The sequence below is a fragment of the Gopherus flavomarginatus genome, chromosome 6 (assembly GCF_025201925.1).
Source record: "Gopherus flavomarginatus isolate rGopFla2 chromosome 6, rGopFla2.mat.asm, whole genome shotgun sequence".
NCBI classification, from domain to species: Eukaryota; Metazoa; Chordata; order Testudines; family Testudinidae; genus Gopherus; species Gopherus flavomarginatus.
This window is the reverse complement of record NC_066622.1, coordinates 31,732,409-31,984,476: the sequence shown is the minus strand read 5'-3', so window position 1 is coordinate 31,984,476 and position 252,068 is coordinate 31,732,409. Positions and strand designations below refer to the sequence as shown.

Below are 252,068 nucleotides of genomic sequence, written 5' to 3'. Positions count from 1 at the left end.
TTCCTTTAGAAAAACACAACCTGGCACTGTTTTTAGGTTTAACTCTTTGATATCCAACAGTCACGAGGCCAAGAATTCCCCTAGGCCTTGTCAACACACAAACTCTGTACTGATATAACTAAATCTGGTAGGGGTGTGAGTTCTTACCCATATAATGATTGTACCTATAACACTGCGCTTCTGGGTGGGTCACTGTCAGAGGGAATCGAATCTCCACACTCTGGTTCTTAAAAGCATGAGCATCCACTGCCTAAGCTGACAGACCCATGTCTGTTAGCTCTGGCTGCAGCACACTCATTGACTGCTATCTGTGGTGCCCCACTGAGCAGACCTCCACTGTGGGTACAATGATACAGGTATAAAGGTGCCTACTTCTCAAAGCAGGGCAGCATCATTATCTCCTTTTTACAGATGGGGAAACTGAGGCACAGAGCGTGGCACATGACTTGCCTAACTAAATTCACCTAGCAGGCCAGTGCCATAGGCAGGAACTGAATCCAGGTCTCCTGAGTTCAAGTCTAGTGTGTTGTCCACACACATGCCTACTGTAGATGTATATTTATCTTGCTATAACTGTGTCTGTACTGGGCGGTTTTATACAGAGTTAGCTATACAGGTATAGTGAAAGTGGTACAGCATTAGTGTGCAGACAAAGCTGTAGGCTGTTCCCAATAGTGACACTTATTGGGAACTCACAGCTGCTGTAAAGCAGTATAGCTCTCCTGAAAACAGTGCTGATTTACACCAGCTGAGTATCTGGCCCCCTTATCTCAGGGAACGTGGGTCAGTATCACTGGCCCAAATTTTGCGGGGGAGGTAAACTGAGGCACAATGAGACAAAGGCCAGAACTGGATTCCTTTAGGCACCAGATTGGTTGCTTAGCTCTTGGGAAAACCCATCTGCAAGTCACACAATAGGAGTTGAAAATCTGGGCCCTTGTTTTAGAAAACCTACACCCAGGTAATTTGCCCAAGATCAGTAGCAGAGTCAGGTCTCTGACTGCGTAGCTACTGCCTGAATCACACTGCCTCCCAAATGAAGAGGAGCCTCTTTGCACAAGCAGATTACCTCCCCCCGGAGTGCTGCTCAGGTCTTGCTTGCAACCAGTGCACTGGGCTTCATATCCCAGTTAGTCGCAGTGAGTTTGGCTGGACATCACAGCCAGCTTTAAGAGGGGTTTAAAGTGCCCGAAAGGGGACAGGGCCCCCTGTTCTTGACATGTTTGCCTAATACAAAGGAGTCCTGACAGTTCCATGGCAGAGACTTAATCGAACTAATTAGCCAAGCCTTTACTTGCTGGGAAGGTCAACACTTTTCCACAGGATTTGCTGTGGATCTTTAAAATCAGCCTCTTTAGTATCACCTGCTGCTAATAGCCAGTGATTTCTGCCCCCCTTGTGCACTGACACTGAGGCACCATGGTCCCAATCCTCAAAGGTATTTAGATTTCTAACTCATTGATTTCAATGGGAGTTAGGCACCTAAATTGCTTGGAGGATCTTGGCTGTAGAGATGACAGTCAGGATGTTGTTGTTAATACCATGACAGGGCTCTGAGATCATGGCTTTGTGGGCCATGGTGCTGGGCACTGCCCAGATATATGGTCCCTGGGGGTTTCACACCACAAAGGGTTTATAATCTCAGTAGAGGAACTTTCATTACCTAATAATACCCCCTTCTTATCATCAGTGGATCTCTAAAGCACTTTACACAGGAGGACACTATTGGTATCATCCCCATTTTACAGATGGGGAAACTTTGTAGGCCCAAGGTCACCTAGTACGCCAATGGAAGAACAAGGAATAGAACCCAGGTTTTCTCAGTCCCAGTTCAGTGCTCTGTATCCTAGATCACAATGCCTCATTCCGTCCACTACCACTTTACAAGCAGGGAAACTAAGGCAGAGAGCGATCAAGTGACTTGCCTAGTGTCACATATGGAGTCTCTGGCAGAACCAGGAATTGAATGTGTCTCTTGAGACATAGTCTAGTGCCTTAGTCACAAGACCATTCTCCCCCCATGGGGAAATGAGCTGCCTCTTTTTTTTTTTAATGATTTCTCCTCTTCTCCCTAGTCCCCCCACCAAATGTTATACATAACTGACTGGAGTCTTTTGGTCAGATTCTGATCTTATTTACACTGCTGTAAATCTAGAGAGAAGTTCAATTCAACTCAATGAAGTTAGTCCAAGTTTTACTGAGATGTAAGTGATGTTGGCTACCTGCTGCTTACATTAAGATTGCGTTCCAGTCCTGTTAGTAGCGAACAGATGGACATATGCTGGATGGAACTGAGAGAAAAAGCAATAGACAAATGTTGAAACAGAGCAGTGTGGCCTTGTGCATACATCACTACAGTAGGTCTTAAGGGACCTAGATTCAGTTCCTGGCTCTATCACTGGTCTGACTTTGGGCAATTCGCTTCCCTCCCTTTGCCTCAGTTTCCCCATTTGTAAAATGGAGAAAATGCTACTGCCTTCCTTTGGAAAGTGCTCTAAGACCTGAAGATGAAAAGAGCTAGGTGGTGGTGTTAAATCATTGGAGCGACTGACTTACAGAAAAGGTTCAGAAAACTAAACATGTCTACCTGGGTTGTGAGCTCATTAAGGGTGCAAAGGGATCAGAGGAAGGATGGCCTGGGGGTTAGTGTTGGTTGCCAGAGATGTGGGTTTGATTCCTTACTCTGATAGTAATGATTCTGGACAAGTTACGAGACCCAGAATATCACAAGTAGTAGATTTAAATTTTTGAGTTAGGTGCCTAAATGCCTTTGAGCATCTGGGCCTTAGCCTTTCTGTGCCTCAGTTTCCCCATATATCAAATGGGGCTAATATTACTTCATAGAAGTGCTGTGAGTCTAAATACATTGAAGATTATAAGGCACTCAGATATTATGCAGTTGTGCCTTGTCTAGGAAGCTGCTAAGTTAAGACAGGGTGGACACTTGAGAGAACTGGGTTCTAATCCTGCCTCTGCTATTGATGTACTGCGTGAATCACTTCTCCTCTGACCAGTTAGGTTGCTTGCTCGGAATGGTGGTTTCTTACAACTGTTTGCCCAGTGGAGACTGGGATAATGATAGTGGCTCTGAGGGTGAGAAAATGAAGGGGAGAGCTATTTAGTGTGGTGTGAGACCCTCGGACATTTAGCATTTGCCTTCAGCACCTGCACCCCAGTTCAAAAATTTCTTGTCACCTGCGTACCCCAAAACACATGAGTAATCCCAGCCTTGTTCAGCAAAGTACTTACATCCCATTGAACTCTCTGGGACTTCACTGCTTTGCTCAATAGAAAGAAGGTTAAACAAGTGTTGTGCCTAATTGGGGCCCAGTTTAAATTTTGCTGGCCTCACCCTCACACAGCAAACCTAGCCTGGGGGTTGCTGTGGCAGGTGGCCTTTGGCTTCTCTGAGCACCCCAATTTTTCAGAGTGGGGAGAAAACCCCATTTTATCCCCTCTGCCCAGTGGGCAAATTGTCCTAGTCCCTGAGCAGGGGATGATTTAGCCCTGTATTAGTACGTGCTGGGGATAATGAAAGCCAATAGAAACGAATGGAGGATTCTAAGGTCAGTAATAGGAAAGAGTCTCACTGCCACATCTACCTGTCTGTCCATCCCCATACGTGCCCATCTGTCTCTCCATCCACATACACACTCATTTATCTTTGTCTGTCTCCATACACATCCCGCTACCCATCTTTCTGTCCCCATAGGCCCTCCCTTATCTGTCTATCAGCCCCCCTATCCATCCTCTGTCTATCAATTGTGCTCTTAGATAGGTGCCCTCAAGCTGCAAATCCTCTCTTTGTTTTTTCTTTTCCCATCTCCCAATGCTGCGAATATGATCCTTTCATAAACTGTTATGAAAAGTGGCAGCTTCTCTCCTATCCTTCCCGTTCCCCCCCGGCCTCAGCCATCGTATCCTGCTATTTCACAGCACTGGATTATACACAGCTGTTTTCAGACCGTTTTCCATTAGTAATATTCGTAACACTGTATTTGGCTGGCTAAGTGCCTTAAAAGATTATTCTGCAAGAGCTGGCAATTTTAGGGCTTTCAAAACAAACATTTCCATAAGTGAAAAAGATTTGCAAGCAACAGGTTAATACATCAAAAGGGACAACTTTACAGCACTTTAATATAGCCCAATCTCTTGGGATTTAACTGCTTGTCCTTTGCAGGCAAATTATTTTCTATATTCTTTCTTGACCTACAAGTATTAGGAGTAGGGCTTTGAGTAGAGAGTATTGTTTTTTAAATATAATGTATTATTATTTATATTGAAGACCCGCCTCACCGAAAGCGGGGGGAGGCCCAATGTGTTGAGCACCGCACAAGCACAGTAAAAGATGGTGTCATACATGAAGAGTGAATTCTGAAGAGAGAAGACAGACAGAGGGAGGATAATGTCCATAATAGCAGACGTTCACCGTAGAGCATCATAGATTTGACCTGACTGAACTTTAGAATAAAGCCTTTAAATATGCTTAGCATTGAAAAAGCATTAACGTACTTGGTTCTCTCACGCTGTGTCTCATTGGGGTTAATTTATTAGCTCTTGTAAGATCTATTAGAATCATCTGCTGTTTTTTCTTCCGTATGATTTAGATTCATTAGATGCTACAATTATTTTACCTCTCTCTGCCTCTGTGGCTGGTCTGCTGTTGCTTTTTTCTTGTGCTAAGTAACTAAGCACCGGCTCTATTTTTCAGAAGTTGTTTCTGATAGAATGTCAAAGAGCGAGAGCCAAATTTCCTTACCCCAGCTAACTCCAAGGGCTTCAGTAATGTTGTCTTAGGTGTTGAGCAAAATGTTGCCAGACCAGCCAAGAAATGGAGGCAGTGTACCTAGTGGATAGGGCGCTGGACTGGACATCAGAGGAGCTGGGTTTTAATCCTAGCTCTGTTGCTAAGCTGCTGCGTGATCTTGGGCAAGCCCCTTCTGTTCTCCTTGCCTCAGTTTCCCCGTCCACGCTCTCTGCCTCAGTTTCCCCTTCCATCCTTTGACTTTCTTTATGAGATGATAAGATCTTTAGGGCAGAGATGGACTCTTACTGTATGTTATCTCCTGTGTATGGCACAGGGGGCCCCGATATCACTCAGGGTCTGTGTAGTGCCTAGCACAATTGGGGACCCTGATTTCAGTCAGGATCTGGGCAGCACCTGGCACAATTAGAGTGCTGATCTTGGTTGGAGTCCCTGCAGGATTTCACGCAATGGGGAATCTCAGCTGAGGGCTCTATAAATTACAGTAATTATAAATAACAACATTCTATGAAACACAAGTTACATGCTCATATATTTAAAAAAAAGCAGAAGGAAAGAGAAAAATGAGTGTGGGTGAATCTGATGACAGGTGGTTAATGTTACTGCCTGAGAGATATGGGGAAAACAGACTCTCACAATTAGCTGTAAAGTTTGCTTTTTAAACTCTGCTCTGGCACTGGGTTCTATGTATTTTTCATCTGCAAACATTGGAAGAAAAATGTAAGCCATGTGCCATGAATTCATCTAGATCTACTCCTAGGTGAAGAGCTTTGAAACAGACTAAAGATTTTGGTTTATTTCTTTGACTGTAAAACTTTTAACAAGCTTTATAAAGCCTTGTTACAGTACATTAATATAATACATATGTAATTGGGAGGAGAACACAGAAGTCCTGAGCCCCTACTCTAATCTAGATGCCCCTCCCCTCCCAGAACTGGGAGAAGAACCCAGATATCCTGACTCCCAGTCTGTTGCTGTGACCACTAGAATATATTTCCTCACACCATCCAGACTTGAAACCAGAAGTCCTGATCCCTCATTCTCATCACCTGGCCCATGCTCCCTTCCAAACCTAGGATAGAATTAAGGAGGCCTGACTCTTAGCTCGCCCCACCACCTGCTCTGACCACTACCCACCCACAGTTGGGAATCAAATCCAGGAGTTTTCACTCCCAGCCCCCTCCTCTAACCATTAGCTCTGACTCAACTCCCGGAAGCAGGAGCTCTAACACCTATCTGTGCATTCAGATGATGCTTCTCTGCACAGCAATAATAATTAATGGTTATCATGTACAAATCCAGGAGCTAGTAAATTGCATTTTGTCTCACACGTGCCATTCCCTGTTCATTTACTGCTATGTGTTAGAAAGAGGCTTAGACTTTAAATGCAAGATGTTGCACCAGTTTCTCATCCAGTCTTAAGCACATTTTTGCCTTCCGATCACACCACTGCCTGATGGATTGCGTTCCTACTCACCACATCTTTCACTGAAGAAAGCAAGGGCTAGGTCCTCAGCTCTGGTACTAATCAGCTTAACTCCATCAAAATTAATGGAGCGATGCTGATTTCTACCATCAGAGGATCTGCCATTAAAGTCAGAATGTAACCACAGCACTGACAGTGCAAGAATCAGCTGCTGAACCATCCCATGGCAGGCTGCTTTTCTCCAGGTATTGCTTGCCCTGGAAAGTTATCCACAAAAATAAAATTGCCCCATCTTTTCTGCCTCCGACACCTCCCATATGAGCTAAATTTTCTCCCGCACATAAGCATCAGCACACCCTGGTCCTCCGTCTCTCTGCAGTGGCTTCAACTCACTTGCAAGATTGCCTTTTACAGCCCTTTCCTCCTGCACTCAGTAGGTCAAAAGAGGAATGAAAATGTAGCATCTTCCCAACGATTTAAATGAAATAGAGGCTCACTTACGTGGGTTGTGTCCTAGCTCGATTCAACTCTTCTGAGCAGCACCAGAACTGGGAGCTTAGATCTACTTCTGTGTTTCTGGGCTCTTGTTCTGAGCACTTGCTTTGAACTGGCAAATCTCTCCCAGTGCTTGGTGATTATGGCATAGTTTGTGAGGGTTAAATTCACAAACTCTTAATAAAGGCATCTCCACCACTCCCTCTGCTGGATATGATGCTCAGAGTGCTGGCTGTCTTAGAATGTGCCTGCTGTTTAGAGTTGACAGTTGGTTTATGTATGCAGTTGCCAATACGAGTGTGATTATTCATACAGCATAGACTACATTAGCCTCGCTAGTATCTTTGCAAGTGATTGTGGCTGAAAGGCTCATGTGATGAGTGCTTATTTATTTATGCAGCAGCGTAGGCTGGAGAGTAGAGTACAAATCAGGAGGACCTGGGTTCTGTTCCTGCATCTGCTGACTGACACTGATCTGCTGTGTGGCCTTGGGCAAGTCATTTGCCTCTGGTTCACCTTTTGTCTTCTCTATTCAGACTTTAAACAGATTGGGGCAGGGAATGGCTGCACAGCACCCAGTACAGTGGTCTAGTGTGGGGCCTCTAGATACTACTGTAGTACTACTACTAATTCACACACCATAATGCAGCCCTGCTCTAGTGTATGGCCCCCTAGATACTACCACAGTACTACTAATAATGCACACACTATAATGGGCCATGATCTCAATTAGGGCTTTTGGATACTACCATAATGCTAATGGACTGGGCTGTCTAGGTACTACAGTAATACTACTAATAATGCACACACCATAATGAGACCCCAATCTTGACTGAGGCCTATAGATGCTACTGTAATGCTAATAATAATGCACACTCACCATAATAGCCCCCGGATCTCAATTAGGGCTTCTGGGCACTGCTGTAGGGTTAATAATGCGCACATCATGAGGCTCTGATCTAGGCGCTACTGTAACACAAATAATCTGTAGACCAGATCTCATAGCACTTTAGTTGTGGCCCAGGTAAATTATATGTTTATTTTTTCAATACCTGGTTCAGATACTTACAAGGGGTCTGTTCTAGAGATTAAAAAATAGCATTAGCATAACAATTTGTAGCACTTGTGTAGTAATCTCTTTTATATAAGGATTTCAAAGCTCTATTTATAGGGGGAGAATTTGAGGCCCAGAGACAGCAAGTGAAACACCCCAGATTTCCAGCTCCCACTTTGAAGGACATTACTAGACCACATTGGCCTCTGGCAGTAGAACCCAGGAATCTGATTCCTGGTTGCAGTCCCTTGCTTGATTATTAGACCACATTCTGTCCCAGAGCAGGGAACAGAACCCAGGAGTCTTGACTCCCAGTCCCAGGCTTTCCTGCCATAAACACTAAGACCACATGCTCCCTCCTGAAGCAGAACCCCAAAATCCAGACTTTCAGCCCCCTGTTCCAACTGCTAGATCCTACTCCCTTTCCAAAGTTGGAAATAGACACCAGAAATCCTGAATCCCAGCTCTGCCTACTCTAACCATTAGGTGACAGTCCCTGCCTGAATAACTCTGCAGTCCAAATAGAAAGGCCTTTGGGATGTTTATTTGAAGCACTGACATTTGAAATAATATTCCAATGAAAATACTTCATGAAATAACAGGGGATAGTTGAGTTTGGCCAGGTTAGGAATCCTCCTTCCTCTCAGTGTTGTTTTAATATGGAACTGCCTGGTGCTTAAAATGGAATGATCTCAGCTCATTTCATTCCACAGCACAGGGCACCCTCTATACACAGAATGATATAGGATAAGACATGTTCATCCAGCCCAGAGAATGGAGTGGATGAACTGTTCCCTGAGTGCTTTATAATTTATTGAACTTGGGTCCCAAATGCATCCTCTCTATTTGCATTAAACCAAGAGCTATGGATCCAGGTCTGATACAATGCAGAACAACAGAGTTATTTTGCCAGGCCAGGCTCAGTATCATACACTGATACTGTCCCAAGGAGTGGAGGAAATGCCCGTTGTTCTACCCACTTAGACTACACAGAGGCCAGAGATAGAATCAGGAATAGACCCAGAAGTCCTGACTCCTAGCCCTATCTGCTCTAACCACTAGACCAGGGGTTGGCAGCCTTTGAGAAGTGGTGTGCCAAGTGTTCATTTATTTACTGTAATTGAAGGCTTTGCATGCCAGTAATACATTTTACATTTACAGGGGTTGGCGGATGGAACCCCAGACTGGCAGCGAGCTGAGCAGGGCCAGTGGCCGGGACCTAGGCTGGCAGGGACCGGCGGATGCAACCCCAGACCAGCAGCGGGCTGATGTTCCATCCACCGGCCCCGCTCAGGCTGCTGCTGGCCCAGGATTCTGTCCATCCAGGCCGGCAGCGGGATGAGTGGGGCAGGCGGCCAGGACCCTGGCTGGCAGCAGAGTGCCACTAAAAATCAGCTCACATGCCGCAGGTTGCAGAACCCTGCACTAGACCCCTGTGTCCCAGAGCTGGCAGTAGAATCCAGAAATCCTGACTCCTAGCACCCCCCTTTCTAATCTACTAGATCCCACTCCCTTCCCATAACCAGAAATAGTACCCAAGAGTCTTGATTCCCAGTCTCAACTGTGCTGTAACCTGTTTGCTTCCCAGAGCTGGGAGGGGACTATGTTCCAGAAGTCCTGACTTCCCTTCCCCCACTGCGCTAATCATTCAACCTCTCTGAGTCAGGACTAGACCTGTAGCTCAACTGGAGGCAATCGGGCCAGATCCCCAGCTGATGTAAATCAGCCATAGCTCCACTGGAATTAATGGAGCAGATCCTCAGTTGGTGTCACTCCATTGGCAACAGTACAGCCAGATCCCCAGCTGGTGTAAATTGGGCAAAGTTTCTTTGGCGTAAAGGGGCCAGATGCCCAGCCTAGTGTAAAGGGGCATCACTCCACTGAAGTCAGTGGAGCTCTGCCCATTTACACCAGCCACGAATATGGTCCAAACTTTCTGTCCCATCTGGGATGAAGATAATTTTAGGGCTAAAAGATTGAACCCTTCAGCAGATACAGAGCCATAATGGGAGTCCTCCATTGGAGAGGTGGTGATACCATGGGCAGGAGATGAATGGGTCATCCCAGACTACCGCCTTAACAGGAGTCGGCATTTATTAGGCAGCATGAGTGTTCTGTTTACGCCCCATGGAAACAGACGTGATGGTAATTGAAATTGTTTAAACATTTCCTCTGACCCAAGGGCTCTGGTATTCAGGTATGTGAAAAATGGCCATGGGCCTCTCTACAATGGGAGCTGAATGAAACACATTCCATCCACAGCCATTAGATTTATAGGGTGAGTTTTCCATAAAACACAGCTGTTTATGAGATTTGGGTTGGGAACCAACTTATTGTCAGATGGCAGGAGGTCGAGTGTTAATCAGCTGTGGTGGAAAGGGAGGGAGCCTTCTAACAGTGCCGACCTATGTGTTTGTTGCAAGTGTGTGTGAGCAGGAATGTGTGAGAACATCTGCCTGAGTGAATGAGTGTGTATGTGTGAGCGTGTGTGTGACGGTGTGAATGGGACTGGGTGTATGCATGAGTGTAAGTGTGAACATGCACACGAGTCAGTGTATCTATGAGTGCGAGTATCGGAGTGTGTGCGCACGCGTGTAGTGTGAGAGAGATATTTTAAAGACTGAGGAATCTGCCATTTATTTGTTATGACTCCCCTGCAACCTCTCTCTGCTCTGCAGCACTGCACAGAGCCAGGCTCTGTGAGTGTACTGCTGTGTACAGAAACGTGGGTGACACTCTGAGCAGAGGACTACCTAACCCAAGGGGCCCCCTCTTGCATCACACCATCAGGCTTCCTGCAGCATTGCCGACCCCATTGTCTGCAGAAGAATCTTCTCCTTTTGCTCGTCATTCTTTAGGTCTCTGGCCCTTTTCCTTTTAAAAAAAAGAGAGAGACACACACACACACACAAATAAATATTGAGCCAGATCCTCTGCTGTTTTGAATTGGCCTAAGGCCACAGCTGGCCACTAACTTCAATGGAGATATGTCCAATTTTCACCAGCTGGTGATCTGGCCCATTGCCTCCAACTGAGCTTCATCTATTTACACCACCTGGGAATCTGGCCTCATTCACTTCAGTGGCACTACAACCAATTTACACCGACTGGGGATATGGACATGTTGACTCCAGTTGAGCTCTGGCTTATTTACCCACCCTAACTGAGACCAGGACCCCATTGGGTCAGGTGCTGGACAGACATGTAATAGGAGACAGTCCCTGCCCTAAAGATCTTATGATCTAAAAAGGAAGAATAGACAAAGAGTGGGAGGGGAAACAGGAGCACAGAGCGATGGGAGTGAAACCCAGTATCCTGACTCTCAGTCCAGCACTAACCCATGCTGCTGTTAATGTGGGAGGTGTCAGTTCTTCTCTTACTATAGTGTAGTTATATTGAATCAAAGGCAATTTCTTCCCATTTATATGAGAGAGAGAAAGCTCAGACTAACTACTGTAGGAGAGGACACAATCAAAATGAAGTGAAAGTGAACTAACCCTCTCTCCACTTCTTCTATGGTGTCAGGCAATGGCACATTGAGGGTCTCTGGCAGGAATATAGCAGCGATGCCTGAGATTATAGGAGCTGTCCCATATATAATTGGTGGGAAGTATGGGAAATATTCCCCCGTCAACCTTACCACCGGAGCTACTATGCCGCCCACGCGAGCCATGGTGCTTCCAAGCCCCATGCCGGTCTGTCTGCAAGTGTAGAAAACAACCTTTAAAGAAGAAATCATAAAATCATGATACTATTGGACTGATTCTGGAAAAGACCAGGCTCAGTCTGCTCATGGACTTTTTTCTCCCCTTGGTCTGCTCAGAAATGGCCTTTGATCAGAACCGGCTTTCCTTATTTCTACAGCCGGTTAGGAACTTCCCTTCAACAGGAAATGCAGTTTCTGCAAAAGCGAATTTTTCTGTGGGAAAAAGGTCACATTTTTGCTAATTTAAAAAAAAATTTCTGTCAGGGTAGAGAGGGATCAAAACTAAATGTTTTGGGGTTGACTTTAATCTTTGAGGCTATCCCCATACTGAGGTCAGGACTCACTGTGACAGGAAGGCTGATGCTGTACAATAGAGTTATAGTCTGTAAATACCTAGGTGAGGAGAAGTGATCTCCTAGATGAGATGCATCCTTTGAGGCATCAGAAAAAGGGCAAATGAGAGATCCAAGGGCTGGGTGTTGGCGCTAGACCGATTCAAACTGGAAACAAAGTGCACATTTTTAACAGGGAGAAAGTTTTGAAAATGGGACTTAGGTCATTCAGAAAATGTTACTTTAGGCCTAAGACTAGAACTGAGGGAAAATTTTCCACCGGAACAGTTTGCCATTGGAAAATACTGATTTAACAAAAATGAAATATTTAATGGGAACATAATGATTTAGTCAAAATTTTCAATGAAAAACGATTGAAACATTTCATTTAAGTGAGGTCGAAGGGCTTTGTTGTTTTTCTTTTTGCCCTGGTGGGGCCTGGGGAGCCCAAGAATGGGAACAAGAGAAGCCTTACATTGGGGGTGGGGGAGGGCAGAGGTCGATTGGCTCACCTATTTCCCTCCCCCAGCCAATGAAAGGAAAGAAACCTCCTCCCCTCCAGGTGCGTTCTTTACCTAATCAGATATATGGAAAGTGCAGGGCTTGGAAATATTGAACAGACTTTATCAAAACGGTTCAATAGGGACTTACTGAAATGATAACTGATTTATCATTTTGATTATTATATTAATCAGTAAGATGAAATTCAATAAGGACAAGTACTACTGTCATGGGACATGCCTGCCTTGTAGCACCCCATGCTGCTTGAGTGTGGTTCTGCAATCATTCTCTGCCTCAGTTTCCTCCTCCTCTGGCTTTCCTGTCTCTCCTGGGGGTTCACATGGCTCAGCCCTCTGGCTGGCTCACTCAGGGTTCAATCATCCCTTGAGGTAACAGAAGTTCAAACACAATCAAAAGTTCTTTGTCCCCACTTGGGGTCCCCTTTAGCCCACCCATCAGACTCAGTTCCCAGTCCTTTCTGGGTTACCCTTCGGTCTGTCTTTGGCTGTGGGACACAGCCCAGACTCCTTCCATGGAACCTTTCACAGTTTCCTTCAGAGCCTTGCTCAGGGCCTTCCACACAGTCCTTCCAACATCTGACCAGGACCAGCTAAGGCGGGGGCTAGCTAATCTGGTGCAGGTGTGGCTGAGCTCAATTATCCTTAAAGGGCCAGGTGATCTGTGACAACTGCATGCAAGATGGAAAAATCAAAGCACATATACAAAATGATGAATTGATGGCTAGGTGGTCGTACTGCTGAAAATGATCTGAGGGTTATAGTGGATCATACGTTGAATGTGCATCAACAGTGACGTGATGTTGTGAAAAAGGCCAGTGTGATTCTGGGATGCAACAGGAATGTTGTATGTAAGGAACAGGAGGCAATTGTTCCACTCTACTTGGCTCTGGTGATGCCTCAGCTGGAGTACTGTGTCTTGGAGAGAGTCCACAGGAGACCAACAAAAATGATCAGCGGTTTAGAAAACCTGACATATGAGGAAAGGTGGGTAGAACTGGGCATGTTTAGTCTAGAGAAGACTGGAGGCAGGGGAATGGGGAAAACACATAAGTCTTCAAATATGTAAATAGTTGTTATAAAGAGGAGAATCAATTGTTCTCCATGTCCACCAAGGTTAGGACAAGGAGTCAGTTTAGTTTGCAGCATGGGAGATTCAGGTTGGGTTTTAGGAAAAAACTTTCAAACTCTAAGGATAGGAACAGGTTACCAAAGGAGGTTGTGGAATCCCCGTTCTTCATTTTTTTTAAAGAAGTTAGACAGATACCTGTCAGGGGTGGTGTAGGTATACTTAATCCTGCCTCAGCATGGGGGAATAGACTAGATGACCTCTTGAGGTCCCTTCCAGCTCTACATTGCTACGAGTGGTTTATATAATAGAATGTGATATACTAGTTGAAATGATAAATCAGTTACTGTTTTGATAAGTCCTTACTGAAATGTTCATAGAGTTAAAGGCGCAAAGGGACCAGTAGATCTTCTAGTCTGACCTCTGGTATAACACGAGTTGTTAAATTTCACCCAGTTACCCCGTGTTGAACCCAATAACCTGAGTTTCAATAAGGTTGTTCAGATATTTCTGAAATGAAATTTTTTGGGATTTTCATCTCAAAAGAAATTTTGAAATGTTGGAACTTCCTTTGGAATGGAAATTCAGAGCTCTGGTTCCAGCTGCACCTGAGGAGCCCTGTCTTGAGTAAAGCTCTGACCCCCTAACTTGAGTAAAGCATTGGGTAGATTTTAATCTAACGCAGAAATAGATGAGTTTGTGCAGTAGGTACCTGATGACTGTTGGGTACAGCTCGCCAGTGTAGAGGTACAAACAGTTAAAGGAAGAGGCTAAGCATCCTTTTCCAAGCACTGCCAGGGATGTACGTAAGGCCTTCAGCTCTTGTGGGGGGACATAAAAAGATGAGAGTTAATGGTCGGTGCTGGTAGCAGTCATGGGGGGGATCAGTTGCTGAAACAGTCCTGGCCAAGGCTGGTCACTCTGTGCCTATATACAATATGTATCTGAGATATGGCCAGAGTAACACTATGATCTATAAAAGAGATGTCTACATTAGGGATGGTCAGAAATTTTCCATCAAAACTGTTTTTTTGATGGAAAATTGGGGTTTTCAACCAAACAAAGTTTTCACAGAGTGTGTCTACCTCCCACAGACAATATCATTTTTTTATGTGTCAAAAAATGAACACTCAAAAGTTGAAATATTTTGATGCTATTCTAGTGCCACATGGGAGTTGTAGTTCATTTGCTTCTTGTCTCCATTCTCCTTTGTGGGCCTGGCTCCCTGACTGGACAACATCTCCCATGATACTCTTGTTCTGCTCCCAAGCGGATCACTCCCTCTGCCACTTCAAGGAGACACGGGGCCATAGGTCAGGGTTGGGCTGTGGGGGTCGAGGTCGGGTCATGCAGTGGTGGGATGTGGAGGAGAGGCATAGCTGTGGGGAGGTAAGGCCATGAGGTTAGTTTTGGCTATGGGGGCAAGGCTGTGGAGAGGACTTCAGCTGTGTGGGAGAGGTTCAGCCGAAGATGGAGGGCCATGAGGTGAGGTTGGATTGTGAGGGTGGGGCCATGAGCCAGAGAAGACCCCTGGGGCGGGGTATTGGGTCAGGGGAGGCCCCTGGTGGTATGGCCATAGGGGTGGATTTGGGCTGTGAGGGCTGTGGCCAGGGGGAGATCATCTTCGGAGTAGGTTGTCCCATCTCATGGTATGACTAGAGTCCCAGGTAATCTTCATTCAGCCCTGTCCCTCCCTTGGCTGCTGCACCCTGAATGCCCACCTCGTGGCACAAATATGTTGGCCAGGATCGCCAGCCCTGCCAGGATGACGGAAGCTGCCTGGGTGAAGCGCCGGCCAATGAAGCTCATCCCGATGGCAGCGCCCAGCTTGGCCGGGATGTCAATGGAGCCAAAAGCCACCTGGATGAGATAAATGTTGAAGCCGAAGTGCTGCAGGTCCATGGCCAAGCCATAGAAGGCAAAGCTGGTGGCAAACCTGTGAATGGTCATTGGAGGGTGGGATGTAAATATACAATGGGGCCAGATTTATCCCTGGTATAACTAACTCAGATGGGAAAAGGGACAGTGGGATCTTGACTGGCCTCCAACGAATCATGGTCGGCATTGGGTTCTGCACTGACTCTGAGGAGAGGGTGCCCCCTACTGAGCCCCCCACCTCTCTCCCTGCAGCACAGCACCCCCTAGTGCTGCACTGGGGCCTCGGGGTTAGAAAGAAAGAATAGAGCACACCTACCAGACACTAGATATGCAGCAGGATATCCTGCGTACGTTGGGTGTGCGGACCAAACTGTACAATGTGTAGGAAGACTGTGCCAAAGCCATCTCCTTCTGCATGTTGGATTTCAAGACCTAGGGGGAAGAGACAATAAGAAAAATAATTCTGGCGTATTATCCTACTGCACCCTCCTCATTGTGCTCAGCACATTTGATATGCTCCATTGGAGAAAATGGGGCCAGATCCCCAGCTGGTATAAGCCAGTTGTTGCGCTATTGAAGTCAATTGACAATGAAGCTGAGGATCTGGCCCATAGGGTGTAGCAGAAATATGCGGTGAGGGGAGACAAAGATGCGCGATGCGAATGATTAGAGCTCTGGAAAGACTCCCAGGAGACTGAAAGGATTGGGAATGTTTACCACAGCAAGAGGGGACCTGATAAAGGGCTACAAAATAACGGATGGATAAAGAATAGTCTGCCAGTGTTTGAGATAGGATGAGAACCCAGAAGTCTTGATTCCCAGTTCCTAGCTCTAACCAGTAGGCATCGCTCCCCTCCCAAAGTTGGGAATGGAACCCAGGAATCCTGATTCCCAGCCTCCTCCATCTCTGACCGCTAGACCCTGCTCTTCTCCCAGAGCCTGGAATGGGACTCCATGCTAGCTACTATCAGAGACTGGATACTAGGTTACACAGATTACTGGGCTAATCCAGTCAGGCAATTCCTGTGACAGCCAAGGAGCTGTTTTAAAATGTTTGCACCATTCCATTTAGAGGAAACAAAAGCAGACCAGGAATGTGGGTGAGCTCAGCACAGAAGAAAACATACAACCAATCCTGCATCCCCCTCTAGTGACCATCTGAGAGCTCTCGCTTGGCTACAGGAGCTGGCACAACGCTGAAGTGATCCTAACACAGACTGAAGAGAAAAGCAGAACACACAGACTTTTCTTTCCTGATTTTTTTAAATATGTTCATCCAGTTACATATGAACTTAGATAGATACAGATGGAGGGGTATGTATGCAGATAGATCGGATGACTTCATCCACCACTGAAATGCTCTGGGTTGGAAAGCAGAAGCTGTTTAACAGCTCATAATAATGCTACTCAACCTTAGGACAGAAGATGAAGATAATTTGACTTCGGTGGGTTTTCCTGGGGCATTAGTCCTGAGATAATTTGGTCTGAAGTGTTAAAGCTGAAATTCTCCCTTGTGCTCTAGCCTAAATGCCACTGAAGTGAGGGCAGCTTTATCCCTGGGGTAACTAACCCCATTTGGAAAAGGGCCGAGGGACCTTAACTGACCACATATTTGCACCTCCAGTGAATCATGGTGGGTCACTGGGGTCAGCACTGACTGTGAGGGGACAGCGCCCCCTGCTGGGGCCCCCCATCTTACTCCTTGTAACACAGTGTTCCCTAGCATGGCACTAGGGCATCAGGGCTTCCATGGATTCCAAGGAGAGAGTGCCCCCTGCTCAGCCCCACACCTCGTAAGCCATTGTCTTAACATGATAGAACTGTTAGTATTGAAACACGCTGCAATCTATTGTGAAATACAAGTAGCATAGTTTGTACCCAAAGGCATTTCTGTCTCTTTATCTTTGAGAAACAAGCAGCTGAGATCATGAAAGGGCAGGAATTACTAATCTTAGTTCAGTCCATTGGTGTGAGCATCAGAATTCTTATTAGTGCTAAGACCTCACAGTCTTATCTTTCTGCACATCTTAAGAGGTTTACTTTTGCAAATGAAACTGCTTCTTTCTGCAAGTCAGAATCATGGGACTTTACCAGGGTATTAATGACAATGATTTTCAGGTTGGAAAAACAACAGACTCTTGTCCTTTGGAATGAATTAGAAATCAGAATTCCGGCACAAAAGGCTAACAAATGTGTAGTCTGATTTTGATCACTGGACTGGGGCCAGAATTTAAGCATCATTGGAAGCATGCTAGATTTATATCATCTATATATTAAATTAATGTCAGCAAATATCCCAGATCAGAAAGTGTGGTTATTCAGATGACCTTGAGAAGCTTGTATTTGGATATGGCTAGAGGAGTTATTGGGCTCAGTACAGAAGTAACTGGATGAAATTCTGTGGCCTGAAATATATGGCATGTCTGGCTAGATGATCTGGTGGTCCCTTGTTTTGGCCTTAAAATCTATGAATGATGATTTGAGGGCTGGAAAGAATGCCTTAGAGTGAGCGACTGAAGGAGCTCAATCTGTTTATCTTATCAGAAGGAAGATCAAGAGGTGACTTGATTACAGGGCATAATCCTGGGAAGAAAATACCAAGTATTAAAGGACTCTCAAGAAAGTGAAAGGCAGACCAAGAACCAGTGGCTGGAAGCTGAAGCCAGACAAATTCAGATTAGAAATAAAGCAAAAAATGTTAACAGGGAAGATGACTAACCATTGAAACAAACTCCCAAGAGAAGTGTGCATTCCCTATCTCTTGATGTCATCTGTCTCTGTCTGCCTTCCTGGAAGATGCTTTAGTCAAACATAAGTTACTGGGCTCAATACATAGTAACTGGATGAAATTCTATGGCCTGTGTTATGCAGGAGGTCAAACTAATGGTCTAATGGCCTTAAAATCTGTGAGTCCATGAACCAGCTCCTCAGCTGATATAAATCGACATAGACACATTAACTATGCTGATTTACTCTAGCTGAGCACCTGGCTGCCAAAGCCTAAATGGACTGAATGACAAAGTTTGAGGGGTGTATTCTGCTCTCAGTTGCACCAGTGTAAATTTGGAATAACTCCTTTGACTCTGGATTTACAGCAGGGTAAACAAAAACATCAGCTGGCCCACAGTATATTGCAGAATCCCCAACACTCCTCTCAAGGTGAAATTAATTCTTGTGCAGCACAAAACTTATGTACCAGTTGTTACATTTAAGTCTTTAAAAACATAGTTTAGATGGGATTTAAGTGCTGCACAGAACTTGTGCTAACTCAGGGATGAATTTCACCTTAATATAATCTGTGCATAGCCATCAAATGTTGTGCAGCTCCACAATGAAATTTTATGCATGTTATTTAAATGCCAGGGTGACGTTTATCCCCATGGACTTCTAGATCCCAGCCTCATACACGATGTCTTGGGACAAATTTTAAGACAGAATTGTCTTGTTCACTCTCTCGCTCTACTAGATAAGGTTTGACCTGAGCTAATGGCATGCACGAGAAAGCTGCCAGAGAGCTGGGTGGGAAACGGTTTTCCCATCCCAGGAAAATTTTGGAGATCTCACATTTTTCTGATCCCAGATCAGCATGAGAAGACAGCCTCAAAAATTTGCACAAATGGACAGTATGAAAAAAAAAAGGAGTTTGAATCAATTGAAACATTATTTTGACATTTTCGAAACGTTTTATTTCAATTTTGACATTTTTTCTATTTAATTTTTTAAACTATAATTAGCAAAAATGTTGAAACTGAAAATATTGAATTTTTCTTTTAAAAAATGTTTGAAATGGGAATTTTGAAACTTTTTTCCAAAAACTTTTCAAAATGAGAAATTTGTGGATTTTAGTTGGAAAATTCCTGACCAATTCTACTGCTAAATGCATGAGTATCATGCAATGATTCATGAATAAATCTGGACAGAAATTGTGGGAGTTTTTTTCCCATGCAAAATTTCAAATTTTCAGTGAAAATTCAAATACTGAAACAGACTAGAAATGGAAATATTTCTGTTTGGGAATGCTGCCATGGTGGCTCATGGAAGTTGTAATTCAGGGGTCTCATGCTCCCATTCTTCTCTACAGGCCAGGCTCCCTGGTTGGACTATATCTCCCACAATGCACCATCTTGGAGAGATGAGGTGGTGCATCCTGGGCACTTCTGACCCTAGTGCATCATACAGTTCAGAGGGCCAGCTGCAAGCCTATACATCACTTAAGTCCTCAGGGTAACCATCCTTATTGCACATAAGATATGATTATCTGTGGTTTCTTTTGATGGTGCAGCAATTCCATTCATCTCTTTACCTCAGTATCGAGCTTGTCTCCTTCTTCTTTTTTTCTATTTATCTGAGCAACTTTCTTAAGCACCTGCACTGCTCGGTCTGGTTTTCCTGATAGAACCAGCCAGCGAGCGGACTCTGCAAACCACCTGCAAAATGAGCAACAATGCCAAGAAACAATGGAGTGCTTCCTTCTTTCCAATTGGGTTCTCTTTGTAGGAATTTGCGGCTCATGGGGGTGGGTAGAGCTAAGAGCTTGTGGGGAAGATTCTGAGAAGTTGTTACACTGTTGCAAACACAGAGAAGCTCCACCAAGTTGTTGTTATTTCCATTATAGTAGGACCTACAGCTCCCAGCTGAGTTTGAGCTTCTCCAGTACTAGCCCTTGAACATATGCATTTTCTGCACTGACAGGTACAAATGACTGCCTTGGATCCAAAGACAGTCACAGACCTTGGTAAAGCCAACTGGTGTGCCCAGCACATTCTTTCAGGACCAGTCAAGTTCCTTTACATAGTAAAGACAGCTGCAGACAATGAGGGCATTAGGCTGTGTAGCCAATCACAGCTAAATTAGATGGGTATCTAAGAGTGAGATCAGAATCTAGCCCTGTGAACCTATCAGCAGTGCACTTACCAGGAGTAGAGAAAGAAGATGAAGAAGGGCATAGATGCGGTGAATTGTAACCAGCGCCAGTCCGGGAGGGCATATGCCAAGCCTGCAAGAACAATCTGCCCAATGGTAGCGCAGTATCCCACCACTGTGCCGGCTATGGTCCGTACATTGATTGGCACCCACTCAACAACTAGAAAGGAAGGCACCCAGACCAAAGGGGTTAATACAAGAGCTGGGCAAAATGTTTTGGACTTACAGTTTATTTACTGAAAAATACAGGTTCAGGTTGACCAAAACTATTTGCAAATTCGGTTTGAGATCGCTGCTCCGGGCCAATGGGAGCTGCTGGAAGTGGCGAGGGCTGAAGGACATACTGGCTGCCGCTTCCAGCAGCTCCCATTGGCCCGGAGCAGTGATCCACAGCCAGTCGGAGCCACGATCAGCTGGACCTGCGGACGGGGCAGGTAAACACACCGTCCCATCCCATCAGGGGCTTTCCCAACAGAAGCGGCGACCCCTGTTGAGAAACCCTGACTTAGGTTATGTCTACACTATACAGCATTTAGCGACATGGCTGTGTCGCCACAACCGTGCTGCTAAAAGTCGTGCAGTGTAGCCACTGTTTGTTGGCTCTCTTGCTGATTAAAAAACCCTTCTATCTCCAATAAGCGGCGTTTGCGCTGTCATCAGAAGCGTGCTCCTGCCAACAATGCGCTGTTCACACATGATACTTGTTGCGGCAAAACTTGTCTTTCAGGGAGCAGGGGGGTGGGAGGTAGAGGTCATGAGAAATAGGACAGCAGCTTCACAGCTCTCCCAGTTAATGAGGGCTGCTGGGGCTTGAGAGGTAGGTTGGCCTCTCAGGGGGACTCAGGTGAGCTGGGTTTGGTTCCTGGCTCTGGCACAGGATCCCTGTGTGATGGTGGGAAAGTCAAACCCCTCTGAACACTCGTCTATAAAATGGGGACAATAATTCTTCCTTTGTCTATTATAAGCTCTTTGGGGCCGGGACAGTCTCACTATGTGCACATGTAACCTAGAGCTGCGTGCATGAGTCTCTATGGGCTGAGCTAAAGACCTCATTAGCTCGGAGGTTCTCTGGGTCAGTGCCCAGCCCCAAGTCACTAAGATGGTGGCTGTCCGTTAAGCAGGGCTCTGTGGCTGGAGCAGAGTTATATCCTCTGCGCAGCAGACACAAAGGGGGAGGTAGACATCCAGTGCGTCGCATAATGGGGACCAGATCTTAGGGCTGCTAGATGCTACTGCACAGACTGTAATGAGCCCCTGATTTTACTTAGTGCCTCTGGGTGCTATTATAATACTACTAATAACCTGTCCAATCTAATGTGGCCCTGATCTTCGTAAGGGCCTGTAGGTGCTACTGTAATATTCCTAATATGCACACTATGCTGGGTCATTAAGGTGCTACTGCAACACTTCTAATTATGCACACACCAGAATGGGGCTTCTAGGTGCTACTGTCATACCAGAAATAATGTGCGCATTGTGCTGGGGTCTCCTAGGAGCAACCGTAATGCAGGTTAGTTATAACCAGGGTGAATTTCCCCAGGTTAAAAACAAAGAGCAGTGAAAGAAGGTCCCTTACCCAGTGACATACAGTTGAGGATGATCCCAGAAAGGGCCATCCCAACCAGGAAGCGAAAGATGCAGTATGCGGTGAAATTGGGCGAGAAGGCAGTGCAGGTGCCCGAGACAGCCATCTGCAGGTAAGACCAGCTCAGGAGAGCCTTCCGCCCGAACCTGTGCCACAGGAAGGCATGTTAATAGCTGTGCTGGGGTCTGGTGACTGATAGATTCCTGTATATGCAGAGCCACAGAACCCTGTGGATAGATGGGGACAGCACTGATGCGACCACACCTGGCAATCTGCATTCAGTCCTGGGCACGGGGATACAGATTATCTATTTTATCTAATCTAATCTCTGTGTGTTCTGACCTAGCCTGTAAGGTGCTCAGGGGAGAGCAAGCACAAATGACCAGGGCTCTGGAGGGACTGACCCACAAGGCAAGGCTATAAATGAGTTAAATGCGGCTAAGCAATGACTACAAGGGGACGTGGATCACAATCTCAAGTGTAGGGGAAAGGGTAAACCGCAAGCACTGAGAAGAGTTGCTTTCTGGGCTACTGCAGCATGGAAAACAATGGGAGTCGTGCCTGACTTCAATGGGCACACGATCATGCAGGGAGAGGGAATGCAACTAGGAGGAAGAGGATGAACATAAGCAAAGGAAAATGTAGCAACTGCCAGGCCGTGGGTCAGATCCTCAGCTGGTATGAGTGGGCCTCATCCAATGCTCATTGAATACAATAGAAAAATGCTTGTTGGCACCAATGAGTGCTGCCGATTTACACGAGCTAGGAATCTGGCCCCGCTGACTCCAGGGGAGTGATGCTGGTTTACTCCAGCTTTGCATCTGGACACACTAGGCTATTAGACTCTGGGATTATTCTGCCCCATGGGTAAACCTCATCTCTGAAGTCAAAATTTAAATATTCAGTTCACTGCCTGGACTTTTGCCCTTAGCTCCAGCAGATACCATTCACTTCATGGCTGCTGAGAGAAGGAAGAGCCTTTCAGAGACCCACCTGTCTGCTAAGCTTCCAAACACAAGCGCTCCCACCAGCACCCCAGCCATGTAAATTGACTGAGCCATCTGTCCGAGCGTCCGCAGGTTACACACCAGGTCCCACTGCAGGCGGGGGAGGAAAGAGGGTCAAGACATTGTCATAACAAGCCGCTCATACCCACACAAGGCGGAAACAGCCAATGTTATGGATGGGGGGAGTATTTAACTTAGCAGACAAGGGTATAATGGAGAGCTGGGATGGCTGGTTTCTAGGGGCTAAGGCAGTGGTTCTCAAACTTTTGCACTGATGACCTCTTTCACACAGCAAGCCTCTTGAGTACGACCCCGCTTATAAATTAAAAACACTTTTTAATATATTTAACACCATTATAAATGCTGGATGCAAAGCGGGGTTTGGGGTGCAGGCTGACAGCTCACGACCCCCCATATAATAACCTTGCAACCCCCTGAGGGGTCCCGACCCCTATTTGAGAACCTCTGGGCTAAGGGGAATTATCCCCAGCAGTTCTGTAATGATCATATTAGGTGGTTGATGGACTTCAGGGTGCAGTACTGCTTGCTGCCAGTGGGAGGTGGAGTGCCTCAGGCTGCAGGTAGCAAAAGGAGGAGGCATAGAGCAAGAGGTCACGAGGGCTGCTGCCTCTGCTCCTGCACCCCCACCAATAGCTTTGAGCACCAGAAACCCTTGAAGCAGAGGAAAGGTGGCCTAGTGACAATGTGCTGGCCTGGGACTCGGGAGAGCTGGGTTCTGGTGTAGGCTCTCTGGCTGACCTGCTGTGTGATCTTGGGTAAGTTGTTTCCCCTCCCACCCACTGTCTGTTTAGATTGTTGGCTCTTCAGGGTAGGGACTGTTTCTCTCACTGTGTCTGTGCATTGCCTGGCACAATGGGGGCCCCTATCTCAGTCAGGGTCTGTGCAGTGCCTGGCACAAGGGGGTCCTGCTCTTAGTTGGGATCTCGAGGCACTACAGATATTTTAATAACAATAATGATTTTATTGGCACCACTGCATTTGGTAAATAAGGTTACATTTAAAATAAAATTAATCCCTGCTTTGTATTTATATATTTTTTTAAATTGCGAGTAAATATTTAACTAACCAACAATCTGAGAATTGTCAAGGGCAGGGAAGTTTCTCTGTGTGCAGTCCTGCAGCTCAGCATTGGTTAAACAAGCAAACAGTGCTTTGCTGTGTCAGTGGATTTGTTAACGGGGTGGCTCACAGCTTGTATGAGGTCACATGTGTGAGTGATATAACTACTGGTGGATATTTAAATAAACGACCATCTTAGTATTGGGTATTTACTGTTATGCAGCTGCATGGTGTTGCCTAGTGGTTAGAGCAGAGCATTGCAGGTCATAATTCCAAACTGTGGAATTACGTGTATTGGTTAAAGTAGGGACTGGGCCTAAGGACTCCAGGGTTTTAGTCCAAGCTCTTGTGGAGGAGTGGGGTCTAGTAGGATAGAGTGAGGGGCTGGGAGTCAGGATTGCTGGGTTCTATCCACAGCTGTGGGAGGAGAGAGAGGTCTAGTGGTTAAACAGAGACTGGGCATCAGGTTTCCTGGGTTCTGCTCCTGGCACTTGGAAGGAGAATGTTCTAGTGCCTGGAGCACTAGGACTGGGATTCCTGGGTTCTAAGGCAGCTTGTGTGATTCTAGGGGTTACAGGAGTAGGACTGAAAGCCTGGGACTCCTGGGTTCTGTAGCCAGTTCTTTGGTTGACACAACTGTGACCTTGGGCAAGTCACGTCACCACCTCGTGCCTCAGTTTCCCATCTGTAAAATGGAGTTAATGGTATTACTACACACTTAGCTCACAGCAGTGGACAAGTTTGTAAAGCTGTTTGAATCATGGGAAGGGCTGAGTTTGATTATATCCAGCTACAGCCATTCCTAACCATCTGGCAAACAGTTACCAGAATCCCCTTTGATAATCTGAATGTTCCTTCCCAGGACAAATTGTCAGTAAATAATAGGAGCAGAAGGCATGGAGACCAACAGTGTCTCATCACATATGACATTATTATTTTCTGTTTTAGCAGCAGGTAGAAGCTCCAGCAAGGGGCAAAATCAGTACTTGGTCCTGATAGTGAAGGCAGGGGGCTGGACTTGATGACCTTTGGGGATCCCTTCCAGTTGTAGGAGATAGGTATATCTCCATTATTAAAAATTAAAACATGCAAACACAGTAAAAGATAGCCCCCACCCTTAAGGGTTTACATTCCAAATAGACACAGGTGGGAGAAAGGAAGAATTATCCATGTTTTACTGATATGGGAATGTGAGGGACAGAGAGATGAAGAGATTGCTGGGTGCAGACCTAGTCACCCCGTCTCACAAAGGATATTGCAGAACTAAAAGGGGTTCATTGGAGGACAACAAGAATGAGCAAGAGCCTGAGACGCTCTCTTGTGGAGAGAGATTGAAAGGACTGGGATCATTTACCTTGCAAAGGAGATGAATTAAAGGGGACAGAATAAAAGTCTATAAAAGGACGAGTGGGAGAGACGCAGCAGATCAGGAGCATCTGTTCTTCCTGTCTCATAACAAGAGGATGTTCAATGCAATTAATATACGGGAGCTCAAAACTGATGAGAGGAAATACACTTTTTCACATGATGTGGGATTAGCCTGTGGAACTCACTGCCACATGAAGTCATTGAGGGGAAGAGGTTAACAAGATTTTAAGAGGGATTAGACATTTCTATGGATATCAAAAAACATCCAGAGTAATCATAACAACAACAACAAGCCTTCTGGGAGGGATATTAAACCTGGTACTTCAGCGCTTGAGTCGATCTCCAACTATTAAAGATCAGGATGAGACCTGTGTACGGGACAGGTTATCTTACATGGGGTTACTGCAGGGTTCTTACACCTGTCTCTGAAGCATCTGCTGCTGGCCATTGTCCAAGACAGGAGACTGGGCTGAATGGGCCTTGGATCTGATCCAGTTGGGCAAATCCCATAATTTGCCTAAGGTCACAGAGTAGGAATGGTTCAGAGACAGGAATTGAACCCAAGTCACAGTTCACTGGCTGGACCACACTTCCTCCTGCTCCTGTGCAATCAGATGTAAATATTGATCAATAACACCCAAGCAATGCAGGGTTTCACTGAGCAGTGGTGAGTGCTTTAGGCCCTTCCTTACCTCCATAATGATGGTGTTGGTGAAGATGCTCTTGTCGTAGGTCCACCCATCTGTGCATGGCTCTGTTTCCATCTCTGTCTCGTTCGCGACGGTGGCGTTGGGACTTAGGAGCTGCCACTGGGTGGTGATGAACTGGCGACACTTCTCCGGCTCCCAGTCCCCATCCATGGGGATGGAGATCCTCAAGAGCTCTTTGGTGCTCAGCCTTTGAGTCATGTTTGTACCACCCGTGCTGTTGGCAGGGACACGGATCTGGCAGTGATGTCTTGGGACAGCAGCAGAAAAATTCTGCAGAAGGTTATGAGAGGCTGTCATTAAAACAGGGATAACAAGCAAAGCCACATGGATGATTTGAAAGCGGCCCATGCCGCCAATGCTGTCTAGGAGTTCGGCAAAACTCATGACGAACGGATCCACTGTTAACTCGCCTCCTGAGGACTTAAATGAGTTTCACAAATGGAGTTGCATTTGGAAAGAGCACCTCCTACAAAAGTTCCAGCTCTCTTTAGAGATCTGTCAAAGCACGACAGCTATAGCCAGCCACTTCCTACAGGAGAAAAGCAAAACTTGGATGGCTGCATGGGAAAGTTCAGTCTTATTGTCTCAGAAAAAAGTTCCCTTTATCACAACCCCACTAAATTCTTGCCTACAACGTTGAAACCGCTATCAACCTGGCATCCACCCCAAGATCTGGGGTCTCAGCGGGGATCCCAGTCTGTTGGAAGAAGATCTGAGCAACTTGTGGTGTTAACTTGGATCACCTCAGCTGGACTGTTTCTTTTTGGGATGCTGGAAACTGTGTATGTGTCGTGGTGGTAATGGGGGTGGGGGAGCTTTAGGAAACTGATTGGGTTAAATGGGTGCTTGTGTGGGTTATGTAAACCATAATCATCTTACTTGGGTTAAAGTTCTACTCTGGGTTTGAGGGATTAGCTTGAAGGGAAAGGGAGACAAAATCTCCTGATTCAGTAAATGTGGGACAAAGGGCAGTGTTTGGAAAGCATTAGGCCTCCAGTACACAAGGGCACCAAGCCTGCTTTGCACTGGTTGATTATTATTGGCATTGCAGTTAGAGGCTCCAACTCAGACTATTATTCCATTGTATCAGGCACTGCACAGACCCCAACTGAGACGAGGGGCCCATTCTGTCAGGCACTGCACAGACCCCAACTGAGACAAGGGGCCCATTCTGTCAGGCGCTGCACAGACCCCAACTGAGACGGGGGACCCATTCTGCCAGGCGCTGCACAGACCCCAACTGAGACGGGGGGCCCATTCTGCCAGGCACTCAGGGGTGGCTCCAGGCTCCAGCACACCAAGCGCGTGCTCGGGATGGCATGCCACGGGGGGCGCTCTGCCGGTCGCTGGGAGGGCGGCAGGTGGCTCTGGTGGACCTCCCGCAGGCGTCCCTGTGGAGGGTCCGCTGGTCCCGTTGCTTCGGTGAAGCATCCGCACGCACGTCTGTGGGAGGTCCACCGGAGCCGCAGGACCGGCAACCGGCAGAGCGCCCCCCACGGCGTGCTGCCGTGCTTGGGGCGGCGAAATGGCTAGAACTGCCCCTGCAGGCACTGCACAGACCCTGACCAAGATCAGGGCCCCCACTGTGCCGGGTGCTGAAAAGATGACTCATGGGACCAAATCCTGAGCTGGAGTAAATCAACATGGCCCCACTGAAGACAATAGGTTTATGTCAGCTGAGGCTCTAACTCCATATGCGCTTCATCGAAGCTGGCTGGTGATGAAGGAGTGATGGGGTCCACGTGGAGGCAAATTGCTGGATAAAGATAGGGTAGAAACTGCATAAATCCATGGGAGCGATGGGAGGACAACGAGAATGGCTGTGGGAAAAGGTTAAGGAAGTGCCTGCAGCGCTGGCTTAGAGAAAGCAGACCTGGCTTCTATCCCTGGTTCTGCTGCTGGGCAATTCACTTCTTTTCATTGTCTGTTTAAACTGGGAGGGGGCTGCCTCATTGATTGTCTGCTCTTAGATTGGAAGCTCTTTGGAGCCCGAACCATCTCTTTGTTCTGTGTTTGTCTAATGCAATGGTTTTAAAACTTTTTTTCTGGTGACCCAGTTGAAGAAAATGGTTGATGCCCGCAACCCAACAGAGCTGGGGATGAGGGGCTTGGGGTGTTGGAGGGGCTCAGGGCGGGGGCAGAAGGTTTGGGTGCAGGGTTTAGGGCTGTGGGGTGGGGCTGGGAATGAGGGGTTCAGGGTGCGGGACGGGGTCAGGGCTCTGGGCTTGGGGTGCAGGCTCTGGGGTGGGACCAGGGATGAGGGGTTTGGGGTGCAGAAAGGGGTGCTGGGTTTGGGGGGGCTCAAGGGTGAGGCAGGGGATTGGGGCATGGGGTTGAGGTGTGAGATTACCTTGGGCAGCTCCTGATCAGCTGCGCAGCGGGGATGCTAAGGCAGGCTTCCTGCCTGTCCTGGCACCATGGACCGTGCTGTGCCCCGGAAGCAGCAAGCAGCAGGTCTGGCTCCTAGGCGGAGGCGTGCAAGCAGGTTCGCATGGCTTTTGCCCGCAGGCATCCCCTCCAGCTCCCATTGGCCAGTTCCCAGCCAATGGGAGTGTGGAGCCGGTGCTTGGGGTGGGGGCAGCGCACGGAGCCCCATGGCCCCCCTGCCTAGGAGCCGAACCTGCTGCTGGCCACTTCTAGGGCTTAGCAAGGTGTCAGAACAGATAGGGACGAGCCAGCCTTAGCCGGGCTGTACCACTGACAGGACTTTCAGTGGCCCAGGCGGCAGTGCTGACCAGAGCCGCCACAACCCAATGCCTTACATTCTGCGACCCAGTACTGGGTCACGACCCGCAGTTTGAAAACCACTGGTCTAGTGCATAATGCAATGGCCTCCTGGTCTGTTGCTGGTACTCCTCGGCCTACCACAATAGAAATAAATAATGTTGCAGTCCTGATCTTGGTTGTGTCTTCTAGGTACTACTATAATACACACAGTACTTAAGAGTAATAGTAATAGTCCTGGGTAACAACATCAGGTGAGTGTAAAAGCCAGTCCAGCAAGTCCTTTGATGCAGTCAGTTGTCCACAAGAGATGTTGGTATCTGGGACAAAATTCACCCTGAGCCATTGGAGTAATTCCAGGGACATGCATCTGACGAAGTGGGTATTCACCCACGAAAGCTCATGCTCCAAAACTTCTGTTAGTCTATAAGGTGCCACAGGACACTTTGCTGCTTTTCCAGGGAGTTGGTGTGCTGTGAATGCAGTGTTTTTTTCCTAAGCACGATTGTCTTACTGTTACCTCCTCCTTGTGTAATTATGATTTGTAGTACAGCAGTGTCTAAAGACCCCATTGTGCCAGGCGCTGCACAGATCCTGACCAAGAGTGGGGCCCTTGCAGGTGCTGGGCACTGCACAGACCTGAGAGATATCGCGCTCCATTGGGCTAGACTCTGACCGAGATCAGGGCCCCATTGTGCCGTGTGCTGCAGAGACCCTGACCAAGATCAAGGCCTTGTTATGCCAGATGCTGCCAGAAACCAGCTGATGCTATCTGAGATGCAGGCCCTGCCGTGCTGGATGTTGCACTGACTCTGACTGAGATCAGGGTCCCATTGTGCCGGGCACACTTAGTAAGAGACAGCCCTTGGTCTGAAGAACTCACGATGTAAATAGACAAAGGAAGGTTAATTAACCATCTTTTCCAGATGGAGAAACAAGGATACTAAGGCCCAGAGTTTTAAAGGTATCTCGGAGTTGCTCCACTTAGCATTTGAAGTGACTTAAATCATTGTAGTTTCATTTTCAAAAGGGAATTAGGCACTCAAGAGCTCAAGTCTCTATGGAAGTCATGGGGTCTCAGGCTCCTAAGTGTTTGAGTCACTTCTGAAAATGGGACTTAACTTCCTATGCAACTTACGAGCTTTTGCTACCCTCTGTGACTTGTCCGAGGTCACACACAGCATCTTTGGGGAGGCAGGAATTGACCCCCCCCAAAAGGTCCAATCCAGACCTGTAACTGAAACATCTGCCATTTTTCCTGCCCTGTAGCATGTTCTTTGGTGGAAGCCGTTGTTGTCTCTTGTCCTATGCTAAGACTGTAAGTTCTTTGTAGCAAGGAATGTCTCATTTATTCCACATTCCTAGTGCAGTGGGGCCCTGATCTCTGACTGGGGCCTCACGTTATAATACTAATAGTGCAGTGGGACAAGTATTTGGGATGCAACTGACATGTGAGTAAAGTGGTTGTGCTGTTCTCCTGGTTAGGCTATAAGCCAGGGGTTTGGGAGTTGTGGGTTCAGTTCCCTGCTTTTCCCACAAGTGTCAACATTTTCTCCTGGAACCACCCCCATTTCTGACCCATTCTAGCAATGACGCCAGCACAGGTATTTTTTTAAAGGGTGTTTTTTAGAAGCAATGTGGTCTAGTGAATAGGGCACTCACCTGGGTTATAGTCCCAGCTCTGCCATTGGCCTGGTGCGTGACCTTGGGTGAGTCACTTCCTCTTTCTGTACCTTTGTTTCCCCTCCCACCCTTTGTCTGTTTAGATTATGAGCTCTCTAGAGCAGAGGCTGGCCCTCGCTATGTGTATGTGCAGTGCCTAACCAATGGGGCCCTTCTTGTTAGGGCCTTTGAGCCCTCCTGTAATATGAATAACTTTGTCTCACGTATGACCCTAAAACAACATTGCCATGAAAAAGCCCTGGCTGGAGGTATCGAAAACATGGTCACCTTGACTTTGAGTGACATCTGTATCTCAAGAGGGTGGGACTTATTTGTGGGTGTGGCTTGATTGTGGACCGGGCTAAACACTTCCTTTTTGGACCCGCATTTGTTCTTCCTCTGCCTTCCACTATGGGTCTGATGCAAATTGTCAGCCTGGGAAACTGGAGCCTGGGACATACATGAACTTCTGTTTGATAAGCTCTCTCACTGCATGGCAGCATGGCCCTGGACTGTAATGTGTTTCTACCATACTCAGAACTCCTTTGTGCAGAACCTCCTCTAAACAGGTAAGGTTTTATGCATATTTCAGTAGCAATAAGAAATCACGATCCCACTGTGTAGGGTGCTGTCCCTGCCCTGAAAATCTTGTAATCTAAATAGACAAAGTGTGGGAGGGAAAACTGAGGCATGGAGTGGGGAAGTGACTTGCAGAGTGTAGTGTACAGGAATAAAGCAGAATTAACTAGTCTGTGATCCCTCTAAAGGCTTTCGCTGGGTTCTGTATTTTCAAAGCCACTCAGAGCAATGGTATCTATGTAGCTAGGCTTTGAATGGCTGCATGTACTAAAGAGAAGAGCTGAGTGAGAATTTTCTGTGGGAAATTGCCAATTTGTCAAAACCAAAACTTTTTGGTTTCTACCAAAGTTTTGTCAGAAGGGTTTCTCAGGTCCAGGATGGAATTTCTGATCAAAATGAGAGAGTGAGCGAGGCACACCCCAGAAAAATCTGATGGCCAGGGTACTCAGCAGTCATGAAGAGTCAGGTTCAAGTCCCTGCAGAGAGTGAGAAGCACTGACTTACTAGCCTGGTTGTTAGGGAACTTGTTAGAAGAACAAGGTTTAGGTTGCTACTTTGCCTGAGCTATTATCTCTTCTGGGATGGAGCTCTCTGTTTCCATGAAATGTTTTGAAGGGTCTTGGTTTTGTTCTGATATGAAACCTCTGAAATTATTGTGCTAAACAGAATTCCCGTTTTCTGGCTAGCCCTGTTAAATAGACACTGTTATCTGGGACCCAACTGGACCAGCGTGGTTTGTTCACACTGGTTTCGCTGTGGGAAGAGCAATAGACACATGTCCAATGTCACTGGTTGAGCCAGGATCAGAATCCAGGTTGTTTGACTTCCAGCCCAATGCTGTGTCCAGTCTTACGCTGCCACCTCATGTTAGGAGCCACGGCTTGTACCTTTGGAGGCACAGTTGACTTTATTAGTTTTTCTGAAAGTGGGTACAAAAGGCTGATATAATGTCTCATGAATACCCCTCCCACAGAAGCAATCTCTGACCTGAGCCGGTAAAAGACAAGGGTGTTTGATTTTAATCTGACTAATTGGTTATCAAGACCTAGAGTCTGTTTAGTTTTTCTCCTTAAATTATTTCCTTGAGTGGTTCCAATCTGGAGGCTTTCAGCGGAACCTTGTCTTCCCGTCCTACATCTGTAATCACTCTGGACCTTCTCCTGTAAGGGAATAAGAAGAGACCACATGATTATATATCAACGCTGCCTTTCTTTTCACCTTTTCATCACAGCAAGTCATGACTCTGTACAAAGGGATTAGCTAAACCTCCCAATAGCTCTGTGAATTACACTATCTCCCTTTTACCTCCCCCACCCCCCATAATGCAGCATGGATTCCACCTAGAGGCCCTGGAGTTGGGACCCCTAGGCGAGCAAAGAACAGGTGTCAATGGGTCAAGATCACCTTCTCCTTCCCATGTAGGAGTCAGGGTCTTGGCTCGGGTGGGGGCAAGGGGAATGATTGTCATGTCCTATGAATATATTTGAGTTTTGAAAAATTTTCCTGTCCCCAACTGGGCTGAGAAGTCAAAACCTCAAAAATTGTCAGAAATAAAGAAACTGAAAACAATTCATTTTGAAGCAATTAAAATGTTTCATTTCAACACTTTTGAAACATTTTGTTTTGATTTTGATAAAGTTCTTATTTAATTTGTTTTTCTTACCGTTAGCTTAAATTTCTGAGTGGAAAATCATTTCAAACCAGAAAACCACTTTATTTTTGTTTTGAAAATGTTGAAAAAATTCTTTTAAAAAATGTTTTTCAATTCACCAACACTGATACTTTCCCACAAACAGCTTTGTTTTTGACAAATTGGCATTTTCCAACCAAAAAAAGGTTTCTTTGGAAAATTCACAACCAGCTCCAGTCCTGGCTAGATGCCAGTGCAGAGTCCTGATATAGAAAACATTGAGAAGTGCTGATCTAAAGAACAGGATGAGAGAGTGAGAACTGATGGCAATCCCAGCCCTGCCACTAACTCAGTGAGTTAGTGACTTTGGGCATGTCACTTTCCCTCTTATGGCCCATACTTTGCATTATGATAGTGCCTGAAGACAACCCCCAGTAAGGGCCCCATAGACCCTGAATGAGATCAGGGCCCCATTGTGCCAGGTGCTGCACAGACCCTGACTGAGATCAGGGCCCCAGTGTGCTAGGCACTGCACAGACCGTGACTGAGATTGAGGCCCCCATTGCTCCAGGCGCTGCACAGACTCTGACTGAGATCAGGGCCCCATTGTGCCAGGTGCTGCACAGACCCCGACTGAGATCGGGGCCCTCTGTGCTGGGTGTTATGCCTCTAATCCTTGTGGCCTGAAGCCCTAGGGAGGAGGGAGCTGACTGTTGACACCTGTTTGACACCAGAGCTGCTTAAGAGCTCCAGATGGACAGGGGCACCATGGGATGGGAGGTCTCTGCAAGCATCTGTTGATGAGGAAAGAGAAATGACCGAATGAGCCAGGCCTCATTTGCATTTCAGTTCTGTGCTAATTTGTGGGCATTTGGGTTAAAATATAGTTTAAGTTTTGAGTCTGGCAGCAATAAAATGCTGTTGACCCTGTTGGGAAATGAAAGCACAAATGAACAGCACCAATCATGGTGAGCGAGGGGGTCATCCTGACCAACACCACAGGCAGGCACCGTTGGGTAAGGGAGCCTCATGAAAAAAGGAGAGAGGCTCCTGTTAGCTGTGGGCAGGGCAGTGTGGTAGCTGGACAGAGTAGCAGCCGTGTATCTGAGGGACTCTGGTGCAGACCTCTCTGCCTAGCAAGCAGAGCTGAAATTATGTGAACTGGGTCTGGTGGCAGTGCAGGCAGCACAGCCAGAATTTGTGGACTCACCAGCCCTGGGCAGTAAACTGTGATTGATGATGCTGAGAAGGGAAGTGGCTGGAATGTCTGAGCCACTCACAACTGTGAAAGGAGGCCTGAGGCTGGGATCACTGCCAAAATACTCGGTGTGTGTGTGTGTGTTGGGGGGGGTGTGGATTTATTAATTGCTGGCTTTCTCAAGTTGGTTCTGTTGTCCCCTTCCCCCACCCTCATAAAGCTTTTTTTTTTAACCCTTACACTCAGTGCTTGCAAGTGGGGAAGTATTATCTGCCAAGGGTGGTGTGTACAGTTTTCCAGATTTCTGGGTTGGAGCTCAAGCTAGTGTTTACATTTTTTGAAGGACTCCATTGAAAACTGAGCCCCGCTCACTGATAACACCTGATTACACACATGCTCATTGAGATCAGGGCGCCATTGTGCTGGGTGCTACACAGACCCTGGTGAGGTCAGGGCCCCATTGTGCTGCACAGACTCATACTAAGAGACAGACCCTGAAGAGCTTAACATCTAACTAGACAAAGGATGTGCTGGGAAATAGGCATAGAGAGGGGAAGGGGCTTGCCTAAGCTCAGGCTGATGGAGCTAGAAATAGATCCCATCTCTCTGATCCCCAGCCCATTGCACTAGCCAGCTGGCCGTACTTCCTCTCCACTAGCTGTCCGGAATGGTCGCAGAAATTACTCACTGCCTCTCAACATCTTCTATGGTGTCCGGCAATGGCATGTTACGTGTCTCAGGTAGGAAGCAGGTGGTGATGCCGGATACAATAGGGGCAGCTCCATAGATGATCAGCGGCAGGGACGGCAAGTACTCACTGGTCATTTGCACAAGTGGGGCCACTATGCCGCCCACCCGAGCCAGGGTGTTCACAAACCCCATTCCGGTCTGTCTGCCGTGGAGAGAGAACAGTCAGGGGCTGGGAAGATAACAATCAGTGGCTGGGAACCGGCCTTGAGCTGAGTTTGCCTTTTCTGAGGTACAATCTCCATGTTGTTTATTCACAACTTGCATATCTAATCTAATCTCTAACCTGCCTGTCTGCAGCGTCCTGTCAGAAAGCCGTAGAATAAGATATGCTCATAGACTCATAGACTCTAGGACTGGAAGGGACCTCGAGAGGTCATCGAGTCCAGTCCCCTGCCCTCATGGCAGGACCAAATACTGTCTAGACCATCCCTGATAGACATTTATCTAACCTACTCTTAAATATCTCCAGAGATGGAGATTCCACAACTTCCCTAGGCAATCTATTCCAGTGTTTAACTACCCTGACAGTTAGGAACTTTTTCCTAATGTCCAACCTAAATCTCCCTTGCTGCAGTTTAAGCCCATTGCTTCTTGTTCTGTCATTGGAGGCTAAGGTGAACAAGTTTTCTCCCTCCTCCTGATGACACCCTTTTAGATACCTGAAAACTGCTATCATGTCCCCTCTCAGTCTTCTCTTTTCCAAACTAAACAAACCCAATTCCTTCAGCCTTCCTTCATAGGTCATGTTCTCAAGACCTTTAATCATTCTCATTGCTCTTCTCTGGACCCTCTCCAATTTCTCCACATCTTTCTTGAAATGCGGTGCCCAGAACTGGGCACAATACTCCAGTTGAGGCCTAACCAGCGCAGAGTAGAGCGGAAGAATGACTTCTCATGTCTTGTTTACAACACACCTGTTAATGCATCCCAGAATCATGTTTGCTTTTTTTGCAACAGTATCACACTGTTGACTCATATTAAGCTTGTGGTCCACTATGACCCCTAGATCTCTTTCTGCCATACTCCTTCCTAGACATTCATTCAGTCTGGCCTTATCCAATAGATTCGTTTTGATTTGCATCTCCTAACAGCTGTAGGAAACCCAGTGGCTCAGCTGACCAGAGCTCTTGCTGCCATTCTGTCATTGCCATCTCCTTGAGGTTAACCATGCAGGGTGAAAACTGCAGCACAGACCAGCAGCCCAGATAGGACTCCTTAAGGGGTGTTTGCGTCTACATACCTAATCACGGTGGGGTAGAGCTCTCCTGTGTAGAGGAAGGCACAGTTGAATGAGGCAGCCAGGCAACCTTTTCCAAACACAGCCAAAAGAGTGCGCAGGGTCTGCAGATCTAGGGGGAGGGAAAGGATGACATCTATAGGTGCTGCTGGGGCTCAGCTCTTGGCACAATGTAGACATGCAAACACAGTCCTTAATCTCTCTGTCCTTGAGTCCTCCCCGCCCCAAACTCTGTAAAAAGAGTCAGTAATTACAACAGGTTGAATTTTTTTTTGGTCAAAACGTAATTTCCAAGAAAAATGTCTTTTTTACTGAAAATTAATTGTTGTCCTGCTTTTGAATTGTCAGATTATATCTCCAGGCTGCACTGTGGCCTCACCATATTATTTATTATTAGTATTATCATAGTGTCTAGGAGCCCCAGTCATGGGCCAGGAAAGAGACAGTCCCTGTCCCAAAGAGCTGGCAATCTAAGTATAAGACAAGTGATGACAGGATACAGACAGATAAATATCTGAGAACGGCCATACTGGGTCAGACCAATGATCCATCTAGCCCAGTATCCTGTCTTCTGACAGTGGCAATGTCTGATGTTTTGGAGGGAATGAACAGACCAGGGCAATTATCAAGTGATCCATACCCTGTCATCCACTTCCAGCTTCTGGCAATTTAGAGGCTTAGGACACCCAGAACCTGGGATTGTGTCCCTGACCATCTTGGCTAGTAGTCATTGATGGACCTGTCCTCCATGAACTTACCCAATTCTTTTTGGAACTCAGTTATAGTTTTGGCCTTCACAGCATCCCCTGGCAATGAGTTCCCCAGGTTTATTGTGCGTTGTGTGAAGAAGTCCTGCCTTGTGTTTGTTTTAAATCTGCTGCTTATTGATTTCATTGGGTGACCCTTGGTTCACCATGGAGTAACACAAGGAAACAATGAGACACTACTGGTCAGCATGATAGGCTGTGGTTTCAGCACACCAGCAGCCTAACCATTGTCAAGTTTTTTGTAGGCTTCAAGGCAGAGGGAGTTTTAAGGATTGTTTTGAAGGAGGATATTGTGTTAATTTTGCTGATGCTTATGGGGAACTTTTCCCAAACATGAGGTGCAGCATGGGGGAAAGCACAAAGGTGTTTGTTTGAAAATGTAACAAGTGGGTGATAGAAACTGATATCATGGACTGATTGGAGTCGATCTTTTAATACTGAATGAGAGCTGTTAGGGCAGGTAGGGATAGGTCATGAAAGGTCTTGAGAGTGAAGACAAGTAGCTTATATTTGATATGATAGAGAAGAAGGAACCAGTGCAGGGAAGTAAAGAGAGGGGAAGTGGTGAATCATGGCAGCTGCATGGCATTATGGGAGATGTAGTCTGGCTAGGGACCCCAGCATTTCAGATTTAAAATTTGGAGGGTGGGAGAAGTGCCATGGGTGTTCATTTTGTTACTGAAAAGTTGAAATTTTCGGTGTGAAGTTGATGCCTTTCACATAAAACTTAGTTTAGCCAACCCCCCAATTTTCTGTTGAAAAACAGTTTGGATGAAAACATTTTCAGCCACCTTTAATATACAGACATCGCTTTTATAGACCATTCTTGCAACATCACTCTTGCTGTATCTTGCATATATGCTAATTAAATTCTATGTATGCTAAATGTATATACATGCTAATACATGCTGATTAAAATCAGAGCATGCAGATCGATAGTGCACCAGGGCCTCACCTTGTGGCACAAATATGTTGGCCAGGATCGCAAGCCCTGCAAGGATGAGAGCAGAAGCCTGGGTGACTCTCCGGCCAATGAAACTGATCATGAAGAAACCAATCAGCTTTGCAGGGATGTCAACAGCTCCGTATACCACTTGGATGAGGTAAATGCTGACCCCAAAATTCTGCAGATCCATGGCCAGCCCATAATAGGCAAAGCTGGTGGAGAACCTGTCATTGGCGACACAAAAATGCATGGTACAATGGAAATAGTCTGCAGGGTGCAGTACTGCCTGTTGCCACTGGGAGTGCTGTAAAATGCTCTGTAACCTGGGACTTGGAAGACCTCGGTTCAATTCCCCTCTGTCACAGACTTCCTTGTATGACCTTCAGCAAGTCACTTAGTGTCTCTGTGCTTCAGTTCCCCTTCTGTAAAAATGGGGACAATAATCCTACCTCTGGTCTATTTAGATTGTAAACTCTTGAAGGTAGGGCCTGGCCCTGTCTCGTCCTACTGTACAGCACCAAGCACAACAGCGTTCGGATCTCAGCTGGTCGTACCATCATAATAAACACCCCTGGTTTATTTTCTGCCCTTCCACCCTCCTTGTCTCCCTCTGCATCTGAATGAAACCACCTACCATACGAAGCACAGGCAGCAGGATATCCTACGTACAGACTGTGTGCGCAGCAGATCAGCAGCTGTGTGGGTGGATTTAGCTGAGGACATTTCTTTTTGCAGGCTTGCTCTCAAGTCCTATGCGGAAGAGACACAGGAGAGTTTATAGCTTCCCCAAACCCTTGGTTATTTAAATCCTTACAGTTATAACTTGGGGGATTCTTGCTATCCATGTAAACCCCTGAGGTCTGGAGCTGCAGCAATATTGAGTGCCACCACTGGGGAAGCCAGTCTTCAGGCTGCAGTACCCCTGGCTACCACTGGGAGATGCAGGTAGCTGAGGGAAGAGGCATAGAGCAGGAAGTGCAAATTCCAGTGGGCCTATCATAGCACAGGGCTCCTTGTTTAGGGCATTGTGCGAGGCACTGAATGCCTCCTACGGATCGGAAGAGCGCATCCTATGAGGTCTCTCAGCACCTTAGAGGTTCAGATGCTAGAATTCCCATTCCAACATCCCCTTTAGCAACCTACATTTCCAGACAGCAATCCATGTGCTAGATTTCTAAGGGGATCACCCTGTCAGCACACCTGACTGTCTCTTTTACTGCAGTTGTTAAAGCCTGGATATGTTTTATTTGGATTCTTTATTGCTATTATTTTACAACAGCTATAGCTGAACTATAGGACTTGATTTCTGGGCTTGGGAGTTTATATATTTATTACCCTCTTGGCACCAAGCGTTCATGTGTCCCTGTCTAGAACTGGACAAAATGTTTTGGTTGAAACTTTTTTCAGTGAAAAATGCAGATTTGGTGACACCAAAACAAATTGCAAATTTGTGTCAATTTTACCAAATTGTTTTGGAAACTTTAAAAAAAAAACAATCAGCAAATTGAAATGTTTTATTTTGACATTTTTTAAATGAAATGTTTTGATTTTTTTATTTGAAGCAAATTTTTGTTTTGAAATTTCCTTTAATTTTATATAAATATTTTTTGTAAATGTTAAAAAATGCTCAAAATAAAAAAGTGTCATTTCATGGTGAATGAAAATTTGGCCTGAACTGAACATTTTCCCTTTCGATTTGCCAAAAACGTTGAAAAAATTTGTTTTCAGTTTGACCTGAAACAATTTTTTTTCACAACTTTTTGGAATTGCCAATAATCGAAAAAATCCATTATTTACCCGTGTGTGTGTGTGTGTGTGTGTGTGTGTGTGTGTGTGTGTGTGTGTGTTTCCTCTCTGGAGAAGAGGTGTGTGAGTTCACTCTATGGTATGTTTCTGTGTGTCAGTCTTCCCTCTGGCAATCACAGGGTGAGAGGCACGCACATAAGTTCCATGTATTACAGCCTTTTGTTTTAGCCTATTCATTTCCTCACCTCTATGCTGAGTTTGTCCCCTTCTTCCTTTCGTCCATTTATTCGTGCCACTTTCTGCATCTCCTTTAATGCCTGGTTCAGTTTGCCAACTGTTGCAAGCCAGCGGGCTGACTCTGTGAACCACCTGTTTGGAACCAGAAGGGCACATGGTAGCCAGCTTCCCTGCCATTGGCCTTAGCGCAGGGTAGGGCTTACGATGACCCCATGTGGTGACACCAGGAAGTTCAGGGTGGAGAACCTAGGGGAACCCCAGGGCTGTGTTTGTCCAGCAGCTTAATAAAGAATTGCCTGTATGTTCATTACAACAGGGTCCTTTTCACCATGAGAAACACTAAACCTATTGAAAAGACTCAGGACACCTGGGGCTCCCAACCTATGTATGATACAGAAAGAGTCTGTTGCAGTTTAGGTAAAGTGACCCAATGTCCCAATATCAGGGGCTTTGTCTTATATATGCAACTATACTCTTCCCCCCACCCCCTGAAAAAAGTGTCCTAATTTTTCATACTTGCTATTTTGTCACCCTAAGTTCAGGGCAAATTTCCAAACTCCTCTGTCTTTGTGTGATTAGAATAGATGTAGTGTTCAGGCTAAAGGAGCATGTTGAGAAGTAATGTGGTCTAATGGTGTCATAAACAGATAGTTAAGGGTTAATGTCTCTTTTACCTGTAAAGGGTTAACAAACAGGGACCCAAACACCTGACCAGAGGACCAATCAGGAAACAAGATACTTTCAAATCTAGGTGGAGGGAAGCCTTTGTTTGCGGGTTTTGGGTTTGTGCGTTGTTCTCTCTGGTCCTGGATGGGACTAGAAGTGCAACCAGGTTTCTGCCAATCTCCCTGCTACAGTCTCTTATCTATTCAGAATAGTGAGTAAGTACAAAGGCAGTTATAGTCTTTAAACTTGTTTTTCTTTATTTGCAGATGTGTACTTGCTGGAAGTAGCTTAAATTGTGTTTCTGCTGGAGAAAGCTTCTTTCTATTGTCTATAAGCTATAAAAACCCTGTATATTTACCATCTTGATTACAGAGACAATTTTTATGTTTTTTCCTTCTTTATTAAAGTTTTCCTCTTTTTTTAGAACCTAATTGATTTTTTTGGGTTATCTTTTGTAAGACTCCAGGGAAGGGAGTCTGCACTCACCAGGGAATTGGTGGGAGAAAGGAGAGGGAGGAGGGAAGGAAAACCTGCTGTCTGTGTTTATCTCTGTATCTCTCTCCAGGGAAGAAGGGAGGGGAAGGTAACATTCCTCTCGGGGTGGTGATTCAAGAAGCTGAATCACGGTGGTCTCCTAGTGTACCCAGGGCGGGAAAGAGCTAGGAGGGGGAAGGGAAATGGTTTATTCCCCTTTGTTTTGAGACTCAAAGAATCTGGGTCTTGGGAGTCCCCAGGGAAGGGTTTGGGGGACCAGAGGGTATCAGGCCCTGGAATTCCTGATTGGTGGCAGCGCTACAGAATCTAAGCTGGTAATTAAGCTTAGAGGACTTTAGGCTAGTACCCATATCCTGGACGCTAAGGTCCAGAGTTGGGAATTATACTACGACGTGGTGGTGGTGGTGGTATAATAGAATCCAAAAGCCAGTAAGATTATTATTTTTCTTTTTATCTGCTAGCTGCTTGTAGCAGAGAGAGGCTTTTCAAAACTACAGCCAGAGATTTTTTTTTTCCTTGCTCCGTTCTGGCTGTGCATAGAGATTGCCTCAGGCAAAGGCCATTAAGTTTAACAAGGGTCTTTTGTTAGACAATAGAACTCCAGCTGTGAGTCAACTACACCAGCAGAACACACATGCAAATGAAAGGTTTCTTTTTGTTCTAGTTTTATCCGGGAAGGCCAGTTAGAGGCACTGTTGCTAGGCAACCCGAGAAGCAACAGAAAAGCCGCAGTTCAGGCAATAAACACCAGAGGGCACCCCAACACAAGAAAGCAGGAACCATGACTACCAAGGATGCCCTGAAACAGGAACGAGCCAGACTGGAGGCAGAGGAACAAATCAAAGATTCAGACCACAGGCGAGACATGGAAAAAAAAACTACAAGAGATGGAGCTGAGAGAAAGAGAAAGAGAGGCTGCCCACAGGAGAGAGCTGGAAATAAAAGAGAAAGAGTTGGAACTTCAGAGGGAGGCCTACGAGCAGGCTCTGGCATTAGAAAAGGCTAAGCAACAGAACCCAGCCAGTCCTAACAACCCGTCTCAAGTTGTTGTTGCACATCCCCCAAAATTTCCCACCTACAAGGCTGGTGATGACACTGAGGCCTTCTTAGAAAATGTTGAAAGAGCCTGCCTTGGGTACAGCATCCCTGAAGACCAGTACATGATAGAGCTGAGACCACAGCTCAGTGGACCTTTAGCAGAGGTGGCGGCTGAAATGCCTAAGGAGAAAATGAACGACTATAAACTTTTTCAAACCAAGGCCAGATACCGAATGGGGATCACACCTGAACATGTCCGTCGGCGGTTCAGGGCCCTAAAATGGCAACCAGATGTGTCATTCCCCCGACACGCCTACCACATTGCAAAGAATTATGAAGCCTGGATATCACGAACAAAGGTTAACAATCTGGACGAGCTGCACCTCCTGATACAAATGGAGCAGTTCTTAGATGGTGTTCCTGAGGAAATAGAAAGGTACATCCTAGATGGAAAGCCCAAAACGGTAATCGAGGCGGGGGAGATTGGAGCCAAATGGATGGAAGTAACAGAAAAGAAAAAACCTACTGTCAAGGGGAACGAATACCCCAGGGGGCACACCGACAATAAACTCTATAACCGAGGGCAGCCAAAGACCCCACCTACAACCCAAGGAAAGCCACAGACGCCCTATTCTTCCACCTCACCAGTCTCCAGTAACCCACCTCGGCCCAGTGACCAGCTGGGCGATGCTTTAAATGTAATGAACTGGGACATATCAAGGCCAACTGGCCAAAGAACCCCAGTCGAGTGCAGTTCATTACACCACCATCACACCAAAGATCCCCAGGCCCAGATGCCTCTCAAATACCCTTGGAGCGAAGGGAAACTTTGAGAGTGGGCGGAAAGAAGGTTACTGCATGGAGAGACACGGGGGCACAAGTGTCAGCTATCCACCAATCCTTGCTGGACCCCAAATTCTTCAACCCAAAGGCCCAAGTGACAATTTACCCCTTCATGTCACAAGCTGTAGACTTGCCTACAGCTGAACAGCCTGTCCAGTACAAAGGCTGGTCAGGAATGTGGACTTTTGCAGTTTATGACAATTATTCCATCCCCATGCTGCTGGGGGAAGACTTGGCCAACGAGGTGAAGTGGGCCAAGAGAGTGGGAATGGTTACCCGCAGCCAAACCCGGCAAGCTTCCAGACCCATTCCTGTTCCTGAGCCATCCACAGAGGCCCCGTCTGTGTTACCAGAGACCCAAACAGAGGTAGTGGACCCGGATCCCCTGCCAATGACTAAAACAGCCACAGTGCCTCCAGTCCCAGACCAGGAACTGGAAAAGCAGCCAGCACCAGAACCGTTGCCAGCACTGACGACAGTGCTTGCAAATCCATCTTCAACCCCAATGCCAGAGGGCGCCAGCGAGCCTGAACTGGCAGAAGCAGCAGACAACCACACCCAAGAGGCTCAGCCAGAGCCTGAAATACCCCCTGGTGCACCAGCGGAGAGCGGCTCACCAGCAACGGAAACAACCCCATCACCTACATCGCTTCCAGAGGGACCAAGCCCAAGTCCACAGTCTAAGGAAGAACTGGTGTCTCCAGCTTCAAGAAAACAGTTCCAAACTGAGCAGGAAGCAGATGACAGCCTTCAGAAAGCTTGGGCGGAGGCACGGAGCACCCCACCGCCTCTCAGCTCTCCTAATCGATCCCGGTTTGTTGTAGAACAAGGACTTTTATACAAGGAAACTCTTTCTGGTGGACACCAGAAAGACTGGCATCCGCAAAAACAGTTGGTGGTTCCAACTAAGTACCGGGAAAAGCTCCTAAGCTTAGCCCATGATCATCCCAGTGGCCATGCTGGGGTGAACAGAACCAAAGACCGGTTGGGGAAGTCCTTCCACTGGGAGGGGATGGGCAAGGATGTTGCCAAGTATGTCCGGTCTTGCGAGGTGTGCCAAAAAGTGGGGAAGCCCCAAGACCAGGTCAAGGCCCCTCTCCAGCCACTCCCCATAATTGAAGTCCCATTTCAGCGAGTAGCTGTGGATATTCTGGGTCCTTTCCCAAAAAAGACACCCAGAGGAAAGCAGTACATACTGACTTTCATGGACTTTGCTACCCGATGGCCAGAAGCAGTAGCTCTAGGCAACACCAGGGCTAAAGCTGTGTGCCAGGCCCTAACAGACATTTTTGCCAGGGTAGGTTGGCCCTCCGACATCCTTACAGATTCAGGATCTAATTTCCTGGCAGGGACCATGAAAGAACTGTGGGAAACTCATGGGGTGAACCACTTGGTTGCCACTCCGTACCACCATCAAACCAATGGCCTGGTGGAAAGGTTTAATGGAACTTTGGGGGCCATGATACATAAATTCATCAATGAACGCTCCAATGACTGGGACCTAGTGTTGCAGCAGTTACTTTTTGCCTACAGGGCTGTACCACATCCCAGTTTAGGGTTTTCACCGTTTGAACTTGTGTATGGCCACCAGGTTAAGGGGCCATTACAGTTGGTGAAGCAGTAATGGGAGGGGTTTACACTCTCTCCAGGAACTAACATTCTGGACTTTGTAAGCAACCTACAAAACACCCTCCGACACTCTTTAGCCCTTGCTAAAGAAAACCTAAAGGATGCTCAGGAAGAGCAAAAGGCCTGGTATGACAGACATACCAGAGAGCGTTCCTTCAAGGTAGGAGATCAGGTTATGGTCTTGAAGGCGCAACAGGCCCATAAGATGGAAGCATCATGGGAAGGGCCATTCACGGTCCAAGAGCGCCTGGGAGCTGTTAACTACCTCATAGCATTTCCCAATTCCTCCCTAAAGCCCAGAGTGTACCATGTTAATTCTCTCAAGCCCTTTTATTCCAGAGACTTACAGGTTTGTCAGTTTACAGTCCAGGGAGGAGATGACGCTGAGTGGCCTGACGGTGTCTACTACGAAGCGAAAAAAGACGGTGGCGTGGAAGAGGTGAACCTCTCAACCACCCTGGAACGTCTGCAGTGGCAACAAATCAAGGAGCTGTGCACTAGCTTCACCCCATTGTTCTCAGCCACCCCAGGACGGACTGAACGGGCATTCCACTCCATTGACACAGGTAATGCTCACCCAATTAGAACCCCACCCTACTGGGTGTCTCCTCATGCCCAAGCTGCTATAGAACGGGATATCCAGAACATGCTACAGATGGTTATAATCCGCTCATCTACCAGTGCATGGGCATCTCCAGTGGTTCTGGTACCCAAACCAGATGGGGCAATACGCTTTTGCGTGGACTACCGTAAGCTAAATGTGGTAACTCGTCCAGACAACTATCCAATGCCACGCACTGATGAGCTATTGGAGAAGTTGGGACGTGCCCAATTCATATCTACAATAGACTTAACCAAGGGGTACTGGCAAGTACCGCTAGATGAACCTGCCAAGGAAAGGTCAGCATTCATCACCCATGCGGGGGTGTATGAATTTAATGTACTTCCTTTCGGGCTGCGAAATGCACCCACCACCTTCCAGAGGCTGGTAGATGGTCTACTAGCAGGACTGGGCGAATATGCAGTTGCCTATCTCGATGATATGGCCATCTTTTCTGACTCCTGGCCCGAACACCTAGAACACCTGGAAAAGGTCTTTGAGCACATCAGGCAGGCCTGACTAACTGTTAAGGCCAAAAAGTGTCAAATAGGCCAAAACAGAGTGACTTACCTGGGACACCAGGTGGTTGAGGAACCATAAACCCCCTACAGGCCAAGGTGGATGCTATCCAAAAGTGGCCTGTCCCAAAGTCAAAGAAACAGGTCCAATCCTTCTTAGGCTTGGCTGGGTACTACAGGCGATTTGTACCGCACTACAGCCAAATCGCTGCTCCACTGACCGACCTGACTAAAAAGACCCAGCCAAATGCAGTTAAGTGGACTGATGAGTGTCAAAAGGCCTTTACCCGACTTAAGGCGACGCTCATGTCTGACCCTGTGTTAAGGGCCCTGGACTTTGACAAACCCTTCCTAGTAACCACCAATGCATCTGAGTATGGTATAGAAGCAGTTCTCATGCAGGAAGGACCGGATCACAACTTCCACCCTGTCGTGTTTCTCAGCAAGAAACTGTCTGAGAGGGAAAGTCACTGGTCAGTCAGTGAAAAGGAATGCTACGCCATTGTGTACGTCCTGCAAAAGCTACGCCCATATGTTTGGGGACGGCGGTTCCAGCTACAAACTGACCATGCTGCGCTAAAGTGGCTTCATACTGCCAAGGGCAACAACAAAAAACTTCTTCGATGGAGTTTAGCTCTCCAAGATTTTGATTCTGAAATACAACACATTTCAGGAGCTTCTAACAAAGTAGCTGATGCACTCTCCCGTGAAAGTTTCCCAGAATCCTCTGGTTAAAAATTGTCCTTAAAATGTAGAAAGTCTTGTAGTTTGCATATGTATTAGTATATGTAAAGATGCATGTGTTGTATTAATCTGTTCATTTTAAAGTTCTAGGAACAAATCACCGCCAGTGAGGTTCCCCACTGTTTGCGATTTGGGGGGCGTGTCATAAACAGATAGTTACGGGTTAATGTCTCTTTTACCTGTAAAGGGTTAACAAACAGGGACCCAAACACCTGACCAGAGGACCAATCAGGAAACAAGATACTTTCAAATCTAGGTGGAGGGAAGCCTTTGTTTGTGGGTTTTGGGTTTGTGGGTCTCTGGGTCCTGGATGGGACTAGAAGTGCAACTAGGTTTCTGCCAATCTCCCTGCTACAGTCTCTTATCTATTCAGAATAGTGAGTAAGTACAAAGGCAGTTATAGTCTTTTAACTTGTTTTTCTTTATTTGCAGATGTGTACTTGCTGGAAGTAGCTTAAACTGTGTTTCTGTTGGAGAAAGCTGCTTTCTATTGTCTATAAGCTATAAAAACCCTGTATATTTACCATCTTGATTACAGAGACAATTTTTATGTTTTTTCCTTCTTTATTAAAGTTTTCCTCTTTTTTAAAACCTAATTGATTTTTTTGGGTTATCTTTGTAAGACTCCAGGGAAGGGAGTCTGCACTCACCAGGGAATTGGTGGGAGAAAGGAAAGGGAGGAGGGAAGGAAAACCTGCTGTCTGTGTTTATCTCTGTATCTCTCTCCGGGGAAGAAGGGAGGGGGAAGGTAACATTCCTCTCGGTGTGGTGATTCAAGAAGCTGAATCACGGTGGTCTCCTAGTGTACCCAGGGCGGGAAAGAGCTGGGAGGGAGAAAGGAGGGGGAAGGGAAATGGTTTATTCCCCTTTGTTTTGAGACTCAAGGAATCTGGGTCTTGGGAGTCCCCAGGGAAGGGTTTGGGGGGACCAGAGGGTATCAGGCCCTGGAATTCCTGATTGGTGGCAGCGCTACAGAATCTAAGCTGGTAATTAAGCTTAGAGGACTTTAGGCTAGTACCCATATCCTGGATGCTAAGGTCCAGAGTTGGGAATTATACTATGACAAATGGGTAGGGTACAGCATTAGGAGGCAGGATCGCTGGGTTCTCTTCTTGGGTGTAGCACTGTCTGTCTTGTGACCTTTGGCAAATCACTTCCCAGCTGGTTCTCCGCCCAAAGATCATCTGTTGCATCTGTAAGCGTGTCTGGGTAGGAACAGTGTCCATACAGCTCCTAGCACTGGTCTGTTGGGGCTACCATAATAATAATGGTCTTGTGAGTAGGACACTTGCTTGGGAAACCTGGGTTCTTTTCCCTACTCTACCACAGATGCCCCATGTGACTTTGGGCAAGTCACTCCATATTTCTGTGCTTCAGCTCTCCAGTCTGTAAAATGGGAATAATAACCCTTCCTTTTTCTATTTAGACTGTGAGCTCTTTAGGACAGGGCCTGTCTCTCAGTGTGTGTCGGTCGCACAGTGGGACCTTGACCTCAGATGAGGCCTCTAGATGCCATCATAATATGAAAAATAACAATCAGTGCCACCTTGGATTGGGACCCCCACTGTGCCAAGAGCTGGACAGACATTCAGTGAGAGACATGCCTGGTGTCCGAGAGCTTGCAGTCTGGATACCGTCCAGAACCCCTTGGTCCTCATCAGGGACAACAGGGAGGTCCCCATGCTGGCAAGGTTTACGAGTTAGAACGACACCTACCAGCCATAGAAGAAGAAGATGAAATAGGGCACCGAAACAGCCAGCTGCAGCCAGCGCCAATCTGGGATGACATAGGCTAGCCCAGCCAGAATGAACTGCCCGATGCTGTAGCTATATCCTATCACCATGCCAACTGCTGCCCGGAGTTTGGTAGGGGTCCACTCCACAGCTGGGGGAGGAGATAAAAGGGGGAAGAGAGTCAGAGTCCAGAGAACACCAATCTGAGCTTTCAAAACCACCTGGGCACCTAAATCCACCCCAAATGGCCTGATTTTTAAGTGGAACTTTAAGCAGAGCAGGGAGAATAATGAATTTGTTGTTTTGGTGGCAGCTTCAAAAAAGAAAAAGGGGAAAAAAACCAGAAAACAATTCATTTGGGGCCAACCAGAATTATTATTTTTTTTTAAATTTTGGGCAAATCAAAGAGCTGAAAAAAGTTTCGTTTTGGGTTAAATTAACTGTTTTGTTTTGACTGTCAACATTTTAAATTCAAGAACATTTTGAAATGAAAAGTCATTTTGAACCAAAAAAATTAAGACGTTTCAACTTTTTCTGATTCGTTTTCGACATGAACAATGTGGCTAAACCAACACGAATTCGCGAAATATTTTATGGAAAAAAGTTTCAGCAAAAAAATATCACCCAGCTCTAGACTCAAGCTCTTTGCAGGGGGGACTGTCTTTTAGTTCTGTGGGATCCTGACCCATGACTGGGGCGCCGAGGTGTGGCCACCCTGCTGTTCAGGCTAGAAGCTGTTTGAGGGGTGAATACCGCCTCATCTAGCGTTTCTGTCACATGCATTATTTTGTAATGCTCATTCTCCTCAACATCCTCTTTATCTTAATGTAGGAAGATACTGTCAGGGCCACCGGGGTGGGGGGGGAGGGGCAAGTGGGGCAATTTGCCCCCAGACCCTGCAGGGACTCCCTTGAGAATATAGCATTTTATAGTATTGCAACTGTTTTTTCATGGAAGGGGCCCCCGAAATTGCTTTGACCCAGGCCTCCTGAATCCTCTGGGCAGCACTGCCTACTGTCATGCTGAGGGGTTGGAGCTGGTGGGCCTAACTGCCACTTTTCATTCAGGATAAAAGTAAGAAACAATCAAGCTCCTTTACGGACCCAGATAGCTGAAACAATAGGAGCCACCACCCAAAACACAGGCACATGTCAAGGCTTGAGCAGATGCTGAGTCATGTGGCCCATGGGGGTTCCTTGGACAGTGATAAAGCAAACACTGGGGCTGGAGCATGGACCGGTGCAGCTGTGTGTGTCTTTGTGTGTGAGAAAAGCAGCAATAACAGGGGAGATACAAAGAAGCCTGAGATACAGCCAGAGAAGTCCTGGTAGAGTGAGCCTGAGAAAATACTGGGAAGGAGAGCTTTTGGGGCAGAGTGCTGGCTGGAAAAGGGTTGGTACAGTGAGCAAAGTAACTGCCTCCTGCTGTTTGTTTCGTGCTGCAAACAGGGAAACAAGACATTGTAAATAACCAGGATTGCACCAGAGAAATACCTGGCTCCATCAATAACTTCTCCTCTTAATGGAAACATCCTGGAAAACCCCAAAAGACTCGCTGCTTGCTTGAGTCAGTACTTACAGAGGGATGCACAGTTGAGGTTGATCCCCGACAGAGCCATTCCAGTCAGAAAGCGAAAAACGCAGTACATGGTAAAGTTAGATGAGAAAGCAGCGCAAGAGCCGGTGATGGCCATTTGCAGACAGGACCAGATCAAGAGTGACTTCCGTCCAAACCTGTGGCAGAGAAAACCAAGGCTATCCGCTAATAGGCAGGATGGGCTTGTGGCTAGAGTGCTGTGTTATCACTCTGGGGGAAACAGTATGACCTCCATTTCTGTGGTAGGGCAGCACTACAATCCCCATTGTACAGATGGGGAACTCAAACCCAAAGAAAGTAAGGGACTTGCACAAGGTCACACAGGAAGTCTGTGGCAGAGTAGGAACTTGAACCCAGGTTTTCCCAAGTTCTAGGTGAGTGCCCTAACCACTGGGCCACTTTTCCTCTCTGATTATAAGTGCTGGTAAAGACAGCTGGAAACTGTTAGAACTGGGCCACTACCTCCCGGTCATTCATCTCGTGCACCCTACCTAAGTGAAGTGACAGGTGTCTTACTTGTCAGAGAGACTTCCAAACACAATCGCTCCCACCAGGACTCCCGCCATATAGATCGACTGAGCCATCTGTTTCAATGTCCGTGAGCCACACACTAGATCCCACTGCAAATGTGAGAGAAAACACCATCTCAGTGAGAAAGCATGAGGGAGACAAGTCCAGCAAACTTGGTCATAGTGAGAATGGGGGCCCCAAACTCCAACAAGATTTCTGAAGGAACTAGCAAAATGTGGCCCTGATCTTGGTCAGGATCTGTGCAGTACCCAATGTGGCAGGGTCTGGGGTGTCCAGATACTACCACAATACTAGTACAGATCCTTATCTGGTGGATATCATTGTAGCTCTGTTGGTTTCAATGAAACTGTGCTGGTGGTCACCAGATAGCAATCTGGTTCAGCATAGTCACTAGCCAGTTGTTGCCAGGAGAATTTTTCTTACCTCGGTGATGATGGTGGAAGTAAAAACACTCTTGTCATAGATCCATCCATCCATACAGGGCTCCGTGTCCATTTCAGTCCCATTGGTTGTTGTGGCATTTGGGTCTAGGAGCTGCCACTGGGCGGAGATGAATCGGAGACACTTCTCTGGCTGCTGGTTCCCATCCACGGGGATGGAGATCCTGAGGAGCTCCTGGCAATATAGGACGTCAGTAAAGTTGTCATCACAAGTGTAGTTAGCAACAATGGCAATATGGCAGTGGTGCCCAGGGGTAGCAGCGGTAAAGTTCTGCAGGATGTTGTGGCTGGCCATCAGTAATATTGGCAGGACCAGTAACGTAACATGGATAATTTGGAAACGGCCCATACTGCCGACCTGCTCTAAAAGTTCTGCAAAAGTCATGTTGCCCCAGACCAGAAGACTCCAACACCTTGAATATGCTTGTTTTGTGAAATAGATGCACACCCAAAACAATGTGCAGATGTAAATAGAAGAATGCAACTGCTGTTTACTCACAGATGCGCACAGCTTTGTGTTTGCTTAGACATCCACTCACAGTCTTGTCAGAATCTGCAATCTACACTGGAAAGACAGAAAGAGTTGCAATGGATCTAGCAATAGCTCAAAGCAAATTCCTACAACCGAGCGGTTGATTTGGCTACGTTAAAGATCTGCTGATTAAATAAGCAGCTAATCAGAATATCGATGCAATTAAACCAGATGCAAAAATTCTAGGTCATTCCGTGCACAACTAATCCACAGTCTCTTTTGGATACTAGACAATTCCAAGTTGATTGTGAATCCCAGAAGCCCGATGGAATGGTTTGGTTGGGAATGCTGTGCCTAGCTGAGCGCTATGTCAAGAAGTAGATTGTTTGTGGTTCTGCTGCACTTTTAGTTTATCTTTTGTTGGGTTTCATTTGTTTAGTTAGGGAAAGTTCCCCTTGGTTTGGAGGGCTTAATCTAAAAATAAAACTATTTTAAGAGGAATTTTGGAGAAAGCATGTCAAGGGAGAGCCAGGTAAAATATGCCCTTAAATCTGAGTTTTCCAACCCTGATATATTTTGCGCTGTGGAGCAAATCTTGTTGTGCAGATGGCCAACATTTTGGAATTCCACATAGTTCAGCAGGAGTTTCCATGTATCCATAGTGCTGCGGGGCAGGATATAGAATTGAACTCAGCTATCAATGAAAGTCATGAGGCTATGCTGATTTACACCACCTGGCCTATCTACACAAGCGTAAATCTGGAATCACTCCCCTTCAAGCCCCTATTTTACAAAATCAGAGAGATTCAATGAGCTATATGCTCAGCTGTAGTTCCCCTAACTTCAGTGCTGCTTTACACGAGCTGAAGATCTGACTCATGTACATCAGCGTAAATCTGGAGTCAATACACTTCAAGCCCTATTTTACTAAATCGGGGCGAGTCAATGAGCCAGATCCTCTGCTGGTGTAAAAAGGCACTGATCTACAATGGAACTGAGAATCTGGCCCCATACAATTAAAATATAAACCTTGGTAAAATAGACTTACCTGCTTCCTATGTTGCTACCAAGCAATGTCTTTAATAGGCTACAGCTGCTTTTCTCTGTGGGTCAATGGATCATACTCTCACCAAGTAACTTGTCCAGAAATCTTGCCGGATCAGTGGAGATCAGGCTATGACAGCAACACATTGAGGACAGAGAAGGTGGGACTTGTTCAACTTCTCTCATTAGAACTTGCAACCTCTTTGCCCTTGACTCAACAACTGCATCAAAAGCCCAGCAGGCAAACCCTGAGTGCCCCTTTAATGACCCAGTTAGGAGAACTCTCACTTAGCAAATTAATAAACAAGAGCTAATGTGATCCCACCATGCAGCCAGGACCTGGAGCAGAACATTGTGACTGGGGAATGTAAACATGGTGCCTTTCCTGCAGTTCCTGGTATGAGGAACAGAGCCAAGGGCTTGTTTCAGAACAAGAAAAAATTAAAAACCTTCCAACAAGGCAAAACAGGTTTCCTACAAGCTAACAGAGTCTTACCAGAACACTGTAATAATGCTGGAGATGTGCTCAGCTGGATAGAGCACTGCCCAGGGATTCAGGAGAGCTTGTTTCTGCTTCCAGCTCTGAACTGTTGGGTGGCTTTGGGCAAGTCATTTAATCTTGCTGTGCCTCAGTTTCCCCATTTGCAAAAAGGGCACAATTATATTATTTTCCATGTGACTGCTTCTCTTCCTCATGCATGATGGCTTTTTGACAAAATAGAAATTTTCACTAAACTTTTTCCTTTTTTTAAAGGAAAAAAAATCTATGGAAAAGCTATGGGGAGAGAAATAGATATACATGAAATAATGTTGGAGTGTTAATGGGTTTGAAAGCAAGCTTAATACATTCACCCTTTCCCAGTGCAAACTGAGACGAATGAATGTAAATGTTGCTGGCCAGAAAACAGAAGAGGTTTTCACACCAGAGCAGGCAATTCTGGGCTCCTGACATGAAAATAAAGAGGGGAGAGGCCATGCCAGCAGTCTCTGTAGCACTGCCAGCATGTGGGGTTCCTGCAGTGATCCACTCAGCTCATGCTAGTCACTGAGGCATTTGCTGGCTGCTTGCATAAACTGAACATCCCAGTGAAAAGCCAGATCCTCAACTGCTGTAATTCGGAATCACTCCCTTAAAGATGAGGAAACTATGCCAGTTTATATCCACTGGAGGTACAACCAATTTACACCAGCTGGGGATCTGGGCCCATTGACTCCAGTGGAATTACACTGATTTGCACCAGCTGGGATCTGGCCCACTGTAGCTTGTATGTCCCTAGGCCACTTTGTCCCATTTCATCCTCCTTTTCTCATCTCTTTTTCCCATTGGGCCATATTCAGAGGTGCTATAAGTTACAAAACAGTTAGTGCCTCTTTCCTGGTAGTGCAGAAGTTGCATCCAATGTATGTGGCAGGGGACAATGCATTGTCTGGTCTAATGGCTAGAGCAGGTGGGCTGGGAGGAAGGACTCCTGGGTTCTGTTCCAGGCTCTCGTTGCAGTTGTGAGGTCTAATGATTGGAGCAGAGTGGTGATGTGGGCTGGGATTTTGGACTCCTGAGTTCTGTTCTCAGCTCTAGATGGTAAACAGAGCCTAGTGGTTAGTGCAAGAGACTAGTAACTAGAACCCTTGGGTTATTTTCCCATCTCTGTCACGGATTCACCCTGAGATCTTGCAGTAAATAACTTTTTGCCTTATCCAGGAAAATAGAGGGGTGATAATTCAGACCAGTTTGTGAAGTGCTTTGTGGTCCTTTGGTAAGGTGAGCTGTACCTTTGCAAGTTATTATTTTAATTGGAGCTTTTCCTTTACTCTTGTCTCTTGCAGTCCAAGTTGCAGTGACCGAAACCAAGATCCCTTTTCAGAATACACGATTGGGCTTCTGAAATTGTACAGCATTTTCACTGCAAGAAAATATTTTAAACTCCAACATAAACTCCTTTATTTAGCTCAGGATTTTGCAATAATATTCCTTTGTTACAATAAATAGATCCTTTCCCATATTTTTTAACCTTTTGTTAAAAATTTTCACTTTTCACATACAATCCTTTTCCCTCCATTTTTTGTTAAGCATATAACCCTATTTATGGGTAGAGTTAAACCTAGTTGAAGCTGGGGAGTGTAATAACCATCTTTCACTCAGGATACGTGTAAAAAGCAATGAAGCTCCTTTATGGAACCAGGTAGCTGAAACAATGGAAGCCACCATCCAAAGCACAGATATATGGTAAGGCTTGAGTAGGAGCTGAATCATGTGGCCCTGGTGATTGATACAGTAAACACAGGGACTTGGGCATTATTTGGGAAACTGTGTCTGCGTGGGAGAGAGAAGCATCAGAAAACTAAAGACACAGCCACAGGAAACACTGGTAGCATCACTGTGAGAAAAAGCCAAGAGAGAGAGAGCTTTGGGGCTAAATACTGGTTGGAAAGAGGCTTGGAACTTGTGACGTTCTCCTCTGGTGTTATCAGGACCAGTGATCTGCTAGGTCACTCCAATCCTTGATGCTGGGAGCCAGCCTTACCCTGCTCTGCTGTGAGAACCCCCACTCTTTGGATGTTCACACGCAGCCTCTGGCATGGAAGCTGCTCCCAGTTACTTGCAACCGAATGACACTGGCCAATATCTCTGGTCCCAGACACAACCCTAGCAACCTCCGTCTTGCAGTGTCCAGTTATGCCCACTGGAAGCTGTCAGCTTATATGAGTTCATCAGTTTAACAAAGAAATTGATATGTACCAGCTTGTTATCCCAAGGGGAGTCTCTGACACACTTCAAACCAAACACACTGCTTCAGGTAGAACAAACAAATTTATTAACTATAAAGATAGATTTTAAGTGATTATAAGTCAAAGCAAAACAAGTCAGATTTGGTCAAATGAAATAAAAGCAAAACACTTTCTAAGCTGATCTTAACACTTCCAGTGTCCTTACAAACTTAGATGCTTCTCACCACAGGCAGCCAGGCGCTCCCTTTTGATCAGCACTTCGGTTGCTTGGTGTGGTGTCTGTAGATGTAGATGGAAGAGAGCGAGCGAGCATGGCAAATGTCTTTCCCTTTTATCATGTCCTTTCTTCCCTCTTTGTTTCCCCCCCCCTTCAGAATCAGGTGAGCAGTACCCATCACAGTTCCAAACTGACCAAAGGAAGAGGGGTGACTCCCTCGAGAGTCCAACAGATTCTTTTGTTGCTGCATAGGCCAGTGTCTTTTGTTCCTGTGAGGCTGGACTGGGTTTGTCCCATATCTGCCCTGATGAGGTGTGAACTTCCTCTCTGTTCTTGGAGAGCTTTTGCCTGGGCTTGCTTTAAGCCATGAGGATACATTTTCAGCCTCATAATTATATACATGAAATTATAACCTATAACATTACTGTAGCAATTACTATAACATCACTATAACAACTGTGCTCAGTGCATCATGAGCCTTCCGAAGACACCCAACGTGACAAACTTTGCATTGGATACCACACAATCATTTTATAAAGATGAACGTGGGGGTGTAGGGTGTTCCCCTGAGGTACAGAGCATCACAGAACTGTGAGAAAGAAACTGCCTCCTGTTGTTTGATTCCTGCGGTGTTCTGGGAAACAGGACTTACTGCATACTTCATACATAAGCAGGATTGCATAAAAGAAATACCTGACTTCAGCAGTTGCTCCTCCTAATGGAAACAATGTGCAGGATCCCAAAAATTGCTTAACTGCTCGGGTCACAAAAGGGTTAACAGTTTCATTATTAACAAGCAGCACAAAGTCCTGTAGAAAAGCAAATTTATGTTCATAGAATCCTACATGGGCCAGAGCCTCAGCTGATGTAAATCAGTTGAGCTCCATTGGCTTCAACAGAGCTATGTTGACTGGGCACCAGCTAAGGATCTGGGCCACAGATGTTAAAGTAGGAACACACCTCACCCAGCTTTCTGCTGGTGCAAGATGAGGTGTATTTATCAATTATTATTAATTATTGTTTGTATTATGGTAGCACCTATTGAACAACTGAGATTGGAACTTCATTGTGCTTTGCAAACACATAGAAAGAGACAGTAACTTGATTGCTCTGTGCCTAAGTTTCCCTATCTGTAAAATGGAGATAATAATAATAATAATTCCTTTTTCTATTTAGTTTGCAAGGTCTTTGGGGCACCGACTGTCTCTCACTAGCTGTTTGTGCAGCAGCTGTCAAAGTGGGGCCCTGATTTCAGTGGGGGCCCCTTGACACAAGTGAAATACAAATAGTGATAGCAAAGCAAGGGTGCCTTGTGAAATAGAAAAAAGTAGTTACAACTGTGCAAAGTTGGAGAAACAGTTAACAGGATACAGTGGGATGCAACCATTTAATGAGAATCTCACCAGTAAATCACTATGCAGGAATATCTGTCCCGGGAAATTTGAGATGTGCCTGTTTTTTCCTCATGTTCATCTATTCTGTTTTCTCCTCCTATCATGAGGCAGGAAGTTCGCTGTTCCTAGGTGAAGAATATTGTCTGGTGAGTTAGAGCTGAGAGCCAGGACTCCTGATTTGTCTTCTGGAAGGGGAGTGGTGTCCAATGGCAAAAGGAGGGAGGACTTGGATTCTGCTCCTGGCTCTGGGAGGGGAATAGGGTCTAGTGGTTGGAGTTGGGGTAGGATGTAGCACTAGGACTCCAGTGCTCTCTTCCTAATTCTGCCACAAGCTTTGCTATGTGAGGTTCAGCGGGTTGCTTTACCTGTCTGTGCTTCAGGTTATAAGTCTTCATCACTACCCTATCTTATGAAATAATGGGCTAGATCTTCAACTGGTGTAAATCAGCAGAGCTCCAGTAACTCCAGCTGGGGCCTGGCCTTTAATCGGTGAGCAATGGAGCCTTTTCAAAGCAGTGCTGTGTAACGAAACCTCTTAATGTGTGTACTGCACTCAGACTACTCTAGCTATGAACATTAGACCAGATCACTAGCCCCTTCCCATATACACTCAGTTCAGTGGACAGTTTGACTACACAGGCAATGTCAGACTCATATTTGCAGCGTGGGCACCATGTGTTGGATTCTTGCAGTGAGCTATATGGGATGTTGAACTAGAGGGAGATGCTGTGCAGAGCAGCTGGGACATGTTTCCCTTTTGCTTTCTAGCCAGTCGCACTGTATAAATACTTCCAGCAGGAACAGAATAATAAAAGATATAAAAGCTAAAAAATGTTCTTCATTTTTCTCTCTTTAGCTCACTTGTTTGGCTGGATCTGGCTATGTGGAATGTAGGAGGACATTCATTTGTAGTTCATCCTTGAGTGTATCTCTTGATCTTAATAAAAAAAAAAAAAGAAGAAAATAAATAAATAGCGTTTGCAGCATCATCAAGAAAAGTGATTCATTTAAAACAGATGCTCAAAGCTAATGCAAATTTTTGTTTTGTTTTTTTTTTTAAAAGTTCCAGGGTGTTTGATTTTTTTATTTATTTTTACAAAACCCAAAACTAAAGTTTTTTTTCCCCTCCAAATTATTTTTTTTATTTTTAGCAAAACCTGAATATGAAAAATGTTCATTTTTCTTGAAATTTTCCACTTTTCTTTTAGGAACCCAAAACCAAAATATTTCAATTTCTTTCTGAAAATTTCTGTTTATTTTTGACGAAACCCAAAAGTGAAAGAAATTAATTTTAATTATTTTTTTAACAAAACCAAATAATGTTTTTTTTTCATTTTCCTGGGATTTTTGATGAAGTTGAAACCAATTCCCCCACCCCTTCCTCCCATTTTCAGTGGCAAGAGAGAAATGGAGACAAAAATGACTAAATTAGAGGTGGAAAAATGAAAAATTTCTATAAAAATATTGAGAACAGTGAAATATCTGTTCCTGTTTGGAACACACAGATCGAAAACAACGTCCAGATTGTCAAGAAATGTCTTTTTTATTCTGGTTAATTACACAGATACCACTTACTGTCTTTCCACTTCGTCTATGGTCTCAGGCAATGGCACGTTGTGTGTCTCTGGCAGTAGGCAGGTTGTGATGCCGGAGACAATAGGGGCAGTTCCATAGATAATCAAGGGCAGGGATGGGAACAATTCTCCAGTCAGCCGAACAAGTGGAGCCATCATGCTACCAACCCGAGCCATGGTGCCACCAAGTCCCAGCCCCGTCTGCCTGAAACAGCCATAAAAAGTCCCCGTCTGAGCTTGGGCTATTGGGCCAGAGCCCCAGCTGGTGTAAATGGGCCATTGCTCTGAAGTCAATGGAGTGACAGACTGGCTTTGGACTTGAACCATTGACTCCAATTTACATCAGCTGGGCATCTGATCCCATTGATTCCAATGGAACAACGCTGAGTTACACCAGCTCTGGATTTGAACCATTGACTCCAGTGGAGCTACCGTCAGTTTATACCAGCTGGGAATCAGGCCTCGTCGACTTCACTGCAGCAATGCCAGTTTACACCTGCTGGGGATTTGACCTCATTGACTCCAATGGAGAGATACCAATTTACACCTGCTGGGGCTCTCGCTCTTTCAATGTGTATTTCGGAGGGGATTTCCCCCATAAACAGAAGATGTGGTCTGAGCATAGGATGCAGGAATAACTGAAATGGAGGCTATAGTGAAAATTGTGATTTACTTCTCACTTAAACTGGTATAACTCTACTGATATAGCAAGATAAAAGTACAGAGAGAGAAAAGGGGACGTATGGGCCGGATAGATAGAACTCTGTCTCTGAGGACTCAAGTGGCATGGAGGGCTTGTATGGGCCTGTGCAGAGGGGTACATTTCACTCTGAGAGCACAAGTCAGCTCTGTGATGTCTGAATTCACTACACTTTACAAGTCATCAAACGAGTTCCATGGAGCACAGCCAAGGTCGCAGTTTGCTGATAGAGCTTCCTAGGCAGCAGTGGGGTCTGGTGCTGGCTTCTAGATACCTGATCACTGTTGGGAACAGCTCTCCAGAAAATATATAGGCACAGTTAAGTGATGCAACCAGGGAGCCTTTCCGATCACAGCGAAGACCATGCACAGGGTCTGCAGTTCTGGAGAGGGGGAAAAATAGGGCAGTTCAGCCTAAGTCAGGAGTGACTTAGGTATTATTACATGCAGTGTTGGTGTAGCCATGTCAGTCCCAGGATATTAGAGACAGGTAGGTGAGGCAATAGCTTTTATTGGACCAGTTTCTGCTTGTCTGTCTCACCAACAGAAGTTGGTCCAATGAAAGATATTACCTCACCCACCTTGTCTCTCAGTTATTGCAGGAATTCTAACCGCAGACCAGTGATTCTCATGAGCAACAGTAAAGAAGTGAGATGACCTTTGCATATGGTATTGGTGGGGCCACTCTAAACAAAATTGGTGATCCAATGGGCTTGGAGTCAGGATACCTGGGTTCTGTTCTCAGCTCTGCTGTGTGATCTTAGGCAAGTCACTTCACCTCTGTTTCTGTTTGTCCTCCCAACCTTTGTCTGATTTGGCTCTTTAGATTGTAAGCTCTTAGCAAGTGATGGTCCATGCCCTGGTGTGTCTGTACAGCCCCTAGCACAATAGGGCCCTGGTCTCATTTGGGACCTTTAGGTATAACTGTAATAAAAATTATTATAATAATAACACCAGCCCAGATCCTCAGCTGCTGAAGACTATGGAGCTAAGCTGCTTGATGCCAGCTGAAAATCTGCTTCAGTATGTCCAGTTCTAGTCCACACTTTAAAAAGGAAGTTGAAAAATTGGAGAGGGTTCAGAAAAGAGATTTGAGGTCTGGAAAGCCTGTCTTACAGTGAGAGATTTCAGGAGCTTCATCTATTTAGCTTATCCATTGGCTGGTTCTGGGATGGCTTGATCATCATGGTCTATAAATACCTGCACAGCAAGATGATTTCTGATGCAGAGGGCTCCTCAATCTACCAGACAAAGGCAAAATGAAATTGAGTGGCTGAAAATTGATGCTAGACAGATTTCAACTAGAAATAAGGCTCACATTTGAATCTTTAAATTCAGTGGACATATTTCTAAAAGATACTAGCTCAACCATCAGATATGGGCTTTATGCAAGAATTACTAGTGAGGTTCTCTGGCCCATGTTATACAGGAGGTCAGATTAGATGATGATGCTTAACTCTTCTTTAATGCTTTGCATTGGTAAATTGCAAAAACTCTTTACAAAGGAGATCAGTGTCATTACCCCCAGTTATGGGGAAACTGAGGCACATAGAGGAAAAGTGACTTGCTCAAGGTCACCCTGCAGGCCAGAGCAATGAATAGAACCTATCTTCAGAGTCCCAGTCTAGTGGTTTGTTTAGCAGATCACACTGCCTTCCCCTTCTGGCCTTCAATCTGTGGGTCAGATCCTCAACTGCTATAAGCTGGGAAAACTACTAGATATATAAACTCTTCCTATGTATGGTCCAGCCAACTAGAATGGGACAAAGAACCACATTGTGTTAGTGTGGGATATAAAAATTTTATTAAAGTAAATGTTTGAAATGAAATATACACAGATTGAAAGGGAAGGTACTGTACATCTGGGGTCAGGCTTGGGTTATGGGGGGTTACAGATATCGTTTGCAAGGATGAAAAGATACATACATATCGCATAACCGGCATAGACCCAGATTGGGGTGCAAGGATTTTTAAAGTGTCAGTGGGTAAGTGGGCTCGGGTACGCCACCCATGAAATGAATAAGGAGTCCAAGTCAGTATCGGTGGAGCGGATAGGTACATGGGTGGGGTGCGTCCCTGGGTCGTCAGGGAAGGAAGAGGGTAATTTCCCTGATCGACTGTCTCGATTACTAGGTGTGGTATTGGCGGTGTCCGGTGATGTGTTCAGTAGAAATGTCTCTGGACCACCTGATGGTGTCGGACACCATGAGCGGAAAACGCAGTACATGGTGAAGCTGGGGGAGAAAGCAGCACAGATACCTGTTACTGCCATTTGCAGGTAGCACCAGATCAGGAGGGCTTTCCGGCCAAACCTGCAGCACAGAGAATAGAGTTAATGGGGTGGGGGATGGGGGGAAGAGAGAGATCAGGAAGCTGATCCAGGGCAGGGAATTTGGAGGCTGGTATGATTGCACCATATGGCCACCTATTACTCCTACTTTGGCGATCTCAGCTGCCTCTCAGCACTGTTTGCAATGGAGAGTGCGTGAACCAAAACTCAGGGTTAGGCATTCATTTGAATGCATGACGTTATCCCAGTACATTTCTGCCGGTGCCCCTCAAGCCCGAACTGCAGCCCTCCTGCTGTTCCAGCCTTGGCCTCCCCTCCCCCATCTCTGTGGTGCCCCTCAACCATAACCGTGTTCCCTCTGCCAATTCGTATCAGTTGTGACCTGCAGCATTCCCAGCAATCCCTCCCCAGGGCCACTACACAGTCCTGACCTGCAGGCAGTAGATACATAACCATTGTGACATGTTTTTGGAGCTGGGGTTGGTGTGGCTCCAGCTCACACTAGCAACATGAAAGCGTGTGGAGCTCAGAGTCGCAGCCTCACCATCTCACCTGTCCGCGAGGTGTCCAAACACAGCTGACCCCATCAGCACACCAGCCATGTAGAGCGACTGCACCATTTGACGGAGTGTTCTGGACTCACACACCAAATCCCACTGCACGAGGGGAAAGAAACAGAGACCAGTGAGAGCTGGAACTTTTTGGAAGTGCCTATGGGTGGCGGGGAGGGGAGGTTGGACATGCTGTAGCCTGGTCTGTAGAGAGGATTTGATCCCCAGGTTTTGATATTTTGCTCCAGGCAGACACAGAGATGGGAAGAGGTGGCTTTAACCCACACTTGTGCTCCCCCTTTCTGGACCCTACTTAACCCCTGGGGTGTGTGTAGAGTGGACTCGGAGCTTCTCCGACTTCCACTCTTCCTCCTGATGCCCCTGGGAAGCAAAGCTCAGTGCAATCAGGCCACACCCCCTATGCTGGGGACCTGGGAGTGGAGCATTTTTACTGGCCTTCCCACAGGGCTGGGTTATTAAGGGGCTATTCACACCCTCCACACTGAAAATCTGAGCCCTAAAAATCAGGCCCTGAAGTGGACACCCACGAGTAAAATTGGTGTACAGAGAACCCATAGGGTCAAGTGTGTGGATGGGGAGATCTGTACTGGTCAGTCAGCAAACCTGTTATAGTATGAACAGTGGGTGTGGTCCCCTTCCCCTGTACCTTGTAGAGTTGCCACCCATCCAGGTTTTCCCAGGGTCATCTCCTTTTTGAGGTAGCTGCCTGGGAAATCTGTCAGGGTACTCAGTGCACCCTGCCAGTTTTACAGGTTCAGGCTCATCTTGGATGTCCCATTTTTTTGTACCTCAGAGGTGTGGTGGGTTGAATCACAGAACCCACCTTGGGAGCTGCCAACTGATGTGCCAAGACTACTTCTTTCCTGCCAACTCGGGACCCCAGCACCCTGTCTTGCTGAGCCGGACACGCCCGTCTGTTCCAGCACAGACCCAGGGTCTGAATTACTTGCCCCACAGCTGCAGGCTTAACTGAAAGCAGCTAACAGAAGTGTTCCTGTCATTAACACTTAGATGCCCAACTCCCAGTGGGGTCTAAACCCAAATAAATCCATTTTACCCTATATAAAGCTTATACAGGGTAAACTCATAAATTGCTCTCCCTCTATAACACTGACAGATATGCACGGCTGTTTGCCCCATCCCCCAGGTATTAATACATACTCTGAGTTAATTAATAAGTTAAAAGGGATTTTATTAAATACAGAAAGTAGGATTTAAGTGGTTCCAAGTAGTAACAGACAGAACAAAGTGAATTACCAAGTCAAATAAAATAAAACACACAAATCTAAGACTAATACAGTAATACAACTGAGTACAGACAAAAATCTCACCCTCAGAAATGTTTTCATAAGTTTCTTTCACAGACTGGACGCCTCCTAGTCTGGGCACAATCCTTTCCTCTGGTACAGCCTTTGTTCCAGCTCAGGTGGTAGCTAGGGGATTCCTCATAATGGTTGCCCCCTTTGTTCTGTTCCACCCATTTATAATATATCTTTTGCATAACCCTGTCTGGGTTCCCATCTCCTCCTTCTCAATGGAAAGACACCAGGTTAAAGATGGATTCCAGTTCAGGTGATGTGATCACATGTCACTGTAAGACTTCATTATCCACTTGTCAGCACACACGTATACAGGAAGACTTACAGGTAAAACAGACCCATCTTCTGGCCCCATCAAAATCTCATCCTGATTTTGAATAGTTAAAGGCAGAGGTTTAAATAGTTGAAGCAGGAGGTTTAATATTGTAACGGGTTAGTTACCCACTCCTGTGCTGAGGAGTTTAAAAATCTGCCTGGCAGGGCTTGACAGCTGCAGCTCTAAAAGCTGGGCTGATTGGGGAAGTGGCCACTGCTGGGCCACACCCCAATCAGGCCACAGCTGGCCCCTATAAAAGGCTGTGAGTCAGGACCCCACTCACTTTCCCTCTGCCTGTAGAGGGAGAAGGGTCTGGCTGTAGGGAGCTAGACAAGGTACCTAGAGTGGAGCAGGGCTGGGGCGCTCCTGCCTGGAAAGCCCCAGGCTGTGTCCTAGCATAAGGCTAAGAGGTACTGGGGAGTGCAGGGGGCAGCCTAGGGGTAGGCAAAGGCAGCAGGTCCAAACCCCTTTGCTGATGATGAGTGGCTTATACTGCAGTTTGCCCCAGTGAACAGGGGCTAGATGGAGACTGGGCAGTAGCCAATACTGAGGCAAAGTGGGGATAGTGGGGTGGGGCTTCCCTTGGGAAGGGGAGACCTAGTTCAAGGGGCACCAGGGTCCTGGGAGGGACATGGGGGCCAGTAGCTGGAAGGCGGATCACCAGCCCGCAGAGGGCACTCTGGGCTGGCAGTGAGCTAATTCCTGAGGACAGCCAGCAGGAGGTGCCATGCGGTGAATCTTGACATCTACAAAAATCCTGTCCTTTAGCATTAATTATGGCAACTTTAGATACTCTTAATATCCATATAAATGTCCAGTACCTCTTTGCATGTTGCTAAATCCTTGGCCTTAATGACCTGTGCCAATGAGTTCTACACTCTAATTATGCCAGGGCTTGGAAACAGGTAGTACACAGCCATTCCTCTCCTGACATGTCTCCGGAGGTACTATCATGTTCTCCATAACCTCTGCTTGGATTTTAAAAATTAGTAACTTTCCAGTAGTGCTGGTTGGGAACCAGAATTTTCATTCTGTGAAAAATACTGACATCTACAAAGAAATCCATTCCAAATTGGAACAAAAAGCCCAAATGTTTAAATTTCCTGCAGAATAACAATTCAGAAACATTTCCATTTGGAACCATCAGAATGTTTAGTTTTGACAGAAATGTTGGATATAGGACTGGAAGGGATCTCCTGGGTCACTGAATCCAGCCCCAGCTATTGCAGGGAATCCAGTTATCTAGTACCGATCAAAAATGTATCGAGCTCCATATTAAAACTAGTTGGATTGTTTGCCCCCCACTTCTGTTCCAGAACCTCCCTCCTCTGATGTTTAGAAACCTTCTTCTCATTTCTGGCCTCAGTTTATTCCTGGCCAGTTTATCCCCATTTGTTCTTGTGCCAAAATTGGCCTTTAGGTTCAATAGCTGTTCTCATTCCTTGGTGCTTACCCCCCCATCCCCAGTGTGTGTGTGTGTGTGTGTGTATATAGAAAGAGAGCAGTTGGATTCCCTCTCACCCTTTGTTTTCCTAGGCTAAACAAACCCAGCTCCTTTAGTCTCTACTCATAAGATTGGCTTTCTGCTCCTCTGATCGGCCTAGTAGACTTTCTCTACAGCTGTTCCAGTTTGAAATCATCTTTCTTGAACATCATTGTTTGAAGAGAAACATTGTTGATTTTACCATTTTGATTCACGCTGTTTTGATGTGTATATTATATTAGGATATTCAATACAATATACTTGGTATAGGCCTAATATTAAATATAATATAGAAATCTAATACAAAAGTAATATTTTAATATAATATTAAAAATTTAAATGAAATGAATTGAAACATTTTGACTTTTTCCATTTGAAATTTTCATCAAAATCAACATGCTCCCACACAACATTAAATGATGACAAAACTGCATTTTTTCAATGGAAAACTCTTCTGTCAGAACATGGTCACTAATCTCCAGCTGTCATAGTTTTGAAGAAACACTCAAATTTATGAGCCACATATAACCATTGTAGAGCTGAGTTGGCAGAGAGCCTGGCACCATAGTTTGGAGAGGTTTGAACTGTCCCCATTCATCTCAGACTGAGGCGAGGTGGGGATAGGTGGTTGCGGGTTCCCTGGGGAGGGGAGACCCAGTGAGAGTGTGGGATACTGCAGGGGGCAACTCCAAAATAAGGGGCAATGGGTTATCTCAGATGCTCCATGGAGGATAATTTAAACAGTCTTTCAGGCTCAAAACGAGGCACAATCAAGCCCCATTGTATGGGAAAAACAGCTGCAGGCAATGGGACTTCCATCCAAGACACTAAGCCATGTGGCTAGGCCCAGAGATGGCTCTATGTATTTTGCTGCCTCAAGCACAGCAGTCAGGCGGCTTTCGGTGGCGCACCTGTGGGAGGTCCACTGGTAACATGGATTCGGCGGCATGCCTGCAGGAGGTCCACCAGTCCCGTGCCTTCGGCGTACTTGCCGCAAAATTGCCACCAAAACCGCGGGACTGGCGAACTTCCCGCAGGCGTGCTGCCAAAGGCAGCCTGATTGCCGCCTTCACAGGAACCGGCAGGCAGTGCCCCCTGCACCCCCACGGCTTGCACCCCAGGCACGGGCCGGGTGCGCTGGTGCCTGGAGCCGCCCCTGGCTAGGCCAGTGTTAACCCAGGCAGATGAATAGGGCTCTCCCTGGTTGCAAAGGAGGGAGCTAGGCTGTGTATGTTGGAGGCAGGAAGCCAAGAGAAGCAGTTCTGAGTGTGACCCAGGGGAGGAAGCAGAGAGACAGGGGAGAGCTTTTTGGGCACAGAGCTTGTGGAGGAGGAGAGAGGCAGGGGCAGAGATGGGGATTCAGGAGCAAGGAAACTGTCTGCTGCTGTTGGTGTTCAGGGAACCGGTACCCTGTAAATAAACAAGGTTTCACCAAATAATTGACCTGACTTGTATCCTCCATTCCTCATGCTAACAGAAACAACCCCGCAAGGCCCTGAATATTGGGCTAAGGCTTGGGCCAAAAGAGCAACAATAGAGAAGGGAAGAGCAGGACTCCTGGCTCTGGTAATCATTCAAACAAACTGCACTTTACTGCAGTTGAATGCAAGGTGACACATCTAGCAGCAAGGAAGGAAGGCCACCCCTACAGAATGAGGGCCTATGTCCGGGAAAGCAGTGGTGACGCTGAAAAGGAGCTAGGGGTGGACAAACAACTCAACATGAGCTTGCAGTTCAATGCGGGTACAAAAATGGCTCTTGTGTTCCTTGGCTGTATAAACAGGGAAGCAGTGAGGAAAAGCAAGGGGATGATTTTACCTCTGTGTATTGCATTGGTGAGACCAATACTGGAATGCTGCACCCAGTTCTGGGGAGTGCTTTTTAAAAAGGACGCTGAAAAATTGGAGAGGGTGCAGAAAAGAGCCAGAGAAATTATTCAAGGGCTCAAGAAAATGCCTGACAGTGAGAGACTTGAAAGCTCAGGCTGTTTCAGATCAAGAGATGAGTCTATTACAGTGACTGTAAAGCACCTTCATGGGAAGAAAATACCAGGTACTAAAGGGATGCTGAGGATGCTTTCACCCCAGTTCCAGGTGGAGTTTAAACCTAGCAGAGAGGCAGAACAAGAACCAAAGGCTGGAAGCTGAAGCCAGACCAACTCCGGTTAGAAATAAGACACCTTTATTTCACTATTTGATTCACTATTTTTCCATCTCCTGACGTCTCCAAACCAAGGCTGGATGCCTTCCTGTAAGAGCTTTAACCAAACCCAAGTCATTGGGCTCAGTGCAGGGATATCTAGGCGACATCCTCTGACCTGGGATATACAGGAGGTGAAGATCTATGGTCCCTTCTGGCCTTAAAAGGTATGGAACTATGAAAATGAGTTGTTGTCTGAGGAGCCATTACTTGGGTCTCCCAGTCTTGCTGCTTGTCCCTAGTCTTTTTTGGGCAAGAGGGCATGGAAGCAGCTTGGGTGCTACGTAGAGCCAATTTTGGGCTGTTTTCAAGGGCAAGATATGGTCCAGAGGCTGCAGTGGTTGATCATTTGCTTGTTGTGTTGGACGAAGGTCGGATGCTGATGACTGGATCTGTAGGCCTTTCACAGCCTTAATCACAAAGAGTTGTTAACTCAAGGGCTCATACTAGCAGTCACACACCCCTCTCAACTCCCTGTTGGGCCCAGGGGGCATTTCTGGGAGAGCAGTCATCCATTCATGTGGAATGACATGGGGTTATTTTCTGTGCTCCACTGAGCAGTGTGGGTCAAGGCAGACTGCAAGTTGGGATTCCTGGCTTCCATTCCTGGCTCTGGGAGGGAATTGGGGGCTAGTGGGTGAGAGCAGGCGGGAGGGGGCAGGGAGTCAGGACTCCTGGCTTCTATTCCTAGCTCTGGGAGGGTTGTGGGGTCTAGTGAGGAGAGCAGGTAGGGCTGGGAGTCTGGACTCCTGAGTTCTATTCCTGGCTCTAGGACAGGGGTCAGCAACCTTTCAGAAGTGCTGTGCCGAGTCTTCATTTATTCACTCTAATTTAAGGTTTCACGTGCCAGTCATACATTTTAATGTTTTTAGAAGGTCTCTTTCTATAAGTCTATAATATATAACTAAACTATTGTATGTAAAGTAAATAAGGTTTTAAAAATGTTTAAGAAGCCTCATTTAAAATTAAATTAAAATGCAGAGCCCCCCAGACTGGTGGCCAGGACCTAGGCAATGCAAGTGCCGCTGAAAACCAGCTTGCGTGCCACCTTCGGCACCCGTGCCATAGGTTGCCTACCCCTGCTCTAGGAGGTGAGTAGGGGTCTAGTGACTAAAGCACGGGGTCTGGGAGTCAGGGCTACTGGGTTTTATTCCCAGACATGGCTGGGGAGGAGGGTCTAATGGGTAGAGCGGGAGGACTGGGAATCAGGACTCTTGGGTTCTATTGCCAGCTCTGGAAATAGAGTGAAATGGGGTCTGGTGGGTAAGTGACGCATAGCGGGGACTTGGCTTCAAGGCTCTTGGGTTCTGTTCCCATCTCTACAAGGGTTTTATGATCTAGCAGTGGAAATGGGAGGGACTGAGAGTCTGGATTTCTGGGTTCTGTTGCCTATTTGGGGAGGAAGTAGTATAGTTTAGTGGTCAGAGCAGGGGATTGGAAACTGAGATGCTTGGGTTTTGTTCCAAACACCAGGAGGAGTGTTATCTTGTGATTAGAGTAATAGGAGAGTATTGATAGTCTTGGATTCAGGTCCAGTGCAACCATTTGCTTAGGGCGCTGGGATTTGGGGGGGTGCCATTTTCTTCGGCAGCGACCACAGCGGCTGGATCTTCAGCCACCCCAGTCGCCGCTGGCATTTAGGCGGAAGGAGCTGGGGCAGGGGAGTGCGGGGAGGGCCGCCTGCAGTAAGTAAGGGAGGAGGTGGCACACAGGGGAACTCCCTGCCCCAGCTCACTCCTGCCCCACCCCCTTCTCAAGCACACAGTGGCTGCTTCACTTCTCCCGCCTCCCAGGCTTGCGGTGCCTAAGCTGATTGGCGCCGCAAGCCTGGGAGATGGGAGAAGTGACACAGCGACGGCATACTCAGGGTGGAGGCAGAGCAGGGATGAGCTGGGGCGGGGGGGAGGTGCTTCAGGGTGGGGAGCTGCAACGGGGGGGTGCCTAAGGGAGGAGGGAAGCTGCTGCATAAGGGGGTGCCTCAGGGCGGGGGCTCAGGAACGGGGGAGGGCGCAAGGTGGAAGTTTCACCTAGGGCTTGAAACATCCTTGCACCGGCCCTGCTTGGGTTCTGTTCCCAACTCTGGGAGAGGAATGTGGTCTAGTGGGGGAGGGGGAGCTCTGTGAGTCAGGACTGTGGGGCTCTAGCCTTAGCTCTGCCACTGACTTTCCATCCATAACCTCGGTCATGTTGCTCTGTGCCTTACTTTGTTGTTCTGTAACACAGGTACAATAATATTCACCTAATTTCCATGAGAGTGTGAGGCTTGGTTAAGCAATACGCAAAAAGCCCTTTGAGAGCACAGAGAAGAGCAGAGTATGATTGTATGGGATGGCTGTGTTCCCTCCAGCACCCCAGAGACTGAGCATGTAACCAGAGCCAGCATCTGTACTCGAACCTTGAGCCTCGCTTCCAAAGAAGGCAGAACCCTGCCTTCAAGAGGAACACTGCCAAGTGCAATAGAAATGGTTTATTTGCGACAGCATTTCACATAGGTATTTTCTTTGTACAGTAAATAGTTGCTTTTGCCCCAGTTCTAGGTGGAGTTTAAACCCTACGTGGATTGGCATGAGCCGCATTTTGATCCTGTTAACTGGATTTTTTTAATATGAAAATGTGCATTTTATTAACACAAAGCATGGGGACAAGGAGACAGATTCTCAAATCCAGCCAAGGCAACTGAGTTACGGTCTGTCTGTGCTGCAGTCGGAAGCTCCAATTGCAACTGCAGCAGACATACCCCCGCTCGTTTTAATCTCACTAGCTTGGCTCCCAGCACAGTCACGCTGCAGCAGCACATGCTTCAGCACGGGCTAGACCTGTGGCTAATGACCCAGGGTTCCAGACAGGCTTGTAGAGCCTGTGCTGAAGTATTGCTCTGGTACCTGAGCTAGCGAGGGTAAAGCTAGCTCAGGTATGACTGCTCAAGCTGCAGTCTCCCCTTCAGTCTTGATTTATACTGGTGTAACTGAGTGGTCTGGTGGTTAAAACTAAGCATCAGGATTCTTGAGTTCCATTCCCAGCTCTGTGAGGGGAGTAGGGTCTCGTGGTTATTGCTGTAGGGGCTGAGAATCAGGACTCCTGGGTTTGCAGGGCAGGCTTTAGACCGATTTGCCCGATTCCCAGGAATCAGGCCCCGTGCCTTAGGCACCTTTTTAATTTTTTTTTTTTTTTTTTACTTACCCCAGGTCCCTGGCTGTGATCTGCTCCGGGGTCTTCCATGGTCCTGCTCCCTTGACCAAAGTGCAGGCAGGAGTGCGGCAAGCCCCGCGGCCCCACTCTCCCAGCTGGAGCCCCAGCCGGAGCGCGGCTCTCCCAGCTGGAGCTCCGGGCCCTTTAAATAGCCTTCAGAGCCCTGGGTTAGTGAGGGGCTCCGGGGACTATTTAAAGGGCCAGGGCTCCAGCTGCCTCTGCCACCCCGGTCCTTTAAATAGCCGCCGGAGCCCGCCACCCCCATGCGTTCCCCAGGGCTCTTGCGGCTATTTAAAAGGTCCAGGGTTAAAGGGGTAGAAGCTGGGGAGCCCCGGGCCCTTTAGCCCCCAAAGCCCTGGGATAGCAGGGAGCTTGGGGGCTATTTAAAGGGCTGGGGCTCCAGCTGCCTCTGCTGCACCCCCTGCCCTGCTCACACCAGCCCCGCTCCCCCTGCCTGCAGCCAGCTCTGCACCCCGTGCCCACAGCCAGCCCCTGTCAAACCCCCTGCCCTGTCTCCAGTCAAACCCTGCCACACACCTCTGCGACCCTGCCCAAAGCCAGCTAGCCAGCCCCCACACACTGCTGCCCGCACCAGCCCTGCACACCCTGCCCTGTCTCCAGCGAACCCCTGCTGCACCCCCCCTGCCTGAAGCCAGCCAGTCTCACACTCCTCTGTCGCCAGCCCTGCCAACCCCTGCTGCATCCCCCTGCAGCCCTACCTGAAGCCAGCCTGCCCCACACACCTCCTATCTCCAACCAGCCCCGCACCCCTTGCCCTGCCTGCAGCCAGACCCTACCTCCAGTCAGCCCCTGCCCTGCCTCCAGCCAGCCCCATGTCCACTGCTGCCCTGCAGTTCCAGGGCAGTAACCCTGCACACTTGCTTCAATGAGGGGGGCAGGGAGCAGCTGGGACCCACACATGTGCACACCCCCAGGGAGCGGCAGGGACCCACACATGTGAAACAGCAGTCATTAATAACCAATCAACAGCATATATGATGCAATGTACATAATATATAACTTTATTATTTATATAGTTATGGAAAGTAAATAATACATGAAAGAAATGAGAGGCTTTTTTTCCACTTTTTTTTTTAAGTCATCCCTGCCAGGGCCCCACCAAAAATGTTCGAATTGGGCCCCGCACTTCCTAAAGCTGGCCCTGTGGGTTTGGTTACCAGTTCTGGAAGGAATGGAGTCTAATGGGTCAGAGCAGCAGGAATGAGGGTCAGGACTTCTGAGTTCTGTTCCCAGCTCTGGCTGGAGAGTAGTGTCTAATGGTTAGAGCAGATGGGGCTGGGAGTCAGGACTCCCAGGTTCCATTCCCAGCTCTGGAATGGGAAGGGAGGTTAGCGTGTGTGTGTTCGGCCGAGGAGGACTCCCGACTCTGAGGGAAGTGAAATGTAGCGGGCTAGGGCAGAGGAAGCTGAGAATCAGGACTCCTGGGTTCCCTTTCCTGTTTTCAAAACTGAACAAAGGAAATATCCTTTCTGGCATGACAGTATTAGACTGTGGAACTCACTGATACCGGATGACATCGAGGCCACAACTTAGCGAGATTCAAAGGGGGGACTTGACATCTCTATGGGTAACAGGAATATCAGTAATAAAATAAAGTTTTTAGAAGGCATATAAACCTCATGCTTCGGGCCTTAAGCCAATCTGTGACTAGTGGAGCTGTGAGAAATTTTTCAGCTGAAACTGTTTTGGGATGAAAAATGCAGATTTGGTGACACTACAATAGTTCATCATTTCATGTTGGTTTTGCTGAATTGTTCGTTTCAGGGGGAAAAATCCCCAAAAAGTCTTAAATGTTTTGATCTTTTGATTTGAAACAACTTCGTTTAGAAATTTCCTTTAATTGTTGTTTTATACAAAATACTAAAGTTTAAAAGCAATTTGCAATCAAAGCAAAATGTTTAGTTTGAAACAAATTTTTTACTCTTGATTTGCTGAAAATTTTGAACAATTTCATTTCCAGCCAAAATGTGTGTGTTTTCCCTTGATTTTTCCAAATTGCGAGTGAGCTGAAAAATCCATAATTTGCCCAACTTTAATGACTGTTCAAGATCAGGATGAGACTTAATGGTGGGGAGATTATTTCATATCTGCCCACTGCAGATTTCTCACACCTTCCTATAAGGCATCTATCACTGACCACTGTTAGAGAGACTACATGGACCTTGGCTGCGATCAGTCCAGCAGTTCCTATATTCTGCCACCATTTCTGTACATATTCTTACAGAATTCCCTTAAGAATTGCCACTGCGTGACTGTCCTGCAGTACTGGGTCAATCCTCAGCTACGTGGATTAACGCTTGCTGAGGATCTGGCCCAAAAATATTTGCTGAGCTGTTGGGTACCATATGTTGGATCGCAGCAGAGTGCAACACCAGGTTTTGAACTTCATGGAGGAGCCACACAGAGTAATTGAGTCGTGTCCCCCACCTTACACACCAGCAGGTCCCGTGGTATAAATTCCTGCTGTGATTTGGAGGTAAACATGCTTTTTGAAGAGATTGATTCCCTGCATTAAGTGCAAAATTCAACCCCTATGGAGTTGTCACTGATGCCTGCATATTACTTCTACCATGATTAAAACAGTAAAAGAGAGAGGGTGGAGTGTTCAAAAGTGCCTAAGCCCCCACTTTCAAAAGTGATTGGGAGCCACATTTTCAAAGGTACTTAGGTACCAAGAGATTCAGATAAGTGCCCAGTGGGATTTTCAGAAGTGCTCAGGTAGATGAGGCATGGAAGTGGCTAAGTCACTGGTGAAAATGGAACATAGTTTCCTAAGGCACTTTTGAAAATTTTACCCGTAGACTCTACAACAGTTACTCATTTTTTCTTTCCTTAACTGGCTTCCTTGGCTGAGTCTGGCATGGTGGGTTTCAGAAGGATCTTCATTTGTTGTTCTTCATCTCTCAGATGCCTGGATCTCAATGAAAAAGAATATCAGTAAATATTAACATTTATACAAGCATCAAGAGACATACTTGGAGCTAATGGGGCCAGATCCCACCTGGTGTAAATCAGCCATAGCTACACTGGAGTCAATTGGATCGGACTATCTATCTATCAATCTGTCTATCTATCCAAATGATTGGAGGATAGCTAATGTGACGCCAATTTTTAAAAAGGGCTCCAGAGGTGACCCTGGCAACTACAGGCTGATAAGTCTCACTTAAGTACTGGGCAAATTGGTTGAAACTATCCTAAGGAATAAAATTGTCAGACATATAGATGAACATAATTTGTTGGGAAATAGTCAACATGGTTTTTGTAAAGGGAAATGATGCCTCACCAATCTACTAGAATTCTTTGAGGGGTCAACAAGCATGCGGACAAAGGAGATCCAGTGGATATAGTGTATTTAGATTTTCAGAAAGCCTTTGACGATCCCTCACCACAGGCTCTTAAGCAGTCATGGGATAAGAGTTTCGCTTCTCTCATGGATTGGTTAAAAGATCGGGGGGAAAAAAGGTTAGGAACAAAATGGTCAGTTTTCAGACTGGAGAGAGGTAAATAGTGGTGTCCCCCAGGGGTCTGTTCTAGGACTAGTCCTATTTAACATATTCATAAGCCATCTGGAAAAAGGGGTAAACAGTGAGGGGGCAAAATTTGCAGATGATACAAACCTACTCGAGATAGTTAAGTCCCAGGCAGACTGTGAAGAGCTACAAAAGGATCTCACTAAACTGGGTTACTGGGCAACAAAATGGCAGATGAAAATTAATGTTGACAAGTGCAAAGTAATGCACATTGGAAAACATAATCCTAACTATACATATACAATGATGGGGTCTAAATCAGTTGTTACCACTCAAGAAAGTGATCTTGGAGTCATTGTGGATAGTTCTCTGAAATCATCCACTCAATGTGCAGTGGCAGTCAAAAAAGTGAACAGAATGTTGGGAATCATCAAGAAAGGGATAGATAAGACAGAAAATATCATATTGCCTGTATATAAATCCATGGTATGCCCACACAATGAATACTGTGCCCAGATGTGGTCACCCCATCTCAAAAAAGATATATTGGAATTCGAAAAAGTTCAGAAAAGGGCAACAAAAATGATTAGGGGTATAGAACGGCTTCTGTATGAGGAGAGATTAATAAGACTGGGACTTTTCAGCTTGAAAAAGAGGTGACTAAGGGGGGATATGGTAGAGGTCTATAAAATCATGAGTGGTATAGAGAAAATAAATAAGGAATTGTTTACTCTCTCATAATACAAGAACAAGGGGCAACCAAATGAAATTAATAGGTAGCAGGTTTAAAACAAACACAAGAAAGTATTTTTTTCACACAACGCACTGTCGACCTGTGGAACTCCTTGCCAGAGGATGTTGTGAAGGCCAATACTATAACAGGGTTCAAAAGGGAGCTAGATAGATTCATGGAAGAGCTGCCCATCCTAGCTAATAGCCATTGATGGACCTTAATGGTGTCCCTAGCCTCTGTTTGCCAGAAGCTGGGATTGGATGACAGGGCATGGATCACTTGATAATTTGTCTAGTCATTCCCTTTGGGGCACCTGCCATTGTCCACTGTCAGAGGACAGGATACTGGGCTTCATGGACGTTTGGTCTGACTCAGTATGGCCGTTCTTATCTATCTATCATGACAGGGTCAGGCCAGATGGCTACAAAAGAGTGGTCGAAGGTAGATACATTAGCTCCAGGTTAAGCAGGTCCCTTTTCCCTGGTAAGATAACAAGGACTATTCTAGAATACTCAGGAACTTTCTAGATTTAAGGCAGGCAGGTTAATTAGGACACCTGTACCAATTGGGAAGTTACTAGAATTAATTACGGCTAATCAGAACACCTTGTATAAAAAGGCTCTCACTCCAGTTAGTGGTGTGTGTGTAAGGAGCTGGCAGTGAGAGGGCGTGCGGCTGGAGGACTGAGGAGTACAAGCATTAACAGACATCAGGAGGAAGGTCCTGTGGTGAGGACAAAAAAGGTGTTAGGAGGAGGCCCTGGGGAAGTAGTCCAGGGAATTGTAGCTGTCGTGCAGCTATTCCAGAAGACACTCTAGACAGCTGCAGTCCACAGGGCCCTGGGCTGGAACCACGAGTAGAGGGCGGGGCCGGGTTCCCCCCAAAACCTCCCAACTTCTGATCCAACACAGGAAGATCTCTGAGGCTAGCAAAATCTGCCAATAAGCACAGGACCCACCAAAGTAGAAGAGGAACTTTATCACACTGTCTAATCATGCATATCATTTCTTGTTTGTGCGCGCGCTCTCGCTCTCTCTCTCTCTGTCTCTCTCAGTGGACCCATGTCTATATCACAAAGCCCCCACATAGAGCGTCGTGGCTACTGTTCCTGCCTCCCAATAGATTCTACTAACCGTGTCTCCACCTCCTCTATGGTCTCAGGCAATGGCACGTTGAGCGTCTCGGGCAGGAAGGTTGCTGCAACGCCAGAGATGATTGGGGCAGCTCCATAAATGATCAGTGGCAGGAAGGGAATGTATTCCTCCAAAATCTTTACCAATGGGGCAGTTATGCTGCCCAGGCGCGACATGGTGTTGGTCAAACCCATGCCGGTCTGCCTGTGAATTTGAAATCATAACAACAGAGCTATTAGCATAAGCCGCAGTGATGAGAAAAATCTGGGCTAAGGCGCTCACAGGCAATAAGCCAAGCAGTACCTCTCAGCCAGGCCCTGTGGACTAGTAGAGTGACTAGGGAGTCAGGACACCTGGGTTCTTTTCCTTGCTCTGCCATTGACCCACTGCATAACCTTGGGCAAGTCACTTCCTCCCTTCATTCATCTCTTTCTCTTCACACCTTCAGTCTGTCTTGTCTATTATGATTGTGAAGAGCAGCGACTGCTGTCACTATGTATCTGGGCAGCACTTGGCACAATGGAGTGCTAATCTCAATTTGGGTCTGTGCAGTGCCTCATATAATGGAGGCTCTGATCTTACTCAGGATCTGTGGAGTGCCTAGTACAATGGGAAGCTGATTTCAATCAGGGTCTGTGCAGCAGCTGGCACCATGGGGCCCTGGTGTGGTCTTTAGGTGCTAACTTAACAAATGGGAACTTTCCTGGGGGCAGGTTACCACAGAAGTGCAGGGTTTCTTGCAGCTGAGACAGAGCTAGCTAGATCTTTGATCCAATGTGGCAATTCCTAGTTCCTAGAAGGGCAATTTTGGGTGGCTAGACTGAGGCACTTCAGAGGGTCCTCACTTTTCAGATGGCACATCCTCAGCAACTGCAGAGAATCAAGCCCAGTTGCAGTATCCTAACGTAGGCATCCCCTGAGATGCCCAAAATCACTAGTGGAGCTGGTCGGAAAATTGTTTTCCTGTCCCATGATAAATTTTGAGATTTCAAACATTTTCCCCGTTCTGAATCAGGACGAACTACTGAAATTTCAAAAAATTTTGTGAATTCAACAGTATAAAAAAATCTTGGTTTGGGTCCATCACATCATTTCATTTTGATTTTGACCATTATGAATTTGTACAAAAAAGGGTGGTTGTTTTTTAATACACATTCCAAAACACAAAGTTGTTTCCAACCAGAAAAACTAAAATTTTCATTTTGGAAATGCAATTTCCAACCTTCCCCTGCCCCCTCCCTCCATTTTTTCTAACCAACTCTTTCCCATGAAAGCTTTGGCTTTGGTGAAATAGCTTTTTCTGTAAGAAAAGTACATTTTGATGAAAAATTCCTGCCCAAATCTAATCACTAGTCACTTGGCTCTGGACTTTTGCTATTCCATGGTGCTGCATGTGTAGTTTGAGCTGCACCCTCTGAGTTTTTTCTACCTACCTAATCACTGTGGGGTACAGCTCACTCGTGTAGAGGTAGACGCAGTTAAAGGAGGCAGCGAGACAGCCTTTTCCAAAGACAGCCAGAACGGTGCGCAGGATCTTCAGATCTTGGGAGAAGCACACAATGGAGGAGGGTTAAGCACGTGGAAAAAGGCTGAAATGCTCAAGAAGGGTCAGGGGCCAATGGGGCCAGATCCCCAGCTGGTGTAAATCAGCATAGCTGCACTGGAATCAATGGAGCCAAATCCCCAGCTGCTTCATTAAAGCCAAAAGGGCAAGAAATCAATGGAGTTGGGCTAATTAACACCAGCTGAGGATCTTTGCCTCAGTTTGCCATCCAGAAATAAGAGTGATAGTCCTTTCTGTGTTGTGTCTATTTAGATTGTGAGCTCTTTGGGACAGGGCCTGGCTCTCCTTTTAGGTCTGTGCAGTGCTTGGCACAATGGGGCCGTGATGTCATCTGGGGTCTGTGCAGCGCCTCGCCCAATAATCAAATACTAATAACCATCTACTCAGCTTTGTTTGTGAAACTGTGTCTGTCACCCCTCCCAGACAGCGGCTCATCCACTTCGCAACCATCTTGCAACAGGCCAGCCTGGATCAGGCTGAATATGTCTCTCAGGTTGCTTCATGGGGAAGTGCCATGGCAACTGGTGTCGTAAACACGTGTCAGCTGCTTCAATCCTTGGCAGCAGCAGGTGGTTCTGTACCCTGCAGTACCTCAGCCACAGAACACAGATGTGACATATCGGTGGGCTTGAGCCCCATTCGCCCTTATGGACCAGCTCTCCTGGATCTTCTCCCTCCCCTGCCGCTGACCATATTAGCCAGGCTTTGGACCTTTGGAATGACAAAGGTTTGAACACTTCCGTATCGAACCCTGAAAATCCAGGACAACAAGTAACCACCTTGTGGGACAAAGATGTTGGCTAGGATAGAGAGTCCAGCCAGGATGAGGGCCAAGGCCTGTGTGAACCGGCGCCCGACGAAGCTGATTGTGAGGACCGAGATGAACTTCGCTGGGAAATCAACAGCTCCAAAAACCAGCTGGATCAAGAAGATATTGACACCAAAATTCTGCAGGTCCATGGCCAACCCATAATAGGCAAAGCTGGTGGAGAACCTGGGATGAAGCAGACAGGTATTGATGCATAGAGAGTCCTTATCATTGAGTTTATTTGTTACAAGCATGTTCCCTTTCAGCAATGGGCCCTGGAAATGTGTTTAGTGGTTGGAGTCAGGACCCCTGGGTTCTCTTCACTGCTTTGGGCGGCAGTGTAGTCTAGTGGGTAGCAGGGGCGGCTCTGTTTTTTGCTGCCCTTAGCACGGCAGTCAGTCAGCCTTTGGTGGCACGTCTGTGGGCGGTCCACTGGTCACGCGGATTCGGGGTTGGCTCTGTGAGTGATCTGCCAGTTCTGCGCCTTTGGCCTGCCCGCTGCTGAATTGCCGCCAAAGTTGCGGGACCGGTGGACCTCCCTCAGGCAAGCCACCGAAGGCTGCCTGGCTGCCGCCCTCACAGCGACCGGCACGTTGCCTCCTCCAGCTTGCTGCCCCAGGCACGTGCTTGCTGCACGGTGCCTGGAGCCGCCCCAGTGGGTAGACTGCACTGTGTTCTGTTCACGGCAGTGGGAAGGGATTAGGGTCTAGTGAGTTAGACTGGGGAGCAGCTGAGAGCCAGGACTCCTGGGTTCTGTTTCCAGCCTTGGAAGAAGAGTGGGGCCTAATGGGGGCAGGGGCTTTGCTCTGTTGTTAACTCTCAGAGAGGAATGGGGTCCAATAGCTGGAACAAGACACACTAGGCACCAAGGATTCCTGGGTTCTTTTCCCCGCTCTGCACATGGAATGTGTCCTAGTAATAGGAATAGGTGACTATAGGAGCCAGTAAAAGAAGCAAAGAGTCCTATGGCACCTTCTAGACTAACAGACATTTTGGAGCATGAGCTTTCGTGGGTGAATACCTACTTCGTTGGATGCATGAGACTCCTGCGTCCTATTCCTGCTTCTGGGTAGAAGTGCCCTCTGATGGTTTTCTCTACAGGCTGTCTCCCAGGTGGGATTTACCGAAGTCTAGCTATAACATACTGAATTGTGATCTAGTGGGATATTCAATCAAGGTGAAATTGACTGTCATGCCAATTGAATTTGGCTGTCACTGACATGCCATGGGATGAAGTGGAGCATCAGTGGGGCTTAGTAGAGCTGAGCAAAATTTTTCATCTGAAACCTTTTCCAGCAAAAAATGCAGACTCCACAACATGAAAATGCTTAGGGGATTCATGTCCCTTTTACTGAATTGTTTCAGATTAAAAAAAAAAAAAAAAAAGCCCCACAAAGCCAAACCAAAACCAAATCTAAATGTTTTCAGTTTTGGTTCAAAATGAATGCTTGTCTCAAACATTTCTTTAATTTTATTTTAAAAAAAATCAAACTATTTGAAATCAAAACAAAATGTTTTCAACTTTTTGATTAGTCAAAAATTGAGGGAAAAAATGGTTTTCTGTTTAACCCAAAATGATTTTTTTTATTGATTTTTTGGAATTGCCTGCAGGTCCGAAAATCCATTATTTGCCCCATTCCTCAGCAAATTGTGCCTGGTTTACTTGCTGCAGGCTGCTTCATATCCTACGTCTACACTACAGGATAAATTCAAATTAGCTTAAACCAATTTTATAAAACAGATATTATAAAGTCGATTGTGCGCGTCCACACTAGGCACATTAATTCGGTGATGTGCGTCCATGGTTCGAGGCTAACGTCGATTTCTGGAGCGGTGCACAGTGGGTAGCTACTGTAAAATAATGAGGCCAATAACGTTGATTTGCATCCACACTAACTCTAATCTGATATAGTAATATCGATTTTAGCGTTACTCCTCTCGTTTTGTAGGAGTACAGAAATCGATTTAAAGAGCCCTTTAAATCGATATAAAGAGCAGTGTAGTGTGGACGGGTGCAGCGTTAATTCGATTTAATGCTGTTAATATTGGTTTAACAGCGTAGTGTAGACCAGGCCTTAGTCTCAGCTTCCTCTTTTTGCGAGCACAAGAGCCAACTAACCATACAAAGCAGAGGCAGAAGGAGATCTGGCGTACGACAGGGGTCCGCACCAGGTCGATGAAGGTATAGCTGCTCTTTGCAGAGGCTATTTCTTTCTGCATATTGGATCTCAAGACCTGGGGAGAGAAGAGAGTTCTGGGTAATGGCATGGAGCCTCCATGGCAGGAAAGGCCTGGAAACAGAGCAGAGGAATGGGAGGGAATGAGATTCTGGATCATCTAGTGGTGCCAAAATTCTTGTCTCAGAGCAGGCCTCAGCGCAGACCAAATAATGTGTATGTGTAGGAAGGGATGGATGCATGGATAGATAGAAGGCGTGCATGGGGATGGATTGACAGTTAGATGGATAGAAGCATTTGTATGGGGATGGATGGATAGAGAGGTGTGTGTGGGGATGAAAGATCGATGGAGATGAATAGAGATATTATGTGTATGTGTATATGTTTATAAAAGATGAGTGTTTATGTCTAGAGGTGGATACATAGATTGCTGGACAGGTGGTTATGTATGTACGGCTATAGGTAGAGAGATTGATAGAAGATACAATGGGATTCCCATATCTACAAGGTATCAGAAAGAAGTCAGACCATGGTGAGAATACCATTGCTCAGGGAACACTAAAGCCAGTTGCACCACTGGTGTACATGTGCAGAGTCCCCATGACATGAGTGCAACCATGCTGATTTATATCTGCTTGTCTCGTGTTCCTATATCAGCCACTGGAGTTGGTGGGAGCTCTCAGCCTCTCTGAGATCCAGTCTTACCTCTGAGTTGAGTTTGTCTCCTTCTTCCTTCTTCCTGTTTATCCTGGCCACTCTCTGGAGCTGCTTCACTGCCTCGTCGGGTCTGCCGGCTATCACGAGCCAGCGAGCGGACTCTGCGAACCACCTGGGAAGCAGAAGATATGAAAACACACCTGCACAGAACACGCGCATTGCTCTTGTTGAACTGGGATCTGCCCCACTGGAGCATGGTGCTGTGCTTCTGCACTAGGGGCAGTGCCCAAAGCCAGTGGAGGGCACAAGCAGTGACAGATGCAGCAGGGAGCATATTGTGGAATAGCCTCAGTGGAACCTGCATTCTCTGCTTTATCTCCCCCCTCTGCTACCTGCAGCCCCCTAGTGACAGGTAGGTGTTACTGCAACCTGAAGCTCCATTCCTGCCAGAAGACTGCCCAGTGGCAGCTGGTGTTACTGCACCTTCCCATGCATCAGAAAGGAAGGATGATGATTGGGTGATAGCCAAGACCTGGTTTCAATTCCCTGCTCCTCTGCAGACTTCCTGTGCAACCATTGCAGGTCACTTAGTCTGTCTCTGTGTCTGAATCCCCTCATCTGTTCAATAGGATAATAGCACTGCTCTCCCTCAGAAGGGTGTTGTGGTTATAGCTGGTCGGCACTTTTCTGCTGAAATATTTTTCCATTGAAGAATGCAGGTTTGTCCAAACTGAAACTGTTTGCAGGAAAAGGTCGGTTTCAATGAATCTCTTGATTTAAAAAAAAAATTGTGACCTTTGTCAAAATTAAAAGTTTCAACAATTTTGTTTCAAAATTTTTGATCATTTACACTAAAAAAGAAGGGAGTAAAAATAAACAAGCTCCAGATCAAAAAGAAAAATTTCAAAATTTTCAAAAGGAAACATTTCAACTGACCCAACTGGAATATTTTTTCAGATTATCAATTTACAAAAGTTTTCCTGGTTTTGACGTTTGGCCAGATTCAGGATGGGAAAATTTTTCAAGGTCTCAAAGACTCTCATGTTTTTTGCTAGCCAGCTCTAGCTGTGAGAATAAATATTTTAAACATTGTGGTGTACCTTGATACTATGGTGATGGGTGCCAGATAAATACCCATGGTAGGTCAGTTCGTCATATTACCTAGCAGTGACATTATGGGTAGAGTAGAGCCCTCTTTGGTTTCACTGAAAATTTTTCACAATATTTTACATTTTTTTCAACAGAACAAAAGTTTTACTTTGTTTCCATTTTGGGATTTGTTTGTTTTTTATTTCCTCTTTTATTTCCTTTTGCTTTCATTTTTCCACTGGAAAATGGAGGAAAGTGGAAAAACATGGCTCTAAAACATTGAAATGAAAATTTTTGTTGTGTCAAAAAATTAACAAATTTAGAAAGAAATGGTTATTTTTCAGCAATCCTGCTCCCCCCCCAACCCTGAAAACTAAAATAAAATGTTTCCTTCCATTGAAAATTTTTGAACGAAACAGAATTGGGGGGGGGAAGTAAGCCATTTTTCATGGAAAACCAAATTTAAGATGTCAAATCTTCAACTCTCTCTGTTCATATGTTATCCTCTTAGTCTTGCCATTTCCCTGGTTTGCTGAAACAATTCCAGGTATGAAACTCCACCGCTTTCATAGTTCTTTATTCATTGTTTGTGTTACCGTAATGCCCTGAAGGCCCAGTCATGGGACAGAACCCCATTCTCTCACGTGCTGAACAAAAAGACAGTTGCTGCCCGAAACATCTTATAATCTAAGGACAAGACAAGCAACAACAGGTGGAGACAGACGGGGGAACACAAGGAAACAGTGAGAGTATTGGTCAGCATGGTAGGCAATGGTCTCTGCACATTAGCAACCTAACCATGGTCAGGTTTTTTTGTAAGCCACACAGCAAAGGAGAGTTTGAAGAAGGATTTGAAGAATGACAATGAGGTACCTTTGCTGATGTTTACAGGGGAACTCCTCCCAGGTATGAGGGGAAGCATGATAGAATGCACAAAGGTGCTTGTTTGAAAATTTAGCAAGCGGGCAAACAGGGCTGCCCAGAGGGGGGGCAAGTGGGGCAATTTGGGCCCCCATGAGAGTTTTCAGCCGGTCTTCGGCAGCAAGTCCTTCAGTGCTGCTGAACACACCCAGATTGAGTGAAGGACCTGCCGCTGAAGATCTGGAGCTTCTTCCATTCTGGGTCTTCCGCGGCAATTCAGCAGCAGGGCTCCTTCCACTCCGGGTCTTCAGCAGCAGTTCGACAGCGGGTTCTGGGACCTGCCGCCAAAGTGCCCCGAAGACCCAGAGTGGAAGGACCACCACTGCCAAAGACCTCAGGCCTCCTGAATCCTCTGGGCGGCCCTGGCAGGCAACGGAGGCAGGCATCATGGGCCAATCGGAGTTGGGAGTCGGCATTGTGCTAGTGAATGACAGACCGGATAGGTATGGTGCTGTAGGGCGTGGACGGCTTTGAAAGTGAAGATGAGCAGTTTATGTATGATGTGATAAAGAATGGGGAGCCAGTGGAGGGCTGTAAAGAGAGAGGAGACATGGACAAAGTGATGAGACAGAGAAATGATCTTTGCATGAGTGTTTTGAATGGATATAAGTGGAGCAAGATTGCATTTGCCAAGGCCAGAGAAGAGGATGTTACAGTAATTGAGATGCAAGATTATAAGAACTAGGATAAGAGATTTGTTTATTCTACTCGCTTAAAGTTTGTCTCATTCCTGCATCCAGTTAGAAAAGCAGGATGGAAGGGGAATGGATCAGAAAGGATAAGGGTGAGCTAACCTACCAGGAGCAGATGAAGATGATGAAATAGGGCAAAGACACCACAAGCTGCAGCCAGCGCCAATTGGGGATGGCATAAGCCATTCCAGCCAGAATGAACTGCCCAGTTGTGTAGCAGTATCCATACGTGGTGCCCACAATGGCCCGTGTGCGGGTGGGTGTCCATTCAACAGCTGAGGAGAGACACAAAGGGAAAATAATCTCTGTGTCCTTGGGCTGATGACCTCCAGTGGTGAGAACAAGCACAAGCAGAGGCACCAGAAATATGTACAAACAGCCTTCCCCTTGCTCTAAGGCTGAGATGAAATAGCTCCCCAGAACCCGCATTCCCTGATCCATGCCGCCTTCCCCTGCTAGTTGCATCCCACCTAGTGGTCGTAGGTGGTACTGCACCCTGCTGGAGGCACTCCATTCCCCCTCCCCACGGCAGCAAGCTGTACTGTACCCTGCAGGGCTACACCAGCACCTGTCCCCCAGTGGCAGCAGGCAGTACTGCCCTCTGCAGGGTTGCAGCAGCTCCAACACCCCACAATGGCACACTTATGCACCCTGAAGTACATCAGCCGCAATACACAGCTGTTGTGTAATTGAATAAGCTGAGTCCCTTCAGTTCCTAGAGGACCTGTATATGTTGTATAGTGCAAGGGACTTTCTAGTAATGAGGAGGGCCTTCTGTAGCTCCTGGCTGATGCACATGGCCTGTGCCTGTTCTGTAGAAGATGTATTGTGGAATCTCTGTTCTGTTGTGAATCATCATCATCTGATGACGGCACTCCACTCTAAATAGCTTCCATTCCATTCTTGAGGACCTGCATGCTATTGGAAGCTGCCCTGTTTTGTGGCATCTCCTGTGCTCTGGCACTGCAGAAGCACACGGAGGTGGGATTGTTCCAGAAAACTCAGTTCATGTTTAGGTACCAAATTTTCAGAAGAGGATTTCGAGGTGCAAAATACCTCCTAAATAACATGCTCAGATCTTTGTCAGCTGTGGCAATCAGTGTCCCAAAGGGAACTGCTGAGTGCTTTGGTAAATCCAGGTTGGAATGGGAACTAGAACTTTTGGAAAATCTAGCTCCTGATTTTTGGTGCAGAGACCTTGGACATCCCACGCATGCTGTGTGTGCTTCTGGTCTCTCTGGGCTCCCACCACAGAGTAATTTATAAGCAGCAGGAACAAGGCACTTCCATCCATCCCCAATAACCAGCTCATCTTGTGTCTGAGATGGCAGGCGCCGGACACACTTACACAGAGAGACACCGTTCATCACAATGCCCGAGGAGGCCATTCCAGTCAGGAAACGGAAGATGCAGTAGGCAGTGAAGCTGGGCGAGAAAGCAGTGCAGGTGCCCGTGACAGCCATCTGCAAGTAGCACCAGATTAAGACAGACCTGCGGCCAAACCTGAGCCAAAAAGAACCAAGAGAACAGGTGAGGGAAACCCAGGATACTGAGGCAAATGTGTTCAGAGTAGGAGTTAAACCTGGTGCAAGGAACTATTGGTGCCATTGGCTGGCATGGCTTCCTGGCTTGGGAATGGGCTAAGAGGGCAGGAGGCCCCAGTTCTAAAACCAGCTCCGTGGCGTGTGACAAAAGTTTATTGATGAAAAAACGTCATGTCAGCCGTGCTGTAGCTGCTAATGATGAGGCCTGCAGGCAGGGCTGGCTCCAGGTACCAGCGAAGGAAGCAGGTACTTGGGGCGGCCAATGGAAAGGGGTGGCATGTCCAGGTCTTCGGCGGCAATTTGGCGACGGGTCCCTCAGTCCCTCTCTTCCTCTTTGAGCTGCTGCTGAAGCGCCACTGAAGAGGAAGAGAGGGTGCGAAGGACTTGCCACCGAATTGCTGCCAAAGAACGAAGCAGCACAATTGAGCTGCCACTGAAGTGCCACCGATCGGCGTTATCTTTTTTTTTTTTTTCTGCTTCACCGCTTGGGGCGGCCAAAAAGCTGGAGCCAGCCCTGCCTGCAGCACTGGATTAAGGCATTCTAGGGCCCTGGCAGTAGGGTTATCCCCTAGCTGATATCTGACTGTTAGAAAAACATGCAATCTTCATTTAAAAATCTCCAGGGCTGGAGAATCCACCACAGCCCTTGGGCCGTTGTTCCAATGGTTAATTCCTTTTGCTGTTAGAAATTTGCACCTTATTTCCAGTCAGAATTTGTCTAGCTTCAATTTCCAGCCACTGGTTCTTGTTAGACCTTTGTCTGCTAGATGGAAAAGCTCACTGATGAGCTGCCAAAATATTAACAACAGGTTCTCTCCTCCTCAGCCCGTGCTACCCCGTGTGCCAGGCCACAACACCCTGAGTCGAGACCCAGGTCCAGCCACACCACACAGGACCCCAGGAGCCGCTTCTGCGGGATGAGTGCAGGGCAGGCTTGGGAGTGCAAGACTCACCTCCCCCAGAGCCTCCCGACCCCTGGTGGCAGGACTCAGCCAGGGCCACCCAGAGGATTCAGTAGGCCTGGCGTCTTCGGCGGTGGCGGTCCTTCCACTCCAGGTCTTTGGGGCACTTTGGCGGCAGGTCCCGGAGTGAGTGAAGGACCCACCGCCGAACTGCCGCTGAAGACCCAGAGTGGAAGGAGCCCCCGCTGCCAAATTGCCACCAAAGACCCGGAGTGAAAGAAGCTCTGGGTCTTCGGCAGCGAGTCCTTCACTCGATCCGGGTGTGTTCAGTGGCACTGAAGGACCTGCCGCTGAAGACCCGCTGGAAACTCTCATGGGGGCCCCTTAAAACTCTCGTGGGGCCCCTGTGGGGCCTGGGGCAAATTGCCCCACTTGCCCCCCCTCGGGTGGCCTTGGACTCAGCCCCCTTCCAGGGCCTCCCAACCTCCAGGGGCAAGACCCGATCCCCATGCATGGATAACATTAACAAAATAAAACAAACAAGAAATTCCCCCAAAATAAAATAAACAATTATTAAATGAACTCAAGGGGCTCTACTTACAGACTGTGATCAAGTTACCCCTTAACCTTTGCTTTATAGATCGAGCTCCTGGAGTCTCTCACTGTAAAGCACATTTTCCAAGCCTTTAATCATTCTCATGGGTCTTCTCTGACCCCTCTCCAGCCTACCAACATCCCTCTGGAATTTTGGACACTGGAACTGAACACAGGGTTCCAGTAGCAGTCACACCAGTGCCAAATACAGAGGTACCATAATTTCCTCTCCTCCTGCTCGAGATTCCTGATTCCCCCAGGAATTAGCCTTGCTCGGCTTCATAACGACATTGCTCTCACCTGTCTGACAGACCTCCAAAGATGATGCCTCCCACCAGGATCCCAGCCATGTAGATGGACTGAGCCATCTGCTTCAGCTGCCGGAAGTCACACACCAGGTCCCACTGTAAAGGAGAGAGAAAATGAAGCTGGGCTCCAGGAGGAAGACTGGCTTGTGGTTAAGGCCCTAGACTGGAGCTGAGATTTTCAGAGCCATTAATGGCATTTAGACAGCCAGTTCCCCTAGCAATCATTACAATTAATTTTAATTTGTTAATTACAAGTCCAAAGCTACCTACTTTTAATGGGAAATGTGATCTGCAGGGCATCACAGCCTTAATCTCTCTGAGTCTCAATGTCCATCATCCGTAAAATGAGGGAGGATCATCCTGGTCTCTAGCTTTGTCCCTGTGCAGCACCCAGCACAGCTGGGCCCCAATCTCAGTTGGGGTTCACAGAGCACACAGCACAGTCTCAGTTGGGGTCTTTGCCGTTCCCAGTGCAATAGGGCCCTGATTGGAGGTGGGGTCCATGCAGTATCTGGCACAAGAGTTCCCCAGTCTGAACTGGGCTCTGGGCAGTGCCAGGCAGAACAGGGCTCCACTCTCAGCTTGGGTCTGTGTAGCATCTGGCACAGTGAGTCTCTGAACTCAGCTAGGGTCTCTGCAGTGCCTGGCAGAATGGGTCCTTTAGATGTTAATGTAGGATCAAATATAATGATCCCACGTGAGGTGGATGGTTTTGAATGGAGTGAGCATTCAAGAGACTGGGACTGCTACTCCTAACTCTGACACTGACTTGCTGTGACCTTGGACAAGTCATGCTGCCTTGCTGTGCCTCAGTTTCCCCCAGTTGTGAGATGGGATAGTAAGGTTTAGTCACTATTGTAAAGCCCTTTGAGATCTAGGGGAGAGGAGGGCTAGCTCTTAGCATCATTCACGGTTCCTTTAATGTGGATTCGTGGATTATGTCCAGTTTAATTGAGAGGAAACTGACTGCAAAATGGACAGGGGAATTCCCACTGCAACCACAGCTTCCTCCTACTCATCCACTGAAGGAAACAAGACTCTGTGAAGCATAAAGGCCATGTCCTGCTTTCCTTTACAGCTGTGTAATGGCAGTCACTTGAAGCTGCATGGATTGAAGTTGCCTTGGGGGCCAGAATGTAACTGAGAACAGCACATGGCCCTGGATGACATTCTGCATTGACTTAGGCTGAAACAGGGCCACCCGGGAGGGCTAGTAGGGCAATTGTGAGCCCTGGCCTGGTGGCGGTCCAGGTCTTCTGCGGCATTTCAGCAGCAGGGGGCCCTTCAGACGCTTTGGGTCTTTGGCAGCATTTTGGCAGTGGGGGGCCCTTCAGTGCTGCCGAAGACGCGGAGCGACTGAAGGGCCTCCCCGCAGCCGAAATGCCGCCAGAGAGCTGGACGGACGCCGGATGAATACAAGCGACGCAGCTTCCCCGCTTTGCCCCAGGCCCCCTGAATCCTCTGGGCAGCTCTGGGCTGAAACCAAGCTGATGTCAATAGACATGCAGGGGCTGTAGGTTGGTGCAAACTGTAAGATCTGATACTAGGAAGAGGAGGATTGATTGATAGATAAATACTCTGACCCTTTCTGCCCATAGGACGGTGAAACTTACTTGCAAAAATCTATGAAAAGACATGATTCCAACAAAAATATTTTCACCTCTTCCACCCCATGGTTTCAGTATCCCTTTCCCAGCCAGTTACCCGCACTGCAGCAGGTCTTGCTCTCACGTACCTCTGTAATGATGGTGCTGGTGAAAATGCTCTTGTCGTACACCCACCCATCAGCACAAGGTTCAGTCTCCAGCTTGGTCAGGTTTGTGATTGTGGCGTTGGAGTCTAGGAGCTGCCACTGCATAGTGACAAAGCGGTGACACTTCTCTGGCTGCATCTTGCTGTCCATGGGGATTGAGACCCTGAGGAGGTCCTTGGCAGCGAGCGTTCCAGTAAGATTGGTGTCAGGAGTGTTGCTGATGTTGATATGGACATGGCAGTGGTGCTCAGAGGTGGCAGCAGTGAAGTTCTGCAGGAGGTTATGGCTGGCCATCATGAAAACTGGGATAGCCAGTAAGATAACACAGCTTATTTGGAAGCGACCCATCCCCCCAACGTGGTCTAAGAGCTCGGCAAAACTCATGGTGCCGGATTGGAAGATTCAGCACTAACCGTCTCGGTTAAGCAAAAACGATGGGGCTCGAATAACCAATGTTACCTGAAATAAGTCGATTACTTGTAAAAATTAAATGTTGTGTGATCAAAATATCTACGCAGAAAGACGTTAATTTGAATCCAGCTTGTATTCCACTTCACAACTTCAAAGACAGCCATAAAGCACAGAACTTAGAAAAAGTCAGCTGTTGGCAAATAGTGTCCAGGGATTCTTGAGGGTGTAGTTTCCAAACGAGGCATTGAGTTATATTCTCCCTAAATAACTGAGTATGCTACTATGTTGCTTCTCCTTTGTTGCAAAAATTCCATGCAACCATTCCTAGTTTCCTATTAGCTGCGGGAAAACTCCACACACCTTTTCTATGAACTGTTGACGCATAAGGGAATGGTTTTACCAAGCTTAATGCCACATTGATCCTTGCATTTTACCCTCTGGAAAAGCAGGTGGGGGTTTATATATCCCTCAGAAGGTTATATAAGGCGTTAAGCAGGTCACTTGGTTACAATTTTACTTTGTTTTGCATGGATTAAGTCCAAAAAAGACAGAGTCTGAAAGCAATGTGCTAGATACGGTGCTAAATGTTTCCAGTGCAAAGGTGACAAACATACTGATCCATGCTGCTAAACCAGATTGCCTTTGGGTGAGTATATTATTCACACCACAGGACTAGAAATTAACTATAACTAAAAAGGATCCAGATTTAGCTGAGATACCACATGCCCGCCTTTGTCCTGAGTAGGGTGACCAGACAGCAAATGTGAAAAATAGGGACAGGGGGTGAGGGGGTGTAGAAGGGCTCGTCTGAGGCTCGTCCCTCCGCGGGGCTGTGGGGTTTCCCGCCGCCTCACACTAGTTCGCTCTGGGCCCAAGCCCTAGGTCAGGGCGGGCCAGTAAACACACAGTCAGGAGCTCAGGCCCCTAGGCAGGGGCTGAGCCAATAGTTCACTGTGAGCTCTGGCCCCTAGGTCAGGCAGTAAACATAGTCAGGAGCTCAGGCACTTAAGCAGGGGCTGAGTCAATAGTTCAATATGACCCCAGGCCCTAGGTCAGGGTGGGGCAGCTCCGGCTTCTGAGCATCTGGTGCGAGGGGGAGACTGCCACCCATGAGTGGGGTGACGGGGGATGTAGGCCCACCCGCTCCACTGCGTCCCAGTCCAGGGCTCTAGCAGCAGCAGCAGAAGACTCGCTGCTGCGTCAGTGGGGATCCTGACTGCAACACACTGACATTGGTTCTGGCCCTGCTGCAGCCAGGCCAGCGTCGGCTGCCCCCAGGCTACTTCCGGACTCCCCATCGTAAGGTATCTGGGTTTGGCTGGCATCCTCAGCAATTTCCAGCACCATTTGTTCCTCCGGGTAACTAGAGAAGGGTAGGCTCAGCTGCTCCTCAGGGTAGCTGGCGAGGGGTACACGCGGCTGCTCCTCGGGGTAGCTGGCGAGGGGTAGGCACGGATGGCCCGGCCAGTCCCTGGGTCGGCCGTGGCCTGCCGGCGTTCCCCAGCCCGGAGCTAGGCCACAGGCATCTGGCCTCTCCGGTGCCTGGCTTTCTACTGAGCTGTGCAGCAGGGCTTTTCTACTTCCTGTCCTGCGCCGTGGCCTCTGGAGGTTGGGCGCAGGACCCACTGGCTCCGCACACATTGGTGCTAGGGGAGGCTCGTCCCTCAGCAGGGCTGTGGGGTATCCCGTCGCCTCGCTACACCCCTCCCCCCACAAGCCTGGCTTCCGTCCATCGGGTCCAGGCCTGCCCAACTCTCCCAGGTGGGACAAGAAGTCAGCATTCGCGTGGTCCTTACCGGCCCTATGGCAGACAGTATAAGCATAGGGCTGTAGTGCCAGGTACCAAGGCATTAGCCTCATATTATTATTATTTTTCGTTCTGGCCAACCACTGTAACGCGGCGTGGTCAGTGACCAGTATGTAGTACCGCAAGGTGTCACAGGCCCATTTTATTGCCAGGGCCTCCTTCTCTATCACTGCATAGTTTCTTTCTCATGGAAACAGTTTCCAACTGAGGTATACGACCGGCTGTTCCTCTCCATCCACCTCTTGAGACAGGACCGCTCCTAGGCCTACCTCTGAGGCGTCCGTCTGAAGGATGAACTCTCGGTTAAAGTCGGGGCTGTATAGGACGGCTTGTGGCAGAGACTGTTTTTGAGGGCCTGGAAGACGCGGTCACACTCCTGGGTCCACACCACACATTGGAGGATAGCTTTGGTCAAGAGTCCCATTAGCAGGGCTGCGATGGAGGCGAAATTGGGGCTGAATCGTCGGTAGTAGCCTGCCAGTCCGAGGAACTGGCGTACTTGACGCTTCGTGATGGGTGGTGGGCATGCCACTAGGGCCTGAACCTTTCCTACGAAAGGTCTCACTTGTCCCCTCCCGATAGTGTACCCCAGGTAGGTGGTCTCCTGCCATCCGATACGACATTTTTTTGGATTGGCCTTTAATCCCGCTGCCCGCAGGGACCTCAGGATGGCCGCTACCCATTCCAGGTGGTTCTCCCAACGGCATCTGTAAATAACGACATCATCCAGGTATGCGGCCACATACTCTTGATGAGGTTGAAGGAGGTGGTCCATCAGCTGCTGGAAAGTTGCTGGGGCACCTAAAGTTGCTGGGGCACCATACAGCCCAAAGGGCATTCGAGTGAACTGGTAGAGGCCCATGGGGATGGCAAACGTGTTCTTTTCCTGAGAGGCAGGGTCGAGGGGAATCTGCCAGTATCCCTAAGCGGTCCATCAGTTCATCGACCGGGGGCATCGGGTACGCGTCGAATTTCAAAATGGAATTGACACGGTGGAAATCAATACAGAAGCACTGTGTCCCATCCGGCTTGGGAACCAGGACTACCGGGCTGCGCCATTCGCTTTGCGACGGTTCGATAACCCCAGCACCAACATTGCCCAGACTTCCTCCTCTACGACCTGCCGCATATGATGTGGCAAGAGCCTATTTGATTCCTGGATCGTCACCTCCGGCTCCGTCTGGATGATATGGTAAACAAGGGTCGTGTAACCTGGCTGGACGGTGAACGTTCTGGGGAACGCCTGCAGGAGGCATCTGGTCTGCTTTTATTGCTCCTCGTTCAGGGATTCTCCGAGCTGAGGCATTGAAGAGTCCTCGGTTGAGATTACACAGAGTCCTAGCTCGGGTCCGGGGAGCGGGGATTAATTAGAAGGCCTTCTCATTCTCGCCAGGGCCTCAGAAGGTTAATATGGTATCGCTGGGCTCCTTTTCGCCAGTCCGGCTGGTTAATCTCGTAGATGACTGGCCCGATCTTCCAAACCACACTCATATGACCCCTGCCACCGGACCAGTAGTTTTGAATCGCTGGAGGGCAGGAGGAGCAGAACCTAGTCACCGGGTTCGAACTCACGGACTCGGGCCTCCCGGTTATACTTTTGGGCTTGAGCTTCCTGACCTGCCTTCAAATTCTCCCAAGCTAGAGCTCCTGCTTATGTGAGATGTCCCTGAAGCTGGAAGACGTACTGCAGAAGGCCCTGGGCTGGTGACGGGGCTTGCTCCCACGTCTCTCTCATGAGGTCAAGTAGCCCCCTTGGACGATGGCCATATAAGAGCTCAAAGGAGGAAAATTTCGTGGATGATTGGGGTACTTTGCAGACGCCCAGGAGCAGAGGTGGGAGCAACTGATCCCAACGGCGCAGGTCCTCTAGGGAAAACTTGCGCAGCATGGTTTTCAAGGTGCAGTTGAACCGTTCTACCAGGCCGTCAGTTTGTGGGTGGTAAATGGAGGTGTGTAGTTGATTAATCCCCAGGAAGTTGCAAACCTGCTGCAGCAGCCTGGAGGGGAAGTTGGTGCCCTGGTCAGTAAGAATTGCCAAGAGCAAGCCTACGCGGGCAAAGACTTTGATGAGCTCCTCAGCGATGGCCCTGGTGGTGATGCTCCGGAGCGGGATGGCTTCGGGAACACAGGTAGCATAGTCCACGATGACTAGGATGTACAGAAACCCTGCCCTGCTTCTCGGGAGGGGTCCCACCAAATCCATGGCCACCCGCTCAAATGGTGTTTCCACAATGGGCATGGGGATTGGGGCTGTCCATGGGGGAGCAGCCAGCTGACACTCCGGACAGGAGCTACAATACTCCCGTACCTCCTGGTGCACCCCGGGCCAGAAGAATCCAGGCAAGAGTCTTTTCCTGACCCAGGTGCCCTGCAGCTGGGACGTCATGGGCGAGTTTCATCACCGCGCGGTGGTTGCACTCAGGCACCAGCAGTTGGGTCTGGACCTGTCTAGTGCGGGAATCTCAGTCCACCCGATAGAGGCAGTCATGGCGTAGCTCAAAATGGGGCCAGACCTGGGCTCGGCCTGGATCAATGAGAGCGCCATCCACGGCCGCCAGCTGCTCATATGCCTGACTAAGGGTAGGGTCCCTCAATTGGTCCCGGCAGAAGTCAATGTCAACCCTGGGGTCGTCAGCAGATGTAGGCGGGGGGTCCTCAGGCTCTTCTTCCTGTGTAATAGGGTCCAGTTCTTCTACCTCCTTGGCGGGGTCCTCGCAGGAGTCCGCCTCCAACGCTGGGGTGACGTTGGGGCTTTCCTCAGCATTTGAACAAAGGACTCCAGAGAAGTCTGGCTAATCCCATCCCAGGATCACAGGGTAGATGAGTCCCAGGGCCAGACCAACCACCATCGTCCGCATGACCCCTTCCACGGTTAGTCAGACTCGGGCACTGGCATAAGCACGGACGTCGCCGTGGATGCACTGCAACTGGATGGTTCCCAAGCAGGGGTCCGCCTGGAGGCCTAGGCTTTGTCAGACTAGGGTCTGGCCACAGCCAGAGTCGACCAGGGCCCGTGTCAGGCATTCCCTGACAACTACGGGCACGGTGACCTTGGTGGCCTGTGGTAGCCAGGTCCGGTTTTCCCCGGTGCAAATGTGCCCAAAGCTGCAATCCATCTTTGTGCAGACCCGTTGCAGGTGTCCATGTTTCCCACAGGAGAATCAGGACCCGAGTTCTGGTCATCCAGACCAGGCCAAGCCTCCCTGGGGGGACTTTGTGGGACCCGGCCACTCATGATCTCTGGGCCTGCGCAAATGGGTCCCTCAGGACATCTATAACGGGGCTCCTGACTCGTCGGAGGATTTCATAGTTTGACCTGGGCGCTCGCCTTCCTCTCGATGTTAGGGCGCTTGAGCCCTGGTGGGTGGCCCTGAGTAGCCAGTCCGACCAGGGCTTCCACCGCAAGGAAGTCTTCCATGAGGACAACAGCGGCGGCTGCCGTTGGAAGCCGATGCCGGAGGACCAAGCCTACACCCCGCAACAGGAGGATATGGACGAACTGTTCCAGGATGATTTACTCAGTGAGCTCCTCGGGGTTCCGCCTGTCGGGCTGCAGCCACCGCTTGCACAGGTCTCTCAGCTCCTGGGCCAACAACAGGGGTCGAGAACCTGGGGTGTAGGACAGACTCCGGAGCCTCTGTCGGAAGGTTTCCAGGCTGATGTCTAAGGCATCTAGAATTGCCGCCGTTATCTGGGCATAGTCCCGGGCATCGTTCACAGATAGCCCCCAGTACACGGTTTGGGCCATCCCTGTCAAATACAGGGCCAAAAGGGTGGCCCACTGGTCGGGTGTCCACCCTGTGACATGTGCCACCCTTTCAAAAGTCACCAAAAAGGCTTCGGGGTCATCCTTCGGTCCCATCTTAGTCAGCCGCACGGGCGGTGGGGGGCAGGGTGACCCAGCCGTGTTTCCCGGCTGGGGCTCCGTGGGGCGAGGCCGTGCCGTCGCCAGCTGCTGCAAGCATTGCTGCTGAAACTCTCGGTTCTGCACGGTCAGGTCCCAAATCAGCTGCTGCTGCTGTGCCCCCAGCTGTTGGATGAGCTGCTGTTGCTGTTGGAGCTGAGCCGCCTGCTGTCGCTCCTGATTCTCTGCCAGGTGCGTAAAAATTTTTGGATAAATCCATGTCTCTCGTGGAGGATTGTTCCCCCCCAAGACCCTTTCTCACAGGGGTCAATGGCTCATGCCCACATCCTGGGCAAGAATCCCCACTTCTGGTACCACGTGTAGAAGGGCTCGGCCAAGGCTTGTCCCTCCACGGGGCTGTGGGATATTCCACCGCCTCACACTAGTTCGCTCTGGGCCCAAGTCCTGGGTCAGAGTGGGCCAGTAAACACACAGTCAGAAGCTCGGGCCTCTAGGCAGGGGCTGAGCCAATAGTTCACTTTGAGCTCTGGCCCTAGGTCAGGGTGGGGCAGCAAACACACAGTCAGCCGGCATTCCCCAACCTGGCCTCTCTGGCAGCTGGCTTTCTACTGAGCTGTGCAGCGGGGCTTTTCTACTTCCTGTCCTGCACCGTGACCTCTAGGGGGTGGGCACAGGACCCACTGGCTCCGCCCACGTTGGTGCTAGGGGAGGCTCGTCCCCCAGTGGGGCTGTGGGGTATTCCACTGCCTCGTTACACCTTCCCCCGCCCACAAGTCTGGCTCCTGTCCATCAGGGCCAGACCCATCCAACTCTCCCAGGTGAGACAAGAAGTCAGCATTCGCGTGGTCCTTACTGGCCCTATGGCGGACAGTATAAGCATAGGCCTGTAGAGCCAGGTACCAACGCGTTAGCCTCATGTTATTATTATTTTTAGTTCTGGCCAACCACTGTAATGTGGCCAATGTGGCATGGTCGGTGACCAGTATGAACGGGGCCCCCAGGATGTAGTACCACAAGGCGTCACAAGCCCATTTTATTGCCAGGGCCTCCTTCTCTATCACCGTGTAGTTTCTTTCTCGTGGAAACAGTTTCCGACTGAGGTATATGTAACCCTTCTGCCCCTCTGAGTTGGCAGCAACAAGGGCTCGGTTCAGTATGCAGGGGTTCTGTTTCAATAATGCAATGCAAAACCGGCTCGAGCCGCAACCCAGTGACCTGGGACAATTACATACCAACCCGCTAGGCTCCTCTAGGAGGCAATACTTCCCCTCTCGCAAGCACGGAGTCTGTGTGTAGCAAAGTCCTTTTAATAAAGGAGGGAAACAATGTGGCATTATGTTGGGGAAACACCACAAACAGGATTCATAACACAAACCGTGAGCAAAAGACCCACCTCCAAGTAAGTTTGGCAATGTCCTTTTCCCCTCAGGGTCTTAAGTGCAAATCACCCCAAAGTCCAACAACCCAAAAGTCTCTGTCCCTGGTCAGTGCTGCCCCAGAGTTCAAAAGTTTATCTGCAGAGTTTTACCCCCCCAGCCTGGGTGGAATTGGAGGAGGGGGAGGACACGGGGTGTTAAGAGGTACCTTATGTGGGCCGAGGCCGACTGCCTCGCCTCTCCGTGGAGGTCTGCTGCAGCCTTCACCACGAACAGCTCTGCTCCACCAGCCACCCCGCTCCACTCCGCTCCTCTCCTCCAGCCGTCCCCGCAAACTGCTCTGCTCCGCTCCGCTCCACTTGCTGTTCCGTGGGCTGCTCCAACTGTCCCCACAAACTGCTCCACTCCACTCCACTCCGCTGCGCTGCGCTGCGCTCGCTGCTCCAACCATCCTGCAAACTGCTCTGCCAGCCACTTAGCAATATATCTTCAGGCTCCCCCACTTGTTAACACAGCACTCAGTGATCTCACCTCGGTAATTTTAGCTCTTTTATTGGTTTCAGCTCTTAGTGATTTCAGCTTGTAGTATGGGAGTCCCAGTGCTGGTGCACCATTGGCCCAAAGTGAATTCAGCTCAGCAGTCTCTAGCTAGACTCCTAATGGAATCAAAATTTGCTCTGCTATTCAACAGTGGAGAGGAAGAAGGAGGTGCAATTGGTGTGCCAGGCCCTCAAAGGGGGTCCACCTCATCAGGTACACTCACCTATCCCCAACCTCTCTAAATTCACTGGGTTTTGGAACCCATGTCCCTTGTCTAGCGAGTGCTACTTGGTTGACGGTGAGACCCTCTGTCATAAAACAGTCTCAGTCCTTCATTCACATAATCAGGGTAACAACACTTTATTCCTCCAACCCCAATAACTGAGAAATTGGAGATCACACAGGTGTCAAAGTGACCATTTTGGGCTGCCGTGGGCTCACGCTAGGCGGAGTGGGTGTGCCTATGCAAACAAGATCAGCCCCCTAAATTTTTTTCCACACTCGCCATAATTCATCACCAGATGTCAGGGTAGAGCTCATCCTGACTCTCCTTACATCTACAACTGGATGTTCCTCTTCATCCACCTCCTGAGACAGGACCGCCCCTAAGCCTACCTCCAAGGCGTCCGTCTGGAGGATGAACTCTCAGTTAAAATCGGGGCTGTATAGGACGGGCTCATGGCAAAGACTGTTTTTGAGGGTCTGGAAGGCGCGGTCACACTCCAGAGTCCACTCCACATATTGGGGGCTGGTTTAGGTCAAGAGTCCTGTTAGTGGGGCTGTGACGGAGGTGAAATCAGGGATGAATCATTGGTAGTAGTCCGCCAGTCCGAGGAACTGGCGTACTTGGCGCTTTGTGGTGGGCATGCCGCTAAGGCCTGAACCTTTCCCATGAAAAGTCTCACTTGTCCCCTCCTAATAGTGTACCCCAGGTAGGTGATCTCCTGCCATCCAATACGACATTTTTTTGGATTGGCCTTTAATCCCGCTGCCCGCAGGGACCTCAGGATGGCCGCTACCCGTTCCAGGTGGTTCTCCCAACGGCATCTGTAAATAACGACATCATCCAGGTATGCGGCCACATACTCTTGATGAGGTTGAAGGAGGTGGTCCATCAACTGCTGGAAAGTTGCTGGGGCATCATAGAGTCCAAAGGGCATTCGAGTGAACTGGTAGAGGCCCGTGGGGGTGGCAAATGCGGTCTTTTCCTGAGTGACGGGGTCGAGGGGGCTCTGCCAGTATCCTTTGCTCAGATCGAGGGTAGTGAGCAAGGGATACTGGCCTAAGAGGTCCAGCAGTTCATCGACCCAGGACATCGGGTATGCATCGAATTTCAAAATGGAATTGACACAGTGGAAATCAATACAGAAGCACTGTGTCCCATCTGACTTGGGAACCAGGACTACCGTGCTGTGCCATTCGCTTTGTGACAGTTTGATAATCCCCAGCGCCAACATCTCCCGGACTTCCTCCTCTACGCCCTGCTGCATACGATGTGGCAAGGGCCTATTTGATTCCTGGATCACCACCACCACCCCCCCGGCTCCGTCTGGATGGTATGGTAAATGAGGGTCATGTAACCTGGCTGGGCGGTGAACATTCTGGGGAACACCTGCAGGAGGCATCTGGTCTGCTTTCATTGCTCCTCGGTCAGGGATTATCTGAGGTTGCACACCTGCCGCAGCAGCCTGGAGGTGAAGTTGGTGCCCTGATCAGTAAGGATCTCCTGAGGCAAGCCCACGCGGGCAAAGACTTTGACGAGCTCCTCAGCGATGGTCCTGGCAGTGATGCTCCAGAGCAGGATGGCTTTGGGAACACGGGTAGCATAGCCCACGATGACTAGGATGTACAGAAACCCTGCCCTGCTTCTCGGGGGGGGTCCCACCAAATCCATGACCACCCACTCAAATGGCGTTTCCACAATGGGCATAGAGATCAGGGGGACTGGGGCTGTCCATAGGGGAGCAGCCAGCTGACATTCCAGACAGGAACTACAATACTCCTGTACCTCCTGGTGCACCCCGGGCTAGAAGAATCGGGTCAGAATCCGAGCAAGGGTCTTCTCCTAACCGAGGTGCCCTGCAGCTGGGATTTCATGGGCGAATTTCATCACCGCATGGCAGTGGCACTGAGGCATCAGCAGTTGGGTCTTGACCTCTCCAGTGCGGGAATCTTGGTCCACACAATAGAGGCGATCGTGACATAGCTTGAAATGGGGCCAGACCTGGGCTTGGCCTAGATCAAGCAGAGCGCCATCCATGGCCACCAGTTGCTCATATGCCCGACTAAGGGTAGGGTTCCCCGGCAGAAGTCAGTGTCGACCCTGGGGTCATCAGCAGATGTGGGCGGGGGGTCCTCAGGTGCTTCTTCCTGTCTAATAGGGTCTGGTTCTTCCACCTCCTTGCCGGGGTCCTCGCGGCAGTCTGCCTCCAATGCTGGGGTGACGTCGGGGTTTTCCTTGATGTTTCAACAAAGGGCTCCAGAGGAGTCTGGCCAGTTGCATCCCAGGATCACAGGGTAGGCAAGTCGCAGGGCCAGGCCAACCACCATTGTCCGTGTGACCCCATCCATGGTTAGTCGGACTCGGGCACTGGCGTAAGGACGGACGTCGCCGTGGATGCATTGCAACTGGATTTTTCCCAGGCAGAGGTCCGCCTGGAGGCCTAGGCTTTGTCAGACTAGCATCTGGCCACAGCCAGAGTCAACCAGGGCCCACGTCATGCATTCCCCAACAACTACGGGCACGGTGACCTTGATGGCATCCGGCGGTCAGGCACGGTTTTCCCCAGTGCAAACGTGCCCGAAGCTGCAATCCATCTCTGTGCAGTCCCGTTGCAGGTGTCCATGTTTCTCACAGGAGAAGCAGAGCCCGAGTTCTGGGCGTCCAGGCCAGGCTGAGCCTCCCCCCAGGTCCCTGGGGGGACTTCGTGGGACCTGGCCACTCCCGATCTCCGGGCCTGCGCGAGTGGGTCCCTTGGGATGTCTGTAATGGGGCTCCTGACTCCTCGGAGGATTTCGCAGTTTGACCCAGGCGCTCGCCTTCCTCTCGAGGTTAAGGCGCTTGAGCCCTGGCCGGTGGCTCCGAGTAGCCGGTCTGACTGGGGCTTCCACCGCAAGGAAATCTTCCATGAGGACAACAGCAGCGGCTATCATTGGAGGCCGATGCCAGAGGACCCAAACCCACGCCCCGTGACAGGAGGATATGGACGAATTGTTCCAGGATGATTTGCTCAGTGAGCTCCTCGGGGTTCCACCTGTCGGGCTGCAGCCACCACTTGCACAGGTCTCTCAGCTCCTGGGCCAACAACCGGGGTCGAGCACCTGGGGTGTAGGACAGACTCCAGAGCCTCTGTCGGAAGGTTTCCGGGCTGATGTCTAAGGCATCTAGAATTGCCGCCGTTATCTGGGCATAGTCCCGGGCATCGTTCACAGATAGCCCCCGGTACACGGTTTGGGCCGTCCCCGTCAAATACAGGGCCAGAAGGGTGGCCATTGGTCGGGTGTCCACCCTGTGATGTGTGTCACCCTTTCAAAAGTCACCAAGAAGGCTTTGGGGTCATCCTGCGGTCCCATCTTAGTCAGCTGCACGGCCAGTGGGGGGCAGTGTGACCCAGTCGTGTCTCCTGGCTGGGGCTCTGTGTGGCGAGGCCATGCCGTCGCCAGCTGCTGCAAGCATTGCTGCTGAAACTCTCGGTTCTGCAGAGTCAGGTCCTGAATCAGCTGCTGCTGCTGTGCCCCCAGCTACTGGACGAGCTGCTGTTGCTGTTGGAGCTGAGCCGCCTGGTGTCGCTCCTGATTCTCCGCTAGGAGCGTAAAAATTTTGGATAAATCCATGTCTCCAGTGTGGGACCGTTCCCTCCCCAGACCCTTTCTCACAGGGGTCAAAGGCTCGTGCCCACATCCTGGGCAAGAATCCCCACTTCTGGTACCCGTGTAGAAGGGCTCGGCCAAGGCTTGTCCCTCCACGGGGCTGTGGGGTATCCGCCTCGCACTAGTTCACTCTGGTCCCAAGCCCTGGGTCAGGGCAGGCCAGTAAACACACAGTGAGAAGCTCGGGCCCTTAAGCAGGGGCTGAGTCAATAGTTCAATATGAGCCCAGGGCCAAGGTCAGGGCAAGGCAGCAAACACGTACTCAGGAGCTCCGACTTCTGAGCGTCTGGTGCAAGGGGGAGACTGCCACCCATGAGTTGAGTGGCAGAGGTGATGCAGGCTCACCCATTCCACTGCGTCCCAGTCCGGGGCCCTAGGAGCAGCAGAAGACTCGCAGCTGCGTGAGTGGGGATCCTGATCGCAACACACTGACATGGGTTCTGGCCCTGCTGCGGCCAGGCCAGGGTCGGCTGCCCCCAGGCTACTTCCAGACTCCCCCTCGTAAGGTATCTGGATTTGGCTGGTGTCCTCCAAGGGGTAGCTGGCGAGGGGTAGGCGTGGCTCCTCCTCGGGGTAGCTGGCGAGGGGTAGGCGTGGCTCCTCCCCGGGGTAGTTGGTGAGGAGTAGGTTCGGCTAGCCCCACCAGTCCTCAGGTCGGCCGCCCTGCTGGCGTTCCCCAACCCAGAGCTAGGCCACAGGCATCTGGCCTCTCCGACGGCTGGCTTTCTACTGAGCTTTGCAGCTGGGCTTTTCTACTTCCAGTCCTGCACCGTGACTTCTGGGAGGCGGGCACAGGACCCACTGGCTCAGCCCACGTTGGTGCTAGGGGAGGCTCGTCCCTCAGCGGGGCTGTGGGGTAATAGGACCCTCTATAAGAAAAAGACCCAAAAATTGGGACTGTCCCTATAAAATTGTGACATCTGGTCACCCTAGTCCTGAGCCATCACTGTTCTTAAAATACCACCTGGATATACCCAGCTGAGATTGGGGCCCTGTTGTGCCAGGGATTGTACAACCTCATAGTGCGAGCCATCCCTGTCCCAAAGAGCTTACAGTCTAAATAGACAAGACAGTCCAAAGGGAGGGTTGTAATTAGCGTTGGTCTGAAAAAATTTAGCAAAAGGGTTTTGCAGGAAAGTATCATTTTTGACAAATGTCTCAACTCTAAAATTTTAAGAAAAAAGATTTGAAGACGAAAAATTGGAGATGACAAATTTCAGTTTTTCAGTGTAAAATGACTTTTTGTTTAGAAATTTGAGCTAATTACAGAAAAAAAGCTTTGGAAAATACAAAATGGTTGAAACATAAACAAAAAATTTCAACTGACCAAACCAATTTTTTTTTGAATTTTGAAATATTTTGAGATTTCAACTCCTCATCCTGGTTCCAAGCTGGAAATATTTTTGGAATCCCAATGAATTTTCTCTGGACGGAAAACCTGCCCTTCTCTATTATCTTCTTTTTACAGATGGGGAAACTGAGGCACGGGGCGAGCCAAAATGAGTTGCGCAAGTGTCTGTAACTGAACTGAGGATGGAGCCCTGAATTCGTAAGTCCTCATCTCATGCATTAACTCTGAGGCCATTCTTCCTCACGAGGCTCTTCTTGCTCTGGTGTAGTTTTGATGTCTGAGGAGTGTCTTGGTATGTCCAGAACAGCCAGAGTCAGCCTAGTTTGCTGATTGGCTTAGTAGAGGTGTCCTTTGTTTGTTACATGCTGCCACCCTCGCCTTGCAGCTGCTGTGCTAGGGGCCTCAGTCAAGCCATTTGAGGGGTTTTAATGAAGGATAATATCTGAGTAAAAAAGAAATGAGATATGATCCTAAGACTGTTGCGTTATGGGTTGTTGTTTGTCTTGGGTCCCAGATACCAGTGACTGGCATAGATAAATTGATACATAAGGGGATGGGGGGATGTGCATGGGGATAGTTGGATGGACAGATATTTCTTTTGGGTCATGTCGTATGTTTGCTGCGGGGGAGGGAAAAGCTGAGGAGCTCAGCAGAAGTGGGGCAGTTCTGTTTTGTGGGGTTGAGCAGGGCAGTGTGAGCTCACATAGCCCGTCTGTGCCCTGACCCACAGCTCTGTGAGGGCCCCTGTCTGACCCAGGCAGACAGAGGAGGTAGCTCTGCCATCTGCACTGCAGAATCAATGGCGGCTGCAGCCTGTCGTGGGGAGGGAGCTAGGAGCGGAGGAAGGACCGGCGCCAGGGTTTCTCCCGCTCTAGGCGCACGGCCATTTCGCCACGCCGCTCCCGCGGGTCCGGTGGAGCTGCCGCAGGCATGCCTGCGGAGGGTCCGTTGGTCCGTGGCTCCAGTGGAGCTGCGCAGCCGTGCCTGTGGGAGGTCCACCGGGGCCGCACGGGACCAGCAGACCGTCCGCAGGCATGCCTGCGGCAGCTCCACCAGACCCGCGGACCAACGGACGCTCCACAGACACAATTGCGGCAGGTCCACTGGAACTGCCTGCTGCCCCCCCCTGGCAAAATGCTGCCCCCCGAAAATCCTGGCGCCGTAGGTGATTGCCTAATTCGCCTCAATGGAAGCATCGGCCCTGAGCGGAGGCCACTGCAGGAGCAGCTACTGAGTGCAAACCATAGCCCAGACTCTTTCTTCCTCCTTCCCCCAGGGATGCTGGGACAATTTCTACAGTGGGGGTGCTGAGAGCCATTGAACTAAACTGTAAACCCTGTATATGATGGAAACCACTTCAAGCCAGGGGGTGCTGTAGCACCCCCCACAGCCCTAGTTCCACCACCTATGCCTCCCGCCTTCCTGCAAACCATGGTCCAGCCCCTCTCTTCTTCCTCCCCTCTGCAAACCAGGGCCTGGCCCCTCTCTTCCTCCTCCCACCAATTTCTACCCCTCTCTCTTGTTTCTGTGTGTCCCCATAGGTGCCGGCAAGTGCTGCGTGGCTTGCAGGAGCAGTGGTTTAAGGTACAACTGATGCTCTGGAGCCTACCACAGCGCTGGAGGCAGAGGTGCTGGGATTGCTGGGAGTAGCCAGTGTCAGGGGCTGGATCTCGCAGGGGAATGATTTGAAGGGACTGGGGTGCAATGACCAGGTTAGGGCTGGCATTGCCCAGAGGGCAGTGCATGAGGGAGGGAGCTGACACCCAGATACCACAGGGAATGCCCTTTCGTTGGAGGCAGGGGTGACAGGGCAACTCACAGTCTTGAGCACAGTCCAAGAACTTCCCCTCCACAAAACAATGGGATGGGACACCTGGCCTGGAAAGGGGCCATGGGAACCTCAAGAGAGTCATTTAGAAACTGAAAACAAAACGTCTCATTTTGAAAAGGGATATTCGGACAAGTTAGACACCCCACCCCGTTCTGTGAATCTGGGATAACAGTCCTGACTTCCTTTATAAAGTGCTTTGAGAACCATGGCTGCAAAGCCCTAGGCAAGAACTAAGGATTATTATCAGTGGCCATCAAGTAAGTCCTTTTTTTTCACACTGTCCTTTATTGGTTCGGGGGGTTGCCTGATTGGTAAATGGAAAAATCACAATCTAATAATCTAACTAAAATCAACTTACAAAAATTGAGCATAGTTCTGTATGAACCCAACAACAACAATTTAACAGTCTCTCTTCCTAAGAGATCTTTATTTACAAATCAGTTTCAAGTGTTGTTTCATGGTGCATTAAAACCAAAGACATGGGGTTCTCAAACTGTGGGTCGTGACCCTATTTTAATGGGGTCACCAGGTCTGGCGTTAGACTTGCTGGGACCTGAGGCTGAAGCAGAAGCCTGAGCCCAGCTTCCCAGTGATGAAGCTCTTGGGCTTTGGCTTGGCCTCCGAACCTGGGGCAGTGGGGCTCAGACGGGCTCAGGCTTCAGCCCCCCTCCTGGGGTCGCGGTGTAATGAAGTTTGAGAACCGCGGAAAGACAATCACAGACTTCGCTAAATCTGATGGGTGTGCCAAGCCCCATTTCAGTTTGTGGAAGAAGCAGTTAAGCCCCTTTATACAGTAGAGCCAGCTACAAAGAATGAAGTGGCCCCCGCCCCCCTAGAAGCTCAGAGCTACATGCTGCCTGCTGAGGGATTTCCCAGGTTGCAGACACAGGGGCTAGGAGGTTGGGTTTGCATCCTGAGTGTGCTTGAGGCAGGAAGCCAGAAACAGTTGTGGGAGCCTGAGAGGATGCAGAAAGGCAGGGCTTCTTGGGCACAGAGCCTGTTGGTGGGGCAGACTTGGGAATTTCTGAGCAGGGAAACTGTTGGCTGTTGTTATTTTCCTCTGTGCTCAGGGAAACAGGACTGTGTGCATTCTTTGTGAATAAACTAGATTATATCATGAGCTCCCAGTGTGATGCTGGGGCCTAAAGGTCCAGTGCGATCCTTAGTTGTATAAACAGGGGAGTAGTGAGTAGAAGCAGGGAGGAAATTTTACCTCTGTATAAGGCATTGGTGAGACCCAGAGTGGAATAATGCCTCTGGTGTGCACATTCTTGAAAGGAGGTTAAAAATTGGTGAGGGTGCAGCTGAGAGTCAGAGAAATGATTTGAGGGCTGGAGAAGATGCCTGACAGTGAGAGACTGGGCAGCTCATTCTGTTTAGTTTCTCAAGGAAAAGAAGACTGAGAAGTGACTTGACAACAGTGTACAAGGACCTTCATGGGGAGAAAATCCCAGATACCAAAGGGCTTTTTAGCTTAGCGAGAATGGCAGAACAAGAACCGATGGCTGGAAGTTAAAGCCAGACACATTCCAATTAGAGGCAACAGTGTTTCCCAGTGCGGATGATTAGCCATTGGAACAGACTCCTGAGGCAAGTGATGGATTCTCCGTCGTTTGATGTCTCCAAATCCAGACTGGCTGCCTTGCTTGGAAGGTGCTTTAGCCAAACACAAGTTATTTGGGCTCCATACAGGGTATCAGCCTAGATTATATAATGGGCCCTTCTGACTTCAAACTCTGTGAATCTATGTAAACCTACCAGGAACATACCTGTCTATAGCATCAATTTCTCCTGCTAATGGAAAGAACTCTACAAGGCCCTGAATACTGGGGCCAAGAGAACAGCACTACAGAGAAAGCTTCACCTCAGAGCTTCTCCATCTATGGAGCTTTCTCCCCACAGAGCCTCCCAATAAGGAAAGTATTTGCAATTTACAGCGATGGGGGTTGAGTATTATGGGTATCTAGAGACAGGAGAATGGGGCAGACATGGAGGAGGCAGCTGGAAGCAGCCAGTCGAACCACTGATGCCCAGTGCCATGTGACCTAAAGGACTGAGTGTTGCCCTGTGACTTAGAAGACCTGGCTCTGCTGCTGAGTGATCTTGAGTAAGTCATTTTCCCCTCTCTGCACCTCAGTTTCCCCCACCTTTAAACAGGAATAATGATACTCCCCTCTTTTGTAAAGCACTTTGAGATCTGCTAATAAAAAGCACCAGGGCTGGCTAGAGGATTCAGGGGGCCTGGGGCAAAGCAATTTCAGGAGCCCCTTCCATAAAAAAAAAGTTACAATACTATAGAATATTATATTCTCGTGGAGGTTCCTGCGGGGCACAGGGCAAATTGCCCCACTTGCCCCTCCTCCTCCCAGGGAAGTCTTGGGAAAAATAAACATTTAAAAACCTTCCGCATCTCAGCACAAATCCAGTTTTGAGAAAACTTCTTTTCAAGTCACCTTTACAAGGTATCACTGGTTCTCAGCATCAGCTAGTGCTAAAAGGCCCTAAAGCTCATTAAAAGGGTTGAACAAATATTTTCTGTCAAAACTTTTTCTGGATCAAAAACGGGGTTTTTGTAAAGCAGAAAAAAATCCCGGACAATGTCTGCTTTCCTTCAAAATTTGTTGTTTTTTTAATTGAAAAGCTGAAATTAGTCTGCCAAAACCTGAGCATGGTTTGCGGTTTCAGAAGTGTGTGGCCAAATATTTGCTGCTTGCTGTGTTTGTTTAAAGAAACAATAAAAAACATTCTGCTTAAAAAAAAAATCCACAACCTTTGAACCACCTCAGCTTGTGACCAAACGCCTGAGTCCATCCAGTCAGAGATTTTTCCAGGTTTCTGATACTCTGCTGGCTTCCTTGGCTCATATCTGTCTCCATAACTTTGGGTTCATTTAGCTTAGAACATAAGAATGGCCATACTGGGTCAGACCAAAGGTCCATCCAGCCCAGTATCCTGTCTACTGACAGTGGCCAATGCCTAGTGCCCCAGAGGGAGTGAACCTAACAGGTAATGATCAGGTGATCTCTCTCCTGCCATCCATCTCCACCCTCTGACAAACAGAGGCTAGGGACACCATTCCTTACCCATCCTAGCTAACAGTCATTAATGGGCTTAACCTCCATGAATGTATCTGTTTCCTAGAGACTGGCTCCACGGGGTCCCTCACAAACTGGAGACGGTTACTATGGGTTTGTCTTTAGTACAGCTTATGTACATACTCCACAAACTGAGCATTTCAGCTTGTTCCAGAATCTGGGATGAGCCTATGTTGTGAAAACTGAAATGCTCAAAATAGCACATGCATGTGAATGGACACAGGGTGCTAAAATTAAATTAACCCAGGGGTTCTCAAACTGGGGGTCAGGACCCCTTAAGGGGTTATGAGGTTATTACTGGGGGTCGTCAGCCTCCACCTCAAACCCTGCTTTGCCTCCAGCATTTATAACAGTGTTAAATATATAAACAATTGTTTTTAATTTATAGGGGGGGCCACACTCAGAGATTTGCTATGTGAAAGGGGTCACCAGTACAGAAGTTTGAGAACCACTGAATTAACCCCTCTGGAGCCTCAGGGAATGCAGGGGAGGAGGGGGTCGCCCTTAGTAGGGTTGGGAAGGAGGTAGGTGGTGTAGGATATTGCTCTTCTCATGTGATCCCTCCCCCATGGAAAAGATAACAACTTGGCTTTTCATGTTAAATAGCTGTCTGCAAGCCTCAAACTGCTGAATGAGCTTTAGGGTAAGGAAGGCTGTGCCTCCCCAAACAGCCTGGCCTTGCCCCCTATCCAACTCCCACCCACTTCCTGCCCCCCAACTGCCACCCTCAAAATCCCCGCCCCAGCCTGCTTCTTGTCCCCTCACCACCCCCCCAAGACCCACTCCTCAACCACCACCCCGGGACCCCACCACCCCATTCCCTGTCCCCTGACAACCCTGACCCCTCGCCAAGTCCTGACAGAGCCCTGGAATGCCCATGATCCAACCCCCATTCCCCACCCCTGACTGCCCTCCCTCAGAATCTCTGCCCCCTCTCTGTGCCCTGACTGTCCCCAGGATTCCCTGCCCCTTATCCAGCCCCCCCACTCCGGCCCTGGCACCTTGCCATGCTGCTTACCCCCATCTCCCCCTCTTCTGGAGCCTCAGCGTGCCACATCCAGGAGCGGCCCTGGACAGTGCTGCAGCGACGTGACTCCAGTGGGGCCCTGAAGCTCACAGCCTCACGCCATTACCACGCGGCGCTGAGCAGGGCAGAGTTCAGGCCCCGCTAGAGCCACGCCGCTTTAGCTTTGTCCAGGATCGCTCTTGTACGGCATGCTGAGGCACTGGGGGATGGGGGAAGGCAGAGGCAGGGCCGGGGCATTCTCTTGGGGGCCCCTGCAGGGCCCTGGGCCTGGGGCAAATTGCCCCACTTGCCTCCTCCCCCCTGGGCGGCCCTGAAAAGCACTATCTAAGTGCTACATATCATTATTATTACTACTGTTTGAGCTAGAAGAGCAGCTCAGCCAGCTGTTGTAGTTGCAAGGTCCAGCCACTAGGGGGCAGAAAGGCTCACATGCACTGTTGCATGTATTTTCCCCCAATCTGTTGCATCTCACTGGACCAGCCCTGGGCTCAGAGGTTAAGTAATCACAAGACACCATGCTGTGAAATGACTGTGTGATTATTATAGTGCCATGTTTGCTCCCCAGTATACAAAGACTTGTTTTCTCCAGTGCATAGGCTGAAACATAAGCTTTGGGATAGAGTCAGTCTGGCTGTATTTCCAGTTGGGTCTGTAATCTTTATCCACCTCTTGTGACAGGCAGGTGCAGAGTAGCCTTTGCGAGCAGCAGAGTTTGTCCCTGACTCCTTTCAAAGCGCAAGGGAAAAGGTTGCATTACAGAAAGCTGATGCCACCTAGGAGATATGGGGCATCATTGTACTCCTTGGCATACTCAGAGCTTTGGTTAGCCCTGGGGTTGGAGGGCACCTGCTTGTTCCTGAGAGCTTTGAATCAGTCCACACATTCCTTTCCCAATAGGTTTCTCTCTTGCAACCTTTCCCCCAAGCTGCGGTGCAGATTTAACCCCTTTCCCCCATTAATCCTTGTGTGCAAAAGCCCACCTGCGTGTGGGTCTCAAGGAACAAGGTGTTAACTGTGAGAGTATGTGTAATTGGATGGAGGAATATTTGAAACTGAGCTGCTGCTACCCCACAACCCCCATTGGCATCTGGGTCCAAGTGCCATCAGCAAGTCTCTTTGAGCAGAACTTTCTTCTGGTTCTGAAGGGGAATCTTCTCTTTGGTGTCTTTACCCCTCTTCATTTGAGACCTTTGATGAAATGAGGGAGGGAAATACCAATGAAGCAGAGAGGCAAAACAGGCATAAGTTACTTTCCAGCCAGTTTGAATACTAAAATGAGGCTCAAACATTAGTCAGCAGGGCTGAACTTCACTAGAGGAACAATACAAGGGTAGTATACCCCTAAAGAGCCCTATAGTCTAGTGGTTGATGCTCTGGGTGGGGACTCAGGAGTCTCTCAGTTCTAATCCCAACTCAGCTGTTGACTTGCTGTGACACTGGGCAAGTCCTATCTTGCCTCTGTTCCTGCCACTCATTGTCCATTTAGATCAGCGATCCCCAAACTTTTCATTGTCATGTCCCCTCTTTCCCCTGTCCATGCACACACACCCTGAGCTGGGACTGGGAGCACGGCTGCAGTTCCGGGGGTGTGGGAAACATGGACAGGGGTAAGGGGGTGGCAGCTGGGGGTGGGTCCGGGGATAGGAACAGAGGGGCTGAGGCTGGGGGCAGGAGCAGACCAGAGCTAGGAGCGGAGTAGGGCTGGGTGGTGCTCCCTCCCTGCTCCCCCTGGGAGCTGGCCCAGGCCCCACCATACCCCCTGAACATTCCTCTGTTCCACATTTTGGGTACCTCCGATTTACACTCTTCAGGATGACTCTGTCTCACTGTGCTTTTATGGGCACAACAGGGGCCCCAATCTTGGCTGGGGTCTGTGCAGCGCCTGGTACAATGGGGGCCTGAAGAGCTATCTCTCTTTCAACATACATGCCTAGTCTCTTTCCACTCACTGGAATCAGTCAGTGGATAGAGGATGATCAGGAAGCCCTTTGTACAGCACCTAGCACAACAGGGTACAGGGCCATGACTGGACACCTGGGTGCTACAGTCATACAAATAATAACAACTCTGCAGTTTGCCTTGCTGGCTGGGTGGGGGTGGGGATGGGGGTGATCCCAAGCACCAGCTGAGTGTTTTGGCCTTTGGAGTCCAAGCCCTGTCTTGGCCGCAGGTGTCAGAGTCAGACAGGAAGGACCCCCCCCCCAACCAGACCAACCTGCTCTCCACCTCCTCCACAGTGTCTGGCAGTAGTTGGTTGAGAGTCTCCGGGAGGAGAGTGGCCACAATGCCAGAGATGATTGGGGCAGCACCGTAGACGACTGGCGGCAAGAAGGTGAAGTAGTCATCCAACATCTTGGCCAGGGGAGCCACAATACCTCCTACCCGGGCCATGGTGCTTCCAAAGCCCAGTCCGGTCTGCCTGGCGTTGCAGGGAAATAATCATCCAGAACAGGGAAGGATTAGCTCAGTACTGGGAGGGCAGACCTGGGAATGCTAAATAGTGACTCCGCAGGATGTGCTGCTCACTCTTCACAGCCAGTGCTGACCCCAATGCCCCAGCATGGCACTAGGGGGCGCTGTGCTTCAGGGAGCAGGGTGGGGGCTCAGTAGGAGATGCTCTCTTCTCACAGCCAGTGCTGACCACAATGCCCAAGCATGGCACTAGGGGGTGCTATGCTGCAGGGAGCAGGGAGGGGGCTCAGTAGGGGTATATTCTCCCCTCTCAGTCAGTGCTGACTCCAGTGCTGCAGTGCCATGCCAGGGGGCGCTGTGCTGCAAGGAATTGGGTGCAGGGTTCATCAGGAGTCAGTTGGAAATAAAGCATCTTACCTGATCGGTGTAGGGTAGAGCTCGGTTGTGAATAGAAACACACAGTTGAACGCAGCTGAAAGACATCCCTTCCCAATCACAGCCAGTGACGTGCGGACTATCTGCAGCTCTGCAAAGAGGGGACAAGGAGAATCCAGGGCTAGAACTCTGTTCCAAACTCTGAGCTCTCTCATGCCTATCTTCCATTCTGCATCCCAGCTCTGTAATCTTGACAGCCTCTCTCCTCTGCCCTGTTTCACCTGGCATATCCCCAATCCTGCTCTTTCTTCCTTCATCACTTCTCCAAGACCTGGCTTTCCTTTCGCTTCCATGGGTAAGAATCTTCTCCATTTCTCACTGTGATTGTTTTATCCTCTTCCCCTCTGACCTCACTCACGCCTACCTCAGGTCTGTTCAGACAGATGGCTGTGTATGGAGATAGATAGGTGGTTATGTATGTGGATGAGCTGATGGATGGATGGATGGATGGTTATGTATGTGGATGCATGGATAGGTGGTTATGTATACGGATGGATGGATAAATAGGCGGTTACGTATGTAGATGGATAGATAGGTGGTTGTGTATGTGGACAGAAGGATGGATAGATAGGCGGTTATGTATGTGGATGGATAGATAGAGAAAAAGAGAGAGAGATGCATACTGAGGGAGTCAATTACTCTTTGTTTGAATTACTTTAGACTCATTGACATTTCTTGGCGGTTATGCGCTAAGCATTGCCGTATGTGGACTGGACCAAACCCACCTCTGGGCACAAAGATGTTGGCAATGATGACAAGCCCAGCCAGGAGGAGGAAGGCTGAGAGCGTGATCCTGCGCCCAATATAGGACATGGAGATGGTGACCACCACTTTGGCCGGGAAGTCGACAGCTCCAAAAATCAACTGGATCAGATAGATACTGACGCCAAAGTTCTGCAGGTCCATGGCCAGCCCATAATAGGAGAAACTGGTAGAGAACCTGCCGTTCACCATAGAGAGAGAGAAGCAAAGGGATGAGTGAGTAGCCTGTTGAAAGTGCAGCCTTGTGAGATTTAGCTCCAGGCCTAGTCACAACTTAAGACCAATCTAGATGGGACTTGAGCGCTATCTAAACCCTTGTGCCAACCTTGTGAACAGCCACAAATTCAATATCCCCTCAGGGTGGAGCTGGCCAGGGGAACTTTTAGTGTAACGCTTGTGGGTGCTCTGGTTGGTGTGTGCAGTGATGTAACAGAGCGGAGGGCGGGGCATTATTCAAAGCAGGGATGCCCTGGACTGAATGGACATACAAAGGGCCCTAAAATGCACCAGCTTAGAGAGAAAACCCACAGACCTGATAAGAACCTGACAGACTGGAAGATAAGACCTAGATAGACACATAAGGTAGACAGACAGACAGATCTGCCTATGTCTAGGGATGGATTGAAGCATGAATGAATAACCCTTAGGCCGACAGATGTCCAAAATCTGCGGATTATCTATGCTCAGAAATGGACTAAAGTTATCGATACTGGGTTTGCCAAACCTAATTCGAACCCAGATTTAGGATCAGGGCCGAAGGGAAGAAGTGCTCTTACCACACAATTGAGAGGCAGCAGAATATCTGGCGTATGGCGGGCGTGCGTACCAGATCCGAGATAGTGTAGGAGGACTTCACTGTTGACAGTTCCTTCTGCATTTTGGATTTTAGGATCTAGTAGGAAACAAAAGGGTCAGTTGGGAAGCACATGACAGCCCCATGGATTCAGCTATGACAACACAGAACCTGCCAATGGCTCCTTGCTCCGGCAAATGGTAGCTACTCGTTCCTTACTGAGGCAAACTTCCAAGGACCTCAGTTTTCAGTTCAACAAGACCTACTTGTGATGGAATATAGAGTCCACATGTATTGATCATACAGGTCTGGTATTATTGGTACTATTAATCAGTATATTATGGTAGCACCAAGAGGCCACAACTAAGATCAGAGCTCAGTTACACAGCTTTCTCCCTCCCTCTCCCCCTGCTATTCGAACCCTACTCCCCTCCCTCACTCAGCCAGTGGCCCTCAATCCTGACCCACAGCCACAGCTGCTATCCCAGCCCTGGGCCTCCTTTGAGCCCAGACTGGCAGTTGTGTGCAATGATGTGCTGGTTTTATAACATGGACAAATATCCACAGGGGACTACGTTAATGTCACTTTGGAGCAAGGGAGGAAGCCAGGCCTGTGCCAGCTCTCTGCTGAAATCAGGCTTTATTCAATCTCCTTTGCCCTGTGCTAGAAATCTGGTGGGACAGGCCCTGGTTCTGTGTTCTCTGATAGATTAAAAAGTTAAATGGCCTGATCCTCAGCTAGTGTAAATGAATGACTCCACTGCCGTTGTGTCTGTTTAGACCACCTGAGGATCAAGCCCTTCATTAAAGACTCCATTGGGTCTCTTTACCTCTGTGGTAATCTTCTCCCCTTCTTCCCATTTCCCATTCATTCTGGCAACCCTTTGGAGCACCTTCACTGCTCTGTCATCTTTACCTGCCAGAACCAGCCAGCGAGCAGATTCTGCGAACCACCTGTTGAAAAAGTATAGTCAAATGTTTTTCCTGCAGAGCCAAGGTCAGTGATGTGACCCACAGCTTTGATGGGCTCCTCAAAGCAGGATCAGCTGAAGTGTAATGCAGCACAAGAGAATTATCCCTGTGTTTCAGAGGGGGAAACTGAGGCACAGACAGGAGCAGGAACTTGCCAAAGGAGTCAGCAGCAGAGCCGGGAACAGAACCCAGGAGTCCTGTGCACCACCCTCTTGAAACTCAAATGCCTGACTCCTAGTTCCCTGCTGTAACTCCACTTCTCCAAGAGCTGAGAACAGAACCCAGGAGTCCTGTGCACCACACTCTTGAAACTCAGATGCCTGACTCCTAGTTCCCTGCTGTAACTCCACTTCTCCGAGAGCTGAGAACAGAACCCAGGAGTCCTGTGCACCACCCTCTTGAAACTCAAATGCCTGACTCCTAGTTCCCTGCTGTAACTCCACTTCTCCGAGAGCTGAGAACAGAATCCAGGAGTCCTGACTCTCAGCTCTAACCACTAGACACCACCCCCACCCTGTCTGCTAACAACCACAAGGAAAGAGGACAGCACTCGTGCCTAGAAGGAGAGATTTCCAGAGACACGAACCAGGAATAGATGAGGAAGAAGAAGAAAGGCAAAGACACAGTCAGCTGGAGCCAGCGCCAGTCTGGGATGCCATATGCCAAGCCCGCCAGTAGGATCTGGCCCAGGGTGTAGACGAATCCTGTGGTGGCAATGGTGATGGTACGGAACTCAGTGGGGATCCACTCCACAACTGCAAAGAAAGGAACCTCGTTTAACCTGCCCATGGGCAGTGACCAGGATACTGCTAGCCCTGACTCTCTTCGGACCCACTGGCACCATGTGTTACTGCACCCTGCAGGGCTGCAGCAGAGGGAATGTATAGCTCTGTACTTTGAGCTGAAATAACCATATTGGAGACAGCAACTCTTGCCCCATCTGCCTTCAGATCCCCCATTGGTGGCCAGAGATATTGCAGCCTCCAGAGCTGCAGCTCCCCCAGTGGTAGCAGGTGGTATTACACCCTCTGAGGCTGGAGCTGCTTCAGCCCATAGCCCAGGTCAGCTGCAGAGGTAGCAAGGAGAATGTGCAAACAGCCCAATACTCTGAGCTGAAATAGCCCCATGGGAGCCTGCTTGCATGCTCTGCACTTCCCCTCTCTCTGCTACCTGCAGGTCAGGGTCATGCAGGTGTATGGAGCCACCAGGAGATCCCCAGTGCCAGCAGGTGGTACTGCACCTTTTAGTACATCAGTCACAGTATCTGTTAAGGGTTGAGGTGAGAAGCTTAAAACCTAGCTGCTAAAAAGGCAGGCCTTACTCAGGCAGGCGGTGTTGAGCCCAAAGCCAGACAGAGCCATCCCACCCAGGAAGCGGAAGATACAGTAGGAGATGTAACTGGGGGCGAAGGCCGTGCAGGTTCCCATCACAGCCAGCTGCAGAAAGGACCAAATCAGTATTGCCTTGCGTCCAAACCTATGTCAAAGGGGGACAGAGAAGGGAATAAGTTACAGGCATTGAGGTAGTGGTCAGGACTCGGCTGTGGGTCAGATGGGCTGTGATGTGATTGGAGAGGAGGTGATTCTCGGGGCTGATAGGACCATTGGCTTCCAGCTGGCATGTCCAGCTGGGTTGCCATGGACGACTGACCATGAATCAGATGGGGACAACGTGGAGTGATGGTTGACAGATTTTAAGGCTAGATGGGAGCATTAGATTGTCCACTCTGACTTCCTCTATAACACAGATCATTGGGCTAATTCACTAGGACCGGGAGGTCCCAACTGAAACTGGGGCTCCATTGCACCAGGTGTTGCACAGAGCCAGTGAGAACAGAGCTCCATTGTGCCAGCGCTGCTCTGCCCCTGACTGAGATCAGAGCCCCATTGTGCTGGACACTGCCCAGAGCTGTAGCGAGAGACCATCCCAGAGAGCTTGCCCCCAACAGACAGAGTACCAGAAGGAAAGGTGGGGCAGAAAGAGAGAGACTTGCCTCAGGTCACACAACAGAGCAGGGAATAGAACAGAGGTCTCCTGAGTCCCTGTTCTGTGCTTACCTGTCAGAGAGACCGCCTAGCACGAGTGCTCCCACCAGCACCCCGGCCATGTAGATTGACTGAGCCATCTGCTGGAACTTCTGCAAGTTACACACCAGGTCCCACTGCAGGTGGGAGAAGGGAGGGAGACAGAGAGTAAGTCAGTGATTTCTGCAGAGGCCCAGTGGATGGTGGTCAGATCCTAAAGCACTGGAGCATTGCAACAAGTCCCAGCCTTTGGGCTGTGAGCCTGCAAAGTGTCCTTGGTGTCCGGTTTCCATGTACAACAGTGGTTGCTGTCATTACACATGCTGTGGCTGTGCAACACAGTTGCTGGTGTTCTGTTCTCATTACCCTGCTGCAACTCCCACTGGCATCACTGGAGCTGATTTTCACTCATGCTCAGGCCCCTCTGCGCCTTTCTGGCAACATAAAGAAGCCTTAAAGTGAGTGGGTGTGGCCCCCTAGGAATCCCCACTGAGCTGAGTGCCTTCCTGGCTGGTGTGGAGCTGGAATAAGGGCTGATGCAGGGGGAGAATGGGCACCTGGCCAGAATGCATGGTGCTCTGGCTATTCTTTTCCCCTCAGGGCCATGGGAAGCAGCACATGTGTTAGAGCAGCCCGGAGGTTCTTGTCCCTGGCTGCCATTCCTGCCCTGACCATTCTCCCCTCCCAAAAGATGCAGATGCTGATTTTGCAAAAGCAATTACAGTAACAAACACCATGGTAACAGGCCTGCGAGAAACGAAGAGGGGTTTGTATGGTGATAGACGATGGGTGTGTCTGGGGATAGATATTACAGACACATGGAATGTCTTTCACTACTATATCACCTGTATAAATGCTGTCTGTTATCTGTATGGGCTAGGGTGGTATTCCAGGTTCCTGGGTGAGTAACAGGGTTAAACAAGTCTGGAGAAGCCTCAGCCCTTGGGGGAAATTGCATAATCTGGTTTGAACTGGTGGACAAAGGTGACCACCCAGAGGACTGAGAACGGTATGAAGTGATCATTCTCATCTGATCCAAGAACTGACATCATGCTGTGCCCAAAAGGCATGGGAAGGATTTGAAGTACTGTGTTCCTACCCCATTTGGAAGATGGGTGACTGCCGGATAAAACAGGCACGTATAAACTGTTGCTTGTTTTCAAGGTATAGTTTTCTGTAATGCTTTCGTTCTGAATAAATGGTACTTTACTTTCTGATGGCTGGCAGGGCCCTGTGTAAGCAGAGCTGTAGGTGCTGAACTCAGGTCAGGCCTTTAGGGATAATTACAGTGAGTTTCAAGAGAAATTGCATGTTTGCTTTGGGAGGAGAGAGTTGTGGGACTCCATCCCAACGGAGGTGAGGACTGGAGGCTTGAGACCTTAGTGGGGGTGCCCTAGAGGAGGCCACAAAGGGGTCAGACAGGCAGTTACCACAGGAACTGTGAGGGCATGTAGGGGGATGGATGGATAGACTGAGGGGTGCGTAAGGAAATGGGTGGATAGACTAACAAATCAAAATCTCTGCAGATATGTTCTCAGCAGTTTTTGCCAAGAACCCCAGTCATGAGAACAAAGCGTTCGTGGGCATGTCAGCTGCCAGCAGATAGCCTGAGAGAGCCCAGTGCAGTGTGGCCAGGCAGAGGCCTTTGTACTACCTTCAGAGTAATTTTGGACTGTAGAGTTTCTGTGATGTTGATCAGTATCACTGGGATTCATGGAAGTGCCCATTCTGGGCTCAAGTTGTTCTGTGGTCTGCGGGACCGGCTGACCTCCCACAGGCAATCCACTGAAGGCTGCCTGACTGCCGCCCTCACAGCGACCGGCACGCCGCCCCCCCGCCCCCCGGCTTGCCACCCCAGGCACGTGCTTGCTGCGCTGGTGCCTGGAGTCGCCCCTGTCGCCACAACCCCCAGCTCATTCACAGCAGCACGACTGCTTAGCCAGTTAGTTCTTTTTCTGTAGCTGTGCATTGGATTCTTCCTTCCTAAGTGCAGTACTTTTCATTGCCTTTACTGAATTTCATTGTGTTGATTTCAGACTGTAACAAGGTGCCCTGAGTCTCTTCTTAGGCACTTTTACTTCTCCAGGTGTTGGGCAAACACAACACAAACAGTTCCTCAGTCAGCCCACCTTGGGCTACAGCTTCCAGGTAGGGTGACCATATGTCCCAGTTTGGCCGTGGCAGTCCCATTTTTCAGCTCTGTCCTGGCCGTCCCTACTTTTTTGCCCAAACTGGGCATTTATCCCGGGTGCAAGGCAGAGCGGAGAGTAGGGGCTGCTGTCCAGGGGTTCAACTGAAGACAGTGCTGCCCGCTAGCAGGAAAGCAGAGAAATTTGCTGCTAGTGGGCAGTGCTGCCTTCTTTAGAGCTGAACCGCTGGGCGGCATGAAGCTCGGTGGATCAGCCCCAGCCCCGGGAGCCACAGAGCTTGGGGGTTCAGCCCCAATCTCGCTGCGGGTGGCATGGAGCTCAGCGAGTCAGTCTCAGCCCTGGGTGGCATAGGAGGGCAGCTCTGGCAAGCCTTATGTGCAAGGGGAGCGGCTAGGGGAAGCTCTGGGCCATCCTGTTTTTACTTTAAGAAATATGGTCACCCTACTTCCAGGGGTTTCTCCCCTTTACCTTTCAGTGGTTCCTGCAGGAGTCTTCCATGCTCTGTTCCCTGAGCACCACCTCCCAGAGCTTTCTCTTTGGAAGGCCCTTTTTCCCCAGCAGGTTTCCACTGCCTCCCCTCCCAGAGATCTCTTAGGAACTCCCTGATTCTTGCAGCTCCCTGGCTTTGTCTCACCCAGTCTCTCCCATCCCACAGAACTTCCTGCTTCTGGCCTGTGTCCCTATTCCCAGGGAGCCAGCAGCAGCTCCCCATGTCTCCTTTCTCTACCCCCTTTCCTAATGATGAGGCCTGATGCACCCAGGCGTCCCCCCTCTAAAGCCCAATCGTGATATGCTGACCAAGCACAGGTGCACTGGCCCTGCTCCCTTCCAGAGAACCGATGTCACCCTGTGATATAGACATTTCTCCAACTTGTCACGGTCCTTTTGAATTCTAATCCTGCCCTTCAAAGTGCTTGCAACCCCTCCCATCATGGTGTCAGCTGCAGATTTGATAAACATACTTTCCACTGCATGATCCAAGTCACTAAATGAAAATGTCAGATAATACCAGACCCTGGGGGACTCCACTAGATACATCCTCCCAATGTGACAGCAAACCACTGATTACTATTCTGAGAATGGTCTTTCAGCCAGATATGCACCTCCCTTACAGATATTTCATCTAGACCACGTTTCCCTAATTTGCATGTCATGGGGGACTGTGGCAAAAGCCTTACTAAAATCAAGACCTATCACATCTACTGCTTCCCCACATCCACTAGCAGTTACTCTGTCAAAGAAGGAAATTAGGTTGTTTTGGCAGGATTTGTTCTTGACTAAACCATGTTGGGTGTTATTTACAACCCTGTTATTCTCTAGGGGTGCTTACAAACTGATTGTTAAATAATTTATCCCAGTATCTTTTCAAGTATTGTAGTGGGCTGACTGATCTATGACTCCCTAGGCCTTCTTTGTTTCCCTTTTTAGAGATAGGTACATTCACCCTTCTCCAGTCCTCTGGGACCTCACCCATCCTCCTTGAGTTTTCAGGGATAAACACGAATGGTTTCAAGATTGTTGCAGGTAGTTCATTAAGTACTCTAGGGTGAATTTCATCTGGCCTTGCCAACTTGAATATATCTAACGTGTCTAAATATTCTTTAATCCGTTCTTTCCCTATTCTGGCTTGTGATCCTTCCCTCTGGCTCTTAATGTTAAATCTGTTAAACATCTTGTCACAATTATCCTTTTCAGTGAAGACTGAAGCAAAATGGGCATTAAACTCTTCAGTCTTCTTAATGTCATCCATTAGTAGCTCTCCTTCCCTGCTAAGTAAAGGACCTACACTTTCCTTTGCCTTTCTCTTGCTCTTGATGTACTTATAGAATCTTCACTTATATATTCATCTTTTATATCCCTTGGTTGGTGTAACTCGTTTTGTGCCTTAGCCTTTCTGATCTTGTCCCTTCAGACTTGCACTATTCGTTTGTACTCATCCTTAGCCATTAGTCCATGTTTCCACTTTTTTGATTTTCAGGTCATTAAAGATCTCCTGATGGGCCATATTGGCCTCTTACCTTTCTTACTGTCTTTCCTGTGTATCAGAATGGTTTGCTGTTGCGCCTTTCATATTGTCTCTTTAAGAAACTGCCCTCCTGAACGTCTTTGTCCCTTAGATTTTCTTTCATTCTGCTGCTCTCACTCCTTCCTTTCCATAGAATCATGAAATCTCTCATTTCATGATCCCTTTGGCTCAAATTGCCTTCCATCTTCAAGATTCTCAACCAATTCCTCAGCCAGGCAGAATCAAGTCTAAAATAGCTGACACCGCCCTTCCCCTCCTCACCTTTCGAAACAAGTTATCTCCAACACATTCCAACAACTTATTGAAGATTTTGTGTTTTGCTGTATTTGTATCCCCATACAAACCCCTGTGTCTCTCTGTCCCATACACATCCCTCTGTCTACCTAGTTACTTATGCAGTCCTCCTCTCCTCGATCCCAGAGCACCTCAATATTAATGGCAACCGGTGTCCCCAACCTGCCCATTCCTCCTAGTCCCTAGCAGTGGAGTATGTCTCACCTCAGTAATGATGGTGGAGGTGAACATGCTCCTATCATAGGTCCACCCCTCCGTGCAGGGCTCTGTGTCCAGCTGAGTTCCATTGGGCTCGGTGACATTGGGGTCTAGGAGCTGCCACTGAGCGGTGACAAAGCGGCGGCACTTCTCCGGCTGCCGGTTCCTGTCCATAGGGATGGCGACCCGGAGCAGGTCCTTGGAGTCCAGGCGCAGGGTGGCATTAGGGTAGCCAGTGTTGTTGGCATCGATATGGACTTGGCAGTGGTGTCCTGGGATGGCGGCGGTGAAGTTCTGCAGGAGGTTGTGGCTGGCCATCAGCACGATAGGGATGGTAAGCAACATTGTGTGGATAATTTGGAAACGTCCCATACCGCCCACCTGGTGTAAGAATTCGGCAAAAGACATGGTCCCGCTGGCAGCACCTTGCCCTCAGAAATAACCCCAGGCTACAAAAAATACTCCAGGATTCAAAATACTTCTAGAGCTGCATGGATCTCAAACCAGAACGGTGATTGTGGGGCTGCTGCTGCCTCTGAGCTAATGCGTCTCCTTCTGTAATTGAATGTCACGCTCCTAGATCCAGTGCTCCGTAGGTCACTCCCCTCAAAGGGTATCTGGTGTGCAACAGATTGGGGCTTTAGAGAACTGATGGAAGAATCCTTGGAGCCCTGGAGAGATTTGGCGTTTACCTAAGATGCTGCTGCGGAGTTGCTCCCAGTGCTGAAATATCCACAGGAGAGCTGGCAAAAGAGCTTTTTAGTTTGATCGAGGTGCGTCTGCCATGGATTTTCACCTGTGGCTTTAGATTAGAGTCCCTGTGTCTGTGAATCTTCCAGGTAACCCAGCAGAAGGGGTGTTCCTTCTAAGGCAAACAAAACAGGACTTGTTAAAATCCACCATCAGTCACCTGCTTTGCAAATGTCACTAGGCACCTTTGTTAGGGGTGCTGAAACCTTCCTAGATTCCTGTTTTCCCCCTTGCGACAAAGAGATCCTGATTGAAGGGTCCTTGAGAGGATTATATAAGCTTTAATCAGCTCATTTGGTTAAAGTTTTACTCCTGTTTTAAGGGATTCATTAAAATGAAAAGGGAAAAAAAATTAAAAAAAAATAAAAGAGGCAAATGGAGAAAAATGCAGCAGAGGAAAGTGCACTGGGTCTTGCTGGAGGACAGGTTCAGGCTTGGGGCTGAGAGTTGTGACATCCCCACAGAGCAGTCAGGGAAAGCCAGCCTTCTGGAAGCGGAGAGGGGCTGAGATGGGAAATGCACCGGTGCTCTCTGCTGGAGGGACTGCGTTCAGAAATGTACAGGGCTCTGGGTGGCTGGGTAAAAGGCCTATGGGTTCTAGAAGTCAAAGTGCCCAGGTCTGGTCTCTCCCACTGAGGAGCATTGCGGGTGTCTTGTGACACATTGGCTTCAGCCATCAGAGATGGCTGCATGAGCACATTGATCTGGGAAATTGGAGGAAAAATTAAATCTAAGATGGCTCTGTGGTTAAGGCACTGCAATTAGTGCCCCCCCCCCCCCCCCGCCTTCCAGTCATGAAGGATGGTCCACGGATCCTGACCGAGATCAGGGGGCCAGATGCTCCACAGATCCTACCAAGATCAGGGCCCTCTGCTTGTGCTGGATGCTGTACAGATCCTGACTGAGATCAGGGTCCCCTTCTTGTGCCAGGTGCTGTACATACCCCGGTGTGGCAGGCACCACACTGACACACACGGAGAGACAGTCCCTGCCCTGATGAGCTCAGTCTAAACAGCCAAAGAAAGATAATTCTTCCCCATTTTACAACCAGGGAAACTGAAGCACAGAATGCTAATGTGATTTGCTCAAGGGATCTCCTGGGTCCCAATTCTTTCCCACAAGGCCATTGTTCGTCTGCTGGATAGGAATGACAATCAGTGCATCCGTTCAGCAGAGCGAGTGATAGCATGTCAAAGCCAAATGTAGTTACACAAGAAGCAGAGGAGGTAGCAGATGCTGGGGACTGCATGCCAAGACCTGGGGGTAGAGCTGCTCCATTCAAAGCCTGAGCTCTTTAGCCTAGCAAAACACCCACTATAGACTAGTACCTGGGAGTGGGACGGATATTTGCATGGCCTTAGTTCTGTGTTGGAAGGATGGTGTTGTGGGTAAGACACTGGGCCATGAGTAAGGAAAAAATCTCAGATGTAAAAGTCCCTGTGCCTCAGTTTCCCCAGCTGTCTCTTTAGACTGTGAGCTCTTTGAGGAAGGGTCAGCCTATTGCTGTGTGTCACAAAATGGGGCCAAGGTCTGTGCAGCGCCAGACACAATGAGGGCTCCAATCTCAGGCGAGGTCCATGCAGATTCTGTTCTATGGAGGTTCCTATCTGCCTTATCACTACAGTACCTCAGCCCCTATCTTTGCACCACCACAATTCCCACTGGCTTCAGCTGCGACTGAAAACCGGGCCATGGTTTGGCCCCCCTGAATTCAAAGGCCATGAAGATGTTGGCATTTACTTCCCAGCTGCATCACCAGTTGACCTGCCAATCAATGCATCTCTATAGAGCCACATGCCCCTGGCAACGGACTTTATTCAGAGCCTTGTTAATTCACCACATAGTGTTCCATGGCTACTGCCTCATTATTCAAAGTCGGTCCAACTACAGCGGCTAGATTAGATGGTCACACTGAACAGCATTTGGACAGTGTTGTGGGTTGCTAAACTGGCAAGTGCTAGTCACTAGCTAAAGGGACCCTGTCCTAGTGCAAAGAACACATCAGGCCTTGGAGTTTAGCCTTAGTAAGAGCTGCAGGATTTGTCCCAGCCGGTGACTGGTGCTTTGTAAGAAGGAAACAGGCACACAGTCTCTTTTATCGCCTATTGCAGCTGCAGTGTGTCCTCTTCTGCCTCTTCGATCATTGATATTATGTTACGGTAGCACTCCCAGGTCTCAACAGAGATCAGGGCCCTTGTTGGGCTAGGCGCTGCACAGGCCCCCTGATCGAGATCAGGGCCTCGTCATACCAGGTGCTGTACAGACCCTGACCAAAATCAGGGCCCCATCGTGCCAAGTGCTGCACAGACCCCCTGACCGAGATCAAGGCCCCATCCGTGCTGCACCGTATGGTGCGAAACAGCCCTTGCACCAAAGCCTTTGCACACTAAATTGACAAGGGAAGGATCATTCTCCCCATTTCACAGATGAGCCGAAACTGAGGCCCAGAGTGATGCAGACTTGCTCAAGGTCACACAGGAAGTCTGTATCAGAGCTAGGAATTGAACCCGAATTCCCTGTCTCAATGCAGTGTCATAACCCAACTCAAAGAAAGCCAAACTAACTGAACTTGGATACCCCGCTCAGTTCTGCACTGCTTTATGGAGGGGGCTGAAGGCCAGTTTCTCAGCTGCAGCTCTTTGCAAGAGGGATGCACTGGGGGAATTTGATTTGGGAGTTGAGTCAGGGTGGGGCAGAGGCTATGGCATAAACCCACTGCCCCATCCCTAAAGACCCCATCCATGATGGTGTCAGCTCCAGCACACCCTATCCTGCTGCATGATGGGAGGAAGCAGCAGCCTTTCTCATGGCGGGGCCAGCAAAGCAGATTTGCAGATGGCTGAACCATTTAGTCACGCTGTAAGTTGCTGGCTTATTAGAAGCTTGGCACAAGCATTAGACAGCAAGAATGTGGCCAGTGACGAGCTGATCTGCCAACTCTTTACTGCTGTGCAGAGCAGAAAGAACACGTTCTCCTCCTATCACAGGGAATAAAACCCAGGAGTCCTGACCTCACACCTGCTCTACCCGCTAGGCTTCCAGAGAACAAAAATCAGGAGACCTGACTCCTCATCCACCACTAGACCTCAGTGCCCTCCCACAGCTGAGATTAGAACCCAGGAGTCCTAGTGCTTAGATCCCACAGTGAGAAGGACCCTAGTTACCTTTCCGTTGGTGTAACAGCTAGACCACCAAGCTAGTTCAAGAAAGACACACACACACCCCCCAGCCCATGCAGCCAACTGACTAGCTCTGGAAGGTCAGCTGCTGAATTCAGTGGGATACGTGCTAAGGTGATGCAGAGGCTGACGCCAGATGGTTAGGTTTTCAGCACAGAGCCAGCTCACCAGTGCCCTGTGGCAGAGTCAAATGGATCACAGAGGCTCCATCATGGGGGAGAGGGGCGCACACAGAGAGCCTGCCATGGGGGAGGGGGGTGCACACAGAGTCCCTGCCATAGGGGAGGGGGGTGCACACAGAGTCCCTGCCATGGGGGAGAGGGGTGCACACAGAGAGCCTGCCATGGGGGAGGGGGGTGCACACAGAGTCCCTGCCATAGGGGAGGGGGGTGCACACAGAGTCCCTGCCATGGGGGAGAGGGGCGCACACAGAGAGCCTGCCATGGGGGAGGGGGGTGCACACAGAGAGCCTGCCATGCGGGGAAGGGGAATGAGGGGCTGGGAGGGTATGAGGAAGGGGCTGGGGAGTTACAGGGAGTCCCTGAACTAGAGGGGGATGGGATGGTGGCACCCAGGAAGCTGTGGCGGGAATGGAGGGATGCAAGGAGCCCCTAGTGTTTGCAGTGTGCTTCACCAGTAGAATCTATGAAGTGGGTGACCCCTACTGCCTGATGTGGCAAAACCATTGCTCCTGAGCCCTGGTGGCTGCTGCATATTAGGCTGGAGGCTTCCTGTAGGGAAAAGGAGGCGGGTCTTGTGGTTGACGCAGTGAGCTAAGGCGGAGACATGGGCCCAATTCCCTGTGTGACCTTGGGCAAGTAGCTTCCACTCGCTTGGTGCCTCAGTTTCACCCATCTACTGTAGCATAGCTCAGGTGTAATTCACAGGGGCGGTGGTGCTGTTAGAGGCATCAGCTGGAAAGACTGCCTGTAGTGACTTGTGAATTCAGCTCTGGAGGGTCCCAGCTCAAGCCCTGCTGTGCTTGTCATGATGACAGGTATCAGCCCAGCACAATGGATTTGCCCAATCTAGGCAAGGCTTTGGTGAAAGACCCTGCCCTGGTGAAGCTCACAGGGTAGGGAGAGGAAATGATTTGCCCAAGGCAACTTGTGGCAGAGCAGTTAGCTCCAGAGCCCCTCTCTGGTTCATCACATGCATGACTGCCTGCCGACTCACGTGACCCTGTCCCTTCCACCTCATTCCTACACCGCTCTCCTAACTGCAGCCACCCTTTGGACCAGGCTGGAATTTGTTGGGTCATCTCTTTTGAGCTGTGGTCAGAGCCCTGGTGAAGCTTCACTGACCAAGGTCGAGGACCCATGATGCACTGGAGTTACAGTGGGGTGTTTTTCTAGCTAGCTCAGGAAAGTTAGTGGGTCAGATGGAACTTGGCAGAGTGTTAAGCTAGTTTCCAGAGTGGACAGGCGGCCTCACGACTAGGGCCCTCCCCCTAGGACTCTGGCAATCGCGCCGCCATTCCCTGTTCTAGTCCAGATATTTGAGCAAGTCGCTTGTTGTGTCTGTGATATTTGCACAATCACAGCACCTTGGAGCAGGACCCGATGGTGCTAGGCCCAGCACAGAAAAATGGCTCCTACTCCAGCAAGCTGCCAATCTAAGGATAAGACAAGAGATGACAGACAGTTGGATACAGCCAGACGGGGGAGCAGAAGGAAACTAGGAGACAATCCCGGTCAGCGGGACAGGCAGTGGGCTCAGACCATCAGAGACCTGACTGTTGTCAGGTTTTTCATGGGCTTCCCAGCAATGGAGCATTTGAAAGTGGAGTGTGAGGTGGCTTTGCAAGTGTTTATGGGGAGCTCCTCCCAAGCGTGAGGGGCAGCAGGGGAGAAAGCATGAAGGGGTTTGTGTGAAAATGTAACTAGTGGGCGCTGGAGGCCAGCATCATGGGCTGGCTAGAGGCAGGAGTCATCACCTCCATAGCGGACGAGAATGATAGGTCAGGTGGGGTTAGAGCGTGAAGAACCTTGAAAGGGAAGACAAGTGGCTTAGGTCTGATGTGAAAGAGAAGGGAGAGACGGGGAGGGATGCAAAGACCGGAGTCAAAGCGATAGGCTAAGAAAGTGATCATTAGCTCTTTACATAACATGAAGCAACCACACGGGCACAATGGGGTCCAAATAATAGTGTTTACTGAGGATACAAAACATGCAAGGCCTAGATGCATTCCTGGGTTGGGTTCTAAACCATAGAACATGGTGAGCACCACTACAGCACCAATTATTTAAAGGGATACTCCCTATTCCTACGCACTACCTCACTTATGCTCTGTGCCTCAGTTTCCTACTTTGTAAAAATGGCCATAATGAACGTCCCTGCCTCAAAGGGGTTTTGTGAATAGGGGCTGCTAAAAAAAATTTCCATCTGAACTTTTTTATTTTAATGGAAATGTTAGAGTTTGGCTAAATGGAAATTGTCATGAATGATGTTTGCTTTCCTTGAAAAGTTGTAATTTTTTTGTTAGAAAATTGAAAACCAACCCCCCAAACTGAAAATCTTTCAGTTTTCAGGCAAATTTTTCTGCTTTCCAGAGTTTGGGGCCAAAACTTTTTTATCGACCAATTGAGGAATGTGCACTGAGAGAGGATGGATATATCGGGATGGGTAACTACATGTGGATGGATGTGTGGGGAGGGAGGGATAGATTGATCCATTTGTATGTGAGATGACAAACAGACCCCAATGCTTAGTGTTCTCTCAGTTCTAGATCTCACTCTGGCCTCGGCGTACAGATTCATCTACACATTGTCCAGGAGGCCAGCAAGGACTATTAGATCATCTAGCGTAACACAGGCCAGAGAATCCCGCCCCACTGATTGGTGCAATGGAGTGAGTTCCCTTCCCTACTATGAGCATGACGGTGACTTGTGGTTGAACTGGAGTGTGAGTAAAATCCTACCCCCATTGAGGTAATTTGGAAAACTCCCATTGACTTTGTGGGGCCCAGAATGTCACTTTTGTGTAAGCGCAGTGGGGCGTTTCATGGCACATTTGCATATGATGGCCCTTGTCAAGGCCGTGAAAAACTGAGGCGCAACAGCTAGGTCTGCAGGAGCAACTTCTGGAGAGCCAGTCGGTAGGGAGATGACCTGGGGGCAAATTTGCTCTTGAGGGAATGACCCAAACAAGGAACCTGCTTGGAGACCCATTTGGGAAGATTGTGATCACCCCACAAATGGGTTGTAAGCTCAGTCTGGCAAGTCAATAAACAAATGAGCATCAAAGTTCAGCCCTGATCCTTCCAAGTAGCTCCTGGGACAAAAGCCACCTGGAAATTGCTGAGTCTGTTTTTTTCTCCTGCTAATAGGATGTTAACCTACAGTTGAACATTTCCAGCATCAAAGGTCATGCACCAGCTGCTGGGTAAACTAAATGTTTCCCAGTGCTCCCTGAGTTGGGCTGAAATTTTCAGAAGATGGCTGGCTGTGTGGCTAATAAGGCCCTATTCTAGAAGAACTGGGTTCTATTCCTGGCTTTGCCACTGACTCCCGGATGACTTTGGGGGAGTCATTTTGCCTTAGTTTCACTTCCCCAGTCTTAATCAGTTCTGGTTACAAGGACTGTCTTTCACTCTGTGCAATGTCTGGCAGAATGGGGTCCTGATCTCCTTTGGGGTATATGCAACGCCCAGCGTGATGTGGACCCCATTCTTGGTTGTGCTTCTATAATACAAATAATTACAACTTTATTTACGCAAGTAAAGTTATGCACAGGCTTAAACCTTTGCAGGATTGGACCCTGTTGTCAGAGGTGTTGTTGTCAGATGCTACCAGTGTGGTGCTCTGCTCTCTCCTTGTTGGTATCACTCGGCTGCGTGCGTGTGTTCCCTCTGTGTGCTGCCCCAGCTCTGTGCAGATAGCTGACACAGCAGACCCGAAGAGAACCCCCAATGACCACAGAGTCTAGTAAGGTACGAAGACACGTCGGCCAGGTTTATTGCCGTATGAACACAACGATAGTTCCCCTAGATTGTTACTCTAGTAAAAGGCATACTACTAATATGTGCCCACGGTCAATGGACTCGGCTCAGTCAGTGGTGGGACTTTCCACTGCCCCCTCGGCCGGACAAAAACATCGCCCCAGGGATACATTCTTATACACAGGTACAAACAAGTTACACATCACTCCTGACGTATTGAGGTGCAGCCCCTCTACGTAGTAAAGTGCCGCCTCTCACCATGTACATGTTGGTTTGATCAAAACAACTCTATCCATCATATTACCCTTTTGCCCCTGTCATTGGGATGGGTCGGCCTGTTCTTTCTTATCTGTGTAATGTTCCAGTATAAGGTGTTCTGGTACCATGTGTATACTTCGGTATGCTAGGTGAATATATGTTTATGCAATATCAGCCCTTTCCTTGCCAGCATCTGTGAACTGAGCTGGCCTTCAGCTCACAGCTTGACTTTGCTTTCTAGCTAAGTCTTGACATTACTTTAGTTCAGGCCTCAGGCCTCATACTGGGCCTTTATCAGGGCCTTCACTTACTACATTCCCCCACTTTTTGTCTTTTTATGGGGAGGATGTTTACCCGTCGTCCCGGAAAAGCATAATGCATGGACCCTGTCATGTTGTATCCCCCTTGGGTGGGACTTAGCCACAAAGTAACACGAAAAACGTTTGGAACAACACTGCCATCTGGTGGAGAGAAATTAAATTTTTAAAAGAATTGTTTGTTTATTGTGACTGATGAAAGGGCATGAATTTATGCAGCACTTTGGGAGCATGTTTCCTCCTCCGAAGAAATTAAACAAGAGGCCAATCATGCAAGCTATTCCTGACACATTATTGTTAATTACTTATATTACTTAGTTACAGTGGGCCACAGAAGCATTAGCCATGCTCTGGCTCTGGCATACTAGGCAAGGCACAGTCCCAGAGAGAGACAGTCCCTGCCCCAAAGAGCTCCCAGTCAAAATAGACAAAGGAAGGATTATTATGTCCCCCATTTTACAGATGGTGAAACTGAGACACAGAGCAATTAAGTGACTTGCCCAAGGTCACACAGAGTGTGGGGGAAGAGCTGGGAATTGAACCAGATGCCCTGCATCCTCAATTAGTGCTTTAGCTGCAAAGCCAGCCACCCTCACTCAAAAGCAGCATGACTTCCAAGCAAACTTAGGAGCCTATATGGGCAGGAACTGGGGTTCATGTTCCACCTCAGATCTCAGGTAAAATGAGTTTTTCTAGTGGCAGCTGAATTCCCTGCATGAGAAATCTGTCATCCCACCCCCTCTAAAATATTGCAAATGCCAAAAGAAGCTTGATCCCTAAAGGCTTAAAAACAATAAATAAACAGAAAGTAAATTAAATAAACCCAGCATTTATTACTGTGGTTTTTTCTAACCTTGTGATTTTTAAGCCAAGCTCATGATTTCTTGGAGGGAGCTGATTTATGAACTCCTGGGGTGGGCTGTGGGCAATATTGCTAACTCATGATTTTTTTACACTCCGTTTTAACAACACTGCATGAGTCAACAGCCCAAACACTCAGTGGGTGAGACCCTCAGCTGGTGCCAAGGGCTGTAAGCCAGTCAACACCAGCTGAAGAGCTTTGTCAGCATTTCCCTGATAATTGCAGAGGGCACTAGGACCCTGCATGGAGTGCGAAAGAACCAAATTCTGCCTAGGAGTGAAGCTGCTAGGGATTGCTATTAAAATTTTTCTCTCCACCCAGTGCGATTGCATCATGTGACTGCTCCAAGTTCTAAGGTTCCCTGCTGGAAGCTGAAGGTAACTGTTGGGTTTTAGGATTTTCAAGCCATGGGCCCCACTTCTCCGGTAGATTTCATCCTCCAGCCCCCAGTTTTCCACCCGGTGAGTAATCCCTGTGATCTGTGCCTAGGGGCAGCCAGTGTGCAATGAAATCAAAGATCAGTTCACTCCTACTTCTGGCCTTTGCCCAGTTTCCTGTGTTCTTATAGCTGAATCATGCTGTGTTAGGTGGGTGAGAGTCCAAAGACAAGGTATTGCATTGAAAGAGGAGTGGCTCCAGCCAGGTTTAAATGGGTGTGTCTGAGAGCAGCATATAGCTCCTGCACTCCCATTGTTCATATTGTGGCAGGGGCCTTACTCATGGACCATGATCCTATGGTGCTAGATGCTGTACAAACAGAGCAAAAAGGCAGTCCCTGCCCCAGAGAGCTCCCAAGCTAATGTCACCCTCCTCTCTCTTTCCCTCATGGGCCAAGTTGTGGTTTTGTTTCTGCAAAAGAGGCAATTTGTTCTCTGAATGTCTCAAACCTTGGGGTGCCTAACACAAGGCCCCCTAAAAAGGCTCTGATTGCCCAGAGGGTGAGTGCTTGCCATTTGCTTTAAAACAGGCCGGTGGGGGTTGGTTTTCTCAAGGGATCTCAAGATGGGTGCTATCAAATATCTGACAGCTGACCTCACTTCCTGGCAAGCTGCCTCCTTGAGTCCCTGCTGCAGTAGGGACTGTCTGACTTGATCTTAAATCTAGGGAAAGCCAGACTTTTAAAGGGTTAACCCCCAAGGCCTGCATGTGTGACTAGTTTAGCTGGAATCTCATTTTAAGCTCCTCTGTGCAGCTGTGTTTGCTTGTTTGGGGGGGAGGGGACTAATCAGGTTATCACTAAACTTTTTGGCCATCAGGCTGTTCTCTGCACAAAGATCTTTCTCTTGATCCTTTCTGGACTGATCATGTGAAACTCTGTAAAGTGCAGAAACTTCAGCTGAGACCAGGCAGGCAGTTGCTCGTTTCCTTAAATCAAGTCAGTCCTAGCTCAGGAGGTTGGGGTTGTGGTTTCAGTTTTGGCTCTGCTAAATCCAGGCATCTACTCTACAAAAAGGTGCTGGTTTTTTAGCTCCTGAATCCATTATACCCCCAATTCTCCCCAAAGCTTAGAGGGGTTCATATAAAACATTCTGGCTTTTTATCATCTCTAGTCAACTAGCTGATCACCAACGGGGAGAAGGGCTGGTGCTTAGGGTCTGTATTATTTTAATACCCTTGTGTGTCCGATTGCATCTCCCCCACCACACCCCATGGCTTTTGGTTTGAATAGATGGGAAAAAAAATCTACTTAGCCCAGGAACACAGCACTGACCACTAGCCATTGAGCTGAAGCAATAACTGGTGTCTGATACCCTGGGAAACAGAGGCACAGAAAGGGAAAGAAGTGAGGGTTTCTTGTGCAAGGTCACTCAGTGAATCAGCAGCAGAGTTGGAGATAGAACTTGGGTGTCTTAACTCCCAGTTGCCCCAGCTAATCTGCTCTTGTTTTAAGGCACCATGAGACCCTATTCCCCTCCCGAAGCTGGGCATAGAACCCAGGAGTCCTGGCTCCCAACCCCAACCAGGGCCGTCCTTAGGCATAGGCAACATAGGCAGCTGTGTAGGGCACCTGAAAATTTGGGGCACCACTAGGTCTTAGTGTCCACCCTCTTGTTTTCCTATCCCTGTTCTGACCCTTCCTGCAGTCTCCCACAGATGGCTGCTCTAGCCTGGTGAGCCTTCCTTGGGAGGGAATCTAGTAGTTAAAAGTGAAAAAACCTCCAGCCTGCCAGACCTATTAGCACAACATTGAAACTGTTAAAGAGACATTCAAGGGGTAATAAAGCCATTTAACAGGCATTTGCCAACCCCAAGGTATATATACTGACAGGTTTCAGAGTGGTAGTCCTGTTAGTCTGTATCAGCAAAAACAAGGACGAGTCCTTGTGTCACCTCAAAGACTAACAAATTATTTGGGCATAAGCTTTTGTGGACTAGAACCCATTTCATCAGATGTCCACGAAAGCTTATGCCCAAATAAATTTTTATACTGTCAGTTTCTGACTTTACTGACAAAAACAGTTGTGCATTAATGTAATATTTACACAGAACATGTCAGTCTACAGGACCTTAGTTTAAAATTTGCTTTAAAAATATTTCATTAGTGAGCTGGTGAAGATTATAAAATCACATTTCTAAAAAATGCTTGCATAGAGTTTTAGATGCACAATCATCTTTAGCCTTAAATGTGTGGATCTTCAGACATAGTTTTTTAAATAAATCCTTCAAAAGACCTCCCTTATCTAAAATACACATTTTAATTACTATAGTTAAAAAAAAAAAAAAGTGCTTCCAAGTCTTCCTGTCCTTTCTGTCCATCCCTTCACCACCTCTCCCCCCACTCCCCACTGAAGAGAGCCCTTAAAGGGACAACAGTCCTTCCCTTCCAGATAGCTGGACAAAGAGTTCCCTTTCTTTACTTCTGACTATTTGACAAACTAGTTTTAAAAGAACCCTCCAGCAAAATCAGTACCTTAGTAAGACAAAATCCTTGTTATACCTAAAATCTTTGGAAACATATTTTTTTGAAGTTGGTGAAATTTCATAACCATGTCTCTTGTTATGGAGATCACACAAAGTAAATTACTGTTCCCTTTTTCTAAAAGCAATGAACATTGTTATGAACACGCTAAACCTCTCTGATTAATTTAAAAGAATGTCTTTGTTTCAGGGAGTTAAATATGTAGTAATCTGGAATGCTGGCTTAAGATTTGAGTACATTTAAAATATAAATTCAATTTAGAAATACTGATGAAGAAAATGTAAAACAGAGAAGAGCTGCATCATGTATTCCATTACATGTAATGTTGTATTCAGCAGGACAGCTGACTCACCCTTACTATGAAGTTTTTGCAAATAAATCTCTGACAAACTTCAGGGCATATCAAAAAACCTGTGACTGACATTTTTTATTCCCAAATTTTAGTGCTTTTAATTAGGTACTTTCTTCATGTCCATTCTGCATGAGGGAGAGTGCATGGAAGTCTCTGCAGGGAACTGTGACTCTCCGCCACCATGAGGCAGGCTGGGCATCTCATTATCCTTTGCTGTCAAGTCCCTCCTTCCCCTCCCCCACTAGGCTGTGAGCTTGGGCTGCCATCCAGCATAGGGGCACCAGTTTAATAATACTGCGTAGGGCCCCATAAATCCTAAGGACGGCCCTGACCCCAGCTGAGCACATATGAGAGTCTCCCCTCCCTGCCTCCCAACTCTCTAGATCCCATTCTCCTCCCAGAGCTGGAGAGAGACCCCAAGAGTCCAGTGTTACCAGTCAGAGCTCCCAGACTCTCCCATTTCCAACATCAATATGGGTCCCTCTCTTCCACCCCATGTCCATTTCAGGTGCTCCCGTACATCACGACGATCTTCGGTGGCTTGACCCATGGGAAGATGGTTCTGGTGCAGGGCGTGGTCCTTGCAGAGGCCGAAAGGTAAAAGGCTATTTCCCTGGGACTCGGGCTGCTCATCCTACTCGAACCCCTTGATTCACGGCTCCTGCAGTCAGACAGAAAATGCACTAGTTCAGTGGCTGCTGGGAGTTAATGTGTTGAACCCTCTGATTTTACAGCGCTCACATGAGCTGTAGCTAGTTTCCTTTAGTCAGGGAGTTTCAGGATCCTTCCAGTCCTGTACAAGGCTGGGTCAGGAATTCCCTTGTCTATGATACCACTCTATGGGCCTGATTCTTAGCTACACTGAGGCCTTTCTTGCAGCATAAGTAGGTGGAGGTGCTCTCCTGTTATATGGGAATCCCTGACTGCTGTATCAACTATGCCATAGTTCCTCTGGCCTTACACCACTGTGACTTGGGAGACCTGGGTTATATGCCCAACTCGGCCATTGTCAGAGTGCATTATGCTACAGCTAGTTTCTGCTTCACAGGAGCCATCGGGGAGAGGTATGGATTAGAGCAGCCTGGAGCCAGCTCTAACTTACTCCTGGGAACAAAGCCGGCTTAAAGTAGGGCTGGGCTTTTTCCCACTTTGTTGGTGATTTTTGAAAATGACCCGTTTTGGGTCAACGCTTACTTTGGGGATGCTTACTTGGAGCCAAAACAAAAGGTTTGGGTTTTGATTATTTTTTTTTAACATCTTTGAATTTAATAACATTAGAAGCAACTTCAAAACAAACAAATCACTGAAAATATTTTAAAAATTTGCCTTTTTTTTTTTTTTTTTTTTTCAAAATGAACAATTTGGCAAAACCTTCTAGTGTCACTAAATCTGCATTTCCTCCCCCCTCCCCCGCAAAAAAAAATTCAGCCAAAAATGTTCTCTCAGCTCCCGTTTGAAGCCACCAAGGGATGGGGTTGGGCAATCCCTGGACTCCAGGAGAGTCAGCCTCCAAGCAGGGAGTTATGAGTTCTAGTCCCTCCTTGACTAGGGGCTAGAGGGCTCTGTGCTATTCTCTTCTTCCCAGGGAAGCATGAGTGAGAACCACTCTGGGGTGTCTCCACTTCACATATGTGGTTTAAGCATGAAATGGGGTTAATTTTATGAATTTGCTGAGGTGCCTGGTCGGTTTTAAAGCTGAAATCTAACAAACTAGATATACCAACTGGATATGTGCTATCGGCATTGTTAGAATGGAATATAAACCCTTTTTACTGAGTCCAGGGAGCATTAGCTAAGTAATTCAGTGCTTGGTTCTATTTAGGTCAACTTTTAACTTGAAGAATATTTCTTAAATCGAGACACTTGCTTATTCTCAACCAATCAACAGTTCAGCTATTCACTCAGAACCACATCAGCATATAATCAATAGTTCATTAATCAAGTGTAGACCACCGTGTTCTAGGCACGTGCTGACCGCACAATGTTGTCTTGCAAGCATTTGTAGTGAACTATAGATGAGGCTCGGCAATTACACCAAGGACCAGTGAAAATCACCAAGATTTCTTATCATATTTACTCCTGTCATCAGTTCTTTAGTACCTAGCACACTTATCACCTTTCCAGTATCCTCCAAGGAGTAAGGAGGCATTTGTTTCTTAAGGGAGTGGGCCTGGCTGTTTGGATGGATTGGTTTAGAATAGCAAAAGCAATTGCTTAAATTTATAGTTCAAATCTCTTAAGTCAGTTTGCTTGGCCTCCTTCATAAGTCCATGCCTATAGCAATAGTTACAATCTCTAAACTAGGGTTACTTGAAGTCCTGCTAAAGAGCATTGGCTCAGCAAGATAACCTACAGGTATTAATGCTAAAAACAGAAGAAGAAATACAATCCTTGCAGTGAGATTTTGTTTTCTGTGTCTTCTGTTAAACCCTCCAAGTATTGGTTTCACTGGGGATTCCGCAGCTTCTTTGTGGGTTCAGTTAACTCTTGTCAGTCCTTTGACCCTGGATGGGGCAGGGGGTGTCTTTCCCACATGGGGATTCATCAAAACTCTAGGGTCCCACCTGGTTACCTCAATTCTATATACTCTGATTTCAGGGCTTATTGGAGGGGGCTATCCTATGGTTTCTATTGGTTACTTGCCAAGTGGCTCTTGGCTTTCAGCTTTCTCAGTTTCTCTGCTGCTTCTGTCCATGTTCGGTAAATGGGGCACAGGCTTACTAGCGGCATCTCCCAGTCAGTGGCACAGCAGGGGTACTAAGGCAGGCTTCCTGCCTGTCCTGACACCATGGACCGTGCTGTGCCCTGGAAGTGGCCAGCAGCAGGTCCCAGCTCCTAGGTGGAGGGGCACAAGTGGCTCTGCATGGCTCTCACCAGCAGGCACACTTGTTCCCCAACACTCCCATTGGCCGGGAACCAGCCAATGGGAGTGCGGAGCCGCTGCTTGGGGAGGGGGCAGTGTATGGAGCCACCTAGGAGCTGGACCTGCTGTGGCCCAGCTCAGCTGTGTGCTAAAGGCTGCCAGTGTGCTACAGTTGCCAGCTTCCCAGGTGCCCGGCATGCAGGGGTCTGGGCTACCCGGTGGGGTCCAGGGCTCCTGGCTGGCCCCACGGGGGCAGGGGTCTGGGGCAGCCACCCAGTCCTGCGAGCTGTGGGGTCCAGGGCAGCCATACGGTGGGGGAGGGTCAAGGGCTCCTGGCTGGCCCTGCGAGCTCCGGGGTCCAGGGCTGGGGCAGCCAGCCCACTGCATGTGGGGGGGGCCCGGGGCACTAAGTTGAGAACCACTGCTGTAAACTAACAGCATGTCCATGCTATCATGGCGCAGCTATGACCCTGTAGCTGCCATTGTTTAGACACTACTTACAGCAACGGAAGTGGGGGGGTTCCATCAATGCAGTTAATCCACCCTCCACCCCCTACATGAGGCAGTAGCTGGGCCAATGGAAGCATTCTTCTCTTGACCTAGCCATGTCTACTCCAACGGCTAGGTCAACTTTCCCACGGCGCACAGGGTGTGACACTTGATGCAGCCCTCAGTGACTTAGCTAGGTTGATCTAAGTTTAAGTGTTGAGCAGGTCTATGAGATGAAGTCTTTTCTGTAAATAAATTTTGGGAATCTTTGATCTGAGAAACTAGCAATAGCTGGAAAGTTCCTTCTCCAGCCAGAATTCTCATTCCCTGGGAACTGTGCATTTTAACAGAAGCTTAATTAATGCTCTCTAGACGAGATGTCCCACCTCTTGACTCTCATTGTCTTTAGCTGCAAAAGGGAGCTAAGGTTTGGGGTAGGCATAAGAGCTAGTGCCACCAGATAGGTGAATGGGCAGAGAGAACTTGTCACCATCCTAATTTCAAGGTGTATTTGTACGTCTCTGCCTCTCACAGCTACCTTAGTTCCCCCAAACTGAGGTTCAGGCCCCAGATTTGCAAATATCCTGGACTCCAGCAGAGTCAGCTTGTCACTGCCTAGAGGTGGGGAGAGAACCCAGGAGTCCATGTAGTGCCCCCCACTCCCACTCTGTGCTCTGTCCCCCAGGTTCCAGGTGGATTTCCAGTGTGGCTGCAGTCTGATGCCCCGGCCGGACATTGCCGTCCACTTCAACCCCCGCTTCCGCTCCCGGCCTCATGTAATCTGCAACACCCTGCAGAACGGGCGCTGGCTGGAGGAAACCAAGTTCCCCCACCTCCCTCTCAAGAGGGGAGAGGCCTTCCAGCTGCTCTTCCTCTTTGGGCAGGATGAGGTGCAGGTGAAGAGTGGTGGGTGGAGCACTAGCTTGTAGCTGGGTGTTTGGGGCTTATTGGAAATCTGGGAAGTGGATGGGCACAAGCCCAACCATGTCTACAGGTCCCTTCCCCTGCCTTGTGGGATGGGTCTTGGGGTGCTTGGGTGTTCCTGTGGCTACTACATGTGTCCCCACCCATCCCCCAATGGGGGCTAGGGGTTCCCATGGCTACAAGCCCTTCATCCTGGTAGCCATGGGAACCCCTGAGCCTATGTGGCAGGTCTTCTTCCCCCCCCAGCCTTCAGTGTGCTGGTGGTAGCAGCTCCAGGGTGGTACCTGGAACTGCAGTGGGATGACTGTCACCTAATGGAGATCCAAGTACGGAGAGGCCACAGGCTGTCTCTGACCCCTGTTGTCAGCCCCTAGGGGCAGGTGTGTACTCAGTGCCTCCCCCCACCAGGAGTTCTGGTCCCAGGGGCCCTGTCCAACACTGCCCTGCAGCCCCTTAGTGCCAGTGAGCACTGGTGCAAAGAAGGCCACAGGGGAGCTGGGTGGGGGCGAAGGTCCCCTTGGAGTAGCTCTGGTGCAGGGGGCTCCCAAGTGTAGCAGCCCTGGCACAGGGAGAGGACCTGGACAGGACTGCCCTCTGGCTATTCTGTGCCAGTGGGAGGCATTAAAGGTGGGGCAGCCCCTCAGCCTGCCCATGCTGACCCTGGCAGCTCCTGAATAGGGGAGACATACAGGGGTGAGCCTGGCTCTCTGCTGGCTTAGGCCAAAGTCTCACTGGCATGACTCCACAGGGCTCCCTTGAATTACACTGGGGTGACTGAGAGCAGCATCAACCCCATAACTTATGGGTGGGGAAAGAAAAAGGGCAAGACCTTCAGTCACCAGCTACATCTAGTTGCACATGCTGATTTACACCTGCTGGCGTAAGTGGCCCCTCTGATGCCCTGGTGACCACGGTTACCCCAGCTGGCTGCTGAGATCTTGCCCTTTCAGGGAGCTGAACTCCTCCCATCTCCCTCTCTCCAGGTGAGTGTGAATGGGCAGCACTTCCTCCAGTACCGCTCCCGCCTGCCCCTGGCCCGAGTGGACACCGTAGGGGTGTTTGGCGACATCATGGTGAAGAGCCTGGCCTTCCTGCGCAGCAATGTAATCCCCTCCGTGGGGCAAACCAATAGGGTGATGGGGCACCTGCTTCGGGGAGGGGAGTTAGTGGGTGGGCGGGGGGAATGAGCCCCTGGTATAGAGGGAATGAGGGTGCACACAGAAGCATGGGGGCAGTTGGGGACACCTTGAGCCCCTGGCATGAGAAAGGGGGGTGGGAACTGCAGGGAGTCCCTGAAAGAGTGGGGGCTGGGGAGAGGGAAAGGGAGGGTGGCAGCCAGGGAGCTGGGATGGAGGGATGCAAGGAGCTCTGATGTGCACAATGAGCTCAGCCACAAGCAATGAGGTGTGAGACCCCAATTTACATCAGCTGTTGATCTGGCTCCAGGGCTGCCAATGGAGCAATCCCTGATTTACACTGGCTGTGGATCAGGGCCGCAGTCCTTAACACACTCTCTCTTTCTCCTGCATGGGCAGCCCTTTGACGCCAGCCGAACTGAGTACCCTGTTGCTCACGTGAGTCCAGCTGAATGTCTCAGCACCAACCCAATGGGCCAGCGGGTGTTCCCTTGTAGTGCTCCCTCCATCATCGGCACCAGCTCGAGCCTCCCTCCTATGAGACAATTGTGGTCTGTTTGCAGGGGCAGCTGGCTGAGGTTTTCTAAAGCCCCTGGGGAGGTTAAGGGGATGCCTGGCCATAGACACTCCCAGTGGTGTCTGATTGTTGAGGCAGCACTGGTCACTTTGAAAATCGGGTGCTGGAGTTGAGCAGCAACCCCTGAAATATGATGCACCCCCAAATTGCCAGCCCTTCTGGGAACTCTTGGTCTTAAATTTAGGTGTCTGTCCCTGACAAATCCCAGCATGTGCCCCATCGTGTGTCGGCTGAGTAGGGAAGCCAGCTTAGGGGCCCTTAAGCCACCCCTCCCTGATCACAGCACATCTGGGCTTGCCTCTGCTTCCATGACCCCAATGGGGCTCTGCAGGGGGGCAGAAAGCCAGAGCATTGGCCTGCCCCAGCCGCACCCCCAATCTATACTGCTGGCCAGCCCCATACACCCCAGCAAAGTCAGTTCTAGGGTGGGGGGACTTGGTGTCTTCCCCTATTCATATTGTGGTAGTACATAGGAGCCCCTGTCACAGACCAGGAACCCATCATGGTAGGTGCTGTACAAACACATGGCAAAAACCCAGTCCCTGCCTCAAAGAGCTTCCAATCTGTGGTCCTTTTGCATCTCATAGCTGACAGATCGGAGGAGTAGAGGTTGTTAGCATAGAGGGAATGACATACCATCCTGGGTCCTGTAGCAACCCATCTAGGGATCTGTGCTGTGCCTGGTGCTGTTCTCTGAATGCAGCTGGTGCCAGAGCCTCCAATCTGGCCCAATGTCTTCAGCCTCTAATAATGCATCGCTGCAGCAGTGCAACAGCCTGTCTGAAGCTGAATTGTCCACGCAGCCCCATGCAGGTGGTTCTGAGCTACAGACTGTTCTGGGGGAGGGGGCATGGGGGTGTGTGCTGTTCTCTTCACCCCTCACTGTGTGCACAGCTAGTGGAGGACTGTGTGCACGTGCAACAGGCATGTCCTCACGCAAGTGCAGCTCTGTCCTTTTAACTTTTTCTCCTCTCCTTCCTCCCTTTAGCCAATGCAGCTGAACAGCTCCAAGCTGGTGAGTGAAGCCTGTCTCTGTGATCTCTAACGGGCAGGTTCCTGCACCTGTGAGGCAGCTGGGTTTGATCTGACAGGGTGGTTGAAATTTGAGGGGCAGGTTGCAGCTGCTAGCAGAAGTTCTGTGCGGAGGGATGGGCTGCAGAGGGGACTTTTGCACAGGATGCCAGTACTGCTGTGCTTTAACCACGGAGGGTTGTATTGTGGGGGGCCTGCTGGATTGGTCCCAGTGATAATTTGGGGTACCCCAGGCCTGATCCCAGACCTCTTCTCTCCCCCCCGCACAATGGCTTCTTACATAGGATCCCACTGGGGCTTGTACTTCTGTGGCTTAAAGGCTAATAGTGGCACCTGGACTTTTCCTTCCGCAGGCTGTGCCATACTGCCACCCGCTCCCCCATGGACTTGCATCAAGAGACACCATTACAGTGAGGGGACTGGTTTGCCCAGTACCAGAGGGGTAAGTATCTGTCCAAACCTCACTCCCCCTTGACGAGCATCTAACCCCCAGCTCCATATCTGCTGCACTAGGTGTGACCCATCAGGGACCATTCTGATCAGCCAGTCTGACCTCTGGCTTGTGCCGTGCAGAGAGATCCGCCCGGGGAATTCCTCAGGGAGCCCTGGAAACTGTGCTGAAGCAGACGCATAAATTGCTGTCCTGGGCAGGTCTGGAACCCATGACAATCTTGCTGAAGCAAAGGGGAATCCTGGTGAATGGCATCAGTGAAAAGGTCTTTGGCTGCAGCTCTTAGAGGAAAGTCTAGTGACACTCTGCTTTAACACAATAATTGGGGCCCAAAAAACGGGATCGTGATAAATGTGGGGTCACGGTATAGCGGGGTTATGAAAATCTACCATTTCCAGCTGGTCAGTTTCTCTTGGGCAGAAAACGACTTGCATTTGCGAACTGCCCATAACAGTAACTGAAAGGATGTAGCAATAATTAGTGACAGCACAAGCTAATCGACCTATTAAATGAGCCAGAACTAGCCTGAGAATGGCTGGCTGGGTTTGGACTTTCAAAAGCGGAGTTTTGGGACCGGCAGACTGGGGCTGGAGCAGCTCTGGAGAGATCTGTACAAAGGCACTCAGCCGACTCCCCTCCACCTGGAGAGCTAATTGCAGTGTTTGACGCTGAGGAGTTGCTGATATTCAGAGCAGAGTTCGTGCCACTGTTTCTGTAGCATCCCTCCCGGCTGTCAGCCTGCTCCAGCAGCAGGGGCTCTCAGCCATGCAGCGAGAGAGGGAAACACTTGCGGAGAGCAGGGGAGACGTGCAAGGGGCAGAGGAAGAGCGAGGAGCAGCTGGGGAGGAAAACGGCTCTTCTTGCCAAAAGGAGAAGCGGGGGTAGGGGGGAAGAGGCAGTGGGGAAGGCACTTTTTTTTTTCTTTTTGCTTGGGGCGGCCGGAGCCACCTTATGATCGCATTATATCCAAATTTGCATTTTCATGGGGCGCCTTATAGCAGTGTTTCACTGTACCTGTAGTCATGCACCATGTTCCATAAATACATGCTCTGCCCACCAGGGGTCAGCTGTGACACACACACACAAAATATGCAGGTGCGTGTGCAACCTTCCGGTGGCCTCCACCACCTACCATGTCTCTGAACTAAACCTACCCTGCAGATTCAGCCTGAGCCTGAGGGAAGACCCTTCCCATGTGCCCCTAAGACTCAGCACCTGCTTCAGAACCAGAGCCCTGACGTGGAGCTCCTTCCCAGATGAGGGCCTGAGCCATGCAGAGAAAGTGGCAGCCTGCTTCCCCTTTCATCCCCAGCGCTTCTTTGAGGTAACGCTCTGTTGGCACAGAAGGAGCAGGGTCTGTCTCTTGCAGGCATAGCAAATGGGGCTCAGGCTGACTAATAACATCACTGAGCCCTCGTCCAGACTAACCCGCGGCATCGGCGGGTTTAAAATCGATTGCTCGGGGATCGATATATCGCGTCTAGTCTGGACGCGGTGTATCGATCCCCGAGCGCGCTTACATCGATTCCGGAACTCCATCAATCCGAACGGAGTTCCGGAATCGACACGGAGAGCCGCGGGCATCGATGCCGCGCCGTCCAGACTGGTGAGTACCTCGATTTTAGAAATTCGACTTCAGCTACGTTATTCCGTAGCTGAAGTTGCGTATCTAAAATCGATTTTAATTCCTAGTCTGGACATGGCCTATGTGTAGCTGGGAATGAGGCAGTGCAGGGTGCAGTACTGCCTGCTGCCACTGTGGGTGCTCTGGCTATGGCTGTAATACTACCTGGAGGATCTCCTGGGGGTCCAGCCACTGCAGACCCAGCACTGTTTGTCACCTGGGGCTGCATGTAGCCCAGGGAGAAGGAACAGAGTACAGGGCTTCTGCACACATTCTCTGCAGCCCCATCACCTGCACTGGGGTAGCTGCCGTCAGCATGCCCCGTAAGCTCATCAGAAGGACTGAGAGCCCCCTCCTCCCAGGCCCACTGCCCCTGAAAAATTTCAAGCAGAGTGGGTTGAAGCTGGAGCCCAGAGCTTCAGTTCCTTACAACCCCTGGGCTGCCTCAGTCCTTCACAGGCAGACAGTGGAGTTTCGTGATCAGAATCCTCCCTCCATCTTCCCCAGGCCAAAGCTATTGTTCCCCGGCTCTTGTCTTCCCACCCTACAGGGTGGCTGCAGCTCTGCAGAGCCATGTGAAGAGGGTAGGGGAGAGTGGTGTTCCGCTCCAGAGATGGCTACATCTCAGCAAGCCAACTGGGGAGTGGGTGGGGGGCTGTAACTGCTACAGAAATACAGGCTCACCTCCTCAGCTGGGGTAGTCTTGTTTCCACTGACTCCTCCAAGGGAGTGATGCTCATTAACACCAGCTGGGATCTGGCCCATACCTGCCATCACATTCTCTGCCAATCCTCTTCTAGTTGCTGCTCGTCTGTGAGGAGGGGAGTTTCAAACTGGCACTCAACGGGATCCCCCTGGGACAGTTTGACACGCCTTGGGTCTCCTGGGACCGGATCACAGAGCTGTGGATAGAGGGTGACGTCACACTCTACAGTGTCTTCTCCTGACCCCTTCACTGCCAGGAGTCTTGTGGGCTCTGCTCAGACTGCATGGACTGGACTGGGCCCTGTGTGTTTGAAGGAACTATTGCATGGGGTGGTGGGGCTGCCTCAGTGAGATAATCCAGTCTTCCTTCTGACTGACTCTCCACTTACCTGAACCCCCATGGCCTGGGCTGGCTAGAAGACTGCAGTGAATGCTAAGGAATGGGCCTTTCCTTGCACAGGGTGGCAGAAGCAGGTAAGCATGGGGTGGTCCTAGAGGCATCCTCAGTGCCCTCCTGGGTGGCACAAAATGGTGACGGGACTCTTCCTTGCATGGAGTGACAGGTTCCAGCACTGGGCATGCACCGAATGGTTCTAGTGGGACCATCTGGTTCTCTCCAGCTGCCATATGGTTTGCTCTAAAGGGCTTGGTTATGTCCCTGGGCACCAGCTCTCCCTTGGCATGAATATTTGTTCTCCATCAAGGTTAGTTTGTTTGCTATTTTAATTGTAATAAAGTCTCTTTTCTGCAATGCTCTGTCTCTGCTGAGCCACCGGCACGGGGGGAGGGAGATGCAGAGTGCTTGGGGTGGGGTGAGGAGCTGTCCCATGTGAAAGTTAAACACCTTGGTACCTTGAGCCTCTTGGCCTCTGATTTCCAGTTCCTGTGCTTGTAGCTTTAAGATGTTTGTCCTTTTCCCACCTGTACTGTGGGGCCTGCTGGCTCCCTGTGGCCCTATGGGCCTTGAGGCAAGCAGAGACCAGCCATAGTGAAGGGCATACTGGCCACATCCCCAATCCACCCCCTCACAGGTGTAACCTGCACCCACTTAGCCTGGTGGTCTGTCTTCAGCTGGTGATGGCTGAGCCACAGGAAGTTGACAAACCTATTACAGCCTCAGCTAACATAGTTCAGGCAGCAGAAGTGCCTGCTTGGCAATCCCAAGTTTGGTCCTTGCTGCATAGCTCAGGCATGGCCTGTTGAGCGCTGGTCAGAAACAGCTTCCTCCATCCTGTGAAAATCCTCCTGTGTTGGGACAGAGCCAAAACTTGCAAAGATATTGCAAAACCAGCTTTGTGGGGATGTGGTGGATTTTTTTGTCATGGAAACATTTTTGTTTCTATTTCCACTATTTTCAATCTTGTATTTTTTTTAAAAAAGAAGCAAATTTGTGAAACAGAAGATCTATAATTTTTTCTTTGGAAGACAGGACCTTTTGACAGTCAACTTCTTATTTTTTTTTTAATCAGTTTCATCAAAATCCAAACAACTTCACTAAGAGTTTCAGTTTTACAGAAGATGAATTTTTCTATCAGAAAATTCCAAACTTTGACCAGCTCTCATCCAGTTACACCAGCAGCTGTTCTCAGGGATTGGTTTCCCACAAGAGGGGCTTAGAGGCCTTGGTGTAACTGTGGATGAAGCTCTACCTCTACACTGGGGGATGTGGGCTTCAGTGTACCCTCCCCCTCCCTTAAGCACACAGGCCTTGTATACAGAGCTAATCCCCCTGATTAGCACTGGGTTGGCTTCTCCATACATGGTGGTGTTACAGATCCCCTGCCTTCCCCAGGAAAGGCTTTGCATGAGGTTAGCTCCCATAGCCACATGCTGAACACCGGTCTCTTAGAGCCAGGCTGCCTAAAGCCAGAGTAAGTGCAGCGAGAGTGAGGCACTCTGGGAACCGGTTCCCCCATTTATCTGCCACCTTCCTCACACCATCGGCAGCAAGCCCCGCCTCCCGTTGAGAAACCAGGCTCTTTATTTGCTGATCACGTACAAAAGGGGAAGGACCCCGAGGGGTTAAATGGACACAGAATAAAAACAACCCCAGATGGAAATTCCTTGCCCCTTTCTCTGAAGCTGCTGTGCCTAGCAGCTTTTGGAGACAGGATGTGGGGCTAGCTGGTCCCACTGGTCTGAGCTGCTGTGGCATCTCCACTGTGGTTTCTGTAAGTCTGCAATGGATCACCCAGCCAATTACACAGAGGGACTGTATGCAGCAAAATTAAGGTAGAACAGAATAATACAGGGGCTTGGTTGTATCGATGGGATTGTGATGTTGGCAGACCAGGTGCTAGCTTATGCCACAGTCCCCATGCCTCAGTGGACATTGACAAATACATGGCTGGACCCAGTCTGCCTCACCTTGTGTTGGTATTGGGAAAAGAGGTATTAGAATTGTAAGAATATGTTTAGTGTTTAGACTTGATTGAATGCTTATGAGTGGCTGCATACAGTAATCTCGCTTGGAGCCACTGTATCCTGTATTGTAAGGTTACATTAAAGCATTTGTAGTTTAAGCCTCTGTAACTGTAAATCCCCAGACAAGGGAGAGACGTTGGATTAATTAGTGTGAAATGCTGGTGGCCATGGAAGGATTATATCCTGCCTGACAAGAAAGGCCCATCCATGCCAGTCAGACTAGAGTGGAACATTAAAGAGGACAAAAACGTTGTTTACTCTCTGGTCCCCCCCACCCCCCCATGAAGATGAATCCTGCAAGTGAATTCCTCCCATCAGCTGAGCTTGCAGCTCAAAGTGAGGAAGGGACGAAAAAGCCCTAACAAGGAGGAACTGTATCTTCTTACTGCTTCGCCTCTGCGGGACAAGAATTACCAGGCATAAGTAAAAGATCCTGAGGTGCCAAGTTTCTAATCTGCTGGGGGGTGCTTTCCCCACTCCCCAGCTTCACCCAGGCCACCTCTTTCCTTCCCCTTCTCCACCCAGTTCCGCCTCCTCCCCCCAGCCCTTCCAGAAGCTGCAAAACAGCTGATCCGTGGTAGGCAATGGGAGGCAGGAGGAGGTACGGATTGGCAGGGCTCACTGGCAAGCAGGAGGCACTGGGGGAGGAAGAGGTTTTGGAAGGGGGGGCTACCAGTGGGTGCTTAGCACCCACTACTTTTTCCCATGGGTGCTCCAGCCCCAGAGCACCCCACAGGGTTGGCGCCTATGTGCCGGTGGCAGTGAAGGCAGCCAGACAGGCATGTGAAAGCCCTGGCTGTGCTGGAAAAGCGCGCACAGCCAGTGGCAGCTGCCCTGGGCAGCCCCGGCGCAGCACCACCCAAACATCCGCGGCTTGTGCATGCACCCCGTGGTCCAGCTCTGTGCCCATGTGGTGAGGCTGCGCCAGGGCAGCAGCAGTGTGGGGCCTGGCTCCAGCCCACCCTGCACAAATCAAACCTCAGCCATCCCTTCTAGGGGGCCCGTTGACTGTTCTGCCTTGGGGCCTGGAATCGCTGTCGGTGGGCCTGTTTATTATAGATGCTTCTATTACCTTTTTGAACCTTAAGATTGGAACTCACTTGTGTGTATCTGTTTTCCTGCTTTAACTTTGTCAATAATTCACTTCCTTTTCCTGTATAATTTAATAAATCTTTAGATAGTTTATTATAGGACTGGCTACAAGTATTGTCTTTGGTACAGTGGATCTGGGGTAAGTGACTAGTCTTGGGGACCTGAATATTACTGTGATTTCTGGTGTATAGGACCATCTATCACAAAGGTAAGCTTATGTGCATGGCAAGACAGAGTACTCAAGGGGCCTGTCTGTGACTCCATGTTTAGGCTGTTATAGTGCGTGAGGAGTGCACACTTGATGACTGATTGGTGAAATCACAGTGCAGAACCCACTGCCAGTTTGCGATTTGTGCCCTGGTTCTTAGCAGTCTGGCCTAAGGCTGGTACTCATGCTTCTGAGCCACTGCAGGACAGCTTGACAGGGATCAGTATATGTTCTCTTTAGACATGGCTGATCCTATCCATGTGCACATGATCCAGTTGTAACCCTGATTCTTATACGGAACTGCAGCATGCTGGCCCTGTCTTACATGCATGATTAACCCCTGTTACAATCCTCCGATTTTCAATACTGTAACAGGCTGGTCTCAGCCACGCATGATCAAACAATGTTATCACCCTGACTTGGTGTGGGGTGGATGCTTGTGTGGCCGTTGGCCAGCTCATTTGCTGGTATGTATTGGCACACACCTCCTTGACACCAATGCTGATTTACAGTGGCTGAGGAGTTGGTCACCATGCCTAGAACCAGATAAGCAAACCCCACACCGCACTTAAGGCCCCCATTCCTCTCTAGTTGCTTGCTAGGCAACAGGCTGGGATTCAGGATGCATGGGTTCAGTTCTCAGCTCTGCGGAAGACTTCCTGTGCAGCCTTAGCCAAGTCACTGCCAATTCTGTGCCTCCATTTCCCCAGCTGTGACATGGGCTGGGAAAAGACTCCTCTTGTTTACAGTATGACAGGGACAGTGCTGGTTGAAGGGGCTGATCTCAGTAGGGGCGCGCTAACATAATGCAACTAATTGGCAATGGGTTGGATCAATTAGGAGACCAGAGGTGATGGATGCAACTGTGGCTGAACTGAAGCCTCCTATGGCCACACAATGGGCAATATATCAATGGAAGCCTTAAGGGGAGACTGAACCGCTGAGGTGATGAACACAAATGGGGGTGAACTGAGACCTTGTCAACCAGTGGGTGGGTGGCAATTAAGCCAGTGATGATCCTATGAGGAGGCTGTGAGCCACTGGGGGTGAATTGACGTCTAGGTGATGAGCCCTCACCAGACAGAAAAAACTAGTGTGATTGGTGGGGGGGAATCCATGTCCCTGAGTGGAATGGAGATGGTGCTTCCCATTGGGTGAAAATGTCCTGCTGCCTCAGAGCTGTTTGCTGAGCTTGCGCACCTGCCTCTCGCGTGCCTCAAAGGCTATCTTGGTGTCCATGAGCTCGCTGAGAGCCTTGTGCATCTCCTCCATGTCGTGCTCAGCCTGCTCGTAGTTTTGAGCCAGTTCCTTGTTCTCCCGCTGCAGCTCCTCCATGATCAGCTTGATGTCTTCGTTCTGGCGCCGGCAATGGTTCTTCAGCTGCTCCGCCTCAGCCAGCAGGGTCTCCACTGTCTTCACCACTGACTCAGTCTGCTCCCTGGACATGGCTGGGTTGGGAAGGAAAGGCATCATGTGAGGTAAGCAATGGCAGGCAAAGATGAATACCAACCAAGTTCAGAGTTAATCTGGTTTCGCTGTGGCTTGGATAGGAAGAAATTGACCTTGGTGAAATCATGTGGCAATGAGTTCCAGAGGATAACACATAATGTTATAGCAGTTAATACTGAAGCCCCATATACTCCTTAAGGGTGAAATTTCACAGTCCTTAATGCCCCCACTTAGCCATCAGCCCCACCATCTTGACCAACGCAAAGGGTTGAACTGGGGACGTCTATGGCTAAACACACGTCTTTACAGTGTGAGCTGAAGAGCCAGACTCTCAAATGAAGAGCTGTAACAGAGCCATAGCCTCTGTGGATCAGGGACAGGTATGGATTACTCGGTGTTCCAGCACAAATCCTATGTACTACTTAAGACTAAGCCTTGTGCTGGCCCCTTTACAAAGGGCTGAATGTCACCCAGTGGGAGCATATGGATCTGTGATAAGAGCTGGCTGAAAATTCACTGTGGCCAGGAATCCCATGATGCACTGCCTGCCCTCAGCAAGAGGAAATATCGTGGTGCATTGTGGGGAATATAGTCCAGCCAGAGAGCCTGGCCTGGAAGGGAGAACGGGAGCATGAGGCACCCGAGTCCCATTTCCTAATTGAAATGGTTCCAATTTCACTTTTTTTGTGGAAAGTTGAACTCGTCAGGGGACTGGGGAACTATTTTGTTTTCCTTTGCTTTGGGTTTTTCCATGGCGGGGGGGGGAAGGGAATTGTTTTCCAACTAGTCTCCAATGTTAACTACTATTTCGTTACATGGAGGCAGTGTGATCTAATGGATAGAACACTGGAGTGGGGCCCGGTTTGCACTTAAAAATTGGAACAAAGTTGCTCAGGGCTGTGATAAACTTCACACCCTGAATGCTGTAGTTAGGTCAACTTAACCTCCAGTTTTAGATGCAGCTAGGTTGATGGAAGAACTCTTTTTTTTTTCATTGACCTAGCTACTAGCTCTCAGAGAACTGGATTAACATCACCACAGTGATGGGAAAAATTCCCTTCCATTGTTTTACGAAGTATCTACACTATGGTGGCTCAGCTGCAGAGGCGTAGCTATGCCTTACAGTGTAGACAAACCTTGAGGACTCTGCAGATCTGGGTTCTATTCCTTACTCTGCGGCTGGCCGGTGGAATAACCTTTGGGAAGTCCATTCCCCTCTGCCTCACTTTTCCCCATCTGTACAATGGGGATAATGATACTGGTAAAGCGCTTTGAGATCTACTGATGAAAAGCACTAGGTAAGAGAGCTAGATATTATTACATGTGATCAAATAGTTAAAGTATGTGGGTCCCGATTCTTGGTGGCCATAAATCAGTGTAGCACTTTCTACCAGCTGTCATCTGGCCCATTGCATAACAACAGTAGCAGCACTTATATGGACTGAAATAAGTTACTATACAATAATCAATGTTGGGTGAAATTTGTTTGAACAACCATTTCCCATCACAAATGGTGATTTCATCAAAATAGATTGTCTGCTGGGGGAAAATAATGTTTGTTCCCCCCGCCCCCAAACAAATGGACTGTCTTTTGGAGGCAGGGGTGGGGGACTCAAAACTAAAATGTTTGGATTCAGTGTTCTGAAATAAAACACAATGATTTAAACAACATTTTTTAACTTGGCATGCCATTTTAAGTCAAAATGTCAATTTTACGTCAAAATGCAGTTCAAAACCAAGATTGTTTTGAATCCAACCATTCTGCAATGAAACACTTCTTGAAATGTGGAAACAAGAGCTGGTTGGAAAACGTCTGTCGGTTTTCCAGGGAAAATTTCAAGATTTAAAAAAAAATGGAAAATTCATCCAGAACCCCCAAAATTTCTTTTCTAAAATGCCACTGCAATCCTACAAGTTCCCAGGATTTTACAGGCCAGAATCCCTGGCTGGATACAATTCCCAGGAGGCACCATGGTTTTCCTTCTTGCTGAGCTGCCATGGTGCCTCCTGGGAATTGTAGTTCAGGCCCCTCATACTGCCATTCTCCTTTATAAGCTCTGTTTCCTGGTCAGACTACATATCCCATGATGCTCCATGGTCTCCCCTCATGGTTTCCACTGGCCAATGGATGGTGTTGGGAGCAGGAACAGCTACCCCAGGTGCATAAAAGTGACACTTCCAATCATCCTGCTGTATCTCTGAGCTAGCCGGCATGCCCAGAAAACCAGGCCTCTTCAGGATAATGCTAAATCCTCTTCCTGCCTGAGAATGAAGATACAACTTCTTGGAACAGCAAAGAATCCTGTGGCACCTTACAGACTAACAGATGTTTTGGAGCATGAGCTTTCCTGGGTGAATACCCACTTCGTCGAATGCATCTTTGCTGCTTTTACAGATCCAGACTAACACGGCTACCCCTCTGATACTTAACTTGTTGGAAACCGCTCCCAGCCCACATCAAAGGGCTGCTAACAGGAATTATGGTAAGTGGATTGGTGGCTGCCATGTTTTTTGCTAATTTGATGGTCACCCTTTTGGCAGCACCCCAGGGATCAAGCCAGGGAGTTCCAGAGCCCAGAACATGAGCTGCTACTGCTTGAGCTAAAGAGTCAAAGCTCCACAACTGGGGGCTGTAACAGTTCAGTGAATCAGCACAGAAGGGAGACCCTCGCCTACACTTGCCAGAGGGTAACACTCGCTCCATGTGTGATGTTTTGTACATACGATTTAATGCAGTGGTTTCCAAACTGCAGGTTGTGACCCAGTACTGGGTCACGGAATGTAAGGCACTGGGTTATGGCGGCTTTGGTCAGTGCTGCTGACCAGACCGGAGTCACATTGGTGGTGCTGCCCAGCTAAGGCAGGCTAGTCCCTACCTGTTCTGACACCACACTGTGCCCCAGAAGCAGCCAGCAGCAGGTCCAGCTCCTAGGCAGGGGAGCCACCAAGCTCCATGCGCTACCCTTGCCCTGGACACCAGCTTCAAACTCCTATTGGCGGGGCGGGGGGCAGTGCCTGTGGGCAAGAGCTGTCCAGAGCAACTTCCATGCCTCTGCCTAGGAGCCAGACCTGCTGCTAGCCACTTCCAGGGAGCATTGTGGTCCATGATGCCAGGACATGCAGGAGGCCTGCCTTAGCACCCCCACTGTGCCACTAACTGGGGGCTACCTCAGGTAAGCCTGGAGCCCCCTCCTGCACCCCCAACCCCTCATCCCTGGCCCCAGCCCAGAGCCCTGACCTTCTCCCACATCCCAAACTCTTCATCCCCAGCTCCACTGGGTCGTGGGCATCAACAATTTTCTTCAACTGGGTCGCCAGAAAAAAAGTTTTGAAAAGCACTAATTTAATGCACTGCCTCCATCTAAGCCATGCCAGTGCTAGAACCCCTGAGAGAGCTGATTCCATTCCAACTGTGCCACTAGGGCTCTCCTCCCTCCTCTTGCTGTTTGCAACCCAGTCAGCTTTAAGGCCACATGTGGCTCTGCTTTTGAGCCCCTCCTCCCATGGCCAGCTCAATCGCTAAACCCCTGGAAGGTCACAGGACGTTCCCTGATGAGATGAACTTTAATAAGCGTTGGAGCTGGATGGCAGCTCTGTGTGCCAAGAGCACATTACAACTAATGGGACTGGAACGTGCAGTTTCCACCCATGGCTGTTTCATGTGCTGCATAATAACGTGAGAGCTCCGTGTTTTTAAAACTGAACTGGATCTCTGTTTAAGAGAACTGTCTGCAACGGCAGCTAACATTCCAGCCACGTGCACGCAGACTGACTTCCCCGTGCCTGCTCCAAATGCTCCTCTCTCCTTCCCTACAACGGCTTTACCACTGACTAATGCAGTGGAAGGGCTATGAGGACAGAAGGGTCCAAACCTGAAAGCTGACAAGAGTTCAGGGCTGGGGATTCTGGGAAAGCAGGAAGCTGGCTTGAGGGCAGGCAGAATTGTGGTCAATAGAATTTTGCTTGGTTTCTAGAGTGTCAGCGCCTATAGAGTGACCTGCTGAGGTGAGTCGGGGCAGGGCCGGCTCCAGGGGTTTTGCCACCCCAAGCAGCCGCCGAAGAAGCCACGAGCGTGATCTGCGGCAATTCAGCGGGAGGTCCTTCGCTCAGACCTGGAATGAGGGACCCTCTGCCAAATTGCCGCCGAATAGCTGGACATGCCGCCCCTCTCTGGAGTAGCCGCCCCAAGCACCTGCTTGCTAATCTGGTGCCTGGAGCCGGCCCTGAGTCGGGGGTGGAGGTGGTACTCCATCCCTGGACCCCTCTGCGTGGAGCTGGCCTGAGCCCTGCCAGCCCTTGCCCCCACCAACAGAAGTCAAACTACCCCCTCCCCCAAGCTCCACGTTGGTTTTCCCCCCCGTGCTGGGCCCTGGAGTTTTTATAGCATGTTCCAGGGGGCTCTGAAAGGAAAAGGCTGAGACCCCCTTGGCCAGGGCTTCCCTGCACACCTCAGAGTAACTAAGGAGCCACTGGCTCCAGTAATGCTCACAGATAGTAGCCCTGCTGCGAGTAGCCAGTTCTCGCCCAGGCAACCAAGGGATGGACATTCAGAGGCTGACATGAGCAGAGACTTTGGCCCCGTAGAATAATCTGTAATAGCTTAAAAGGGGTCAGTGCATTAACCATCTAAGGTCTCAAAGCACTGCAATAACCCAGACCTGCTCCCCTCCCAGAGCTGGGAACAAAACTCTGCACTCCTGATTCCTAGTCTCCCAGGCAGTAACCACTCAACCCCACTCCACTGTAAGAGGTGGGAATAGAACTCCAGAGCCCCCTACTGAGCCCCCTAGATCCCACTTCCCTCCCAGAGGCAGGGGTAGACCCCAAGAGTCCTGGTTCCCAGCCCCCTGTTGCTCTAACCACTAGACACCACTCCACTTTCAAAGTTGGGGTAGCAGCAGGAGATGCAGGGAATGGCTGGTAGGAAGTGTTCATACTCGGTTAACTGCAGCTGTGTGTTTTAAATGCATGATGTCAGGTGCCCATTTGTGTGTGACAGTTGGTCTGTGGGTATGGGCTGTGCTGGGGTGTGTGTGTAATGCACTGATGTGCTACCAGCAACAGGATGTGAGTATGTTCCATGGGGTGGTGGTGAAGGGCTGTGTAATGTGTTGGTGTGTGTCTAATCTGTTGGGGTACTAGTGTGTGTGTATATAATGAGTGTGTGCAGTGTGCTGGTGGGTTGTGTATTTGCATGCTCTGTAGATTGTGGAAAGTTTGGGGGGTGGGATGTGTGGCCAGTGTATTGTGTGTGGAGCAGCACGGGGGCAGCGTGTGTATGCAGACAAGGTGTATGTTAGGTGAGCACATATAAAGTGGGTGGGTGGGGGGTAGAGGAGTGAGTGCAGAAAGTAAAAGTGGGGGTAGAAAGCACCTGCAGATGGTATGTGTGTTGGGGTGCAGGTGAGTGTTTGCAGGTAAGGGGTGTGTGTGTGTGTGTGTGTGTGTGTGTGTGTGTGTGTGTGTAAACTCTGCAGTGTGTGTAGAGCCTCAGGGCTCCCGGGCAGGCCCTGTTCTCTGTAATCCCCTTCTCCTACCAATCACTGAACTGACACCCATGTATTTCAACCCACTCCCCACCCCACCCCAGGCCCCCATCACAGGCAGCAATTTCTAAACCTTTGCAATAAAGCCCCACCCCATCCTATTGCTGTAAATACAGAAACACCCTCTCTGCCCAGGCCCAGCTGAGCTCAGGCAATCTTCAGGGGGCGAGGAGACATGGGGCAGGGAGGTGCTGACATAACTACCCCTAACACTGCCCTCTCCACCCCTCACCCCCACACCTCCTCTTCCACAGCTGCTGCAATCACAAGACAGCCTGAGGATGCCCTGGTTGGAGTGGGAGTTTCTTCCTCTTTGGTTCTAGAACCAGTGGGGTCTGGGAGTTAAGAGTCCTGGGTTCATTTCCCAACTCCGGGAGGGGAGTGGGGTCTAATGTTTAGAAAGGGGGCTGGGACTCGGAACTCCTGAATTCTATCCCCACCTGTGGGAAGGGAGTTGAATCTAGTGGTTAGACCAGGGGTAGGGGGTGTCCTGGAAACTAGGACTCCTGGATTCTACCCCAGAAGGATACTAGAACAGTAGCTCTGGGCAGGGCCGGCTCCAGGCCCCAGCACACCAAGCGCGTGCTTGGGGCAGCATGCTGCCGGGGGTGCTCTGCCACTTGCCGGGAGGGCGGCAGGCTGCTCTGGTGGACCTCCCGCAGGCGTGCCTGCGAAGGGTCTGCTGGTCCCACGGTTCCGGTGGAGCAGCCGCAGGCACGCCTGTGGGAGGTCCACTGGAGCCATGGGACCAGCGGACCCTCCACAGCCACATCTGTGGGAGATCCACCGGAGCCGCGGGACCAGTGAGCAGCAAAGTGCCCCCGCGGCATGCCGCCCTGCTTGGGGCGGCGAAATGGCTAGAGCCAGCCCTGGCTCTGGGGCTGGGCCTGACCTGGGGAAGCCTAGCAGCTCAGGGTTTGTGGGATGCCTACCCACAACCCACCCCATCCCATAGGATCCCTGGGAAGGGCTTACTCACCAGCGGGGCTGCTGGGCCTGAAGTAGCTGTTGAACTGGAAGAATCTTTCCAGCTTTTCCGATCGTCAGGCAGCTGGCGAGTGACTGGGTCTGTGCTGGGGCTCAGGTTCTGCCCAGGGAGTTGTGGGGGTGTGAAGCCAGGCCCTCTATCAATCAGCTCAGTAACACAGTTCCAGCCAGTGACTCGCGGTTACTGATGCAGAGAAGCTGAGTAGCAGCAGCAGATTGAGCAGGCAGATTAACACGGGCTAAATCCATCCAGCTCCGAGGATTTGTGTCCCGGATTGCTGTGCCCACTTGGGAGGGGAGAAGCATGCATAGGATCCAACAGCATAATAGCATTGTACCTAGTCCTGGACAGACGTCAACTCCTGCATCCATGCTGGGAACTGGGTTGGTACTATTGGAGAGATGGGGAAAGTGAGGCACAGAGCAAGGAAAGGCTGTGGCATGGGGACTACCCCTCTGCTTGGCTGAGACTTGCTGTATTATCCCTCCAGCTACAATGCATGTTTCAGGTATAGCTTTAAGTGCAATTCACAGATGCATAAATCTTGACAAGCAATTTGGAGTGGGTGGGGGGGTTGCCCTGGGGTCATGGAGGTGCCTTTGGCCCCCTCTCACATGAAAATTCACCTGAGTTTTGCTGAGTTGTTGGCTCTAATCTTAGAGAGCATAAATAGACATGTTCCATGCTTAATAGGCACCAGGGGAGAGGGGAGGGAAGTCTAGAGGCTAGAGCAAAGTTGGGCTGGGAGTTAGGACTCCTGGATTCTATTTCCAGCTCTGGGAGGAACAGGACAGTGGGTGTCAGGACTCCTGAGTTCTCTGGTCCTGGTTCTGCCACTAACTTTCTGCCTGATCTTAGACAAGCTACTTTGCCAGTCTGTGCCTCAGTTTCCCCATTTGTAAAATGGGGATGATAATCCTTCATCTATTTAGATTGTAAATTCATTGACTGTATCTCACTGTCTGTGCAAGCACCCGGCATAACGAGGCCGCGATCTCAGCTGGGGTCTCTGGGCGCTACCATAACGTAGATCTCATAATGGACTCACCAATCTTAATTGGGGCCTATAGACACTATCCGAATACTATTAATAATGCACAGGTCATAATGAGAACCTCTAAGTCATTTGGAACCTTTTGGTTTTACTGTAATACAACAAGATTTGCTATGCTCACCTGGGAATACACTGCTTCTTTGGCCATATTGCATGTGGGTTAGACTCTTCTGTGCTGATTTTAGGTCCCTGCTGGGGCTTGGAAATTTCAGGGGTAAACTGCCCAGAGTGATTGGCTGCTAGCTTTGAGTGCTCCCGCCTTCCACCACTGCTAGTAGGAGCTATTGCTTTCAGACACCAGGATCTGGATGCAATAACAGGCCTGGAATTCCTAGTTCTTAGGGCAGGGGCGAGCAAACTTTTTGGCCTGAGGGCCACATCTGGGTATGGAAATTGTATGGCAGGCCTTGAATGCTCATGAAAGTGAGGGGGAGGGCTCCAGCTGGGGGTGTGGAGCTCTGGGGTGGGGCCAGAAATGAGGATTTTCAGGGTGCAGGCGGGGACTCTGATCAAGGGGTTGGGTTGAGGAGGTGAGAGCTCTGGCTGGGGGTGTGGGCTCTGGGGTGGGGCTGGGAATGAGGGGTTGAGGGTGCAGGAGAGGGCTCCAGGCTGGGACAGAGGGGTTTGGAGGGTGGGAGAGGGATCAGGGCAGGGGGTTGAGGCCCGGAAGGGGCACAAGCTTCAGGCAGTGCTTACCTGAAGCAGCTCCTGGAAGCAGTGACATGTCCCCTCTCCAGCTCCTACGCAGAGGTGCAGCCCGGCAGCTGTCCATAGGTGCCGCCCCCGCAGCTCCCATTGGCTGTGGTTCCCAGCCAATCGGAGCTGCGGGGGCTGTGCCCCTGGCTGCCCCTACGCGTAGGAGCTGGACAGGGGTCGTGCTGCTGCTTCTGGGAGCCGTGTGGAGCTATGGCACCTGTGGAGCGGGGCAAACTCCTGACCCTGCTCCCTGGGGAAGAACACCCTGTGCGGTACCTAAGTCACAAGCTGTTCCCCAGAGAAACAAGCTACTCAACTATTGAGAAAGAGGCCTTGGCCGTTAAGTGGGCCATAGAAGCTCTGCGGTATTATTTGTTAGGAAATACATTTTGACTGATCGCTGACCATGCACCCCTGCGATGATTAAATAGTATGAAGGACACAGGCCCATGAATCATGCGCTGGAATCTTGCTCTACGATCATATGACTTTCAGGTACTACATCACCCTGGGAAAGCACGTGCCAATGCTGATTCATTTTTTCTGAGGCTAAGTGGGGAGGGGGGAGAAGAATAGCCCCCACTGGGTGCCCCTTTTGAGGGGGAGGATGTGTGCCAGGGTGAGCTCCCAGAGGGCGATTTGACTCCAGCTGCTAGGCTATACAGCCATGCCCAGAGGGGTATCTCCATTGACTCTGGCTGTTAGACTTTGCGGCTAGCGAACCCAAAGTATCATTAATGATGCTGGCCACTAGGCCTTTCTACCTGGTAGACCCAGGGTATCTCTATTGACTTTGACCATAGGCCCTTACTGTCTTGCAAACCCTAGGTATCTCTATGGACTCTGACCACTAGGCCTTACTGTCCTGCAGAGATGGGCTTTCCCCCCCATCATAAACAGATAAGTAAGAGTTAATAGAACAGAAGTACTTCATATCTCTTTTGCCTGTAAAGGGTTAACAAGATCAGTGAGCCAGGCTGTCACCTGACCAGAGGACCAATCAGGGGACAGGATACTGCAACACCAGGTCCCAATCATTGCTTGAAACTGGCTTGGTTTTCTGAACAAGGAAACTGGCAAATGTTGTTTGTTCCCCTAGAGCACCCACAGAGTTGGCATCCGGGGCTGGAGCACCCATGGGGAAAAAAAATAGTGGGTGCTTAGCACCCATGGGCAGCCCTGCAGATCAGCTCCTCTCCCTCCCTCATAGCACCTCCTGCCAGCCGTGATCAGCTGTTCAGCGGCATGCAGGAGGCGCTGGGAGGAGCAGGGGCAGGAATAGGCAGGAGAGGGGGTTGAATGGGACAGGAAGGAGTGGGAGCTTGGGGGAAGGGGTGGAGTGGGGCGGGGTCTGGGGTGGAGTAGGGGTAGAGCACCACCCGGGAACAGAGGAAGTCAGCGCTTATGTTTGTTCCTACTGCGTTCAGGGACACTGGGCTTTTTGTGCATCCTTTGTAAAGACATAGGATTGCACCAAAGAGTAGGACTGACTTGTGTTATCCATTTCTTCTCCTAATGGAATCAAGCTAGCAAGGCCCTGAATATTGGCAAACAGCTCAGACTAAAATGGAGCATCAGCTGAGGACTGGAAAAATATCCACCCATCAGGCTGTGTGTGTTGTAGATGTCTGATTTTGTTCAGAGAAGCTCAGTGGGTATTTCTAGGTATTTGTACATCTCTGACCACTGTCATGTCTGAGTGCCTCACAAACAGTATATTTGTCCTCACAAACCGCTGGGAGGCAGTACAGTACCATTATCCCCATGGTATAACTGGGGAAATTGATGCAGAGTGAGACTAAATGACTCAAGGTCATAGATGAAGTCTGTGGCAGAGCAGGGGGTTGAGGTGGGGGAAAGCATGAAGAGTGGTACTAGGGGGTGAGGGATGGCAATGGGAGATGCATAGGGGCTGCTGGGGTCAGGGCCGGCTCCGGGCCACAGCGTGCCAAGCACGTGCTTGGGGCGGCATGCCGCGGAGGCTGCTCTGCCGGTTGCCGGGAGGGCGGCAGACGGCTCCGGTGGAGCTCCCGCAGGCATGCCTGCAGAGGGTCCGCTGGTCCCGCGGCTCCGGTGGAGCATCCGCAGCCACATCTGCGGGAGGTCCACTGGAGCCGCGGGACTGGCGAGTGGCAGAGCGCCCCCCTGCGGCGTGCCGCCGTGCTTGGGGCGGCGAAATTGCTAGAGCCGGCCCTGGCTGGGGTAGCCGGGGGGTTGTGTGTGATGTCACTGTGGTGGCCTGGGGGCTGGCAGCAGGGGGCATGGAGGCTGATGCTGCAGAGGGGCAAGGGCTAGTGCTGGTCATAGTGTTTTTAGAGCCCCAATTGTTTTAAGCCAGGCCTGGTAGAAATTTCAGTCGGCAAAGGAACAACCTCGATGTTCATCTCATCAGAAATCTAATACCCACTAACAGTCCCTTACATCTATCAAAGGAGTCCTGGCCTCCTGCTGCTGTCCCCTCCCTGCTCCTCCCTCAGCCCTGTTTGCCTTGCTTGGCATCAGCACGTGGACCTGCCTACCCCACAGACACAGGGAACAATAACGCACACCTGGCCCGTTACATACTTGGTCACTTCTTGCTTTGTTGTAGCGAATCTCATTAGCAAAGTGTTCACGGTTCTTAGCAAAGTCATGATATGTCCACGTCTTCCCAACCTTGTTGTTTGCCCGGACTATGATTTCGGGCACCGGATAAACCTGCCGGGTTCCGTCATACTTGTTGTTGACCCGATAGTTGCAGTTCCCTACAACACATTCGAGGGGCTCGCTCTTCACTATCGCCTTGCCATTGCTAGAGCTAGCAAAGCCCCGGTCAGGCATTCCAGTCAGACCTGGAGACTGAAAACAGGAAGGCAGGCTATGAGTTCATTCATATGGCCAGAGCCCACACCCACCTTCCAGCTGTCCCTGCTGGTGCCCACTACATCCTATTGCCATGCTCAGTAGTGCTAATGGCTGCCATCACGATGGGTCTTAGACCCAAAGACAATGACACTGGAGCCAATGGGGATGTCAAGCACCTTCTTTCTGGCTCAACATAAGGAGCAATGAAGCGCCTTAATGCGGTTTAAACCAGCTGTAGACAGTGGGACTTCCACCCAAGATGCTAAGCTGCATGCCCAGGCCAGAGCTAACTGAAGTGGCTCAGCAGGGGCTAGGCAATGGGTGTTGGAAGCAGGAAGCCAAGAGGAGGCATGAGTAGAGCCTTGCAAATCCGCATATATCCACGGATCGTTTTTGTGGATCATGGATCAGCTGTGGATACAACCGTGCAGGGCTCTATTCACCGGCAGTGCCTGGCCAAAAGCGTCCAGCTCGGGCACCCGGGTGGGGGGCGCGGTGCACTCAGGAGCAGCAGCGGCCAGTGGCTGGGGCTGGGCAGGCTGGAATTGAGGCTGTCCAACATCCACTCACCGCAGCACATCAGGCCCCTTGGGCAGCACTAGTGTCCCAATCATGGCCTGGTCCGGCAACACTGGCACTGGCTCCTGGGCATTGGGGTCCAGAGGCAGCGAGCTGTATGGGCCCATGGTGCCTGGGCTCCAGCAAATTCAGGGCCCGGGGTGGGCCCGGCTCCACCAATGTTCACAGCCAAGTCTCTCCTCCAGCTCCTCCTGCCTCCCCTGGCATGCCTCCCGTGAGCATCCCTGCCTCCCCTGGGCAGCGGGCAGCTGCCCCCTCCAGTTCCATGCTGCATTTCCTTGCCAGCTGCTGCTGGCTACAAGGGAGCAGTGTCAGGGGCAGGCTGAGGCAGCTGCTGTGCCTGCGGAAGAGGAGGGGAGGAGCTACATGGCTGCCCCCACCCCCGGCAGGCAACTCTGAAGTGAGGGGGGGCTTATCCTGGCTGGACGGCCTGAGCAGCAGCTGGGGGGGCTTGGATGAGTGTCATGCCAGGAGGGGCAGGGAAGGACCTCCCGTCCCCCTAGAGCTCACTGCTGCCGGTAGGGAGAGGGCTGGGGGGAGTTCTCCTCTCTGACCCCCTGCCCCAGCCCCAGGGCAACCTGCCTGCTGCATCCCCTCCAACACCCCAACCCTCTGCCCTAGCCCAGAGCCCGCACCCAGCACCCTAAACCACCTCCTACACCCCCTCCTGCACCTCAACCCCCGTCCCAGGCCAGAAGCTGCACCCAACACCTAAATTCCCTCCCAGAGCCCATACCCCTCCCGCACCCAAACTCCCTCCCAGAGCCTGCACCCCAAACCCCCTCCTGCACGCAAACTCCCTCCCAGAGCCTGCACTCCCTCCTACACCTCAATCCCCAGCTCAGAGCCTGCACCCAGCACCCAAATTCCATCCCAGAGCCTGTGCCCCTCCTGCACCCAAACTCCCTCCCAGAGCCTTAGGCAGGTGTGGAACTTGGACCCATTCTAGGCACTGCCAAAAAATTATACAAACCTGCTGTCCCTGGTGGGGCCCATGCCTACTCATGGGGATTGAAGTGGGCGGGGCTGTGGCGCCCCAACCCTTTGCCCCACTGTGATATAACATATACTACTGCTCCTGCCATGCTATCACTCATGAGCCCCCAGAAGCAGTATGCGATGCGCCACCCCCACACTGCCCCTTCTCCTCAAGACTCCACCTCTGTGCTGCCTCCACACTGCCCCTTCTCCTTGAGACCCTGCCCCTACGCCACCCCTTACCTCTAGTCCCTGCCCTGGCATCACCTCTTCCCTGCAAGACCCCACCCACTCATCTCCACCCCTCTCACCCCCTTCTCCTCCCCGTTGCTACTAGCCCTTGTGAAGCTGCTGCGGGTGTGGTGCGGATGCGAGTACACATAAAAGAAGGCGAGTGGATCGCAGGTCAGACGCAGATTGATTCTGGCAGATGTGGATCCACGTTTTTGTATCCACGCAGGGCCTAGTCACAAGCGTGACACTGAGCAGAAGCAGAGAGACAGAGCTTCTTGATCAGTGGGTCAGGGAAGCATCCAGTGCAGAGAGAGCACCCTGGAGTGGGGACACCCTAGACCCTGCCTTAAGTGACCACAACAAGGTTGGGGGTTGAGCCCTCCCCAGGAATCTTGGGCCCAGCCTTGTTGGGGTTACGAGGCCTCTGCCACACAGGAGCGTGGAAGGGTAGTCCTCTAGGTCAGGCCTGGCTTGAGGTAAAGCAAGTGGGAGTGAGGGCTCACATCCTTTTGCTAGCCTACTTCACCAGGGTAGTGCATAAGCCAGGAAAGTTGCCCACAATAGCGGGACCATTTCCCCGCTTACATATCTGAGCAGCTGTGGGCCTCATGGGAGTTGTAGTTCCAGGTCTTTCATGGGCTCCCTATGATGGCCCGCCGCACCTCAGCCCCAGAGACGGCCATTGTGCCTCATGAAAGAGGTGGTTCCAATGGGGAGCAGGGCGCATGGGGAAATGGAAAGCAGGAGAGACCCAGAACTAAAACTCACACAAGGCATCCTGGCAAATGAGAGAGAGGAAAAGATTAATGTTGGCCTGAAACAATATGCTTTGTTTTGATTCTCCTGCTGGAAATTTCCACTGAGAGCTATTTTTTCCCATGGCAAAACTCCAGTTTCAGATGGGAAAAGATTTCATTGGAAACTTTTCAAGCAGCCCTAGTCAGAAATGTCACTTGAAAATGACTAGAACCAAAAGAGACAGGAGAGAAAAAAGAAATCTGTTGTCTCGATCTGTTGCTTTTGAGCATTAAATGGCACAATTGCATGCCCTGTTTCCCCAACGTAGTCAGTTTCCCTCCTGTGTGTGTAGGGTCTATCAAAGCAGAGTGGAGAGAAAAAATGCATTTTAAACACTTTTTAGAAACGGGAAAAATGGGATTGTGTAAAACCGCAAAAATGGCAGGGGGCTCAGGGGAACTGTTACGGGAACACCAGACAGCAAGATAAGCGATTGAAGCTAAAGGGCAATGTTGGCACAAGAATAACGGGGGATAAACTGGCCAGGAATCAGTTGAGGTTGGAGAGGAGAAGGGTGCTACCCCTCAGAGGAAGGAGGTTCTGGCGCAGCCTCCCCATTGGAAGAGTGAGGGGCAAACACCCCCAGCTAGTTTGAGGATGGAGCCGGATAAGTTTCTGACCAGGATTCTATGAGAGGGTTGGCTGTGCTAGCAGGGACTGGACTCGATGACCCAGAAGGCCCCTTCCAGTGCTATGTTCAAGAAGCGAGCTAAAGAACATCTATCCAGCGGTTGCTCCAGGCACTAGCGCTTCAAGTGCGTGCTGGGGTGGCAAGCTGCGGGGGGGGGGTGCCGTGCTGGTCCTTGCGAGGGTGGCGGTCAGGCAGCCTTTGGCAGCTTGCCTGCGGGAGGTCCGCCGGTCCCGCGGATTCAGCAGCAATTCGGCAGCGGGTACGCCAAAGCCGCAGGACCGGCAGACCTCCCACAGGCAAGCCGCCGAATCCGCAGGACCGGGGACATCCCCAGGACCGGCGCTAGGGTTTTGAGCGCCCTAGACGGACGGCAATTTCGCCGCCCCGCCCGCTGGTCCCGCGGCTCCGGTGGAGCTGCCGCAGTGGTGTCTGCGAGCGGTCCACTGGAGCTGCGCGAGCAGCCGACCGTCCGCAGGCACGACTGCGGCAGCTCCACCGGCAGCTCCATGAGAGCTGCCTGCCGCCCCCTCTGGCGGCGCCCTGACCCAGGGGACACCCTGTGCTGCCGGCTGCCATGGCAGCACCCTGACCCAGGGGACACCCTGGACTGCGAGCTGCCGCGGAGGCGCCCTGACCCAGGGGACACCCTGGGCTGCCAGCTGCCGCGGAGGCGCCCTGACCCAGGGGACACCCTGGACTGCGAGCTGCCGCGGAGGCGCCCTGACCCAGGGGACCCCCTGGACTGCGAGCTGCCGCGGAGGCGCCCTGACCCAGGGGACACCCTGGGCTGCCAGCTGCCGTGGCGGCACCCTGACCCAGGGGACACCCTGGACTGCGAGCTGCCGCGGAGGCGCCCTGACCCAGGGGACATCCTGGACTGCGAGCTGCCGCGGAGGCGCCCTGACCCAGGGGACATCCTGGGCTGCCGGCTGCCGCGGAGGCGCCCTTACCCAGGGGACACCCTGTGCTGCCGGCTGCCGCAGCGGCGCCCTGACCCAGGGGACATCCTGGACTGCGGGCTGCCGCGGAGGCGCCCTAACCCAGGGGACACCCTGGGCTGCCGGCTGCCACGGCGGCGCCCTGACCCAGGGGACACCCTGGGCTGCCGGCTGCTACCGGCAGCTCAGACTCCCTCTCTGTCCCAGCAGCAGCGGCTGCTCAACCATTTAAAAAAAAATTGGGGGCGTTTTTGGCGCCCCCAAATCTCGGCGCCCTAGGCAACCGCCTAGTCTGCCTAAATGGTTGCACCGGCCCTGTACCTCCCGCAGGCATGCTGCCAAAGGCAGCCTGCCTGCCGTGCTTGGGGCGGCAAAAAAGCTAGAGCCGCCCCTGCATGTATGTGTTCAAAGGCTCTAACTAGCCGCCTCCTAATAAACCTCTTTGCAGAACAGCCATTAGAGGGCAGACAAAGACACAATGTGTGGGCTATTAGAAGAAATAAGTGAATGATGGATTTTTTTAATCAGCTGGCAATTCTGACAAATACATGTCTTGGGTTGGCCTCAAAATGATTTTTTTCAAAATTTTTGGAAAATCCAAAGTTTATGTGGAAAAAATTAATTTGGGATGAACTAAAGGTTTTGTTTCAAGCATGTCTACATGTTTTTTTAAATATTTTTAAACAAAATATTGAAACTAAAAAAATCAAAATGTTGAGGGTTTAGTTTTGAATGTTTGTTTATTTTTTAACCAAAACAATTTGGTGAAATTAACACAAATTTGCCAAATGTTTGTGTCATAAAATCTGCATTTTTTTCACCCCAAAAAAGTGTGGATGAAAAATGTCCCCCAGCACTAGTTATAGGTACTTGAGAATCTAGAGCATGAACATTTGCCTTGGCCTGATCCGTATGGTATCTCACCATCTCTCTCTCTGCTGCATGCTTCACACAAGGAACCAAAGCCACCCATCTCACCTGTTATATGGACAATGTCATCATCTCCCACATAGACACTCCAGTGCTTGTAAAACCCTCGGTCAATCTCAATCAGGTCTCCGGCCTCGGGTTTCCACTGTGGGAGAAAAAATTATTGTCCAGTCAAAATGGCAGGGAGACGGTAGCTGCTGAGCGATCAGAAACAAAAGGAAAAGATGCCCTGGGCTTGGAGTAACTCAAAAGCTAGTGGCAAGGGACTTTCACTGGAGAAAGAAGTAGTCAACTGAGGCTGGAAATAAGAATGTTTCTACCCACCAGAGGAAGGAGGTGCTGGAGCAACCACAGGGCCAACCTTATGGGTGAGTGATCTAGGTGACCGCCCAGGGCACCATGGTCAAGAGGCAAGGAGCGGAGTGGCCCTGGGGTACAAGACCACAGAAGGGAGCTCGGGGCAATGCAGGTGGGGGATGCAGAGGAGCCTGGGGTTGATAGTGGCGTAGGGAGCCTGGGGAGGCAGCGGGGGCTGAAGGAGGGGGAAGCACAGGGAGGCAGCAAGGGCCGGGGGTGCTGGGGACCCAGGGGTGTTACCCACCCTTTCCCCCCCTGCAAGGGTCCACTGTGCTGGGATGGTCTCAGGAATTCCCTGAGGACACGGCACCTCCATCCCAAAAGTGATTGACACAAGCAGTTCAAACACACAATGTCTTTTATTAGCCCAAAAATCCCTATTGCAATAAGCCAGAAGCACCCCGAATCGCAATTATATACAATCCAAGATGATACTGAATGAGCAGTGCCCTGCTTCCAATGGCCAGTTGTCTATGGGTCGTTGGGGATAGGGAGAATTTTTTGTGACAGCGGCTCTTGCTAGCAGTTCTTAAGCAGCAGTGGTGTCTCTCCATGGTTTCCTTTCTCTTATCGTTGTAGTTATGACTTTGGACGCGCACCAACATTGTCGTTAAGCACTTGCTGCTGCACTCAATGTCATGACCTGCTGCTTTAGCACTGTTCGCAATTTTTCCAAGAGTTTGCTATTTTTCTGCCCTGATGTCATGTCTATGTGAGCTGCCTGCTTTCAGGTAAGGGGGGAAGGGTTTCAAAATGGAGTAACTCTTGTTTTCCGCTGTCCAGAGGCACCAAAATACAAATTCCCTAAGATCGACCCTGAGCAGCCTCCCAATAGGACGAGTGGAGGTGGCAACATTTGTGACTGGGATGATATGATGGGGCTGGCTGGGGATAGCAGGGATGGGACTCAGTGACCCAGGAGGTCCCACCCAGTCTGCATCCTATGTTCCATTATTAAATTAATTTTCACTCATAAACTAATCAACACACTCCCTTGTACGTTCGCAGAAAAATCACTGGGGGCTCAAAGGGTAGGTCTGGTCATTTTGCAGGAACACCTCATATTCTCTGTGTGTAACAGGTTGTTTCAGGTGCAGAATTCAACATCTCCTTCCCTATGGAGCCAAAACAGGCGCCTTCATAGTAATTTGTGTTTACAGAGCACTTAGCCATGCCACACCCAGCTGTTTGATTGTTATTGTAACGGTTGCTATATGACTACACAGGCTAATTCCAGCAAGAAGCAAACAGAGGAATCAGATTTGCTTATTTGCTGTTTGTGATCACAGAACAGTCAGCCCAAGGCTTTCGATAAGGCTTTTGCACTTATTCCTCTGCGGGAAGAAACACTGCCCTGAGCTGTCTCCTCCTCTTTTCTGTTGGTCCTGGTCACTTTCCTTTTCTTCATTTCTGATTTCTAACAGAAAGAGCCTGGGAGTCAAAATATCCTGGTCTTCAGCCAATTTATGAGGTTGGTGTAATGGAATGCCTAGCCTAATAGAATCCTTATCTATGTGGCTATAATCCACAAAAGTGTTGCACACCAGAATAAAACAATTAAGAGGAGTGGAGACACACACTCCCTGAATTAGAGCACTGACTGAACACTTAGCTGAGAAAAGGTGGGCTGAAAGAAAAGGATTAAACTTCTCTAGGAAAATGACATTTATCCAATATAACGCATAGCCTGAACTGAATTCCTTTATCTGTGTATTTCTCTCTCTTTTTATATGGATGTAAGCAAATCACATATGCTGTTAAATAAATGAATAAACATTTAGTAATTAAATTAACCCCACCCCATGGTCTTTCAGTGCATCAGAACCTGTTTATAATGAGGTGACGAGATTAAGTGGTTGGATTGTCCAACGGGCTAGTGCACACCTCCCTGTTGACTGGCTGGGCGTTTTTGAAAATGTGGACCTTTCATTTAGGTGCCTAAATGGGAGCCGGTTTCTCTGGAAAATCCATCCCCTCCAAAGGTACGCAGCCACTGTCTGCTTCCTTAGAAATAGAACTAGTCAGAACTTTTCAATGCGACGTTTTTTCATCCGCAAATGGCAATTTGTCAAAGTCAAAATGTTCCTTCTTAACCTTGCGAGTAATTAAGTATTAGAACAACTTACCTAGGGTCCTGGTGGATTCTCCATGACTGACAATTCTGAACTCAAGATTCAATGTTTTTTCTAAAAGCTCTGCTCTAGGAATTATTCCAGGGGAGTTTGCTGGCCTTTGTTAGACAGGCGGTCAGACTAGATTATCACAACTGTCCCTTCTGGCCTTGGAATCAGGGCCATCCTTACCCATACACAAACTACACAGCTGCATAGGGCACCAGGAAATTTGGGGCACCAATTGCCCCAAATTTCCTGGTGCTCTACACAGCTATGTGCTGCTCCAGTGGCCAGGCCAATCCCCTGGCCTGCTGAGCCAGCCAGGAAAGCTGCCCCAGTCCCTGCTCTGGCCCTGCCCCGCCTCTTCCTGCCCCTGCCCCACCCAAGCCCTGCCCCACTCCACCCCTCCCCCTGAGCTGCATCTTGGGGGACAGCAGCAGGAGTCGGGCACACCCTGCACTCACCGAGCGGCAGGAAGTGGAGTGACCAGGCTCCAACTCGCTCCACACTGCCGGTGAGCGCTTGGGGGCGCTTTCCCCCTGCCCCCCCCACACCCCCCCAGTCTCAAGGCCAGAAGTCAGGGGAGCAGAGCAGAGCAGGCTGGGGCTGGGTCACTCCACTTCCTGCCACCCCATGAGCATGGGGTCAGGCCCACCCTGCAATCATTAGGCGTCAGAAAGTGGAGTGACTCAACCCCAACCCACTCCACCAGCTCGTGCTAGAAGTGGTTACACTCTGCCCCGCAAGCCTAGTCCTGCCCACCACAAACCTTGGGCACAGCCCCCCCCGCCCCCGACGGAGGCCTGGGGATGCCTCTCCCTCACCTGTGGGGAGGGCTGTGTAGGGCACCACAATGTCTAGGGATGACCCTGAAGCTATGGTTCTATAAATCTGTGAATAAAGAACAAGCCCAATGCAAGTTATTCTGATATACAAGCCGTTTCAGTAAGTACTTACCCCTTCAAGTGGCATTTTTGTTCAGCTTCAGCAGCAGAATGACTTATTTTCTCAGAGTTTCTGTGTTTTAAAGAAATTAAGATTTCAGTTTCAATTTCCCCTTGACTAATTCAAACATATCACCTACGTAAATCCTACATAAATTGATAAAAGAGACGTAGGCCTTGTTCGCACTGCCACATTCCAGCACTGCATCTTTCTCGCTTGGGATGTGAAAAAACAGCCCCTGACCACTGCAAGTTTCAGCACTGTAAAATGGCAGTTTAGACAGTGCACCAGCGCTGGGAGCCGTGCTCCAAGTGCTGGTAGCTACTCCCCTTGTGGGAGTGGTTTTTTACAGAGCTGGGAGGACTCTCTCTCGGCGCTGGTGCCGCAACTACATAGCCACGTTAAAGCGCAGCCACAACAGGGCTTTAACATTGCTAGTGAAGACATACCCTTAGGTGGTTGCATTGCATCTAAGTAGCATGAATGGACATTGGATTGTTGTGGTTCCTGGGGAACCTGTTTAGCTCATTGCTGGAAAAGAAAAGCTAAAATTAGACCAGAGGCAAGGCAGATTCATTGCCGTAAATGTCATCAAGGAAGGAGAGCGTGGCACTGTGTACCTCAAAGCCACACCCTGGAATCCCCATACTCACCCGTCATGTAATTGATATGTTTTGCACAGAGTATGCCTTGTGAGGTATCATGTAAAAGGTCTTGATCTGTTGAACATGAATATCCTGTTGTATTGTATATGTTGTCATTTTATGTGAAATTATGAAGTTTTGCTATGTATGTGTTGTGTTGTGAGGTTGGGAACACCCACAACCGGCCTTTCAGATACAACAGTGGAGTAGCCAGACACGCTGATGGCCCATTAAAGAGAATCCACTATCCCAGGAGCTGTATACAGGAGCTGAGACTTCTCAGAGTATGGCTAGACTAGCAGCTGTACAGCGCTGGGAGTTAAACCTGTCTTCGTACAGCTGAGTAGCGAAAGCACTGCAGTCTGGCCACACTGACAGCTACCAGCACATTGTCGTGGCCACATTTGCAGCATCTGCAGCGGCACTGGGAGCGGTGCATTATGGGCAGCTATCCCAGCATTCAAGTAGCTGCAACATGCTTTTCAATAGAGGGTGGTGGAGTGGAGTGTGACAGGGAGCGTGGGGGAGAGAGAGAGAGTGGATTTTTGGAGCCGACATTCTGTCAGCAGCTGCCTTGCACGTTCCGACCCCCCTCCCCCACCCCTCTGTCACTCACTGAAAGCAAATAGCCCTCTTGGTTTTTTCCTCACAGACCAGATAAGCAACTGCTCCGAAATGGACCCCCCCGCCCTCCTGCCCGCCCCGCTGCTTCTCAAGCCCCTTCCTTCCCCCTCTCTTCAAGCAAACACTAGCTGTGGGCCTTCCAAAGGGAGCCCCCTGCCTCTGCTCATTCACAGCAAACAGGAGCTGTGTTTGGGTTTTTTGATAAGCAGGTCCCGGAGCCCAGAGTTCACAACAAAACAAAGAGAGTTATCTTTACTTAAAAGGATTATGGGAAACTTCCGGAGGTCAGTTACAGCGTAGTAAGATTATTCCCTGTTTACACTGGCACCCCGGCGCTGCAGCACCAGCGCTATTCTCTTTTTTCCTCTTGTCGAGGTGGAGTACAGGCAGTGCTGTAGCCAGGGAGATACAGCGCTGTATGTGCCTTGCCAGTGTGGACGGGGAGTGAGTTACAGCACTGTAAAGCCACCACCAGCGCTGTAACTCTCGAGTGTAGCCAAGGCCTTAGAAAGATCACTTAGAGGACAGAGAATGCTTGACCAGTGGGGGCAGACACCCATGTCACAACCACAGATCTTTCCAGCAAGCTGGAAGAAACTATAAAGAGGGGAAGTGACATCATGGGTTGGCCTCATCCCACCCCCCACAACTCATCGTCTGGAAGAAAGGTTTGGAGGACAAAGACTTTGACCTGGGGAGGGTGGTCAAAGGGAGGGAGAGTTCCAGCCTGTGCATTGAAGAGCTGAGACCAGTTTGTACCATCTATCAGGATGAGACATGGTTCCATTCCACCATCTTCCCCCAAGGCCCAGTCCTTGCCCCTCTCTGCCTACTCCCCTGAACGTGCCACATCCCCGCTCCTTCCCCTCCATCCCAGTAAGTCCTAAGCGCCGCCAAACAGCTGTTAGGTGGTGGGGGGACGGGAAGCGTTGGGAGGGAGGGGGAGGAGTGGGGATGCAGCACATTTGGGGGGGGAAGGCAGTGGGGGGGAGCTTGGCTAATTTTTTCCCATGGGTGCTCGATCCCCAGAGCACCCACGGAGTCGGCGCCTATGTCCCTATCGATGGTACATGAGTGGCTGGGAGAAGCATTCATGTAACTCTGTTGGGTGTGTCCCTGTCTGTGGATGGCTGTATAGGTGCAGGACCTGCTAGAGATTTGTAACTTGATACAGCATCACAGTGTGTGAGGATACCCCAGGCTGGAGGGACAGAGTCCCACAGGCCAGGTGGCACCCCAGGAACCCCATCACAGAGAGAATATGCTCAGGGTGCTGTAAGGGGAATGTAGAGGGGTGGCTGGGGCTCACCCCTCTCCGGGGTGGCGGTGGACCACACTGCCTCGCTACTTCCTTCCAGTTGCGGACGGAGAATTAGCCTGGCCACGGGAGTCTCTCGCCGCGGCAGCAAGAGAGGCAAACACAGACAGTTATTCACACCCGGCCTGTGGTCAGCAGGCAATAGCGAGGTAAAGGCCAGGCCCTTAGGCAGGGGCTGAGCAACAGTATTTAACTAGCAGGCCCAGGCCCTGGGTCAGGGTGTGGCAACAGAGAGTCAATGGCTCAGGCCCTCAGGCAGGGGCTGAGCAAAGCAGGAAAACAACCAGCCCAGCCTCTCAGCTCAGAGCAGCCTGGAGGAGGGGGAGACTCCCACCTACAAGTTGGGTAGCAGGGGGGATGCAGGCCCACCCAATCCTCTGCGTCCCAGCCAGGGCCCTAGCAGCGGCAGAAGGCCTGCTGCTGCGTCAGTAGGGATCCTGGCTGCAACACACTGACACGGGCTCTGGCTGTGCTGCAGCCAGACTCTGGTCAGCTGCCCCCAGGCTACTTCCTAACTCTCCCTCTGGAGGTATCTGGGTCCAGACATCCTCCAGGGGGAGTCAAGCACCATGGGGTTCTCTGGGTAACTGGCGAGGGGCAGGTCGGGGAGTTCCTCCAGGGGTTAAGCACTATGGGGGTCCTCTGGGTAACTGGCAAGGGGCAGGCTGGGCAGCGCCTCCAGGTTCTGGTCAATATTGGGCATCAGCAGGTCAGGCCAGTCCTCGGGTCCGCCGTAGGTCACCAGGGTCACCCAAAGAGGAGCTAAGCCGGAGGCATGGCCTCTCTGCTGACTGCTCCTCAAGTGAGCTCTGGGGATGGGCTTTTATACTTCCTGTCCTGCACCTTGACCTCTAAGGGGTGGGCGCAGGACTCACTGGCTCTGCACACTTTGGTATCCAAAGAGGCTTGTCCCTCTCTGGGGGGGTGAGGGACCACACCGCCTCGCTATAGGGAAATAGCCAGAAATAATATAAATGAATTTTAAAACAGAAATGTTACATTATTGCCACAACCCCGCATGTTCAACCTCAGGAATGCAGCTGCAAGAGATATGAGATTGGCTCAAAAATCAGGATTTCTTTTTTAAATAATACATTTTCAGATGAGCAAAGTGAGTTCTTACACCCAGCTCAATGGCATTGCTTTGGGCTGCAGCTAGTTATACAGGGATCTCTTGGTGCTGAGATCCAGCCCCCTCTGGGATACAACATGACTGCTGTTTACACGGGGATTGTTTGTTCGATGCTGAGATGCAGCTGTCTCTGGTAGGGGGCAGATGCTGTTTATCCACCCAAAGCTGAGATGAAGCCATCTCTGAGGTGAGGCACGGGGGTTATTTATACAGACATCCCTCATCCAGCACTGAGATGCAGCTGCTTCTGGAGTGGAACACTACAAGTGTTTAACAGCAATACTACCCACCAGCTAAGGAAGCTGAGTGAGTTCTGCATCCATTTGAAACTACAGGGAAAAATGTAAGAAGACAGAATGAAATGATCCCAGTGGGAATTTGACCAGGCACAAGGGTTAAAACCTAGAGCTTCTTTCAAAAAAGTGCCTTGGGATCTTTCATGATTATGATCTTGGTTTTACATCTCATCAGAAAGGGATCACCTCACTCAAAACATCTCCTGTTGAATCAGTGCAATTTCCCAGGAGCTCATCTGTGAAAGCACTGAGCCAGCCCAGCTCGGCTTAGTTTGGGAGAGAAGATGGGAAATCACAGCACAACGCACCAAGCTCTGAGCCACATTTCTGTATGTTTTCAGCCCAGCCAGCAAGATGCAGGGGTCTCAAGATGAGTTTATTGGGATACAACTGGGCATCATCTATGGGGCAGCTTTGTTCATGAAATCTCATTTAGCTTTCATCTTGCACTGAAAACAATCTGATGATAAAGGATGAGAGCCGGGTTAATCGCCCCAAGCCAGTGCGGGTACGAACCCCACTCCCTCCATCTGCCACTATTCCTTCCGATGCTTGCGTCGCTGAGCCATGGATCTGATCACAGCTGCCGCCACGCCCATCACCCCCACAGTGCCCATGGCTATAGCTTCCGTGACCTGCAGAACAGAACAAAGTGCCCGTCAGACATGGGGTTTCCCATGTGTGGTCATTTACAGGCTTGGGGCAAGCGAGGTGGAAATAGGATGACTAGATGACAAGAACAAAATACTGGGACACATAGGAGAAAAAAAAAGCAGGAGTGCTGCTGCCGAAGCAAAAACAAAAAGGACCTGGACAAAATATCAGGACAAATGGGGACAAACAACTAAATATCGAGACAGTCCCGATTTTATCAGGACATCTGGTCAGCCTAGGCAGAAATGAAGGAAGGAGCTGAGACGTCCGGCCAGCCCATGAGACATCAAGCAGCACTTGCTGCAAAAGCCCAATCCAGGGAAGCCACAGGACAGGACAAGATCTTCTGCCCTAGGGGCATGAATCCTGCTTTCCCCCACCCACCCCTACAGCCCCTCGCTACTAATGCAGAGCTGCAATACAGAAAGGAAAGGTGGTGGCCAGCTGGGGCTGTGAAGGGGCACCAAGACAGAGGAACAGAGGTAGCTGCTGAGATGCTCCGGCGTGGAATCGATTTGGCGTGAGGCCCTGTCCTTCCCCCTCACACCCACCTGATCACTCATGGCCACACCGTAGCGCAGCTCCATGACGAAATGCTCACAGTTGTGGCTGGTCAGGTTGTAGGGCATCTCGCGCCCCACCAGCTCCTCGGCCCAGCGGACAATCTTGGAGACCGGCAGCGGGGGGTGCGTCTCGTCGTGCTTGTTGTTCACCCGGTAGCGGTCCTTGCGCACCACGTCCTCCAGCCAGTCCTTCTTCACAAAGGCTCTGTCGGACAGGGCTGCCAGGACGCTGGCAACGCCATCCATGGGGTGCTCACCTTGGGTGGGGCAGAGCGAGATCCACTGGGTCGGCGTTGAGCCAGGTTATGATGCAGGAAGATTCCACGGTGCCCGGGGAAAATTGCATCTCCCCAAAGCTCTCCTTGCATCCCTAGAGGCTGGGGACAGTGGCTGATACATAGGCATCCTCCACCCACCCACCAGGAGCAGAGGCAGCACGAAGCTTTGCATACAGCCAGTCTCTGCTCTGCACCTCCACCCTGTGCTGCCTCCAGTCCCCTTCCCCCGCAGGAGGTGACAGCCGGCCCTGGGGTAGTGCAGCCTCCAGAGGCTGGAGCACTGAGTCCCCCAATGACAGCAGGCCCTACCGCACTCTTCAGGGCCAAAGCAGTTCCAGCTCCCCCTAGTGCCAGCAGGCAGTACTACACTCTGCTGTATGGCAGTCACTACTGCTGAACGTCCATGCAGCTGGCCTCCAAGGCACACAAGGGCTGCAGCGCCCATGGCATGGAATCCCCAAATCCTGCACAGAGCACTGGCTCCTCTGCAGGTAGAAAACCCTAAGAGAGGTTCCTATGCAGTGGCACTCCCATGGCAGGGACCCACCTTCAGCCTCCAGCAGAACACACCTCCCCGTTTAGGGAAGGGGGGCACTTACAAGGAGGAGCCAGGTGGACGACTTTGCCATCGCCGACGTAGATGGCCCAGTGCTGGTAGCATGAGCGGAAGATCTCAATCAGGTCACCGGGTTTGAGTTCCACCTGGGAGAGGAGATAATGGGGATCCGTTGCCATTAGGGAGTCCTGATAAATTGTGGCCACATAGGAAAGGGCTCTCCAAAGAGGAAAGGTGCATCATCAAGAACACTTGAACAAGGAGGACCAGAATGTGCTATCAATCTGGAGTAACACCATGGGTTTCCAGTGGGATAAGACGCTGACTTTTCCTCCATTGCTATCAATCTGCAGTTACTCCAGTTTTAGACCAGTTTAAACAAAAGCAAGATCTAGCCCCAACCTCATTGACTTCAGCGGAATTATGCTACATGAACTAGAGTGCAGGAGAACTCTACTAGAGTTCTTTGAAGGGGTCAACAAACATGTGGACGAGGGGGATCCAGTGGACATAGTGTACTTAGATTTGACAAGGTCCCTCACCAAAGGCTCTTATGTAAATTTAGTTGTCATGGGATAAAAGGGAAGATCCTTTCATAGATTGAGAACTGGTTAAAAGACAGGGAACAAAGGATAGGAATAAATGGTAAATTTTCAGAATGGAGGGGGTAACTAGTGGTGTTTCCCAAGCGTCAGTTCTAGGACCAATCCTATTCAACTTATTCATAAATCATCTGGAGAAAGGGGTAAACGGGGTAAACAGTGAGTGGTGTGGAAAAAGTTAATAAGGACAAGTTATTTACTTGTTCCCATAATATAAGAACTAGGGGACACCAAATGAAATTAATGGGCAGCAGGTTTAAAACAAATAAAAGGAAGTTCTTCACACAGCACAGAGTCAACCTGTGGAACTCCTTGCCTGAGGAGGTTGTGAAGGCTAGGACTATAACAGGGTTTAAAAGAGAACTAGATAAATTCACGGAGGTTAAGTCCATTAACGGCTATTAGCCAGGATGGATAAGGAACGGTGTCCCTAGCCTCTGTTTGTCAGAGGGTGGAGATGGATGGCAGGAGAGAGATCACTTGATCATTACCTGTTAGGTTCGCTGCCTCTGGGGCACCTGGCATTGGCCACTGTCGGTAGACGGGATACTGGGCTGGATGGACCTTTGGTCTGACCCACTATGGCCATTCTTATGTTCTTATGAGATCAGAAGGTGGCCCTATTCCTGTTAAATTTGCTGGAATTACTCTGGATTTACACCAGACATAAGTGAGATCAGAATCCAGGACTGATTCCATTGCAGTGAGTGGGTGACTCCAGAGGAACCCCAGGGAGAGCTGAGATCAGAATCCAGCCTTGACCCCCATTGCAGTCAGTGGGTGACTCTGGATCTACCCCAGGGGTACTGAGAGCAGTATCTAGCCCTAACCCCATTGACTTAAGCAGAGTCACTCCACAGTTCTCTGATAGCAGTATCTGGCCCATGTCCCTAATTCCCCACAGCTTCCATTCTCATCCCTGCAGATCTTGTTGCTGGCTTTAACTGGGGGTTCCTTGATAGGGCCAGATAATATTGGTGGGGGAGGAGGGTCATGAAGAGCACCATCCCTGCAGACATTGCTAGGTGACCTATTAATGCAGCATCCCATGCTCTTTAATGGGGTGCTGGCAGGTTGGCTTTGACCCCATGAAACCTCAGCACAAGGGAACCATAACCTTGTTTATTTATTTCATCCCAGTGGAGCTACGTGGGGGAAGGGTTGGCTCTCCCTGGGTGGCTTTTTGTGGCTCAAACATTGCAGAAGGCACTAGAGGGCACAGGACCCAGAAAGTGCCACTGACTTCAGGGCTCACCGTTATCCAGATCATGAGCAAAAGTCATGAGTATGGCTGGGCATGTGACCGCACTTACATGGACGGAGGGGATCTTCACCCTGATGCAGGAGGTGGAATTATTTCGCGTCTCATCATTCATCTTGGTCGCATTGCGGGCTTCCTATTGGCATAGCTAAAACAAAGGCATGTACCACATTGATAACAACCCCCAAGACAGCAGAAGCAGGTGGGCCCAGTGGCTAGGGTGCTGGACTGAGGCTCAGGACATCTGAAGCGATTAGCTGGCTCTGCTTTGTGGCTTTGAGTGCTTCCTTGTGTCACTTCCCTGCCCCCAATAGACCACGTTGTCTCTCATAGAAAACCCAGGACCAAAGCAATTTACCCAGCACTACGCAGGAGATGGGATCAAAGCTCAGGACACCTAAGTCCCACTGGCCCAACCTCCTTCTCAGCTATACACCTCCTCCATCCTTGGATTGTCCACCACTAAGTACCTGTAGGAGGCACTCACGCCTTCCCTGCAGTGGGTTAATGTAACATTGTCTGTTGGGGAGGGGGATGTGGAGGACTTATCATGACATCACAGGGGGTTGTTTGCTCCATCTCTGGTTACCAGGTAACAGCTGCTCACCCTTGTGGGGGATTTCCCCCAGTGGTCTGGTGAGTGAACAGTTTATTCTGCTCAGCATTTACAGAGGTGCCTTAGATCTGTAGCAGAGAGGACCTAGCTCTTCTGTGACACTTGGCATTCATAGCTCTCAAAGCAGTTCTGCAGAATTACCCTCATTTTACAGGTGGGGAAACCGAGGCACAGAGCGAAGAAGTGGCTTGCCCAACGTCACCCAACAGGTTAGTGGCAGTCCTGGCCACCTGAGTCCCAGGCCTAACCACTAGATCACACTGCCTCCCTGCTTCCTTAGTCCGCTTCCTGCAGGGCAGTAATCTATACCAGAATAAGGCATCTTTATACTGGTCTAACTGCATGCACACAGAGGTTGTACCAGTATTGTTAACAATATCACCCCCCAACAGCCAAAGTGATGCTGATACAACATCTGTGAGGTGTGCAGGCCTTAAACAGGGATGTTCAAAAGAGTGTCAAGAAGTTACCACCCCAAATCCCACTGGAATTGTCGTTGCCTCATTTGAAAAGTCTTGGAATACTTGCATTCTAATTTGGAAAGCCTTTGAATCCTTATGAGAATCATAGGTTCCCCCTTGCCTGTGTCTCCAATGGCAAAACGTGGATAATAATCAGTAAAGTTAACTTTATATTAACTGGGTTACCCAGAGTCCTATGGGCTAGAGCCATGCTCCATCTCTCCGTTCCTCCTGTCTGAGTGGGTGGGCATTTTCCTCCCCATGCTGTTGTGAACTATGTAGTTTGAAAAAGCAGCTAGTTCCCAGCTTACAGCTCTGCGAGCAGACTTATTTTTGTTGTGCTGAGATGTCCCATTAAAAAATAATCCTTCCTCTGGCTGTCTTGTGTATTTAGATTGTAAGGTCCTCAGAGCACATCCTCTCTGTGCGTCTGTGCAGTGCCTGGCCCAACACAGACCCTGATCTTCACTGATGTCTGTGCAGTGCCCAGCAGCCCAACAGGGCCCCACCCTAAGGCGGGGATCTGTGTAGCAGTTGGCATGATGGGGGTCCTGATCTCAGTTCCATGTGTCTGTGCTATGCATTGTCTGCTCATTCTGCTCCCCCAGCCTTACTAAAACGGGGGGGAGGGGGTATTGGCTGGCCAGCTCCCAGAACCAAAAAAAAGGGGAAGGGTTGATGGGAAATCAGGACCCTGAGACTGACAGTCCCCAGGGGCAATGGGGAGAAGCCAGTGCTCCCGGTCAGCCTGATTGACAAGGCAGGCAGCCCAATGAGGGAGTCAGGAGGCATAGGGGGTCCTGTCCTCCCAGTGACCTGGAGCTGCCTGGCCAGAGGGGCGAGCTAAGGAGAGAGCATGGTGGAGCTGAGCCAGGGAGAAGAGATGCGCAGGCGTAGTGGCAGCAGTGCTGGGGCTGGAGCCAGGTGTGGTGAGCAGCTGGGGAGAGCGAGGGGGACCCTGGGCAGCGGGCCAGTGCAGGGAGATGCCCCCAGCCAGGAGGTCTTGCAGGCCGGATTAGGAGGGGGGATTCACAGGGGAAGAAGGGTCCTGCCACCTAGCGCCAGGGGGCGTGTGGCCATCGCCAGAACAAGTATCTGAGCTGCTGCACCCCTGGAGCACAGCCAGCATCTAGGCAGGGGCCTGGGACAGGGGAGGGACAGGCTGCGAATGGCCCTTACGTTCCAGAGACGGCTGGTTGTGGTGTCCCCGTGCCACAGGGCGGAGGGACAGGGTTTCCTTTCACCTTTCCCATCTTTCCCTTGCTTTTTACATTGGTTGCTGTTTGCTAAATTGTATTAGTTTTGAATTGTGTGTTATGATCAATGGGTCAGGGAAGAGTCCAGTGGAGAGAGCACCCCAGAGTGGGGACACCCTAGCCCCTGCCCTAAGTGACCACAACAAGGTTGGGGGTTGAGCCCCCAGGAATTCTGGGCCCAGCCTTGTTGGGGTTCCGAAGAGTCTGCCACACAGGAGTGTGGAGGGGAAGCCCTTGAGATCAGGCAGGCCTCTGGGGGAGCGAAAGCGAGGACTCACATCCTTTCACTAGCCCATTTCACCGGGGGAGTATATAAGCCAGGAAAGTTGCCCACAATAGCGGGACCAGTCCCCCGCTTGCATCTACATTGAGTGTCTGTGCCATGCTGTGATAATTTCGGGAATCTGTCTGTACAGCTGAGAGATCCTGGGTGAGATTCTGAGCTCTCTGCACGTAGTTTTCCCAAGTGGCAAACTCCATGGGGAAGGTGCAGCCCCTTTGCCTTCCTTGGTGGCCTTTCACCTAGGGTGACCAAATGTCCTGATTTTATAGGAAAGGTCCCGATTTTGGGGTTTTTTTCTTATATAGGCTCCTATTATCCCCCACCCCCGTCCTGATTTTTCACACTTGCTGTCTGGTCACCCTACTTTCACCTCCAGGATGAACCAAAATTCCAACGGGGGTGGGGGTGGGGAAGGCCTAACAATGGAAGGTCATTAAAACTTGACCCTCGGCTATTCAGAAGGGAAGCACTCCCATCCTGGAGAACTGGTTGTCAGGGGAAAGTCACCTGGCAAGGGAGTTCCCTGTTGAGGCTTCCCAGGAAGTCACCTGACCAGAGACTGGAAGATTATAAAGAACAGGAGCTGCACTGTTTGCTCTTTGTGCATTGATTTTTCACAGGCTTATGGAGAGGGAAGCTGCGGCAGAGCTGGCTGAGGCAGAGGGACCGTGCCTATATGAACACTGGTGGCCCCCGTACTCCTAAGGCATAGGACATGCGTGGCGGGGTTATTATTTTTGTGTGAATCTGTGTCTCTCTCGTGTGCATAAAAGGAAGGAACAACAGTGTCACAGAACTGTGTGCAGAGTGTCTGTGTTATGTGCTACACCTACCGTGTGCCCCTGAGGGAGTTCATGGGGAGCTGGAAGGCGCACACCTTCTGTGGGAGTCTGGGAGAGGTGTGAATAAGCAACTGGGGTGTCTTGGGGTCAGCAGTAGAGGCAGAGGCCTAAGGCAGGAGAGCTGAAGGGCTCTGTTTCTGTGAAGGGATGACAGACTGAGGGTTGGGGCCCAGGCAATGTGCCACAGAGGCCAAGGGAGGAAACATGGCTGCAGCCTGCTGAGACCCAGGGAAGCTTAAAATACCCAGGGATCCAGAGGCTGGGATTCCCCCCAGGGCAGCCTGGCAAGTAGCCAGGGACAGGAACACCACTGGATCTGGGACAGGGGCACCAGCTGCAATCCTACCTCATCAAGGGGCTTGGCTGGCTTGGGGGGGCAGGGAATGGAGGATGGGGCCTTTCCTCTCTAGGGTGCACCAGCTCCAGTCCAGCATGAAGCTGGGAAACTGGCTTCCTGCCTCACCAGGGACCAGGGCCTGGAATGTATTTTCCTTCTGTATCTGATGACTCGGCCAATTGACATTTGCTGCTCAGATTCTAACAAGCCACATGGTTTCAGGAAAGAATCAGCTAAGGGAACTGAAAGTGAGATACTGACCTTACATGCGGGCTCTGGTTTCAGAGTGGCCCAGGCTGTGAGTGGGTCAAATGCTAGTGGGTGCTGGGTCCAATCTGGCCCCAGGGTGGGGAACTGACTAGCTCAGGGGGGTAGAGAATGGGATCTGGGCCCTTTCTTCTCTAGGGGGTGCCAGCTCCAATCCAGCCTGAAGTTGGGTGGACGGTTGGCTCAGGGATTTGGGGAATGGGATACAGGGTCTTTCCTTTCTCAAGGGTGGCAGCTCCAATCCAGTCCTAGGGTGGGGGGACTGGCTGGCTGGCTCAGTGGGTTGGGAAATGGGCTATGAGCCATTCCTTTGTTTGGGCAGCGGGTCTGATCCATGCCCAGCTAGTTAATGGTACTTCTTGGATGCTTATAGTTAAGTATGCACTTAAATAATTTGCATGATTGGTGCCCCTGCTGGGGTCTCCCCTCAGTACAACAAAGCTCAGGTGCACGCACAGGAATGGCCCAGACTGAGCAATCAGGGAACTAACTGGAGTTTGCAGTAATTATGCTGATGGAAGTTCTAGCATTGTCAGCCCCAAATCATCACATTCAAAACCATGGAGTCAACTCTCCACACCCAAGATCAGGAGATGTGTGAATTCTTTTTAACAAGTACAACTATTGGGGTTCATTGTGTTTGCCAACTAGTGTCATGGTGTTCATGGTTAAAGCCCTTCTCTGCACAAAGGAGGGCTAGAAACCTTTTGAAAGCTGAGATTGCCTCATACTCACATGACTCCAGGAGCTAGGGCTTGAAGAAAAGCAACAAATATCACAAGACAATATTATTGACCTGCAGCTTCTCTGGAGCGTTTGTTAAACACGCCTGTGTCTAATGCCTTCAGAGAGCGGTCGTACCCAAGTGTCAGCCATGTGAGCAATGCTTTTATTTCTTTAACGACATGTGGTTCAGCGTGAGCCAGGCAATCTGTTAGGGCTGGTGCAAGCTTGTAGATCCGCTGCAGAATCTCTCTGGCCAGATTTATACACACACTCACCAAGAATGTCCCACATGTCCAAAACCACTAGTTGCTTTAACATTCATGTTGCTAAATTGGAGAGAGTGCAGACAAGAGCCGCAAAATGTATTAGAGGGCTGGAAAAAATGCCTGCCAGTGAGAGCTTTAAAGAGTTCAATCAGTTTAGCTTCAGCTGACAAGTGATTTGATTACTTTGTATACGGATCTTCATGACGGGAGAAAATCCCAGGCACTAAAGTGCTCTTCAACCTAGCAGAGAAAGGCAGGACAAGACCTAATGGCTGGAAGTCAAAGCCAGACACGTTCCAATTAGAAATAAGGCACCAATGTTTCACAGTGCCAATGATTAACCATTAGAACAAACTCCCAAGGCAGTGATCCAAAAGAAGAAAGCAGGTGAGAAGCTAAGCCAGCTAGTAAAGATCAGTTCCCATGAATCTTGCTCTGGTCTTTGGCCCAGGCCAATGTTTGCATTATTCATCCTCCTGCTTGTTGTCAGAGAGCAATGAGCCAATGAATGTAGCAGCTGCCAGAAGGACTCCTACACCCACGATCCCCACCGCCCCTGCAACCATGGCATCTCGGACCTGCAAAGTACAGAAGAGACCTGGTCAGGAGGCCCTGGATACCCCAGGAGGATTTAAACACAGCAGTAAATGGCACAAGGACCATGCTGAGTTAAAGTCCATTTTAAGGCATCCGATCTCCACAGTTCAGTGGAGGCAGCGTAACTGTGGTTCAGGAGTTGTGCTGAGTCTTTGGTCCCCTTTGTTGTATTCCGGGCTCTACTCCTGGCCCTGGGCAAGTCCCTTACCTGCTCTGGGCCTCCCTTCCCATCCTTTGTCTAGTTGGATTGTAAACTCATCAGGGCAGGGACTGTCTCTCGCTGTGTGTCTGTGTAAAGCCCAGCACGACAGGGCACCTATCTCGGATGGGGTCTGTGTGTAAGAGCAGACTCATTAATCTCTAAGTGGGCTCGGTATCACTAGATTGGACAGAACACCACACCCAGGAGCTGTGTGGGTTACATGGGCACACATAGCAGGGCCTCACATGGCATGTGTGTGTACACACATACACACACACACACAGAGCAGGGCCCACTCCGCCCCCACCTGGTCACTCCTGGCCACACCGTAGCGCAGCTTGGTGACGAAGTGCTCGCAATTCTCACTGGCGACACTGTATGGCATCGTCTTCCCCACCAGAGACTCTGCTTCCTGGATAATCTGGTCCACACTCCGCCGGGGCAGCTTCCTGTCATGCTTGTTGTTGACCCAGTAGTCATCGTCTTTCACTACCGCCCAGAGGGGTTCCTTTCTCACCACGGCTTTATCAGCCACCACGGACATCAGGCTGGAGAATCCAGTTTTGGTGACCTCACCTGGGGATCCGGAACAAACACATGGACCCTGTGCTAACAGATCTGGATGGACTTTGGGATTTCCATCCCTCCCTGGAGTTTCCATCACTTGGGATGTGTCTCAGACGAAGCCAAGTAGGGCACGTGTCCCAGCTACAGGGCTGGCTGCACCTTTGTCCCCAGTGTACCCTCTCAGGTGTCAGGCCTCGTGCCTTTACCTCTCTGGGGATGGAATCATATGATTCTCCTACTCTTAAGATGAGCCTTGGGCTATGGCATCCTGTTGATCAGCCCTGCCTACTCTGCAGGTCCAGCTGGGATTGGCACCTGTGGGTCTTCCCTTTGGGAGCCTGTGACCTGTGGTGTGTGCAGCAACCAGACACTGCCGTACACCCAAGTAGTGTTTAGTCTTAACAGTGGGAACAAAGTGTAACATATAAGAAAGAGGATATTAAAGCAATAAACCATCTATATGAGCTCAAGCCCTGAAGGCTTAATGATCTTAGACCCAGAGGTCCCAGGCTCGATCCCCAATATCGACAATACCCCAGGCACAGCTGTACATCAGCACCCTCTATTCACGCTTCGCCCCCAACACACACACACATTGGCAGTGCCAGGCAGGGTGCTTACTGGGGGGAGCTAAGTGGATGACATATCCGTAGCCCACGTAGAGGGCCCAGTGCCGGTATCCGAAGCGGGAAATCTCAATCAGGTCCCCAGGCTTCGGTTCCACCTGTTGGAGCAAAATCAGCATGACTAGTGAGAGGGGGAGGAGCAAACCTACCTACTTACCCCTCCATCAGGGAATCCCTCACCGCAGAGACTCTGAGAGCATAGCAGGGTGGCCGATCCAACTGCTGGAGGGGATTGTCCTGGCAAACACCAGAGCCCAAAGCACCAGCTTCTGCCCCTGGAGCTAAGGAACCCAGCTGGTCCAGTCTGCAGCTGTAGCAGACTCTGGATCAGATGCGGGGAAGATGGGTAATGTACAATGAAGATGGTGCAATTAAACAGAAAGAGGGGTTAGCCACTAAAATAAGCAGAAGGGTGAGTGGTTCAGAGGCTGGAGGTCTAAGAGAAGCTGGAGAAAGGATTTGGCTCAGGCATGTGCGTTATGAAGGGCACTTCTCCTGCCACTAGGAGGCACCTGGGGCAGGGTCTCCAGGTGGGCTGCTTGTTCATGCATCGCTAAGGTCTATGGCATACAGGGTGCAGAATCTCAGGGCAGACCTGAGGTTGTGCCTTCTTCTGGCTGTGGAGGGGTTGGGAACTTGTTGGGATTTTCCTTTGCCCCTGGGAATAAGAGCCAGGGGAATTTTTCTATCACATTTTTTTTTCAAAAGGAAAATTGGGGTTTTGACATAACAAAAATGTTCATGGAAAGGATCCGTTTTCATTTTTAAAAATCATATTTCCTACAAAAGACCAAAAAGTGTTTTTATTTCAATGAAAAAGTGAAACCGTTTTGGTTTCATCAGTTTTGGCTGAAAAAAATCTCTGTTTTGGCCAAAAATATGCAGTTTTCAGCCAAAAATATTCAACTTTTGGTAGTTTTTGACTGAAAATATGTGATTTAAATATTCAGATTTTGTCAGTTTGGGGCCAAAAATCAGTGAAATATGAGTCAACAGTGTAATACTGTTGCAAAAAAAGCAAACATTATTCTGGGACATATTAGCAGGAGTGTTGTAAGCAAGACACGAGAAGTAATTCTTCCACTCAGCTGGAGTTGTGTGTCCAGTTCTGGGCGCCACATTTCAGGAATGATGTGGATAAATTGGAGAAAATCCAGAAAAGAGCAACAAAAATGATGAAAGGTCTAGAAAACATGACCTTTGAGGGAAGATTGAAAAAATTGAGTTTGTTTAGTCTGGAGAAGAGAAGACTGAGAGGGGACATGATAACAATTTCCAAGTACATAAAAGGTTGTTACAAGGAGGAGGGAGAAAAATTATTCTTCTTAACCTCTAAGGATCGGATAAGAAGCTATGGGCTTAAATTGCAGCAAGGGCGGTTTAGGTTGGACATTAGGAAAAACTTCCTAACTGTCAGGATGGTTAAGCACTGGAATAAATTGCCCAGGGAGGTTGTGAAAACTCCATCATTGGGGATTTATAAGAGCAGGTTAGACAAACACCTGTCAGGGATCGTCTAGATAGGACTTAGTCCTGCCTTGAATGCAGGTGACTGGGCTGGATGACCTCTTCAGATCCCTTCCAGTTCTATGATTCTATGCAACTTTTTTCCATCTGCAAATGGCAATTTGTCAAAGTCGAAATGTTCCTTCTTACCAGAGCAAGTAATTAAGTATTGGAACAACTTACCTAGGGTCCTGGTGAATTCTCCATGACTGACAATTCTGAACTCAAGATTCAATGTTTTTTCTAAAAGCTCTGCTCTAGGAATTATTCTGGGGGAGTTTGCTGGCCTTTGTTAGACAGGCGGTCAGACTAGATTATCACAACCATCCCTTCTGGCCATGGAATCTATGGTTCTATGAATCTATGAATAAAGGACAAGCCCAATGCAAGTTATTCTGATATACAAGCCATTTCAGTAAGTACTTACCCCTTTAAGTGGCATTTTCGTTGAGCTTCAGAAGCAGAATGACTTATTTTCTCAGCGTTCCTGTGTTTTAAAGAAATTAAGATTTCAGTTTCCCCTTGACTAATTCAAATGTGTCACCTATGTAAATCCTGAGTAATTGATAAAAGAAACTTAGGTGTTTGCATCACATCAAAGTAGCATGAATGGACACTGGATTGTTGTGGTTCCTGGGGAACCTGTTTAGGTCATTGCTGGTAAAGAAAAGCTAAAATTGGGCCAGAGGCAAGGCAGATTCATTGCCATAAATATCATCAAGGAAGGAGAGCATGACACACTGTAGCTCAAAGCCACACCCTAGAATACCCATACACACCCATGTCATATAATTGATATGTTTTGCACAAAGTATGCCTTGTGAGGTATCACATTAAAGGCCTTGATCTGTTGAACATCAATATCCTGTTGGATTGTATGTGTTGTCGTATGTGAAGTTATGAAGTTTTTCTATGTGTGTGTTACTGAAAAGTGTTGTGAGTTTGGGAACACCCACAATGAACCTTTCAGGTACAACAATGGAGTAGCCAGATGTGCTGTTGGCCCATTAAAGAGAATCGACTATCCCAGGAGCTGTATACAATGGAGACTTCTCAGAGATATCACATAGAGGACAGAGAATGCTTGGCCAATGGGGGTAGATACCCATGTCACAACCATAGATCTTTCCAGCAAGGGAAGAAACTATGAAGAGGAGAAGTGACATCATGGCTTGGCCTCACTCACCCCCCAATCACCATCTGGAAGAAAGGTCTGGAGGACAAAGACTTTGAATTGGGGAGGGTGGTTCAAGGCTGGCAGAGAGTTCCAGCCTGTGTATTGAAGATCTGTGACATGTTTGTACCATCTATCAGGGTGAGACACTACTCCATTCAAATCTTATTTAGTTTATAGAACTTAAACTGTGAATTTATTTTATTTCTTAGGTAACCAACTTTGATCTCTATGCTTGCCACTTATAAGCACTTAAAATCGATCTTTCTTTAGTTAACAAATACGTTTTCTATTTTACCTAAAACTCTCTTTTGGTTAAAGTGCTTGGGAAATCTCAGCTCAGTTTACAAAGGCTAGTCTGTGCCCTCTCCACATTGGGGAGGTGGGGGAGTGGACTGGGTAATGAACTTACACTGCTCAGGCTTCTGACCAGGGCAGGATGGTACAGTTCTGGGGTACAAGGCTTGGGAGCTGGTGGGAATTGGCTGGAACCTCCCTATTGATGGTACATGACTGGCTGGGAGAAGCATTAATGTAACTCTGTTGGGCGTGTCCCTGTCTGTAGATGGCTGTATAGGTGCAGGACCTGCTAGAGATTTGTAACTTGATACAGCATCACAGTGCATGAGGATACCCTAGGTTGGAGGGACAGAGTCCCACAGGCCAGGCGGCACCCCAGGAACCCCATCACAGAGAGGAAATGTTTAGGCTCTTGCAAGGGGAAATAGCCAGAAATAATATAAATGAGTTTTAAAACAGAAATGTTACACTATTGCCACAACCCCGCATGTTCAAACTCAGGAGTGCAGCTGCAAGAGACATTACGAGATTGGCTCAAAAATCGGGATTTTCTTTTGCCGCTGGGAATAAGAGCCAGGGGGAAATTTTCCATCAAAAAGTTTTTTTCAAAAGGGAAATTGGGGTTTTGACATAACGAAAATGTTCATGGAAAGAAATGTTCATCTTCAAGTTTTCATTTTTAAAAATCATAGTTCCTACAAAAGACCAAAAAGTGATTTTATTTCTGTGAAAAAGGTAAACTCTTTTGGTTTCATCAGTTTTGGCTGCAAAGTTCTCTGTTTTGGCCAAAAATATGCAGTTTTCAGCCAAAAATATTCAACTTTTGGTAGTTTCTGACTGACAATATATGATTTCAGTATTCAGATTTTGTCAGTTTGGGGCCAAAAAATCAGTTTCTGGCAATTTTGATTCAAAACTAGGGTGACCATATTTTCCCAAAGGGAGAACAGGACACTGCATGGGGCCAGCCCGAGCCGCTCCTCTCCCCTGGAAGTGTGGGACCGGCCCAAGCCCCCCCTGCTGCCCACCTGTGCAGGGCTGGCTCAGCCCAAGCTGCTCTCCTGAGCCCTCTCTCCCATGCAGGGCTGGCAGTGCTGCTTGCCCCCCCCCCTCCATCCTGCATATTCCTCCATGCCCTAATAGGGGTCACACACCACTTTTTTTTGGCAAAACTGTGCATTTGTCCCTTTGCTCTTGCCAACTTTTAAGCCGGGACTGTCCTGGCCAAAATGGGACATATGGTCACCCTATTCAAAACTGTTCATTTTGGGGCCAACATTATTCAGTGTTTGGCTAAAAATACATAGTTTCTAACCAAAAATATTCAATTTTCAGCAGGTTTTGATAAAAAAAAAAGCTTGATATTTCGTCAAAAACTTTCCAAGAGGGGAAAAAGAAACCCAAACATTTTCCAGCCAACCCGTTGAACTCCCAAAGTCTGTCTGCCTCATACCGCCCACTGCAGGATAAACCTCCTATCTGTTGTCACAGTGTTGAGCAAATCAGCCCAGAATTTAAGAGGTTCCCGCAGATCAGGAGGTCTGGATGCCTGGCAACTAAGCAATCAAATCCCTCTTGCTCTGCAGCTGGTTTGTGAGGGAAGAGTGCGGCTCTGTAACTGACGAAGAGAGATATCCTTCCCTGATTTCACTCCACTGAGAGGAAACAAGTCCAGCTACAGTGTAACAGGACCTCCTCTTCCTGCCAGCCAGTCTGGCCAAAACTATATTTAACTCAAGGACACATGCCAAGAGCCGACCTTCATGGGGGGCCCAGTAATCGGACGCCCAGATGCTACCCTGCACCCCTTGAACACACCCCACAAATGAGAGAGTGATACTAGGACAGGCATGGCTCAGCTGGGACAGACAAACAGCTGCAGAGATCAGCTGAGCTAACAGGTTTGACTGACAGTTCTGGGGGCTCTTTTTGCAGCTGGTACTTACAGAGGAGAGAGGCATGATCGTCTTGGTGTGGCAGCGGTGGGGCTGGGTCCTCAGTCTGCTTAGTGGGGCAGGAGGCTGAGAGGGAAGTGCTCCTCTTTAATGAGTGTAGGTGGTTGCAGATGGGTGTCAGAGCCACAGACAGCCCCGTTACTCACTAGAGTTCACGCTGCAGGGCAGCAGGGTGTTGACGTGGGCAGGACAGTCTGGGGGAGGGATCAGGTGACTCCAGCCCTGCCACAGAAAGAGCAGCTAGCCCAGGCTGGTCCACTGTTGCCGCTGACTTGGAGGGGAAGGGAGAAGACTCATACAAAAGGGTAAACTTAGCTCTGAGCCGGGGCATCTCCGATCCCCAGGGGAATATGCTTTAAGCTTCTGCTGTTTGGGGATTTGTGGCTCCCCAGCCTCCCATGCTCCGGCCCACAAGATGAGGATGGAATCCAGGAATTCTGACTCTCAGTTCCTCCCACCTCCCCAAACTACTAGACCCCATTCCCCATCCAGAACTGGGAATGGAATCCAGGAGCTCTGATGCTGTCCCCCGCTCTAAGCACTGGCGACAACTCCCCTCTGTGAGAAGAAGAGTAGAACCCAGGGGTCCTGATGCCATGGTTTGCTCTAGCCATGAAACTCTCACTCCCTGCCAGGGGCCAAATAGAACCAGTATGAGACTGGCTGGAGCTGAGCAGCCCTGGAGTTTAGAGGCTAATAAAAGGATGAGCACTTGTATATACTCCCATTTTGTGCCACCTCATTACTGACTTGCCAGGCCTCATCCATGGCTTAATTCCAATGAAGACCCCTGGATGGGGCCACCATTGAAATCCCATAGCCAGGACTGATTGGACCTGGAAACAAAGTGACTCCATGTTCACAAACCCAACCAGTGGCAGATGAGAAGTCACTCAAGCAATGCCAGCATTCAGCCCATACGCTCCTAGCTACACTCAGTTCCCCCACTCTCAGAGCAATTGGCTCAGGCTCTCTGCAGACTCAAGCAGGTGTCACATCAGTTACACTCAGTCCATATATTTAGGTTTGTTTCTCAACCAGTACACCTCAAGACTTCGGCGAGCAAGACAGCAAGTGGAGAGAGGTGACACTGCACTACACCACTGTGTACAATCACAGTCTGAGTCCTGCATGCCACAAGAAGCCCGCATTGCATGTGCACGTGCACACATTCATCCCTTCCAGTCCAGTGTCCCTCTGCCACTGGCAAGTGTGAGACAGTCCGGCAACTCTAACCCTGGGGTAAGCCTGGCGTCCCTGCACTGCACAATCTTACTGAGATGCCTGAGTCAAGCTCGCGGCTGCTGCCACATTCCCATGGCTGTTTGCTTTGTATCACCTTGGCACAAGGCAGCTGGCAGGTCCAGCACCCTTGGGCTAAAACAGGTGCTCCTGTTTAGCCAATTAAGAGGGCAGGACAGCATCTGGAGGCTATAAAGACTCAGGTGAGAAGTGCTTGAGACCTGCCGACTGCAGGATTCCTGGAAGGAAGCAGAAGCTGGTTTGTGGAAGAAGGCTGAAAGTAGGTGAGCAGCAAGAGAGGTTTGTTGGGTGGTGTGCCCGAGCCAGGGCTGGAGCAGCAGCTGCAGAGGGTGTTACCTACTGGCTCAGAGCCAGACACAAGGGCTGGAGAGGGCTGAAGGCAGCAGGGCAGTGGAGGGGCTGATCTGCTGATATCTGCAGGGCTGGAGAGCTGGACCCTGAGGAACAACGAGAGGGCCAACGGGTTTGAGGGAGGGTCCCAGAAGAGAGGCTGAGTGGGTTCCTGCTGGGAAAAGCAGGGCTGCGTTCCTGTTGGAAGGGCTGGGGTGGCCATCTTGGTACAAGGACAGGAGAGGATGAACAGAGTCTGGGGCTGAAGGTGCTGGTATGTGGGGCACCGTGGGATGGGGCAGCTTGATTTTTAATGAGTAGCTGCACTGGGGGCAGAAGTGGACTACGTCTGGGACTCTTGTTATGGACTATTCAGACTAGGTTGTTGTAATAAGCCAGCCTCAAGGGGGGAATCATATTGAGACAAGAGAGCCTGAAATGAAGTTATTGAGTGACTGGAGGGGGAAACTGAGGCAGATGTGCCTATCAGGTCATGACCTGCCACAGGGGGAGCACTGCACTGAGGGCTGCTCTGACATACTCTCTCCAGTAGATTTCACTGTCTAGTTTTTAATTAAGGGCTACACTGATAGTTGTACATGTGGGAATGGGACCCAGAAGTTCTGGCTCCTAACCACTACACCTCACTCCTCTCCCAGAGCTGAAAATAGAATCCAGGAGTCCTGGATCTCACTCCCTCCTGCTCTAACCCACTAGAACTCTCTCAGGTCACAGAGGTGGGAAAACAACCCAGGAGTCCTGACTTCTAGACCATTGTTGGTGAAGCAAAAGATTCCCTGACACAAACCTATTGGTTACAAAATTCCCACAACTGCTACAGGTGCAAAAATAGGACTAGAACAAATAGAACCGCCCCAGAGCTCCTGGACAAACAGTTCCCAGGATTGGCCATCTGGTGTTAACCCCCCCGCACCCCTCCGAGCTGTATCCCTTGCTTGCTTTAGACCCTCTTGCAGTACCTTGCCCTCAGTACTTACACGGATGAGCGATGTCTCTTGCATGGGGCTGGAATCGGAGGTCCTTGGCTTTCCTGACTGTGCTTTCCACACCCTCTTGTCAGCTTGCCATTTCATTCTGCCTTTATCTAAGGCAAATGCCAAGTGGGTTGGACATTCAGGGCTTGGATTCCAGCCCATGGGAAGATCATGTACGTCTATGCTGCTGATTCTACCTGTGTCCAAATTGAAGTTGTGCCCAAACCCACCTGTTGTCCACACTCAAACCCCTTAAGCACATGCTCAGGGCAAGTAGGTGTTGAGCAAGCTAGCTCACCTGAGGGATATGGGTACATGCTCGGGTTAGCTGAGGCCTACTACCCTATACCTGCCCCACTCTTCAGTGTGGATGTGTTGGAGGGGCAGGTACCAGGTATCAAATCTGAATAGTCCTCCACTACCGTTCCCACAATGCACTGTACCCATATCTTCTGCCCTCCAATCTGTAAAGTTTGAGCTGAGTGAGTAGGCTTGAGAAAGATACCAGAATTTTAATCAATAGCTGGGTCAAGTCTGATTTCACACGGAGTAGCAGGAACATCCACCTCTATGCTTACACTTCATAAGAACATCGACCATACTAGGTTGCACCAATGGCCCATCTAGCCTAGTATTCTTTCTCTCACAGTGGACAGTGCAAATGCTTCAGAGAGAAGGAACAGAGCTAGGCAATTATCAAGTCCCAGCTTCTGGTGGAGGAGGTTTAAGGACCCTCAGGGCATGGGGTTGCGTCCCTGACCATCTTAGCTAATAGTCATTGGTGGACCTACTTCCATGAACTTATCTAATACTCTTTTGAACTCGGTTATAGTTTTGGTCTTCTCAAAATCCCCTGGCAATGAGTTCCACTGGTTGAATGTCCGTTGTATAAAGAAGTACTTTACTTTGTTTTAAACCTGCTGCCTATTAATGTCATTGTTGACCCTCAATTGTAGTCTTCTGTAAAGGCGTAAATAGCACTTCCTATTCACTTTCCCCATACCATACATGATATTATAGTCCTCTATCGTCACTGAGACAAAGCCATCCTGGCCATTACCAATGGTTGGCTCTTTGGGGACCTGTGTGGAATGCCTGGAACTGAGCTGATGTGTCATTCTCCAGTTATCACATTCCAGACAAACAGGAAAAAAGCCAAGATGCATGTTAGCAAGCATGAGATGCACTGATATAATGGGCATAGGCGGCAAATTCCATACCCATGTGGTGCTCGGGCACCAGCAGTATTTAGAGCCTAGGGGCCCAGCTCCACGAATATTTAGGGCCCGGGGGGGAGACTCGGCCCCACCTGCGCCCCCCACACGCCTTTCCCGAGTGTCCCCGGGCCCTGACTTGCTGCCCCCACCCCCCGCTTGCCTTTCCCTGGCTCCAGAGCAGAGAGGCACTGACACACTGTCTCTTCAGGGCAGCTCCATGTTGCCTCCCTGAAGCAACTGCTGCCGCAGAGGCCTAGTGACTTCTATCTCACTGCCAGGGCAGACTGACTCTGAGCCTGCCCTTCCCCCTCAAACCCTTCCCTTTTCCGGCAGGACCCTCCACCAGCACCGCCACCCCCTCCCAACCCCCGGCCCACAATCACTGCTCCTGCCCCATGCTGGGCAAGGAGGCAGCCCCATCCCTCATCCTCAGTGAGGCTACACTCAGGGGCAACAGCAGGGGAGGAGGTGCACACAGCACCGCCCGGCACCCACCACGTGGGGGAGATTCCTGGACCTGAAAGAGGCCCTAGAAGCACAGGCAGTAACAGTGGTGGGGGTGAGTGTGCTGCTGGGGGAGGACAGGAAAGGGGGGCTCCTCCCCCAGAGCTTGCTGCTGCCGGCAGGGAAAGGGCTGGGGGGAGTCCTCCTCTCTGGCCCCTGTCCCGGAGCAGCCTGCCTACACCCTAAATACATCCCCAGCCCTGCCCCACCCCAGAGCCCACACCCCAGCCAGAGCTTACACCCCTCACCGCATCCTTAACTATCTGTCCAAGCCCTGAGCCCCTCCAGCACCCCAAACACCTTATCCCCAGTCCCAGCCAGAGCCCTCACCCCTGATACTCCTACTCTCACCCTGAGCCCCTCCCACACCCCAAGCCCCCCACTGCCAGACCCAGACAGAGCCCTCACCCCCTACACCCCTACTCTTGCCCTGAGCCCCTCCCACACTCCAAATCCCTCATCTGCAGCCACACCCCACAGCCTTCACCCCTGCATCCCATCCCTCTGCACCCCTCCCTCACCCAAACTCCCTCCCAGAGCCTTGGGCAGGTGGAGGGCAGAGTTAGGGGGATGGAGTTTGGGCAACACCAAAATTTCTACAAACCTGCCACCCCTGATCATGGGCCTAGGTCAGCACTTAAGAAGGTGTCTGCAACTAGCACAAGGCTAAGCTACAATGTTCAGTTGCATCCTGAATATGTTTGAAGCATGACTGGGAGCTGCTACCCACACAGCCATACTTTACAGGTGTGGACGAAGGGGGCAGAGCAGGGGGATTGGTATTTGATGCCAAAGTTCCCATCTTAGATCCCCTGTTGCAAGTTTTAGCCCCAATGGTTGCTGATACAATTCCCATTGGATACTCCTGGGGGAATTCTGTGTCACTGCGCAGTGCAGAATTTTACAGAAATTAATGTTGGGTGTGCAGAATTCCCCCCCTCACCCCGAAATGGGCTGCAGAGATTTTGGCTGCCACTAGGGGCCGCTGGACCCGGCAGAGCCCATCTCGCAAATAGAATACAAGACTAGGGGGAAGGGGGAGGCAACTGGAGGGTTTCCAGCAGCTGCAGTTCTCAGCACGCCCTGAAAGAACGAGGTGACAGTGTGCAGGAAACGCCTTGCAAGCCCAGGACCCAACATCAGGCTGTTTCTCCTTCTGAATGAGGCGGGGAAAAGGGGTCTGCGGGTGGGGTGGGGACCGCAATTGGCCTCTGGGGGAAAAGGGATGTGAGTGCCTGGGCTGGTGGGGGCCATGGCTGGGCTCGGGGGAGGGAGGGTTGTTTGTGTGTCACTGGATTGTTTACAGACATACTTGCTGACAGGTATTTTGAAATAAATTACCAAAATAATTGAAACTGGTGTGATTATATAGTGTTATTTTGATCAATACAATTTGCAGAATTTTTCAGAATTTTTAATTTTTTGGCACAGAATCCCCCAAGAGTAAAATTGGAGGAGATGATTATATATTGTTTTAATTGATTGCAAGTCACAGAACTGGCATGTATCGATACAAACCCCAGTCCGTTCACCCCATGTAACACAGCAGCACCCCACCTAAAGCACTGTGGCTCACTGCCTCCCTCTAGTGGTTAGACATGTATGCAGCAGGAAGAGATGGCAGTGTTGCAGGTGCTAGGAGGTGCTTGTTGTTTGTGCTGACGGGTTGTGGGTGGGACTGAAGGAAGCTGAGCTGCTAAGCCTAAACATGCCAGCTGACATCTGCTTGCTGGGCTTGGGCTAAGGGGCTGTTTAACTGTGGTATAGGTATTTGGGCTGGAGCCCAGGCTCTAGGACCCTATGAGGCAGGAGGATCCCAGAACTCAGGCTGCAGTCTGAGCTGGACACCTACACCACAACTAAACAGCCCCTTAACCTGAGCTCTAGTCAGCAGGCACAGGCCAGCTGCAGGTTTTAAACTGCAATGTAAATATACCCCTCCAAAGTTCTTCCTGGACCATGACCTCTGGCTTGATGTCCAGGGAGTCCGTCCTGGATGTACAAATGTGGTCACCCCACTTCAAAGAAGATGAATCTAAATTGGCCCAGATGCAGAGAAGGGCTCCTAGGCTGTTGAGGGGACTGGAGAGCTGATCTTATGAAAGGAGATTGAATGAGCCGGGCTTTGTTTGGCCTGGCCAGGCAAAGGCTGAGAGGGGTCTGATTGCTCTCTCTCTCTCTCTCTAAATATACTGGGGAGGTAATGCCAGTTCTGGAACTGCATCCCAGTAGGAGGGCTGTTGGGGAAACAACCCAACTAGTTGGCAGCCGGAGCTGGATAAATTTCTGACCAGGGTTCTATGATGGGGTTGGCTGTGCCAGCGTGTGGTGTTTAGATGCTGCTTGTATTATTAGAACTGGGAGCACTGGCTGTTGAGAGTCTAAAAGGACAGGAAACAGAAAGGAGAGGGGAGGAGTTGAGGAGGCTGAGTAAGAGTTACAGAGGGTGCAGCAGCAGCTTGGTAAAAAAGGTTTCCACTGTAAAAATAAAGTCCTATTGAAGCTTGCTAGTACCTTGCCTGGTTGATACAACACAGCGGAGACTGGACTCAGTCACTCAGTGTAGCCTGAGCTATGAATTGTAAATTAATTATGGTGATTACTTATAAATCCCCAGTTATCCCTCTGAAGTGTGAAAAGTTCTTGTCCCAAGATCAGGTCCAGTATTAGTAAAATGGCTGCTTAGCTGAGAACCCTGATGTGCACAGTTGCAACTGTCACACTTTGTGAACCCTTCTGTATTTACAGTAGTTTATTAAGACATTTAGCAAAGTCACAAGCCCTCTAACCCAGCACGGTAGATCGAGATACTATAGAATGTCCATCTGAATGTCCATCTCCTCACACCATCTCTTGCAGAACAACCAGAAATGTTAGCCATTATCTTCCTCATCACCGTCCTCCTCCTCACCAGTAGCTATCATTCTGGCATCTCCCAAGGACTCTGTCTCTCCTCCTGCCCCTATGTTGCACTGATGCCACTATGTCTAATGCATATTCAGTAGGGATTTCTCCCCTATTCCTTATTTGTATTTCCTCACCCTACCAATGTTGCGGTGCCCTTTTCCTATAGGTTAGTATATTAAGGATCTCAACTTATTATCATATCCATCAATTCATTGCCATGGCCCTCTTGTGGTCAGACATCTGCAGATGTTCCCATCCTAAAATATCCCAAAAGCTGATGTTAGCTCAGGTCATTTATCAGTGCCAAAGTTCACAGGCCTCAAGCCTTATGGGAACTGCTGAAGTCAGTGTCTTACAGGAGACAGACCTGTAGGTTCCTTGCGTTACTGCTGAATACAATAAATGCTGAAGCTAGGTCTAGGGGCTACACCAGGAGGCCCCTTCCAGTCATAAGTCCCTATGGCGGGGCCATTATGTGGATCCAGGGGTACCCCACAGCATGGACTGATTGGTAGGGTTTCCAGGTGTTCGGTTTTTGACCGCAAGCCCAGTTTTAAGGGGATCTGTTCTACCTACAGTCTGAAGTATTGACAGGACACCAAAAGTCCAGTTACTGTAATTTTCTAGGGCTGTAACTAGGGCAGAGGGGGAGCTGCCATTGGTGCAGAACCACCGTGGGGTGCAAAAATGGGGTGGCTCAGCACCCCCGTTCCCCTCCTCCCCCAGCTGGATCAGGCCTGGCAACATCAGCCAGATCCCAGGACAGAGCAGCAACTGCCAGGCAGGAGGGGGGAGCTTAGGGAGGGGCTGGCTGCCCTCAGCCAGAGGCAGGCGACTTTGGTTCCACTTTGCCCTGGCCCCTGAGGAAGTGGGACGCAGCCCAGAGGAGCTGCTGCCAGGGTGAGAGAACGGGGCCCGGCCCCTTGCTGGGTGGGAGAGGATCCCTGGAGAGAGCCGATGTAATGTCCGGTTTTGAGAAATGGGAACATTGGCAATCCTACTGATTGGCCCTAGGGACAAAAAGACTCAGAGTCACCAAACCAGGAGAGCAGCACATGGACTCAGTACCACAATCCACCCCGCAGGGTGGGTATTTATGGGGATCTGAGTACCGCTCCCCATACCCCCCCACATCTGGGTGAAATTGGAAGGATCAGCCAGAGAGGAAGGTGTGAGGCTAGATTAGTTTATTTTAAATGAGACGTCTAATTCACAAAAACCTGATGACAAAGGACAGGAAGATGCTGACACATCCAGCTTGCTCCTCACGAGGAGCCCGCTCGGAGGGCCCCTGCTGCAGAGGCTCCAGGCCTTGGGCCCAGAGGGGAGTCTGTGCTATTGGTTCTGACGCCTGGACCTTGTGACCATGGCTCCGATGAGCCCCACAGTAGCTAGGCCCAGCGTTGCGACCCCCACGGTCAGCATGGTGTCCCTGACCTGCAGGACAGAAACAGGAGCCGGTCAGCTAGCTGCCAGGGAGCCCCGATCTGGGGACTGTGTCCATGCCCACTGAGTTTACAAGGACAGCTAGTCTTCAGCAACCGTCTGTGCAGATCAGGCTGTCTGTTCAGTGACACAAACCAGACTGTGTCAGAGAAGCTGGACCAGCACCTTCACTCTCAAATATCCTGCCCTGGGCAAGGCAGAGCGCCCCCTGCTGGACACTCACCAGGCCGCTTGTGTGGTTTTTACACTCACCTTTGCCAGGGCAGACTTCAGTCACTGTCCCTTTCCTTGGTCTCTCGGGCACAGTTTCTGGGCACAGACTGTCTGAAGTGGGACCCTGGACCCCAGGTACCTTAGGCCCACAGTGTTTCCCCCCCCCAAAAAAGACATCCCAGTAGCTTACACCAGCCCTTTCCCAGAACTCCACCTGTGGGCAGGGCACTCTAATTTATAGTTTAAGCCTTTGGGACACATGATAGTGGAAGGCAGCAGACACAGACTTGCAGAAGGATTTTTACAACCATCACTGTTCAGACAACACAAGAGATCTTCAGATCCAGGTAGACCCAACACCTACACACCATTCCCTGCTTCAGTTTCCTCACCACTGGGGCATTATTTGTCATGGATGTTTAACAGCCCCTGTTCCCAGCAGCACACAGCGGGGCCAGAGCATGGAAAAGCCCAACGTAAGAAGAGAGGTGGGAAAGAGATGCCAGAAGTAGCTTTTCAAAGCAATGGGCTGTAGCCAAAGGGCCAGGCCGTTGCAGAACCAGAAGGCGAAGCAGGAGGGCCCTGACCTCCCTGAACAACACTGACCAGAACCCAAGAGACTCTTAGAAGTGGGCAGGGCTCCGAGGAAGGGGATTGCGTTCAGGTGCTGGGGGTGTTTTCCACAGATCTGTAGCACTCTTGTGCTTCCCAAAAGGAGCGAGAGAGAGAGAGTGTGTGGTTAAGTTCCTTTGCAAAGCCTGGGTTTCTTGCTTTATCTGCAACACAGTCCCCAAAGGGTTAAATTATAAACCTAGGTGGTGCTACTGGGGTGTGTAAAGAAGCTACTGGGGAGATTTGGAGGTTAGCACTAGTCTTAGTGCCCCCCGGCAGCTGGGAGCAGGAGTCCTACGATCTCAAGGAGCGGTGCCTTGTGCATGTGCCGGCAAGGCCAGGACTAGAGGCAGTGACTAGCCACTGCCTGAAAACATGGGATCCAAAGGCTGGGCCCATGCACCTTCCTGGTGACCAGTTGTCTACAAGGGGGGACTAAGCCAGGGCTCTGACAGTTGCTGCACAGCTCAGGGAGCACATCCCCATTATATGAATTACAGCAGCAGCTACACACTGAGATCAAGGCCCTGTTGTGCCGGGCGCTGCCCAGACCCTGACCAAGTAGGTGTGTCTGGCTTAAACCAAGCCCACCCTTCAGGAAGGCAAGCACGTGCGAGGGGCACCTGCACGTACCTGGTCACACATGGGCTGGCCGTAGCGCAGCTTGGTGACAAAGTGCTCACAGTTCTCGCTGGTGATGCTGTACTGCATCTTCTGGCCCACCAGAGACTCGGCCTCCATGAGGATCTTGCTGACAGGCAGCGGCGAGCACCTCCCATCATACTTGTTGTTGACTTGGTACCGGTCACCACCAGCAACCTCCCGGAGACGCTCCCTCTTCACTACGGCTTGGTCGGTCAGCACGGACATGATGCTGGAGGCGCCAGCTCCTGCATACTCACCTGGGGGTGCCAATTGTCCATCTGAGCTAACCATCCAGATACCACTATCTATCTATCCCATCCGTACCCCCTCTCTAGCCAGCCAATCTTCATACATTCCTCTCTATCCACCCATCCATCCCCCCCTCCACACCCCTGTCTATCCATTGTTATATGTTCCTATCTAACCACGTCTGTTCATCTATACAGCTGCATACATCCCCTCTAGCTATCCATCCATCCCCAGACACACCCCTCTGTCTATCCATCCACCCTTCCGCATACCTACCCTCTATCTGATTTCCCATAGCGCCTACCCCAGGCGGATCTGTCCCCATCACTGGGTTGGCACACGGCTCCATGAGAGTACTGTTTAGTTCTAGCAGCTGGCATTGGGTTCCTGACATCTTGCTAATGCAGGGGCCAGACTGGCATTGGGTTCCCCTCGCCCATGTCACAGGATTGAAAAGCCTTGCCCCTGAAGGCAGTGGCTGGGAGTGTTACTCATGCATATGGGGCAGACCTGGGGCTGGGGGGCATGACGGGGCCATCTGAGCATCACTCAGGCTTCGGTGGACAGAGGAACAGGCTGATGTTTTCAGAAGCAACTAGTGATTTCTAGGGGCATCTCAATATGTGGGGATGCCTAGCCTGAGATACCCCATCCATCCCAGTCTCCTCCATCCCCATCCCAGTCTCCCCATGTCCTTCAACCTGCTGCCTGACTTGCTGGGGCTCAGAAACTCAGGCAGCCCCAGCAAATAGAGGCACCCCCAATGACTCATGATAATCCAGGCCAGATTTCCTGCTGGATCACAGTGCACGTACTCCCATCTGCTATGGAGCCCCCTGCCCCCACCACTCTGGCCTCAAATGCCCAGCACCTCTACCCTGCCCAGACCAATCCCCGCCCCGTAGGATCAGTAGCCCTCCTCTCTCATTGAGGGCCATTCCTTACTGGGCGGGGCCAGGTGGATGACGTAACCATTTCCTACATAGAGGGCCCAGTGCTTGTATCCAAAGCGCGAAATCTCAATCAGGTCCCCAGGGTTTGGTTCCTCCTGCAGGAGTGAGAGCCAAGTGAAACTGAATGCTCAGAGGAAGCCCCGATAGTACCCCCAGACTGGCTGCCCCTGAACCCTCTAACCTCCTAGATGTCCCACAAAATCCTTTCACCGACTCCCCCTGCCACCAGTTAACCCCCCACTGCATCCCCTTGTCCCCTGCTGTCTGCTAAGCCCCCCATGTTCCCCCACCCCCTGCTAATCCCCCCACCAGCTCCCCCACCTCCGTTAACCCCGTTAACCTCCACTGGCTCCCCTTGCTACCGATAACTCCTAGCTCCCACTGCTAATCCTCCAGCTCCCTTGCAACACCCTCATCTCTCGCTTTCCCTCCACCCCGCTGGTGCCTCCCACCCCTCTGTTAAACCCACTCCTCTCTTTCCTGCTAATCTCTCCCACCAGCTCCCGCTGTGCCCCACCAACCACCCTCCACTGGCCCCCACCCCACCACAGGAACCCAGGTCAGGCAGAGGAGGCCGTGCGAGCTGGGGGGAGCTGCTCATCTGACACCATCCAGCTTCCCCCTAGCCAGGGGCATGGGCTCCTCTCTCCGCCCTCAGGAGACACCTGGCATCAGCACTAGCTCCCCGGAGACTCTGAGCCACTGTCCAGCGGGAGACCCCAGCGACCAACTCCCTGCAGCTTCTATAGGAAACTCGTGCCCAGAGCAGCCAGCCCAGGTGTTGAACCAAGCTCACGGTAAGGGGATGTCTGCGCCGCAGCTGGCAGCGATCCTCCAGGCCTGGGGGTAACTGAAATGCGCTAACTCCGTTCCAGTGAGTGTGCTAGAAATAGTAACGTGGCCATTGCGGCATGAGCAGTGTCTCAGGATAGCACCTGCCTCCAAGCCCGCCTGATATCCTGGGGCTTTCCTTGGGTGGGGAGCCTGAGCCACTGCCCAGGCCGCAAGGTCCACCCTGCTAGTTTTAGCACGGGTTCTCAAGCAGAGCTAATGCGTGTCAGGATCCCCACTGACATCCCACAGGCAGTGGTTCTCAACCAGGGGCACGTGTACGCCAGAGCTCTTCCGGGGTGGGGAGATGGCAACGCAGCTGGATCGTTGCCTAGTTTTATAACAGGCGACACAAAAACCACTGGCACCGTCAGTGCAAACTGAAATGTCATACAGACAATGACTTGTTTATACTGCCCACTCCGCAGGGGGCCCCACAAAGCTAAGTTACAGACCTCAGCTGGGGTTGGTGGAGCTGAAGCCCAAACCCCCCCACCGGGAGTTGGAATCAGACTCCAGAAAGGAGAACAGTTGTCTGGAAAGGTTGAGAACTGCTGCCCAAGGGGACCCAGAGCCTTGGCAGTGATTTGGCCATGGCTTTCTGTGCAGGGCTACTCACAAACAGCAGGGGCATCTCCACAGTGTCCGGACAGCTGAGTGAGTTTCTTCTAGCCGCTCGTCTCCTCTCTGCCTTGTGATTTCACTTTTGGTTTCCTGGAACCAGCCTCTGCGGGGTGCGGCCTAATTAGCATCATAGAGCCAACTAAAGGAACTAGATTGTGACTTTGCTAGTTAAAAAAAAGTGTGTCCCTAATTCATGTTAGCTGTCACACGGTAGTGATGACAAGGCAGTTTGTAGCTTTCACACGAATTAGCCAGTCATAGTAAACCCTAGATTCCCCCATAGCCTTTTCCTGCACCTGCCAACTCCTATGAAAACTACCACTCATTAGCTTACAGGAGTTCAGAACACAGCCTGCTTCACTAGTGACAGGACCGGCGCCAGGGTTTCTCACGCTCTAGGCTCACGGCCATTTCGCCGCCCCCCCGCGCTGATCCCGTGGCTCTGGTGGAGCTGCCACAGGCATTCCTGCGGAGGGTCCGCTGGTCCCGCAGCTCCGGTGGAGCTGCTGCAGGCATTCCTGCGGGAGGTCCACCGGAGCCGCGGGAGCAGCCAACCGTCCACAGGCATGACTGCGGCAGGTCCACCGGAGCCGCGGACCAACGGACCCTCCCCAGGCATGCCTGCGGCAGGTCAACCGGAGTCGCCTGCCACCCCCCCAGCAAAATGCCGCCCCCTAAATAATCCTGGCGCCCTAGACGATTGCCTAGGCTGCCTAAATGGTAGCGCAGGCCCTGACTAGTGAACAGACACTATGTCTATACTAGGGGAAATCATATGTTGGCAATGAAATCCTGCATTTAAAGTCACATCTAACACCTTGTTAACTACAGCCACTTAAACCATTTTAAGGGTGTCAAAATCTAGGAGCTAACATGTTTTTAGGGTATTATACCCCTGCTTCAGGGTCAGGGCTACTGTGTTTTTCAACGTCACTAAGGCCTTGTCTTGCTTAGGATTTAAAGGTGAGATGTTAAACAGATTTCACTCAATTCTATAGCCAAGACAAAGCCATTGTACTTTAGCATATAAGCCAGGGGTCGGCAACCTTTCAGAAGTGCTGTGCCAAGTCTTCATTTATTCACTCTAATTTAAGGTGTCGCGTGCCGGTAATACATTTTAACGTTTTCAGAAGATCTCTTTCTATATGTCTATAATAAATAACTAAACTATTGTTGTACGTAAAGTAAATAAGGTTTTTTAAACGTTTAAGAAGCTTCATTTAAAATTAAATTGAAATGCAGAGCCCTCCAGACCGGTGGTCAGGACCCAGGCAGTTTAAGTGCCACTGAAAACCAGCTCGCGTGCCGCCTTCGGCACACATGCCATAGGTTGCCTACCCCCTATATAAGCTAACAAGGTTAAAACCATGAGGAGAGCGGGACTGGCTGGTTCAGGGAAGTGGGGATGGGGTGGGGGATCTGTCCCTTCTGAGCCCTTCTTCCACCCATCCCCATGTGTGTGATCAAAGGATAGAGGTGCATGTGCACCTTGAGAAAGCCAGTATGTCTCATTTCAGCAATGAGTTCTGTAGGTTCATAGAGGTTAAGGTCAGAAGGGACCATGATGAGCTCATCCAGTCTGACCTCCTGCACGGCACAGGCTGGAGAATTTCACCATATCTCCTCCCTCCCCCCGTACTGAGCCCAATACATTGTGTTTGATTAAAGGATCTTGCAGAGAGGCATCTAGATTTTATCTGAAGACATCAAGAGCTGGAGACTCCACCCCTTCCTCTGGTAAGTTGTTCCAAAGGGAAATCACCCTCCCTGTGAAACACGGATGCCTTGTTTGTCAGTGGAATGTGTCTGGCTGTAACTTAACCTTTGGTTCTCATTCTGTCTCTCTCCACCAGGCTAGAGAGTCCTTTAGTACCTGGACTTTTCACCTCATTAAGTTACATATTGTGACCCTACAACACCCCTGTATTCACTCCTACCCACTACTGCAATAATCTCTGTACAAAACAGGGGCCTTGTGAGGTACCATTTGTAAACCAATAACTCACTGATGATTAATATTCTTGTGTGATGCATGTACTCGGTGGGTAGTAAGAGTTATGACTATTGCTGGAACTATGACTCGCGTGTGTTCACAGCAGGCATGTCAGGGGGAATTGATAAATAAAGGAATGTGAGTTTAACCTAATACTTTAAACATAAGCTGTGAACAGCCATCAAACTAACAAAGGGGAGATCGCAAGAAACAGAACAATCTGCATTTTGGCCAGCACCAGGGGAAAAGAAAAAGCAGGGTGCCTTCACCACCAGCTGACTCCATGCTGCCTTCTTCACAGCCTCAATACATTTTATTTTGAGGTGTAAACTTTAAAAGACTCATTCTCAAAGGTTCACTAGACTGTGGAGAGACAGAAAGGGACAGAAAACACCTAACCCTAGCTACAAGTACCCCACCCATAGGAACACAAACCCTAGTCCGGGAGCCCTACCCATAGGAACCCCAACTCTAGCTGCAAGTACCCCACCCATCAGAACCCTAATGCTGGGGGGAGCCCTATCCAGCAGACCCTTAACCTGAGGGCAGGGTACCCTACCCATAGGAACCCTTACCCTAGCACAGGGGTGGGCAAACTTTTTGGTCCAAGGGCTACATCCGGGTATGGAAATTGTATGGCGGGCCATGCATGCTCACAAAATTGGGGGTTGGGGTGCAGGAGGGGGTGAGGGCTCCAGCTAGGATGTAAGTTGTGGAGTGGGGCCAGAAATGGGGAGTTCAAGATATGGAAGGGAGCTCCAGGCTGGGGCAGAGGGTTGGAGTGCAAGTGGAGGGCTTTGGCTGGGGGTGTGAGCTCTTGGGTGGAGCTGGAGGTGAGGGGTTTGGGGGTTTGCAGAAGGGTGCTCCGGGCTGGCACTGAGAGGTTCGGAGGGCAGGAGGGGGAAATCAGGGCTGGGTCAGGGGTGCAGGCTCCAGCTGGCTCTTACCTCATGCAGCTCCTGGAAGCAGTGGCATGTTCCCTCTCTGTGACGAACTGGGAAAGTTCTTAATGTTTTCTCTGAATACTGTGTTGGTGCCTCAGTGTCCCCATGGCAGTTCTTAAGTATCTGGCAGAGCAAAGGGCCAGTGCACCTAAATGCCTGACACTCTGTCTCCTAGCAACTGATGGCCTGGGCCCCTCCTCTGCAAAGGTGCCAGCTGAAGGTGTTGGAGACAAAGGGATCAGGTGACCTTCTGGCCCGGGAAAGGGGCTGAGCAGAGAGGAGGGGCTGGGAGGGGTGGTTGGTCTGGAGCTGGCTGGGGTCAAGGGTGGAGGGCAGACCTGGGGGTCTGGCTCACTGCCCCCCAGAATGGACCCAGCCGAGGGTTCCGGTTCGCTGTATCTACAAGCTCTGTTTTAGACCCTGTTCCTGTCATCGAATAAACCTCTGTTTTACTGGCTGGCTGAGAGTCACATCTGACTGCAAAGTGGGGGTGCAGAACCCGGTGGCTTCCCCAGGACCCCGCTGGGGTGGACTCGCTGTGGGAAGCACACGGAGGGGCAGAGGATGCTGAATGCTCCAAGGAAAGACCCAGGAGGTGAAGCTGTGTGAGCTTCTTGCCCTGAACAAGTCTGCTCCAAGGGAGAGGAGGCTCCCCAAAGTCCTGCCTGGCTTGGTGGGGAGCAGTTCCAGAGCATCACCCGGTGACTCCGTGACACTCTCCAGCTCCTATGAGGAGGCACGGCCAGGAGCCTCTGCGTGCTACCTGGTCCGCAGGTGCTGCCCCTGCAGCTCCCACTGGTTGCAGTTCCTGGCCAGTAGGAGCTGAGGGGGCGGCGCTTGGTGCAAGGGCAGCATGAGGAACACTCTGGCTCCCCCTACGCATAGGAACCGGAAGGGAGACATGCCACTGTCTCTGGGAGACATGCAGCGTGACGGCATGTGTGGAGAGAGACAAGCCCCCGGCCCCGCTCCCCGGCTGGAGCACAGGAGTGGGGCAAGCCCCCAACTCTGCTTCCCAGCAGGAGCTTCAGGGCCGGATAAAAACATCTGAGGGGCCGGATTCAGTCCCCAGGCTGTAGTTTGCCCATCCCTGCACTAGCTCCAAATATCCTACCCATAGGAACCCTGAAGGTGCTTGGAGCTAGGGCTAGGGCTCCTATGGGTAGGGTTGCTATGGGTAGGATACTAGGGTTGGGGTTCCTATTAGTAGTGCCCAAGTTTTCTCTTTCACCTAAGAAGACAAAGGAATCAGCACTTTGGGGCTTCTGGAGAAGAACTTCCCCCATGGGGGTGTCAGTCATCATGCTGCTGGAAGAGGGGGGGTGAAAAAAGCCAGCCTAAGCAACACTAGATCAAGTTTTTGACTTTTGGATGTGTTTTTATTTTTATTGACTTTTAGCCATTTCTAACTTTAACTCTTAAGCTTGAATTCACTGGAAGTCCTATCTTTTTCTGTTAATAAACTTGTACTGTTAATTGAAACCAACCGTACTGGGTTTGAATTAAGTGATTGTCACCTCCTGTTGATGTGGCAAGTTGTTAGCTTTGGTCTCTTTAAAGGAGCAAATTAATCTTATTATTCCTCTGGATGTTGCAGGAGAGGATGGGACATTTCAGAGCAGATGGGTTTGGGAAGAGCTCCTGCAGGGCCAGCCCACAACATTTTGACACCTGAGGCGGGGAGCTCAAATGACACCCCCATTCCTCTCACTTGGGCCAAAACTTTGAAAAGTCTCAATTCTGCCTTCTTCCTGTTCTACTCCTCTCATGGTACTGCTCTGCTACCTTCCCCAATAAAGGAGAGCGAACAACCTAAAATGCCTTGTTTGTGATTGGAGTATTTGTTGGGAGTCACCTGCTAATAACAACCAAGGCTGGTAGGACAAGCACATGTCTGTGATAACTGCTGGAAGGCTGTTAAGTCAAAGTGGTTGAATCTGAGCTGCGTGGCTTACAGAACAGGAAGGGCTGGCTGCAGGCTGTGTGTGTCCTAAACTGGCAGCCACAAGGAGCAGAAGGTTTCTGGGGCCCCCCAGGGTATATTACAAGCAGTGACACAGCCTTTCGCTGGTCTGAATTGTGCCCCACAATGAGACACGCACCCCATGATCAAGTCATCACTTGATCCGCCTTTAGAGACGGTGAACAGATTGCGCGGCCGAGGTCTCTCACTGTTAGGTATTTTCTCCAGCCCTCAAATCATTTCTCTGGCTCTTTTCTGCACCCGCTCCAATTTGTCAACGTCCTTTTTAAAATACGCATCCCAGAACTGAACGCAACTTTCCAGCGTGGGTCTCTCCAAGGCCATATTCAGAGATAAAACCACCACCTTGCTCCTACTCACTGCCCCCCGGTTATGTATCCAAGGTACCGACATCCAACACAAACTGCATACCTACCATCCAGGTATTGTTAGGGAAAATTAGTTACATCAGAAATACAGAATCCAGACGCTGAGGCTAGTGAGAAAGTCACTTACAGTGGAGAGAAGCATTTCTATGGTTTATATTATGGTAACGACCAGAGGGCCTCACTACGATAAGGACCCTCACCGTGCTGAATGCTGCACAGGCCCTGACTGGGATCAGGGCTGTATTGTGCCAGGCGTGCTGTGTTTGTTTTGTCTATTTAGATTGTAAACTCTTCAGGGCAGGGGCCGGCTGTGATGATTTGGGCAATCTGTATGTATGGCTTAAGGCTTCTGTTTGACAGGGGGCATTCTGTGCGTGTGTCTGTGTCAGGGTTCTTTACCGTCTCTGTTGTCCTGTGACCTCCCATTGGGCTGAAACCCCCACGGCTGGTGGCAAAGGTCTGGAAAGGGAGCACCACTGGCTAAGTGTGCAACCTTTGAAACAGAACTACTCTAAACATCCGGCTAGCTCTGATTCAGCTGACCTGGTTTATCAGGGTGAGGTTGCCTGGCAATAACGTCACCTGACTGTGGGCTGGAATCACCTGGACAGATTGACAAGGATGTCACCTGACGGAGGGACTGGGAGGTTATAAAGAAGCTGATCTAGCAGTGGGTGTTGGCCCTCTTTGCCAGCTCAAGCACAGAGAAGCTGTGGCAGGAGGCTGCTGAGGTGGAGGAAGTGGAAACCCCGCCTACCTGACCTCAGAGGGTGCCTCAAGGGAAGGGTGAGCTAGTGAGGGGGTTTGTTGTTTTCTGTATATTTCTTATACAGCTAAGTGAGGCACGTACTGCTGTAGATTCTTAGGCACAGTGTCTCTGTGTGTTATGCTACACTCACCACATACCCTGTGAGAGTGGAACTGTGACCCACAATGCTCAGTTCTGGGGGTGCAGGGACATGGTGTGTTTATGCTATGAGGGAGTCTGAGGAGTCAGCTGATTCCAGGAGCTGCAGCCCTCAGCAGGAGATATTAGAGGGTCTGCCCCAGACAGTGTGCACAGGGACCCCAAGACTGGGGCAATGTCGACTCTGTCCAGACTCCAGAGGCTTAAAACACCTGGGGATCCACAGCAAGCTGGTGAGGGGCTGAGAAGGGGCACTCAACTAGAGCTGTGACACTGGAATAATGGGGCCCCAACCTCCTTTGGGGGCTGGGCAGTACCCAGAGCAATGGGGCCAGAATCCTTACAGGGGCTTCTAGAGAGCAGGTGCAGTCTGAACCATTGAGGCTGCAGCCAGTGTTAATTCCAGGACTCCAGCTGCCCTGGGGCATCTCATGACTGTGGGGACACCAGGAGGGCTAACCTGGGATGACAAGGGGTGACCTTTTCAAAAGCACCTAAGTCCCATTGACCTTCAACAGTGCTTAGGTTCATCATTCACTTAAGGTCAAATTTTCAAAAGTACCTATGTTATTTAGGGAGGTCAGATAGTCCAAAGGTCAGATCGCCCAACTCCTTTCCCCTTAGGGTTCGGCCCGTACACCCGGACCTGGGATCCTTTGCACCTGGATGTGGGATTCCCTCACATCCTTCCTCCCACCAGATCAGCCCCGGCCCCTGGACCTGGGATTCCCTCCCTCCACCCTGGGGCTCAGCACATCACGTAGGCTCACAAAGAAGCAACCAAAATCTTCCAAGATTCCAAGTTCTATCCCAGCAGCACCCCCTGTGACCCAAATGGACCAAGATCATCTCCCTTCACTCAGGAAAGCCCCATCCTTAAAGCCCCCTGAACTCCCCAGCTAACCCATCTGTGACGGGTTCGGTCACAGAGACCCCCTTGGGACTGTCACCTGATGTGCTGAAATTACTTCTGAGCACCTTTCCACTCCCAGCTTGGGACTTCAGAACCCTGTCTTGTTGAGCCAGACACGCTAGTCTGCTGCAACACAGATCCAGGTCTGGCCCGCACCCCCAAAGCTGCAGACTTTAACCAAAAACTGCTCAGCAAGTCACCTATCTAAAGCACCCAATAGGATTCAAACCCCAAATAAATCCATTTTACTCTGTATAAAGCTTATACAGGGTAAACTCATGAATTAGCGGCCCTCTATAACACTGACAGAGAGATATGCACAGTTGTTTGCTCCCCCAGGTATTAATCACTTACTCTGGGTTTATTAACAAACAAATGTGATTTTATTAAGTATAAAAAGTAGGATTCAAGTGGTTTCAAGTAATAACAGAGAGGACAAAGTAAATTACCCAGCAAAATAAAACAAAACACACTAGACAGGGGAAAAAGGGAAGAGGTGTTGCCTTATATATTAAAAATGTACACACTTGGACTGAGGTAGAGATGGACATAGGAGACAGAAGTGTTGAGAGTCTCTGGGTTAGGATAAAAGGGGTAAAAAACAAGGGTGATGTTGTGCTAGGAGTCTACTACAGGCCACCTAACCAAGTGGAAGAGGTGGATGAGGCTTTTTTCAAACAACTAACAAAATCATCCAAAGCCCAAGATTTGGTGGTGATGGGAGACTTCAACTATCCAGATATATGTTGGGAAAATAACACCGCGGGGCACAGACTATTCAATAAGTTCCTGGACTGCATTGCAGACAACTTTTTACTTCAGAAGGTTGAGAAAGCTACTAGGGGGGAAGCTGTTCTAGACTTGATCTTAACAAATAGGGAGAAACTCGTTGAGAATTTGAAAGTAGAAGGAAGCTTGGGTGAAAGTGATCATGAAATCATAGAGTTTGCAATTCTAAGGAAGGGTAGAAGGGAGTACAGCAAAATAGAGACAATGGATTTCAGGAAGGCGGATTTTGGTAAGCTCAGAGAGCTGATAGGTAAGGTCCCACGGGAATCAAGATTGATGGGAAAAACAACTGAGGAGAGTTGGCAGTTTTTTCAAAGGGACACTATTAAGGGCCCAAAAGCAAGCTATTCTGATGGGTAGGAAAGATAGAAAATGTGGCAAAAGACCACCTTGGCTTAACCACGAGATCTTGCATGACCTACAAAATAAAAAGGAGTCACATAAAAAATGGAAACTAGGTCAGATTACAAAGGTTGAATATAGGCAAACAACACATGAATGCAGGGGCAAGATTAGAAAGGCAAAGGCATAAAATGAGCTCAAACTAGCTATGGGAATAAAGGGAAACAAGAAGACTTTTTATCAATACATTAGAAGCAAGAGGAAGACCAAGGACAGGGTAGGCCCACTGCTCAGTGAGGAGGGAGAAACAGTAACAAGAAACTTGGAAATGGCAAAGATGCTTAATGACTTCTTTGTTCTGGTCTTCACTGAGAAGTCTGAAGGAATGTCTACCATAGTGAATGCTTATGGGAAGGGGGTAGGTTTAGAAGATAAAATAAAAAAAGAGCAAGTTAAAAATCACTTAGAAAAGTTAGATGCCTGCAAGTCACCAGGGCCTGATGAAATGCATACTAGAATACTCAAGGAGTTAATAGAGGAGGTATCTGAGCCTCTAGCTATGATCTTTGGAAAGTCATGGGAGACGGGAGAGATTCCAGAAGACTGGAAAAGGGCAAATATAGTGCCCATCTATAAAAAGGAAATAAAAACAACCCAGGAAACTACAGACCAGTTAGTTTAACTTCTGTGCCAGGGAAGATAATGGAGCAAGTAATTAAAGAAATCATCTGCAAACACTTGGAAGGTGGTAAGGTGATAGGGAATAGCCAGCATGGATTTGTAAAGAACAAATCGTGTTAAACCAATCTGATACCTCTCTTTGATAGGATAACGAGTCTTGTGGATAAGGGAGAAGCGGTGGATGTGGTATACCTAGACTTTAGTAAGGCATTTGATACGGTCTCGCATGATATGCTTATCGATAAACTAGACAAATACAATTTAGATGGGGCTACTATAAGGTGGGTGCATAACTGGCTGGATAAGCGTACTCAGAGTAGTTATTAATGGCTCCCTATCCTGCTGGAAAGGTATAACAAGTGGGGTTCCACAGGGGTCTGTTTTGGGACCGGCTCTGTTCAATATCTTCATCAACGACTTAGATGTTGGCATAGAAAGTATGCTTATTAAGTTTGCAGATGAAACCAAACTGGGAGGGATTGCAACTGCTTTGGAGGACAGGGTCAAAATTCAAAATGATCTGGACAAATTGGAGAAATGGTCCGAGGTAAACCGGATGAAGTTCAATAAAGACAAATGCAAAGTGCTCCACTTAGGAAGGAACAATCAGTTTCACACATACAGAATGGGAAGAGACTGTCTAGGAAGGAGTATGGCAGAAAGAGATCTAGGGGTCATAGGGACCACAAGCTAAATATGAGTCAACAGTGTGATACTGTTGCAAAAAAAGGAAACGTGATTCTGGGATGCATTAACAGGTGTGTTGTAAACAAGACACGAGAAGTCATTCTTCCGCTCTACTCTGCGCTGGTTAGGCCTCAACTGGAGTATTGTGTCCAGTTCTGGGCACCGCATTTCAAGAAAGTTGTGGAGAAATTGGAGAGGGTCCAGAGAAGAGCAACAAGAATGATTAAAGGTCTTGAGAACATGACCTATGAAGGAAGGCTGAAAGAATTGGGTTTATTTAGTTTGGAAAAGAGAAGACTGAGAGGGGACATGATAGCAGTTTTCAAGTATCTAAAAGGGTGTCATCAGGAGGAGGGAGAAAACTTGTTCACCTTAGCCTCTAATGATAGAACAAGAAGCAATGGGCTTAAACTGCAGCAAGGGAGATTTAGGTTGAACATTAGGAAAAAGTTCCTAACTGTCAGGGTAGTTAAACACTGGAATAAATTGCCTAGGGAGGTTGTGGAATCTCCATCTCTGGAGATATTTAAGAGTAGGTTAGATAAATGTCTATCAGGGATGGTCTAGACAGTATTTGGTCCTGCCATGAGGGCAGGGGACTGGACTCGATGACCTCTCGAGGTCCCTTCCAGTCCTAGAGTCTATGAATCTATGAAAAATTCTAAGCTTAATACATTTAAGAAACTGAATACAGGTAAATCTCACCCTCAGAGATGTTCCAATATGCTTCTTTCACAGACTAGACTCCTTCCTAGTCTGGGCCCAGTCCTTTCCCCGGTACAGTCCTTGTTAGTTCCAGCTCAGGTGGTAACGAAGGGATTTCTCATGACTGGCAGCCCCCTTTGATGTATTCCATCCCCTTTTATAGCTTTGGCACAAGGCGGGAATCCTTTGTCTGTCTCTGGGTTCCCACTCTTCCTGCTAAATGAAAAAGTACCAGGTTTAAAATGGATTCCAGCATCATGTGACAGGTTCACATATCCTGTGAAACTTCATTACTCACTGGCTGACACCCACATACACAGGAAAGCTTACACATAAACAGAGCCATTTACAACCAATTGTCCTGGTTAATGGGAGCCATCAAGATTCTAAACCACCATTAATGGCCACACTTTGCACAGTTACAATAGGACTTCAGAGTAATACTTCATATTTCTCACTTCAGATACAAGAATGATACATTCATACAAATAGGATGAACACAGTAGATTAGAAGCTTTGCAATGATACCTCACGAGAGACCTTTTGCATAAAATATATTCCAGTTACATTATATTTACACTCATAAGCATACTTCCATAAACATATGGAGTGCAACGTCACAACGTCCAGCTCCACACACCGGGGGATGAGTTTTCCTTTCAACTTTGCCATTTTTCCCTTGCTTATTACATTGGTTGCTGTTTACTAAATTGTATTAGCTTTGAACTGTATGTAATGATCAGTGGGGTCAGGGAAGTATCCAGTGCAGAAAGCCTGGTGAGTGGCCAGGGAGGGGAACGCCACTGGATCTGTGACAGGGGCACCAGCTGCAAACCTGCCTCATCAAGGGGCTTGGCTGGCTTGGGGGGGCAGGGAACAGAGGGTGAGGCCTTTCCCCTCTAGTGTGCACCAGATCCAGTCCAGTGTGAGGCTGGGAGACTGGCTGCCTGCCTCACCAGGGACCAAGGTCTGGAATGTATTTTCCTTCCATATCTGATGACTTAGCCAATTGACATTTCCTGCTCAGATTCTAACAAGTCACATGGTTTCAGGGAAGAATCAGCTAAGGGAACTAAAAGTGAGATACTGACCTTATATGCGGGCTCTGGTTTCAGAGTGGCTCAGGCTGTGGGTGGGTCAAATGCTAGTGGGTGCTGAATCCAATCTGGCCCCAGGGTGGGGAACTGACTAGCTCAGAGGGAGAGTGAATGGGATCTGGGCCCTTTCTTCTCTAGCGGGGTACCAGCTCCAATCCAACCTGAAGTTGGATGGAGGGTTGGTTCAGGGATTTGGGGAATGGGATACAGGGTCTTTCCCTTCTCAAGGGTGGCAGCTCCAATCCAGTTCTAGGGTGGGGGGACTGGCTGGCTGGCTCAGTGGGTTGGGAAATGGGCTATGAGTTATTCCTTTGCTAGGGCAGTGGGTCTGATCCATGCCTAGCTAGTTAATGGTACTTCTTGGATGCTTAAAGTTAAGTATGCACTTAAATAATTTGCTTGATTGGGGGCCCTGCTGGGGTCTCCCTTCAGTAAGACAGAGCTCAGGAGCACACACAGGAATGGCCCTGACTGAGCAATCAGAGAACTAACTGGAATTTTCAGTAATTATGCTGATGGGAGTTCTAGCATTGTCAGCCCCAAATCATCACATTCAAAACCATGGAGTCAGCTTCCCCCACCCAAGCTCAGGAGACTTGTGAATTCTTTTTAACAAATACAACCATTGGGGTTCATTGTGTTTGCCATCTGGTGTCATGGTGCTCATGGTTAAAGCCCTTTTCTACACAAAGGAGGGATAGAAACCTTTTGAAAGATGAGATTCCCTCATACTCATATGACTCCAGGAGCTGGAGCTTGAAGAAAAGCAACAAATATCACAAGACAATATTGCTGATCTGGGGCTTCTCAGGTACGTTTGTTAAACACACCTGTGCTTAACACCTTTAGAGAGTGGTCGTACCTAAGTGTCAGGCATGTGAGCAATGCTTTTATTGCTTTGACAACATGTGGTTCAGCATGACCCAGACAATCTGTGAATGCTGGTGCAAGCTTGTAGATCTGCTGCAGAATCTCTCTGGCCAGATTTATACACACGCTCATCAAGAACGCCCCACATATCCAAAACCACTAGTTGCTTTAACATTCACGTTGCTAAAGTGGAGAGGTTGTAGAGAAGAGCCACAAAAATTATTTGAGGGCTGGAAAAAATGGCTGCCAGTGAGAGCTTTATAACATTCAATCAGTTTAGCTTCAGCTGAGAAGTGATTTGATTACTTTCAGTGCAGAACTGATTGTTCCTTCCTAAGTGGAGCACTTTGCATTTGTCTTTATTGAACTTCATCCGGTTCACCTCAGACCATTTCTCCAATTTATCCAGATCATTTTGAATTTTGACCCTGTCCTCCAAAGCAGTTGCAATCCCTCCCAGTTTGGTTTCGTCTGCAAACTTAATAAGCATACTTTCTATGCCAATATCTAAGTCCTTGATTAAGATATTGAACAGAGCCGGTCCCAAAACAGACCCCTGTGGAACCCCACTTGTTATACCTTTCCAGCAGGATTGGGAGCCATTAATAACTACTCTGAGTACGCTTATCCAGCCAGTTACGCACCCACCTTATAGTAGCCCCATCTAAATTGTATTTGCCTAGTTTATCAATAAGGATATCATGCGAGACCGTAACAATTGTCTTACTAAAGTCTAGGTATATCACATCCACCACTTCTCCCTTATCCACAAGACTTGTTATCCTATCAAAGAGAGGTATCAGATTGGTTTGACACGATTTGTTCTTTACAATCCATGCTGGCTATTCCCTATCACCTTACCACCTTCCAAGTGTTTGCAGATGATTTCTTTAATTACTTGCTCCATTATCTTCCCTGGCACAGAAGTTAAACTAACTGGTTTAACTCACTAGCTGTGAGCCTTGAGCCGGGCATGCGGCTGCGAGCACTGACTCCGACCCTAGTGTGAGGCTGCAAGCCCCGACCCCGGGCTGTTAGCCTTAACCCCGACCCCTGTGCCGGGCTGCGAGCCCCAACCACAGGCTGTTAGCCTTCACCCTGACCCGTGTGGAGCTGCGGGGCTATGAGCCCTGACTGCTGCGCCTGGCTGTGTGCTCCAACCCCGACAGGGACACGCGGCTGCGAGCCCCGACCCTTGCGCCAGGCTGCGAGCCCCAACCCTGACCCCATTGTGCAGCTGTGAGGCGAGCCCCGACCCCGACCCCTACCCTGGGCTGCGAGCCCCGACCCTGACCCCAGTTTGCAGCTGTGAGGTGAGCCCCGACCCCACACAGTTCATGATGCACTATGATGCACACCTTATAAGTATTAGTTGATTTTGTACACGGATCTTATGATTAAAATAAATAAACATTCTATTATCATTATTATTATTGTTGTTTATGTATTTTATTTTGTTTTTAACCAAGTAACTATATGGAGGGGGAACGGCACAATTTTATATTCTTGCCTCAGGTGCAAAAATAGCTAGTTACTGTTCTGATTACTTTGTATAAGTATCTTCATGAGGGGAGAAAATCCCAGGCACTTAAAGGGCTCTTTAACCTAGCAGAGAAAGGCAGGACAAGACCTAATGGCTGGAAGTCAAAGCCAGACACATTCCAATTAGAAATAAGGCACCAATGTTTCACAGTGCCAGTGATTAACCATTAGAACAAATCCCAAGGGCAGTGATCCCAAAGGAGAAAGCAGGTGAGAAGCTAAGCCAGCTAGTAAAGATCAGCTCCCACGGATCTTGCTCTGGTCTTTGGCCCAGGCCAACGTTTGCATTATTCATCCTCCTGCTTGTTGTCAGAGAGCAATGAGCCAATGAATGTAGCAACTGCCACAAGGACTCTTACGCCCACGATCCCCACCACCCCTGCAACCATGGCATCTCGGACCTGCAAAGCACAGAAAAGACCTGGTCAGGAGGCCCTGGATACCTCAGGGGGGTTAAACGCAGCAGTAAATGGCACAAGAACCACATTAGAGCATCCGATCTCCACAGTTCAGTGGAGACAGCATAACTGTGGTTCAGGAGTTGTGCTGAGTCTCTGGTCCCCTTTGTTCTATTCCGGGCTCTACTCCTGGCCCTGGGCAAGTCCCTCCCCTGTTCTGGGCCTCCCTTCCCATCCTTTGTCTAGTTGGATTGTAAACTCATCAGGGCAGGGACTGTCTCTCGCTGTGTGTCTGAAGGAATTCTTGCTCTTGTTGCTCAAGAGCATTTCTTGAGCATACATAAGGCCAAAGTAAAGTAGTGTCTATGGGATAAAAATGCAAAGACCGTGGATGGGATGGCTTTTTTAGCTGATGCCTTTGAACAAACTCAGGCGTCTACTGGGGGCAGGCCGCAGAAAGAGGGGTTTAAAACTGGTAGGAAGCGAGGATCCCATTTTATCCCTAGCAAGAAGGAGAGTGGCTGAGAGGCTGAGTACTCACCTCCTCAAGACCATTCCTCTAACCCTCATCCTAAATCTGTAAAAACAGAAGCGCTGAAAAGGTGCTATAGGTGTAATTCCACTGATCACCTAAGGAATAAATACCCTGTGCTAGAAGAAAGCAGGCAACCAGTAGCTCATGTTAATTCTGCTGTCCTCAACACAGAAACCCCCCAACCACCACCACCCGAGGCAACTGAAACCTATCGTATTGGTTTTGTGAGATTGGCTTCTGCAGAACCAGATATGAAGCGTGTTAAGATTGTCCAAATTAATGGCAGGGAGTACTTGGAGCAGAGGGATACAGGGGCCCAGATCTCTCTGGTTAAGCAGAGTGTGGTCCCAAAGGCCAGTATGTTACCGGCCAAACAGCAAAGATTGTGGGGGTGGGCGAAAGCAGATTTCTCGTACCACTCGCTAAAATCCATGTGGTGTGGGAAGGTTTGGAAAGTGTTTTGATTGTGGGGGTAATGGAACACTTCCTAGTTGGCCTGCTTCTTGGTAATGATTTTTTCTGTGTAGCTCAGGTTAAAGTATTTGCCTGCAGCAGGAGGGAGTTTTATGTCAAGACACCTCCCCCCCGCCACCCAGGGAAAGGATAAGGTCTCAGGAACTGCTAAGAGAATGGGAGAGTCTCCTTGATTCTTCTTCAGCAGGGGGAAGCCACATGCTTCCAGGTGGGAGCAGGGCCAGCTCCAGGCACCAGCTTATCAAGCAGGTGCTTGGGGCGGCCACTCTGGAGAAGGGCGGCAGGTCCAGGTATTTGGCGGCAATTCGGCGGCAGGTCCCTCACTCCCGGTCAGAGCGAAGGACCTCCCGCTGAATTGCCACAGATCGCGATCGCAGGGTTTTTTTGTTGTTTTTTTTGCGCGCGTGCGCTGTTTGGAGCGGCAAAACCCCTGGACCCAGCCCTGGGTGGGAGGTTGGTTTGAGACCAGCTCCTGCCTTGCAGCTGGAGGCAACACCACGTCAGGAAGGGATGGGAGTGTAATGCCTGCTAGGGAGAGACTTGTCCAGGTTGTTAGCTGCAGCAAGTTGCAGCTGAACCAGAGATAGACTCCGCTCTAGGGAGCATAGAGAAATGTGTCCCAGAGGAGAGCCCAGAGAAAGGGGAGAGAATCTCAGAAACTACTGAGGTGGGTGAGGGTTCCTTTAACTCAGTGACACAGGGAAGCCGGGTGCTTCCAAGTATGGGAGGGGCTGAGACTAGCTCCTTTCCAGCAAAAGGCAACACGCCCTCAGGCGCAGGGGCAGGAAAGGTGTTGTCAGTGATTGAGGAAACCGTCCCAGTTGTTAGCTGGCAGAGTTTTGCAGATGAATAAGGGACAGACCCCTTCCTAGGGAGCACAAAGAAATGTGTCTTAGAGTATTAGATAAGTTCATGGAAGATAGGTCCACCAATGGCTACTAGCCAAGATGGTCAGGGATGCAACCCCATGCTCTGAGGGTCCTTAAACCTCCAACCACCAGAAGCTAGGACTTGATAACTGCCCTGCTCTGTTCTTTCCCTCTGAAGCATTTGGCACTCTCCACTGTCAGAGAAAGAAACTAGGGAAGGAGTAGTGGGAGTACAGGAATATCTCCTCACTGGTCACTTGGGAGAGGATGCACAGGACCAAATGGCTAAGTCAGCATCTGTGCACCCAGGCAATCAGCCTGTGACTCAGGTTTTCAGAGGGAACTGTGTAATTGACCTCCTGGAAGGGAGCAGTCTAACTTCTCAGGGACAGAGAAAGGGTTGGTGGATGGTACCCCAGTCCAGGTCCTAGTTTTTCAGGATGTTATTTCTGATAAGTTTTTGGAAAGTAACCCTATCTCTTTAAATCCAGATGCAGCTCCAACACCTGTGATAGAAGAGGAATTGAGACCAGAAAATTGTCAGGTAGTAGTTTGTGAGAATGCAAATTACCTGACTGACAGGAGTCGGGAGGGGGGGGTCACCAGGACAGGCTGATGAGGGTGTCACTGAACAGAGGGACCAACTAGTAGATTGGCTTCTTTATAACCTCCCAGTTGTCCACAAGGGAGGACTAAGCCAGGGCTTTGACAGTTGCTGCACAGCTCAGGGAGCACATCCCCATTATATGGATTACAGCAGCAGCTACACATTGAGATCAAGGTCCTGTTGTGCCGGGCGCTGCCCAGACCCTGAGTGAGATCGGGACCCAATGTGCCGGGCGCTGCCCAGACCCTGACCAAGTAGGTGTGGCTGGCTTACATCAAGCCCACCCTTCAGGAAGGCAAGCACGTGTGAGGGGCACCTGCACGTAGCTGGTCACACATGGGCTGGCCATAGTGCAGTTTGGTGACAAAGTGCTCACAGTTCTCACTGGTGACGCTGTACTGCATCTTCTGGCCCACCAGAGACTCGTCCTCCATGAGGATCTTGCTGACAGGCAGCGGCGAGCACCTCCCATCATACTTGTTGTTGACTCGGTACCAGTCACCACCAGCAATGTCCCGGAGACGCTCCCTCTTCACTACGGCTAGGTTGGTCAGCACGGACATGATGCTGGAGGAGCCAGCTCCTGCATACTCACCTGGGGGTGCCAATTGTCCATCTGAGCTAACCATCCAGATACCACTATCTATCTATCCCATCCGTACACCCTCTCTAGCCAGCCAATCTTCATACATTCCTCTCTATCCACCCATCCATCCCCCCTCCACACCCCTGTCTATCCATTGTTATATGTTCCTATCTAACCACATCTGTTCATCTATACAGCTCCATATACCCCCTCTAGCTATCCATCCATCCCCAGACACACCCCTCTGTCTATCCATCCACCCTACCACATACCTACCCTCCCTCCCTCTCTCAGATTTCCCATAGCTCCTACCCCAGGCAGATCTGTCCCCATCACTGGGTTGGCACACGGCTCCATGAGAGTACTGTTTAGTTCTAGCAGTTGGCATTGGGTTCCTGACATCTTGCTAATGCAGGAGCCAGACTGGCATTGGGTTCCCCTCGCCCATGTCACAGGATTGACAAGCCTTGCCCCTGAAGGCAGTGGCTGGGAGTGTGACCCATGCATACGGGTCAGACCTGGGGCTGGGGGGCATGACGGGGCCATCCGGGCATCACTCAGGTTGCAGTGGACAGAGGCACAGGCTGATGTTTTCAGAAGCAACTAGGGATTTTTAGGGGCATCTCAATGTGTGGGGATGCCTAGCCTGAGACACCTCATCCATCCCAGTATCCTTCATCCCCATCCCTGTCTCCCCATGTCCCTCAACCTGCTGCTCGACTTGCTGGGGCTCAGAAACTCAGGCAGCCCCAGCAAATAGAGGCACCCCCAATGACTCATGATAATCCAGGCCAGATTTCCTGCTGGATCACAGTGCACGTACCCCCGTCTGCTATGGAGCCCCCTGCCCCCACCACTCCGGCCTCAAATGCCCAGCACCTCTACCCTGCCCAGACCAATCCCCGCCCCTAGGATCAGTAGCCCTCCTCCCTCATTGAGGGCCATTCCTTACTGGGCAGGGCCAGGTGGATGATGTAACCATTTCCTACATAGAGGGCCCAGTGCTGGTATCCAAAGCGCGAAATCTCAATCAGGTCCCCAGGGTTTGGTTCCTCCTGCAGGAGTGAGAGCCAAGTGAAACTGAATGCTCAGAGGAAGCCCCGATAGCACCCCCAGACTGGCTGCCCCTGAACCCTCTAACCCTCCAGATGCCCCACAAACCCCCTCACTGACTCCCCCTGCTCCCAGTTAATCCCCCCACTGCATCCCCTTGTCCCCTGCTGTCTGCTAATGCCCCTTGGCTCCCCCACCCCGGCTAATCCCCCCACCAGCTTCCCCTACCCCCGTTAACCCCCACTGGCTCCCCTTACTACCGATAACTCCTAGCTCCCACTGCTAATCCTCCAGCTCCCCTGCTAACACCCTCATCTCTCACTTTCCCTCTATCCCGCTGGTGCCTCCCATCCCTCTGTTAAACCCACTCTTCTCTTCCCTGCTAATCTCTCCCACCAGCTCCCCCTGTGCCCCACCAACCACCCTCCACTGGTCCCCACCCCACCACAGGAATCCAGGTCAGGCAGAGGAGGCTGTGAGAGCAGGGGAGAACTTCCATCTGACACCAATCAGCTTCCCCCAAGCCAGGGGCATGGGCTTCTCTCTCCGCCCTCAGGAGACACCTGGCATCAGCACTAGCTCCCCAGAGACTCTAAGTCGCTGTCCAGCGGGAGGCCCCCAGCGACCAGCTCCCTGCAGCTCTTATAGGAAACTCCTGCCCAGAGCAGCCAGCCCAGGCATTGAGCCAAGGTCACATTAAGGAGATGTCCATGCCGCAGCTGGCAGCGTTCCTCCAGGCCTGGGGGTAACTGATACACGCTAACTTCTCTCCAGCGAGCGGGCTAGAAATAGCAACGTGGCCATTGCAGCATGAGCAGCGTCTCAGGTTAGCACCTGCCTCCAAGCCCGCCTGACATCCTGGGGCTTTGCTTGGGTGGCCAGCCTGAGTCACTGCCCGGGCCGCAAGATCCACCCTGCTAGTTTTAGCACAGGTTCTCAAGCAGAGCTAGTGCATGTCAGGCTCCCCACTAACATCCCGCAGGCAGTGGTTCTCAACCAGGGATACGTGTACCCCAGAGCTCTCCTGGGAGGGGGAGGTGGGATGGTAATGCAGCTAGATCATTGCCTAGTTTTATAACAAGCGACACAAAAACTACTGGCACCGTCAGTGCAAACTAAAATGTCATACAGACAATGACTTGTTTATACTGCCCACTCCGCAAGGGCCCCCACAAAGCTACGTTACAGGCCTCAGCCGGGGTTGGCGGAGCTGAAGCCCAAGCCCCCCCGCCCCTCCACCAGGAGCTGGAATCAGACTCCTGAAAGGAGAACAGTTGTCTGGAAAAGTTGAGAACAGCTGCCCAAGGGGACCCAGAGCCTTGGCAGCAATTTGGCCATGGCTTTGTGCACGAGGCTACTCACAGACAGCGGGTCATCTCCACAGCGTCCGGACGGCTGAGTGAGTTTCTTCTAGCCTCTGGTCTCCTCTCTGCCCTGTGATTTCACTTTTGGTTTCCTTTGGCATTGGAGAACCAGTGTCTGCGGGACGGTGCTTAATCAGCATCATAGAGCCAACTAAAGGAACCAGATTGTGACTCTGCTAGTTAAAAAAAAGTGTGTCCCTAATTCATGTTAGCTGTCACACGGTAGTGATGATAAGGCAGTTTGTAGCTCTCACATGAGTTAGTTCAGAGGTGGGCAAACTGCAGCCCAGGGGCCACAGCTGGCCCACAGGATTGTTATGCCCAGCCTTTGAGCTCCCGCAGGGCTGGCCCACAACATTTTGGCACCTGAGGCAGGGAGCTCAAATGACGCCCCCATTCCTCTCGCTTGGGCCAAAATTTTGAAAGCTCTCAATCCTGCCTTCTTCCTGTTCTACTCCTTTCATGGTACTGCTCTGCTACCTACCCCAATAAAGGAGAACCAACAGCTTAAAATGCCTTGTTTGTGACTGGGGTGTTTGTTGGGGGTCACCTGCTAACATTAACCAAGGCTGGTAAGACAAGCACGTGTCTGTGATAACTGCAGGCAGGCTGTTGAGTCAAAGTGATTGAATCCGAACTGCACAGCTTAGAGAACAGGGAGTGGCGGCTGCAGGCTGTTGTCCCTTACACAGGCGGCCACAAGGAAAAGCAGCTTTCTGGAGCCCCCAAGGGATTATTAAAAGCAGTGACACAGCCTCTCGCTGGTCTGAATTGTGCCCCACAATGGGACACACACCCCATGATCAAGTCATCACTTGATCCGCCTTTAGACACAGTGAACAGATTGCGCTGCCAAGGTCTCTCACTGTTAGGTATTTTCTCCAGCCCTCAAATCATTTCTCTGGCTCTTTTCTGCACCAGCTCTAATTTTTCAATGTCCTCTTTAAGATATGCACCCCAGAACTGAATGCAGCTTTCCAGCGTGGGTCTCTCCAAGGCCATATTCAGAGATAAAACCACCGCCTCACTCCTACTCACTGCTTCCCGGTTATGTACCCAAGGTACTGACATCCAACACAAACTGCATACCTACCATCCAGGTGATGTTAGGGAAAATTAGTTACATTAGCAATACAGAATCCAGACTCTGAGGCTAGTGAGAAAGTCACTCACACTGAAGAGAAGCATTTCTATGGTTTATATTATGGTAATGACCAGAGGGCCTGACCACAGTAAGGGCCCTCACCATGCTGAATGCTGCACAGGCCCTGACTGGGATCAGGGCTGTATTGTGCCAGGCGTGCTGTGCTCGTTTTGTCTACTTAGATCGTAAACTCTTTAGGGCAGGGGCCGGCTGTGATGATTCGGGGTATCTGTACGTATGGATTAAGGCTTCTGTTTGACAGGGGGGCATTCTGTGCATGTGTCTGTGTCAAGGTTCTTTACCGTCTCTGTTATCCTATGACCTCCCATTGGGCTGAAACCCCCATGGCTGGTGGCAAAGGGCTGGTAAGGAAGCACCACTGGCTAAGTGTGCAACCTTTGAAACAGAACTGCTCTAAACATTGGGCTAGCTCTGACTCAGCTGATCTGGTTTATCAGGGTGAGGTTGCCTAGCAACAACATCACCTGGCTCTGGGCTGGAATCACCTGGACAGGCTGACAAGGATGTCACCTGACAGAGGGACTGAGAGGTTATAAAATCTAGCAGTGGGCATTGGCCCTTTTTGCCAGCTCAAGCACAGAGAAGCGAGAGTGGAACTGACCCACAATGCTCAGTTCTGGGGGTGCTGGGACATGGTGTGTTTACGTTATGGGGGAGTCTGAGGAGTCAGCTGATTCCAGGAGCAGCAGCCCTCAGCAGGAGATATTAGAGGGTCTGCCCCAGACAGTGTGCACAGGGACCCCAAGACTGGGGCAATGTCGACTCTGTCCAGACTCCAGAGGCTTAAAATACCTGGGGACCCACAGCAAGCTGGTGAGGGACTAAGAGGGGGCGCTCAGCTAGAGCTGTGACACTGGAATAATGGGGCCCCGATCTCCTTTGGGGGCTGGGCAGCACCCAGAGCAATGGGGCCAGAATCCTTACGGGGGCTTCTAGAGAGCAGGTGCAGTCTGAACCATTGAGGCTGCAGCCAGTGTTAATTCCAGGACTTCAGCTGACCTGGGGCATCTCATGGCTCTGAGGACACCAGGAAGGCTAACCTGGGATGACAAGGGGTGACCTTTTCAAAAGCACCTAAGTCCCATTGTCTTCCAACAGGACTTGGGCTCATAATTCACTTATGGTCAAATTCTCAAAAGCATCTATGTTATTTAGGGAGGTCAGATAGTCCAAAGGTCAGATCCCCTGCCCCTTACCCCTCACGGTCGGCTCCTACACTCGGACCTGAGCTCCCCTGCACCTGGACATGGGATTCCCTCGCATCCTTCCTTCCACCAGCTCAGCCCCTACCCCTGGACCCAGGATTCCCTCCCTCCACCCTGAGGCTCGGCACATCATGTAGGCTCACAAAGAAGCAACCAAGATCTCTAAGACGTTCTGTCCCAGCAGCTCCCCCTGTGACCCAAATGGACAGAGATCAGCTCCCCGCACCCTTAGAGCCCCCTGAACTCCCCACAAACTCATCCAGCTCCACACATAGTGCCCCTACTGGGCAGAAAGACCCCAACATATGCGGGCTCCCCCACTTGGTTGAATCGACAACACAGGCCACAACCCAACTGACTTTGTACCAATCTCCTGGTTTTATTCTTGTGCTGGTGCCGGCAAGGGGGTGGGGAGAGTGTTCACCCCAAAGAGGACAGAGCAACACATATGAAGCTTCCACCCCACCCCCCAAAACGGCTGCAAAGTCTCTTCTGCTTGGATCAAAAAAAACACCAAAAAACCCCCAAACCCGTCTGATCCACTCAAGTCCGTTACTGGTTCTGGCGTCTTCTCCTTTGGACTGCAACCCCAAGGAGGCCCAGAGCAGCCAGCCCCAGCCCAGCGACGCTCACCCCCACCAGGACATCCCGCACCTATAGGACAAGAGAGAAGTGGATCAGGAAGTGGGGACAGACAGGCCGAGGAAGGATGGCAATGGGAGGCAGTGGGGCCTAGTGGTTAGAGCACATGACTGGGAGTCAGGACCCCAGAGTTCTATTCCCAGCTCTGTTGGGTGAGTCACTTCCCCCTGTTCTGTCCCTCACTTTCCCCATCTGTAAAATGGGGGTGATGATACTGACCTGCTTTGTAAAGCACATTGAGCTCTGCAAATGAAAGGTGCCTAGAAGAGTGAGGGATGACGACTGCAGAGCAGTAGGGGCCTGCAGAGCTGTCTGGACCAATTACACCAAGTTATACTGGATGCTAAATTGCTCCAGTGCAGAGCAAGGAGGGACCAGTATCTGCTCCACGCAGTGTGGGATCCTGATCTCAGCCCTGGGCCCCTCAATCCCAAATGCCCCGCATCCCAGCATCCCTTGCCTCTTACCCCCTGAAGTTAAGGTCATTACAAATGTGGAAACAGGCAGAGAGAGGAGGAAGTGAGTGGCCCAGGGATGCTCAGGATGATGAGCAGAGAATCCAAAAGGCCTGACTCACAGGTCTTCCTGCTCTAACCACTAGACCCCTCTCCCCTCCAAGAGGTTGGGGGGAGAACCCAGGAGTCCTGTCAGGATGACAGGGGGCCAGCCCCAGCACCTGGTCACTCTTGGCCACGCCATATCTCAGCTCTGTGACGAAGTGCTCGCAGTTCTCACTGGTGACTCTGTAAAGCATCTCCTGGCCCACCAGCTGCTCGGCGGCCTGCACAATCTTCCCCGCCGGCAGCGGGGGGAATTTCCTGTCATGCTTGTTGTTGACCCGATAGCGGTGCCTCCCCACCACATCCAGGAGACGCTCCTTCTTCACCATGGCCTTGTTGGTCAGTGTGGACATCAGGCTGGCAAAGCCCGCCCCGGGTATCTCACCTTGGGATGAGAGACCAACACTGTGAAGAGTGGCTGGGAATGGAACCCAGGAATGCCAATTCCCACCCCCACTCCCCGCTCTAACCACTAGGCCCCACTCTCATCCCAGAACTGGGGATACAGCACAGATATCCTGACTTCCAGCCCCCCTGCTCTAACCGTTAAGTCCCCTTCCCCCCATTCTATTCCTTTCTCAAGTCATCCTGCTTCATCGAGCACAGTGGCAGCACTTTGCACTGGTGTGAACAGGGGCATAAGGGGGCTGGGCAATGGCGAACTAGGCCCATCTGCTGCCTTACTGGGGGGTGCCAGGTGAACAACGTAGCCGTCCCCCACATAGATGACCCAGTGCTGGTATCCAAAGCGGAAGATCTCAATCAAGTCCCCCAGTTCTAGCTCCGCCTGCAGGGGAGGAAAAGAGGGAGGGATGTTAGAGTCAGGCCTGGCACAGGTGCACGATATGGAGGGATGTCCTGCATGATTCACACAAGGGTTCAGTCACACAATGCAAAGGATAGTGGGTGTGCGGCCAGACTGTTGAAATGGTGACAAAATTCAGGCAGTCTGAAAACGTGCCAGTCAGTGCAAAGAGCAACACCACCATGTGGGCACGCTGGGGCAAGGAGATATTAGACCACAGGGAACCCCATAAAGCGGCTTCCGGACGCTGTAAAGGGATACCACCCAATTCCCATCCACTACTCTGCGTTCTCTTCAGAGCAGCGTGGCCTAGCGGGTAGAGCAGTGGATTGGGATCAGGAGACCTAAACTCTATTCCCAGTTTCATTGCTGGCCTGTGGGGTGACCCTGGGTGAGTCACGTCCCTGCTCCGTGCCTCAGTTTCCTCATCTGTATAATGGGGCTGATGATATTGACCTCCTTTGCAAAGCACTCAGAGCTATGGATGAAATGCACTGTGCAAGAGCTAGGTGGTCTTATATCAGTATTACATCAGCCTCGTTGGGGGGAATATTGTGCCTTTTCTCCTTTTCCAACACGTTGGATCAAAGCTTCCAGGCTGGAGCAGCCGCCGTTCCCAGCCACTGGAGCCCGGCTCCCCAACCGGAGCCTCCTAGCAGTGGGAGAGAGAGACACAATGGGCTAAAGTGCTGAGGTTGGAGAAATGCCAGAAAGCCGAGGAAAAAGGGAAAAAAATGCACAAGTGCAGCAAAATGAGAGCCGGCGGGCCCCGGGCTGCATGACACGTGGCAAGGCCATTCCAGCCCCAGCTTGAACTGCAGGGCGGGGTGGTGCCAAATCAGCCACTGATCTAACCTTTCTCGAGACCTTTCCACTGCGCATCTTTCCTGTTCCAGGTCTAGCTGCCATCCAGACTCAGGGAGTCGCTGGTCACTTTCCAGGGGAAGCTGGGTGGTCTAGTGGGGAGTTAACTGGCTAAGACTCAAGACACCTGGTTCCTAGCCCCAGCTTTGCCATGAACAGGTCTCTGACTTTGTTTCCCCTCCTTTGTCTGTTTTGACTGTAAACTCCTGGGGGCAGAGGCAGTCTCTCAGTTGGGAGCCTGAGCAGAGCCTAATCCTAATCTCAGTCCTGAATGAGATCAGGAGCCAGGCACTGCAGAGACCCACCACTGAGATCAAGGCCCCCATTGTGTGCCAGGCAGGGTGCAGACCTCAGCAGAGATCAGGGTTCTGTACATCACAACAGAGACGCAGGGAGGAGAGGGGAAGGTACAGGGGGAAGTACAGAAAGACCCATTGATTTGACAGGGCAGGCACCCAGGCGCTACAGTGCTGGGCAGCAGGATAAAACCCAAAGCTCAATAGATAGCTAGGGCCCAATTAATTATGAACGATTAGTAGTCCTGCTTATTCCTACTGTGGTAGCATCCAGGAACCCCAGGCACACAGCTGGATCCAGGGTGCCGGGCACTGCACAGACACACAGTGAGAGGATGGCGGGCGCGGCACATTCTTGCCTGGGCCCCATTTGCGCCTACAATGCTCACAATGGCAGGGAATGTTTTCAAGGTGCCGCGGGCCTCTGTTTTCGGGCTTCTTTTCATCTCATCGTCTGCAGGCCTTAGGGTCTCCAAGGCAGACTGCGCAGAGCCACAGCTCACTGCAGAAGCATCTACAGAGAGAGAGACAGGGTGCTGAGGCCGGGCTGCGGCCCATGGGTGAAGGGAGCTGGGTGGGGGCTCAGCCTGCTTCCTAGCCATGACAGGCGAGTGCATCACAATGGGTTTACCTTGGTGGCAGGTCACGGGACTGAATGGTCCACGCAGGCTGCTGCCTGCCCCAGATCTCACTGCTGTAGGGGAAGACACCTGCAAGGCAGATTCAGGGAAGCCCCTAGCAGCAGGGTTAGGACAGTTCGGCCAGATCCCCAGTCATCCAAGCAGATCACCCCCTGGTAATGGGAGCTGGGATAAATAAATGTAATTTCTCCTGGCTTCCTAGAGCTTGGAGAATAGCCACACCCTCAGTCTACCCTCTGGGAGCCCAGTGGGGATTGGATCCCAGGGCAGGGGGTGCAGGGCATTGGGAGCCCCGGGGGAGTGAATCCCTGCTATTGAGGGGAGTGCTGAGAGCCAAGGAAAGAGTAAAGGAGGGACCTGTACTCTCCCTCCTTTATTTGGCTGAGGCAGCTGATCCCTGACACGCTGGGATACAGCCACACCTTGGATGAGGGGAGTGTCTCCCATGGTCTCCACTGTATATACCTGGTCTGGTTCTCAGCTGTGGGGCAGGAATGGAGAGGACACAGATGAGGCTTTAAGTCCCCTCTACACTCCCCATATTCTTACCCCCCCAACTTCCTAGTGTAAGGTAGAGCAGCCCTGAGGCTGCTATACTTTACACCTGGCTTCCTAGAGCTTGGAGAATAGCCACACCCTCAGTCTACCCTCTACAATAGGGGGGCAGGGGCTCATCAAGAGTCCAAAAAGCAGTGACATGCTAGCCAAGGGGGTGTTTCTTGGGGGATCATTTCCACTTCCTCCATTTACACTGCCAGAGTGGGCGATGGAAGCCATCAGAGCCCTCATTGTGCAGCTCTTTGAGCCCATGGGGAGACTCCTGGCTGGTTCCCCCCCTCCTACTTTGTGCCTCATATCACCAGTCACACACATGGGACACAGGATTGCACAAGTGAGGGAGTGGGGAATCAGGCTACACCCATCCCCCTCTGCACCTCCCACTGCTACTTACCCAAGGGTGCCGGTGTCACACACACTCCAGGCAGCGCTTCACGCTCGCTCTGTCCCAGTGTGCACAGGGGCCTGGGGAGAATCTGTCTTTCTATCGGCTCCATGAGCCCCAGACACTTTCCCCTGCCTGGTGTGAAAGAGGAGAGAACAGTGACCCTAATAACCAACCGCCAGCCCAGCCACCAGCTCAGCTCTGGCACTACCACCTGATGAGGCACCTATTTCCAGGCTGCAGCCAGCAGCCCCAGCCTGTTCCCAGCAAGGATGGAGAACTCCCAGGTTGAGTACCTGTTGCGGGGGATGGAGATGATCTTTCCCCAGGCAGCGAGTTCACTAATGGGCGAGGGGCCTGAGAGGAGCAGGTGCTGGGAGCCCAGTGGGGATTGGATCCCAGGGCAGGGGGTGCAGGGCATTGGGAGCCCCGGGGGAGTGAATCCCTGCTACTGAGGGGAGTGCTGAGAGCCAAGGAAAGATCTGGTCAGGGGAAGGGGGGAGCAAATCCCAGAGGAAATGGGGAGGGGAGTCTCTGAGAGCCTCGGGGGAGTAGATCCAAGGGACAGAAAGAGCGCTAGGAGCCCAGGAGTGAGTGTGTGTGTTGTGGGGGTGGGGGGAATGCTGGTGGGCGGGAGCCCATCCAAGGAATGGAAGAGCACTGGGAGCCCAGGGGCAGTGGGGTGCTGGGAGCCTCGGGAGGAGCAGATCCAAGGGAAGAGCACGAGGTGCCCAGGAGTGTGTGCGTGAGGGCGGAGGGGAATGCTGGGGAGCATATCCAAGGGATGGAAAAGCTCTAGGAGCCCAGGAGAGTGTGTGTGTGTGTCAGGGGGAATGCTGGGGTGGGGGAGCACGTCCAAGGATGGAAGAGCACTGGGAGCCCAGGAGTGGGGCGGGGGAATGCTGGTGGGGGGGGGGGAGAGTACGTCCAAGGATGGAAGAGCACTAGGAGCCCAGGAGTGGGGGGGAGGGGAAATGCTGGTGTGGGGGGAGCACGTCCAAGGGATGGAAGAGCACTGGAAGCCCAGGCGTGAAGGGGGGGGATGCTGGTGGGGGAGTATGCCCAAGGGGTGGAAGAGCACTGGGAGCCCAGGAGTGAGGGGGTGGAATGCTGGGGGGGGGGGGTAGCACGTCCAAGGATGGAAGAGCACTGGGAGCCCAGGAGTGAAGGTGGGGGGCATGCTGGTGGAGTGGAGCATGTCCAAGGGATGGAAGAGCACTGGGAGCCCAGGAGTGGGGGGGGAGGGAATGCTGGTTGTGGGGAGAGCACGTCCAAGGGATGGAAGAGCAGTGGGAGCCCAGGAGTGGGGGGGGGGGAATGCTGGTGGGGGGGAGCACGTCCAAGGGATGGAAGAGCAGTGGGAGCCCATGAGTGGAGGAGGGAATGCTGGTGGGGGGGAGCACGTCCAAGGGATGGAAGAGCAGTGGGAGCCCATGAGTGGGGGGGAATGCTGGGGGGGGAGCACGTCCAAGGGATCGAAGAGCACTGGGAGCCCAGGACTGGGGGGGGGGATGCTGATGGGGGGGGCACGTCCAAGGGATGGAAGAGCACTGGGAGCCCAGGGACAGCAGATCCAAGGGATGAGGAGGCGCTGGGAGCCGGGGGAAGGTAGGTCTCAGGGCAGCAGGGGCTGGTACCGGGGTGAGGGGACGGGTCACAGGCACGTTCTCAGCCAAGCCCCCTACAAACCTCTCCTCCGGGGCGCGCGGCAGCGGGTCCCGGGCCCAGCGCTCTGCTCCCAGGATGCGTCATGAGGCCAAGGGGAGCGAACGCGGCCGGGCTCCAGCTCCGGCCTCCAGCTTGTCAGCAGCGCAGGGCGTGAGTCAAACTGTCTCCTCCCAGCACGGCGCTGGGACCAGCTGATCCGGTGCCTTGGCCCTGCTCCAGGCTGTGGGAGGGAACAGGGGAGCCGGCTGCCCCCCACCCCACCCCGGAACCAATCACGAGACGCGTTAGTCAGACACAAGTCATGGGGCAACCTGGTGAGGCTCAGGTCTGGGTCAGACTAGAAAATGCTCCCAGGTCCCATCTGGATTTAAATTCCAGGAATGCAACGCCAGGCTCACACTGCAGAGCTGTGAAGGACAGGGACACCAGGAGCAAAGGAACCCCCCACCCTGTTCCTGTGATGGGGTAAAATTGTTATTCTAATCACCCTTCAGGCATTGAGGGGAAAAGGAGCAGCAGAGAGTCCAGGAAAAGCCAGTCTGGGCTTCACTGTTCATTTTTACCTGGATGGTGCCCAGCTACTATGGTGATGGGCAGCCATAGCCCCCCTGCATACACTGAATTCATGGACTGACACCCACATTGCTTGATTCCTGCATTTTTCAGGCCAGAAGATCTAGCCTGACTTCCTGGACAGCACAGGTCAAAGAACCTCACCAAGGGATTCCTACTCATAGCTTTTAAATAACTCGTGTCGCGATTCAAACACTCCATGAGATGGAAAATCCACCATGTCCCAAAAGACACCAATGGTTAACCACAGATAATCTTTTTATTAAAAAAATCTTATTTCTAGCCTGAATTTGTCTTACTTCAGCTTCTGGATCTGCTTATAATACCAATCCCTAGATCATGTCAAGCACTTTCCATCCAAAGATTTCAAAGCACTTTACTCAGGTCAGTCTCATTACTCCCATTTTGCACATGGAAAAATGGGGAGACAGTGACTTAACCAAGCTCACCCAGCAGGCTAGTGGCAAAACATGGCCTAGAAAGCAGATTTCCTGCCTCCCAGTCCAGCACTCTATCCACTAGGCCATATTGCTCCCCTGTGCCTCAGTGGCCCCATCTGTAAAATGGGAACGGGACATTCCGCCTCACAGGGTGCCAAGAAGATAAAATCTACAGCTTATGAGGTGCTCGGCTGCTATTGTATGGATAGAAGCAAGCATTAGCTTGACACAGTAGCCTGACCATGCTGCACCCCTGCTGAAGGAAGTAACACAAAGCTGGTGGCCTGACAGGCCGAATGGAAACTGAAAGACATTGCAGAGCCGAGAATTGAAGGGGCCTGGCTTTATTGCGGCACTCTCAGAGAACAGTGGCTTTTCTTTTAACATCTGTAGAAAGCACTCCTTCCCCTCCACAAAAAAAAATAAAGCTTTTCATGCAACCAGTTTGAAGCCACATGTAATTCTTACACTGGGAGAGGAATTTTCCAAAGCTAGCACCACGGGGGAAAATCCGACCACATATCAGCCATTCACCCCAAAAGAATCTTGATGGCTGTTGGTCTCTCTTAGCTAAGTTTCACTCCAACCTTCTTCCAGGCCTTTGCAGATTTCACCCCCCTTCTCCCCCCATGTACTCACCTCTTCTCTTGAGCATTGAAATGCAGGCGCCCAATGGCTTTCACAGGGGGCCAGTTAGGTCATCTTCAGAGGGACACTCGGCTAGAACCAGCCTGAGGCACCAGGGAATGGCTAGAGAGGGAGAAGGTGGCAGATAGTAGGCTTGAAATGGGCAACATTAATGTGGCCTGAAGCATAGATGGCTCCTGGGCTGGGGGATTTCAAAAGGAGCTAGGGCAGTTCTACATTCCTCGCAAACAGATGCCTGCAACACCAATCCAGGCCCACCGAATGAAGGCAGGACACTGGTGAGGATTTTGATGAGCCAAGGAAATCTCCAGCAGAACAAGGCTTGGGAGGCAAGGGAGGTTAGCCAGCGTTCAGCCTCCCAGGGTAAGGCTGTACCCCTCTCCCTCGCCCCCCCCCGAAAAAAGGCACAGTGATCACGAAATGGAATGAGCTTTATTCTTGTGCTTTACATGAGCGGGAATGTGTGAGTGCTTCAGTGTTGGGGTGGGTGGAGGGGCTGGGGTCAGACTGGGCAGGGAATGGGTGGCATCTGGTCCCCTGGTTCGGATCACAGATCCTGACACTGCCAAACTGACCCCAGCCAGATACCAGTGGAGAGGGGAGGCCAACGACCTGCTTGGCTGACAAATGGTGTTGGAGGTCCTAGCAAGGGGAAACCAGACAATCCAATAAGAGGCTAAGGATTTTCCAGTGTAATGCCCCAATGGCAAAAGCTCCCTACTCAAAAGGGCTAAGACAATTGGTCACTCAGCAAGAGATGTTAGCAAAGGGAGCTCCCACGTGGCGCTAAGTGGGGCATCCCCCCATGTGGGCAGGACTGCATTTTAACTGGTACCCCACACAGGACTGAGCCACAGCACACAACTGCCAGTTAGGACTGGGTTTGTCAGCACAAAGGAGCCCCTGGGCATATCTCCCATGAGCAAAGAGCCCTGTTTTGCCCCAAAGCTGAAAGCAGCAGTGGTGGTGAGGGGTGTTAACCCTGGACGGGGGAAAGTGTGGCTGGAGATTGAATAGACCACGTTGGTCCATGCCAGAGACACAGGCTAGGAGTCTCTCTAAATGCAGGCAGGGGCCCACGGGTGGGTCGCACTTCTAGAAGCAGTGTTGGCCCTGCCTAGGGAGCCCAGGCTGGCTGGCAGCACAGCGCCAGAATCATGCCATGGGGCTCACTGGCCCTTGGTCAATGTTAGCTAGGGCTGGGCAGCATGCTGTGGGCTGAAGGCTCTCTCTGGCACGGGAAAGGGTGGCGGGGGTGTCTGCACTTTTTGGTACCATTCCCACCACACCCAAGGCAGCAGCTGGTCGAGAGAGGTTCCCCTCTTCTCCATGAGACCCAACGACACGGTTCAGTTCTACCAAGGCACAAGGGGCAGGGAGGGGAAATGAGGAACAGCAACAGTTACTCTGCTCAGGCCTTGAGGACCCATCCCTTTCGCTGGGCTGGAGGGAAGACACCAAAGCATCTGCACCTCCCAGGTCGGAGCAAGAAGTGAGGGGGGAGCCTGGCATTGTACAACAGCATCTGCCCGCGCCCCCTGCTGAAGGGGAGCCGATCCCATGCAATGAGAAATAACCATTAAGGAGCTGGGATTCAGATGTGGTCTCCAGTCCAGGGGCCGCTCCCAGGAGCAGGAATGTGAGTCCGGTGGGGAGGATGCCCCATCCCGGTGACAAGGCACTGGCTGGCACAGGTAGGAGCTTAAAGCTGCAGTTGGTCTTTAAAAAAAAAAAGTGCAAAAAAAAAAAAAAAGAAGAAGAAGGGGGGAAGGAACAGGAATGAAAGAAGAGAGGAGTCGAGATCTGCGGGCCTGGAGTCACTCTCAGCCAGCAGCAGCTGCAGCAGGAGCACCGGACTTTGCAAAGCCCCAACTCAGCCTTGGCACGAAAGCTTCACTGGGTTTTCTTGTCAGGCGGAGCCCTTGCACCCGATGTGTCAGCTACAGCGGCCCTGGTGGTGTTGCCCATGCGGGAAGTGGCCTGGAGAAAAGGTGCAGGAGAGAGACTGGTTGGTGGGGGTTGTTGGAAAGTCCCAATACGCACCGTAGCACCTAGGCTAATGGGTGAAACAGCTGCTGCATGTGTGAGCCAAATTCCTAGATCACCAGCTCTGGGGGAGGTCAAAGGGGCCACGTTCCCAGTGCTGGAAAGGTCTCTGCAGGGATCTCCAACTCCAGCCCAGCCCCACCAGGGCAGCAGGCAGTACTGCACCCTGCAGTACCTCAGCACTGTCTCCACATTATCAGTGGGGCTGAGTCTTATGAGTCCCTAAGGACCAGCCAGTCCCCTGGCTCGCCAATTCCACCTTCCCTTTAAATAGCTACTACCCCCTCTCCCACACCATCCATGCCAACGAGGCCTAGTCTGCCTCATCCCAGGCATCCCCCGCCCCAACCCATGTCCCCCATCTCATGTCCCCTTGCCATGCCTACCCAGTGCCCCCTATCCCCAGTACTGCCCACCTGCTCCAAGACGAAGTCGGCGGTAGTGTCGATGACCACACCCAGGTCCCGGTACTGGCCTGAGTAACGGATGTAGCCCCAGGCCAGCAGGGCGATCAGCAGCAGCCCTACCACACAGTTGCAGAGCTGGGCAGCCACATCCAGCCCCAGGAAGCCGGTGAGGCCCGAGCCCAAGTAGAGGGCCACGATGGCGCTGAAGATGACGGCCGGCGTGCGGAAGGTGCTGAAGATATTCTTGCTCTTGTTGTGCTTGGCAAAGTGCTCAAAGAGCTCGCCTATCTCCTTCTCCAGCTCCACCTCGTAGCGCTGGCTGAACTCCTTCCCCCCCATCTTCTTGATCTTCTGGAAGTGCTCCAGGGCCGACGCACGGTGCTGCTGGTGCTTCTCCTCCAAGGTCTCTGGGGAGATGTAGGGTTTATCGCCCCCGCACATCTGGGGGGGAAGGGAGCATCATATGGGAGGTTGCATCTCTGTGCCCAAATGGAATCTATAAGAGTTCAGAATATCCCCGACTGCAGTGTGACCCCCGCCCCCACCCTCCCTCAAGCTCCCCTGCAATGGCAGGGACCAGGGGGATGGAGTCAGGACAACTGGGTTCTATCCCCAGCTTTACGACAGGAGTGGGGTCTTGTGCATTACAGTAGAGGACCATGGAGTCAGGACTCTGGGGTTCTCTTTCTAGCCTCTAACAATATCTTTACAAGTCCTGCTGATAATAAGCAGGCCCGCCGGGGGCTCAGGCGGGACCCGACATCCAGCATGTGGGGGAAGCGGAATACACGGTTTGATCATGTGGACACTGATCTTGGCTGCCCAATGGACGCCATGCCCCATGACTCACGCACCTGCTCCATCTTGTTGTAATACATGTCCTTGGCAGAGGCCACAGCTGCTAAGTTATTGGCTTCGGCGGTGGCCTGCAGAGAGAAGGCAAAAGCAAGCCATGATCCGCACTGCCATGAGCATCACTACTGCGGTGCACAGTGCAGTACCGCCTGATGCCTATGGAGTGCTGGAGCTGCTGCAGCCATGCACAGTGCAGTACTGCCTGCTGCCTCTGGGAGGCACTGGGGCTGACACAGAGCTGCAGGGTGCAGTTCCATCTGCTGTCACTAGGGAATTGGATTGCAGTAGCAGCCAGGCTTAACCCTTTCCCCCTTTTGTCTCCCCCACAGCACCCTCTGGCACCCAGCAGGTAGTTTTGACCCACAGCATGGGCTGATAAGTAGGATGCATCTTCCAGCCGAGAACTGACACTAGGAGCAAGCAGGGCTAGATTTATGCTGCCTGCCCTGGGAAAGATGCCTCTGGGCCAGCAGGGGTTAGGAGTGCTCACATTCTGTATGGGAGTCACTTCCAGCCCTCCAGAGGGACGCAGACCCTGGAGCCTTAAGAGACAGGGGAAGGCAGCTGATCTTCAGGGCATGCTGCTCAGCTTGTCCAGGAAAGCACTCACTGCCATTCCTACCCAATGGCCAGAGTCAGAAGAGGATTCGGGGTCCACTCACTGCCCCCTCCCCCTGGCTCTGGCTAGCCCTAACCAACCAAACTCACCTGGAGCATGGATTTGGGGTGGGGCAGGTCCTCTCCTTGGTAGATCTTGATATACGCCTGGGAGGGAGAGAGTGACAGCAATGAAAGCAAGGTATAGAGCTAGGAGATCTAGGCTAGGCACTTCTTCAGCTCCCATCACAATCTTTAATGTATTTATTTATACCCCCGTTAGGCAGGGCAGTGCTATTCTCATTTTACACACGGTGAACACAAGGCACAGAGACTCTAAGTGAATTGCTCAAGGTCGCCTGGAACATTTGTGGTGGAGCAGGGTCTTGAACCCGAGTCTCCCCAATCCTAGGTAAGTGCTCCAACCTCATCTATCTCACAACAGGAAACCACAGGCCAGTGCCCATTCATCTCTTAGTCACTTCCCCGGGAACCTTCATCACAGGAACAGAGCCAGCCCGGATCAGACCACTGGCCCATCCACTCTGGGATCCTGTCTCTGATAGGGGCAGCACCAGAAGCTTGCCAGGATCCCTGCAGTGACAGGGTAACCAGTCCCCAGGGGGAAGTTTCTCCCAACTCTTCTCGCTTCTCGAAGCGAGAAAGGTTTATAACCACAGCTGGTCACCGATTTTGCAACGAAACAGTCTTCCATTGAAAAAAGCAGTTTCGTCCAATCAAAAACATTTCACAGGAGAGCGGTGATTTCAATCGAGTTTGACAGGAAGTTGTCAAAACTAATCATGTCACTGCTCATTTCGATGCAATAGAACAAACACGTTTAATTTTTACTTGAGCATTTTGTTTGGACTTTTATATTAAGGCACACATTTTAATAGTGTATTTGTATACATTCTATACTGATATTATATATGTTTTAATTTGATGTAACATATATTATATTTAATATATATGTTATACATAATTACATTATGTTGAAATATTTACTATATGTAAAGGATAGTTATGTATGTTAATAAAATGTAAAATATATTGTACACATAATATATAATGCTAATTACAATAAACATGAGATGATGTTATATTAAAATATTAACTGTAAAAGTCTAAATGAAAAGAATCCAAATGATCAAGTAAAAAGGAAATGTTTTACCTTAGCAAAACGCTTCCAGGGTCTCCAATTAAAATTTGTCAGAATTTTCAGTTCGCTGCAAATTTTGGCTTTTTGTCCCAATTTGCAGGAAAAAAAAAAAAAAAAAAGCCCCAATGTTGGAATTCCCTGCAGAATGGAAATCCTGACTCCCAAGCAGCTGTTTGCAAAGGCTGCCAGCCAGAGGCTTTAGTGTTGCTGCCACCTGCTGGCTCGGAAAAGGCAATGCACCAGAACAGCAACATTTTCACATTCATCCTGGATTCTGCCCACCTTGAAATATTCCAGTAGGCCTCGGCAGGTGACCTTGGAACCATTGATCTCCTTCTCCAACAGCTGGCGAGGGTCCAGAACAATTGGGATAAGCTGCTGGAGTTGCTCCTTGAACTCGGCAGCAATGTCTGGCTCAGGCAGGAAGGAATGAGACACGTCAAGAAACTAGCATATATATACACTTGCATCAGAGCACTAGAATGCCTGAATTTCTCCTACAAAGCCCCCTGTGAAACAGCCTCACTGCCCAGATGGTGCAGAGAGGGGATGTGACTCGCCCCGAGATCACAAAGAGTCTGTGGAAGAGCTGGGACTCGAACCCCAGTCTCCCAGGCTGGTGGCTAACTCCAGCAGTGCTGAACCATGCTCAGCTCCCTAACAGACAGGACAGAAGCTAAAACACCCCATCAATTAAAGGAAATTGGGTGAGATGAAACCTAGTCTGAGCTCAGATCTTTTAGGCAATTCTCTGGCCCCCATCACTAATATCTGAGCTAATCTCCCAATCTGTGATGATTTATCCTCACAACAGTGCTGTGAAACAGGGCAGCGCTCTTATTCCCACTGGACGGATGGGAAAACTGAGGCACAGAGTAGCTAAGTGACTTACAGGGAGCCTGCGCAGGGGCTTGAGTCCAACCTGCATTGCCCACTTGTTACATTTTCAGAAAAGTCCACTTGTGCTTTCTCCCATGCTGCCCGTCACACTAGTGAGGGTCTCCCCATAAACACCCTCAAAGCTACCTCATTGTCCACCTTCAAATTCCTTCTCAAAATTCTCCTCTGATAGGAGGCCTACAAAAACCTTGACATCAGTTAGGTCACTACTGCACTAAGATCACTGCCCATCATGCTGCCAGGGGCTGCCTAATGGTTTCCTTGTGCTCCCCCATCTGGCTGCTGTCTCTTGCCTTATCCTTAGACTGTAAGCTGTTTGGGCAGGGACCAAGTTTTTGTTGTTTGCACAGAGCCTGGCACCACGGGTCCTAGCCCATGACTAGGGCTCCTAGGCGTGATCATAATTCAATATAATCGCTATTTTTAACTAGGGCTAGGCAACATTTTCTGACCCAACTTCTTTCAGCGAAAAAGGCAGATCTAAGTTGATAGAAACAGCTGATAAATGTGTGTCCATTGTGGCAAGTTGTTAAAGACCAAAAAAAAAAAAAAAAAAAAAAAAAAAAATTCACTTCAAAATTACTTTTCATTTGATATTTTAAAATTTTAAGAAGGGGGCAGCACAAAAATCAAAATGATCGACCCTAAATGATTTTTTTTTTTTTTTTTTTACTTTTTGAACTTTCAGAAGGTGTGTTTTTTCCCGTTTTTTCAGAAGAGCCAATGGTAAATCCATTCTCTACCCAGCTCAGCTTGTAACCTGAGCAGAGCACATTTTTTGCAGGCAGATAGGGGAATTTTAAGATGATGAGGCCCCTTTATAAACCACTCTTCAAGGGATCATATTTAAGTACATGCAGATTCCCCAGAGCTGAGCCTGCAGATCCTGGAGGCGGGGCTCCAGCTCTCAGTGGTTGTGGCCTAAGTCCTGTCAATCCCTGCAGTGCCCTGGTTAGGAACTGGCAACACTGGGTCCATGCAAGGGGAACTGCATTATCCATTCTGGATTGCAGTGGGAGCAGAGTCAATTCTGCGCATGGCCTACCTTTTAGTCGCCCATCAAAGCCGGGGCTAGTGGCCACCTTGAGCCCTGGATGTGGTAGGAGGAAGCAGTTGACGTTGGTGAAACAGGAGTGGATGTGCCTGCGGACGTTCTGGATCTCCTCATGCTGATGGGTCTTCACCTACCGGCAGACCGACATAGACTCATAGACTTTAAGGTCAAAAGGGACCACTATGATCATCTAGTCTGACCTCTTGTACAACGCAGGCCACAGAATCTCACACACACCCTCCTATAACAAGTCCCTAACCGATATCTGAGCTATTGAAGTCCTCAAATCATGGTTTAAAGACTTCAAGGTGCAGAGAATCCTCTAGCAAGTGACCCATGCCCCACACTGCAGAGGAAGGCAAAAAAAACTCCAGGGCCGCTGCCATTCTGCCCTGGAGGAAAATTCCTTCCTGACCCCAAATATGGCGATCAGCTAAACCCTGAGCATGTGGGCAAGACTCACCAACCAGACACCTAGATGGTCACCCCAGCTAGCCACACCCTTGTACTAGGGGAAGGAGTCCTCCCACCCTGTTGCCAGCAAGGGCTGCCCGGGGGATTACGAGCTAGACTAAAAGATCCTGCCCTGCCTTGCTGGACAGCCTGGATCAATGCCAAGGCTGAGGTGTGCAGGAGAACATCCCCTCTGATGCAGCCACTAATAGCTTCCCAAACGGGTGCTGCTGAATCACTCTGCTGTGAAGATGGAAGCCTGGGGGGCAGGGGATCAGTCCACAGGAATCAAGGGCTAAACTTGGCACAGTTTTATCCTGCCCTGCCCCTCCCCCCATGCAACCCTGCTGACTTCAGCTCTCAGCCATCCTGCAGGGCCCACAAGCAAGGTGCCAAGGCCCAAAAGCCAAGGGATAAAGCAGGAGCAACATTTGAAGGGATGGACTCAACAGAGTCAAGGACCCCAGGGGGGCATGGTTTGAGACAGGCCCATGGGACAAGCCGGTCTCAGGGCAGAAGGCCAGGCCCCACCTGCTGGAGGGCAGGTGAGTTACATCACACGCTCAAAGCTCTGGGCTGCAAATGGCCCTCAACTGAGTGATGCCCCCAGCGTGCTCGCCCACTCAGACCAAACACCAACTCCCTTTAAGGATTTGCAGCTGATGTGGCTGTCCCAGCCAGTCCTTACCTCCAGCCGCTTCTCCAGGAAGTTCCTTCCCCCCTCCAGGCCATAGGGGTACTCGTAAGGGAAGCTCCAGTCCCGGACCAGAAACATCAGGGTCTGAGAGAGATGGGAAGGCAGGTCATGAGGGGTCAGCCATGGGCTTAGGGGACTCACTTGCTCTGTGCCACTGGCTTGGGAATGTACTGGCCAACAGTGATAGAACTGGGTGACAGCAGGGGCACCACCTCCTGGTCCCTCTATAGGGGGCAGAACTGATTCACAGCAGGGATGGATACCTAGATAGCCCATAGGGCTTTGCCCCAAAGAGGGGTTGGGAGGGGGAGGCCACAGAACTGGGGAGAATGGGATTCATGTATGTGCTTATTCGCTGGGAAGCCTAAATCAAGATACAGCTTCCCCACCCCTTTCCCAGTCGTGTCCCCCTAGGGGGAGACGGGAATTCAATCTCCATGCTCCATCAGCTGTTTGTGACTGGAAGTGGGCTGAGACCCCTCAAATTCATTCCACAGACACCTGCTAGAGAGGACTGGAGCCACTGGGGCTTTGAGGTTGCTTAGCACTACCAACCCCTCTGTAACAGGCCCAGGGCCTACAGCCAGTCCTGTTCGCTAATCAGATATAGCTGATAAAGATAGACAGCTGCGGGAAAGGGGGAACAGCCAGATGTTAGAGCAGATGGAAGGTAGGTCTAGCCTTGTATTTTCTCCAGCTGCTCAGCCTGAGACTGGATGAAGAAGGCTCCTCACCAGAAGCAGGAACCCATGTGAATTTCCACAGCCTGGGAGAGGAGGGATGTGACACTCCCTGGGGAGAAGAGACCACGGAGGACTACAGACAAGAGAGCCTCAGACACGAGTAACTGGGCCCCTCTAGTGCCCAATCTGCAGCTGCACCTACTCAGGGAGCAGAGACTCATGCTTAAACCCAGACAGCTCTATAACACAACAAGCAGGCTAAAGCAGTCATGCTCCAATCCAGTGCCCTGCTGGATTGTGGGTTACAATCAAAAACCTCTGCCAAGGAGCGAAAGCCCTGAATACCTGCACTCCAGGTACGTCTGGATACCTGGAACCCTGGCCTAACCCAGTTCCCTCCACAGGCCTGTGTGCTCATTCACCCCTCAGGGCAGGGCATGCTGAGCCGGGACAGGGTGGGCTGCAGGGCGTACCTGGAACGGTTTGAGGAAAATCTCGTCCATGGCTAGGCGCCCGTACTCTGTGAAGAGCTGAAGAAGCAGAGAGACCAGTGGTTAAGGACAAGACAAGGCTGTCACAGCTGAAATGGGCAGGGAAGGTGATCACTGGGGACCCGTCAGACATACAAAGCCACATGCACACACACATATCATGGGTCATCATCCCATAACAGCCATCATGGGCCAACACAGAGTCATAGATTTTAAGGCCAGAAGAAACCATTAGATCATCTAGTCTGACCTTCTGTATAACATAGGCCAGATAATGTCACCATTCCCCCCAGTACTGAGCCCAGAAACTTGGATTTGGCTAAAGCAGTGGTCTCCAACCTTTTTACCCCCAAGATCACTTTCTGAATTTAAGGGAAATCCAGGATCTACCCTGCCCCTTCCCCGAGGCCCCGCCCCTTCCCCAAAGCCCTGCCCTGCTCACACCATCCCCTCCTCTCTCCCTCACGTCGCTAGCTCTCCCCCACCCTCACTCACTTTCACTGGGCTGGGGCAGGGGGTTAGGGTTCGGGTGGGGGTGCGGGCTCTGGGCTGGGACTGAGGGGTTTACAGTGTGGAAGGGGGCTCCGGCCTGAGCCTGGGGCAGGAAGGGGTTCTGGGCTGGGGCAGAGTGTTGGGGTGCAGGAGGGGATTTGGGGTGCTGGCTCTGGCAGGGGGCTCAGGGCTGGGGGTACAGCCTTCCACCAGGTGGCACTTACTGTGGGCAGGCTAAAGCAGGCTTCGTGCCTCCCCTGGCCCTGTGGCCCACGCTGCTCCTGGAAGGGGCCAATGCACCCCTGTGGCCCCTGGGAGGGGGATTGGGGGCACATGACTCCATGCACTGTCCCTCTCTGTAGACTCCCCCCCGCCCCCATTGGCCACAGTTCCCCGTTCCCAGCCAATGGACGCTGCAGGGGTGGTGCTTGCAGGCAGGAGCACTGCGCCGAGACCCCTGCCCCCAGCCCCATTCAGGGCCTTAGCAGCCGCCCTGCTGCACCACTGGAGATCGCGATCGACCGGTTGGTAACCACTGGGCTAAAGCATCTTCCTGAAAGGCCTCCAGTCTGGATTTGGAGACATCACCACTTTTCTTGGGAGTTTGTTCCGAAGGAAAATCGCCCCCACAGTGAAACACTGGTGCCTTATTTCTAATGTGAATGTGCCTGGCTTTAACTTCCAGCCATCAGTTCCTGTTCCGCCTTTCCCCACTAGGTTAAAGAGCCATTTAGTATCTGGGATTTTCTCCCCGTGAAGTTACTTGTACACCGTGATCAAGTCACCTCTTGATTTTCTTTTTGAGAACCTAAACAGATTGAGCTTCTTAGGTCTCTCACTGTCAGGCATTTCTCCAGCCCTCTGATCATTTCTCTGGCTCTTTTCTGCAACCTCTCCAATTTTTAAAAAAGTGCACTCCAGAACTGCACACACTGCTCCAGTATTGGTCTCAACAATGACATATTCAGTGGTAAAATATCCCCTCCCTGCTCCAACTCACTGCTCCCCTGTTTATACATCATGGATTGAAGTGGCCGTTTTGGACACAGCATCCCATAGCTGCAGAGACAGATCTTACCCTGCTCACCCAGTCAGCCAGCTTGGAACTGGCATTACCCTACTGGCGCTCCAGACGGAGATGCAGCCAGTGCCAGGCACCATGTACCTAGCAACTCCAGGCCAGGTAAGAGCCCTGCCTCGCCTACACCCCAGCCAGGCCTACCAAACCCAGTCAGGTGCTGCAGCTCAAAGAACTGTTTCTGGATCACCTCCGCCGTCTGGGGAAGCTCCCCTAGCCCTCAGTTCTGGGTTTAACGTCCATGCCACATCTTCATGTTACAAGGCCCCTCCCCTGTTACCTGCAGCTGCTGCAGGTCATCCTCCTGGATGTTCTGGGACAGGTTATAGATCTGCAAGAAAGGAAGATGCTGTTAATGTCAAGAATCCACCAAGGAAGCCGCAGAGCTGAGATTCAAACCTCCACTGCCATCCCTGCCAGACAATCAGATGGGGATGGTGCCACTGAGCTCCCCAGTCATGTTGCTGGTACCCTAGCACTGTGTCCACATCTTCCCCTTCCCAGCCATCTCCATGTCACTTTTTTGACCTCTTCTTGTAAGCGAGGCCCCCACCCCCACCCCTAAGGCTATTCCCGCATCACCCAGCCAAGTGCATTGTGTTTGGTTAAAGCTCCTGGCTCCCAAACTCTCACCCTGAAATCTCAGCAAGTTCCCACTGGGGCTCACCAACCCAGAGCAAAGTGGGACGCCACCCACTCTATTCACAGTGGGAGCAGAGATCTCCTAGTCACACACCCTGCTCAGAACCCCCACTGCACTGCTTAAGGTCCCGAGCCATGAGGTGACCATCTGCACAGTTCCCCTAAGGGCTGGGAGATGGCAGCCCTTGTGCCCAGCCCCATGCCCTGATGACACCAAGACACAGTCCCTGCCAGCAGGGCCACATGCCAGGCACCTCCAGCCTAGGAATGGTTCCCCTTGTCTAACCCCAGGGCATTACCCTCTGCCGGGCCCACCTGGATGGAGCTGGTCATGGTGCTGAGCGCAAAGATGGTGGCACAGTCCTTGACGGTTGACTGGCTGTCGAAGGCGCCCTGGGTGTCCATCAGAACCACTGCCACCTGGGGGAGAGGGACACAGATTGGGATGGAAGAGTGTGGGCCAGATGAGACCAGAGAAAGCGCACTGACACATGCCCATGCTGGAACCCAGGGAGTGCCCAGCTCCAGCTCATTATGTGGGGATAATGCTCTCCTCCCGAGTCAGGAGATGGCATCCAAGGGCATGTGGGGCACCATCAGTATGGCCTGCCCCTTCCACAGGTCACCAGGCTTGGCATCAAGAGGGGATCACCCAGACTGATACCCCTGGCGCACACCAGCAGCCAGTAACGCTAGCCCTCCCCCTAGCATGGGGCATGGATCCAGTCAATGACCCGATGCCATCCTGGCCCAGGTTGCACCGCCCTGCAGATTCAGTGGGTAGCTGCACTGGCCTGCAGCAAATGGCAGGGGGCCAAAGCCAAGCAGGCAGAGGAGAGGTCTGGCTGCAGATCAGAGGCTGGCTGACTGCCAGGAACTGTGCACTCTCTTCCATAATGCTGCAAACCTGGGGGTGCAGCCACATCTGTGACTCATACTCACAAAGGTGCCACATCCCCCTACACATGCTCCCCCCACTCCATGCCTCCACCCGACCAGACACACTCCCCACTAGGCTGACCAGACAAGTATGAAAAATCGGGACAGAGGGTGGGGGGGTAATAGGTGCCTATATAAGACAAAGCCCAAAATATTGGTACTGTCCCTATAAAATCGGGACATCTGATCACCCTACTTCCCACCTCCATCCCCCACCCTTACCTTTTTCCCATCTCGCTTTTCCACGGTGAACACCTCACTCCAGATCTGGATTCCAGTGGTTTCGGGGTCTGAGCCTCCACGCCATGAAAACCCCAGCAGGGGCTCATCCTCTTGCCCCAGCCAGCTGGATGCACCACCTTCCTTCTGCAGAACAAGCAAGAGGGGTGGATTCTCAGCTGAGAGCAAGGCTGGGTCAGCTGGAGGCAAAGCACTGCGGGAAGGGGCAGTGCCTCATCCAAGTGTACATGTACTGCAGCAGCAGGGCATCATGGGAACAGAGCTTACCTGAGTGTACATGTAACGCAGCATGAAGTCCAGCAGGAAAGATTTCCCTTTCCGGAAGGCCCCAGCTACCGATACCACCACCACATCCATGTCCCGGATAGACTCCTGCAGCAGCACCCGGCTCAGCGCCTTCTCGTCCAGCTCAAAGGAGTGGGCTTCTTTGTGCACCAAGACGATCTGCACTGGCCCAGGCTTCCCTCGCCCCATGGTGTCCCCACCTGTGGGCATAAATACATTGCTTGGGGGGCTTCATAGGAAATGCCCTAGGGGAGGTGGGGCTTGGTAACAATCTTCCTAGCAAGGGTTTAGATTATCCCACATCCGGCTCCTTCGGGGTTTTTTTTGCACTTTTCACTGAAGCATTTCATGCTGCTCAGAGATGGAATACCAGGATAGACGGGTCCATGGGCCTGATCCAGTATGACTATTCCTATATTCCTCTCTGTACAGCAAAGGACCACAGCCCTGGGCTGACCTACACACCAGAACTCCTCCAAGCACCAAGGGTGGGGTAAGGGTGAAAAGCTTCTTGTTTTTCTTTCCCAAACGCAGACCTGGAGGGCTTAGTTCAACTCTCACGCCAGAAGGGATTGTGAATCTCTCCCATTCCCAAAGTCTGGGAGTGTCTGAAGAGACGCACTTGTGTGGCTACAGGGCCCCTCTCTCCTAAACTGCGGCCTGTGCCCTCCATATCAAGCTGTTCAGGGAAAACTGAACTACCTGGCTACATGCAACCTGAGTCCCAATCCTGCTACTTGGGGGGCGGGGGGGGCACTCAGCAGCTTGGATGATCAAACCCAAGGGCCAGAGCTCCCATCGCAAGCCTGGCTGCTCTTCCTCACCACCCCCACACCAGGAGCTCATGAGCGCTGAGGTTACAATACTAAATGTCAACACTGCACCAGAGATGACAACTCCTCCCTTCTCCCCCTCCCAATCTTCAGGGCAACCCACAACACAAAAGGGCAGGACACAGCCAAGGGAGAGATGTCCCAAGACACTCCCAACTGGGGAGAGTAAGCTTGGATCCGCTCCTTTCTTGGGACAGGGAAGCCTTGGAACCAGAAATATTTGAAGAGCAGGATGGGGCCGGGTTATATTTTGCTGCAGTCTGTACCGAGAGGCACCCTGTTGCCAGTCACACCCCTGAACTCATTGGGGCTGCAGGGGCAGGATTAATTCAGGGAGTGGCCTGGCCACCAGTCAGTGCCGTGAATACCCACCCCGCAGCCCAAGGAACATGTGCCAGTCTGGGAGACTTTCTGCCAGAGTAATTGGCTCACGCAGGTAGAGGTTGGTGCTTCCTTGCTAGGGTTGTACTCTGTCAGAGTATGTCTTCACTGCTGGGCTCTTTACCTGGGTGTTATCCTAACCCACTCCCATCCACATACAAAACCCTCACCCCCAAATTTAGTAGCCCAGCTGCGGGCTGGATTACAGCTCAGATTCTTCTTTCACATAGGCTGGTAACCGGCCCACTTTGCAATGAAGATGCTGGAAAAAAGTCACTGGAGCGCTGATAGTCCTCCCACGCATTCCCACAATTCCCTGCGTCCCTAGAACAGACAAGTTCTCCCACAATTCACTGGGAAAGAATCACAGAGCAGCTTATCATACTGCAGCACAAAGAACTATGGGCTATGTCCTCAGAAGTCCTAGTCACACACACAGGAAAGTGCAGCACAAGTGAGGAAGAGTAACACAGATACGATGCTGCAGTGTGGCTGCTCACGCCTGGGCTAGGCCAACATGGGTGCAGATCATCCAGCCCAATGGCATTGAACAGGTAACTTCTAATCCAGCACTAACCCATGCTCAGGGTAAGGCCCTGGTGGCTCGGGAGATGCGGGTTCTATTCCTGCCTCTGTGGCTGACTCCCCATGCGACCTGGGGCAGGTCACTTCCTTCCTCTGCACCTCCAATTCCCCACCTGCAAAATGGGCATAATAACGAATGAACATTGGGGCAGGGGGGAGGGGAAGAGTGTTGTTTTTAGGCTTTGTACCACAGTGGCTCTTTGTTGGCCTTAAAAGTCTCTCTGAGCCAGGGCCACAGGGAGGCAGTTATCTTAGCACAGCCTCGTGCAGCAAATTCCACAGAGAGGGATTTTACCACGATGCTGACGAGAACCTCGCTAATGTGCCGCAGTTACACAAAGTATTATTTTGGATGGCACAAGCTTGACATGGATCAGGACCCCGTGGGGTCAGGCACTGTCCAAACATTGAATTAAAAGACAATCCCTGGCCCAAAGAACTTCCAGTTGAATGAAATTAGCGTGATTTGATAAAATATGCCAGAAAGCGGAATGCTGCCATGAAAGAACTGCCTTGGGCTGGTTCCTCAGCTGGGGTAAACGAGCACAGCCCACTCACCCTCTGACTGGGGCCAGCCAAGGGTCTGACCCTCTGCCTCATCGTGCAGGGGAGGGGGAAGGGGCAGGAGCAGCAGATGGGGCCAGGTGCATTCCTAGATTCTAAGGCCATAAGGGCCTATTGTGATCATCTAGCCTGACTTCCTATATAACATAGGCCGGCCCTGAATTAATTCCTGTTTGAACTACAGCAAATTTGTTAGAAACACATCCAGCCTTGATTTAAACATTCCTAGCAATGGAGAATCCACCACAGCCCTTGGGAAGTTGTTCCAATGGTCAAGTTCCCTCACTAGTCAATTTGCACCTTATTTCTAATCCCAATTTCAACCTCCAGCCAGTGGATCTTTTTAGACCTTTGTCTGTTGGATTAAAGAGCCCATGATCAAAGTTCAGTTGCCCATGAAGAGAGATAAGGTGGGTGAGGTAATCTCTTTTATTGGACCAGCTTCCACTGGTGAGAGAGCGAAGCTTTCCTGCTACAGAGAGCTACAAATTGGTCTAATAAAAGAAATTAACTCCCCACTTTATCTCTCTAATATCCTGGGACCAACACGGCTACACCACTGTTTCCCATGCAGGTACTTTTAGACTGTGATTAAGTCACCCCTTAACTTTCCCTTTAAACGAAACAGATTGAGGTCCTTGAATCTACCACTCTAACCATGTTTTTCTGATCTTTTAATCTTTCTCGTGGCTCTTCTCTGAACCAATTTTACCAACAACCTTCTTGAATTGTGGGTACCAGAATTGGACACAGCATTCCAACAGCAGTCGCACCAGTGCCAAATACAGACAGAACCTCCCTACACCTATACAAGATTCCCCTGTTTATATATCCAGATTCTCGTTAGCCTTTTTGGCCACAGCACTGCACTGGAAGCCTGTGTTCAGGTGATTATCCATAGGTTAGGACTGGACTGGAAAGAGATCTGAGGGGCAAAAGTCTTGGAGAAAGGAAGTGGGGAGTCCGGGACTCTTGTCCATGAGTGACTAACACCCAATCTATGCCTCTGGATAAAACTTTCCACTTTCCTTGGCTCTTCACCATCAAAGCACTTTGCGGGCATCCATGCCAACCCCCCTTCCTTGGATGGAATGAGCCTCTTTCAACAACAGAGGCAGAGAGAGATGGGAAATGGCTCGCCCTAAGGCATGAGCACCCAGCTGCCCCATGTTTTGATCACAAGGTTGCTTGTTAGCTACACCACTTAGAAAAGAGAGCTTTGATCAGCAGCTAGTCCAGTTCAGGATCTCACCAGGATATTGGGGCAGAGTGGAGATGATGGTTAAGAAGAGGGGTTCCTATGCATGGGATGGTCTCTTCTCCCTGGCTGGCTCCATACTCAGCTGCTTTTCCTCCCCCCTCCATTCTATTTTGTACAGGTTCTTACCCTGCCTTCCTCACTCTAGTATCTGTGAATTAAGCCCCACATGACTGACGTGTCACATGTGGTTTGTCCTCTCCCTGGGGGCAGGGAGAATTGCACATGTAGTGGAGTGGATTGTTTTGGGACGGTTTTGTTTATTTACAGCACATGCCGCTGCTCTGTGTTCTTTCCTTGGGGACAGAAGGGAGAGGATCTGTGAGGGATCATCTAGGAACCAACTGGAACCTTCTAACCTGAAATTTTGCTAGCAGGAGAAACTGGTTCTGCCCAGATCAAGTCTCTCCTAGGCCAGCTAGTGCCTCAATGATTAAGGCCAGTGAAAGACCCAGACATCATGCTGGGATCCACAGATGTTTGGAGAACCCAAACTCTGACCTCCGGCTAGCCCAAAAGCTGTTGGATTCCAGGCCAGGCTCTTCTCAAGGACAGCAGTGACTGGGAAAGAGTCACAAACCAGATTCTGGAGACAGTGCCTCAACAGTTCCTGCTCCTCCTTTGAACCAATGGGTCCTGAAATGTCAGGCAGGCACCTCTGAATCCAAGATCTTGTGAGCAGGGCCCATCTCTGGCTGTCTCTCTCTCTGCAGTGCCCAGCTCAATGCACCCCCACCAAATCTTGATCACGGGGTGTCTGTGCAGCACATGCCCAATGCCTCCCCTCCCCCCCGCATGACAGGGCCCTGCCAATCTCAGTTGGGGAGGAGGATGTGCAGTGCCCAGCCCAATGGGGACCTTCCAATCTCAACTGGAGCCTTGAGGCACTACCATAATGCTACTAATAATGTACACACTGTAATGAGGCCCCAATCTCAGGCAAGGCATCTGCTCCAATGCACATAGTAAACAACACCACACACAGCTCGTTTTTATCTATGCCACCCAGAGCAGTAAAAGAGCAATTAGCATTCTTTTTCTGACTCCGGCCTGGTCCACACTACAGCGTTAAATCGATTTAAACAGCGTTAAATTGATTTAACGCTGTACCCGTCCACACTACAAGGCACTTTAAATCGATTTTAAGGGCTCTTAAAATCGATTTCTGTACTCCTCCCCAACGAGAGGAGTAACCCTAAAATCGATATTACTATATCGATTTAGGATTAGTGTGGACAGAAATCGAAGTTATTGGTCTCATTCTTTTACTAAGCTACCCAGAGTGCACCGCTCCGGAAATCGATGGTAGCCTAGGACCATGGACACACACCATCGAATTAATGTGCCCTAGTGTGGACATGTAAAATCGATTTTATAAAACCAGTTTTATAAAACCGGTTTTAATAATTTCGATTTTATGCTGTAGTGTAGACGTGGCCTCCATTAGTGCCATACTAATTTAATACACAAGAGCTCTGGGCACCTGGGCTTAACTGTGACTCAGGCAGCAAGCAAAGTGAGTACGAAGGTCCCAAAGCCACCTGCAGGAATAGATTCAGTGTGACTGACACTCTCCAGTGAGTTCGCAGCCCAGAAGTGAGGGGCACCGACAGCTCTGTCTGTAGGGAGCCCAGCAGTGGGACAGGACTTGGCTGTAAGTCAGAACTGAGGGGTATCAGCAGAGCTGTATGGGGAGCGCAGAACAGGGATAGCACAGGGCTGCAGGTCAGGACTGAGGGCACCCCAGGGCTAGGATAGCAGGAAAGCGGTAGGTCAGGATTATGGGACATTGGCAGAGCTGGTGGTGGGGAGGAGAGGATGAACCCAAGGCTGGGAAGCAGGAAGCTGTAGGTCCAGACTGAGGAGCACTGGCAGACATGGGTGAAGAGGAAGCTTATCCTGGCCCTGCATTATGCCTCACTCTCTCAAGCGCGACCTTCTCATTTTCCTGTGTGATAAACAAATAATGCCAAGACAATATAAACACAAGCCAATATTTCAAATCATTCTCTAGGAGGTTTCACCCAGTGTCAGCAGCTGAGCAGCAATGGGGAAAAAACAGGAACAACCCTACTGAGGCTCAGCAAAGTCCTGACACCCCAATGCCGGCACCATCCTCCGGTCAGTATTGCAGACAACAAGCCTGGAATCAAATTTGCAGAGTGCAGAGGAAAACGTCACAGGGGCAAGGAATGACAGGGCCTCAGGGCTAGGAGGGTCCATGATGTAAGCCCAGGACCCCTGAGCAGAGGAACCAGAGTTGAGCAGTGTCAATAATATGACATGCTCAGGGAGACATGCCGGGTACACAGGGCCATAGGTGTTCAGTCAGCAGGGGGCAGTCTGAGCCCCAGAGAAGCAGTTCAAGGTGTCAGCAAGGCAGGCTGGTTGCAAACTAGCGCAATGCGTTTGCAAGAAAAAGGATTTGGGACACAATACATTTGCAGTACAAACCACTTGCAATACAGTGCAAACATCCACAAAGCCACCTCGTTATCCTCCTCAAACTCTCCTTTGCCATGACGCTCACAAAACACTTGACTACCATTATGTTGGTGGGCTGGGACAACAGCCTATCATGCCAACTTGGATTATCTCATTATTTCCTTGTGCTCCTCCCCTGTCTGTCTGTATCACCTGTTGTCTCATCTTATACCTAGATTAGAAGTTCGTTGGGGCAGGGTTCAGCTTTATACCGTGTCAAGCACAATGGGGTCCTGATCCATGACTGGGACCTGTAGTATGACCACAGTACAAATAACTCACCGACCAAGCATTCACAACACATTGTGTTGGCGATACAAAGCATTCTTGACACTTTAACACAACAACACATTGCATCTGCAACACCGTTCAATGGGGTCTGACAGCAACCTCACTCAACGTGTCTGCAACACATCACAAAAGGTTCACAACCCACCACATTTGCCATGCCACACCTTGGCCCCGCAAAGCAACACAACACTTGCATAATACAACATAGGGCAACATTTCCCTACTCAACACACTCGCAAGGCCACACATTTGCAATGCAAGGGTGTCAAAAAGCAACTCAACACAGGTTAACTGGAAGTTAACCAGGGCAAGGAAACTGCAGCATAGAGAGGGCTCTGCTCCAGGCTTCCCTTGCAAATGCTTGCTTCATTCAAGATTAAATTCACTCAAAAGCAGTTACAAAAACTCTGCCTGCACAGATGACTAAGTGTTAAGCTATGGCTTGGATCCCCTCCACCCCCACCATCTCCTCTTGAAATACGTACTTCCGTGAAAGGGAAAAAGGCAACACCACAAACGCACACCCAAAAATTACTTGCACGTAGTTTCTTTCCAGTGCCAGTGAATGGAAAACAGAGCTACTCAGTCTGCACTCCCCACCCTGCCCTCAGTCAGGAAATCCAGGCCTGGTTCACATTAAGCAGGGGATGGCAGAAGGGCTCTTTGCGCCATCCAACATAATTTACTAGTTCCCAGTGCAGTGCTAGGAAAATAGCCTGATGTTTCACATGCAGCTAATCATGCCTCACCTCAACTGTTCTTCAAGACAGCATAGGAGTTGGCACACATGATAGAGAGGTGTAGGCAGGGGCAGACATGGAGATGGATGGAGGTATGATGTAAACTATCACCTCACGGGGGGACTGGGTGTCAGGACTGAGGAACATCAACGCAGCTAGGTGAAAGGAAAGACTGCCCAGTCCCTGCCTGCATCATACTTGCCTCTGCCACCATCTCAAAGAAAGATTTATCTACCTCTCTATGGTACTTACAGAGCCCTCATTACCTTAGGTATCTCATAATCTTCACACATACCCTGTGACGCAGGACAGTGCTATTATTTCCATTTTATAGATGGGAAACTGAGGCACAGAGCAGTTAAGTGACTTGCCCAAGGGTACTTGTGGCCAAACAGGGATTTGAACCCAGGTCTCCCTAGAACCATACCTTCTGGATTATCTTTCCTCTATATTCCTTCTTCCTCACTGGATTAGGCTATAGGGCTCAGATAGGCGGATTCTGAGAAAGGTGAAAAGACCCAGCAGTTATGGGGTCACTTGATCCCCAGATGCTTAGTGGGCATGAAGCAGCATGGTTTAGAGCCCTTGGACCCAAATATATGGTCCCATCCTAATGTGACAGTGGAAGAAAGCAGTTTCAGTACCACCACAGCCCTTGGCCGAGTCTCTACATGGCGTTATCCCACCTATGCTAGCAGTCAAAGCACTTTCAGCCTCACTTACAGCCATCATCAGCCAGAGGTCATGTTTCTTGGGCAAATGAGGGTCAAACATTATAACCTCACATCCTTCTCACCCCCTTCTAATCCCTTTACGTTCCTGACTCCTGGGTGTGGGGGCAAAGACTGTAGGGAAAGATCCTGCCTCAGTAGGGTGTGGGGGAAATAAGGCTACAGGGAACAATCCTGCCCTAATGGGGTGGGAGGACAAAGAGCAGCATTCTCCCCATTTCACAGATGGGGAAACTAAGGCACAGAGAGAAGTGATTTGCCTAAAGTCAGCCAGCAGGACAGTGACAGAGCCGGGAAACAAACATAGGTGTCCTGATTCACAAGCAATTGGTGTATCCAACAGACCATGTGAACCAAGTGGCGCGATGTTCCATTGCAGAATCAGGCCCCAGTTACATACATTATATAGACTGCAAAGTGCTTCAAGGACTCTAGCTGTGCTCGTATAAAGGGGGCCTTTCATCCAGGGAGAGGGCATAGAGTCCTCAAACAACTCTACCTAAGTACAGTCACCTATACCCAGGTCCTGATGTAGGGTGGTCATGGGGACACTATAGAAACACATATAATTCCTGCTCTGTATACTGAGGTGCCTGCTCTAGTCAGCTCCCTAGTACTGCATAAGCACCTTATGGTCTCCTCTCTCTATGGGGGACCCTGTGACTTGTCCCTCTCTCTACATATAGGGGACCCTATAGCCCCCCTTTTTCCTCTCTGGGAACCACATACGTCCTCTCCCTATAAGAGAACACATGGCCTCATTTTTCTCTCTATATAAGGAATCCTCTTTCTCTACAGGGGATCGCGTCTCTCTGGGGACCCCATATCCCCGTCTCTCTCCGTAGGGAACCCCTCTGCCCCCTCCATAGGGAATCCCAGCTCCAGAGGGGAAGCCGTAGCCCCGCCCGCCGTCTCCAAGGGGGACTCCCTCACCATAGGAGACCCTTATACCCCCTTCGCCATAGGGGGCCCCAGGCTACCCGGACGGGGGGAGAGGGCCCCATTACCGGCCGCCTCCAGCTTGACACTGTTCGCTGCTGCCGCCACTGCGTACGGATCAACATGGAGCCGCCTCCACCACCACCCCCGCGCCCCGCGGGGCCAGGATGAGATGGGCGGGGCCAACGCCCGGCGGGAGGGGGAAAACAGAGAGCAGGCCGACCGGAGAGGCATGCCGGGAGATGTAGTCCCTTTGAACTCCCCTCTGGTACATTTCAATAAACTGTGGCGCCCGTGGACTACAAGTCCCAGCAACCGCCGCGGCGGGCACTGTCCCCACATGGGGAGGTACATGCCGGGAAATGTAGGCCAGCCCCAGTCCTCCCGTGGGGTACCCCTTGGTGTCCATGGACTATGGCTTCTAGCAGCCTCCTCGGGAGAGTAACTCCCTCACACCCAAGGGTCGCATGTTGTGGACCGGTGCTGCTTTGAGCCCCATGCCACCCAAAGCATTCCCAGAGCAGAGTACAGGCTGATGTCCAGGCTTCTAGAGCAAGAGAGGGTGCTTGGTTTCTTGGGGCACAAGGCTGGGGCACAGTTGACTACAAGGTACTGGTGAAGTTTTGCAGAGAGGGCTCTGTATGAAAGGAGCATCATCTACAAAGACAGGTGAGCCCTGCCCTGCAGCCTGTGTATGGCCCATCCCTGCTACTTGTTCACCGCCTGTGCCTTGCAGCCTATGCATGGCCCATCCCTGCAATTTGTGCACTGGCACTGCATTTACTCTGCAGCCCAGGCATGGCCCATCCCTGCTACTTGTACACTGCCTTTGCCCTGCAGCCTGTGCATGGCTTTTCTCCTCTAGCTGTGCTTT

At 50.1% G+C, this 252,068-nt stretch overlaps 11 protein-coding genes across 20 annotated transcripts; 1 reads left to right on the top strand and 10 right to left on the bottom strand.

Moving 5' to 3' along the window:
* Positions 1-3,944: 3,944 nt before the first annotated feature.
* Positions 3,945-26,571, bottom strand: LOC127054586 (solute carrier family 22 member 6-A-like). Of its 3 annotated transcripts, XM_050960863.1 has the most exons (10): positions 25,899-26,571; positions 22,745-22,848; positions 21,743-21,897; positions 20,158-20,326; positions 19,547-19,670; positions 15,560-15,675; positions 15,087-15,301; positions 14,078-14,186; positions 11,238-11,441; positions 3,945-10,614 (listed from the first exon to the last, which is right to left on the bottom strand). In XM_050960863.1, the coding sequence occupies exons 1-10, from the start codon at positions 26,298-26,300 to the stop codon at positions 10,527-10,529; spliced, it is 1,686 nt and encodes a 561-aa protein (XP_050816820.1). In that variant the 5' UTR covers positions 26,301-26,571; the 3' UTR covers positions 3,945-10,526. The 3 variants fall into 3 exon arrangements, with proteins under 3 accessions (XP_050816820.1, XP_050816821.1, XP_050816822.1); XM_050960864.1 differs by lacking the exon at positions 3,945-10,614 and having other exon boundaries at positions 11,295-11,461; XM_050960865.1 differs by lacking the exons at positions 3,945-10,614; positions 11,238-11,441; positions 14,078-14,186 and adding an exon at positions 14,569-14,744.
* Positions 26,572-31,782: 5,211 nt separating this feature from the next.
* SLC22A6 (solute carrier family 22 member 6) lies at positions 31,783-51,905 on the bottom strand. 3 transcript variants are annotated; one of them, XM_050960862.1, is made up of 12 exons: positions 51,748-51,905; positions 50,727-50,792; positions 50,211-50,402; positions 49,773-49,876; positions 49,239-49,393; positions 47,643-47,811; positions 39,401-39,524; positions 38,044-38,159; positions 37,419-37,633; positions 35,700-35,808; positions 34,398-34,601; positions 31,783-32,041 (listed from the first exon to the last, which is right to left on the bottom strand). In XM_050960862.1, exons 3-12 carry the CDS (start codon positions 50,280-50,282, stop codon positions 31,951-31,953), a joined length of 1,359 nt encoding a protein of 452 aa, XP_050816819.1. In that variant the 5' UTR covers positions 50,283-50,402; positions 50,727-50,792; positions 51,748-51,905; the 3' UTR covers positions 31,783-31,950. The 3 variants fall into 3 exon arrangements, with proteins under 3 accessions (XP_050816819.1, XP_050816816.1, XP_050816817.1); XM_050960859.1 differs by having other exon boundaries at positions 50,211-50,792; XM_050960860.1 differs by lacking the exon at positions 34,398-34,601 and having other exon boundaries at positions 50,211-50,792.
* Positions 51,906-71,108: 19,203 nt separating this feature from the next.
* LOC127053834 (uncharacterized) lies at positions 71,109-120,521 on the bottom strand. The gene is made up of 28 exons (XM_050959152.1): positions 119,334-120,521; positions 114,693-114,796; positions 113,957-114,111; positions 113,222-113,390; positions 112,494-112,617; positions 111,647-111,762; positions 110,834-111,048; positions 110,091-110,199; positions 109,477-109,680; positions 108,370-108,449; positions 99,268-99,408; positions 97,763-98,037; positions 97,015-97,688; positions 93,825-94,463; positions 92,820-93,057; positions 92,117-92,680; positions 90,576-91,192; positions 89,783-89,934; positions 88,071-88,489; positions 86,328-86,431; positions 84,336-84,490; positions 83,094-83,262; positions 80,334-80,457; positions 79,571-79,686; positions 77,423-77,637; positions 76,513-76,621; positions 75,080-75,283; positions 71,109-72,660 (listed from the first exon to the last, which is right to left on the bottom strand). Exons 1-28 carry the CDS (start codon positions 119,733-119,735, stop codon positions 72,576-72,578), a joined length of 6,678 nt encoding a protein of 2,225 aa, XP_050815109.1. The 5' UTR covers positions 119,736-120,521; the 3' UTR covers positions 71,109-72,575.
* Positions 120,522-128,981: 8,460 nt separating this feature from the next.
* Positions 128,982-142,810, top strand: LGALS12 (galectin 12). Its single transcript, XM_050957954.1, has 9 exons — positions 128,982-129,094; positions 132,414-132,502; positions 135,943-136,153; positions 137,165-137,284; positions 137,717-137,755; positions 138,883-138,909; positions 139,280-139,368; positions 140,539-140,701; positions 141,802-142,810. Exons 1-9 carry the CDS (start codon positions 129,041-129,043, stop codon positions 141,946-141,948), a joined length of 939 nt encoding a protein of 312 aa, XP_050813911.1. The 5' UTR covers positions 128,982-129,040; the 3' UTR covers positions 141,949-142,810.
* A 14,826-nt stretch (positions 142,811-157,636) lies between these two features.
* LOC127053833 (phospholipase A and acyltransferase 3-like) lies at positions 157,637-166,538 on the bottom strand. Its single transcript, XM_050959151.1, has 4 exons — positions 166,524-166,538; positions 163,144-163,240; positions 157,729-157,994; positions 157,637-157,678 (listed from the first exon to the last, which is right to left on the bottom strand). The coding sequence occupies exons 1-4, from the start codon at positions 166,536-166,538 to the stop codon at positions 157,637-157,639; spliced, it is 420 nt and encodes a 139-aa protein (XP_050815108.1).
* A 4,523-nt stretch (positions 166,539-171,061) lies between these two features.
* Positions 171,062-172,755, bottom strand: LOC127053832 (phospholipase A and acyltransferase 3-like). The gene is made up of 3 exons (XM_050959149.1): positions 172,620-172,755; positions 171,731-171,999; positions 171,062-171,160 (listed from the first exon to the last, which is right to left on the bottom strand). The coding sequence occupies exons 1-3, from the start codon at positions 172,753-172,755 to the stop codon at positions 171,062-171,064; spliced, it is 504 nt and encodes a 167-aa protein (XP_050815106.1).
* Positions 172,756-179,406: 6,651 nt separating this feature from the next.
* On the bottom strand, positions 179,407-218,357 carry LOC127053831 (phospholipase A and acyltransferase 2-like). The gene is made up of 5 exons (XM_050959148.1): positions 218,318-218,357; positions 217,453-217,587; positions 216,231-216,509; positions 213,078-213,425; positions 179,407-179,716 (listed from the first exon to the last, which is right to left on the bottom strand). The coding sequence occupies exons 1-4, from the start codon at positions 218,355-218,357 to the stop codon at positions 213,319-213,321; spliced, it is 561 nt and encodes a 186-aa protein (XP_050815105.1). The 3' UTR covers positions 179,407-179,716; positions 213,078-213,318.
* LOC127053265 (phospholipase A and acyltransferase 3-like) lies at positions 179,709-189,077 on the bottom strand. Of its 2 annotated transcripts, XM_050957644.1 has the most exons (6): positions 186,567-186,587; positions 186,412-186,486; positions 183,419-183,478; positions 181,481-181,583; positions 180,600-180,868; positions 179,709-180,071 (listed from the first exon to the last, which is right to left on the bottom strand). In XM_050957644.1, exons 3-6 carry the CDS (start codon positions 183,431-183,433, stop codon positions 179,958-179,960), a joined length of 501 nt encoding a protein of 166 aa, XP_050813601.1. In that variant the 5' UTR covers positions 183,434-183,478; positions 186,412-186,486; positions 186,567-186,587; the 3' UTR covers positions 179,709-179,957. The 2 variants fall into 2 exon arrangements, with proteins under 2 accessions (XP_050813601.1, XP_050813602.1); XM_050957645.1 differs by lacking the exons at positions 186,412-186,486; positions 186,567-186,587 and adding an exon at positions 189,012-189,077.
* LOC127053266 (phospholipase A and acyltransferase 3-like) lies at positions 194,809-199,307 on the bottom strand. The gene is made up of 4 exons (XM_050957646.1): positions 199,205-199,307; positions 197,747-197,849; positions 196,541-196,809; positions 194,809-195,073 (listed from the first exon to the last, which is right to left on the bottom strand). Exons 1-4 carry the CDS (start codon positions 199,217-199,219, stop codon positions 194,972-194,974), a joined length of 489 nt encoding a protein of 162 aa, XP_050813603.1. The 5' UTR covers positions 199,220-199,307; the 3' UTR covers positions 194,809-194,971.
* A 3,285-nt stretch (positions 218,358-221,642) lies between the features above and the next one.
* LOC127054561 (phospholipase A and acyltransferase 3-like) lies at positions 221,643-229,233 on the bottom strand. 4 transcript variants are annotated; one of them, XM_050960808.1, is made up of 6 exons: positions 227,728-229,233; positions 226,048-226,173; positions 224,844-224,968; positions 223,174-223,276; positions 222,606-222,874; positions 221,643-221,941 (listed from the first exon to the last, which is right to left on the bottom strand). In XM_050960808.1, exons 2-6 carry the CDS (start codon positions 226,148-226,150, stop codon positions 221,840-221,842), a joined length of 702 nt encoding a protein of 233 aa, XP_050816765.1. In that variant the 5' UTR covers positions 226,151-226,173; positions 227,728-229,233; the 3' UTR covers positions 221,643-221,839. The 4 variants fall into 4 exon arrangements, with proteins under 4 accessions (XP_050816765.1, XP_050816767.1, XP_050816768.1 ...); XM_050960810.1 differs by lacking the exon at positions 227,728-229,233 and adding an exon at positions 225,086-225,164 and having other exon boundaries at positions 226,048-226,146; XM_050960811.1 differs by lacking the exon at positions 227,728-229,233 and adding an exon at positions 225,086-225,189 and having other exon boundaries at positions 226,048-226,138.
* A 547-nt stretch (positions 229,234-229,780) lies between these two features.
* Positions 229,781-251,360, bottom strand: ATL3 (atlastin GTPase 3). 2 transcript variants are annotated; one of them, XM_050960806.1, is made up of 13 exons: positions 251,263-251,360; positions 242,371-242,588; positions 242,086-242,229; positions 241,240-241,344; positions 240,563-240,613; positions 238,695-238,751; positions 237,530-237,622; positions 236,380-236,518; positions 234,717-234,844; positions 233,384-233,440; positions 232,675-232,746; positions 231,830-232,261; positions 229,781-231,347 (listed from the first exon to the last, which is right to left on the bottom strand). In XM_050960806.1, exons 2-13 carry the CDS (start codon positions 242,575-242,577, stop codon positions 231,261-231,263), a joined length of 1,572 nt encoding a protein of 523 aa, XP_050816763.1. In that variant the 5' UTR covers positions 242,578-242,588; positions 251,263-251,360; the 3' UTR covers positions 229,781-231,260. The 2 variants fall into 2 exon arrangements, with proteins under 2 accessions (XP_050816763.1, XP_050816762.1); XM_050960805.1 differs by lacking the exon at positions 251,263-251,360 and adding an exon at positions 251,189-251,258.
* Positions 251,361-252,068: the final 708 nt, after the last annotated feature.

Bases quoted from the DNA above. Each gene is read 5' to 3' on its own strand.
- LOC127054586 (XM_050960863.1), bottom strand. From the start codon at position 26,300: ATGAGTTTTGCCGAACTCCTAGACAGCATTGGCGGCATGGGCCGCTTT. The intron at 22,849-25,898 runs GTAAGGAAGGGC...CCCCGCCTGCAG, and splicing joins CCAACACCATCATTATGGAG to TGGGACCTGGTGTGTAACCT. The intron at 11,442-14,077 runs GTACCTACTGCA...CTACACTTGCAG, and splicing joins CTGTACCCAACAGTCATCAG to ACAGACCGGCATGGGGCTTG.
- SLC22A6 (XM_050960859.1), bottom strand. From the start codon at position 50,612: ATGACTTTTGCAGAACTTTTAGAGCAGGTCGGCAGTATGGGCCGTTTC. The intron at 49,877-50,210 runs GTAAGAAAAATT...TCACATTTGCAG, and splicing joins CTTCCACCATCATCACCGAG to TGGGATCTAGTGTGTGGCTC. The intron at 32,042-34,397 runs GTGAGTAATTTC...ATTCCCTTACAG, and splicing joins ATAGAAGATGTTGAGAGGCA to GAGAAGGTCCAGAGTGATTA.
- LOC127053834 (XM_050959152.1), bottom strand. From the start codon at position 119,735: ATGTCTTTTGCCGAATTCTTACACCAGGTGGGCGGTATGGGACGTTTC. The intron at 111,049-111,646 runs GTAAGAGCACTT...GGTGAACGGCAG, and splicing joins TGCTGCCTCTCAATTGTGTG to GTTCTCTACCAGTTTCTCCT. The intron at 110,200-110,833 runs GTGGGTTTGGTC...CCCTCTTTGCAG, and splicing joins CAACATCTTTGTGCCCAGAG to AGCTGCAGATAGTCCGCACG.
- LGALS12 (XM_050957954.1), top strand. From the start codon at position 129,041: ATGGGCCCCACTTCTCCGGTAGATTTCATCCTCCAGCCCCCAGTTTTC. The intron at 137,756-138,882 runs GTGAGTCCAGCT...TCCTCCCTTTAG, and splicing joins CTGAGTACCCTGTTGCTCAC to CCAATGCAGCTGAACAGCTC. The intron at 138,910-139,279 runs GTGAGTGAAGCC...TTCCTTCCGCAG, and splicing joins AGCTGAACAGCTCCAAGCTG to GCTGTGCCATACTGCCACCC.
- LOC127053833 (XM_050959151.1), bottom strand. The intron at 157,995-163,143 runs GTGAGATGGGTG...TTCAGTCTCCAG, and splicing joins TGACATTGTCCATATAACAG to GTCTGACTGGAATGCCTGAC. The intron at 157,679-157,728 runs GTATGTAACGGG...TCTGTGGGGTAG, and splicing joins ACAAAGCAAGAAGTGACCAA to GCAGGTCCACGTGCTGATGC.
- LOC127053832 (XM_050959149.1), bottom strand. From the start codon at position 172,755: ATGGCAACGGATCCCCATTATCTCCTCTCCCAGGTGGAACTCAAACCC. The intron at 172,000-172,619 runs GTAAGTGCCCCC...GCCCCACCCAAG, and splicing joins CGTCCACCTGGCTCCTCCTT to GTGAGCACCCCATGGATGGC. The intron at 171,161-171,730 runs GTGGGTGTGAGG...TCTGTTCTGCAG, and splicing joins GTGTGGCCATGAGTGATCAG to GTCACGGAAGCTATAGCCAT.
- LOC127053265 (XM_050957645.1), bottom strand. The intron at 180,869-181,480 runs GTAAGCACCCTG...CCGGATCCCCAG, and splicing joins CATCCACTTAGCTCCCCCCA to GTGAGGTCACCAAAACTGGA. The intron at 180,072-180,599 runs GTGGGGGCGGAG...TGTACTTTGCAG, and splicing joins GTGTGGCCAGGAGTGACCAG to GTCCGAGATGCCATGGTTGC.
- LOC127053266 (XM_050957646.1), bottom strand. The intron at 196,810-197,746 runs GTAAGGAATGGC...TGGCACCCCCAG, and splicing joins CATCCACCTGGCCCCGCCCA to GTGAGTATGCAGGAGCTGGC. The intron at 195,074-196,540 runs GTACGTGCAGGT...TCTGTCCTGCAG, and splicing joins GCCAGCCCATGTGTGACCAG to GTCAGGGACACCATGCTGAC.
- LOC127053831 (XM_050959148.1), bottom strand. From the start codon at position 218,357: ATGGCCACGTTGCTATTTCTAGCCCGCTCGCTGGAGAGAA. The intron at 216,510-217,452 runs GTAAGGAATGGC...TGGCACCCCCAG, and splicing joins CATCCACCTGGCCCTGCCCA to GTGAGTATGCAGGAGCTGGC. The intron at 213,426-216,230 runs GTGCCCCTCACA...TGCAGGTCCGAG, and splicing joins GTGTGACCAGCTACGTGCAG to ATGCCATGGTTGCAGGGGTG.
- LOC127054561 (XM_050960808.1), bottom strand. From the start codon at position 226,150: ATGGAGCCGATAGAAAGACAGATTCTCCCCAGGCCCCTGTGCACACTG. The intron at 222,875-223,173 runs GTAAGGCAGCAG...TCTCATCCCAAG, and splicing joins TGTTCACCTGGCACCCCCCA to GTGAGATACCCGGGGCGGGC. The intron at 221,942-222,605 runs GTGCTGGGGCTG...CTTGTCCTATAG, and splicing joins GCGTGGCCAAGAGTGACCAG to GTGCGGGATGTCCTGGTGGG.
- ATL3 (XM_050960806.1), bottom strand. From the start codon at position 242,577: ATGGGGCGAGGGAAGCCTGGGCCAGTGCAGATCGTCTTGGTGCACAAA. The intron at 234,845-236,379 runs GTAGGCCATGCG...TGCCTGAGCCAG, and splicing joins CTTTGATGGGCGACTAAAAG to ACATTGCTGCCGAGTTCAAG. The intron at 232,262-232,674 runs GTGCGTGAGTCA...CTTCCCCCCCAG, and splicing joins ATTACAACAAGATGGAGCAG to ATGTGCGGGGGCGATAAACC.